Source organism: Delphinapterus leucas, chromosome 19 (assembly GCF_059928025.1).
Source record: "Delphinapterus leucas isolate spDelLeu-1000000601 "Yukka" chromosome 19, BTC_Dleu_Yukka2, whole genome shotgun sequence".
NCBI lineage: Eukaryota > Metazoa > Chordata > Mammalia > Artiodactyla > Monodontidae > Delphinapterus > Delphinapterus leucas.
The window spans coordinates 20,042,711-20,321,510 of record NC_143147.1 but is presented as its reverse complement, the minus strand read 5'-3'; the positions used below and the strand labels follow the sequence as shown (position 1 = coordinate 20,321,510).

Here is a 278,800-nt window from a genome sequence, read left to right as displayed (position 1 = left end):
GACTCCTTACAACAGCTCTACCAGAAATGTATTATTACTGTCCACAGTGACAGGTGAGGAGAAGGCAGAGCTTAAGAGACTTGCTCAAGAAAAAAAAAAAAGAGAGAGAGACTTGCTCAAGTCCAAAGCTAGCATGTGATGGGGCAGAGATTTTCACCTTGCTGTCTTAGTGTAATGTCTTTCTTTTTTTTTTTAATTCATTTTATTTATTTATTTATTTTATTTTTTGGCTGCGTGGGCTCTTCGTTGCTGCCTGCGGTCTTTCCCTAATTGCGGCGAGCAGAGGCTACTCTTCGTTGCCGTGTGCTGGCTTCTCATTGCAGTGGCTTCTCTTGTTGTGGAGCTCTAGGGCTCTAGGCACGCAGGCTTCAGTAGTTGTGGCGTGAGGGCTCAGTAGTTGTGGCTCGTGGGCTTAGTTGCTCCGTGGCATGTGGGATCTTCCTGGACCAGGGCTCAAACCCATGTCTCCTGCGTTGGCAGGCGGATTCTTAACCACTGTGTCACCAAGGAAGTCCTTAGTGTAATGTCTTTCATCCAAAAAGTATTTGCTAAGTGCTGCTGTGTATCAAAATCTGTGCTTTTCTGTTGGTGGGAATGTAAACTGATACAGCCACTATGGAGAACAGTATGGAGGTTCCTTAACAAACTAAAAATAGAACTACCATAGGACCCAGCAATCCCACTACTGGGCATATACCCTGAGAAAACCAGAAGAGGGAGACACAAGAGGGAGGGGATATGGGGATATATGTATACATATAGCTGATTCACTTTGTTATAAAGCAGAAACTAACACAACATTGTAAAGCAATTATACTCCAATAAAGATGTTAAAAAAATTATCATCACAAAAAGATGAAAAAAAAGGAGCTACCTATGTGAGGTAATGGATGTGTTAATTATTTTGATCTTAGTAATTGTTCCATTTTATTCCATGAGTGTGTGTGTGTGTATATATATATATTCATCTCATTGTAGACTTTAAATATATACAATTATATCAATATTTGTGAAATATTCATCAATTAAGTCAGAAAAAAATGCAAAAAAAATCTGTGCTTTTGTTGAGTGAGCAAGTCAGATACCATCTAGCCCTGAGGGAGCTCAAGGTCAAGTGGGGGGGTAGGTGGAGGGACAGCTAGGCAGTTAGGATGAAAAGGACTGTGAGAGGTGAAACACAGGTTTGGTGGCATTACACCCAGGAAGTGTAGTCAGCAAAGGCATTCTGGAGGAAGAGGTTCTAAGCTGAGCTCTTCAGGGGGCTGGGAGGGGAAGAGGTACCAGGCAGAGTTAATGCAAAGGCTGGGGCCCAGGGGGCCAGCATGTGCTCTAGGGGAACCGAGAGAGGTGACTGGGACATAAAGCTTGGGGGCTGAGGAGCTGTAGGAGATGGGAGTGGGGAGAGGGTTGGGGCCAGAGTATGCAGCTCCTGGGGGTGATAAGGTGTTTGTAGTCCATCCTCAGAGCATGGGCTGGCATCTACGGTTTTTTATGCAGCTCTGGAGTTTGTAGGCTCACTCTAAGAGCTGAGTGAAAAGGGGACTGAGGGAAACAGAGCAGAGGCAGGGAGACTGGTGAGGAGTCCAGGCAAAGTTGGACTAGGACAGTGGTGGGATAAGGGGGAAAAAAAGAGAGATGGAGGACTTCCCTCGTGGCGCAGTGGTTAAGAATCCGCCTGCCAATGCAGGGGACAAGGGTTCAATCCCTGGTCCGGGAAGATCCCACATGCCGTGGAGCAACTAAGCTCATGTGCCACAGCTACTGAAGCCCATGCACCTAGAGCCCGTGCTCCACAAGAGAAGCCACCGCAATGAGAAGCCCGCGCACCGCAACAAAGAGTAGCCCCCACTCATGGCAACAAGAGAAAGCCCGTGTGCAGCAACAAAAACCCAACGCAGCCAAAAATAAAATAAATAGATAAATATTTTTTAAAAAAAGAGAGAGAGAAGAAAGAGAGAGAGAGAGAGAGAGATGGATTTAGGAGCAACTCAGGTAAAATCAGCAAGACTTATTGACTAATTGGCTGAGAGAGTGAGAGCAAGAAGGGAAGAGCAAAAACTTCCCGGGTTTCTAGCCTGGGAGACTGGGTGGACGGCACTGCCTTCAGGAAAACACAAGGAAGGCAGATTTGCACAGGGGAAGACAATGGCTGAAACGGAGCAGGACCCTGTGGGGCCCTCCCCGGTACAAATCCTTTCTGTGTCCCTCATTTCCAGTTTGTAAGAAATAGGCGTCACTCAGCCTCCATGACCTTCCCTGAGTTCCGAAGGGCATATTCAGACAGTTGCTATCCAGGGAAGGGAGGGAGTACAGAAACAAAGGAGGAGCAGAATACATAACAATATCTTTGATATTCGGCTGGAACTAAGGCCCCCACCCAGCTGGAGGATGCTAACTTCAGCCTGGACACAAGATTCCTGGAACAACACCCTGTTGCCTCACCACCAACCAGTCAAAAGGAAGTCACACACCCTGCAGCCCTCACCCCAAATTTTGCCTATAAAAAGTTTTCCCTGAAAACCATTGGGGAGTTCTGGGTTTTTGAGCATGAGCCACCTGTTCTCCTTGCTTGGTCCTGCAATAAACCTTTCTCTGCTCCAGACTCCCTGGTTTGGCCTCACTGTGCGTTGGGCACATGAACTCCAGTGTTGGACTCAAGGGGCACCGAGGTGATCGTGAGTGGGCTGCACAAGATAGAAAATTGGGAAAGGAGGATGGAGCAGGTGGCTATATTGCCGTCAAGCTATAACTGGCGCCCCAGGACAGCCCTGAATATTGCACATGTTGGCCATCAAATCCTACAGTTGGAGTATGGATTGTCCCAGAAATCCAAGCCCAACGCCCTCGGGGAAAGACCAAGAGAGGAGACATTAGGACCCAAAGTCCAAGATCAAGTGAGCGGCCTGGACCCTGGTCCCCTGACCTCCCAGAATAGGGTTTTTCTCCTACGTAATATCAATACAGTAAATCTTTTTTATTTATTTATTTATTTATTTTTGGCTGTGTTGGGTCTTCGTTGCTGTGCCTGGGCTTTCTCTAGTTGTGGTGAGAGGGGGCTACTCTTTGTTGCAACGCACGGACTTCTCATTGCAGTGGCTTCTCCTGTTGCGGAGCACGGGCTCTAGGTGCACAGGCTTCAGTAGTTGTTGTGCATGGGCTTCAGTAGTTGTGGCTTGCGGGCTCTAGAGCACAGGCTCAGTAGTTGTGGCACACGGGCTTAGTTGCTCTGCGGCATGTGGGATCTTCCTGGACCAGGGATCGAACCTGTGTCCCCTGTGTTGGCAGGTGGATTCTTAACCACTGTGCCACCAGGGAAGTCCCAATACAGTAAATCATTATTTAACAATTGCCATGTGCTGGCTCTCTCCAGGAAGTAATCAAACCCTGCCGTCTGGAGCTTGCAGTCTAGCTGGGAAAGCTACATCTACTCATTCACTCCATAAAATATTGATTGAACTCCTTGCCCTGTCCTGGGGCTTTCTCTAGGCACTCAGGATATAGAGGTGACCAAGAAAAACAAGGTCCTTCCTTTGTTTGGTGGGGCGAGGCAGAATATAAACAAATGCAGAAATAACTTCAAGTAGAGGTGAATGTTATGAAGAGGATGAACAGCGTGACTGGGGCCAGTGCAGGTGGTATTAGTTGGGTGGTCAAGAAAGACGCTAAGAGGCCATGTTTTGGGAATTCCCTGGCAGTCCAGTGGTTAGGACTCGAGGCTTTCACTGCTGGGGGCCTGGGGGCCAGGTTCAGTCCCTTGTGGGGGAAATAAGATCGTACAAGCCATGAGTTTCAGCCAAAAAGAAGAGGCCACGGGACTTCCCTGGTGGTTCGGGGGCTGACACTCTGCACTCCCACTGCATGGGGCCCGGGTTCGATCCCTGGTCAGGGAACTAGATCCCACATGCCGCAACTAAGACCCAGTGCAGCCAAATAAATATTCAAAAAAAAAAAAAAAAGAGGCCTTGTTTCGACAGAGACCTGAATGAGCTGAGATGAGGGAGCTTGGAGGGCCATGCAGGGCACTGGGGGAAGTAAAAAGCAAAACAGTCATTAAAATACCTGAGAAACAGCCTCCATCTGGAGGAGCTCATGGAGAGGAGGCCTTGCACTTACAGAAAACTGTACCTAGTGACTGAGGTAGCTGGCCATAAAGGTGACCATGTGTGACACAAAAAACAGTGCTGGAAAGGGTCCAAGGAGAGGCCTCCTGGGCTGAAAAGGTGTAGGAAGTATCTGGGGACAAGGGGGATTTGAGACAGATTTGGCTAGAAAAGGGAAATGGCGTCTTTGGAGGGAAAGGAACATATGCAAAGGTGCAGAGGCAGGGTTCTATGTGGGTGGAATTTGCAGGGTGGGGAGACCAGGGTAGAGCCCCTGGTCAGAGCACGAGTGGTTCATGTGGTGGACACACACACAGGAAGGACGGAGTGTGGGAACTTGAGTGCCAAGTTCAAGATCTGGCCTTAAGGAATCCCCACTCCTCGTCACCCAGAATCAACTGTTAGCGAGATTTTGCCACACTTGCTTCATCTCTTTTCTGAAACATTTTAAAGCAGATCTCAGACATCATGTCATCTCTGCCCTCCATGTTTCCGTGTGCATTCTAGAAATATGGATATTTTCTTATGAATCCACAATGCCATGATCATACTGAACAAAATTAATAATTTCTTGATATTATCTCATTCCAAGTTCAGATTTCCCTAATCGTCTAAAAAATGTAATTCTGTAGTTTATTTTAGATACGATCAGTATCTGAACAAGTCTGCATTTTTTTTTTCCTTCACATTTTATTTTCAGTTGCTCTGTTTCTTACATCTCTCACTCTAGCAAGCTTTGCTTCAGGTGTGCATAAGAGTTAGGCCTGGGGCTTCCCTCGTGGCACAGTGGTTAAGAATCTACCTGCCAATGCAGGGGACACGGGTTCGAGCCCTGGTCCAGGAAGATCCCACATGCCACGGAGCAACTAAGCCTGAGCGCCACAACTACTGAGCCTGTGCTCTAGAGCCCACGAGTCACAACTACTGAAGCCCGTGCACCTAGAGCCCGTGCTCCGCAGCCAGAGAAGCCATAAAGAAAGAAAGGAAGGAAGGAAGAAAGAAAGAAAGAAAGAAAGAAAGAAAGAAAGAAAGAAAGAAAGAAAGAAAGAAAGAAAGAAAGAAAAAGAGGCCTTACATGAGGGGGCCACAGCACTCTCCAGGGTGCCCCACTGTGAGTCAACAGTCCCACTGTGGGAACGGACCCCCTGGTGCCTGATGCTCTGGAGTCCCAGCCCTACCACTTCCCACTGTGTGACCTTGTGCAGGTTCCTTAACCGCTCTGAGCCTCAGCTCCTTCATTTGTAAAATGGGGACGATGGTAGTGGCTACCATGTGGGATTGCTGGGCATCGTAGATGAGGCAATGTGCATAAAATAATTTCATGCAGGACATGCCACATTTCTGTATTATCATTCTGGAGGAAAGGATGCTGTGAGGAAGGAGGGATGGACACTACTGCCCCTTGAGGCTACTTCTACGTGCTCCAGGCTGAACAGGCAAGAAGGACGTGACTCTCCAGTGTCACAGCGATCTTTCTGTCTCACATGCCTCTCTTTCTTTGTCTCTCTCCCTCTCTCCCTCTTTGTCTCTCTCTCCCTCTTTGTACCCACCTTCTCTCCATCTCTCTAGCTACCCCCCCTTCTGTCTCTCCTCTCCATCTCTTGGTATGTCTGTTTCTCTTTCTGTCGATCTCTCTTTATCTCACCTCTTGTGAAAACACAGCCACCTCCTAATTTATCTCTCTTGGAAATCTGGTCTTGAAGGTACCTTCTTTCTTAAAGTGAGGCCTATGGGAGCACCATGCGGTCAGCCTGTCCCCAAATAGGAGATCTTGGCTCCTTTCCTGTTGTTACCATTGTGTACATGTTTGTGTGTTTTTAAATAAAACGTTGACTTGGCCAAAAAAAAAAAAAAAGAAGTCTCTCTGTATCTCTTTCTGTCTCTCCCTGTCTATCTCTTTATTTTTGTTCTCTCTCTGTGCTCCCTCTGTCTCTCTCTCTTTCTGTTCCTCTGTCTGTCCTCTCGCTTTCTCTCTCTTTAATCTCTCTTGTTATCTCTCCCCTCTCCATCTCTCTGTGTTTCTCTGTCTCTCTTTACCTCTCTTCCTGTCTCACCTCCCTCCGTGTTTCCCTCTCTCTGTCTCTCCCTATCACTGCCGTCTGCTCTGGGTAATGACCTGCTCTCTCTGTTCTGTCTTGGACTGTCTCTCTCTCCCCTTTGTCTTGCTGTCTGTGCATCTCACTGCTCTGGACCACCCCCGCGCTTGCTCCTGGCTGGCTGGCCCTTGTTACTGCCTCGTCACAGCCACACCTGTAACCCATCTCTGTGTATCTCAGAGAGACTGCATTTCACTGTTTCCATCTTCTGTTCTGTCCCTTCCTGGCTGCTGAGAGCATGCTCTTCTCCCAGCCTCTGTCTGTCAGTTTCAGCCTCTTTTTGGTTTATTTCTCTACCTCCCTCTTTCTAAGTTTCATCCTCCAAATATTTATTGAGCAGCTGTTCCATGCTAGGCACGTTTTGAGGTACTGGAGGTATCGTGGTGACCAAGGCAGTGCACGTACCAGCGCTCAGGGGGCATTCGTTCTAGTGGGGAGACAGACAGACAGACAGAAGAGCAGACAAAGCGTGACCCTGGCTGCCTGGCTTTTCTCCCTGGCCAGAGGAGTGCATCAGCCAGCCCGTGGGCAGGGACTCGGGCCTCTGAGGTTAGCTGGCTCTGCCCCGTGCTGGCCCTGATGATTCACTGTCCCTAAACAGGGACTGGGGGTCACTCAGGAAGCTAGACTAGAATGAGTAACCACTTGCTCACGTAACAGCATTCATTACGCGCCAGGCTGGGGGAGACAAAGGTTGGTCTGGGGGAGACAAAAGAGAATGGTCCCAGCCTGAGCGGGGCTACAGTTCAGACATGCATAGCGTCTGCCCAGGTGGAGGAAACAGCTGTGGGGCGGTGATTTACCTCCACCCTCCACTCCCCGACTCTGGCCTGCACACCGTGAAAAGCTACTGGAGCAGCTGTGGTATTTAAAAAAAAAGTTTTTTTGACCCAGCATCTGAAAATAGGGATATTTTCTATAAAACTCGGGACTCCCAGCTTCTCTTGTAAAAATCAGATCGGGCAACACCTGGCTCGCTCACACAGGGCCTTAATTGGTTGCAGCTGTGTCAAGGCTGTCCTTAGATGGAGCTGTGGCTTCCAGGTCCCCATGGTGCCCACCAAGTCCTCTTGTCTGGCAGAGAGCTCAAGGTCTAGCTACCCCCGTGTCATCACAGAGCTTGTGCTGTGGCTCTACTTATATTAGAGAAATAGTTCCCCGTGGTGTCTCCATCAAAAGTGGGAAAATGAAGGACACAGCAAAGGGATGTAGCAGCGCCCCAGCTTGTGAGCTCACAATCCTGATGAGTAGAAGCCCTCATGCACATCCATCCAGCACCTCTGCCTGCCTGCTATGCAGGGGGCCTGCTGCTCGCCCATCCCCAGCTGGCCCCCAAGGCCATCCACCTCCCTCCCCTGGGCTTCAAGCCCCCTCTGCCCGGCACGCTCAGGAGCCAGGCCTCAGACAAACAGGCCATCCTCTCCCCTCCCTGGCCGTGGGGATCTCCTTGGGGCTTCTCTGGGGAAGCCCAGTGGCTCTTCTTTTCTGCTGCTACTACCCAGGGCCCTGGCCTGGCAGGACAGTGGCCAGCTTCGTGGGAAACCTGTAGGAGGAGCAGGTGTGCCCATGACCACTGACTTAGGACAAAAGAAAAGGGGCAAGGATGAACGCCCACCTTAGAACCAGAATTCCCAGCAGCCTTGGGCTTCCCACCCAAGAGGCTCCTTCCTCTGTCCCTTCCCCAGCTCTGCTGAAAGCTGGCCCACCAGCAAAGCTGGGCCGCGATGAGTGCAACCTAGGGGAGAATGGGGGTCAGGGAGCACGTTTCAGACAAGTGACAGGCAAGAGACAAGTGGCAAGGGGATGAGTGACTTAGAAAGAGACACAGGGGCCGAGGAGGAAGCAGTTCTTAGCCATTTTCAGCAGACATTTATTAAGTGCTTACTGTGTGCCAGGAAGTAATCCAGGTGCTAGAAACAGCAAAGGGCCAGGAAGGGTCAGGGTCAGCTGCTGAGCTGTCAGTGACACTGCACTGACCCTCGTTGACACAGGAACATGTTAACCCTTCAGGCACCACTCTGAGAGCCTGGGCTGGGTCCTTGGACGGGGCCTGCCTAGGCCCTTCCAGCCACCAAAAGGGATTCAGCGACGTGAGACCCTCTCCCTCTTCGTCCAGGTAGACAGGCACACAGACAAGCTCCCACACACTCCTCCAAACACATTCACACCTGATGTGCCTGGAACACACCTCAGACTTTGACACACGTGTGCACACACGCACACACACACACACACACACAGAGGCACAGCCAAGCAGTTTCACGAGGAGGTGGCATGGAGGTACTGCCTACAAGCTGTGCTCTGAGTCACCCACCTCAGCATAAAACTGTCAAGAGTGCCCGGATATCCACCAGTTAGAGGTTAGCTTGAGGAGCTTTGGCCAAGTCTCTTAACAAAATGTGAAAAACGTAAAACTGAACAAGGGGACAACTGCTTAAGGCTTTTGCTTAGAGAGGGGGTTCTGAGAGGGGTAGGGGTCAGCAGAAACAGACCTCACTTCCTTTACTTGGCCACAAGGCTGTCCCAGTCAGGGCTGCCTAAAGTCTGTCCTGTTATATGGGCGGGGGAGGGTGGGTGTGGGTGGTCCTCATCCCCTGTGCTCTCTGCATTCCTCCAGGGTCATAAAAATAATGCTATCGCTTGTTAAGTGCCTATGAAGTGCCAGGTGCAACAATGTGCGACTGCTTGACGTCCATGTCCACCTAGCCTCCCGGGGAGAGTATTATTGCCATTTTACAGATGAGGAAACTGAGGCTCAAGACTTGCTTCAGGTCACGAGATAGTATGTGTGGTGGGGCCCCTAACCTCTGCCCTTCCCTCACAGCCTCCCCAGCACAGGGAGACGATCTCACTCTGGGAAGGGGTGAGGGGCTGGGAGCGGCCAGAGGCCCTGGTTTGGTCTTGGATCTGCCTGGGAGGCCGAGAAAGACTAACTTCGGGGCTGGACATGCTGCCTGCAGAGACCAAGGGCCCAGGCGGTGGTTGTGTGCCAGCGGCGGGAGAGGTCTGCTTTGCGGCGGGCCACCCACGTGGAGGACGATGCACCTCCTTCCAGACACCAGGTCCTCACCCCAGGACTCGGCATGAGGCAGGGCCTGGGTGGGACAGGCTTCCAGAGCCCTCCGGCTCACCCTGACCCCACCCCCACCCCAGGGGAGCGCTGCAGCCTGTGGAAAACCCATCCCTTCACTTTGGGGGTCCCGGGCTCCTAATCCTGACCCCACAGATAAGGCGCCTTACTGTCCCAGAGCCCACGAGAATGCACCGTATTAAACAGCCCCGGAAGCCTGACTCTGCGGAGAAGACTTCTCAGAGTTCTCCGACAGGAGCCCCTTACCACAGGGGGTCCACAGCCTCACCTGCCCCCGGTGGTGTGTATCTGTTTAAATTCAGGCAGGCTGATGTGCAAATGCATCGAAAACTCCACTGGGCTTTTTGTGCCGCTGTCTGGGACAGTCCTGCACACGTACCCCCAATACTGGATGGCTCCCCATTTTCAGTGTGTTTGGGGCCCAGGGCAGCGGGATGCCCTCCTCACACTGCACAGCCCAGGGCCAGGACAAGGAGGGCTTGAGAAGTTTTCACCAGGCTGACACCGGGTACAAGAGGAATAAAAAGAGAAACAGAACGGAACTCACAACCTGCAGCCCCATCTATGGCCTTTACGAGAGTGGGAACCTTCCCTAGTACAGGCCCAGGTAGCGAGAGCCACAGGCAGAGACCAGGAGGGCTCGGAGGAAGCTAACCACAAAGGAACACCTGGACTCAAGTACAGGGAGACTAGAGAGGAGTGGGGCTCGGGGCCATGCTCCTGAGCCCGGCCTGGCCGCGCTCTTCACTCTGATTGAGCCCGCAGGGCTGGGCATGACTTCCAGCTCCTTCCCACCAGAAGCCTGGAGGAGGACGAAGAAGATGGAGGGCCGAGGCCATGTGGTCCCTGCCCCACCCCAGGGCACTCCTCTCAGGGTTTGGGGCGACCAGAAACTTGCTCCCCCAAGCTACCATCGGCCTCTAGGGCCAAGATGACTTTATTAAGTAGAGCTCACTCCACTCTCTCCAAGGAAGCTCTTGGCTCCAAGAAACAGACACCTCGCCTGTGTTTGCTTCCCTTAGGCTGTTTCGCCCTGATCTCAAGGCCTGGTGGCCCCTGGCGCTGCTGCTCTGAATGGAATGTCCTGACCTAGAGGCTAAGAACCACATATGAGTCCTGGCTCTCACCTTGAGCAAGTTACTCCACCTCCCTGGGCCTCAATTTTTCCAGCTGTAAATTAGGGGGGGTAGTATGAACTCCTGGCTTGTTAGCATGATCCAGTGATGGTAATGGGAAAATATGTAACCCATCAACCCTGTACAGTCAGAGCAAAATGACAGGCAAGGGAGTGGGGGGGCACCTGTGGTCCCCAACCCATCTGGTACCCTGCTCCCATTTTCATGCCTCTAATCCCCACGCACTATTGGCCCTAGACTATCTCCCACCCTGAACTCTCGTTTCTTAATGCCTGCTTCTTCCCCCAAAGTGCACACACCCTGCAGGTGGGTGGGAGAGAGAGGCCGCAGCTCCCACTTTGGCTGGGCTGGGCACTGCTGGGAACAGCACAGGCCATGTCTGTACAAGCTCAACATATCTCCCAGCTGGAAGGGCCCTTGCTAGTCAGCGCTTCCCCAAACTGCACTCCTTTATCAGTGGGTCTCAAATGTTGGGGGGGCGGGCGCCAGAACCACCAGGTGGGACTTAGCAAAGTGTAGACTTCGGTTTCCCTCTAGGTCAGAGGCAAGTCCCAGAGGCTGTTATTAACCAGCACCCCGAGAGCTCCTGCTGCTCGTGGTCATTGGGCCCCATGTGGAGGACGGCTGTGATGGTTAAAGCCATCGCTTAGTCACAGACAACCCCCTGGAGAGGCACACAGCCCACCAGTGCCGCTCATTTGACCTTATCTCAACATTTCCCGAATCTGACTACAACGCTGTTTTAAAAAATGAGAATGACCTTGACATCTCACAGAACTAGCATGCTGAGGAATGCTTTGGGAAATGTTGATCCCAGGCTCTCTCTTTTTAAAAAAAAAATGTCTGTTTAAAACAAACATTTGCTTTTGAATATCTGAGTGGGTGAAGCCTAGGGAGATTAGGTGCATTCAAGGGGCTCGGGCCTGGGCCTGCCCCTGCCCCTTCCTGTTGCCACCCGTTCCTCCGCCATATCCTGCCTCTGCTCTCTTTGAGCCTGCGGCTCTCCTGGGGTCACCCTGTGTCCTGAACTTAGGAAGAACCCTCAGCATGGTTGACTGGTGACAGGAAGTCTGAGCAGGGATGAAAGGGGGTCAGGATTAGCCTGTCGGGCTGGGATAAGCAGCAGAGGAGGGGATGGCCACACTTCTAAGGTGTCTGCACAAGCCCCATTTGTTTGGGGGTGGGGCGGGGGAGGAAGGTCTTTTCCTGGCCCACTGCCCCTCCCGAGACAGCAATCACACCCAGAGAGACGGTGAGTCGCTGGGTACGACTGGGGCAGAAAATCTTGTCTTGCCTTTTCTTCTCAAGCTCAAAACAGGCACATGTAGTCATTAACTGATATGCTAGAAGGGGCATCCCTTACCAGGAGGAAAATGGATTTATTGCTTTATAAAAAGGAGTCTGATAAACTTAAAAGGGGAAAAAAAAACCCAACCAACCACCAAAACAATTCACCTAAAAATCAACCCACCCTTCTCAGAGCTCCCAGGAAGCCTCAGACACATTTCTGAGGGCAGTCAAGGTGGGTGGGTTGGCAAGCCAGGCCCGCCTGGCGGAGGAAACAGGGCCTCGCCCGCATAAACAGCTCCAGGGCCCTTGGAAAGTCTGCCAGCAGGGGGCGCTGTGGCCCTGCAGCCTGGGACAAGCTCCCAACCCTGAGCGGGGCTGGCTCCTGGGCGCTGGGCTTGCTGCGGGCCTGGCTGGCTCCGCGGTGTCTCTGGAAGGATAAGGGCAGACCCCCAGCGCCCACATCCCACCCCCATCCCACACACATCTCTCATGCACAGGACACGCGCGCACAACCCACATGCACACACACCCCTAGGTCTCTCACAAATCCACCTTCCCACCCGGGCCTGGACCTCCACGTCTGTCAGCCACATCTTCACTTCCACCCCCACAAAAACAGCTGTGTGTGTGTGTGTGTGTGTGTGTGTGTGTGTGTGCGCCCGCGCGCACACATGCGCATGCGTGTGTTTGTGTGTGGTGCCCCTTTAATTCCCTTCAGGTCACAGACTGGACAGAGGGTGGTAGTGGAGACATGCCCCCGGCTCAGGCCCTCAGGGAGGAGGGAAGGGACTGCTGCTCGGCCCTGACCACAGCTCCTGAGCCACATGTGACCATCCAGCCCTCCATCCCCTCCCCAGGCTTTAAGCCAGGGGGCCTTCTCCACAGGCCTCGAACAGGAGGACAGGCCACAGGGGGCTGGAATCACAAAGGAGTTAGCACCAACAACAGGAAGCGGGTCCTTCCTTCCTCAGGCAGCTCAGACTGGCCGGGGGAGGAGGTGAGGGGCCAGGCGAGGCGGGTACAGACAGTGCAAGCCCTTGTCCTCAGCAGGCGTGGCTGGTGGACATGCAGCCGAGGGGCAGGTGGTGGGCAGTAGACGGCAGACTCCTCTGCTTTGGCAAGAGGCGGAATCTCGACACACTGGGGGGAGAGGGCCTGCCTGCCCGGGGTCCTCCTGTCTGCTCCTGCAGGCACCATGGAGCCCCGAGGCTCCAGGGCCCCTCGAGGGTGGCTGAGCGAAGTCCGCAGCGCCTCTGCTTCCAGCAGGAGAAGCGCCTGACCGGGCCCTCTCCCATCCTTCCACCGCAGAGCTCCGAAGCAGGACCAGGGCCCTGGGAGGGAGCGAGGACTCCAACATGGTTCAGGACAGGATCCTAGGGGTGCGTGGAGGTCCTCTGGGGTGGGGAGGACACCGCTGAGTCACTGAAGCAAGGGCGGGACGCCACAGTTCCGAGGTGGTGGGCACTACACAAAAGCCTCCCGGTTGGACGAGCCGTTGAGCTTGAGGAAAAGCTTGTCATCCTCCCTCTTCTGCTGCAGCTGCCTCTCCAGCTGGCGCCGGTAGCAGATGAGGTAGAGGGGAAGGCAGAAGCCCAGCATGCTCAGGACAAGCAGCCCCACATTCACCTGGGGAGGCAGGGATGAGAGTTGAGAGTCGCCATCAAGGGCAGGGGGGAGGGAGGGAGCAGGCAGGGGCTGTGGTCTTTGCAGAGCCCAGTTCCAGCCCCTTCCTCGCTCTCAGGTTTGGGAATGGGGAGAAGGTCACAGGAGAGGAGAGGAAAAACAAACAAGGAGTTTCAAGAGGTTGGAGGGCCCGTCGTTCCACATTCCAGCAACAGAATTCCCCAGCTGTCCACAGGCCGGGCCACCATACTGTACTGATCTGAATCTCTGGGGGGTGGGGGGCGGGACTGGGACAAGCTCACAGCACCTGGTTGAGAATCTGGGCCTTTGGCAGGAGGAGCAGGGACAGCAACTTTGTTCGATTTACCCCAAAATCAGGTCCAGAAAGGACACTCTTCTCCTCTTGTCCCTCCTGCCCATTCACAAGGGGTCCCTGAATTGATCCTAACCAAAGTTCCAAACTGCCTGTCCCGGGGTTCTAGAAGCCCCCGAGTGATGCCTCCCAGCTCCCAATCAGCAGAGTGGGGCGGATGCCCATAACCCCCTGCACCCCAATCCTTCTTACCCACAGAGGGTCTCCTTGGAGGGGACCCATCATAGCCAGAAACAGGGGCTGCTGCAGGAGAGCGAAGAGTGCACTGACCAGGGACTGCAGGCCTGTGAGGCTGCCAAACTGCGTGGAGGGGTACCTGCCAGGGCAGTAGAGAACCTGTCACCACAGGGGGCCATGCTCCGGCTTCCCACATGCTCCTTCGCAGCCTGGCCCCAGGTGCTGGTGCCTCCAGGCTGCACCTCCGGTGGCAAAGAAGAGGTGGGAATGGGGTGTCCATCCTTGGACTGCTTTCTGCTGAGCCGTTCTGCAAAGCGAATTTGTCTTTTGGACCAGCATGAGGCCCCGGGGCCCATGGGTGTCTGGCCAAGCCACGCGGAAAATGTGGTGCCAGCAGGAGTCTGCAGCTTGTGAACCAGGCCCAGGGAGCAGGTTGGAGGCTGGGCCTGGCTTGGCTGCACCCTCTACCAGAGGAGCGTTGTGTAATCACGGAAACATAGCATCACAGCCCTCGGACGAGTCCCTCAGACTCTGCCAGGGCAGCCACAACTTCCTCCAGGCCTGGGGGGTAGGTGGGGGTGGAACAGGCAGACCTGGAATGACCCCCATGGGATACTGTTGAGAGAGGGAGAGAGTTCTGGCAAAATCTTAGCCAGATTTTGCCAGAATTCTGGGGCCACGTCAGGTATCGTGGCCCCAGAGGTGAGAAGGGACTCCTAGCAAGGAACGGCTGGAGGAACGGGCTAGTCTTTGGTCAGAGGGAGACAGTGGATGGTGTTTGGGTTCCAGTGTGTGAGCCAAGGCCCGGTCCAAGGAGAAGGAACAACTATGGTTCCTTAGGCATGTGTGGCCTCTTGGAAAAGGAGGCAGGTTTCATTTTAGCCAAGGCCTAAGAAGGCTGTGGACAGAACCAGCCCTTTGAGGCCCTGGGTGGGATCTGTCAGGCACATCCTGGGCTCAGTTATTCACGTCACTGCCGCCGCTGAAGCCCACTTGAAGGTCACCGTTGAGCTGTGGGCATCTAGAACCCACCCCCCTGCCCTTCCCATGAGCAGCCAGAGGCAGCCTCAGAACCCGAGTGCGCAGCAGTCCCCGAGGCAACAACGAGCGGCACCTTGGCTGGGGCAACTGACTTCGTGTTAAATGCCAAGGCTTGTGGGCACCCAACTGTCTACCCACTGACCTGCTCCTGCCAGGTATGGCCTTCCCCTTACACACCCGACAGAAGCCCTGGTACCTAAGGCCAGAGGATGAACCCCAAGTGAGCAAGACGGCCCCCTTCAGGCCCTCAGTCCCACCAGGAACCTCCTTCAGGTCATTCCCTTACCCACCAGGCCACCCACAGCTCCCAGGACTTACACAGCGGCATAGAGGCCCCCGACGGCAGAGTGGATGAATCCTCGCACGATCGTGTGCAGGATGAAGGAGAGGATCTGAGGGAGGGAGAGCAGAGTGTTGAGCAAGAGACATGGAGGGCCTCACCTTGTCCCCTTGCCCCACAGCTCCTGGGGTCCTGAGCGGTGGGAGTACTGGCGCCCTGGAGTCAGCTTGTGCCAGCTTTCCAGGGCCAACTCCTGAACTGCCAAGAATTTTGAGCCGATTTTAAGTTAAACACAGTCACTACTAACAGTTCAACTGTAATAAACGTACAATTCAACAAATTACAGTTGACCCTTAAACAACACGGGGGGCTAGGGGTGCCGACCCTCCACGCAGCCAACAATCCACATATAACTTAGAGTCGGCCCTCTGTATCCACAGTTCTGTATCCTCGGATTCAACCACCCACGGGTCACGTGGTACTTAGTATTTACCACTGAAAACCATCTGAGTATGAGTGGACCCACGCAATTAAAACTTGTGTTGTTCAGGGGTCAACTGTACGTTGAAAACAAAGTTAATGAATACTCAAAACCCAGCACATCCTAATTATTTTATTCTGTTTTACCATTAGCCGTGCTCTTAAGGTTTTTTTGTTTTTTCAAAAATTTTTTTAGTTTTGGCTGCACCGCACAGCTTGCAGGATCAACCGGGGATTGAACTTGCGCCCTCAGCAGCGAAAGCGCGGAGTCCTGACCGCTGGACCACCAGGGAATTCCCGCTCTTAAGGTTTTTTGCTCTACTGTAAATATCGTATGATGGTGTGTTACTGTGTCTCTTTCCAACTCCACAGTTAGTGACACCGTATTGGCTGATATCAGCCACGACGAGAGCACTTGCACCGCGGAAATTGGCAAACGCTAAAACCCAGGGCTCCCCCCATCCCGCCCCCATCTAGAGTCTGCTCTTAAGTGTACGTATGGACATAGCACTAAGCAGGAGGTCACTAATCACCACTCCTGCCTTCGCGGACCTGAGGACTGTGCCCAGGCCTCCCTGCCTGGCCACCCAGGCCCTACTGGTAGATGGCTGTCCCTCTCCCCTCTAGCTCTGCTTTCCTGAGGAAAGGTCACTGCTGGCAAGCTTGGCAAGCTTAGCAAGCACTTGTTAACGATTCCTTAGAGCCACGAGCTGTCTCCTTTGCTCCCAGGACCCTTTGTTTGCTCTTTGCACACAGCCCTGCCATCGGGCTCAGCAGCCAAGACCCGTTTCCGGGAATGTGGGCAGTGGAGGTGGCGAGGGCTGCTCTCTGCGGTGCTGTGAAAGGTCTGTGCCTGAACGTGCACCCATCCCTCGGCAGCCTCCGCTTTCCACTCCAAATGCCTTGCTGCCTTTTCACAACCTGCCTTTCAATAAGAACTGGATAAAACACAAAGCAGATGACTGTCCTCACTGAGCATTGCCCCGCGACTGGGCAAGGGTGGTCAGGGCAAGGGTCTGCCGGTCTTGCGGAGAGGGCCACCACCAGGAGGCCGGGAGGGCACCAGGGATGCAGCAATACTCCCATCTGGAACTGGTAGAGCCTCCCATGGTTTACTCTGGCTGCACGCGGTGTCGGCACAAACACATGCTAGCACCTGTGGGTGGTGCACACCTGGATGTTCAATGAATTTCTACGTGCGGCCACTTGTAGAAAGGGACTCTTGCTTTCCTCCTGGACCTGGTCCAAGATACCATCTGGACTTGGGCCACACCCATCTGGAAGTAACGCCATCACTTTTGTCCCTTCCAAGTTCATACATTTGGGGATTAGAGCCAGAACACTTCTGTGGACCTAAGGGTGGAGCCAGGCAGGTAACAAAATCTACCTTTCTCAAACTCTCTGCCAAAAGCCAGGTTCCAAAGGCCCTGGAAATCTTGTGAGAAGGAATTAAACTTTTGAACCCAGATGCCAAGGGATCTTCGGTCTTGCTCCCCTGTACTGGAGGAGCAGACGTTCCCACCAACGCCACAGACTAGCCAGAGCTCTTTGGACATCAGACTTCAGCTGTTCGAGCGCATGCAAAACGAGCAGCCACACAACTACACCACATGGTTCCAGAAATGGCAAGATGACGGTACTCATGGTATGCAAGATGCCTGAAGACCGAGAAGAATGATGTACTTTCACAGACAAGAGTCTTCCGTGAAAGGCAATCTGAGTTTCATTTACACCTTGCTCCCAGCATCACGCACGTACAGAGCCTGGCAGGTAGGGGGCCCTCTGGTAAATCACAGCGGGCCGGTTGATAGGTTGGTTGGTTGAATTAGACAAATGAAAAGTCACTGTTCTCTTTGCTGAGCGAGCACTGTTCTCTCCCCCATGAGACATCATGCACCTTTCAGTCTCATCACCCCATACCCCACCTGGCTTCTCCCTCTCCCCATACCCACCTGTAGAGGCAGGTTGGGAATGAGGCAAGTCACCCCAAAGCCCACGAGCAGCAGGTTTGTGAAGGCGAAGGCCCGCATGGCGTTGGTGATCTTCTGGATCTGCCGGTCCCGCTTCTTCTTCTTCTCACCTCTGTGGAAACGCAGAGCACACACCGGAGCTGGGGGCTCCCTGGAGGATGGGCTCTCCCAGGAAGCCAGGTCCCGGAGTCACAGCTTGTGGACAGCGCAAGACTCAGAGACCACCCACAAGCATGTGCTAGGGACTGTGGGGGCTAGACCAGCACGAGGGACACTCCCCACTGCACCCCCTGGACTGAGCGCGGAGTGTGAACCTCAGTGGAGAGGTCGGATGCGAGAAGGCACGAGGAGACGGGCGTCAACGCCCTGCGCTGCTTCGGCGAAGACTGAGGCCCGATGATGGGGAGGGAGAAGGAGAGTGCACCCCGGTCAGGATGTGGCAAAGCCTCCTTCACTACTGGCTCCAACTTCACCTGAATCCTGCAGGGAGCTGACACTAAGCCAGACAATAAGCCAAAAAAGGGAGTGAGTGGATTTCTCCTTGGGCGGCAGGAAGGGGTGAAGGAGAAACGAGTATGCGGCAGACGGAACTGGAATGGGCACCAACAGCCTTCTGGCTGTAGGACCTGACCTACATAACAGAGCATTCTCTGTAATTATTTCCCTGTGAATTCACTATGACTGATTCCAGCCTCAACACCCACAAAGATACCCCACGGACAACTGTATGACATCCAAGGGCTCAGAGATGTGCAGGGAGGCCCAGACCCACCACTTTCTCCCTATGTGACCTCAGGCAAGCCACTCAGACGCCTAGCTTCAGTCCCCTCATCTGCAAAATGGGTCTAACTCATCGAGGTGCTGGGAGGCTTACCTGAGATGTTGTGCATTAAGGGCTTGGCACAGGGCCTGACACAGTAAAGAGGAGCTTATTGTACTAAGGTGGAGTCAGAGAAGACAGCATTTAACTCATCCTCTGATCTTAGAGCCCAACCCTTCTGTAAAGTAGGGCTCCGGTCCCTCGCTTAATTCTCACAGTCATGAACAGATCTATTGACATGTATTAAGGTTATAGCCGTTTACTACTCACACCCAGTGGAGCAGACCTTGCAGGCAAACAGGACCACTCTGAGGATGTCTGCCGGTGTACTACTTGTGCTAAGGACCGGAGAGCAGCCCTAAAAGCAGGATGTTTGATAGCTGTCTGCACAGACCTTCCTCTGGTTTCTCTCCTCCTCTCTTAGAGCTCCGTGCCTCCCCAACTTTTGCATACAAAAGACTTTCCTTACAGAAGCAACAGACCAAAACGTGTGCTGAGCTGAGCGCGGGCAAGAGCAGCTTTGAGCACAGCCCTCTTTCGCCTCTCCTGCTAACTTTAAAACCTAACCCACCCACCCTGATGCTGCCTAACACCTGACCGGTGGGCTTCTCCCTCTGGGGGCCGGGGCCCGGGGCACGAGCTCCGCCTACGCACTGGTTGGTGTCTTTCTCCTCGGGCTCCTCAGGGGCATCTTCACACTCCTTCAGCCTCCAGTCCATGATGTAGCCAATGACGGGGGCTGTCAGCAGGCAGAGCAGCTGGAGCACACCGAAGATGGAGGTGTAGAGGCCCACTGAGGATAAAGACGGGCTGGGTCACGGGGGCTGCCGGCAGAGGCCTGGGGTGGGCGCTGGGCAGAGTCTGTGACCCCACAAGCCCTTCTGGGATTTTTCTCCAGAACCGCCCCCTTGTCACTGTGGGTCATGAGGGGAGCCCGGAGACCTTAACCTCTGAAATCAATGCCACCCATTTCTTTTCTCCAAAGTCCTCGCCTATTTCCAAGAAACGGCTAACGAAATCCAGTATGTCACAGTGACTTCCCCCAGAAGCTCCAGGAAGTCTCTCTGACTTTGGGAACCACAAAATTACCAACGCCTGGGACTGAGGTTTTGTGTGTGACTGGCCGTCAGTTTTCTGCCTCTAGAAATATACCAGGAAGGCACCACTCACAAGGGCACTGACGTAAGGGCTTCAATCTTCAAAGAGCCTTAAAATTATGATGGGATTTCTCAGACAAACAGAAGCTGAATGTTGACCGCCCCACCCCCAAACACAGGTCTGGCCGAGAGGGGTGTCTGGAGTTCAAGGAGAGGTGTTTCTCAGTTGAACAGACCGGCTAGGAGAGGATGTCATGTGTTCCCTGACAATCCCCCGTCCCCCGCCCCCACTGGCTTACCGGTAGCCATCACTGCATCAAGAAAGCAAAAGTGAAAAAGCAGAGAGGAGTGAGGTCAGCAGCAGAAATGTCTCAGGTTATTACAGGGGGATGGGGCATGGAGGCAGGCTAGCTCTGGGCCCAGCTCACACGCCATTTCCCACCAAGCCCTGACTCTCAAGAGTGCCCAGCGCGGGTGTCTGCGGACGTTTTCCTGCCGGCTGGGGCCTCACTCGTGTGCAGCAGGTGCCTCGTCACAAGCGGGCTGGTCAATCAGGCCTGTGGTGTTTGCGGGGGACCGTGATGGGGAAGCGGTGTGGGTGCAGAAGACCTGGCAGAACCTGGGCCTCGTTGCCCTTGTTCCCTCCGAGGGCAAAGAATCTACCCCACACCCAGCCCAAGTATCTCACTAGCCAGCGCTGGTCTCCCGTCCACCTACTGGCCCCCTGACCCTGATAGCCAGACATGTGTGTGTGCATGCGTGTGTGTGTGTGTGTGTGTGTGATGTCAGGCACAGCTGCTCAGAGGAGCAGGATGGGGAAAACCAATGCCCTGTCAGCTGCAGACCAAATTTCCTGGCCCAACTTCCTCTACTTCTTGAAATTGACTTTTTGAATGCGGGAAACAGATGGAAAAAATGCCTCTTGAGCAGCAAGAGTTCTCAGAGAGTAAAAGGCCATGACTCAGCGGCAGGGAGATTTGCCTTCCAAGGGCCAGTGAGGGCCCTTCTCTGTAGCCGTCAGAGTCTCCACCTGTCTGGGCCTCAGGGTTTACAATAGAGGGCAAATAGACACGCTAGGTCATCTCTCCCCAAAGCGTGGCACACAGATTTTAATGAATGTTACATAATAAAAGGGTTCCTGGGGTAGAAATATAGGGGAATATCATTGGACGAAACAAAGCTAAACAGGTTCTTTTTCTTCCTATCTTTGCGTTTGCTACAAATTTTTGCGAGGGCGCGTGATAGGATTTTCCCACATTGCTTCACGTCCGAACACCCATTTTTGAAGTAGCACCTGCATTATCTGTGCCTCTTTGTCACCTTCCCCTTTTGCTAAGGCCAGGTTTCTCATCCTCTTTAAAAATGTACAGTGCCGGGCAGATCTTCCCAGGGTGGGCGGGGCCGGGGGGGGGACCAACCCAAATGTTGCACACCAATGAGACAGCCAATAAAAAGGATTTACCAGATGTGTTTGTCCCGCTTAGGGATAACTAAAGCTGACTCAGCTCAGGCCCTGAGGAAGTAATGACTTTCTTTGTAGACTCAAAACCACTAATCAGCTTGTGTGTTTTCTTGGAAAAGTGGCAGGTGGGTTATCAGTTCTGTTTACCAGAAGTAACAAGCCTGGACTGGATTACCCACGAGGAAGGCTCCACCTGGCTCTGCTTCCCAGTTCAGGGCACAGATCCTGTGCAGGCCCAGGAGCCCCAGTCTCCAGCCGCAGTAGCCCAGCCCCCATCTCGGCCCCCAGCCTCTCCACGCGGCACCCCTGCAGTTTCCCGGAGAATTCTTGGCGTTGGGTTTGACTGATAGCCTTTCAACAGGCTCTCAGGTGGAGTACCGCGTTCTGTGCCGTGTTTTCATTTACGAACACACACGTCAACCGTCCCCCTCAGGCAACAAAAAACACATCCCCACACCCCAAACACACGTAGTTATTTTAGTCCTCTCCTCCCTCCTAAACCGGGAAACTCCGACGGGGACATGAAAGGACAGTTGGGCCTGGCTGTGATGAAATGGCTCTGACACACAATCAGGCCCTTGGATTCTGCCATCTCACGGCCCTGCTGGTCCAGCCCAGCTGGGCAGTGGGCTGAACCTCAGGCGGGCAGGAGTGGCCACCGCTCATGGGCCGCGCCCCAGGGCCTGGAGGCCACCTACCTGCGTCCTGGTCGCCGCTGACCAGGAACTGGAGGATGTTGTTCATGGCGCCCATGTAGAAGATGAGGCGCAGCTGAGTGACGCACATGGTGACCAGGCTGAGCAGCAGGATGGGGCTGAACACGCTCTGCATGAACGAGGGGGCCGCTACAGGGAGAAGAGGGTGCTCAGGGAGAACTGGGTGGTACCGCCGTGGCCACGGTACCGCCGTGGCCACGGCCCACCCGCCACCCAGGGGCTGGGCGCGTGGGGCTGAGAGCCCTGCTTTGCCGACCAAATCATGCTGGATGAGGTGGACGGCTGGACGCAGGAATTAGGTCACCCAGCCGTACGAAACAAGCTGGGTGAGTCCCTCACCCTCGCTGACCCTTCGTCTGTACGGCAGGCTGGATGGTGCCACCGGCTCTTTGGGGATGAAATGGGGATTAAGGGAGATGGTACCCACAAAGCCCTCAGCGGGAGCTGGTCCCCCCGAGGGGGCTGCAGCTTCCACATCTGGACCGGCCTCCCCCTCCTTGTTGCTGGGGTGCGGGTTTAGGAGCCCCTGCTGACGGCTCAGGCAGGCTTGGGAGGTGGGGGCCGCACGCGGGTACCTGCGGCATCGGGCTGGCACTTGACCTCCAGGTCGACGGTGGACAGGCACAGCTTGTGGCCCTCCTGCAGTGCCGCCTGCTCCTTGGCGCTCCGCATGGAGCTGCCCACGCTGAGGCGGCGCCCGACCGTGGTCACCTGCTTGTAGAACTGCTTCCCAGTGATCTTGTGGTCGAAGCCCAGCCAGCTGAACTTGATCTTCACCCTAGAGGCCACAGGAGAGTGTCTGTCGCGCTGCCAGGGCCCCTCGCCGGCGTAGGGGTGGGAGCAGACCGCACGTCCACTTACGTGTAGTCCATGTCCTCTGGGCCCGGGAAGGGCTCCAGGGGCCAGTTAAAGAAGCAGTTGAGGAAAACCAGCCCGGAGCAGCCAGCCCAGACCACGAGCATGACGATGAAGGAGGCACCGAAGTCGTAGATGACCTGAGAGGCACAACGGGGTAGCGGTTGGAGTCAGGGCAGGGCGGAGGGCAGAGTTAGCAGAGGGAAGCCGGAGCGGGCAGCGGGTAGGGGCACCCAGCAGTCCTGCTCTCCCTGCGCTCAGCTGCGAGGGGAGGCATGGCCCCATCAGCCTGGGTGTTTGGTCGTCAGGCACCTGCATTCCAATAATCTTAGCTCGCCCTGGACCAAATGCCTCCAGCTTGGACCAAATGTCATCTCCTTGGAGAGGCCCTCCCAGACCACCCATCACTGTCACATCACTGGCTCACAGTGAACAGCCCTGGCTGAGGTTTTTGACTTCTTGATTCATTTCCTCATCTGTTACTAGGCCAGCTCCCTGAGAGGAGCCTCCAGCCTTGTCCACTGATGTTTCTCTAGTACCCTGAAGCATACACACGGTAGGTGCCAAAAAAAATACTCAAGGAATGAACAGTTGGAAGTCTCGCTTTGCTCCTCTGTGAAATGGGTGTGACACTGGCATGTACCCTCATGGTGTCAAGGTGGGGGTCAAGCGGGTAGAGGGCTCAGGACAGGGCCTGACAGGTGAGAAGCCTGCAAGCCTGTTAATGTCATTATTGCCATTGATTTCCAGCACAAGAGTCCCCAGAGTAGCGGTAGACAGCAGCCCAGCTACCCAGGGAGGGGACCAGCAGTTAGACACGGAGAAGAGGAGGAAGGGGAACCTGTAGGCTCCTCTGCACTCCAGGAACTCGAGGATCCCTAAAATCCACAGACGTCTGGCTCCAGCCCCTCCAAGCACCTCGAAGTCCAGGTGGCCGGCCCATGTCTTTTTGTTTTGTTTTTTGGCCGCGCTGTGTGGCATGCAGGATCTTAGTTACCCAACCAGGGATCGAACCCGTGCCCCCAGCAGTGGAAGCGTGGAGTCTTCACCACTGGACCCCTAGGGAAGCCCCTGGCCCACGCCTTCTGTGACTCCTCCTCCTCTTGCCCTATGGCCTCTCCCCCTATGGCCTCTCCCCCTTGGACCTCTCAGGAAAGGGGATTTATTTGGTGCTGGTGCCACAGAAGGGAGAAGCGGGAACTGGGACTGATGAACAGTGAGGTGTTTGCTCCATCCTGACCCTGTGTGACTTCCACGGGCTCAGAATCCTGCCTGGGAGGGAAACAGCTGAGCCAACTTGGCTGACAGCAGCGTTCTGGCAGTGGGGAGCAATGCAGCCCAACAACAACAGACCTGGGGGTGGGGGGACTAGAGTTAGACTCAGGACTGGCACAAACACTCACCCCCTTTCTGTCCCCAGGCCTGAAACGCAAAGGCAGCCTTCAGTCACACCTTGCAGTGATATGCTTGCATTTCCCAACCCCCACCCCTCCCCCCCCCCCGCCCCACACAGCAGTTTTCTTTTCTTTTCTTTTCTTTTTTTTTTTTGCGGTACGCGGGCCTCTCACTGTTGTGGCCTCTCCCGTTGCGGAGCACAGGCTCTGGACGCGCAGGCTCAGCGGCCATGGCTCACGGGCCCAGCCGCTCCGCGGCACGTGGGATCTTCCCGGATCGGGGCATGAACCCGTGTCCCCTGCATCGGCAGGCGGACTCTCAACCGCTGCGCCACCAGGGAAGCCCCAGGTTTCTTTTCTTACCCCCATGGTGCCCAGGTGCATCCTCCCCCCAGATGGGGCTTGGGGGAAGGGGGGCCCCAGCACCCACAATGACTTCCCTCTTCTGGGAGCGCTGAAGGAGTCTTAGAAGAGGCCTCTGCTCAGACACTAGTACACACGCTCACCTTGACTCCTGGGAAGGTGACTGCTGAGGAGGCATAGGATCCAATCATCAAGGCAATAAACGTGGACCGAAGGTCACCAAACATGTTGGGCAGCTGAAAGATAAGAAGCAAGGGAGACTTCTGCTGAGAGAACAGACAGGGGACGGATGAAAGAGGAGGGGAAGAAAGAATCATGGCATCCTCAGGCACCATTTCTTATCTGCTCTCCTCCCTGTGTAATTCACGGGGGCATCAGTCCAGGGGTAATCGCAGCTAATTGAAAGTTTTTTCTTCCCAGGCTGAGGTTGATAAAGGAAGGGAGGAGAGTAATACAGAACTCAGACTCTGCACATGAAGACAGAGCTGGTAGACTTCCTGGTTGGCAAGCATCCCTCCTCTCTTCTCCGGCACAGGCCAGGTCCTTCCGCCTTTGCAGGGTTACAAGAAGATGCCAGCAAGCACAGCTGGGAGCCTGAGGCAACCCTCAAAGGGAGCAAGCCTGTTAGAGTAAGAATCTGTTTGAGGATGAGATCATTTTATAAATAAAAATATCCGTGTCCCAAAAGGACCAGATGTCAGCAAAGGCTGCTTTTCTTGCTGAGAAGAGTAGGTCTCTGGAAGGTGCCAATCAGAATTCTACAGCCCCCAGGGCGGACGAGGGGGCTGGCCCGGAAGTCCTGCGTCTGAATTTCTAGGTCCAAGGAGGGCCCTCCCCTTTTCCATCTGGAAGGAGCAACGGCAAGAGAGGCTCAGGCTCTCTTCCCTGTGAGGCCGCTCTTCCCATCTCACAGCAGCTTGCTCTGGGCCCGTCCAACACGACTGTGAAACTAAAACCCCCAGTGATTCCATACAAATCCAGACATGGTATAACATGGCAACTCGGTCATGGATCCAAACAGACACGGGGCAAAGTGCATCCTCCTCAAACGGCAGTGCTGGCTGCTCTTGCTAACCTCAGGGGCGCTCGTACCGCGTGCTGAAGGTTTCCCAGCCACACCCACAAGGTCCCTGGCATTGAGAATCGCTCCCTGGATCTGCCAACCTGTTTCACTGAACTCAGGTGTTTCTGTGGACCTAATATATGTTCCCCTCCCCCTTTGTCTGGAATCATTTTGGGGTTTTATCAAACACGGACCATGTGATGGCTGCCCGCAAGCTAGTCTGCTGTCGCTGAACAGAGGCGGTTTGAATGTGTTTATTTACCTGCCCCTCATCATTTCTGCCTGTTCTGACCACAATTAAAAATGAAGAAGGGGCATCACCAAAATTTAAAATGTGCTTCAAAGACACCATCAAGAAAACGAACAGAGGCACAGAAGAGAGAAAATTTGTACAAATCATCTATCTGATAGGGCACCTGTACCTGCAGTATATAAAGAACTCCTACAACTCAGTAAAAAAAACCCCATATAGAACCATTTTTAAAATGGGCAAATAGGGCTTCCCTGGTGGCACAGTGGTTAAGAATCCGCCTGCCAATGCCGGGGACACGGGTTGGAGCCCTGGTCCAGGAAGATCCCACATGCCGCGGAGCAACTAAGCCCGTGCACCACAACTACTGAGCCTGCGCTCTAGAGCCCACGAGCCACAACTACTGAAACCCACGCGCCACAACTACTGAAACCTGCGTGCTACAGCTACTGAAGCCCGCGCGCCTAGAGCCCGTGCTCCGCAACAAGAGAAGCCACCGCAATGAGAAGCCGGCGCACCATAACGAAGAGTAGCCCCCGCTCGCCGCAACTAGAGAAAGCTTGCGCGCAGCTGTGAAGACCCAACGCAGCCAAAAAATAATAATGATAATAATAAAATAAATAAATTTATTTTTAAAAATGGGCAAATGGACATATCTGAACAGACATTTCTCCAGAGAAGACGTACAAATGTCCAATAACCGTATGAAAAGATACTCAGTATCATTAATCATAGGGAAATGCAAATTAAAACTACAATGAGATACCGCTTCATACCTCCTAGGGTGGTTATAATAATAATAATAAAAAAAAAAACACAACACATAATAACAAATGTTGGTGCTGATACAGAGGACTCAGAACCCTCCTACACTACTGGTAGGAAGGTAAAATGGTACACAGCCACTTTGGAAAACACTGGCAGTTCCTCAATTAAACACAGAGCTACCATATGACCCAGAAATATCACTCCTAGGTATATATATACCCAAGAGGGATGAAAATATATGCCCATGTGTACATGAATGTTTATAGCAGTGTTTTTGTTTTTTTTGTTTTTTTGGCTGTACCTTGTGGCATGCAGGATCTCAGTTCCCCGACCAGGGATTGAACCCACACCCCCTGCAGCGGAAGAGCCGAGTCTTAACCACTGGCCTGCCAGGGAAGTCCCCATTCTTTATAATATACAAAAAGTGGAAACAACCTCCATGCCCATCAATGACTGGATAAGCAAAATGTGGTATATTCACACAATGGAATATTATTCAGCCACAAAAACAAATGAAGTACCGATACATGCTATGAATACAACATGGATAAACCCTGAAAACACTATGCTAAGTGAAAGAAACCAGTCATGAAAGAGCACAAAATTGTATGATTCCATTCATATGAAATGTCCAGAATAGGCAAATCCATAGAGACAGAGAACAGATTAGGGGTTGCCTAGGGTTGGGGTGGAAGAAGCTGGAAGGAATAGGTAGAAATGCTAATGGGTACAGAGATGTGATTTGCGGGGATACGATTGATTCTGGTGATGACTGTGTAACTCTATAAATAAACTAAAAACCACTGAATTGTATACTTTAGGTAAATTGTATGGTATGTGAATTATGTCTCAATATCACTGTTAAGAAAAAAAAAACATGAATGAGAGACTTGAGATGTTTTGGGATCCCAGGATTTAAAAGGAACATGAATTAATCTATAGTGTATGGCCAACAAAGCCATCCTATGGCATGAAGCCAGGGTGGCTCTCCAGCCTACCCAAAGAATCCCCAGCACACAAAGATCTCTTCTTCCAGCCCCCTGTGTCAACTCAGTCTTCTCAGAGAGGGTCAGAGGGAGATAAGGAGCATATGGAAACTCCCCCAGGTAAAGACAGAGGAAATGTGATGTGCTCATGGGGGCCCAGGCACATCCAAGTGAGCACTAAAGGTGCACAGTCTTACTCTTTGCACACCTGCCTCCCAGGTATGCTGTGGTTCAGAGGACATGCCTCGGTTTCTGAGCTCACATATTTGGGCTGTGCCACGCTGGCTACTCCAGCAAGGCAGCCTCAGGCATTTCTGGGGCCACATCTGCCCCAGGGAGAATCCAAAGATTAGTTCTGCTTGTAAGGAAAGAGGAAACTGTTCTAGCCTGGGATGCCACTCCAGCCTCCACAGGGCATGTGGAGGAAGAAAGGGGTCAAAGAGGGCTTAGAACCCAACCAGAAGAGCAGATGGAGGACAAAAGCCACTCGGTGCCGTCAAGCCAGGAAACACTTTTGTTGCAGTTGTCACCTCTGGGTAAAAAGAGTGTCCCCAACTTTTTGACAGGGCGAGGGGATACTTCTGAAGAGCAGACTGCTTGCTAGGTAGCCCTTTTCCTTCTACCCTAACCCAAGCTAGAACAGAACAACAGGGGCTTGGGGCTAGTGGGCAACTCTGACCTCATCTTCTGGAGTCTTCTCCCCAGAAGACAGGCAAGAACGGGAAGCTGGGAGAGGAGACTGACTTGACATCTGGTCCTGGATGAGACACTTGCCCTCATGCCTGGAAAAGGGCAGTAACCTTCCAGCTGCCCTCCTTGCTTCCCTGCCTCTCCCTGCCTGGAACATTCTTTGCAACACCCTGAAAATTCTCCTCCCTAACATGTTACTTTAGTCAGCAGGGCCATTCCTAGGGTGTACAGAGCCTCAGGGCAAACCACGCTATGCAGCCTTCTTACCAACATGTACATCTTGTATTTAAATTACGATTATTTTTCCTGATTAGAAGAGCAATGCGTGTCCATTGTAAAACATCTGGAACAAAGTACACAAAAAGAATGAAATAAAAATTCCCCTGATATAGCCACGTTACCATTTTGATATATTTCCTTTCAATCTTTTTCCCATAAATACCTATAGCTTTGTAACCAAACTGGGATCATATGCTACATATTATTTTATAAACTTTTTCTTTTTTTACTTGATATATTATAAATATTTTGTAATTTACTATTCATCTTCAACATAATTTGTAACAACTGTCCGGTATTTCCTTTTCTGGATGGTCTATAATTTATGCAACCATTTCTCTGATGTTCTCAGAGCCTTTTTAATTTTTATCATAAATAATATTTTAATGAACATCCTTGAAGATAAACATACATGCATATAGCTATGATTTCCTTAAGGTAAATTCCCAAAAGTAGAATCATTTGGCAAAAGGGAATACACATTTTTAAGTTTTTGTGATACTCTGTGCCAAATTGCCTTCCAGAAAACTTACACCAATTGAAATTGAAAAAACTTACATTTATTGATTGTTAATGACTTTGAACATTTTTTCTACAGTTTTTAAAATCAGTCATTAATATTCCTCATTTATATTCCTATTGTCCTTTCTTCCTATGAGGATGTTAATTTGTTCATATTGATTTGGCATAGGCTCTTTATACATTAAAGACCCTCACTGTTTGTCCATATACTGTAGGTATGTTTTCCTAGTTTGGCCTTTAACTTCTTAGTTCGTGGTGGGTTTTTTTTTTTTTTTTTTTACCAATATAAGTGCTTAAATAGGTAGTCAAAGTCTGTTTCAGCTTTTAGGGACTACCTAACATTGGTGTCAGATGAAAACAGTATCAAGGATGACCTTGACCAGCAAAAAACGCAAAGCATAAACATCCTGGCAGTAGTCAATGTGTGGTCACAAAATAGCAAGCACAGGAGACAAGAAGGTTTCCCTGGGGGCATTAATTATTTTTCATATGTTAATACTGATTGTGTTTTATCCTTTAAGCTACTTCCTTCCCTTCCTCCCAAAGCTGTCATGCCTGCCAGAGGAAATTTCCCCCATTTGCTGTGCCCAGGAGCAGCTCGATCAGAGGATTTTTCCTTATTATTAAGTTGTATAATAATGTAACATAGTTATGTTAATATACTAAATCATATAATAGCATTATTATTATAATAGCAACTATTATTATCCTAAAAGCCCTCAAAACATCCTTACCAGATAGGTGTCACTTTTTAAAAAAAATAAACTTATTCATTTATTTATTTCTGGCTGTGTTGGGTCTTTGTTGCTGCGCGCAGGCTTTCTCTGGTTGCAGCGAGCAGGGGCTACTCTTCGTTGCGGTGCGTGGGCTTCTCATTGCGATGGCTTCTCTTTGTTGCAGAGCACGGGCTCTAGGTGCGTGGGCTTAAGTAGTTGTGGCACACGGGCTCAGTCGTTGTGGCACGTGGGCTTAGCTGCTCCGCAGCATGTGGGATCTTCCCAGACCAGGGCTCGAACCCGTGTCCCTGGCATTGGCAGGCAGATTCTTAACCACTGCGCCGCCAGGGAAGTCCCAGGTGTCACTTATTACCCTCACTTAATGGTACAAAACTTTAGGATTAGAAAAGTCAAGGGACTCCCCCAAGCTGGTAAGGGTCAAATTTGGAATTCAAAGCAGGTCAAGCTTACGTGCATAGCCACTGGGTTACTCTGTGTCTTGGAAAACTCACATGGCCCTTGAAGGGTACACACTTGACTTGGGGGACCAAGGCAATTACCCTTACCTCTCACACCTCTCTGCGTCCCTTATTAAGCATTCTGTTTGCTTTCCCCACTAGAGATTTCTTATATCCTTTCCGATGCTCCTTTTAGACCTACCTGCCTCCTTCTCTCCCCTTGACCTTCCTTGGCCGACCTCCCCACAGTCCAGGGCCACACTGTCAGGTGGATTTGCATTTGGCTGTAGACTCTCTCTTGTTTCATCTTCTTGTCTGAGTCTCCTCCCCCACTGGTCTCCACATGACCCTCCCTCCCTCCCTCCCTCCCCTCTCCTTCTGCCTCTGCCTGACCTCAGCTGCACATAATGGCCACTCAGAAGCCCTGGTGATAGAGTGAGTGGTGGCTGAGTACTGAGCAGAGTGCCCTAGTACCGGCTTGAGGGTCAGGCGGAGGGGCAAGAACCCTGTCTCCTGCCAAGTAGGAAGCTGTAGCTGAACTGCAATGACAGATGCGGGGAAAACACTCAGCAGGGGCGGCTTCCTGACCCTGGGCTCACAACTGCACTTGCAGGTGGGGGGGCGCAGGCCCCCTCCCAGGCTCTGTGTGCTTCCCACCACCACCCCTGCTGCCTCGGGGAGGACTAGGGCTGGAGGGGGCTCAGCCAGGCAGAACCGGCCCTCCGTGCTGGCCTGGCTCACATGGGGAGGCCATCCCTGCGTGAGCCGGTGGTGACTCATTCTCTCAGCCCCTGGGCTGCACTGTAAACAGGCTGTGTGACCTTCCCAGAGGGGAAAACAGCAGCTGCAGATGGCCCCTCCCCTGCAGTGCTGGCCACAGAGGCTGCTACTGGATGAGAATCACCAGAAGCCTAGGCTCCAGCACGGTGAGGGTGGGCCGTCCTCCTTGGAGGACCCTCTTTAAGATGCCTCTCTTCCCAGGGCCCCCCAACTCAGGCCTGGGGCTTGCTGGCAGGCGGGACAGAAGAGCCACTGTGTAGCCACCTGGCACTGACTTTCCAAATCAGTGATCTCTGCAGCCCGCCAGCTGGGGGCTCCCCCTGGTCCTCAGGGAGCAGCCGCATGCCGCGCCGGGTGGGCGAGGAGCTGGCATTCTGGTCCTCAGGCCCCTTCCAGAGGTGAGCCTTGTCCTCAGGTGGCGGCGGTACACACGCAGAGCTCTGTGCAACCTGAACAGGCCAGGATCCAGGTGCCAGTCTGGACAAGCGGACTTGGCAAAGCCGGGCTCTTTTCTAACCCTTCCCAGCCAACAGCTCCAAGCACACACTGCCCGGAGAAGGTCCTGTGGTCACCTTTCCGCTCCACTGCCGAATGGGTGAGGCGGAGGGGCTCCACACCCCCAGTCACCTCATCCGCTTTCCCAGCCAGGTCCATCCCCGATGTCCCCACGACACGTTCTGTCCACCCCTGAACGAGTCACGTGCTGGGGCAACTTCGGAACGTGGTGCACTCTGACGGGTGAATTTTTCCCAAGCCAATGGTGATCAGCTGACTGCTTTGGGTTCTCAAGGCTCAGAACAGAAACCCAGAGGCAGAGCTGGCTCTGCGCACTGGGAGGGTCCTGCTCACCTGGCACCTGGGGCACGTAGGATGCCTTGGGGACCCTCTCCTGGCCTGAGCAGGAATGCTAAACTCCCACACACACCCCCAAGGGGCATTTGCTTCACTGCTGTACCCAGAATCCTCTCCCTCCCCTTCTCTCAGGTGTTTGAAGAGGGATATTTATTTCTCTTCACACCCAGATCCCAACTCCCGTGGGATCACTTCTTCCTCAGGTTCAAAGTAAGACTTCAATGAATCAAACAGGGAAAGCCCACAGAGAAATTTTTCATTAAGGAGCCTGGCAACATTTTGTCATCACCTTTCTGGGAGGGTTTCAGCTCACAACTCCCCGTCTCACCCACACTGACAGGGGTCAGAGGAGTGAAATGGAAATGACATGCTCACAACACTGGCGGCATCTGTTCCCATCTCTAAGCAACCCTGGCCCCGGATCGTCGGATGGCGGCCCAGAGATGCCGCCTCCGCCACCGGCTGGTGTTTTCCTCGAGCCAGTGAAGCGAGTTAAAGACCTGTGCAAATGCGAGGCCTTGAGCAAACAGAGCAGAGTGTGCTGTCCAGATGTCCAGGGGGGAGGCTGAGGCTCGGCACCTCGGGGTGTGCCCTGCACCACCAATGACCCGCACCCTCCTCCTCTGAGGGTGTCGCATTGCCCGGGGCCCTCTGCGGCAGGGATCTGGGAAAGCCAGTTCTAGCCATTAAGCAGCCCACCTGGCATGGGATCCAGTCTCTGCTCTAGGGGATGGGATCACCTATGAGTACGCACCTCTCCGGCTCTGTTGGGAGGTCTACAGGCCTGTGGGGAAAAGGCATTCTGCCAATTTGGGGCCCCCTCTCCACCAATGGGGGTAGCAGCTCACTGTCTCTGGTCATCTTTATTTATACCACAGCCCATGCAACACAAAACCCCTTGGAACTCAGAAAAGTCCCCCAATTAAGATTTCTCTGGCAACATTCCCCCCAGATTCCCAGGTTATTACGGAGTGATTACCCATGGACCCAGAGCTGCTGTAGGAGATTTGATTTAGGAAGCTCCTAAAGGCGACCCTGAAGACTCCTTTGTCCCCCCAGTTAGAACATGGGTGGGAGACCCAAACAGAAAGTACCGTTGTGCTGCTAGCTCGGCATCTCCGGGAGCCGATCCTGACAGTTCTGCTTTCTCAAAGGCCTGGGCTGTGTCAGAACTAGATTCAGCTCTGCTCAGCAGAAGCCTCGGCCAGCCCAGGAACATTGCCCAAGAGCTCCAGCCCTGCCCTCACTGACCTGCTTCTCATTCCCCTTTCGGGGTCTGTTCTGGAGAGGCTCCTTATCTGAGGCCTCACAGGACAGAGGAATGCCCAAGGAGGTCCCTCAGGCCAGGGGCAGCGTGCGGAGGAGGAAACAGATGACATAAAAAGTGCTTAGGGGGCTTCCCTGGTGGCGCAGTGATTAAGAATCTGCTTGCCAATGAAGGGGACACAGGTTCGAGCCCTGGTCCAGGAAGATCCCACATGCCTCGGAGCAACTAAGTCCGTGCGCCACAACTACTGAGCCTGCGCTCCAGAGCCCGCGACCCACAACTACTGAAGCCCGGGTGCCTAGAGCCCGTGCTCTGCAACAAGAGAAGCCACCACAATGAGAAGCCTGCGCACCGCAAAGAAGAGTAGCTCCCACTCACCACAATTAGAGAAAGCCCGCGCAGAGCAACAAAGACCCAACGCAGCCAAAAACAAATAAATCAAAAAAAAAAACCTTAAAAAAAAGGTGCTGGGGCTTCCCTGGTGGCGCAGTGGTTGAGAGTCCGCCTGCCGATGCAGGGGACACGGGTTGGAGCCCTGGACCGGGAAGATCCCACATGCTGCGGAGCGGCTGGGCCCGTGAGCCACGGCCGCTAAGCCTGCGCGTCTGGAGCCTGTGCTCCGCGACGGGAGAGGCCACAGCAGTGAGAGGCCTGCGTACCGCAAAACAAACAAACAAAACAAACAAAAACAGGTGCTTAGGGAGTTGGGCCATGAAACTAGAAGGGGAGTGGGCAGGGGCTGGGGTGGGCGTCAACCCTGCTTTCCAACAGGGGATTGTGATTGAGCAGCTTCTTGGTGCCTCTAGACCAAAGGTTGTTGGACTTCTTCTGTAAAGGGACAGAGATTAACTATTTTAGCTTTTGCAGGCCATGTGGTCTCTGTAAAAGACTTCACTCTGCTGCCACAGCACAAAAGAAACAAGTGGGAGTGGCTCTGTGCCAGTAAAACTTTGTTTACAGAAACCTGCAGTGGTCTGGATGTGTCCTGGGGGCTGCAGTTTGCTGACCTCCGCTCTAGATCCAAGAATGGGGACCTTAGAGGACAAGCCACCAACGTCCCTTAAACAGATGCCTGCTAACCAAACGCTTCAGGTGATGATTAGATGGTTTTCTTGCCTGGTCACTATCTGGCCTGTGCAGCCTTTACCTCCCTCTGGAAGAGCCAAGAGCTAATAGGAACACTCCTGCTGCAGTGCGTTTGGCTTCACACAGACCTACTAGAGGCTGATGAAAGCAACAGACCCTCCTCTAGAAAAATGCACCTGCACGGCATGTGTGTGCACGTGCAGACACACACACACACAATTTGCTTGCTTGCTGAGAATCTCAAGGGAGTGCCCAGCCCTCCTGAAGCTTATTCATGGACCACCTAGAGGCCTAAAAAAACCTAGGGTAGGGCTTCCCTGGTGGCGCAGTGGTTGAGAGTCCGCCTGCCGATGCAGGGGACGCGGGTTCGTGCCCCGGTCTGGGAGGATCCCACATGCCACGGAGCGGCTGGGCCCGTGAGCCATGGCCGCTGAGCCTGCGCGTCCGGAGCCTGTGCTCCGCAATGGGAGAGACCACAACAGTGAGAGGCCCGCGTACCGCAAAAAAACAAACAAACAAACAAATAAACAAAAAACCTAGGGTAAGACCCCTTGCTCACTCAGAAACAGAACTAATTTTTTTGTATGTGAGAGAGTGCTCAAAAGCACACACAAAAGAGAGAAACAACCCTGTAAAAAAAGACAAATGACACAAAGAAGCAATCACAGAAGAAATACAAATGATCACAAAAAAGAGGTGAAAAGATGCTCCATCTCACTAACAAGGAAAAAAATTTTAAATCATAGTATATCAGTTTTCACCACATTAGACTGGCAAATGTCTGCATGATTAATGACAGGGCATCGGAAGGGGTGTGGAGGAAAACCTCTCAGAGTTTCTGGAAGGCTAGCATCTGTGTATAAACTTTTGGGAAGACCATTTGACAATCTATATTAAAATTTAACACATGCTGATCCTGGGGCCCAGCAATCCCACTCCTAGGAATTTATTTTACAGAAATACATGTACAGGGATGTTTACTTCGGCAGCATCATAAATCAGAAAAATTGGAAACCAACCCAAAAGTCCATTAGCAGGAAGCTGGTTACATAAATTATGGCACATCTATATTATAGAATAACATGGAACTGTTTAATAATGAGGCCAATCTCCATAGTTTAAAATAATAAGGTAGATTTCTAAAGACTGGCAGGAAAAGACATAAAAGATACGCTGTTAAGTGAAAAAGGCAAGTTGTAACAGTATTTCTTTTAAAAAGAGCAACATTAGTATATCCAGGTTTTCTTATTTTTTTCATAATGGAGAGTTACATTCTAAACTGATGAAGTTAGGCTTATAGGATTTTACAGTCCATATTTTATATTTCCAAAATAGTGACTTCTTACTTTTTGTTTTATAATCATAAAAAAGAAAAGAAAAGAAAAAGAATCCTTATGAGCCTACTAGCCTCCCCTAAAGGTTTCTTGGACAATAACTATGAACTCATTTTAAAGACTGTCTTCTTTTTTTTTTTTTTAACATCTTTATTGGAGTAAAATTGCTTTACAATGGTGTGTTAGTTTCTGCTTTGTAACAAAGTGAATCAGTTACACATATACATATATCCCCGTATCTCCTCCCTCTGCGTCTCCCTCCCTCCCACCCTCCCTATCCCACCCCTCTAGGTGGTCACAAAGCACCGAGCTGATCTCCCTGCGCTGTGCGGCTGCTTCCCACTAGCCATCTATTTTACGTTTGGTAGTGTATATATATGTCCGTGCCACTCTCTCACTTTGTCCCAGCTTACCCTTCCCCCTCCCCGTATCCTCAAGTCCATCCTCTAGTAGGTCTGCGTCTTTATTCCTGTTAAAGACTTTCTTAAAGGGGATTCATGGTGTGGTGGTTCTTGTCTATTTGTCTTAGGCTTTATCACAATAAAGCAGCTTTCTGTATTTCAGAGCGTAAACTCCTCAAGGACCATCTCCTTCTTTTATCCCGAAATTCAGAACTGCCATCACACAGGCATAGTGTGGCTCAAATAACGGGGGTGATGCCAGATTTTTATTTTTCATTTTGATGAAAGAGGTGGTCGTGTTCACAGTATCAAAAAACAAACAGAACCACGGCTCCTGCTTCGCAGTTTATGCAACTGAGTGGAATCTGTGTGCGCTTGACAGTTCGAACATATTTCTTACAGTTTCAACGTTTGTTTTCCCCTGGGAATTTGAGAAGGAAGGAGATATATCCATTCTTTTATAAATCTACCTGGTTAAAAAAATAAAAATAGGGACTTCCCTGGTGGTGCAGTGGTTAAGAATCCGGCTGCCAACGCAGGGGACATGGGTTCGAGCCCTGGTCCGGGAAGATCCCACATGCCACAGAGCAACTAAGCCCGTGCGCCACAACTACTGAGCCCACGTGCCGCAACTACTGCAGCCTGTGCACCTAGAGCCCGTGCTCCATAACAAGAGAAGCCACCTCGATGAGAAGCCCACACACTGCAACAAAGAGTAGCCCCCGCTCGCCTCAACTAGAGAAAGCCCGCGCGCAGCAATGAAGACCCAACGCAGCCAATAAATAAATAAATAAATAAATAAATAAATGTTCCTTCAAAAAAGTTAAAAAGAAAAGAAATAGTAGCTTTAAAAAAATAAATAAATAAAAATGTACAAAAGACTACAAAGTCAATCTCCTTCACACCACCAGGGGCAAGGCAACCAGAGTTCCCGGATACGTGTGTGTCCCCCACTCCCCAAGCACAGCACATATGTGGTCCTGGGCCGAGCCTCTCTCACCTAACACAGACCCCACCGAGTGTTCCATTTCCATGGACCCAGACCCAGGCACTTCATCCTTCCCACCGGGTCAAAGTTAACACAGCAAAACGCAGGAAGGGTGAACAGAAGAGGCACTGGGCCAGGCCCGGCCTCTGGCTCACAGCCTGTAGGAAGGGGTCACAGAGATGTCGGTAGCTCTTCAAGCTCCTTACAAGAAGACCAGCAAGTCCCCAGAGCTCCCTCAAAGCTAAACGAGGGCCCTTCAACAGCATGACTCCTGACTCATTAGTGGAAAGAGAAAGCAGAAGTGAATGCACTGCAAATAAATAGTGATGGGAGGTATTGTTTCATTAATACTTTCTCAACGGGAAACTGAGACAGTCCAGAACTTCCTGTTGGACAGAGAAATCTCTCTGAAAGCCCAGCATTCTCACTTCTTTCCCAATGGCCAGCTCTGAAAGGCACACCTGCCTGACCAGGTGAACCTGCACACAGCTCCCTTCTTCCTCCTCCTTCGACTTTCTTTTAACCCAGACCTTCCTGCAGCCTCTCCCATTTCCAAAAGAAGCACATTCTGTGGTGTTCTGGTGCTACCATAGAAACCCTCCCCAGAAGGGCTCCCTGTGCCCAGAAGGGCTCTCTGTGCCCCAGCATTTAGAAAACCCAGCAGAGAGGCAGCCTATGTGTTCCCCAGAGTTTTTCATTTAGTTCTGAACAAAGCAACAGTTAGGGGCAGGGTGATTCCAAGAGAGGTGTGTTTTAAGGTTGCACTGTTAGCAAGAAATCTCTTGCCACAGAAAATATGAGAAAAGAAAGCAGGTGGCAGGTTTTTTCTCCCGGGTCCCGCCTTCTCTAGGCACATGGCTCCCTCGGCACCTCAGTCATGGTCCGGAGGCAGGGGACCGGCCACTCCGCGAGTCCCGCTCTGCTGCCTTCCTTTCTGCCTGCAGGACCTCCCCAGCTTGGGAGGCCGAAGCTGGCTTTGCTGCCACAGCTTCACCACCGATGACCCTCTACTGCTTGGGATACCCAGGCAGAAGCTGGCAAATGGAAAGCAAGGAAATCAAAGCCAATAAAAGCTGCCTCAGGTTCACAGAAGATGACTGAACTAGAGATCTTCCTAAAATAATTGGTACTTACTGTTAATGAGGTGAATGTCATGCACATCCCACCAAAGCCATTCAGAGCCAGGGCGATGAAGATGAGCACGGAGAGGGCTGGAATGAAGCAGAAAAGCTCCTAAGTGGGGAACCACGGCTGAGCTTCAGGGAGGCCGGGGTCTGCCCCAGTGCCGGGTAAGGAGCCGGCTCCGAACAAACGCAGCTGAGTGCCTGACAAGCCATCAGGCGTTAGTGCCGGACACCTGGGGAGCCGGCCCAGCCTCTGCCTCATCCTCCTCTTGCCTATTTTATGGAGCTTGGGCTCTTGCAAAAGCTGCATCCCCGTCCTCCTTTCTCCACTAACCTTAGCAGCAAGGGAGAAGCCTAGAGAAGCTGCTTCACTGAAACCAAAAGTACAGGTACCCAAGAATCAGGAGATGAGCCTGGATAAGATTTTGGTGAAACTCAAATCCCATTTTGGTGTTTGTTCTAAAAGTCCCTGCAGCATCAGCTCCACCTGAACAGGGTTAGGGACCAGGCAGCTTCCAAGTTATTTTTAAAGTGCTGGCCTGGGCTGCCCCAAGGGGCTCAGCTCATGACCTCCACACAGGCCCCTGCAGCTGGCCTAGTTCTCCAGTTGGCATCAATGAGGCCATGGGGGACTGGCCTGGCTCGGCAATGAGATGGGTGTTTCTCACCCCCTGGGAGCTTCTCTCAGACCTCTGTCTGGGGCCATTATTTGGTTATCCAGCCACCCATCAGAGATAAGTCACTGGGTAAAGGCCTAACAGGTGTCCCTCTAATGTGAGCAGTGAGCACCAGGCCTGGCCCAGCTTTCTAGAGCAGGTGGGCCTACAGGCACCTCTGGGCACTCTCTCCCCAGTCCCTGACAAAAGGGTAGAGGAAAAGCTTACTCACAGTTTGGGTTACTTGCTCCATATGCAATCAACAAGCAGGAGACAGCAAAGCAGGCACTAAAAAGAAACAGAAACAGTACATTGTTATTATTGTTATTGTTAATACTGCTTATTTGGAGGTATTGGTTATGTGTCAGATGCTTTCCGAAAATTCATATACATTCTTTCATTTAATTTAACAATTCTACAGAGTATAACTGGCTCCATTTTACTGATGAGAAAAATAAAACTCGAAGAACAAAAACAAGACAACGAGGTCCTACTGTCTAGCACAGGGAACCATATTCAATATCCTGTGATAAACCGTAATGGAAAAGAATATGAAAAAGAACAGACATATGTAGAACTGAGTCACTCTGCTGTACAGCAGAAATTAACACAACATTGTAAATCAACTATACTTCAATAAAATAAATTTTTTAAAAAACAGGTATTCAAATACTTGGAAAAAAACAAACACAAAAACTAAATTCTCCAAGGTCTCCAAGCTAGCAGGTGGCTAAGCTGGAATTCAAGCCCCAAAGCCAGATCTGGTAAACACCCCGCTGCACTGCCCCCTCCATTCCCCAGACTGGAGCGGGCCAAGGCTGTGAAGCGAGAGAGGACACAATCCATTCCCCAGGCTCCCATGCCCGCTCAGCAAAAGGGGATGGACAGAACCCCACCGGGCAAGGGGCGATGAATGGCAGCTTCCAAATCCCCTCTGCCTGGCTCTAACCTGGGGACCAAGTCTGCTTACGCTCCAAAGAATGAATGAAACTGGTCCCCCACTCATTCCCTTCAGGGCTACAGGCCTCGTTCATTGCAAACCACTTCCCTGCACGATGCTCATTTCCAATGGGACTGGCTTGGGGAGTACCTTGGCCAGAGAGGGCCAGCTGCTTGGTGGACTGACCCTGGGACTGGCAATCTGGAGCTTTATAGCCCAGGAACACATCCCAGGAGGTACATAAGATGACCCACTAAGGTACCAGAGGTAGGGAAATACTATTTTACAATTTTATAATTTTAGAAATTTTATAATTTTAAATCTTAGCCACTTTAATTTATATTCTTTGTATATGTATCATAAGGCACATAAAACACCATATGAGATGATGGATGTTCCCTAAACTTACTGTGGTCATCATTTCATGATATATGTAAGTCTGATCATTATGCTGCACCTCAGTCTTATACAAGGCTGTATGTCAATTATTACCTCAATAGAATTGGAAGAAAAAAATAAATTACATAGAACATTAAGGATGATATATGTGGGGGCTTCCCTGGTGGCGCAGTGGTTGAGAGTCCGCCTGCCGATGCAGGGGACGCGGGTTCGTGCCCCGGTCCGGGAAGATCCCACATGCCGCGGAGCGGCTGAGCCCGTGAGCCATGGCCGCTGAGCCTGCACGTCCGGAGCCTGTGCTCCGCAACAGGAGAGGCCACAACAGTGAGAGGCCCGCATACCGCAAAAAAAAAAAAAGAACACTGGTTTCCAGTCTTTCTGATCTTACACCTCCATGAGAAGAAAGACTTTGAATACATACCTCTAATATAAGCACATGGAGTTGTCAATGATATACACATATATCATTCTTTTTTTGTTTGTTTGTTTGTCTGTTTTGCAGTACGCGGGCCTCTCACTGCTGTGGCCTCTCCCGTTGTGGAGCACAGGCTCCGGACGCGCAGGCTCAGCGGCCATGGCTCATGGGCCCAGCCACTCCGCGGCATGTGGGATCTTCCCAGACCGGGGCACGAACCCGCGTCCCCTGCATCGGCAGGCGGACTCTCAACCACTGCGCCACCAGGGAAGCCCCAAAAACCAGTGTTCTTAATGACAAGCGATTCCAGGCCCTCCAGGCAGGCCTGAGCCCTGTGACATTCATGCAGATCGGCACAATGCAAGGGTCACAGTAGCTATTGATTTGGTTGCACGTGGGGTAGGAAGCCCGTCCTGGGCAGGCATTTAGGGAGCTCCACAGTGCACCTGAGAGCAGGTACCAGGATTACCCACAGTGGGGAATCTCAGCCCAGGGGTCCCACCTGCCCACCCCCACCCCTAGAACTGACCTGCCCAGCAGCCTGAGCTTCCTTGGGCCGTACTTGTCCATGACGATGCCCAGAGGCAGGGTGATGGCACTGAGCAGGAAGGAGCCCACGGTGAAGGCCAAGTTTAGCATCTCATCCTGGGCCTTGCAGCTGAGCCAGCCATTCATTCGGCTCACCTCCTCGTGCTCCGGCTCTGCTGTGCCCCCCACTGTGCCATTGGTGACATTCTCTGTGTGTAGAGGGAGGGAAACCTGACCACAGGGTCGTGGCAGCGATCTCCAAAGATCAGAGGGGCAGGTGCCCACCCGGAGTCAGCCCACTGGGAATGCCAGGGCTGAATCTGGCTACCCCCCAGCAGGCTGGGATGTCTATCTGGCCCAAGCTCCCTGGAGCGATAATGCAGAGATTCTTCACTTCTGTGTGGGGGTCACAGATGCTTTCGAGAATCCAATAAAGGAAGCTCCGCTCCTGCTCTTTAGAAAATGCACAAAGTCTTGCCCACAGTTTCAGGGCCTTCAGGCATCCCCTGCAGTACCCATGAGCCCCAGGTTGGGATTCCCATTCTAGAGTAACCGACACCTAGAAGAGTAGGCCTCGGGACCCAACCCAGGCTGTGAGTGGGACCCCAGGCTGGCTAGAACCTTCTCTGGAGCTCTGTCCATGGAAACAGTCTGCAGCCAGTATACAGGAGGCCGACCCTAGACCACCTGGGAAGGATAAGCTGCTGGTCTCACTGCGCTGCCCTTGGTCAACCGAGGGGAGGGGTGAGTAGGCCTCCTTTACTGCCCAGTACGGCAGATCCCTCAAACACACAGCCCCTGTGCTCAATCCTCCCCGATGTTCTCACGGCATCAACCGCCACATACACTGTGTCATGGAAGCCCTTGGGAAGGGGTTTTGTTTTGTTTTGTTAAAAAAAAGAAAAGTCCCAAGTAATTTGCTTTCACTTGTTGAAGTGCACCTTTCTTCTTCTCGCTGGGGCCATGATGTCACTGTCCCCTGTGGCCACGCCTGTGCTGTAATCCCAGTCCTTAACGATACCCTCCAAAGTCCACCTGGCACCAAGACAACGAAAAGACGGAGGGAAAAGTGCTGCAGCAGCAGAGGGTGGGAGGGTAGAGGATAGGCCGCCATGTGGCGGAGGAGCCCTCTCGTTTTGGGAACTGCTAGTTAAGAGATGCTGACTAATCCCGCAGAGGGAGGGGCAACCTCTGATGAGAGGTGAGGTCACGCTGGGAGACTCAAGGAAATACCTCTCTTCAGATAACTGCGTGCCTCCTGAATGCAGCCCTCTGGCACCAGGGTTATAAATCTGAGGTGTGCAAGGCCTGCCCGGGTCTCTCTCGGGTGTGACCCAAGGTTACGGGAAAAGATGCACCTTGGGTGAATCATGCTATATGCCAGCCTCTGACCAACAGGCCCTGCAGGGGGCACGTTGAGGGTGGGGTGCAGGGACCTGGCCTCTGGGTTCCAATTTTGGTTCCTCCACTTCCTATTTGTATAACCTTGGAGAAGTGATTTCATCTCTACCTCAGTTTCTTTATCCGTAAAATGGGCATAATATAAAAAATCATCTACCTTTCTAGAGTTTTGAGGAAGATAAAAGAGAAATCCAGATAACATTCTAGAGCTCACATAGGCATAGAAAATGCTCAATAAACAATAGCTAAAAGTTGTCATTACTGCTATTACTACTCCTCTCGTTGGCTCGGAATGGGGGTAATGGGTGGCAGCACAGCTGGACACACTAACTGGGAGCAGAGTTCTGTAACTGACCATCCACAGCATGAATTCATATCTAGTCTCCCACTGGGCTGGGGGCCCTGAAGGACAGGGACTGTGTTCTAGTCACCTGTGTCTCCAGCACCTCCCCTTGGTCCTGGTACACAGTAGTTGTTTACTGAATGAATGAAAACAGTGGCATCAGATCACATTGGCCAAAAGGATCAAGAGAGAAGAAATGAAACAGGACACATGGAACCAACTTGAAGACAGAGGGGATCGAAGGAGATTATAGACCCAATGTTAACCTCCTGAAGCCAAAGACACAAAACCTAACAAGCCAGACTCTCAGCGCCCCCCACTACTTTCTCTCAGCTTTCCAAAAGATGCCCCACCGTGCTGGCAGCCAAAACACATGACAAACAGGGTCATCTGGGCCCATTAGGATCCAGCTCAGAACCGTCACACACACTGCCTTAGCCAGCAGGCCTGAGCTGCTTGTCCACAGTGAGGCCGCTTCTGGAAAAGCAGAGCTGCTTCACAGGTTGGCACTGGTTTCGGGTGTCAGCTCTGCCAGCAGCAACAGGAACTGGAATGTAAGGCGGGAGGACAGGGTGTCCGCAAAGCAACGGCCACCTCCAGGTTGGTGTGCAGGTGCAAACAAACAAAAGAGGTGCGACAGAGTGGATGGGGGGGGAAGGGGGCACCCCCAGGTCTGGGATCGCTGGCTTGTGAGAGCGCTAGAGGACGCGAAATCACTCCGGGCTGGGAGTGCTGTGGGATCTGCTGCTACAAGCAGGGAGCCATGATCGGATGGAGAGCAGAGGAAGCGAGGCAGCACGGGGTCTGAGGAAAGGCACAAGGGTGTTCTGCTCCCAGCTTCCCCAGAGAGGAACCACAGCTGGACCTAAATCCATGACTGTACTCCCGGAGAGAGAGAGAGAAGATGAAATCCCAAGGCAACATACATATGCAAGGCAGGCTCCCTGATTTGCTCTAAGTGAAGATGGGGACGAAAACATCTTGAATTGTTTAGAGATCTGGTCACCCTGTAACTAGATAGGGGGGCTCAGGAAGTTAGAGTGGAGGGAAGGGAATCTGTCTCTCCCATCTTTCATCCTAGAGCTGCTATAACAGAAGCAGGGACCTTACACTTTTGGCCACAAACCTTCTCTTAAATCCCTGCCAACAGGGCCACCTGGCCCTCTGCCCTCCTAGCTCCCGGCAGTGATGTCCAGCAACAAATGAGCTGGGGGTGGAGGCACCCGGGTGGCCTCTCATCGGCCCAGGGAGCAGTGCGAGAGTGCCCCTCGCCCCAGAGGGAACTAAATCTTCTGTGAGCCTGAAGCTTTGTTGGCAGTAAACAGCCCACACGGAATTATCACAGATCCAGCAAATGCCCAAACACAGTCACACCCAGGCTGCTTCTGTCGCTCTGCTCCCACCTGGGCCACTGTGGGCCAGACAGACCCAAACAGATAAGCACACAGGAAGTGCCAAGCCCCTGGGGTGCCCCTCTGCTCCCAGCCTAGACCTCAGCCCTCACCCCGGTCCAGGCTGCTCTGTGCCTCACCTGCACCGGCTTACTACAGATGCGGCCAGGGCGGCCCGTTCCGGCCCAGCCCAGCCAGGGAAGGTGAACCAAGAAGACAGGCAAGGAACTGGCGTGTCCAGAGTGTGCAGAGAACAGGCGTAGGGCTGCTCAGGAGGAGGCCCGGGGCAGGGAAGAGAGAACAATGCCTGCCCTGTTCGGCCCCCCTCACAGAACTCACACACGAAATCCTTACAGAGAAAGCAAGGGAGAAAAGAGGGTGCTGTGGTCCCCCTGAGGCTCCCCTAACCTCTCTGGATCAAGGAGGGGGCTCCCCTGACCCCAGGGAAACAAACCAGAAGAGCTGACCGTACGATGCTCAAGGGAGCAAGGGGCACCGGGTTGGAGGCCTCTGCAAACCCGAGCTGCGCCCCCAAGCCCCAGAGTGCAGGCCTCTGGACGCCCTGCTGCGGTCTCTGCCCCAGGATCTCCTGTCTCTCTCAAATCCTTAGTCTATCCGGCAACAGGAAGCAGCATCTCAGTCTGGCAGGGGGTATGTAGGTAAGAGGTCAGCCTCAGACACAGCAAACCGAGGCAGGACACAGTCAGAGGACCATGCCGGGTAGGCCAGGGCCCAGCCCCCACGTTGTGATCGCAGAGTGCTGCCGTGCGCTGGCCACTGTGCTCTGCGCTAGTGGTTCCTGTGTCACCGAGCGCCATCCCACCCTCACCCCATGTTCCACATCCAGATACCAGGAGTGTCAGAGCAGATAAGTCGCTTCCCCGAGGTCTCATAGACAGTATATGGGGAAGCTGGACTTGAATCCAGGTGGTCGGACCTCAAAGCTCCTGCTTTTAACCTTCAGGCTGTGCTGATGCTGTACCACCTGGGTTAGAGGCATTTCAGAGAGAAGATGCTGAGGGAAGAAAGACGCACGAGGCTATCAGTGTCGGGGCAATGCCAGGTGGCCCTTAATGTCACCTAGTGAGAATGGGACTGCCCCCAAGATGCTCCCACGAGGTCCCTGAAAGCCAACCAAGCTGGACAGGACCTTAATGGGACACCAAGAAGCCAGGGAGGGCCAGCAGATGTGGAGGAGGGAAATTAGGTCATGGAAAGGAGGCAGGCAGGGTGGGTGGGGAGGGCCAAGGGCACCAGCTCCTTTGTGACACGTCCCGAGGCTGGAGGGCCCAACCTGGATCCCCAAGTACCGAGTTGAAAAAAAGAAATCCAAAATAAACTGGGGGGAGAGGGTGAAAACAGTCCTATTCGCAGCAAAAAAGTGAAAGGACTTCCCTGGTGGTCCAGTGGTTAATACTCCCCAAGCTTCCACTGCAGGAGGCATGGGTTCGATCCCCGGTCAGGGAACTAAGATCCCGCATATGCCACGCGGCGTGGCCACACACACACACACACAATGTGAAACGATGGGTTTTCAAAAGCTACCACCAGTGGCCTTTGAGGGTGGGAGGAGACCATAAAAAGGGAGGGCCGTCAAGTGGCACGGACCATCTCCTGTCCACATCTGCAGCCTCGGTCCTGCCTGGTGGGGACCAGGCCTGGCCCTGCTCTCTCAGGGTCCTGGGGGCCAGCTTCCTGCTTTGTTTCAGTGAGGGGTGCCACCCCCCGGCCACCACAAGCGGAGTAACTGTGGTGGTCAAGAGCACAGAACTGGGCTCTGCCTTGGGGTCCATGGCTGGGCTGGACCGTGGCTTCCTCGGGCAGGGGCCACGTCTCCCACCTTCAGGACCCCCACCCCACCCAGCACCTGGCGTGTGGCAAGCCCTCAACAATTCATGAGAGGCTAACAGGTGAATCTGATCCTCTCTTCTGCCTCAGGGGCTTCTTCCTGCCTTGAGAATAAAATTCAGTCTCCCCAGGGGCCTGCAGGCCCTGGCCCCTTCCCAGATCTCCAGTAATCTCCTGCCCGCCTGTCATTTCTCTCCTCTCTTTCAAAACACAGCTTACCCCGGAGGCTCACTGCCCGCTCCTCTCCTGAGTCACCCCTGTGGCCCTCCACGCTTCTGCCTAAATATCACAGACCCCCCCCCAAGTTGAACCAGATCCCCACGGTGGCTCTCACCCCGGCACCCTGCTCTCTGCTGGGGTCGGACCACCACTTGGAAGCATGTAGACCTATGTGTGATGACTCTTAGATGCTGGCAGACTACAGACGCCCTGAGGGCCCGGATTGCTCTGCACCCAGCAGAGCCCCTCAGAAAATGTTTACTGAACGTATAGGTCAGATGAAAGAGGAGATTAAACATCCACAGGTAGCACCAGGCCCCTGAGCTGACCCTGTCGAAGTGGGCCACCGGTTGACAAAGGAAATGAAGAAAGAGTTTGGGTGTGGGTGGTGACAGCGGCCATCCGGCGGCCAAAAGGACACAGTTCTGGAAACGCCAGGGCTGGGAACCCAGTCGGTCTCCTGTCCATTCCAGCGGGGAGTGGGGAGGCAAAGCCAAGTGCCAGGCCCAGGTCCCCAGCCCCAGTCATCCATCCTGACTGTCCGGGAGACAGGGATAAAGAGCTGAGGGGAAATGGAAAACCCAGCTCTTTCTTTCTGTCTCCCACCTCGACATGCTGGAACCGGACACCGTGTCTGTGGCCGGATTCTGGCTGGAGTCCCGAGAAAGAGTTCTGAGAACCTTTCAACAGGTTCAGGCAAATTTTCTTTCGAGAACAAACCAAAGCGTCAGTCCTAAAAGCAACAAAAAGCTGACAAATTTGCATTTCAGTCAGCTGTAGACTGATCAGCTTTTCACAAGCTGAAGTCAATAAAGGTAATAAATGGCCTAACCGCTTCTCTGCACTTCAGCCGTCCCCCAAGCATGAAAATATTAGGCCTAAGCAGAAATCTTGATCCTAAATCCTCTGGGCACACCCAGCCAGGCAAGACACAGGGACTCCTGGCCCCAAAAGGCAACAGGTTACTCCAACTCCAAGAAACAAGGAGCAAGGAGGCCAGAGAGATAAGCTGTGTGGAATCAGCAGGCCTGCCCGCCACAGATGCTGGGTCAGCGGGTTTGCCAGATAGTCAGAAAAACCAAAATCAGAGGCAGGAACAAAGGCACGGGATAAGAAGCTGATGTTCAACCCACAATCCTGACCCTTCACCTTCACTTTGGTTTACAGGAGGGACCAGGCAAGCCTCTCAAGGGCTTAAACACCAACTCAGCACTACGTCGGCACAATCTCCGGGACTCCTCCCACTTCAAAGAAGGAAGAAGCCAAGGCTGAGGCAGGAATGAAGTGACCAGCCCCAGCGCTGCCAAGACCATAAAATAAATTAAATCAGTGGACAATGTGGGGGAAAAAACACTAGAATCGGACCTTCTGATACCACAGTAGGTCCAAAAAAAAAAAAAATTGACTACAATAGTCCTCCAGTCTGGATGAGATGCTAAAAGCTTCATCTGGGGGTGATGCTTCCTTCTGTTTTTTAACCCCTCTGTGCAGCCTGAAAGAATCCAGAGACAAGCAGGAAGGGTCATGAACTACAAGGAGAGGAGAGAGGGAGGGAGAGGAGGCGCCTAACACTCCAATCTGTTCCCTTCCAGAGTCATTAATCTCCTAACATCTCTCGAGCAAAGCAGAAAGCTTGTTTAAGGAACAAGGTCTGAGTGACTCTCCCATCTCCCGAGATTTCTTGCTGATGTGGGGAAAGGTCTGCCAAGAACCCTAAGGTTATTAGGAAATATTTCTGAGTGGCTAAAGGCTAAAGGTTATAAATGATATACTCTCTGCCCTCAGGCAGGCTCAGCATCCCCTCCCTTTCTCCTGTCCTTAACCTCTCCCAGCTGAAGCTTCCCTAGTGACTTGGAATGCTCAGGAATCTCCTAGGAAGATCAGAGTAGGAGACCAGGGAGGGTTCTACACGGGCTGACAGGCAGCATGAGGTGGTCCAAAGCTTTCTCTTCCCTCAAAGTTAGAACTCTAGAGAAAAAAAAAGGCATGCTGGGCTTCCCTGGCGGCGCACTGGTTAAGAATCCACCTGCCAATGCAGGGGACACGGGTTCGAGCCCTGGTCCGGGAAGATCCCACATGCCGCGGAGCAACTAAGCCCTTGTGCCACAACTACTGAGCCTGTGCTCTAGAGCCTGTGAGCCAAAACTACTGAGCCCGCATGCCACAACTACTGAAGCCCATGTGCCTAGAGCCCGTGCTCCACAACAAGAGAAACCACCGCAATGAGAAGCCCGCACCACAAGGAAGAGTAGCCCCTGCGCGCCGCAACTAGAGAAAGCCGCACGCAGCAACGAAGACCCAATGCAGCCAAAAATAAATTAATTAATTAAAAAAAATTTTTTTAAAAAGGCATGCCAGTGGTGTGATTCAGGGAGTCAGACTTGGGCTATTTCCATCCAAAGGAACTTGGGCAGGGGCTGCTGACAAAAGTACTAGGGAGAGACATTGCTGAGTTCAACCCTTAGGTAGTCACTGCTGGGGACAGAGAGCAGAGGAAAACATTTCCTATCAAGGTTGCCTAGGAAGGTGGGTAGCAGGGTAGTGGGTGAGAGGCACTTGGGTCCCACTGATTGGCTGAACCCCACTGACCTTCAGCATTCAGAATCCTTTCACAAGGTCATCAGGTGTGAACATAGGGGTGGGGGTTAGATTTCTTGTAGACAAGCATCCTCAGCCTTCATTCAGCAACACCAGTGTGTAGCAAAGGGAGAGGACAGACCTAGTGTCCTTTCCATAAATATCCTCCTTACCTCTCTCCTCCCCCCACCCCCATGGGGGTAGAAGGCCACTGAGATGTTCTCACAGCCTGTGGGAGGAAATGTCCTTTGGAAAATCATAAAGCAGCAAAAATAGACAAGAAATTGTATCCGAAAAGCCTTTTAGAGACTCCATGATGGCCTGACAGAAAAACATCTAGATTCTAGATGAACCTTCCACCGGCTGGAGGCCAAGCCACTTCCTCTCTCCTGCTGCACCCCAGCTACTGAGTCAGGAGTTCCTCTTTCTTACAGTCAGAGAGCAACATGTTTACTGCAAAGCAAGTGATGTGCCAGGCACTGGGAGGAAAGGAGTCCAGTCATGCTCCCAGGTGGTGGAAAGAACACCCTGGACTTAGGGATTCTGGATCTATTACAGTCTACAGCTGTGCGGCCTCAGACAAGTCAGAAGATCTGAGACTCAGTTTCTTCAGCCACAAAACAGGGACAGTGATGTGTACCCAGCACACACTGTGGGTGTGTGTGAGCTGGGTGAGGATCAAATGGGCCTTTTGCTAACTAGGAGGTGCTGCGCAGTGAGGCGGTCTTGCTGGCTGGGTCTACACCGCCATTCCCCCCTCTCCCAAAGTCCCCACTCCAGGAACCACCCCGAGTCCGAACACCCGGCTCACCTGGCTCAGTACACAGGTAGGAGTAAAAACCCTCCGACTTGAGCATGATGAGCAGCGAGCCCCAGCCCAGGAGGACTGCCGAGAAGAGGAGGTTTTCCAGCACGGCCGTGCAGGCCATCCACCAGCGGCGCCGATGGGCAGTGGCCAGGGTGGGCGCCATGGCGAGGCGAGGCGAGGCGAGGCGCGGCGGCCCGGCTCCGGCTCGGGCTCCGGCTCTGCAGCCGCCTGCGCACAGACCTCGGCGTCAGCGCCCGGCACTATGCAGCCGGGTCGGCCAACCCGGGCCGCTGCCGCAGCGCGTGGAGCTTGTCACCCCTCTGCGGCCCGGGAGGCAAGTGCGCGCAGCAAGGAAGCCCCAGCCCTGCCCGTACTCTGGGCCACCCTCTCCGCCGCTGGCTTGGCCGCCTGCCCGCAGCTCCAGGAGAGCCGCCCCGGCCAGACAGGGAGACTTCTCCCTCGGCTCACTCGGAGGGAAACTGAGGCATGGAAACAAGAAGGGACTAACGTCTGCTCAGGGACGTGGACTTAGTCCTGGCTCCCAGAAGGATTGACACAGCCTGGGGGTTGGCAAGGGAGGCAGCCTGAGGTCCGGATACCTGGGCAGGTGCATACCTGAGGGCTGCCACTCCCTAGGGCACTCACTGGCGCCCGCCCGCCGGCACTGGAGACCCTCTCCCAGACCGGGCTCCCTGAACCACAAGATCAGCGCACGGAGTTCCAGAACGGCCCGCCCACGGCCCGCTCATTGGCCTGACGGCACAGGAACTGCCGCGCCATTGGCGGCTGTCTAGGTCGCTAGGCGCTGCGGCCACGCGAGCCCCGCATGGGAGAGGAGAAGCCGGTTCAAACCGGCGGCGCGAGTCTCTCGCGCGACCCCCATCCGGGGCCGTTTCCTCGGCAATTAGCTCGTTTCCATGGAAGTGGACCCCCGTCCCTCCATCCCCCAGCTCCCTCCTCGATTCGTCAACTCTTTCCTGGAGGCTCCTCATCCATTCAGTCTCTCTCCTTTCTCCTTTCCTCTCTTCTTTACATCTTCAACCTACGCCCTTATTCGTGCGCCTTCTGCCCCCCAGCACCCAAGCCCGGGGCCGAGGTCCCCCGGATCCAGCTCACCCGGTTCTTACTGGTGTGTATCGGGCCCGGCCGGCGCCTTTTCTGCCCCCCTTTTATTCCAGCCCTTTTATTCCGACCCCAAGATGAAAACACTGCCACACGCTGATTGGCTGAGTGGGGGCTGGAAACAGGCTTTATCCAATCAGCAGCCACCTGCCCGCCCCGCTGCGAGCAGAAGCCGGTTCCGGCCGGACTAGGAGACAAACAAGGGAGCTGGGGGTGCACCGGCACTTGCGTTGGGCGGTGTTTTTGGTCTGGTACTTTAAACTGGAGTCACAGCCGGGCCGGGAACCCCCAGAGGCATTGCCCCATCGCCTCTCCAGAGCCTCGCCCCGAAGCCCTGTCTCTGGATTGGGTCCCCTGCTCGGCGTTCCGGCTCCCTCGGACTTCCCCTAGTTGCACGCCGGTCCGCCTCGCTCACCTAGCCTAGCTCCCGCACTCCGCTCTCCTCCGTCCGGCTTCGTCTTCCCCAACTTCTCCTGTGCCTTGGGCACCACGCCCGATGCCCTGGCGCCGCATGAGTCGTCCCGCTCCCGCCACTTCCATTGCCTCCCCACGCAACGCTGCCATCCTGTCTGTCTTGGGCTTTGTGTCCTGAATCCTCGCTCTCCTGCCCCTAGTAACCCTCATCCAGACGCTGTCTGCGCATTCTGGATCCCCTGACCTCTCTTTATCCAGGCATGGTGTGCCTCTTCCCTGCTCTCCTGATTCATCGACCCCATTTCTGGGTGCCATCTGCCCGGTGGTCCCTGGAAAGTGTCCCTCGGGGATCCCCAGGTGGGAGTTTGGGGCTTGTCTGCCTCCTAGAACGTTGTTTCCTCGGGTGCCGCATCGAGACTCTGACCCCCCGACCCCACCCCGTTCCCTCTCTCCTTGGTCCCCTCGGGGACCTTCACCCAGACCGGTCATCTTGGTACTCCCTGCTGGAGTTGACCACCCCATTCCCACTGCCCGGCACCACCTCCACCCCCTTACTCCCCATTCCCTGACATCTCCTTCAGGTTAGGGCTCTCCCTGCAGGTTGACGCGGTGGGCAGTGCCAAACTGCAAAGCACAAGTCAGGTCTCCCGGAAAGTGCGCGTGGTCGGGAGGGCTCCAGGCTCCTGCTCTGATCAGCGACCTGGACATGCCCCGAGGAACTGCCAGGGCAGGGGGATGGAACCTAGGCCCTGGAGGTTCAGCTCCATTTGGAGGATCTCCCCCATCGAAGGCACTAGGCCAACAACTTCGGAAGGCCTTCGGCCTCCCGCAGATTCAGCTTGGTCTCTCTGGCATGCTCTGGGAGCTGGCCTTGTCATCCCAGGGCTGTGGGAGACCCAGCAGCCTCCTGCTCCACGTCCCTGAGTCCGAGTGCGCCCCCTGCCGCCGTGAACCCACCGTTGGCAACCTTGCTCAGACCACGCCTGACATTGTGGGCTTGGGGGATCCTGGCTGGTTACCTATCCCGTTCATCTCACCCGCTCACAGGGTTGTAACTGTCTCTTGACTAACTTCAATCTTTCCCTCCCTCCCTCCTAGAGCCGCCTGCCTGAGGGCTGTCTCCAGGCAGTTGTTCCATACACATTTCTAAACTGTTTCAAACACATCTCTGAAATAGTTCACTTTCTCCACCCCCACCCCCCAAAACTGTTCCTCCCATCCTTTTTCAGATAATAGCATCACTACCTACTGAAGTCAGATACCGTGAACCACCTTTTCAACAAATATTTGTTGGGTACCTGCTGTTATTCTCCCTCTCCCTCCCACCCCCACCCCACCCAGACAATCCGTATCTCCTAAGTGCTTATCTAATTTGCCCATGTATGTCTATGACTGCAACTGCTGTACATCCAGGTTCCAATCTCAGCCACAAAAATCCATCTCTCCACCGCACTCCATCCCAGTGAGCTATGTAAATCGGACCTCTGCTAAAATGCTTCGGAAACTCTTTACCATTTGTCCTGCAGGATAAAGTTCAAGTTCTCCAACCTGACCTACACAGGCTCCTCCCCCACCCTGGCTGACTTAAGATGTTCCAGTCACATGGAATTGCTTGTAGTTCTGCAGGTGCTGTTCTTTCACCTCTGACCCTCAAACGTAGTCCCTTCTGGAACAGCACCTCCTCCAGGAAGCCTTCCCTAACTACTACTCACGATATTCTCCATTATCTTTGTCCACTGATTGCTTTGTTTTACAATCTGTTCATCTGTTTGTCTCTCCCTTTTCCCATTGACTATGAACTCTTTGGAGGCACGAACTGTGTCTTATTCAGCTTTGTATTGTATTATATTGTATTCTGTATTAACCAGCCCTTAATACAGAAGAAAGCACAAAGCAGATGCACAATATAAGTTTGTTGAATGAAAACATGAATAAATGAAGAGGAGAAAGGTGTCAGCTTCTAGGGACAAAGGATTCAAAACTGGGAGAATGATGTAATGCCAATAATAATGAACCTTTATTGAGAGTCAAATATTTACTAGGTGCTTTACATACTTTGTCATTTAATCCCTACTATAACCTGGGATATAGCCATATCCGCATTTTTCAGATGAAAAAACAAGTTTTAAGTAACATTTCCAAAGTCACAAAACAAGTATGTCAGAACTGAGATTTGAATCCAAGTCTAATTTGAATGAAATTCTGGGGTTTTGTTTGTTTGTTTGTTCTGGCCGAGCCTTGTGGCTTGTGGGATCTTAGTTCCCCAATCAGGGATTGAACCCGGGCCAGGACAGTGAAAGTGCAAAGTCCTAACTACTGGACCACCAGGGAATTCTCTGGGTTTGGGGTTTTTTTCAGTCTTTTTGTCAGCAGTGTTAAAGGCAACACACCAGCACTGCTGGCAAATCATAAAGAAATAAATTATTATGTATAAAATAAGCTACAAGGATATGTTGCTCAACACAGGGAATGTAGCCAATATTTTATAATAACTATAAATGGAGCATAACCTTTAAGAATTGTGAATCACTATATTGTACATCAACTATACTTCAATTAAAAATTCATAAAGAAATAACCACTAAAGTACTAAAAGAAAATGTGGAAGATTATTTCACTGATTTTAAGGTAGAGAAAGCCTTTCCATCTTTCCATTATGCGTGACATTAAACCCAGAAGTCAAAAACAAAAAGACTTGTCTAAATTTAAACTTTTAATTTCTATGGAGAAAAAGAAGAAAGAAACTATAAACAGCATTAAAGACCAATTACAAACTGGGCGAAGAATTAATATCCTTGAGCAGAAATAGAAACGCAGATGTAGAGAACAAACGTATAGACACCAAGTGGGGAAGTGGAGGTGGGATGAATTGGGAGACTGGGATTGACATATATACACTAATATATATAAAATAGATAACTAATGAGAACCTGCCTGCTGTATAGCACACAGGGAACTCCACTTCGCTGTACAGTAGAAACTAACACAACATTGTAAAACAACTGTATCCCAATAAAAAAAATTAAATAAAAATAAAAAAGAATATCCTTGATATAAAGGCACTTATAAATCAATGAGAAAAAAATGAACACCTCAATTGAAAATCGGGGAAAGGGCTTCCCTGGTGGTGCAGTGGTTAAGAATCTACCTGCAATGCAGGGGACACGGGTTCGAGCCCTGGTCCAGGAAGATCCCACATGCCGTGGAGCAACTAAGCCCGTGCACCACAACTACTGAGCCTGCACTCTAGAACCCGCGAGCCACAACTACTGAGCCTGCATGCCACAACTACTGAAGCCTGCACGCCTAGAGCCCGTGCTCTGCAACGAGAAGCCACTGCAATGAGAAGCCCGTGCACCGCAACGAAGAGTATCCCCTGCTTGCCGCAACTAGAGAAAGCCCGTGCACAGCAACGAAGACCCAATGCAGCCAAAAATAAATAAATTAATTAATTCAGAAAAAAAAAGAAAAATAAAATTGGGGAAAGAATATAACCAAATCATCTATAGGAAAAATACAAATAACTTTAAAGATATGAAAAGAAGCTCAGTCTTAGAATAATCATAGAATTCACATTTTAATGATCTTATTTTTTGCACTTTTTTTAGTGATTCAATTTTATATATATATATATATATATATTCTTTTATTTGGCTGTGCAGCACGGCATGTGGGTTCTTAGTTCCCTGACTAGGGATCGAACCCCTTGTCCCCGGCAGTAGAAGCGTGGAGCCCTAACCAGTGGACCGCCAGAAAATTCCCAATATATATATGTATTCTTTTTCAGATTCTTTTTCACTACAGTGTATTACAAGATATTGAATATAGTTCCCTGTGTTATTCAGCAGGACCTTGTTGTTTATCTATTTTATATATAGTAGTGTATATATATTAATCCCATACTCCTAATTTATCCCTCCCTCCCTCCCCTTTGGTAACCTTAATCTTGTCTTTATGTCTGTGAGTCTATTTCTCTTTTGTAGATAAGTTCATTTGTATTTTTTTTTAGATTCCACATGTAAGTGATCTCATTTGATATTTTTCTTTGTCTGACTTACTTCAATTACTATGATAATCTCTAGGTCCATCCATTTTGCTGCAAATGGCAATATTTCATTCTTTCTTATGGCTGAGTAATATTCCATTGTATATAGACCACGTCTTCTTTTTTTTTAATTAATTAATTTATTTATGGCTGGGTTGGGTCTTCCTTGCTGTGTGCAGGCTTTCTCTAGGTGCTGTGAGAGGGGGCAACTCTTCGTTGCAGTGCGTGGGCTTCTCATTGCGGTGGCTTCTCTTTTTGTAGAGCACAGGCTCTAGGCGCACGGGCTTCAGTAGTTGTGGCACGTGGGCTCAGTAATTGTGGCTCACGGGCTCTAGAGTGCTGGCTCAGTAACTGTGGCTCATGGGCTTAGGTGCTCCATGGCATTTGGGATCTTCCCGGACCAGGGCTCGAACCTGAAGTCCTAGGCCACACCTTCTTTATCCATTCATCTATTGATGGATACTGATGTTGCTTCCATGTCCTGGCTATTGTAAATAGTGCTGCTGTGAACATTGGGTGCACGAATCATACCATTTTTGATAGTTAAAAAACACAAACAGGCATTCCCTGGTGGCGCAGTGGTTGAGAATCTGCCTGCCAATGCAGGGGACGCACATTCGATCCCCGGGCTGGGAAGATCCCACATGTCGCGGAGCAACTAAGCCCATGTGCCACAACTACTGAGCCCACATGCTGCAACTACTGAAGCCCACGTGCCTAGAGCCCGTGCTCCACAACAAGAGAAGCCACCACAATGAGAAACCTGCACACCACAAGGAAGAGTAGCTCCAATTCGCCGCAACTAGAGAAAGCCCACACACAGCAATGAAGACCCAACACAGCCAAAAATAATAAAAAAAAAAAAAAAGAAAAAAATTAACATTATATATATAAAAAAAAGAAGATACTTAACAACAACAGAAACCCCACAAACAAAAAACTTTTATCTGGGGAATTCCCTGGCTGTCCAGTGGTTAGGACTCTGCGCTCTCACTGCTGAGGGCCCAGGTTCAACCCCTGGTCGGGGAACTAAGATCCCATAAGCTGCTTGGCACGGCCAAAAAACAAAACCCAAAACTTTTATCTGTACAAAGAGTTTAACTTTTTAATAATTAAAAATGTTATTACTTTAGTTATTTTTTGTGTGTGCTAAAATAATGAGATATCACTTTTAACCTATCAGATTGGGTGTGGGGAATAGATGCCAACATAATTTATGAGAACACAAAGCCATTCAACTTTTTTTGGAGGGCCAATTGGAGTAAATACTCAAATGTTTAATTTTCTTACCCCATAACCCAGCAATTCCACCTCCAGGAAGCTCTTCTACGGAAAACCTAGCACTGATGCAAAAGGAAATGTAGACCGAGTTGTCCACTGCATCATTTATTGTATCAAAACAATTAGAAACAACCCACATCCCCATAGGCAGGGGATGGTTTAAATAACCTGTGTTATTTCCACATGATGGAATCCCATGCAGCCATTTTTTATAAAAAGAGGTAGCTTTATATTTACTGACATCAAAAGATAGCCAGGTTATATTGTTAAGTAAAAAAGCAAATTGCAGAACAGTATGTTGTTTTATTTTCATGCGCACAGAAAAACATTTGAAAGGAAGCATCTAACCTGTTCATGAGATTCTCTGCACACTGGGACGGAGGGACTTGCTCTTTATTTCCTGACTGGCTAATTCAAGTATGTGAGGAAACTATTCACAACTAGACCAACAGGCACTCCGTGAAAATTAAGTCTGGTCCCTCCCTCATCCCCCAGAATCCTCTGGGGAGAAGAGAAATCTCATTTTTACTCTAGACATGTCTATAATGTTAGTACTTTTTATTTTTAACGAAGAATATTGCCTATTATAATTTTAAATATTCAACCCAGTGAGAAAAGTAAAAAGAACGTTCACTGTAGAAAATTTGCAAATTATGCAAAAATTTAAGAAGAAAATAAATATCTACCACAATCTCATCTCCCAGAGAAAAATGCCATTTGGTGCCTTTTCCTCAAATCTTTTTTTTTTTTAATTTTTTTTTGCGGTACGCAGGCCTCTCACTGCTGTGGCCTCTCCCATTGCGGAGCACAGGCTCCGGACGCGCAGGCTCAGCGGCCATGGCTCACGGGCCCAGCCGCTCCGCGGCATGTGGCATCTTCCCGGACCGGGGCACGAACCCGCGTCCCCTGCATCTGCAGGCGGACTCTCAACCACTGCGCCACCAGGGAAGCCCCTTCAAATCTTTTTTATGCACATACATCTTTTTTAAAAAAGTCTGTAAAAGAGTCACAAAATAAACACAAAATGGAAGAATTCTAAACGTATTCTGAGACCAAAAGGAATGAAATTTGTAAAAAGAAAACTTACTTTTTACACGTAGCAGGATAGTGTGGACATGCTCCCATGTTAAATATTCTTACACAACCTGATTTATTATGGTTGTTTAGGAACCTTTCATAAGGAATAGCTCTTTAATTAATCTTTCAGCATCAAACATTTAGGTTGTTTCCCATTTCAGAAAAATGTTTTGCAAATGAAGGAAAGAATAGCCTTTGGGGGCAAACAGAGTACAGGGCAACAGAGAAAAAGTCCCTGCAGCCATCTCTTTCCCCTTCCTGACCCCATCCTGTGGGGTCTCTGCCCAGGCCTTCCAGACCCACTCCCAGAGCATGGCCAGGGCCAGAGCCAACTGGCCTCCAGCTCTGACATGTCCCGGTGGAAGTGCAGGGGCTCCAGCGTGTCTTTCCTGGCCCTGGGATCTTTTCCCAGCACAAAACACCATCTAATTCGGGGCAGTTCGGATGCCTAAGCACCATCCACAGTCTTCCCACTCACGAAATTCAAGGTCCTCAGGGCTCTGGTGGCCCAGAGATGAGTACGACATTCTCATACTGGGGCTCCTCCTGCCCTTCCTCGTCAGCCAGCTTCTGGGGATCCTGTTCTAGGGGACCACCCTCAGGGACCAGCTCCTGGCCCCTCCCTGAGCTCTTGATGCCATCCCCTAGCCCCCTGGCCACTTCCTCTGGCCCAGTCCCTGCAGACTCCAAGGCCCCAGTCAGCTCCTCACTTGGGGCTGAGCTGGAGCTCTGATCGGCAGAGCCAGAGGCCAGCCCTGGGCTGCCCTTGTTCCGACTCAGGGCCCGGCGTGGAGGCTTGGGGATGGCACTCTTGACCTTAGGCTCTGCCTGGCCTTTCTGGAAGCTACCAAAACGGCGGAGGACAGACCGGACGGGACCCTCAGATCCCCGGGGTGTCCCTGCCAGCATGTAGATTGTGGTCACAGAGCCCGCACTCTCCTGGACACCGCCCTCAATGGCTTCCACGCGTTCGGCCACCGTCCGGCCACTAAGCGGGAGCCGGCGGCGGCCAGTGGCTGAATCCCTGGGGCTGGCGGCACCAGAAGGGGCCCCGTTCATTTCTGCTTGCTCTGGGCCTGTGGACTCTTCGGCCTCCTGGCTTTCCGGACCTGGCTGGCCCCCCCGGGAGAGCCTCTTGGGCTTATGGAGAGGGCTGGAGAGCTCCCCGGAGCCTCGGCAACTCTGTGGTGCAAACTTGGTGCCTTCAGCAAAGGAGACTGATGGCCGCTTGGCCCGAGCTAGGCTGGAAGTGCGCGGGATGGCAAACGGCGTGGAGGCATCCTCAGGGGGAGGGAAGGGACCTCCGGTCAGGCTGGCCTCTGGTGACTCTGCTTGGGCCACAGGGACCATCCCTGGCAAAGGAGACAGAAGAGCTTGGCCAAACCTGGGCTGGCTACCCCAATCCATCCTGCTTACCCAGCTCAGCATCTTCTGGGAGGCCCCTCAGATGGGGCAAGGGAGAGGGTGAGGATGCAGAGAGGCAGGGGAAGGGCCTATTCAGGCAGATGCTACTGCTTCTATCCTCTTTTCTCACCACCCACCCTACTTTGCACTAATGTCACACTCTAACCATGCTAAAACTCCTTCAGCGCCACATGGCCATGTCCCTCTTACCTCTGGGCCTTTGGGTATACTGTTCGCTCTTCCTGAAACATCATTCCCAACTCTCCCTAACTTTCCCAGGGCTAATTCCTACTGATTCTGCCAGCCTCAACTCCAATACCACTAACACCGAGACATCTTCCCTGACTCCAGTCATCCCTGACGTGGCTGGATTCCGAGCCCTGACCTGCATGTCCCCCATGAAAGCATGTATCACTCTGTCCCACATGTGTCTGATTACTGCCCACCAGACTACAGGCTTGGGGAGGACAGGAATCTATCTTGTTCTTTACTGCATCCCACTGCCAGGAACTGTGAAGGGCATGGAATGGGAGCTTGATACACGTTTGCTGAAGGAATAAAGGAGAGGCTGTGATGAGCAGGGCTGCTCAGGGGCTGAGTGGGCTGTTTGGGGGCTACCTTCTTGGGGTGGCACGCAGTAGGCAGGATCCTCGTCCTCTTCTCCAGACTCGGGATCAGTAGAGAAGGAGTCGTCTGAGGCCCAGCCAGCCGAGGGCGGTTCGATGAAGCTATGGTTGAAGGGGATCTCCGGATCATGGTGCGAGACTGAGGCGGCAGGGGGAGGCTCTAGGTCAGGCGCAGAGCCCCAGGGGAAGCCCTGTCCCCTTGCAGCCCCTGACCTTCAGCACCCACTTACCTGTCACCCAGGGAAGCTTGTGGCTGCTGAGGGAACCGCAGGGCAGTGCAGAGCCCAGGCTGGAGGTCAGTGCCCCCCAGACCTGCAGCTTCATCCTGGACATAGCGGTTCCATCTCTCGCTGGCCTGAGGGCACGGGAGAGTCGTCAGTGAGGGAGACCCCGGTTGGGGCGGGACGGGGGCAGCAGAAAAGGGCCAGGACCATTCTGGTCCCGGGATTCGTGTGACAGAGTGACTGTGTCTACTTCAGTGACTCTCTATGACTACAGAGTAAAGTCCAAACTACTGACCCTGAGATCTGGGCCTGTCGCAGAGGGCAGCGTGGCTCCAGAGTCACGAGGCAGCAACTGTGGCTCAGACTTTGCCTCTCTGGGCCTCAGCTTCCTCATCCGTAAAATGGGGACAACTGCTATCTATCAGAACTTCTTTCAGGACCCAGCACAGCACCAGCTACCTGGTGGGGCTGCCCCAAAATGCAGCAGTGTGTTATTATCATCCCAGCTGAGCCCAGCTCACCTATCTTTCTGGAAGTGACACCACCTCCAGGAAGCCCACTCTTGTCCCCGCCCCAAAGCTGGAAGTGACAGCTTCAATCATTACCATTCCTCAGACAGTCTGTGCACATGTCCTGGTCTTCCTGTGAGGGGCTTCTCCCCACCTCCAGGCTCTATGCCCCGGGGCTGCGGGGAGGCTACTGGGTCTGCTGGTCTGAGGATGCCCCACAGCACAGAGGGGGACATGATCAAGGGGTAGTGCGTGAACTAATACGAGCACACAGGACAAAACCAAGAGTCCAGAGAACCGGCCACGGGCTCTGCGCGTGCCAGTGACTAGCTGGGTCACCTTGTCCTCCTGGGAATTGAGAATGCTAATCCTCCTGCCCCACGTGCCCCGCTCCAAACCTCCATGCTGCTGTGAGCCTCCAAGGTGCTGAGAAGTACGAAGAGATTTTGTAAAGGAACAAAGCTCTGTGCAAGGAATATTCCCCGCTTCCCCACAGCAGCCCGCAAGCTCAAATCCCTCCTCGCCTCTCCTTTTCTCGAAAAGCCACATTCTCTGCTAAACCACTGCTCGGGCTTTTATGGCACTCTCCCTTCTGAGGCCTGGTCTCTTCCCCTCCCTGCCCAGAGCTGTCCCGTTGCTTCTGCCTTCTGCCATCCTGGTGCCCGGGGACCCCGGCTCACGCGTGACTCAGAACCTCCCCCACTGAAGGCTTCTGAGGAGGGCAGATGGCTGACCTGGTGTCTCCAGGCCACAGCCACTGCCAGCTACCTCGTTACCTCTGACCTACGTGTGTGACAAGGCCAGCCCATCCCCACCCCTGAAAGGAAACCAGATGCCACCTTGCTTCCACCCATGGCCTGAGCTGTGGAATCGGGAAGGAAGGGGCCAGGGTTCACCTGTCCTTGGGATCCAACCGGGCAGCCCAGCAGCAGCAAGCACAGCAGGCGATGGCCAGGAGGAGAAGCAGCAGAGGCACAAGAATGCCCGCAAGGAGGGCGGCATCCTGACCATTAGATCCTAGGGAGAGCCAGGGACAGGCGACTCTTCAGGGCCATGTTGTCTCCCATACATCACGTCTCATCTCTAGCTCTGAACTGCCTACTCTGGGGAGATCCTGGGAACCTTCCACCTGTGGGCCCCTCCCGCTCTTCTAAGAGATGTATACTCTGCTCAGCCTGGAGGCCCCCTCCTCCAGGCAGCCTCCCCACTGGTCCTCTCCCGATGGTCCACGGCCTCTTCTGCAAACTCTTGCCCTCAGTTCTCGGGCCTGATGAGACATCCCGGTGTCCGGCCCTGTCCGCTCATTTCCTGGGTGCTAGCCTGGTTTCCCAGGGGACAGAGGCTCTGTCACATCTTCAGGGGGTCCCAAAGCACCCATACAGATTTCAAGTAAAGAGAACATCTCTGAAGAGGGCCCAGCCTCTCTGGCAAGTAATGAGGCCCCGGAGCCCACGTAAAGGGCCACTCTTTCCCCGGTTACTTCTCCCTGTGTCCTTCTTTCCACCTTACCCAGCTGGCAGGCCCCAGAGATAGGGTGGCAGCTTCCCTCTGGACATTCGCAGGGAACAGAGCAGTTGTTTCCGTGGAAGCCAGATGGGCACGAAGTGTTGCAGCTTTGGGGTGACAGGAGAGACAGGCTGAAGGCTGGGTGAGAAGGCGTGGAGGTGGGCAGGGCACAGGGGAGGGTAAATTTCTGGGCACTGCTTCCCACCCCCTGCCATACAGACTTCCCTGGATGATGTCCACGCAGATTCCTCTGACCTCTCAGCCACATTCTAAGCACCCCTAGCAGTGTTTGGAAGAATCCCTTAGCCCCCAAGCCCATCTTCCAGAGAGGCCACCCACAAACTGCCCCCTGGCTCCCAGGCCCCCCAGGGTGTAAGCCTCAGTCAGGGCCCACCTCTCATGACCCTCATCCCTCGCCCACCTGACGCTAATGTGAAATAAGCAAGATGCCAATGGAATCCAGAGACACTTCCTCAGGGTTTGGAGGTCTGAGCCATCCCCAGCCCTGCCCCTAACTCTCTGGGCCTCGGTTCTCTCCTCTATAAAATGAGGTCTCTTCCAGTTGATACTACATTCTATCCTATAGGTGGGAAAAACCTGACATTGGAGATAGTAACACTGATTATGTTTCTGCCACCTGAAGACCTTAGGGAAACAACAGTGGGGTTTGGCGCCCTCCTCCTAAGTAACTTCTAGTTCAGGAGCCAGGCCTTTTAGATTAAGCATCACTCTGACCCTCCTTTGGAAGATGCAGACCCCACAAGAGGAATAACTTCTTAGTTATGAGGATGCTGGGTGGGAATCTGGGAGATGGAGAAGCCCAGGAAGGGAAGTTTGGGAAGCAGATTGCACAGAGGCCCGACCTAGGCCCCTGCCTCCTTCCAGGGCCCCAGTCCTCACCTGGGCCCCCAGTAGCCGGCGTTGCAGACACACTCCCCAGTCACAGCATCACAGGCCCCCCAGACACAGGTGGGGCAGGTAGAGCCACAACCCTCCCCAAAGGTGCCAATCGGGCAGGGGTCTTCACACCTGAGGTGAGGCAAGACTCAGAATGGGGAGCAGGGCAGGCCTGGACCCCACAGAGGGGCCTCACCCATCTGCCCACACTTGTAGATTCAGAGACCCAGTTGTCTACTTTTCAGCAGTGAAGCTCAGGTGCAAACAGGGCCTTGAATTTGAGGCCAGACCCAGTAGGTGACAGACTACAGATCCCTGGACGAGAAGAGGGCGGGAAGCCTGAGTGGTGAGGGAGCTGGAGGAAAACTGTGCCCAGGGCCCCATTAGCACCCATCTCTCGCACCTCAGTCTTCCCCAGGAGGCGGGCCCCCAGGGCTGTGTGAATGTATGCGTTGCGGGAGGAGGCCGCTCTCCCTGAGGGAGCCGCTGTGGTGAGGATCTAGAAGGAAGGTATACCCTCACCCTGAGCAGGCTGGCCCCCTCACCTGGGCCCCAGCCAGCCAGGGTCACAATGTCGACAGTGCCCGGTGTCTGGCTGGCAGGCCTCCCCAAGCCGGCAGTGGGGGCACTGCTGCCTGCAGCTCTCGCCAAAGGTGCCAGGAGGGCAGGGCTCGTGGCACTGAGTCCCATTCCAGCCCGGCTCGCAGGACTCGCAGCTACCCGTGTCTGCAGAACATGGCTCATTCTGCTTGCAGTGGCCACAGCTGGGAAGAGAAAGAGTACATGCAACACTAGGAGAGCCTCCCGGTGCCAGCTGGGCCACTCAGGCAGGTTCGAGCCTCAGCTGCCCCGTGTTGTACAACGAAGAGGCTGGGCAGACTACCTCTGTGGGCTCTAGTAGGATTCCAGCCTTTTCCTAACCCCTGGTTCTGAGCCCCATCCTTCCCTGAGTCCCAGAGTCACCAGGAGCTCCCAGCCCAGCCAGGGAAGCCAAGTTACGACCTCAGTCTCTGCTTCCCTTCTGCCCAGGGTTCCCCTCCTCCCCTTTTCCCCTTCCCCCATTCCACCCATGCCATCTCGGAGGTCTGGCGTGAGCAGTTTTCAGTAGTGTATCCTCTATGCCATTTTATGCATTATGAAAACGCATAAAATGTCTGTTTTCACCACTAGAATTTTATCTCACATTTTTTTCCAGTTTTACTGAGTTACAATTGACATCCAGCACTGTATAAGTTTCAAGTGTGCGGCATAATGACCTTCTCACATATATACTGTGACACGACTACCAACAGAAGTTTAGTTAGCATCCGTCATCTCATATCGGCACCAAAAAGCGGGAAAAAAGGTTTCTTCCTGGTGGTGAGAACACTTAAGATCCACTCTTTTAGCAACTTTTCCAGTAAGGTTTATCTTATCTTAATATCTCATTGATCCTTACTTGAAGTTTTCCCCTCCAGAGACTTAATTATCTGGGATCACGTGCTTCGATCAGACTCATTAGTAGGGTGAGGAAGGGAGTTCATAAAATCAATTTAGCAGATCCTGACCGGTATTAAAAGAAAGAGAGAGAGAGAGAGAGAATAGAAAACATTTCGGTGTACATATGTGTGTTGTCTGGTTAAGTTTTTACTTCAGTTAATATATATCGCATCATATATTATATATGAATGGGAGGTAAAGCATTTCTTACTGTGGGTGGAACTGGTCAAAGTTTGAAAGCCATTGAGTTTCAGAGGGACCTTGCAATCCTTTTGCCACAATGTTGATTCTTTATCTGTTTCTACGGCTTGCTAGTAGTAGTATTTTGTTTAACAGTAAGCGGATGAAAGTGGTGGGCGAGGCTGGACTTTAGGGCGTCGAGGGACTCTTTTTCCCCTTTCACCCCATCCTTGTCTGTTTCTGCGCAACATTCTCCCTGCGCCCCCGGCTCATCCCCTTTCCCTCCCGTTCTCTCCTCTTCCTTCTCACGCCCTCCTCCCTCCCTTCTCTCCCGCATACCCCGTTGCCCCGGCTCACCTATCGCGGCACTGAAGCCCGTAGCGGCCTGCGGGGCAGGGCAGCTCGCAGCGCGCGCCGCGGAAGCCGGGCGGGCATGTGCACAGGCCGGAGGCGGCGCTGCAGCGGCCGCGCACGCACTCGCAAGGCTGCCGGCACTCGGAGCCCCACCAGCCGGGCCGGCAGGCGCAGCGGCCCGACTCCTGCGCGCACGGCGAGCCGTGGCAGGCGCAGCGGAAGCTGCAGCGGCGGCCCCACCAGCCCGGCTCGCACAGGCAGGAGCCGGTGGCCTGATCGCAGCGCGCCGCCGCCGGGTTGCACTGGCATGGGCGGCGGCACGTGGGCGACCACCAGCCGGGCTCGCAGCGGCACGCGCCGGTCTCGGGGTTGCAACGCCCGTGGGGGCCGCAGGCGCACGGGAACTCGCAGCGGTCGCCCCAGCGGTCGGATTGGCAGTGGCACACGCCCGTGGCCGGCTCGCACTGGCCGTGCGGGTGGCAGGCGCAGCTCTCCCGGCAGTCGGGGCCCCAGTACTGGCCCGGGCAGCCTGCGGGGTGGGGGGAAGGGAAGGGGGTCAACGGGCTCAGGGTCAGGCACCACGGATCCTCGCCCTGCGCCCCCTTCCACAAGGAAGAGGTGGGGAGCCGGGCCCGCCCTCTAAGAGCCGGGGACAGCCTGTCCTCCTGGGGCACAGCTTACTTCCTGCCCCAGACTCTGAACTACACAAATCCTTACCACTGGCCCAGCCTCCCACTTCCACATTCCAGAACACACTTAAAGATCACGAGTGTATGGGCTTCCCTGGTGGCGCAGTGGTTGAAAGTCCGCCTGCCGATGCAGGGGACACGGGTTCTTGCCCCGGTCCGCGAAGACCCCACATGCCGCGGAGCGGCTAGGCCCGTGAGCAGTGGCCGCTGAGCCTGCGCGTCCGGAGCCTGTGCTCCGCAACGGGAGAGGCCACAGCAGTGAGGGGCCCGCATACAGCAAAAAAATAATAAAAAAAAAAGATCACGAGTGGCAAAGGGCCTTGCCCAGAGTCACACAGAAGTGGGTGTGCCTTCATTTATGCCCCTCCTCCCTTTCATTGGGTTCCCCCATTGTGTCTTCCCCCGCCTGGATGCTGCCCATCCGGGTCGAAGAAGAAGCCACATTCCCCCCAGTGTCTCCTCTCAACCCTGACTCCTAGCCAGGCTGCCCTCTGGCTAAACTGCCCACCAACCCCTCTCCCATGCCCCACTTTCTGCCAGAGAGGAAGGACATTCCAGTCACCCTCCACACGCGCATACGGGGAGACCAAGAATGCATCCATTCTGCAGTTAACGGGGATCCACAGCATCTTTCCGGAAGTTGAAAGGGAAGATGAATGGCCCAGAACTGAACCTGTGGGAGGGCTCTGTGGGTGGGATAAAAACCAGATGACTCAGGACATCCCCTTAGAGTGCGTCACTTCCTGTCTCGACCTCAGTCTCCTCAGCGAAGCTTGGAGGGATTCTGGCCCTGCTGTTCTAAGATTACATTCCTACAAGCTTTGCCTCCCCTCTCCCCCAGTCCTGCCCGGCAACCTCATCCTTCAGGAGACTCAGGACTCACGCGAGTTGCACCGGGCCCCGAAGAATCCAGGTTTGCATCGACAGAGGCCTGGTTTCACACATACCTCGTCTTCCCGGCAGACGTCCAGCCCCTCGCAGATGGCTGAAAAACACCCCACCCAGGTTGGAAGGACTGGGGTGCGGCCAGGGGACACTCTGCTCCTTTCACTGACTCCCGGTGGCCTGTCCCCCTCAAGAGCTGTTTCCCCAGGGCTGGGGGGTTGGGTCACGGCATGGACCCTAGCTCTAGGGCTCAGGAGGGCAAACAGACCCCAGGAGGGTAGGAAGGAAGGGTCACTGGGCTCTGTCCTCCCTTCTCCTCCGGTGGGGGGTGCATCCTGGCTACTCACGGGTGGTGCATTCTCGATCATTCTGCCTCCAGCCTGGGCAGCAATGGAGCTCAGCAGAGGGGCTGTGGGGCAGAGAGGGGTCAGCCGGGGGGCAGCCTGGCTCCGCAGGTGGATCACTGTCTCCCTGAGACATGGGATGCTGCCTCAGCCCCATCGGGCAGGCCTGGCCAAGGGTCACAGCCCCCGTGTCCCCGACCCCTTCCCGCTCTGTCCCTGGCCATCCCACCATCTGCCCCCACTACCCACTAGGCTGTCCCCGAGCCCCTCTCGCTTTAGCCCCTCTTTCCTCATGTCCTCCTCCTCCCCCATCAAACCCCCAGAAGACCCACCTGCTGGCCATGCAGACGTGCCGCCCATTGGGGTCCAGCTCAGACCCCTGGGTCCCCCGAGTCCAGAGCAGCAGCAGAAGGAACAGGAGCCCCAGCCCCATGGCGGCCAGTGCAGTGGGAGGGCTTGGGTTAGTCTGGCCCCCACAGCTCCCAACCCCCTCCCTGCTTCCTCCCAAGGCTTTTCCTGAGGAAACCAGGCCGGAGGGGCGGGCTGCCATGAGGCACCTCCCTGAGAAGTTGGGCAGGCGCAGAGAGGACCAGACACCAGCGTACAGAAAGGAAAAGGAAGGCCAATGGCGAGGGCTGAGCAGGGGCTTCAGGGTCTGGTCTCAGTCTGGTCGGGGGGCAGGAAGATGAGGCTGTAAGTTACGGGTACTGGGATAGGCGAGGGGGTGAGCCATGGATATCCACTAGGTCACACTCCCCAGTGGAGGTCCACGCTGGGAGAAGCCTCCCCAGCCAGTGACAACCAAGGGGAACTTCCTGGCAGAGCTGGGCAGGGGCAGACCACTGACAGACAGACATGGAGCAGTTTCTGGGTATCACGGGCAGTTGCTTTATTACATTAGCTTAGGCCATCCATACAAACACCTGGGAGGGAGGTAGTCAACTCTCCATTTCATGGATGGGGAAACTGAAACTCACAGAAGCAGCACTTTTATCTGGCCCTGGAGGCTTGGCACAGAGATACAGGAAGGAAGGTAGGTTGAGCTCCCCGTCACACCCTGGCTCAGGCCAGGGTTAGAAAAGAGCCTGGGGAGGGCGGGGAAGGAGGGAGACCTGTCCTCATTTGAGGTCACACGTCCACCCCCAGACAGACTCCGGAGTCAGGCAGGCCTCTGGGGCAGCTGAGACCCCTCATGAAGATATTCATCGAGAGCAGAGCAGGGCTGGTCAGGAGTTGGGGGCTGTCAGGCTGCCCACAGGCTCCACGGGGGTGGCTGTGGAGCCTCCTCTCCTCCCCGTATTCTCGCTGGTAGCCGCAATGCTGGCCTCAGCCTCAGGGGCCTCTGTTCCACCCTGACACCACAGGCCCAAGCTGGGGGGAGAGCCAAGAGGTGCTGTGAGCCTGGATGCCAGGGAGGTCAAGGATAGGGGCCGAAGGCAGGGGGTGCTGTAAAAAGGGGACTCAAGAGGACGACAGGGCAGCATGAGGCAGGGGGAGGTAAAGGGGCCACCAGAGGAGCGGGAGGGGACGGGCATGCTCAGAGCTCAGGGCGGCTGGGTGAGCCACAGTGGAGCGGGAAAGGTGGGGTCCCTCCACTCCCACCACATTTGTCCTTCCTCTTCCCCCAACATACAAACTCTGTATTCTGGACTCAGGGGGTGGGGGCTGGAGGTGGTCTCCCTTATCCCTGGAGAGCAGGAGCCATGAGCCATCCTCATCGTCACTGAGGCAGAGGAGAGAGGAGTTGTGAGGGTCATTTGTCAAGGCCCTGAGGGACAGCGGGACTCCAGCTATGTTCAGCCTTCTGTGCAGCCCCCAGGAGCAGGCAGGGGAGGACAAAGAGACTTCAGGGGCCCCAAAGCTAGAGACAAGGAAGAGCAGGGGAGACGGAGGACAACTAGAGGATTTTTTTTCTTTTTGGCCGTGCCCCACGGCGTGCGGGATCTTAGTTCCCCGACCAGGGATCGAACCTGTGCCCCCTGCAGTGGAAGCACGGAGTCTTAACCACTGGACCGCCAGGGAAGCCCCCTCCTGAGGCTTTTATTTTCTAGCCTGACACACAGCAGGCCCCTGACAAGACTGCAGATACAGCCTTACCCATCTGAGAACAAACAGATATGCAGCCAAGACAAGAAACCGAAAACTGACTGTGGAGAAGCAGAATCAGCAGGTTTCTTCAGCAGGATGTACAGGGAGCACGGCAGGTGGGAGCAGTGCGATCCAGAGAGAAGGGTGGTGGGCTCAGGACGGCAGGCTCAGGGGATGACCAGGCCAGGTTAGGTTCTAGAAGTGACTAAGCTAGGTGACAGGCTCAAGGTGTGACTAGATCGGGGTGACAGGTACAGTCTGAGGCAACAGGCTCAGAAGGTGACCAGGCTCAGTGGGAGTGGAGGCAGGGACTTACCTGCTCTCTGCTTCCTCTGGGGTCCCTAACATCTTGGACTTGATCTTCCTTCGTTGCTTCCTGATAGCCACCTTCATGGCTTCGAGCAGAAGCCCGGGGACCCGGTGGTCTGTGAGCAGCTCCCTACAGAGGAGGGGGAGGGGCAGAGAAAAAGCAGTGGGGATGCCAAGAGTAGGTCTCGTCCCGACCTTAGTTTAGATGTCACCCCTCCTAGGAATACTTCCTTGATGGCTGCTGTGACCCTTTGCAATGGCCCACCCCATGTGGAAGAAGTTCCAGGAGGGCAGGGGCTTTGCGATTCTCGTCCTCCAGTGCCCAGCACAGTGCCCGGCACACGACAGGGTGGATATATCGATGACCCAAAGAATGAGGAGGGTGAACCGAGGCCTGGGAACAGGTGCAAGTGGTGCCCCCGAGCCTCCCCACCCCTGTCCTGCGCCCTCACCGCTGGAAGTAGGCCAACTCCTCCTTCAGCAGGAACACATTGGCTTTGAGCTCATTCCTCTCCTGAAGGATCTGTTCAACCTCCTGTCGACTGAAGGCGCACTGCCCTACCTTGCGGGGGCGTCCTGGCGACGGCAGGGCATCCGCCTGCGGAAGGACAGGCTTGGTCAGGGGGGCGCCTCGGTTGGAGAGGGACGCTAGAGGGTGACTGGCAGGGAGACTTGGGAGGCCAGGGCGCTACAATAGATGCCAGACCGGTGCTCTGGCTGAGACTGGGGGCGGAGGCCGGCTGGGGGCGCACACTCGTGCCGCCTTCCAACTTCCCGGTGGCCCTAACTACGCAGCACAGCAAACCTTTCCCGAGTGCCGGACCGGTCCCTGACCTCATCCGGCACTCACCCGGTCTTCAGGGGTCCCCGGGGCTCCTGTGCCCGCGGCTGCCGTCTCGGGCTCCTGCCTCTGCTCGCACCCGGGCGCCGCGGCCTGGCCGTGCGCCTGCTCTGGCGCGGGCTCCAAGGTCGCTTCGCGCCGCCGCTCTGATTCGCTCTCGCGGTCCCGCGCGGCGCGCAGCTGGGTTTGTACTGCGGCCAGCTTGTGCCGCAACTCCGCATTCACCAGCAGGAGGCGCTGCAGCTGCTCCTGCAACTGTGGGCGGAGCAAAGGGGGCTGGTGGGCGGGGCGCCGGAGGGTCGGGAAAGCCCCGCCCCCGCACGTCGCCCCGCCCTGCCCTCACCGCCTCAGTCTCCTGGCTGCGCTGCCGCAGGTCGCGGTTGTGCGCCCGGAGTTCATCCCGTTGGCGGTCGGTCACCTCCTTGAGCTGCCGCAGCAGAGCGCGCTCCTCTGAGGAAGGGGCGTTCTCAGCGGCGGCCCGCGGGGAGAGGCCCTGAGCCTCCCCGACCCCGGTTCCCGGCAGGCCCGCACTCACCCTGTGGTCCAGAGCGCAACTCTCTGCAGAGGCGCTCGTTCTCCTCCCGCAGCTGCCGCAGCTCGAGTTCGGCCTGCTGCGCGGATACCTGCAGCTGGAGAGGCCGCGCCGTCAGGGCCGGGCCCCACCAGCCCGCGGGCGGCTACGGGAGGGCGCCGTGACTCACCGAGTCCGGGGCGGGCCCCACGGCCGCCTTTTCCAGGAGCTCCAGCGCCTGCACCACCAGCGGCACGAGCCCGGCCGCCGCCTCCGGCCCGAAGCGGCAGGCCAGCTCCTTCAGCTCAGTGCCCAAGGCCCCCGCTAGGTGGTACACGAGCTCCGCAGCAGTCCCCGACCCCGCGGCCACCCGAGGCCCCCAGCAGTGCGCCCCAGGCCCCACCCTCCTGGGCTCCATGTCCCCCGAAGGCGACTAGGGCTGCTACACCCTCCTCCCCACAACTGGGGAAGGAAAAGGCCAACCAGTCGTGGCCCAGGAAGCAGTTTAAGACGGTAGAGGGCGGGGTAGTGATTAAGGGAAAAAGGCTGGGGAAGGAGAGTCTCAGTGCCCTGCTCCCTGTCCTGTTCAAGCCCCCAAGGTCACAGGAAGCAGGACAGCCAACTTCCAGCCAGGTGTCCAGGAGCTGAGGCTTAGGGCTGTAAGTGGTCACTTTCGACAAGCCCTCCCCACAGTGCCCACACCAGGCTCCACCCCTGTGTCTGGAGTCATGGGGCCTGACTTGGCTGCCAACTCTCCGGGCAAGAGGTGAGAGGTAGGAGAGCTGTCACTGGCCTCAACCAGAGGCAGCCGACTGTCCAGCCATGTGCCTGTTTCCAAGACAGATTGAGAGTGACACAAAGCTTAAAGGGCTAGGCTGGGCACCACAGCTGCAGACTGCTCCAAGAGATGTTGGAAAGTGGTGAGTGTTCCCAAGTATTTTGGAGGGAAACTGGCAAATGTCGTCATGGCAGCAGGAGTGTGAAGGCCCAAGTCCCCTTCAGTTCTCTGAGTTTAGAGAATATTTACCCCCATAGCTCCTGAATATCAGGGGGCCTCAAGGATCAGTCCAGCAGCTTGCTGTGAACAAGTCTGGCCTCTGCCACCCTTACACCCAGAATTCGAGCTGAGGGAAAAAAAAAAAAAACCTCAACAACTCCTGTTTATACAAAATTTATTATACTTTGTTCAGAATTACAAGTCACCACGAGGTCAACAACATAAGCACAAAGTAGAGGAAAATGGGGCCAAGCTGTTGAATGTCACCAGCTTGTCTGTGAGGGTAAAAGGCTCTAGCCTCTGGGGAGTCTGAAGCAGGAGGTGAGGAGACAACTAGGCATAGAGGTCCTCTCGGTCCGCAGAGTAGACCTCGCCCTCCTGCAGGAGAGCAAAGTTGAGGAAGTGGGAGGGTCTGTGCACCTCGTGGTAGAACTCTTTGGGGTTTGCCAGCTGTAGCTCATACTTCATGTTGGGATCATGCCGAACACCTTGGAGTAGAAGGAAAGGGCCAGTGTTGACAAGGTCCACCTGCCTCACCCTGCTGGGTCCTGGGCCATCTCCAAACCAGAGTCCGGCCCTAAGTGATAAGGGTGATGGCCTAACCCCAAGCCCACCATCCTGTGTGCCCCGCCACCACCCCACACCCTGCCTCACATACCCATAAAGTTGTAGTTCCACGAGGACTGGGCAGGGACCATAAAGAAGCCAAGGAAGCGGTCTGACAGTAGCATCTGGACCCTCTCGTAGTGCGAGGGTAGGTAGCCCTTGGGGTTGTTGCCCTTGTCTGTGTTCTGGCGGCCCCATTCATAGCCACTGGGGGTCAGCTTGTAGGCTGTCAGGGTGCAGGAGCCTGGTGTGAAGCTGGAAGAGGAATGAGGACAGAGTCAGCGCTCAGGCCACCATTCCTGGGCCCTGGCCTGCAATGCCTGCCCCATCGTACCTCCTCCCAAGGCGGCCCAACCCCACCTGCAGGTGATGATAATGGTCTTCTCGCCATCCCAAGATGGGTTGTCAGCCATGATCTTGGCATGGGTGGTGACATCCTGGGGTGACAGCTGGGGGGACTCATTGGGCTGAGTGTGGATCCAACCTAAGGGTTCCATCTCCTGTGGGTAGAGCAGTGAAAAGCTATTTAGAGCCCCGTCTGCAGACAGGAATCCCACCCGTGACAGTAACACCCCTGCCTTCCCTCCACCACCTTGAGAGCAGAAAGCCCCGGTTCTCCTACACCCCCGCTAACCTTGAGGTACTCATGCTGGGGCAGCTGGCCAGGCAGGTGCACAGTCTGGTGAGTGCCCCACTGTGGTACCATCACGATGCAGCGGATCTCCTTCACCTGGGGGTTATCTGGTGGGCTCACCCCATAGAGGTACCCTGCAATCTGGAGACAAGGGGGTCAAGAGCCAAAGAGAGTACCAGCCCAGATTTGGGACCGTCAGCCCTGTGTTTAATTCCCTTCTCCGAGAGCAAGGACAGTTTCTCAAATGTGGCCAGAATGTCCTGCATCAAAAACGCCTGGGGGTGCTTATTCAAAACGTTAGACACAGACCTCACCTCAGACTTACCAGGGGTGCTTATTCAAAACGTTAAACACAGACCTCACCTCAGACTTAGCACAGCAGAATCTCAAGCGGGGTCCAGGAATCAGCACTGCTCACACATTCCCCAGTTGATTATTTAAGTATTTAAGTAGTGTCCATAAACAAATGAGCACACAAGCACAGAGCTCATGCATTTCCACAAACTGAACACATCTATAAAATCAGCACTCAGCAGTACTTTAAATTTTACATTGTCATGAACAAAGTAAGAAAACTTGTGTTCCTATAAACTCACCCAACACAGGATACTAACAATCTTCAAATTCACCAAACTGAGGCCACAAGTTGGTGTTTTATAATATGATTCTCCCTGATTACTAGTAAAGTTGACCATCTTTTCATATATTTTCCACCTTCAGTTCCTTTTCTGAACTACCTTCATACTCCTTTGCCCATTCTTCTACAGTTATCTTTTATAAAAATCAACTCTCAGAATTCCCTATTCTAGATCCAAACCCACTATATCTTAAGAGTTATGCAAATATTTATTTCCTGTTTTTAGTTTGTCTTTTGTGGTACCCTTTGTCACGCACAAATTATTAATTTTGATGATGGCTTTGTGTCTTGTTTAAGAAGGTTATCCTAACTTTAAGACGATAAATATTTTCTTCTAATATTTTACTACAGTTTAGTATTTTACGTTCAGATTTGTACTCCACCTGGATTTGACTTCTGTTAAGTGCTATGAGGCAGGGATCAAGCCTCCTTTTGCTGACTGTTTCAGTATCATAAGGCACGCTTAATCCCACAGATGAAGTGGGATCCTCAGGTGATACAATACATTTATTATATACACATGAATCTGTTTCTATATATCCTCTTCCAATAACTTATAGGCCAAAAATACATCATTTCTCAATTGCCATAGCTTTATAATGTTTTGGTATCTGGTGGGGGCCGAAACCCTCCTCCCTCCCTGTTTTGGCTATCCTTGTATATTTACTCATCTATCAATTTCAAAACCAGCACCTCCAGTTCCAGGAAATCTCAGGTGAGTTTTAGGCACATAAAATGTTTGGCACACACTGTGGCCTAGTTGAACAAACATACTCACTTGGGCCCGAAGGTCAGATATGCAGATAAACTTCTTAAGCACGTTCTTGGGAAGAATATAGGTATAACCAGTCTCCTTGATGTCATCAGATGAAACATAGATGTGATTGGTCCTTAAGTGCAGGTTGGCGGCAGAGATGGCCCTAAAAACAGGTAGGGAATGTTGGCATTTCTCAACTCAAGCACCTGAGGTAGCACCAGAGGCCTTTCCATCCCTACCCCTCTTGCCCCTTATACTACCTGACCCTCCATTCAGTCTTAGATGAGAAAGTCTGGGTCTCATAGTTGCTGGTGGTAGAGGTGATGATTTCGTCACCATGCTTGTTGACAGTACGAGTCTGGGTTGCAGTCAGCTGTGACTGTTCCTTGGTCTGCTTCTCAATCTCGGCTATCTGCTGCCGCTGCTGTGATGGTGCAGAGATCTCCATACCCAGGATGATGTCTCGAATTTCTGATTGTGTCAGTGATGCCACATTCACACTGTGGGGACAGTGTGGGTCACACCACAAGGATCCCTTCCCCTTGGTCACTTACGTCCCAATGGCAAGGTGTAACTTGGTGGGACAGGAGAGCCCATACTTTGACCCCAGATAATCTTCAACTGACACTTGAAGTGTGAGGTGGAAATACACTAATACGGATAAGATTTGTCACATCCCAGGCTGGCCCTGTGCCTATACACCTTTCAGCCATGCTCAAACCTGCTCAGCATCCATACCTCCCACTTTTCCTCAACAAAAAGTGCCCTGGAACTGGAAAACTCTCAAAAACGGAAATCCTAGAACAAGTTCTCAATCACAGTTGGTGTGTCCACACCCTTACTGGGTGAACATTTTTGGTTGCCACAATGACAAGGAAGGAGAGGGAAGGAAGAGGTGTGTGTGTGTGTGTGTGTGTGTGTGTGTGTGTGTGTGTGTGTGTGTGTGTGTGTGTGTGTGTGTGTGTGTGTGTGTGTGTGTGTGTGTGTGTTATTAGCTGTGGTATCTGAGGGTCTGGGATGTTAGAACTTCCTGCAATGTATGGACAGTAAGGAAACGCCCTGCTCAAAATGGCAACAGTGCCTCTGCTAAGGAATAGCGCCCAAGTGTCCGCCTGAGCCCTGAGACATGAACACTTCCTACACCATCTGAAGACACTGCCTACCTACCTGTCCTCTATAGGCATCTCTAGGACAATTTCTTGAGAAAGTTCTGAGCTTAAAATGTTGCAAAAAACCAAGAAGGCATATACTGAGCCACCCATTTTACCCTTTTTGGATCTCTCATCTGTATCCCCACCACTGCTCACTTGTTTTTCTTGCCATAGTCAGCCAAGATAAGGTCCTTGAGCTGCACCTCCACCTTGATCCACTCCTCGTCAGTCAGAGTGGGCCAGATGTGGTGTGGTTCTGTGATCGTAGTCTTGTCTGGCTTCAGGATGACCTTCGCCCGGTCGTTGTTCACATGCAGGGCACGCAGAATCAGGATGAGGCGGGAGAAAGCCTGGGGAGAGATGTGGCAGCATGGGAGGAGGTCGGCTACTTGATGTTCTTCCCCTCTCCTCCAGCCTATCCTTTCAGGAGACCCAAGAACCCATTTCAAACCCTATGGTGCTCCCCTCACCATGAGTCAACTTGATATGCAGAGTCACTGGCCCATGCACAGGCTGAAGATGTGAAAATGGCCCCATAAGAGGCCTGTGGGAAAACCTAAGGCACAGAACCTTCCTGTGACCCCCAAACCCACTCCTCTTAGAGTGACCCTCCCTCCTCGTGAGGTGGCTTCATACCGTGTAAGATGAGATAGTCTTGAGCCAGTCATCATAGAGGTTAAAGAGAACCATCTGCGGCTCAGTGGCTTTAAGGATGAGATCCCCAAACTTTTCCACCTTGAGACAAGCCTGGAAGGGGAGCTGGAGCTCTGATCCTTTGATCACAATATTGGGGAAGTCCAGCAAGTGCACCTGAGACAAGATCAAGTCCAAGTTTAGAAACAGAACCAGCAGGTCTCAGCCCTCTTTCCTTCTACCTCATTCACCACCTCTCACCTCCAATGGATCGAGCATGCCTTTCCTGGTGACAATGATCTGCTTGGGCTGCTCCTCCACTGGTAGAGATCGGATCAGGGCAGCCACCTCCTCAGCTGTCTTCCACTTAGCCAACTAAAAAGCAAGAGAGAAGAACATGGAAACTGAGTCTCCACCCTCCCAGGTCAACTAGAACAAAAAATTCTAGTCTTAAAATAATTAGACTATGTTTCTATCACACACTGCTGTTGGATGTTAGGTACTTCAGAGGTATAGAAAAAACGTCCAATGGTTTTGCCCCAAAGGGTGTTTCAACCTCGCTGGCCAGACAAAGCTCACACAATGCCACGAGCTAGTATTTGATTATATACACGCTATGTCAGGGACAAGAGAAATTAAGGCTAAGGTCATAAAAAGCTGCACAAATAAAGAAGTCTTAAGGGATGAGTAAGACAGTGATTAACAAGAGAAGAGTTCATTCTAGACGCAAAGACCTATAAGCAAAGCCACAGAGGTGGAGATGCTCATCAGGGTTTGGGATACCAGGATCCTGGACTGACTGCCGGAGGAAACACGCTACAGAGGAAGAGGAACTGTGGCTGGACAGGTTACAGGCCAACCAGATGTTAAGCATCTAGGAAACCAAAAAGTTAATTCAGCAAAAAGAAAGGGGCTACCAAAGGCTTTGAGGAGGAGAAGAGATTTGGTGAAAATGACATTTTAAGAGTGCTTGTTCCCTTTAGAAAGATGATTTTTCATAGCCCTCTTCAAGATAGGTTAGAGATGGGAGATTCAAGAAGCAGAGACGCCAGCTTGTAGGTAATGAAGGACCTCAAATATTCTTGGACCTCTTATAGAAGAACACTTCCCAAGTTAAGTAATTCAGGAAAAAAGTTTAAATGAGATGTTCTGAATCTTACAAAGAGAGAAACAGGAGATTCTCTCTCTCACATACACACCCCCCACATACCAAAGAGTAAGAGGCAGCAAAGTTCTACAGCCTCTCTACCCTTTAACATGCTCACCTGCCCCAAACGCTTCTGTCCAGCCCACACAGATGTGTGAATTATCTTGAGAAACAGCTGCCCTGTGCGTGGGTTGAAGATGAAGATGGCCCCATTGATGGGCTTGGTGGTCAGGTTCCCTTCAAAGGTCTAAGGAATGATTACATCAGTTAGCACAGTCTAGACACAACCAGCCCGCCTTCCTCGCAATATGCACGCACTTGCCCGGCCACCCAAACGCTGCATGGAACAGGCATATACAGAGCCCCACACCCACACGCTGCATCTAACTCTCACCTTATGGATAGTCACTCTGTAGACATTCGTGTCATCCACAAACCAGATAATCTGGTTGGAAAAGAGTTCACCATAGTTCTGAGAGGACAGATAGGGCTCAGTGGGCTCAGATGAATAAAGCTGCAGCCCTTTACGGATCCGTTCACGTAACACATACAAGGCAGGGTTTGCCTTCATGATCTTGGCCATGGCCTGCTGTATGAGGGGCTTGCTGCCAGGGAACCAGTTTCCATAGGCACTGTGAGGGTGGAAGAGGCAAGAAAGGTTAAGACCAGGCTGGCAGTCCCAGGAACAAGGCAAACTGCGACTCTACAGAGGAAGAAAAGGCTGTTGGTCAGGCTGAGAATGAGTGCCTGCTCATGTACATAGAGGCAGGGAAGAAAGAGTCAGTGACACCAGTGGAGGAAACGGCCAACCTCACCTCACCTGGGCAAACTAAAAAAACACGTGTATATTAAAGTACGGGGCAGAGGGGAGGGATAAATTAGGAGGTTGAGATTAGCATATACATACTACTATATATAAAATAGATAATCAACAAGGACCTACTGTATATATATATATATAGCACAGGAAACTCTACTCAATACTCTGTAATAATCTATATGGGAAAAATATCCTAAAAACAATAGATATATGTATACATATAACTAAATCACTTTGCTGTACACCTGAAACTAACACAACACTGTAAATCAACTATACTGCAATGTAAAATAAAAATTAAGGGACTTCCTTCCTGGTGGTTCAGTGGTAAAGAATCCGCCTTACAATGCAGGGGACGCAGGTTCGATCCCTGGTCCAGGAACTAAGATCCCACATGCCACGGGGTGTCTTAAGCCCGTGCGCCACAACTACTGAGCTCTCACTCATTCCTTAGACCTTTGAAGGGAACCTGACCACCAAGCCTCTCAATGGGGCCATCTTCATCATCGAACCTCAACTAGAGAGCCTGCGTGCCGCAAACTACAGAGCCCACACGCCACAACTACAGAGCCTACGCACTCTAGAACCTGTGTGCTACAACTAGAGAAAACCCGCACACCACAACTAGAGAGAAGCCCGCGTGCCACAACGAAGAGCCCGTGTGCTGTGACTAAGACCCGACGCGCCCAAAAATAAATAATAAATAAAATACAATAAAGTGTGGGGCTGATGAAAAGTACCAATACATGCTTCTGAGCCTCAACTTACCTATGCAGGTTATAGGCCAGGTCGATGGCAATGAGCACACCTGTGGGCGAAGGGTAGATACTCATGTTGTCTGTGGTGTAGTCCAAGAACTTGGCCCGGGCGTAGCGCTCGATGTCATGGGAATCATAGTCCCCCCAGCGCAACTGGATGTCAATCCAATACTTCTGAGTGGTGGTGCTGTCCATCACATCCCTGAGGGTGGAAACGGGTCAGGAGTCTAGGCTTCCAGGAAGACACTGGCACAACCAATATCCCCAGAGCCACAAGAACTCTCAATCACTACGTCTAAATCTCAAAACCAACTCCTCTGCCTGTTCCAGATCAGCAAGACCCACCAGAGAATTAGCAGACCTGGCTGAGGGTGTTAACAGAATCAGGGGTAGAACTTGTTACAAATTAGAAAGAAAGGCAACCAGGGACAATTTCTAAAGTAGTGCTGCTAGAATAGTAAAACTAAGCTTCTTAGATGCCTAGGGCTGGGTCGTAAGGCACTTACTTAGAGTCTGCCAGCAATGAGGGCCGGGAGACATTCCACTTATAGGAGGCAAAGAGCAGGATATCTGCACAGGAAGAGTTCATCTTATAGGACTTTCGGGGGTGGATTGTCTCCTTTTGTACTGTCTCAATTTCCAGTGCATCCAGTTCCTGATCAAACACCTGGAGGCAAAGGTGGAAAGGTTATGACTGGTTATGGAAGCCCACTTAGAATGAGGGCTTATAGAACTTAAGATAATGTGGCACCTGGGACCACAACAGAAGTCTCATCCTTGGAGCTCTGAGGGTGGATTTCCCATACCCAAAAGAGAGAGCTGACCTTTTTGTGGCATCCTCTCCCCTCAACTCTAGCCCACCTGACACAAGTCCATAACGATGCTCTCGTGGATCTTCTGCCACAAGTGAGCTCGGAAGATCTGGATGAGAGAGATCTTCAGTGTGGGGATCTTGCCATGCATGAAGATACCCGTCAGGTCCAGCTGCACCTGAAAGCCTACGTATACCTGACAGGAAAAAGAGAGTGACACTAGAGACCGAGAGGTTCTCAGGACATAATTAAGGAAGTAGAAACTCTTGTTTTTAGCTTCCCATCTCCCATGTCTATCAATCACACTCACATTGGCTCGGTTGATGGTTGGGGACCACCAAAGGGTGAATCTACGATTGGGAATCTGGTTCAATCCTGATCGCTGAGCATTGGTTAGTTTCTTCCACTTCATAGACTCCTCAAAACCACTGGCCTTCTCCCTGGGAAGCAGAAGAGACCAGGTAAAGTGACGTCCTGCCATCCCCCAGAGCACTGCTGACCTCCTGGGGTGGCTGTGTGGGAACACCGCAGTAGAGCACAAAAGCATATGAGGGGTGAGCTCAGAGGGCTGTGACATGTGAGAGGTCACTGTAAGGGGAGAACAGAATCCTCACCAGAAAAGCCCCTCCCAGGTAGGGAAGTAAGTGCCCTTGAAGAGAGTGTGTTCCAGAATGCCTTCCACACCACCCAGGGCCTGGATCATGTCTGTACGGTAGTTGTTCAGGTTCCAGAGCTTTCCATCATGCCGCTGGTGTGTCCACCAAAAAGGGTTCTGCTTCAAAACCTAGATGGCAAGGTAGGTACGGTGAAGCTTCTGGGTGCCCACTGCTTCAGGTTCCCAGCATGGCCACAGACTCTCCTAATTCAGGGAAAATCTCTCCACTATCCCCTCCACGTACCTGGTACTGCTTAAAGTCAGTTCTGACACGCCAACCCTTATCATAAGCCAGTGTGTGCCGGTCCTTCTGGAAGAGGGTGTTGATTCGAGGAATGCCACGATCCCATGAATCCTCTAGATCTTCTAGGGTCAGTCGTCTGCCAAGGAAAAAAGATCAAAGTTAAAACAAATACTCATATGAAGAGTTCAGCATTCCTCCCTGGCCAAGGATGAACAGGGTCAGACATACAACCTACTTCCTTGACTCCATAAAAATACTCTACTCCTGACCTCCAGGCAGGACTCAAAGGTCACACCACTCAAAAGGACTGCTATGCCCTCCTGGATGCCCACCTGTTCTGCGCAATGGCCTCTTGTCTCTTGAGTGCATACTCAGCCCAGACCCGCTGAGAATCAATGAACTCACTCTCCCAGGGCTGTATGTAGCGATACAAGTTGGGAATCAGCTGGTCTTCTTCATGGCTCATTCCTGAACGAAAGTGTGTGATACCTACATCTGTCTGCTTGGACCACCTGTTTGGGGACACAACCAAGATTAGAGAAAAAATAAAAACTGAAAATAAAGAAACATCTCCTTCCCTCAGGGTCTAGCAAGATTTTCAGCCAAGTCCTACCTGAGGTCAGATTGGGGGATGAGCACATGGCCCATTGAGAGCATGCCAAGTCCACCCAACTCCTTAGGGGTGTAGAACACGACAGGGGGGAAGCGACTCGGCATCTTGGAGTTGAGGCCAATCTTGATTCGTGTCTGGATCTTGTTCTCACACTTCACCAGCAAGTCCAGGAGCTCCTGGGTGTTCACCACAGCCTCCCGAAAGTATGTCATAAGGCCAATAAGAGCTGTGTTCCACTTATTCACAATCTGAAGATAGTGAAAAAGAAGTAAATTATAGATAAGTCATTGCAGGGACAGGGTGTGTGGCTAGGAACCACCAGATACAATTAGTTATATTCTCCCTAGTTCTCAAGAAAGATTTGAGCTCAATGTCATTAGGGAAGTGTGTATAAATCAAAATCACTATGAGATACTACTTAACACCCACTGCAATGGCTATAAGATAGTTACAAGGATGTGGAGAAAATGGAACTCTCATATACTGCTGGTAGGAATACGAAATAGTGCAGCCACATTGAAACAGCCTGGCAGCTCCTCAAAAGGTTAAAGAGAGTTACCATATGACCCAACAATTCTACTCCTAGGTATATACCCAAGAGAAATAAAAACATATGTCCACACAAAAGTACGTACACAAATGTTCACAAAAGCATTATTTGTAATAGCCAAAAAGTACAAAAAAAACCAATACCCATCAACTGACAAATAAACAAAATGGTATACGGTCATATTATGGAATATTATTTAGCCATGAAAAAGACTGAAATACTGATGTATGCTACAACATGGATAAACCTTGTAAACATTATACTAAGTGAAAGAAACCAGACGAAAAAGGTCACATACATGATCCATTTATATGAAAAGTCCAGAAGAAACAAATCCATACAGACAGGAGGTAGATTAGGGGTGGCCAGAGGACTGGGGCAGGGAGGGACATGGGGAGTGAGTGATTGCTAATGGGTATAGGGTTTCTTTGTGGGGTGATGAAAATGTTCTGGAATTAGTGGTTATGGCTGCACAATTTTATGCATATAATGAAAACCACTGAATTGTATACTTTAAAAGTGTGAATTTCATTTCAATAAAAGCATAAAGTTGGGCTTCCCTGGTGGCGCAGGGAAGATCCCACATGCCATGCGGAACAGCCAAAAAATTAAAAAAAAAAAAAAGCTGAAAGAATTTCCTTTAAGGTCAGAAACGAGACAACGATGCCCACTCTCACCACTTTTATTCAACACATTATTGAAAGTCCTAGCCACAGCAACCAGACAAGAAAAAGATATTAAAGAAATCCAGGGACTTCCTTGGTGGGGCAGTGGTTAAGAATCTGCCTGCCAATGCAGGGGACACAGGTTTGAGCCGTGGTCTGGGAAGATCCCACATGCTGCGGAGCAACTAAGCCCATGTGCCACAACTATTGAGCGTGCGCTCTCCAGAGCCCACGTGCCATAACTACTGAAGCCCGCAGGCCTAGAGCCCCGTGCTCCACAACAAGAGAAGCCACCGCAATGAGAAGCCCTCACACAACAACAAATAGTAGCCCCCGCTCGCTGCAACCAGAGAAAGCCCACGCGCAGCAACGAAGACCCAATGCAGCCAAAAATAAATAAATAAATATATTAAAAAAAATTCCAAATTGGAAAAAAGTGAAACTGTCACTGTTTGCAGATGACATGATATTATACATAGAAAATCCTAAAGACACCACCAAAAAACTATCAGAACTCATCAATGAATTCAGTAACATGGCAGGATACAAAATTAACATAGAGAAATCTATTGCATTTCTGAATACTATCAGAAAGAGAAATTATGAAAACAATCCCGTTTATAATTGCATCAAAAAACCAAACCAAACCAGGGACTTCCCTGGTGGTCCAGTGGTTAAGACTCCATGCTTCCAATGCAAGGGGCACAGGTTCAATCCCGGTTGGGGAACTAAGATCCCACATGCTGCACGGTACGACCATGGGAAAAAAAAAAAATCTAAAAAACAAAAAACCAAAAAAACCCAAACCAAACCAAACAACAACTAGGAATAACTCAATCCAAGGAGACAAAAGACCTGTACTTGGAAAACTGTAAGAACTTGGTGAGGGACTTCCCTGGCGGTCCAGTGGTCGACTCCACACTTCCACTGCAGGAGACATGGCTTCGAGTCCTGGTCTGGGAAGATCCCACATGCCACGGAGCAACTAAGCCCGCGAGCCACAACTACTGAGCCCACATGCCACAACTACAGAAGCCCATGTGCCTAGAGCCCATGACCTGCAACAAGAGAAGCCACCACAATGAGAAGCCCATGCACCGCAATGAAGAGCAGCCCCCCACTCGCCGCAACTAGAGAAAGCCCGTGCGCAGCAACAAAGACCCAACACAGCAAAAAATAAGTACGTTAAAAAAAAAAAAAAGAATATTGTTAAAATGACCACACCCTCAAGTCCATCTACAAATTCAATGGAATCCCTATCAAAATAGCAAAGACATTTTTCACAGAACTAGAACCAATAATTTTAATATTTGTATGGAAACACAAAAGACCCTGAAGAGCCAAAACAATCCTGATAAAGAACAAAGTAGAAAGTATCACACCTCCTGATTTCAAACTATATTACAAAGCTACGGTACTCAAACAGTATAGTAGTGGCACAAAAACAAACCCATAGGTCAATGGATCAGAATAGAGAGCCCAGAAATAAACCCATGCTGTTATGGTCAATTAATCTACAACAAAGAAAGCAAGAATATACACTGGGGAAAAGACAGCTGCTTCAATACACGGTGCTGGGAAAACCGGACAGCTAATGCAAAAGAATCAAACTGGACTTTCTCACAACATACACAAAAAATAAAGGCAAAATGGATTGAAGGCTTAAATGTAAGACCTGAAACTATAAAACTCCTAGAAGAGGGACCTCCCTGGTGGCGCAGTGGTTAAGAATCTGCCTGCCAATGCAGAGAACACAGGTTCGAGCCCCAGTCCAGGAAGATCCCACATGCCGCGGAGCAACTAAGCCCGTGCACCACAACTACTCAGCCTGCACTCTAGAGCCCACGAGCCACAACTACTGAAGCCTGCATGCCGAGAGCCCGTGCTCTGCAACAAGAAGCCCGTGCACTGCAACGAAGAGTGGCCCCCACTCACAACTAGAGAAAGCACGCAGCAATGAAGACCCAACGCAGCCAAAAATAAAATAAATTTATTTAAAAAACCCAAAAACTCCTAGAAGAAAACACAGGCAGTACTCTCTTTGACCTTAGTCTTAGGAATACTTTTTTGGATATGTCTCCTCAGGCAAGGGAAACAAAAAATTAAAAAATGGGGAAAAAAATAAATAAATAAAAAGAAAAAAAAAAAAGAAAACAAAACAAAAAACAAACGGGGCTTCCCTGGTAGCGCAGTGGTTGAGAGTCCACCTGCCGATGCAGGGGACCACGGGTTCGTGCCCCGGTCCGGGAAGATCCCACATGCCACGGAGCGGCTGGGCCCGTGAGCCATGGCCGCTGAGCCTGCGCGCCTGGAGCCTGTGCTCTGCAACGGGAGAGGCCACAACAGTGAGAGGCCCGCGTACCGCAAAAAAAAAAAAAAAAAGAAAAGAAATGCGACTATATCAAACTAAAAAGGTTTTGCACAGGGGCTCGCTCCCTGGTGGCGCAGTGGTTAAGAATCCGCCTGTCAATGCAGGGAACGCAGGTTTGACCCCTGGTCCAGGAGGATCCCACATGCTGCGGAGCAACTAAGACCGTGTGCCACAACTACTGGGCCTGTGCTCTACAGCCTACGAGCCACAACTACTGAAGCCCGCACACCTAGAGCCCATGCTCCTCAACAAGAGAAGCCACTGCAGTGAGAAGCCTGCACACCTCAACGAAGAGTAGCCCCCGCTGGACGTAACTAGAGAAAGCCCTCACGCAGCAACAAAGACGCAACACAGCCAAAAATAAATAAATAAATAAAAGCTTTTGCACAACAAAAGAAATTATCAACAAAATGGAAAGAAAGCCCACTGAACAGGAGGTGATATTTACAAATGATATATCTGATAAGGGGTTAATACGCAAAATATTGGGTTGGCCAAAAAGTTCATTAAGGTTTTTCCATAACATCTTATGAACGAACTTTTTTGGCCAACCCAATACAAAGAACTCATACAACTCAACATAAAAAAAAAAAAAAAAAACCTGATTTAAAATGTCTATTCGGCAGAGGAGCTGAAGAGACATTTTTCCAAAGAAGATATAAAGATGTACAATAGACACATGAAAAGATGCTCAACATCACTAATCATAAAGGAAATGCAAATCAAAACCACAACGAGATGTCTCCTCACACTTGCCAGAATGGCTATTTTCAAAAAGACAAGTAACAAGCGTTGACAAGGATGTGGAGAACAGGGAACCCTCATGTACTACCGTACTACTGATGGGAATGTAAAGTGGTGCAGACACTATAAAAAACAGTATGGAAGTTCCTCAAAAAATTAAAAATAGAACCACCATACAATCTAGCAATTCTACTCCTGGGTATTTATCTGAAGAAAACAAAAACACTAATTCGAAAAGATATGTGCATCCCCATGTTCACTGCAGCATTATTTGAAATAGCCAATATATGGAAGCAACTTAAATGTCTATTGATAGATAAATGGATAAAGGAGATGTGGTATGTATACACACACACACAGAAATATTACTCAGGCATAAAAAAGAATGAAATCTTGCCATCTGCAACAACACGGATACTTGGAAGGGTGGGGGAATGAGTGAAATAGTTGAGGGAGACTAAGAGGTACAAACTTCCAGTTATAAAATAAGTAAGTCACGGGGATGTAATGTACTGTATAGGGAATACTATAATTTTGTGTGGTGACAGATAGTAACTAGACTTATCCTGGTGATCATTTTGTAATGTGTAAAAAGAGCAAATCACTATATTGTTTACCTGAAACTAACATAATATTGTAAGTCAGTCATACTTCAAAAAAAAGAGAAAGAGATCTGCAAGTTCCCTGGTGGCCTAGTCGTTAGGATTCTGGGCTTTCACTGCTGTGACGCCAGTTAATCTCTGGTCAGGGAACTGAGATACTGCAAAAGCTGCACAGCGCAACCAAAAAAAAAAAAAAAAAAAAAAGAGAGAGAGAGAGAGAGAGAGAGATATCTCTGAAGACCCATGAAGGGATCCATCTGCAGGCTATAAAACTCTGAGGTCGTGCTTGCTTCGGCAGCACATATACTAAAACTGGAACGATACAGAGACGATTAGCATGGCCCCCGTGCAAGGACGGCACGCAAATTCGTGAAGCATTTCATATTTTTCTGTTATACAGCAGCAACTAACACAACAATGTAAAGCAATTATACTCCAATAAAGATGTTAAAAAAAAAAAAACAAAAACCTCCGAGGTCAAAAAAAGAACCACCACCAGATCAGTAAGCTGAACAAGTCCCACAGCTCACATAAGGTTGACAACAGTTTGTGTTCCCGCCAGCCATACAGAGACTTCATAATAAATGGGAATTAGGTATAGTCCATAGAAAGTTATCAACTTAGTAGTGGAGATAAATTAGCCCCAGAAGAAAGGGTGCTCTGGATTCACTATAACTAAGAAGCTTAAAATTAAAAGCAAGCCTCAAAAGGATCAAACTAAACCACAAGTTACTGAACTGTACACCAGAACACAACCCAACACTCTTTAAAGGAATATAACAAAATCCATAAATCAATATAAATTACACAATTTCTAGCATCCAATCAAATATTGGATGCATACAAAGAAGTAGGAATAAATTACCCAGAAACAGAAGAAAAATCAATCAGTACAAACAGACCTGGAAACAACAGATGATGGAATTAGTAGACAAAGATCTTACAACAGCTATTGAACGTTTTATAATTATGTTTGAGTATATAAAGAAAAACATGAACATAATGAGGAAAGAAACAGAAGATGTTAAAGACCCAAATGAAACTTTTAGAGATAAAAATTACAATATCTGAAATTTTAAAATGTACGGATGGGATTAACAACATTGTAAAGCTGCAGAAAAAATAATGAAGGCAAAATAAACACTTTTTCTGACAAACAAAAGCAGAGTGTATTCACTGCCAGTACACCTTTACTACAAGAAATGTTAATGGAAATTCTTTAAGCAGAAGGAGAACAATACCAGATGGAAACCTGGACCTACATAAAGTAATGGAGAACACCAGAAATAGTAAGTATGTGGGTAAAATGTAAAAGACATTTTTTTTTCACTTTGTAATTTCTGTAAAAGATAAAAAGGCTGTTTAAAGCCAAAACAGTAACAAAGTATCACTGTGTTTATAATACAGGTACAGTTAAAACATATAACAAAAACACTACAGGGACTTCCCTGGCCATCCAGTGGTTAAGACTTCTCACTTCCATTGCAGGGGGCACGGGTTTGATCCCTGGTCAGGGAACTAAGACCCTGCATGCCGTGGGGCGTGGCCAAAAAAAACAAAAACAAAAAAACGAGGAGGAAAATGAAAGTACATTATTGAAAGGTTCTCGTACAATATGTAACGTGATACTAGACTAGTGGTCACAGTAAGTCAGAGATGTATACTGTAAACCCTAGAGCAACCAATAAAAAACAAAGAAGTGTAGTTAATAAGCGAAATGTGGAGATAAATTAAAATCATACCAAAACCCCACTCAATCCAAAAGAAGGCAGGAAAATGAGTTACTCAGTTTTCCTGGGTCTCTCCCACGTATATATGTTATGAAACTTTCCTTTGATTTTCTCCTGTTTAAAAAATAAATTAAAAAGAAGGCAGGAAAAGAGGAAAAAAGCTGAATAAAGAGCAAAGGATGAGATGGCAGATTTAAACTCAACGACATTAACAGTCATATAAACTTAATTGGAGTGTTTAGACTATTTGTAAGGCAAAGATTGTTAAACTGAATTTAAAAAGCAAGAACCAATTAAATGCAATTTACAAGAAGTTAACTTTAATTATAACGACACAGATTAAAAGTATTAAGGATGGAAAAAGACATCCATGCACACACAAAACAAAGCTAGAGGGGCACTACTGATATCAGACAAAGTAGACTTCAGAACAGAGAATATTACAAGGAATAAAGAGGAGTATTTCATGATGATAAAGGAGTCAATTCGTTAGGAAGATATAGTAATTCTAAATATACTACATACTTAGGGACTTCCCTGGTGGCACAGTGGATAAGAATCTGCCTGCCAATGCAGAGGACACGGGTTTGATCCCTGGTCCGGGAAGATCCCACGTGCCATGGAGCAACTAAGCCCGTGCGCCACAACTACTGAGCCCTCATGCCACAACTAAAGCCCGCAGGCCTAGAGCCCATGCTCCACAACAAGAGAAGCCACTGTGAGGAGAAGCCCGTGCACGGCAACGAAGAGCAACCCCACTCGCTGCAACCAGAGAAAGCCCACGCACAGCAACAAAACCCAACGCAGCAAAAAATAAATAAAATTAAATCTTTAAAAAAATAAATATATACCTAATAACAGAGCCTCAAAATATATAAAGCAAAATATCATGGACCTGTTTAAGCATAAGATTCAAAAAAAAAATTAAATAATTATGCCCAACAGTATGAACAATACATATTTCTTGCTGGGGTGTCAACAGAGTTGCTTCTATCTATTGAAATGTCTGTGTGCATCAGTTGTAAAGTTCATTTCTAATTCTAGCTGTCTCTTCAGGTACATGATACAGCATTCCACCTGGCACAACTCCTTGGTCATCACCCATATGCAGGTTCTTGGACAAAAAGTTTGTCAGTTTGCATTTTGGTCTCAATGAGATGGCTCCCTACTCCCCTAAGCCTGCTAATCTCCTGATGACTCTTTCTTGGTTTTCCACCTGTAAGCCAAGCCAATTATGCTTTGCCCAACTTTGACTAAATATTTAAAAGCTACCAGAGCAGTCTGAACTTCAGACATTCTTCTGTGCTCAAAAAAGATATAAATTTCTGAAAAAATGTCATGTGTCTTTATGTTATAAGCTTGGATGTCTTTAACGAAGTGAATGGTGTCTCTAAAGCCAAAATAAAAAGAGGAACCTGAAAAGGGAAATAAATCCACGACTTACGACAATCTTCTCTCAGTAACTGATAGAAATAGACATAAGAAAAAAAAAGACATAGAAGGACTTGAACAACACAATCACCTGACTAAACCTAAATGACATTTGTAAAACCCAACAAAGCAGAATACAGATTCTTTCTCAAGTACACGCGAAGGCAGTCACTATATATGCTAAACCATAAAACAAGTCTAAATACACGTGAGAAAACTAAGACCATAAAGAGTGTTTTCTGACCATAATGGAATTAAACTAGATACTAATAAAAGAAAAACACCTAGAAAACCCCTCAAATAATATTTGAAAATTAAACAACATACTTCTAAGTAACCTATGGGTAAAATAAGAACTCATAAGAGAGGGACTTCCCTGGTGGTCCAGTCGCTAGGACTCCACGCTCCCAGTGCAGGGGGCCCGGGTTTGATCCCTTGTCAGGGAACTAGACCTCACATTCATGCCGCAACTAAGAGTTCGCATGCTGCAACTGAAAGATCCTGCATGCCATGACTGAAGACCCTGCGTGCCGCAACTAAGACCTGATGCAGCCAAATAAATAAATTTTAAAAATACATATATAATTTGAGTAAAAAAAAAAACAAAACGACAAAAAAAGAACTCACAAGGGAAATTAGAAAACATTTTTAACTGAATGAAAACCTATCAAAATTTGAGGGATACAGGGCTTCCCTGGTGGCACAGTGGTTAAGTATCCACCTGCCAATGCAGGGGACATGGGTTTGAGCCCTGGTCCAGGAATATCCCACATGCCACGGAGCAACTAAGCCCCTGTGCCACAACTACTGAGGCTGCGCTCCGGAACCCACGAGCCACAACTACTGAACCCCCGTACCACAACTACTGAAGCTCGCGTGCCTAGATCCTGTGCTCCACAACAAGAGAAGCCACCGCAATGAGAAACCTGGGCACCTCAGTGAAGAGTAGCCCCCACTCGCCGCAACTAGAAAAAGCCGGCACGCAGCAACGAAGATCCAACACAGGCAAAAATAAAAAATAAAAAAATAAAATTAAAAAAAAAAAAAAAACTTGAGGGATGCAGCTAAAGCAGTGCTTTTATTAAAAGGAGATTTTTCAGCACTGAATATTTCTATTAAAATGAAAGGTCCAAAACTGTCATCATCTAACCTTTTACCTTAACAAACTAGAAAACTAACAGCAAATTAAACCCAAAGTAAGCAAAAGAGCAGAATCAATGAAATAGAAAAGAGAAAGATAAAAATCAATGAAACTGGGCTTCCCTGGTGGCGGTTGAGAATCCGTCTGCCAATGCAGGGGACACGGGTTCGAGCCCTGGTCCGGGAAGATCCCACATGTCGCAGAGCAACTAAGCCCATGCGTCACAACTACTGAGGTCCACGTACCTAGAGCCCGTGGTCCGCAACAAGAGAAGCCACTGCAATGAGAAGCCCGCACACTGCAATGAAGAGTAGTCCCCATTCACTGCAACTAGAAAAAGCCCACGCGCAGCAACAAAGACCCAACGCAGCCAAAAATAAATTAAATTAAAAAAAAAATCAGTGAAACCAAAAGATCAATCTTTGAAAAAGAGAGCAACCACAAAATACCAAACGATATAATCAACACTTTAAGGTAAGGAATACTTTTGCTAGGCAATTCTTGAAGTGAAAGCTCACACTGGCTGGAGTTACCACAGGAATTAGCCTTGAGCAAATAGTATTCAGACAGGCAGGATGAAGTGACTCCTGGATGAGGTAACAGCCTGAATCAAATCACAAAAGCGAAACTGAGCATCTAGCTTGTGCTCAGGATGAGACAACCAAGGCAACAGACCTATAGCAACGAGAGCGGAGAGCTGGGGACCAGAATGGGCTAGATCTGGGAATAAAGCAAATAGACTTCAGTAAGACAACTCCGAGTCTTAGTAAGTTCTCTGACTGTATCTGGTCCTTTGAATCACAAGCTGCATGGTTTGTATCACAGAACACTCCAGTTCTGCTGCAGTTACCGGTGCTTTATTCCCATTAGGGAGTAAGTATGAATTCCCAAGGAGTTATCACATTCCTTTAAGAATAGCAGAAGTTCCTGGGGATGAGGGGAGGCAAGAAAGAGAGTAACACTGAGTGATTCCATGTACTAGGTACCATGGTAAGAACTTCACACATACTAAGTCTTCATAAAAAAAACAAATTCAATTCACATAACCTGTCCATCATGGCACATGACCAACTTGGATGGGAATGTGGAAAATAAAACTGATGTAGGATGATGGGATTCTGGGTGTTTTCTGGGTTCTGTTAGTATTTAATTTCTTTTTACTGTGAGTGAAAGCGTAACTGGTAAAAAATTAATGGGAACTTTTACTGTGTCCTTTTGAACCATGGTACATTAGACAACAAATTTTTTCCATCTAAAACTAAACACATAGCTGGGACAGGGGAGATGAACAGGCAGAGAACAGAGGACTTTTAGGGCAGCAAAGATACTCTCTATGATATTTTAATGATGGATATGTGTTCTTATACATCTGCCCAAACCCACAGAATATATACCACCAAGAGTGAACCCTAAGGTAAACTAAGGACTTTGGGTGGTTATGATGTGTCGACGTAGGCTCATCCTTGGTAAAAAAAAAATGTACCACTCTGGTGAGTAATGTTGATAATGGAGGAGGCTCTGTACATGTGGGGGCAGGGGTTAATGGGAAATCTCTGTGCCTTCCTCTCAATTTTATTATAAATCTAAAAGTGCTCTAAAAAAACAGTTTTCAAAAAATACATAATGTAAAATAAAAGTCAAAACAAAACAAGAACAGAGAAATACATCTACTGCCAGGCATAGATGTTCTTTTCCTCTTGGCTTTAGACTTTAAGTCATCTACACATGCTTAAAGGGATTCCCTGGTGAAGGACAGAGAGAATGCTGTTTGTGGGAAGACAGGGAACTCAGCAGGAAGGTGGCCTTATGGTCCTTCATAAGCTAAAGCTAAGTAGGCTGCACCTTGTAAGTCATATGATCTAATGTGGTGCATTTCTATTTTCCTTCTGTTATTCCTGGCCCATATCAAAGTCTTGTTTAAATGTTCCAGTCTTATTTCATAGCTACTACTAGGACTGAAGGAGTCCTGGCTCGAAGCCTGGGCTACTGCACTGCATGTACATAAAGCAAGAATGGGGGTAGCACCTAAAGTGCCCCCATCAGTAATAACTACAAGTGAGTCTGGGGGGAAGGACAAGAATAGCGCCATAAGGTCCAGCCACCTCTAGCCCTACTGGAGATTTCCCTTCTATTATCAACCTTGGAGGACCAAGAAATTTTATTACAAGAACTGCTTTACCTTAACACACCTCAGGAAACAAATTCCAATACTGTACTATCTGATCATAATCTCTGAGATGCCTCTAATCAATGACAGCAAACATTTATTACAAAATCTGTTGAGTAATATAGCTTATTATAAGCATCATTTCTCGCAAAAGCTCTCTGAGCTAGCTAGCATATCAGTACCCCCATTTTATGGATGAGGGAACTAAGGCCCAGAGTGAGTGAGCGACTTAACCCAGATCCCAAGAGTAATGTGGTAGAGCTATGACTAAACCTAGTCTGACTCCAGAACCCATTATTCTAAGGACTATATTAAACTGCCTACCTGACCTCTGACAGTCCTCCTTTACTCAGGCTCTTACCTCTCACACATATATTCCTTTGATCCCTGTATTTTTTCCCAAGGCCACTGGCCTCTTCTGGTCTCTTCCTTCTCTCCCTCCCAATATCCAGGATTCCAGTAGGGGCCAGCACCCTTGATTCCCCTGCATCCAACCCCTTACCACTCCACAACAGCCCTCTGGCAAAACCCTAGTCCTAGATCAGCACTACAATCTCTCCACCTTCTCCAGCCCATTGCTGAGAGCTTGAGAAGCTGAGAAGTTCTGGGAAGAGCCCACACTCACTCACAGTTGTCTTCACTCTCTTAAAACCCTCAGTGCAGTTCCTTCAACGATCGAATCCCACCCTCACCACTGTGCTCAAGTCCAGCACCGCCTGCCCCTCACTCCAGCCCAGGTGAAGCTGAAAAATGCAAGGTTTGTTATAACTTCCCACTAAACTTATCTATATTCACAACTATGCAGACCTCTTTCTACTAGGTTCAGAGGATGCTTCCCTCTGTTTTCCCTTTACTCTATCCCTGCGGAGCAGACACCGTTCCATCACCTACCAGGATTCTCTGCTGCACTCTGAACTGCTACTGGCTCCTTACTGTACACATACTCCCATCACTCCCATTTTAAAATACCTGCCTTGACTTCTATCTCCCTCTAGGTGGCGTTTAATGTCCCTCCTCCTCCTCCTCTTGCTCTGGCAAACTGACAGTCCTTGCCGTCTCCACTCCCTCACTTCCCATAAAGCCTCACCCACTGCAATCTGGCATTTATCCCCATATTCCTGAAACAGCTCTTGCTAAGGTCATCCATGACATCCTGACTGCCAAATCCAATGGATACTTCGGGCCTTATCTGACTGAAACACACTTAGGCAACTGACACTGTTAAGTGCCCATCCCAATTCCTGACAGGCTTGGCATCCATGGCCCGGCGCTCTCCCAGTCTGGCCATGCTGCTCAGTGTTCCCTATGGTTCCAAACTCACCCCTCTGCTCTTCTCGCTCCTTACAATTTCCCCAGATAATCTTGCTCACTCTTGAGTTTTCAACCATCTCCTTTATATTGACAGACTCCTAAATCTATATTCGCAACCCAGACATCTTCCCCAAGCTTCAGATTCCAGTTATCTCCACTTGGACATCCTATAGGAACCTCTAAGTTGCCCCTAGTCACTCTTACTTTCTCACCTCGTTTCTCTCCCTGGAGCTTCAAACTCATAATGCTTTTCATCAAATCTAAGAGGTACCACTAAATACACACACACATACATGTATTTCGGAACTGAAGAAATAAGATATAAGTAAGTATCTGCTGGAACCTCTATCTGGATGTTCTCAGGAACGTCAAACTTTTTATATCCTAAACTAAGTTCATTTATCTTCTCTCCTAAACCTGCTCTTCTTTCTGTAGTCTTCCAGTTGATGGCACCAACATTCACCTAGCCACCCATGCCAGAAACTGAATGTTATTTTGACTTCCTTTCCCTCTGGCATTTCACCAAAATAAAGCTCTGCTGACTGTACCTACTATTTATCCAATCTGTTCCCCTCTGCGTACGTTCACGGTTCTCATCATCTCTATCTGGACTTCAGCAGTAGTCCCCAAACCTCATCTTTCCTCCTCCTCTTCTGAATCCATCTTCCCCACAGCTGCATGAGTGAACCACCTAACACGGAACAGAAATCTGAAAAAGTCACTCCCATGCTCAAGACCCTTATGGAATTTTATTTTTGGCCACGCCATGCGGCACGCGGGATCTTAGTTCCCCAACCAGGGATCAAACCTGTGTCCCCTGAATTGGGAGCCCAGAGTCTTAACCACTGGACTGCCAGGGAAGTCCCCTGGGACTCTTATGGGATTCTTAACAAGGCAGGTGATGCCCTCCATGATCTAGCTCTGCTTACCTATCCAGCCTCCATCTCCTCCACAGTTTTACTGTTGTAAACCCAAACTTTTTATGGCCTCACATGTACCACGCTGGCTACCTCTTCATACCTCTGGCTGAAAGAATGCTCTCCCTCACCTGCCTCTCACATGTTATTTCTTTCAGGAAGTCTTTCTCTCTTCCTCTCCCAGACTGGGCTACAGTCATGAACCTGAGGATTCTCATAGATTCCCAAGTAACACAAGAGCTCTATAAACACATTGTACTGTAGTTCTCTTGACTATGCATTGTCTCTCCAACTAGGTAGTGAGCTCTTGGAAGGCAGAGGCTGTATGTCACATGTAGTGTGTGTGTAACGCCTTGAACACAGTGGCTATCAACAAACACAAATGGAATGAATGAGTTACACAATTCCTGTTATCTGACTCTTGGACGATATAAACCAACCTAAAAAGACAAAACACTTTTTCCCTGAACTATACTCAAAAAAAAAGTATCATGAGGGACTTTAGGTAAGGAATATTAAGATAAAAAAAAATGTGTCCTTGGGCTTCCCTGGTGGCGCAGTGGTTGAGAGTCCGCCTGCCGATGCAGGGGGACACGGGTTCGTGCCCCGGTCCGGGAAGATTCCACATGCCGCGGAGCAGCTGGGCCCGTGAGCCATGGCCGCTGAGCCTGTGCGTCCAGAGCCTGTGCTCTGCAACGGGAGAAGCCACAACAGTGACAGGCCCGCGTACCGCAAAATATAGTATCCTTAACAGAACCATTACTAAAAAATTGGAAACCTTCTTTATATGCTGCATATTTAAAGGGATATGAAGGCCAGAAGGAGAGAAAATGTTACAACTAAGAGTTATTCTAAGAGAAACCAGGATGACGCGATTTTTTTTTTTTAATCCACTGAGGCATTTTATTTCTATGTATATATAACGTTCCTAGAAAATGAATACTCCCTGTGTGTTTTTATGTCTTGCTTCTTTGTGGTCCACAATGCCAGCTGAGTTGTCAGTACAATGAAACCACACTGATGGAGCAAGAGCAGAATATTCTGCTATTTTTCTAGATCTTTGAGTTGCACAGCAAATCTGGGGCTGATCACATCACTTGTTTAACTTGCCTGTGAAATTCACAGTTTTGCCCACTCTGTGATCATCAATGATTTCAAATTCACCAGTGTAACCCTGCCTCATTATTACAGTTAGAAACTGGACAGTGACTTTGGAACACAACCTAATAACAACCTAGCACTTCCCTCTCTTTTTGGCATTATTGATGCCCTTGAGAGTATCAGCCACGACATTCATGTGCACCATTAGTGGAACGGGAAGGCAGCAGAAAAGAGCAAGGCGACTTTTTAAACCTTGCAGAAACTTAAGCACACACAGTTAACAAATCCTCAGATTACTCTTTTTCAATTCCAGCTGCCTTCGGCTGGGCCTTTGGAAACAAGTGAAGGGGACATAGACACTGAGATACAGCTCATTATACTTGCTTCTTAACATGCACATTATGTTACGGGTCAAAAGATGAACTGTATGACCTGGAAAACAAGTCTGGGGACAATGCAAATATGGTGCTTTTTGTTCAAATTTAAAAATCCAATTTCTACCCTGACCTTAACTTAGAATCATCACAACTACACAGAAGTAGGCTATAGATTTCTTACAGGGAATTCTCAGGAAACAACTGTGAGGTGATGTGACACTCTAAGCGGCTGTACCATAAAGCATGGAGACTAGTACACTGGACACAGTTGGGAAAAAAGGAGAACAAAGGAGGGAAGAGCTGAAAGGGATGTGAGACAGACAAAGGACACTACTGCTGTATGTACCTTGGTGAAGGTGGTGGAGCCAGAGGCCATCAGAATTTGACGCACACGGTTGTGGAAGCGCTGCATTGACTCATCATCCACACGCAGGAAACACTGAGCTGTTCGCTCCTTAGTAACCTAAACCATAAGGTCAAGGTTAACTATCTCTGGAACTGCCACAGGAACAAGAACCACCACTGAGCCCTACCCTCCCAACAGAGCTCAACCGACTGACAATGAAAAGGTGTGCAGTACACCTCACCCCACCTACGCAGGATGTACAGGCATGGTAATGCTACTCCTACTACCCCCTGGTCCCGCTCCAGGCTGTACCTCATTCTGTAGGTTCCAGACCCCATCCTTGTGGGTGAACTCCTCATAGCTGGTGCGGCATTTAGGCAGGATGCGGCACTCAAAACCACACATGTTGAACAGCAGGTTGGGGTTGTCCTTACTGTACACGGACACGAAGCTGTTCTCCCACTGAACTGTAGTCACTGAGCGTGGCAGACGGTTCTTGATGTCCCAGAACACTGCCCGACCCCTGCCCACAGAGAACGTAGGGTCACATCAGTCTCCTAGAAGGAACTTCCCTTCAAAGGCCAGACTGATGATATCCCAACAGAGTACACCCTCCCACCCAGGACACCACCTTATAAATTCCCTCTAATTGTCCTCTGGGTCCCTCAGGTTGATTCCAGCTCCCATGGCCCCAATTTAGACTCACAAGTTGACATCATGCTTCATGAGGCGCATACGGGCGTCTCGGGGCCAGCATTTCTTGTTATTATAGCCAACGATGTTTTCATTGTTGGGGTCAGGGTGCTCGGTCAGGTAACGCTGGATCAGGTCCCGAGCCTCATCTGCTGTGAACCTACACCAGACAAGGTGCGACGCTGAGGGCCAAGCACACTGCGACCTCATGAGGCCTACAGCTCCACAGACGGGGGCCACCCCCAACCTGCACCCTACTTACAGGACTTCATCCCATTTTAGAGCCCCAACCCAGCAGCAAGTCAACTAAGGTACAAGAGCTGCTTCCAGAAGCTGGGCATGTACCTCAACACCCTGCAAGGATAACAATCCAGGCAAGCCCTCACCTGAAAAAAATATGGATGCGATCGATGTATCTGCAGAAAAGACGGATGGGGTGGGCAGCCTCAGTGGCTATGTCTTGGAAACTGAGAAAATCGTTTGGCATCTGAGGGGGACCAGCCATCTCACTGGCCCGGTGCAATCCCAACACAAGCAAATCCATAACCAAGCCATAGTACTGTACGATGAATGAGGCAAACTGCAGGCCTCTAATGATGCCATATGAATTTGTATGGTTCATGTCCTAGAAAGAAAGACAACTCTTGACCATGGCCAAGTCCCAGGCTTCTCGGGGCCCATCCTCTTTTGCCCTCCCCACAGCAAATCCCAACTCAGTGGGCCAGACAACCACCCCTCCCCCAATTCCTTGCCGCCCTGCCCCTAAGACACACCTTGTAGTTGATGACGACGTTGTTCTTGGCTGTCATGTAGTCGGCTATGTTGTGGTCCACGATGAGGCGCAGCAGCCGATTAAGCAGGGTCAAATCTATCTTCTCATACATCTTCTCAAAGCGGGACTCCAGCATGACGTTGCACTCGCCCTCACTTGTCTCCCACACGTCCTGCAGGTTATTGATGCCTGAGGAGTAGGAAACACAGGTCTCCAGCAGGTTAGAAATTCCGTTTCAGAACTAGTGCCTACAGGAGCTATCACATTCATAACCCGATCACACATCCACTCTATTCATTCATCTGTATTGCTAGGAGAGTCAGCTGTGCTCAACATAACCTCAACACCGTTTCCTGGGTACCATGCACCAAGACGGTAAACTAATTATGCTGACTGGATGAGAAATTTCACACAGGACTTAATTCATCTCCCTTCCTCAAGGGCAATCCCAGAAAAGTTTTACCTTGGCACCACTTGTAAACAAGCAGAGGAGGTGGTTCTGTGTCAGCAGGCTTGATCCAGGGTGGGAAAAGGCGGCGCTTGTCAGCTTCATACCACAGGTACTGGTCCAGGTAGGCATCTGTTATCTTCTCCAGTGGCTCCACATCATACACTGGCACCAGGTGGCTATAGAGATCCATGAACTCAATGCCCACCTGTGGGACAAGGAAGCTGGCTCACACCAACCCACCAATCATCTGAGGCAACCTGCCACCCTGGGTGCCATGAATGAATCACAAAGCCAAAGGAAAACGTGGAGGGTATCTGACTCACTTCTTTAAAGGCTCTCTGTGTGAGGAGGTGACGCTTGATGCGGGACAATGCCTCGTGGGGGTTGTCATAGGCTTGCTCGATCAGACCTAGCTCCTCCCTCTGAGACTGGTTTAACCGAGACTTCACACTAACAAGGCAAGAGTAAAGGTGAAAGGGAAAACCAAGAGGAAGCCATCCCCAGAAGGCCTTCTTTCTTTGGACTCTGACGATGATGCCATTCTTCCCCCGTGACCTCCCCACAGGAGCCTGTCTACTCTACTCCTTACCTGTAAGCTTCCTTGAGCCGCTCCAAGGCCAAGATGAGCAACTTGGTGTCATGCTTGTAGGAGAGTGGGGGGAATGGGATGGGTGAGAACCTACGGCTTTCCAGCCAATGCACAGTGGTGGTATACACTGCCACCGCTTCTTCTGCTGTGATGTAAGGCCCGTCCTGCAAAGTGGACATGAGAATTAGCTTCCCACCATAGCCCAATCCCACCAGGGCAAGGTATGGTCCCAACTTCACAGTCCACCCTCCTGCCCACCCCCACACACCAAGCCCAGCCTACTCTGCCCAACCTTTAGGTAGTTGTGCTGCCGCTCTTGTTCTGCCTTCAGGTAGAGCCGAGTGAGGCGTCCCAGGTTCTTCTTGCAAACAGTCTTGTCTACAGTGGCCCCACGGCGGATCCGTTCTCGGTTGTAGTGCGCAGTGTTGGTCCACCAGTCAGCCTTGGCCTTCACGTATCGAAGGATCATATTCTCTATAGGTGTCGGCAAACCAGGGACCTAAAAGTGCAAAAGGCACAATGAAAAAGTGATGGGAGCCACACGCCCCCCTAAGACATTCCAGAAGTGGTAATCCTGAGCACAGGGAGATGATGTCTATGCCTCCTCGGAGCTGGGGAGATGCCCACCTTCCAGGGAATATTGGCCTTCCAGCAGCGCCAGGCTTCACTGAGGTGTTGCAGGATTGTCCGGGCCTTGTTCTGTTTGATCCCCTCAGGCATCATGTCCAGAATGTCATGCATCACAGCTGCCCGAAGCTCAAGGTCAAAATGTGACTCCACTCGCTGCTTTGTTACGGTCTTTGCCACCCCCTTTGAGTGTCGGCCTAGAAGTGAAAGTGAGTAAAAGCAAGATTTGTTGCTCCTAATAAGCGTCTCTACCTGCATGCCGTCGCTTACCATGGTTATAATGAAATCAGTAAGTATAAACAAAGCCCAGCACATGCAAGACAAGGTACTTCAGATATTCAGAACTACGCTTCTGAGGAATTTCCGTCCTGTAAATGCTCGATAGCCTCAAGGCCCCAAAGCGAAGCCCAAGACCCAGAATACGAGGTCAGACTCATTGGAGACTGGGTCTTAGAGGCAATCCAACAGGAAGGGATTCTCAATCTCGAACAAGGACAAGGGGCAGTACAGGAACACACGTGATCTACCCTTGAAGTGATAATGGGAGAAGCTGGACCCGGAGAAAACCACTTACCTTCAAACTGCCGGGCCAGGAGGTTACCCAGCCATCGCTCCAGCAAAGGGGTGATGCCACGCATGAAAAACAGCCAGACTCGCCAGCCAGCAGCCCAGAAACCACAGCCAGGGCCCTTCCCTACAGGGCCCTAGGAGTCCAAGCAGAAATCAGGAATACAAGTTAACAATGCATTCAGACAACAACAGAAAATTGGGCAGAGGTGAGGCAAAGAGCACACGTATGGCAGTTAAGGGAAAAAATGGGAAAACTCTGAGACCTCCGTATCTAAAATGGAGTAAATGAAGAAACCAGTCACTGAGATTCTCTATTTAGACCCAAAAGTGGGCTTTGAGGGGAAGTGTTGAGATTCACAAGATGAGGGCAGTAATGAAACAGTCAGAGCCTCTCTCCAAACAGGTGCCTGGAAAGAGTCCTGACTCAATGTAAAAATTAATATGGATCTGAGAACATGAATATACGAGGGCAGGGTCCTACCGTGTTGAAGCGGTAATAGATGAGATGCTTCAGGTCCTTGCACATGCGAATCTGCCGCATCAGCTTATATTTGTACCGGTACATGCCCGTCAGCTGCCCCACGTGGGCAAAGATATACTGCAACCCGTCTGCCAGCTGCAACACAATTGCCCCATCAGGCTTTAAGCTAGAGCCAGATCCACGATCAGCCCAGGCTTCACCCAGCTTCTCCACCTGGAGCCAGGACTGGGCATTCCTAGCCTCACCTGGAAGGCATCCACATTGCCCAACCGATACTGCACATGACTGTCCACCACCAGCTTAGTTAAGCGCAGAACCTCTCGACACAGATGGAAAGCATTCCCAAAACGAGATTTCTTTCGTTCCTGGAAAAGAGGCCAAGGACAGAAACAACATTTGCCAGCAATAGTCTGGACTGGATGTATGCCCTCCTTAGAGGCCAGAGCAAAGCCAGTCTATCCGTCAGCCCAGGAGACCCCTAAGGTCCAACGCGGGTACCTTGGTGGTGAGCGTCTTGACAGGCTTGAGGTTGAAGTTGTAGTCCAGGTGCAGGTAGTTGAGATTTTTACGGTGAATGAGAAGGTTGAGCATGTTGTAGCCCTGGCGGCAAACCTGTAGCCCCACCTCCACCCAGTCCAGCTTTGTAGACTGAAAGAATTTGGTGGCTTTGAAGGAACGGAACAGATACCTGGGGTGGGAATAAGGAGTGAGAGCTAGACTCCTGATCATCTCTGGAATGGAAAAAGTCTGAGCAGGGGCCCTAGGGCACCTCACCTCTTCTTTTGCGCTTTAGGGGGCCGGTGCTTCAGGGCATTCAGCACATAGTACTTTAGCAGCTTCTGGTAGGAGACCCTCACTTTCACAGGCTGCCCAGCAGGACAATGCTCCCGATACCTGAAAAAACAAGCCCACCAGAGCCTGGCCCATCTCTCCTCCCAGCCGCTCTGCTGAAGGATGTACGCCCACCCAGCTGGAGTCTTTCCTCCTGTACATCCACTACTATCCCCCCAGGTAGAAGTCTTACCAGTTCTTGACAAGGGGAATGTCTAGGGCCCGGCGGGTGCGACCAGAGCGTAGGTTGAAGGGCCGTGGGGCCCAAAGCAGGGCAATGCCATTGGCTGTATTGTCTGTATAGAGGGGTGTGTCTTTCAAGAAGGGCTCCACAAACTCTGGAAGCTCAAACTCCTCGTCGTCATCTGGCAATGGTTCCTGACTCTGAAAGAAGAACCCCCGAGGGTTTATTTAGCTCCCGCTGATCTGGGCAGACACTTGGGATCAGAGGGAAACTCTGGGGCCAAGTACAGTGGCTACATCTGCCATGGAAACTGAGCTGCCTGACAAGAGAATCCCTGAAGGGCCAGGGCAAAGGGGACCAAGGGAGCAGAGAACAAGGCAGGGCCAACCAGGAAAGCAAGCAGCACTCCTCATACCCCAACTGGCTCACCAGCAGAAGGTCTCCTAGGGGACCCCCCAATACCAGGAAGAGGTGAACACTGCAATCACCTTCTGTCCAAGCTCCAAAAACTGGGCTTGGGGAAGGAGATCTGTTCATGTTAAGAACGTAATGGAACGTGGATCAACATCAAAAACATTATGCTAAGTGTTAAGACCCAGCCACAAAAGACCACATACTGTATGATTCCATTTATATGAAGTGTCCAAAATAGGCAAATCTACAGTGACAGAAAGCAGATTAGCAGTTACCTAGGCAAGGAAGATTCAAGGGAAACAGAGTGACTACTAATGGGTGCAGGGTTTCTCTCTGAGGAAATGAAAATGTTCTAAAATTAACTGTGGTGATGGTTGCACAAGTCTGTGAATAAACGAAAAACCACCGAATTATCCACTTTAAACGGGTGAATTGTGTGGTAGTGAATTACAGCTCAATAAAGGATTTAAAAAAAAAAACAAAAAAAAACACGTTGGAAACAGACCAGAATAAGACCACATAGAGTCCCAGAGGAGAAATGATAAAACCCAAATGGATAATCATAGAAACAAGATTATACCAATAACTTGGTCTGAGCCAAGTGCCAAACTCTCACGTTAGCTTACAGCTAGAGGGGAACACTTAAGGATGGAAAACATGTCTCCCTCTAGCTGAATTTTTATCTAGTAACGCTTCTCGGACAGGAAGTCTCTCTTGAAGAGCTGATGTCAAACGTCCCTTCCTCTCACCTTGACAGAGTGCCTATGGGAAATTGGGTTGATCAAAGGATCAAAGTAGAAAGCTGGCAAATCAGGATCCTCAGTTTTGATGAACACAACATTAGGAGTGTGGTACCTAAAATGAAAGAAGAGTCAGCCAAGGTTCTCCTGCCCTGGCCCAACCTAAACGCCCACCTCTCCTTTCCCCCAGCTGGGTTCTAGCTCTCTCACCAGGTGAGGTGGACATGGTGTGGAAGGTTGTTGTACAAGTAAGGAAAAGCAATCTTGTACTCAGTGCGGATGGGCTGCCGGATAATGATCTTGTTAATATCATTGAATTCATTCCAGTCTTCATCCCTAGGGTGCAAAATCAAAGATGAGCACACTAGTTGGGCAGTTTGGAAACTACAATGGGATCTCAAGGATCAAGATGAGATTTTATGGGGCTTCCCTGGTGCTGCAGTGGTTAAGAATCCACCTGCCAATGCAGGGGGCACGGGTTCGAGCCCTGGTCCGGGAAAATCCCACGTGCCGTGGAGCAACTAAGCCCGTGCGCCACAACGACTGGGCCTGTGCTCTAGAGCCCACGAGCCACAACTACTGAGCCTGCGGGCTGCAACTACTGAAGCCCGTGAGCCTAGAGCCCGTGCTCTGCAACAAGAGAAGCCACTGCAGTGAGAAGCCAGTGCACTGCAACAAAAAGTAGCCCCCGCTCATCTCAACTAGAGAAAGCCCGGTGCAGCAACAAAGACCCAACGCAGCCAATCAATGAATGAATGAATAAATAATTTTTTTAAAAAAAAGATTAGATTTTATTTAACCCAAGGTGCCTAAAATCTCTACTCTCTCCAACTTACTGTAGGTTGATGTCTCGGACAAGAGGCTCAAATTTGGGGCCTCCAGGAATGGCCATATTGAGTGCCTTGGAGGTAAAAAAGGCCTTCAGATCAAACAGATAGAAGTAATTGTCATCTACCAAGTCTGTCAGGAGCTGATTGGCCAGGCGGTAGAGAGTGGACATCATAGGCAGTGTGAACTGCCAGCGCTGGTAAGTGGAACCATTCACATACCTAGGGAAAAAAAGAGGCCCACGTCAGCTAGGTACGCTAGCTAGCCAAGCCATACTACCCATTGCTCTCCCAGGACCCCTTCTGAAGTTCCAAAATACTCAGTTCCAAAACCCTCACAGGAGTGGCAACTCCAGCCATCACTCACTTCCGGCTGTCCCTCAATGGCTGGTGGTCATAGAACCAGTCCAACACCGGGGCATCTTCCTCAGGGTCCAGTTCTAGCTGAATTGCCTCCAGTGGTTCAACATCTAGGATGTTGTCAGCATAGTCCAAAGGCGGCTCCTCATCATCAAAAGGGGGGAAACGCATCCTCTTGAAATGCCTCCTGTCTCTTTTTTCTCGACGCATCATAATCCACATTGACCTGGAAGTCGACAATGTCACATAACGGTTTATACCCACTGCCTCCACAACCACCACCACCACACACCATGTTCCAGCCCTTCTCACCCCCATTGGGAGATGTAGACAGGTTCAATAACCCAGGGAATCTCATTGACAAAGGAAATGGCTCCAGTGATGTGGTACAGCACAGGCACATCCCGAATCTGCTCCCAAGGCATAGGCATGTTCTCCAGGAGTTTGAGGACTGCATGGGGCATGTACTTTAGGGCACTGCAACAACAGGAAGACAGAGGATTCGAAGTGACAAGGTGTTCTGCTACCTGTACCATGCAGAGAAGCCACAAGGTAGCACAGTATCACATTCCACAGAAAACCGGTCTTACAGTCCAAACCCCCAAAGTTAGTACACAGGCCCTCCGTGACCAGGAACTCTGCCTCCCCACCTCCAGCTGTGCCACTTTGCTTCTTAAACATCAGTGTCCCACAATACTGGGTGTCAGTCCCTCTAAATCAACAGCTGTTCCCTTAACAGACAGCTTTTAGGCTACCTCACAGTAGCTTCCCATAAAAAATAATAAAATATTTACCACACTTTTCTTTAACCATTGTCTATTATGTCACTAGGCTATAAGCTCCAGAACGACCATTACTTCCTGTTCACTGCTATATCCCTGGCACACAGCACAGATCTCAAAAATATTTTTTTTTTTTTTTTTTTTTTGCGGTACGCGGGCCTCACTGTTGTGGCCTCTCCCGTTGCAGAGCACAGGCTCCGGACGCGCAGGCTCAGCGGCCATGACTCACGGGCCCAGCCGCTCTGCGGCATGTGGGATCTTCCCAGACCGGGGCATGAACCCGCGTCCCCTGCATCGGCAGGCGGACTCTCAACCACTGTGCCACCAGGGAAGCCCTCAAAAATATTTTTGAAATAAAACTTCCACAGCTGTCTTAGACCAGTTCATTAAGTGGCTAACATTTTTTTTAATAAATTTATTTATTTATTTAATTATTTTATTCTTGGCTGTGATGGGTCTTCGCTGCCGCGCGGGGGCTTTCTCTAGTTGCAGCAAGCGGGGGCTACTCTTTGTTGAGGTGGGCGGGCTTCTCATTGCGGTGGCTTCTCTTGTTGCAGAGCACAGGTTCTAGGCACGCAGGCTTCAGTAGTTGCGGCTCGCGGGCTCTAGAGCACAGGCTCAGTAGTTGTGGTGCATGGGTTTAGCTGCTCTGTGGCATGTGGGATCTTCCCGGATGACGGATCGAACCCTTGTCCCCTGAACTGGCAGGCGGATTCTTAACCACTGCGCCACCAGGGAAGCCCAAGTGGCTAACGTTTTTGTGTAAAAATGGAAAAGGGATCTGCTAAGGTATTTGTAGCTGTACTCATCCACCTTGGGGACACAGAAAAAACAAGAGTACAAAGACCTCAGGAGTTAACTACCCCCGAACCTGAAGATTCTGGTCACTTAGGAATTACAGGAAACAGGAAGGTACAGGTGTCCTGCTCTGGGCTTTAACCCACTCAAAGATAGAGACATCTTATCAAAGCATCAACAGGACAAATTAAAAGCTCCAGGGTTTCCCTGGTGGCGCAGTGGTTGAGAGTCTGCCTGCCAATGCAGCAGACACAGGTTCGAGCCCTGGTCCGGGAAGATCCCACATGCCGCGCAGCAACTGGGTCCGTGAGCCACAACTACTGAGCCTGCGCGTCTGGAGCCTGTGCTCCGCAGCAAGAGAGGCCGCGACAGTGAGAGGCCCGCACACGGCAATGAAGAGTGGCCCCCACTTGCCACAACTAGAGAAAGCCCTCGCACAGAAACGAAGACTCAACACAGCCAAAAATAAATAAATAAATTAAAAAAAAAAAAAACAAAAAACCTCCAGTCCCAGATCAGGAAAAAAAATCAGGGCAATAAAGAACACAACTGAGAACTCTCCTACACTGTTGGTGGTAATGTAAATTGGTACAGCCACTATGGAAAACAGTATGGAGGTTCCTTAAAAAACTAAAAATAGAGCTACCATATAATCCAGCAATCCCACTCCTGGGCATATATCCAGAGAAAAACATAATTCGAAAAGATACATGCACCCTGATCCTCACCGTTGCACTATTTACAATAGCCAGGACATGGAAACAACCTAAATGTCCATCGGCAGATGAATGGATAAAGAAAATGTGATACATCTATACAATGGAATATTACTCAGCCATAAAAAAGAATGAAATAACGCCATTTGCAGCAACATGGATGGACCTAGAGATTGTCATACTGAGTGAAGTAAGTCAGACAAATATCATACGATATCACTTATATGTAGAATCTTAAAAAATAGTGGTACAAATGAACTTATTTACAAAACAGAAACAGAGTCACAGATGTAGAAAACAAACTTATGCTTACCAAAGAGGAAGTGGGGGAGGGATAAACTGGGAGACTGGGATTGACATACACACACTACTATATATAAAACAGATTACTAATAAGAACCTACTGTTGGGACTCCCCTGTTGGTCCAGTGTGTAAGACACCGTGCTCCCAACACAGGGGCTCAGGTTTGATCCCTGGTCAGGGAAATAGATCCCACAGGCATGCCGCAACTAAGAAGTCGTCCACATGCTGCAACTAAAGATCCCACGTGCCGCAACTAAGATCTGGCGCAACCAAAATAAATTTAAAAATATTAAAAAAAAAAAAAAAGAACCTACTATACAGCACAGGGAACTCTACTTAATACTCTGTAATGACCTATCAGGGAAAAGAATCTAAAAAAGAGTGGATATATATATATACATATAACTGATTCACTTTGCTGTACAGGAGGAACTAACACAACGTTGTAAATCAACTACACTCCAATAAAGATTAATTTACCAAAAAAAAAAAAAAAAAAAGCAAAACTGGAAGATCTGGAAATTATGACGAAATTCCAGTTATTTTCTCCCTTCTTTGACAACCACTCAGATGAGCTGTCACAGAACATTATGATAGAGCAGCTATCCAGGACTGAAATGTAAGAGACAGGGAGAAGGGAAAGGCGCCAAACCCCAAATGAAATACTTCCAGCATGTTCCTTACCCCAAGTACACCCTTTTGTCATGGCGAAACTTCCTGTTGGTCATGTCTCCATGGTCTCGAATGATCTTCCTGACATGTTCTGGAGGCATGTCTTCCTTTTGAGCATCCACAAATCCAAACTTCCGCTTTTCCGCATAGCGCTTGGCCTGCAATTGCTGCCATTTCCGGGCTACAAGGACACCTCAGTTTAAAGAACGGCACACCCTTACCCTAACCACCCCCGTCTCTTGCCCTAGGTTAATCTCCTGTCAGGACGTATGACAGAGGGCAGGCACCGGGCAGAAGCACTCCCTGACAATTCTCTTGTCTACTCGCTCTGCTTTATTTTTTTTTTCTTCATCACATTTATCATTGCCTACCATTTCTGTCATAACATAATTAAGGTTTTTTTTTTACTGTCCATCTCCCTCATTGCAATTTAAACCCTGCAAGGGAAGGAGTTTTGTCTGTCTCGCTATTGTATCCTCATTGTCTGGATCAGTGCCTGCAAATAATAGACGCTTTTACTTTTTTTAAGTAGATGTTTTAGAGACTTGATTAGATGTAAAAAATAAATGGGGGCCAATAACTGCACTAACACCTAATGTTTTGACACTTGCCAAAACGGGGAAAGGGGCTAAACCCGCTGCGCGCACGCGCACACCCGCCCCCAGGCGCCGCTCCCGCACGCTTTCTTCACCTTTCTCCTGAAGCTTCTCCTCCGACATGTAGTCTGGCAGCGGGGCTAGAGGGCCAGGCACCGGGTTACCCGGCCCTCGGTAAGGAAATACTCCGGCCATACCCGGAGAATCTGGGGAGCAGCGGAAGAAAAAAATTAACGACGGGGCCCGGGCCCGCAAGAGGGGCAGCAGGAACACGTCGAAACCCGCGGCCTGCAGTCCCGCCTCGCTCAGAGTGCGTCCAGCCCGGCCCGATCCCTCCGGCCGTTCAGCCCGACCCCAACCGCGCCTCCCGCAGCCCGGCCCTTAAAGCCCGCCACGTACCCTTACAGCCCCTCACACAGACAGCCGCTTCCCGGCAGGGCAATGGCGGCAAGCCGACGTCCCCTCCGCGTTGCCAAAGCCAGGAAGTGCGCAACCCGGTTTCAGCAGTTGACCCAATAGGCGCTGGTGTGTTCAGACGGATTAGAGAGCTCACCAGTTAGAATTGCAATTCGTGCCGGAGGGGGCGGATCCACGGGCGGAAATATTTGGACGCGAGGGGGTGTGGTCGGAATAGGCGGAAGCCCCGCCTTCCGCGTTTCTGGAGCTGTTTCTGGGGCCTCAGCAGCGGCTCGCGTCCGTCCGATAGAAGCCCAGGCTTCCAGAGTTTTACTAAATTTGTCGAAGTTTGCACCTTATTCTGTGGCTAGTCTCATATATGTAGACTTGAGGTGCAGTATTAACTCCGAGTCAATCAGTCTTTTGTTCATGCATTCATTCATTCATTCAACAATCATTTACTGAATGCCTACTATTGTATCAAGCGTTGGGTGGGGGGGTGAAGAGAGGAAGGGGGTGGGGGCGCCGGGGGCGGGGGTGTGGGAGGGGGAAGCCAACCTCAATGAACTCCCCAGGAAACTGAGTGGTAGACGAGAACCCAGGCTCTCACAATGTCCCGTGATGGGAATTCGGGGCCAGGGTATATAACCCTGCCTATCATGTCAAGGAGGAGTTAGTCAATGAACCTACCAAAGTAAAAGAGGCCTTGGGGAACAACATTGCCGGGTGTTTTTCCCCCTCCATCTCCATTCCTATTTTCTCTCTCTGGCAACGACTACCCTATGAAGTGTATAATGAATACCCTATAAATGCTTCTTGACTCCCTCAGGCTCTGTCTATGTCTTGCTGCTTGAATTGCCCTCCATCTCCTGCCTTCCTTGTTTTAATTTTCATGCCTCTTGCTCTATTTTCTGATAACAACTTTGACTTAACAGATAAGTTTGTTTGAACTCACACCAAGTTTATTATGGAGGATGCAGAGGACTTGTAACCCATACAGGTTCTTCATCTAGTTGGGAATTTGGGACTCAAAAGAGAAAATGAGAAGTATGCAAAGGAGAGTCCAGGCAAATACCGACTGGTGTGGAGGTTCATATAGTTCAAAGAAGAGAGAGGAGCATTATTAAAGATGTGATGGAGGTGGGGGATATGAAGGATTTGAGGAGGTAGAGAAAGAGGAAGGAAAAAGGAATCCCAGGTGGTGGTAACTACTAGGGTTAGAGTTTAGAAAGAGAAACAAGCATGGCATGTTAGGAAAACAGGCAGCCAATCAACCTGGCTGCAATAGAAAGTGCAGCATCATCTTTATGATGTTCATTATCGTCACTGTAGTGAAGTCCTTACCACTTGTATAAGGTCCGCTATGTGCCAGGCATTATTCTAGAACCTGGTAAAATTCTAATGTCTGTTTTCATTAATAGTATTGTACTAATGTCAATTTCCTAGTTTTGATTGTCCTACTATCGTTATGTAAGAAGTTCTCAAGTGTGTGAAGAGTACACAGGAACTCTCTGTACTATTTTCTAAACAGCATTATTGAGAAATAATTTGCATTCCATAAAGTTCACCTGTTTAAAGTATACAATCCAATGTTTTTTAGTATATTTACAGAATTGTGCAATTATCTCTACCTAGTTCCAGAACATTCTCATCATTCCCGAAAGAAACCTTGTACTCCTTAGCACTCACTCCCCACTTCCTCCCACCTCCTACTCCTCAGCTCTAGGCAACTACTAATCTACTTTGTGTCTCTACAGATTTGCTTGATCTGGGTATTTCATATAAAGGGTATCATAGAATAGTGACTCTTGTCACTTTGTGACTGGCTTCTTTTACTTAGCATGTTTTTGAGGTTCATCCCTGTTGTAACACATATGTATTTTCTTTGTAGAGATGTCTTTTCAGATCCTTTGCCCATTTAAATATTGAGTTGTATTTACATATTTTAGATACAAGTTCCCTGTCATATATATGATATGCAAAATTTTTCTCCTGTTTTTTGAATTACCTTTTCACTTTCTGGATGGTATTCTTCGAAGCAAAAAAGTTTTTAATTTGCATAAAGTCTAACTCATCAAATCTTCTCTTCTATTGCTTGTGATTTCAGTGTCAAATCTTCGAAATCATTGCCTAACCCAAGTCACAAAGATGTAATCCTATGTTTTCTTCTAACAGTTTTACAGTTTTAGCTCTTACCTGTAGGTCTATGATTCCCTTTGAGTTCATTTTTGTGTGTGGTGTGAGATAGGGGTCCAAATTCATTCTTTTGCATGTGGATATTCAGTTGTCCCAGCACCATTTGTTAAAAAGGCACTCTTTCCTCTCTGTCAAAAATCAGCTGACCATTTGTTTGTTTCTGGACTCTCAATTATATCCCATCGATCTATATGTTTATCTTTATGCACTCTGTGCTAGTTTTGCAACTTCCATGTGAGCCTAAAAGGTATTTCAAAATAAAAAGTTAATAAATAAATCAGCTAATTTAACCCTCAAAACAACCTTACAAAATAGGTATTATTATCCTCATTTTACTTATGAGAAACCCAGACTCAGAAAGTTTGAGTAGGGACTTCCCTGGTGGTCGGGTGGTTAAGAAACCGCCTTCTAATGCAGGGGAAGCAGGTTCGATCCTTGGTTGGGGAACTAAGATCCCGCAAGCGGCATGGCAAGACCAAAAAAAAAAAAAGGTGGAAGTCCAACTCTCCCCTTGGCCTCTCATACACATGTACACCCTTCCACTACCCCACCCTCTCAATATGATTACATTACTCTTTTGGTGAGACTAATACTCAATATTTACATAATTGTGTATGCTAGCCCTTATATAGCTAGCCCTTATATAGCATTTACTCTGTATTAGGCACTATTTTTTAAATGCTTTTTATGTTTATTTTTATTTTTTTACTGAATTATAGTTGATTTACAGTGTTGTGTTTTCTAAATTAATTAATTAATTAATATATTTATTTTTGGCTGCCTTGCGTCTTCGTTGCCTCACGTGGGCTTTCTCTAGTTGCCGCAAGCAGGGGCTACACTTCCTTGCGGTACATTGTGGTAGCTTCTCTTGTTGTGGAACTCAGGCTCTAGGCATGTGGGCTTCGGTAGTTGTGGCACACCGGCTCAGTAGTTGTGGTGCATGGGCTTAGTTGGTCCGCAGCATGAGGGATCTTCCCGGACCAGGGACTGCACATGTGTCCCCTGCACTGGCAGGCGGATTCTTTTTTTTGGGGGGGGTGCTGTGTTGGGTCTTCATTGCTGCGCGTGGGCTTTCTCTAGTTGTGGCGAGTGGGGGATGCTCTTCATTGTGGTACACATGCTTCTCACTGTGGTGGCTTCCATTGTTGCAGAGCACGGACTCTAGGTGTGCCGACTTCAGTAGACAAGCTGATGCTTGTCTACAAGAAATCTAACCCCCATCCCTATGTTCACACCCGATGACCTTGTGAAAGGATTCTGATTGCTGAAGGTCAGTGGGGTTCAGCCAATCAGTGGGACCCAAGTGCCTCTCACCCACTACCCTGCTACCCACCTTCCTAGGCAACCTTGATAGGAAATGTTTTCCTCTGCTCTCTGTCCCCAGCAGTGACTACCTAAGGGTTGAACTCAGTAATGTCTCTCCCCAGTACTTTTGTCAGCAGCCCCTGCCCAAGTTCCTTTGGATGGAGATAGCCCAAGTCTGACTCCCTGAATCACACCACTGGCATGCCTTTTTTTTTTTTTTTTTTTTTTGCGGTACGTGGGCCTCTCACTGTTGTGGCCTCTCCCGTTGCGGAGCACAGGCTCCGGACGCGCAGGCTCAGCGGCCATGGCTCACGGGCCCAGCCGCTCTGCAGCATGTGGGATCCTCCCGGACCAGGGCACGAACCCGTGTCCCCTGCATCGGCAGGCGGACTCTCAACCACTGCGCCACCAGGGAAACCCTGGCATGCCTTTTAAAAAAATTTTTTTTAAATTAATTTATTTATTTTTGGCTGCATTGGGTCTTCGTTGCTGCGTGCGGCTTTCTCTAGTTGCGGCGTGCGGGGGCTACTCTTCCTTGTGGTGCGGGCTTCTCATTACGGTGGCTTCTCTTGTTGTGGAGCACGGGCTCTAGGCACGTGGGCTTCAGTAGTTGTGGCACGCGGGGTCAGTAGTTGTGGCTCACGGGCTCTAGAACGTAGGCTCAGTAGTTGTGGTGCACGGGCTTAGTTGCTCCACGGCATGTGGGATTTTCCCAGACCAGGGCTCGAACCCGTGTCCCCTGCATTGGCAGGCAGATTCTTAAACACTGCGCCACCAGGGAAGCCCCGCAGGCACTTTTCTAAGCACATTAACATTAATTCATTTACTTCTCATGATAATCCTATTATTATCATTCCATTATACAGGTGAGGGTACTGGGGCACAGAGAAGTCAAGTAACTTGCCTAAGACCACACAGCTAATAAGTGGAAAATCTGGGATTTAAATCCAAGTAGTCTGGCTCTGAAAGCCATGACCTAGTGTACCCTCCCCAGCTTTCTGTGAAGGACACAGTATTGGAGTACGTGCCCAGCCTCTGAGATGATCATTTATTTCCCAGCTCTTCAGATACAGCCCTACCCCTTGCTAAGGATCCAGGCTACAGGGAGGAAACCTGCACCTCCACTCACCCTTCCCCCTAAGGTTTTCTTCTTTTTTAATTTTAATTAATTAATTAATTTACTTGGCTACTCCGGGTCTTAGTTGTGGCCTGCAGGATCTTAGTTCCCTGACCAGGGTTCGAACCCGGGCCCCCTGCACTGGGAGCGCAGAGTCTTAACCACTGGACCCACCAGGGAAGTCCCCGCCCCCCTTAAATTATTATCTCTCCCACCCCTCTGTCGAGTGCACTCACCCCCACTGCCTTCTATCTGTCCTCAGTAATTTACATGAAGTTAAAATGTAAAAAAAGAAAAAACAATCATGCAAAAAACTTTACTATGCCTGTCTACACAGATGGTACCTACAGATCTGCAGCTTATTCAAGTAGTAAGCTATGATTACATTTATTTTCCTATGCAACTGTTTGTTTTGCCCATAGTTAATAGCTGCATTCGCTTGGTTTTCTACGGACTCTGCCAACTTCTCCTCTGGCTCTTCATTAGTTTTTAAATCTCTTTTAAAATGTTCAGACATATAAAGTAGTCTATCAATTTCACCTCTCCCCTCAAAAAAAAGTCTTTCCAAGAGCTTTGTGACCTGCTGTAGTATATATCAGTTTCCCTCTCTGCCGGTTGTACAGCTCTCTTCCTAGGATCCCCCTTCACCAATCGAACTGTGAAGTTCTTCTCTTCTGTGTTGGATCTCCTGTTTTCTATATCTGGGTCTTCCTTTTTCTTTTTTTTAACATCTTTATTGGAGTATAATTGCTTTACAATGTTGTGTTAGTTTCTGCTGTACAACAAAGTGATTCAGCTATATGTATACATATATCCCCATATACCCTCCCTCTTGCACCTCCCTCTAACCCTCCCTATCCCACCCCTCTAGGTTGTCATAAAACATCAAGCTGATCTCCCTGTGCTATGCAGCTGCTTCCCACTACATATCTATTTTACATTTGGTAGCGTATATATATCAATGCTACTCTCTCACTTCATCCCATTTTACCCTTCCCTGCCCCCCTGTGTCCTCAAGTCCATTCTCTACGTCTGCGTCTTTATTCCTGTCCTACCCCTAGGTTCTTCAGAACCATTTTTTTCTTAGATTCCATATATATGTTTTAGCATATGGTATTTGTTTTCCTCTTTCTGACTTACTTCATTCTGTATGACAGACTCTAAGTCCATTCACCTCACTACAAATAACTCATTTTCGTTTCTTTTTATGGCTGAGTAATATTCCATTGTACATATGTGCCACGTCTTCATTATCCATTCATCTGTCGATGGACACTTAGGTTGCTTCCGTGTCCTGGCTATTGTAAATAGTGCTGCAGTGAACATTGTGGTACATGACTCTTTTTGAATTATGGTTTTCTCAGGGTATATGCCCAGTAGTGGGATTACTGGCTCATATGGTAGTTCTATTTTTAGTTTTTTAAGGAACCTCCATACTGTTCTCCATAGTGACTGTATCAATTTACTTCCCACCAAGAGTACAAGAGGGTTCCCTCTTCCTTCTTCTTGATTGTCTCCCTCATTTTGATGGAGTGTATTTTCTAGCAGTTTTCTGAGAAGGGTACATGGAAGATAAAGTTTTTTGGACTTTACATGTCTGAAAATACCTTTATTCTGCCCTCATACTTGATTGATGGTTTGGCTGGGTACCAAACTCTAGTTTTAAATAATTTTCTTTCCAATTTTTGGTGAAATTGCTCCATGGCCTTTTAGCTTCTGGTGTGATGTTTAGAAGTTCGATGTCATTTTGATTCCTGGTGCTTATACATAACTTTTCCCTCCCCTCTGAAGCATTAATCTCAATGTTCTGAAATTTAATTCTGTTGTTGCTTGATGTGAATCTACTTTCTTTCACTATTCTGGGAATTCCATGGATCCATCAATATGGCAACTTGTGTGCTTTGGTTTTGAAAATTTTCTTTCATGATTTCACTGATGATTTCTTTTTTTATTTTTATTTTATTTTTAAGAAGGAATTTCCATCTTCAGGAAAAAACTTTATTTATTTATAAATTTATTTATTTATTCATTTATTTTTGGCTGTGTTGGGTCTTCGTTGCTGTGCGCCGGCTTTCTCTAGTTGTGGCGAGCAGGGGCTACTCTTCGTTGCGGTGCGCGGGCTTCTCATTGTGGTGGCTTCTCTTGCTGTGAAGCACGGGCTCTAGGCACGTGGGCTTCAGCAGCTGTGGCACGTGGGCTCAGTAGTTGTGGCTTGCGGGCTCTAGAGCGCAGGCTCAGTAGTTGTGGTGCATAGGCTTAGTTGCTCCAAGGCATGTGGGATCTTCCCAGACTAGGGCTTGAACCCGTGTCCCCTGCATTGGCAGGCAGATTCTTCACCACTGCGCCACCAGGGAAGTCCTTTTTTTTCTTTTTTTTCCCTCAGTTTTCTCTTTCTGGGACTCCCATTATTTTGATGTTGGGTTTCTTGGACTGGTACCATGATTGTCTCATTTTTGTCCCTAATATCTTCTTTCTGGGAGATTTTCTCAACTTTATCTTCCAACTCTTCCATGAATTTTTCATTTCCAATATCACACTTTTAAATTTCCTATACTCTGTTTAGTTCTGTCTGAATTCTTTTTTAAATTTTGGTAGTATATTATTTCATGTTTATGATATATTCCCTTATCTCTCTGAGGAAAATGAGTTTTACTGAAGTTTTATTCTCCATGAATAATCTTTGCTTTCTCTGTGTTTTCCCATTTTTCATATTCTACATATTTCATGTTAGAGGCTCTCCTCAAGTGCTCATAATTGGTCCTTCAATTAAACTCGTAATAAATACTTCCAACGAAAAGACAGAAAGATTTGACCTAATTGTAGGGGGAGGGTCATGGAAATGTCTTTAGGAAAAGAAATGTTGGAAATGAGCACTGAGAATGTATAAGATAAAGGGGGTGGAATAGGAGGAGGGGAGCCAGGAAGATGGAAACAGGGGAGAATGGGCAGCCTACCAGGCATTGGGCGTTGTCTGTGCAAGGTCCTGAGAAAGGAAGGAGCGTGGTATACTTTATTTTATTTATTTATTTATTTATTTAGGCTGCATTGGGTCTTCGTTGCTGTGCGCGGGCTTTCTCTAGTTGCGGTGAGCGGGGGCTACTCTTCGTTGCGGTGCGCGGCTTCTCATTGCAGTGGCTTCTCTTGTTGCGTGCAGAGCACAGGCTCTAGGCACACGGGGCTATGCCCCCATGGCATAGTTTATAAACTGAATAAAGTCACACAAAGAGTGAAACAGGGAATTCCCTGGCAGTCCTGTGGTTAGGACTCAGCGCTTTCACTGCCGTGGCCGGGGTTCAAACCCTGGTCGGGGAACTAAGATCCTGCAAGCCACGTGGTGTAGCACAAAAAAAAAGAAAGAAAAAAAAAAAAGAGTGAAACGGAAATTACCATGAAATGAATCTGGAGGGTAGACAAGGGGAGACCATGAAGAAGCCTACAGGTCATATCATGAATTATGCCCCTACCTAATAAAGGAGGAGCCACTGGATGGTATTAAGCAGGGGAATGACATGATCCAATTTGTATTTTAACAATCACAGGGGCTTCCCTGGTGGCGCAGTGGTTAAGAATCCACCTGCCAGTGCAGGGGACACGGGTTCGAGCCCTGGTCCGGAAAGATCCCACATGTCGTGGAGCAACTAAGCCCGTGTGCCTCAACAACTGAGCCTGTGCTCTAGAGCCTGCGAGCTACAACTACTGAGCCCGCGTGCCACAGCTACTGGAGCCCACGCGTCTAGAGCCAGTGCTCTGCAACAAGAGAAGCCACCACAATGAGAAGCCCGCGCACCACAACGAAGAGTGGCCCCCGCTCGCCGCAACTAGAGAAAGCCCGCGCGCAGCAACGAAGACCCAACGCAGCCAAAAATAAATAAATAAATTTATTTTTTAAAAAAATCACAAACTGACCACTAAGTGGAAAATAGTCATGAGGCTATCACCATGTCACCCAGGGTAGAGGTGATGATGACTCCAACCAGGGTGGGATAAAAAAATGGAAAAAATGAATGAATGTGAAAGCCATTCTGAACTCGGTGATTAATTGGACTTGTTGGGGGGTGGGGGAGGTAGAGTGCCATGGCTTGAGGATGATTCTTTTTTTTTTTTTTTTTTTGTGGTACGCGGGCCTCTCCCGTTGCGGAGCACAGGCTCCGGACGTACAGGCTCAGCGGCCATGGCTCACGGGCCCAGCCGCTCCGCGGCATGTGGGATCCTCCCGGACCGGGGCACGAACCCGTGTCCCCTGCATCGGCAGGCAGACTCTCAACCACTGCACCACCAGGGAAGCCCGAGGATGATTCTTAAGTTCCTGTTTTATACAGTGAGTTAAGGGCAGTGCTGTGCACAGACCAGGAGCATACAAGAAAAGGTGCAGGTCTGGGAGGAAATATGCTGGACATCCCTTGGATGTCAGGATGCAACAATCCCCTCCTCTCCAGGTTGTCAGATCATTCTTAGTCTGTGGGTCATTGGCTGACCCATTTCTACATCCCTTACCTCTGGTTTCCCTCCTTTGGATAACTCCAATTTTTCCAGCTTTCCACTTTAACGAAATCCTCATTGCAGGCTCCCTGTAGCCTGGTCTCTGACTTGTTTACTCACTATTATATTTCCTATGTTCGAGCACATAGTAGGATGTTCATAAATACTTGTTGAAAAGAGAAATAAAGTGGAATGTGCCAGTAATAGTTAGAGCCACAAAATAGAATGGCACATCTTCCCGGATCGTAAAACTGACAGTTTCACTTGACATTTTGTAAAATTAAAAAAAAAAATTCAAATATTATACTTTTAAGTTATTTCAAATGTTATTTTATATTAAAAGAGATAGATAGGAAAAGATTTTGAAGCAGAATGCAAAGTTCACATGAATTTTTAAAATTCAATATATGTCAAGGAAATGCTGCTGCAGCTGCCCTAGGCTAGGCTCCCCCCGCATCTCCTCCATCCCCCCAGTCCCCTACCCTTGCTTGCTGCCAGGGTGGAAATGTTTGGATTCTAGGAAGAGCCGGGGTTAGGGGAGGAAGGCCAGGAGCTTGAGAAAAATGATGGTTGGACAAGCTGCTAAGGAGAGTGAGATTAGGGCTGACTGGCAGTGCTTCCCTGGGCCAGTGCAGCAGCAGTAATTTGTGGCATCCCTGTTCCTGGGCTTCTCTGTCCTCTAGCAGTGCCCTGACCTGGGATCCGGGACAGAGAGAGCCTCTGTGCCAGTCTCTCAGCCTTTGGGATTAGCAGTGCCAAGCGGTGAAGTTCAAGGAGGTGAAGGAATCCTTCCGAAGGCACAGGCAGGCAGGCCAGAGTGAGCGGGCATAGTTTAGCCCAAAGGAATCATTTACCATCCCTGCAATGTCAGTTACTACCCCAGAGCCTGTTTTGGGGGGGGTTTGGGTGGTGGTAGGTGGGGAAGAACCCCTGCAGGGCCCATCATTTCCACTACATTCTTATCTCAGTTGAAAGAGCTCACTCAGTCTGAGAATCACTTCCTTGTCTACTTCCTGTGGAAGGTGTGGCCAGGGAAGTTTTGTCCCCCTCCTGGTTAGAGGCAGGGAACGAATGTGCTCTCAACACTGAGTTAACACTGTTCACGTCTGCAGGGGAATGCCGAAACGGACCTCTGCCCTGCACAGTTACCGCGTTCCTGAAAAGTGCAGAAATCGATACGATACTTGGTGAATAGAAGTCTGGCTTCCCAACCGAAGAAGCATCCTGACTTATAAATACCACCTCCGACGCAATATATCTGATTTGATTGATCTTCAGTTGTCAACTTTCTACCTTGAAGTTTCTCCATTCCTCAGCCTTCCTATAAAGAAAGGGGCAAAATAGTGTATAAGGATCCCTGGATTCTACTTCTGGCTGTGCCACAAACTAGCTGGGTGTACTTGGATAAGTCACTTAACTTTTCTAGGCTTTAATTTTCTGTAAGGGAATTCCGTGGTGGTCCAGTGGTTAGGACTCGGCGCTTTCACTGCTGGTGCCTGGGTTCGATTCCTGGTCAGGGAACTAAGATACCACAAGCCAAGCAGCACAACCCCCACCAAAAACAAAGATTTAAAAAAATGAAATGGTAAGATAATCTTGAAGGTGATGTATTAATAAAGACTCACTGTTACAAGCAAAAAAAATTAACTCATACTCAAGCAAATCTGGGAGTTATTTATTTATTTTTGGCTGCGTTGTCTTTGTTGCTGCGTGCGGGCTTTTCTCTAGTTGCGGCGAGTGGGAGCTACTCTTCGTTGCGGTGCGTGGGCTTCTCATTGCGGTGGCTTCTCTTGTTGTGGAGCACGGGCTCTAGGCACACGGGCTTCAGTAGTTGTGGCTCTTTAGCTCCAGAGCACAGGCTAGAGCTCAGTTGTGGCACACGGGCTTAGTTGCTCCGCGGAATGTGGGATCTTCCCGGACCAGGGCTCGAACCTGTGTCCTCTGCATTGGCAGGCGGATTCTTAACCACTGCGCCACCAGGGAAGTCCAAATCTGGGAGTTGTTTGAATTGTGTAACTGAATGGTCCAGGGGAAGTTCTTGCTTCAGGCAGAGTTTGATCCAGATATTTAAATGATGCTAGAAATCTCTCTCCATATTTGAATTCTTTTTCTCTGTCTTGGCTTCATGCTCAGGGAAGCTGTCTTACATCAACCTACTGGCTTAGCAATGTTAGTACACAGTGCATCTCAGCCAAAAGTTGTAGCTGACAGCAAGGTGCTGAACCTCATACCTTTGTTTAAGTCATGAGCTCATCTCAGGGAAAGAGGATATGGTGTTCTGATTGGCTACGCCTGAGTCACATGCCCTTTGAAGGGGGAGTGATAGAGGAGCTAGGCAGGTAAAAATAGCAGATGTTGGACACAGGTGATATCATAGAAAATAAACATACATATGGGCTTAAGTCCAGGCCCTGTCACTAACTAGCTAGGTAATCCTGAGGAAATTACCTTGGTTTCCTCATCTGAAAAACAGGATGCGTCTCTATTGTGTGGGATTCAATGAGAGAAGGTATCCAAAGGTACCTCATGAGGTAGGAGCACAACACATGTTCAGCCTAGGATGCTATGGCTTTAAGTTAAAGATTCTAAACAAATACTTTACTTCGATAAAGGAGCAGTTCTTTAAAGAATAACTTCCCTAGTGTAATCTCCTGTAGAGTGAGGGCTCTTAGTCTTCAGCCGAACAAACACAGATTTGATATTCAACAATGCTTTGACAATTCAGTTATGGAGATTTCTGTTTAGAAAAGAAAAAACTTTCTTTTTTTTTCTGGCCACACCGCATGGCTTGCGAGAATCTTAGTTCCCTGACCAGGGATCCAGCCCTCGCCCTCGGCATTGAAAGTGCAGAGTCCTAACCACTGGACCGCCAGGGAATTCCCTAATTTTCTTGTTAACTCAAGATAAATTTAGCTAAAAGCCTCTTTTGGGTTCAACTCTTGGCATTTGAGAATCACTCTAAACTGTCTGAATCCATTCTCTTGCTCTAAATCCATTCTACTGAATACATTTGATTTGTTTTTTCATAGTAGAGGATCTTAGAACACTTTAGAGCTTTTTTTAAAATACATTTATTTATTTATTGCTGCATTGGGTCTTCGTTGCTGCGTGCAGCCTTTCTCTCTAGTTGCGGCGAGCGGGGGCCACTCTTTGTTGTGGTGTGCGGGCTTCTCACTGCGGTGGCTTCTCTTTGTTCCAGAGCTCGGGCTCTAGGCGCACGGGCTTCAGTAGCTGTGGCGTGTGGGCTCAGTAGTTGTGGCTCATGGGCTCTACAGTGCAGGCTCAGTAGTTGTGGCGCACAGGCTTAGTTGCTCTGCAGCATGTGTGATCTTCCCGGACCGGGGCTCGAACCCCTGTCTCCTGCATTGGCAGGCAGATTCTTAACCACTGTGCCACGAGGGAAGTTCCCACTTCAGGGCTCTGTAGGTCAAAGAGTTAGTGCCAAGAGATCTTCTCACAGCAAATGCTGGATCTTCCATGATCCAGCATGCATTATAAACTAGGATGCCACTGGAGCCAAGAAAAGTGGCTCAACCATACTCACAAAAGACTGATGCTATTATTTGTATAGCAATTTATTAATTTTTGATCAGGATAGTGTTCTGAGACCATAAAATATCAACGTTTCCCATCCAGGAAAGCCCCTCCCCTGTGCCAGAAGACAGAATTCATTAGCCAGTAGCTCAGTAGGCATGGATGGGATCAGTCTTGAGGACCACTTCACCGGGCCATGGTGAGGTCTGACAGCACCACCATGGTGACCCAACTCATTGTACCAAATACAGCATCTGCCAACCTCTGCAATTTTGAGCTTCTCTTTTCCAGGCTCCCAGTTGACTATTGCTCTTTGATTCCCATCATCTCATCTCTATCTGGTCCACCATCTATAACTGGTCCAGTTGATGAGATGTCCACTAAATTATAATCACGATCCTAGTCCTGCCTTCCTGAAGTTTCACTGGGTCTCCATGATGGAAATTTGTGTGTGATCCCAAATTCTTCAAGTGTCCACTTATGTCCTACCTGCACAGGTAGCTAATCCCTTCCTGTATGGGTTTTACTAGTTAACCCATAGAAATAGCCATATTTCCCTAATGGTCAAGTTCTTGGGCACCCTTCATAGATACTACCAAGTTTTCCCAAGAAGGGAACTCACTTGGACCATGAATTCATGGCAGTGGCAAAAGAAGAGGTGTAGGGCTGGGAATGAATCAATATTGACATGAACACATAGGGAAGAGAGTCCTCCCATGGGTTTGTCACATTTCTTTTTCTTTGAAAGCTGAAAACAATGTTTTCATTAATCAAGGCATTTGGTTAAAATAGCAAATTGAGGTTTGAAGATACTACTTCTGTTAAGGACAAACTCTGACAGAATTCTGCTTTGTTTCTCTACCTCAACTTCCACACCTTTGCATCTCTGGTTTTAGTCTGATTACATTCAAACCCTCTGCTCGTTTTCTGCCTGCGTTTACTTCCAACTGTCGCAGTTTCTCCTCAGTCTCTGTTCATCATTTTCCCCCTTTGTGCTTTGGTTTTAATGACTCTCTGATGGGGATATCTCACAGTCCCTCTCTCTTTTATCCCGTCTCTACGATGGTTTTTCCTCTCTCCATCTCTGTGCTCCCTCCTTTTCCTGTTCCTTCCTCTGGATGTTAATTTCACCATTCTGCCCTCCCCCACCCCCGTTTTCTGTGCTTCTCTTCAGTTCCTTTGCTTATTCTTCTGTCGTTTCACATCCCCGATTCTTACTTCTCATCGTCCTACCAGTCTCTGCCTCTCAGTTCCTGTCAACCCCTGTCTCTGGGTAGTGCACTGTAGCTGTTTGTCCTTTGTCTTTCTGCCCGTCTCCAACTCAACATATTGCCTGCTTTTTCTGTCAATGAATCTTTCCATTGACTGCCTCCTCCACCTTCTGTTCTTCTGCTTCTCAGCTCCCCTGACTCATCCCCCTCATCTCTATTTCCACCTCTCTCTCGTCTCCCTCTGCTAATCTACCAGCCACTATTACCTCTGTCTCCTGGGAGTCTGGTGGTTCCTCCTTGTCACTCACTCTCCCTGTTTCACTGTCTAGACTATCTGTACCTTCCACCTTTGGGATCCCTTCCTGTCAGTCTTAATTTCCATTTTGCTTGTCCTCTTTGTTTATGACCATTTAACCAATTCTATGATTTTCGTTATTCTCTGCATCTATAACAGACTTTCTCTATTTCTGCCAAGGATTCTGTCTTGCCCTCCGTCTCTCTTCGTCTCTGTAGCAAATCTTTTTCTGTCTGTCCTTCAATCAGTATATGTCTGTTTCTTTCATTCCCTTCGTCTCTCTCAAGCTCCACTTTATGCGTTCATCTTCCTGTCTCTGGCTTTTGCTCATGTATCTTTTCTGTGGATAATTAAGGGTTATCTATTTCTGTCCATTGTTTAGTAGAATAGCAACTTAATCTGCTTACACTTCCCATAACCTGGATGTTCTGCCTGAAGAAGGGAGGGGTCTTGTGCAACAGAAAAAAATGCAGTAGAAGTAGCAGGGGAGAAAGGGGAGCTTGCAAATGAATCCCAGAAGAGAGTCAGATATTCCTTAATTCCTCTGCAGCCGAGCAGAAGCCGTACCTCATCTGCTTCTGCCTCTGCCCTCGTTCTTCCATGAAAGCCTGGCCCTGGGAAGACCCTACACTGGGCACCCAGAACCGGTGGTTGAGTTCCTGCTATGGCTCTGGACTCCAGTACAGTCCTGAGAAGACAGACCTAGCCCCGTGCTCATTCCTCTAAGAATCTGCATTTTCTTTGAAAAGGTCAGAAGACACTAAAAAAAAGCAAAAGGAGCATGCTGCACACAGTAGGACTAGGGTGAAGTACAAACAGAATAGTGTGACTTTGAGAACCAGAAATATCACCAGCAATTGTTGTGGTCCAATTTCTTCTGTCTCTTGGCAACCATTATGTCCAACCCTACTGGCTACGCATAGCACCTGTTCACCTGTTGTGCCCTCCTCCCTCTGCCATAATTTGGTCATAGGTGAGGTCTCTCTTCTCTCCAACCCCACCCCTTTGGTACTAGATCTCTCTCTGATCCTAGTAGTACTTCATCTTTCCTCATCCGTTCCTGTGCTAAAGCGAAGGGTCTCTGTTCCCATTGGCACTTTCATCCAGCTTCATGCATCCTGCCACCCTTTATTGGTAACACAGGCTATACCTCTGGAGTTAGTTTGCCGGAAAGGGCGGTCAACTGATGATGGGATTCAGTGAACAATAGCTCAGGTTCCCACCCATCCATGAATATTAGCATTTCTTCTCAGATCCTAGGAATGCAGGAGTTAGCTGGAAGAGGAACTGAGATACTGAAAACCCAATCCAGGCCTTACCCCTGGGGGACAGTGCATTGAAGACCACCATCTCCTTGTCCTGGTTCTACCTCCCCCAGGACTGGCAAAGGAGGAGCCTGAGGCTTCTCTTCAGTCTTTCAGGCTGAGAGTAGAATCATCCCTGGTGACAGGCTCACCATCGCAACAAGTCCTGGTGCCCTTGGTTTCCTTGTGCTCGGGGATGGGTGGGCGGGGCCGAGACCGCAGGACATCACTGACCAAAATGCGGACACCCAGTGTGATGCTCGTAGCACCCACAGTGACCAGTCCAGTTCCACCAAGGATGACCAGAGCAATAGGTACCTGGTGGTGTTGCCGGATCAGCCACAGACTCATCCATCCCAGCGGAACCAGGCGGAAGAGGGCCAGGGTAGCCAGGGTGGCCCAGCTAGTCACACTGAAGGCCAGGGATGGGGCCTGGCGAGAAAGCAGTAGCAGCTTTCGTAGGTGCAGGCAGGTGGAGTTCAGCTCCAGGAGTAGAGACACCACAGAGAAGCCCACATAGTGGTCAGAGAGAATGGCGGTGCTGAGGCAGCTCACTACCTGGGGAGCCAAGGTCAGAGGTCAGAGGACCTTCCATGACCTACCACCCATCATGTTCCAATATCCCAGTCCTTGAGAGAGGCTCCCAAGCATTTTGTGGCACCCCTCCCCGAAACCCAACCTTATGCTTACCCTTATGGTAGGGGCCTGAATGGGCTTGAAACAACCCTTCCATAGAATTGAAGCAGGTTTGGCGCCTAGGCTGTCTCCCCTGGAGCTGTAGCATCTGCACGGAACCCCACCCCCTTCATCTGCATTCCTGTGCTTTCACACCCTATCCCCATGCCCTATACTGGGGCTCCCTCTTCTCAGAAAAGCTCCATAGTCAACGTTTCCCACACCTGTGGGAATACAATCTCCGTAGACAGTGCTCAGACTCCCAGCAGTGGCCAGCAGTCAATCCCCTCCCCCCCCCCAATTCAGCCTAAGGTTGGGAGCATCAAGCACCAGCAGGGCTCAGACTCTCTGGGAAGTCATAGGACAGAAAGTTGGTGAGAGATTGGGGACCCCAGGCTAGGCATCCCTCCTTTCCTGTCTTGCCTCTCCCCAAGTCTCACCACCAAATGGTGACAAAGAAGTTCCCAGGCCTGGCCCAACGTCTGGTTCCACAGCATGTCAGCTCCATCGGCTAGGAAATAACCTGGGGGCAAGGAGGGGAGGGTGGTGTTAGGCTTCCCCCAAGCCACCGTACAGTCTGGAGAGGAATCTCCACTCCCTCCTTTTCCCAGCTCTTGAGTTTCTCTCAGTAAAGCCGCCAGAAACATTTAACCCCATCGCGGGTCGGGCCAGGGAAGGAGACCCCACCGTTGGAAGGTTGTCCCCCACCCCAAACCGGTTCAGCCTTCCCTGCAGACTCACCCACAGATATAGCCACCAGCACCAGGGCCCAGGGCGGGTGGCCATGAATCGGGTCGGCGGCCATCTGAGGGTACAGCGACAGCCTGGAGGAGATGGGGGAGCCATGGTCAGCGTCTGTGCAGACCCAGATCTTATTCTCCTAACGTGGACGTATCCACACCGCCCACGCATCTACATCCCCACCCCAGTCTCAGACTCTCGAGGCCTCACATTGATTCTAAAGGTGCCGCCGGGTCTTCTAATCTCAGCCTTCCACCCCTCTCTCTCACCCTCACCACGGTGCCTCCCAAACCTCTAAGCCCCGCACCCGAGTAGCGCTCCGACCCCCGTAAGCAGGCTGTGAACCAGGGAGACACAGATGTTCCGCCACTTCCAACGGTCCTGGGCAGCAGATCCCGGCGTGGGCAGAAGCTGCAGCCCCCAGTGCAGCCCCCGGAAGGCGGCGAAGGAGGCGCCGGTCACGAGGAGCCCAGAGGGCGCCATGGCCTGGCGGGCTGGCTAGGTCCGGATCCGTCCCTTGGGCTCCTGAGCTCTCAGTCCCGACACATCCAACGCCCCCTGCGGGGACTGCGAACCAGCTTCCCGGCAAGGCTGCACCCCTGGACTCCCCCGCCCGCCCCGCCTACGGATTCCGCCTTAACTTTTCCAGGGCTCGTCCACGCCCCCAACCCCCGGCTGGGTGGTGATTGGAGCAGCCGTGGGCCACCGCCCCTGGAGCCACAGCAACCGATCGTGTCCCGCCCCAGCGGGGGATGTCTGGTAGGGGGCTTCCCGGGACCAAACCCTGAAACGGAGCTCAGGGAGGCTTTCCGGGATGTCGATAGGGGTCTTCCCAAGCCCCATGTGTCCCGAAGTCCTCGCAAATCCAGAAATGGGTGACTAATCTCACCTGACACTCCCAGAGGCCCAGCCCCATTAACTTTCCCCTCCTTTCCCCTCTCTAACCTTTCACCTGCTGCTCTTCCGACCCACCCCACCCACGCAGCCCTGAAGTTAGAGGCCAGAGCAAACCCACTCCCACGTGCTTACGCCTCGCCACCAGTCTGCCCCGCGCCCCACCCCGGTCTCGGTTGTGGGGAAGGGGGCAGCTCACTTCCTTAGAGCCACCACTTAACGAGGTTTCCAGACCTTTAACATATCCCAGCAACCCCGTAACTCCAGGTGTCCTGCGCCCTTACATAGTACCTCTCATAGGGAACAACAGCTCCCATTTTGCAGAAGCGACCCACCGGGGCTCCTCCCCTAAGCTCTTTTGGGGGCCTTCCAGAGGAGCCTTATTACTAGGAAGGGGAGGCAAAAAGGAACCACTCAGCCCTATAGCCTTGAAAAGCACCCCTCCCCCAGGGCTTGGTACCTGTTAGGGGGAAAGTGAGTATCTCTTCCAATCTGAGGAGGCAAGGAGAGCTCACACAGGGTCACCTCAAGATTGGGGCAGAATCAAAGAGAAAAACAAAGACCCATCTTACTTTTAGAGACAGGACTGTTAGGATTCTAGAACCTTTCGGCCTTGGGGGCGGGGAGATTTCCCTCTCCTGAAGACTGACAGGTTTTTACTTGTTTTCCTTCTGTCTTACTCCACTCCACACCTCTTTAGATGGCTGTCACCAATTCAGAGAGCTGTTCCCTGTACAGGAGAGGGTGGATTCCAGCCACTCCCAAAGAATAAAATTCATAAACGAATAGGTGCTCCCCCAAACGTTCTCACAACCCTCCTCCTCCACCAAAACCCCATTAAACGAATGGGGCTGGGGGCATCCCTTCATTTCTTCCACACCCACCTCTCCAAAAGTTTTAAAAATTACACTGATTCTTTATTTATTTATTTATTTTTGCGGTACGCAGGCCTCTCACTGTTGTGGTCTCTCCCATTGCGGAGCACAGGCTCCAGACGCGCAGGCTCAGTGGCCATGGCTCACGGGCCCAGCCGCTCCGTGGCATGTGGGATATTCCCGGACCGGGGCACGAACCCATGTCCCCCGCATCGGCAGGCGGACTCTCAACCACTGCGCCACCAGGGAAGCCCTACACTGATTCTTTTAAATTTTATTATATGGAAGTCATACACAATTAATGTAGAAAATTTGGCAACTACAGAAAACCAAACAGAAAAATTACAACTATTTTATTCCATCATTCAAAGGTAACTACTATTATTAACAATTTGGAGTATGTCGTCAGTCTTTTTCAGACTGTTTTATGTATAAAAACAAAATTGAGATCACATAATATACACCATTTTTATAACCTTTTTAATGTTCAAGGAGCATTTTTCTTTCCAGTCAAATGTTCTTCTATGTGACTTTTAATGGCTGCACAGCACTCCACCCCACCATCCGGATGGATATACAATAATTTACTTAAGCAACCCCCTCTTGCAAATTTCAATTATAGCAGAAAAGAAATCAATTCCCAACCAGATAGTTGCTTCTCATTTTTCTCTACTGCAATGCTGGGATGAACATCATTTAAACTAATCTTTACTTATTTCCTTAGGATAAATTCCCAAATGTAGAATTACTAGGTCAAAGGCCATGGAAACTTTTAGGATGTTTGATACATATTACCAAACTGACATCAGTAAGGCTGTACCAATTTGTACGCCCATATGCAATGTACAGAGTGTTATTTTAGTACTCCTTTGCCAATAACTGGGTCTTATTTTTTTCTGTTATAGTTTGCTACGGGAAAAATGCTTTCAGCTATATTTGCCTCTCTTTAATTACTAATGAAGCACACATTTTTTCCCACACATTCAAATCCATTTGAATTTCTTTTAAGAATTTTCTGCATATGTCCTTTCACAGCTAAATTACATGGTGGGGAGAGGTGGAAGCAGCAGGATGAAGCCAAGGACGCTTTAACATGGTCCCACATCTCTGAGGGAGGCAGAACGACTGGAGAGCAACGGAGAATGAAGTAGATGGCTGGAAGCTTGTCCTCGATGGAGGCTGGCCGTTCTCCCTCCTCCTGGGGCTCTCCTGGCCTCTATGGGCCCCCCTCAGCAGATGTCCAGACAGGGCCCTGTGCTCTCCAGGCCTGGTCCTTCACTAGTCTTCTGCCTGCCTCTGTGTTCCCAGGCTGCTCTTCCTCATTTCTGCTCCATGATGGGTGAGGATGGCAGAGCCACATACCCAAGGCTGGAGGGAGACACTGTGACCAGTGAAGCGAGGAGGGGAAGAAAGGATGGAAGCAATGTCTAGGGACAGAGCGACCCTTGTGGCAACCTATGAGTGGACTCAGTCTACCCACCCCCCTCTACCGCAGTCCCACACACATCCAGCTTAGGCTGCAGAAGGGTGGGTTCAGTGATCTACTCTGCCCTAAATCTGTTTCTCATAAATGGAGAATAGGACCCAGCTCCCTGCACAACTTCTGCCCCCACACGGAACAAACAGCTTCCTGTAACCCCTGAACTTGGTCACCTTCAGACAGGGAGACTGGGCCAAGGCTGAACCACACCAGAGCCTGAGCCTTAGAGTGACATTAGATCAGGAGCTGGGGGCGGCAAGTTTACTCTGCCTGATGCCCCTAAAGGGATTACATGCCATAACCTATCTCTCCTGGTTGCTGGAGGGGAGAATTTCCAGCGTGCACAGGCCTGAGCTAAATCTCACACACTATCCTGGAAAAGTGAGTGGGGGAAGAGAGCAGTGGCAGCTGGAACCCATCAGGGGCTGCAGCCCTGCTTTGGGAGGCAGGGGAAGCCTGGGCCACCTTTGATTGGTGGGAAGTCAATGCAGAGACTGATTTCCCAGCAGCCCCTTGCATTGGTCTAACCCTAGTCCCTCCCTCCAACCTCCACCCCCAGCTCCTGGGGTTCTGGTCAGGGATGGGGGAAGGGCAACAGCTTATGTGAAAAGCTGTTTTGTTCCCACCCACTGTGGAGGAGAGCCCAGGCTCTGAGTCCACACAAGTGGGCTTCTGATTCCCTCACGCATGCTCAACTGTGTGATTCCCCACCTCACAGATGAGAAGGGGGAAGATGAGACAGGCGGTCTAAGGGTCTCACATAGAGGTAAGTATCCCTGAATCTAGAGTCTGGGCCAGACTAAGGAAATACGGGGAAAAATTAAGAGCAGGGGGATGACTACTTAGATGGGAGTCTCAGTATGACCTTTTCCCTGAAGAGGAAACTTACTTTTGAACTTGGAAAGGCCAGTAGGAAAGGAGGAGGGACGAGGAAGGAAGGAGGGTCAGGAAAGACATCTAGGTAAAGGGGTGGGCAGGGTTTTCTTTGCTCCACTTCTTCCCATTGTCACACAGAGACCAACTAACCTTGGGTGTAGTCAGAGCCATCTATTCCCCAATTCAGCCAAGGTCTCTAATCTGAAATTTTCTCTCCTGCTGGCTCAATCTGGGTGAAGGTTCTCCAGCTGAATAGGGTTCCCTTTCCCAAAGGTATCATCACGCTCGCTGTTCAGACCTTCCCAGACCCAGTTCTGTCACCTTCCAGATGAGGGGAAGGCAGCTCCTTCTCTTCTTCCTCCTCCTCCTCGAAGCCAGGGGCAGAGGGCAACAGTTCTTCAACTGGCAGCTTTAGCTGGGTCAGGACATAAAGCTTGCCACTGAAGAACTACTGCGGCTCAGCCAGGTGAGGATGTGGGAGGTACAGGTGCCTAAAGGGAAAGGAAGGAAAAATGGGGAAGATCTGAGCAGGGCCATGTCACAGGGACACTGTTGCCCTGGCCATCAAAGTGCAGCCCCAGAAGATGGTCAACCTTCTAATAAAGGGTTCTTGGCTCTGACCTGAGCTCCTCAGTGAGAGACAAGAGGCAGCTCTAAACCTATTTCCTTGCTCCTCTTTCCAGAACTGAAGGCTGTAGAAACCCATATCTGCTCTCACCACCACCCCCTCTTGCCCCAGCTACCCACAGGGGCCCCCAGCCTCCTCAGCACTGAGAGGGCAGGACTTGGGAGCCTGGACACACCTCACCAGTCACCCAGGTATTAGGTGAGAAGTTGTACCTCAGATCCAGAAATGCGAGTTCAGGGATCAGCCCAACTGACTTGGTCCCAGGGAGTTCAGCTGGAAGAAGAGTTTTGGGGGGCTTACATCTGGGGAAGAGTGAGGAAGGGAGGAGGTCTAGAGTTTGGAAGAAGGTCAGCAGAGGCTCCTGGGACTGTGAGGAAAGGACAGGGGACCAGAGGCTGGAGGGGAGGGAGGTAGGGCAGGGTGGTTGGGCAGCTTCCCCAGGACTCTTAAATGCCAGGCATTCCGCTTGCACGTTCCGGGTACATCTGGTATGAATTCCAGGCTGTCTGCCGTCCCCTCCATGACTGAACTTTGTTCCAAGTTCCAAGCCCCGCCCCCACAGTTCCAACGCATGAATCAGCAGGAAAAGCCGGGCCCTGCAGCATGGCCCAGGGAGGGGGCTGGGGGTGTGGCAGGCTTTGAGGGCTGTGAGCTCGGGAGGGTGGGTCTGTGCTGACACTTAGTCCGAGGGCATGGCCCATGCCAGTTTAAGGAGCCAAGGCGGTCCTGCCTTGAGATTTCTATACTCCGAGGGTAAGAAAGATTAGGGTGGGAGGTTTTCAAATTACAAAACCCTCTTGGGAGGCATGAACTTTGTGGTATCTTCCTTCTCCCAGGTGACCAGTCCAACTCCTTCCCACTCCTCTCTGTCTGAGCAGGCTCTGTTCAGCCCATAGGACTCAGTTGCTGCTGAGAGTCTGTGCCAAGCAGGTGCCCTTGGCTGCAGGGCGGGGTGGGCCCAGGGCACTGACCCTCTGACCAGCTGCTCCATCAGCCCTTTGGCCCCCTGACAGCTCCTAGCCCAGTCTAACAGCCAGGATGACAGGCCAAATGAGTTGGAGGCTGGAACTACAGCCGAAGGGAGGTGGGGGCAATAGCCTAGCCAGAGGCCACGGGGAGGGGCCAAGAGTTGGCCGAGAGGTGGGGAGAGAGGGAGCCCAGTGATGACTAACCCAGGCGCCCCACCCAGCCAGCCGGCTTCCCAGGCGGTCAGGGCCAGGCCTGGGCTAGGGGCCCCACAACCAGACAGGCTGGGGGGAGGTGCAGAGGTGACCTTCTCTCGGCCCAAGACGGCCAGTTAGGCTGGGGAGGGGGGGGTTAGAGTTTCCAGGCTCTCCTCCTGCCTTCTCCCCCCACCAACCCGCGGTGAAACCCTAACCTTTGGGTTGCATAAGGCCCCCCCCGCACCGCCGCCCCCTACTCCTCTCCCCTCCCCCCTTACATAACATCCCCTGGAGGGAACGAGAGGAGGGGCCGGCCCGCCCAGAGACCCCTTCCCTGCCAGGGCGCTCAACTGGCCCTGACCCAATGAGTGCCGGTAGAGGCAAAGCACCTCCCCGCTACCCGCCCAGTCCAAATCCTCCCCAAGCTGGGAGGCCGGCTCCCGTATCCTCGACCAGAGGGCGCCGAGGTTAGCCGCCCCCAGCGCTCCGGCCCCTCGTCTTTCTCCCAGCTACTCCGCAAAACCCTCCGCACGACTACTGTCCCGGACTCCTTCTTTAAACCTCCTGACACACTACTCCAGCCAGTCCAGGCCCCTCTCCCCCGGAGCGCCCGAGCCTCCGCCGCCCCCTCTCCCCTCCCCCGGAAGGGCAGGGTGTGGCCGTCAGGACCCTACTTTCCCCCATTACCCCGTTAGCATGGTTCCCTCCTGTGCGGCCGGGACCCCATCTCACACCCACCTGGTGCTGGGTGGGGGGGGTGCTGAGGGTAGGGGAGCAAATCAGTGCGTCCGATCCCCACGGCCGGCGGCGCTGTCTCTTCCCAGCGCCCAGCACACACCGGCTACAGTCTGCGATCAGCTGGCGGCGTCGTGACGCACAAGCTGCGATTGCACCGCCCAGGGCCAATCACCGCCCACTGCTGGGCAGCGTGACCACACCCACTCGAGGGCGCCAGCGCTTAGCCCTGGTCCCGCCTCCCCGACCGTCTTAGCTCTGACTGGCAAGGAAGCCACCCCTTTGCCTAGTAGAGTAGCGCTAGGCCACGCCCACCAAGTTGCGAGCTGGCCAATAGGTGAAAAGGTGTGGCTCAGCCCTCCGCCTAGGCTAACATGCTTAGAGGGGCGCTACGTCAAACCCGAGTCCTAAAAAGCAGAAGGAAGTAAAGGCGTGTGTGTTTGCAGTGCATACTGGTCAGTGTAGTTCTCGGTCTGACACCTCGTTCCCAGAATCCAGCGCGCTCTGTGAGTTGGCATTTTTAAACTCATCTCTGAATCCATCCCGGCGAGGTCCTTAAAGGGCTACAGCCCCTCCTTTTCGGAGCCGTGAGTGGTTCTTTTAGACAGCCCCCAAACGGATTCACTGAACTCTTGCAGGAGGCGATAGATCTCTCAGGAAAGGTGGAGGAGGAGAGGCAGCAGGAGTGAGGAGAACTGAAGGTGGAAATCAGCCCCCAGGGCAGCCAGACTCTTCCTTTGGAATGAGGACTCCTGGGGGCTTTTGGGGGAGGGAGGACTGCCCACCTCGGCTGGCCCCAGCTTTCAATGGAGAGATCTACTCCACCTCTCCTGGAGCCTTCCTAATCAGAGGAGACTTCGGGTAGAAGATGTCTCGCCCCAGTCACAGAGAGACAAAGCCTCTCAAGCAGCAGCTTCCTAACGAAAGATTTATAGCAGAGTCTTCACCTGAGGGTAGAAGGAAGACTTGTGGTCAGCAACTAGGGCCCGGGCCGGGCCAAAGTGCAACTGGCTAGCAACCCCGTCCTCTGCCCAATACCCCCATTCTGTCCCGCCCCCCAGAAGCTTTTCACCGACTCAGGCCTACTTAGGGAAGAGATTTCAAAGGTGGAGACCAATGAGGAGGCTGGTCCTTCCCCAGAGGCCAATCAGAGCATAGAGGGGCGGGAGGATGGGCCAAAGGGGGAAAAAAAAACACAAAAAATGGAAAGGAACCCAATGACTTGGCAAAAGCTGCCGAACCGCTTAGTTAAAGGGGCAAGCCTGAGACCCACCCCACCTCAATCACTCGCATCTCTCCACCACCACCAAAGAGGAACGTGTGGCGAGGGATCCATGACTTTTCCATAAGCTCCCAATTGGCGGGGTGAAGATAACAGCCTGGAGTGTGAGATAGTTGCTTCCGTTTTAAAGAGGGGCTCCACCAAGTGATTGCTATGGCTCCTAGGAGCTCCAGAATGCCGAACCTGTGTTCAGAACGTTGTGCCTTTAAGGAAACTTCCTGCCTTCCACCCCAGTAACAGCTGATTGTTGGGAAGTGTGACCTCAGGGGACGAATCAGCTGTTACCACATCCTTCTCCAGTTCTGCCCTCCTTTATCCCTTTATCCCCACCCCCCCCATGGGTGGTGAGGGAAGGAAGGAGATGAAACCCCAAATATGGGGGACCTGTTTGAGTGTTCTTTCCTCTTCCCTCTCACTCCAAGACTGTCTCCCTCCCCTGCCCCCCTTCTCCTCCCTCCCTCTTCTCTCCTCCCTCTCCCTCCCCCAATCTGCTGGTTAGTTCTTCAGAGGCTCTGAGCCTGGAACGAGAGGTATTTCCTGTCGGCACTGTCTGCTCAGACCCGCCCTACCCTGGTCTAGTTGGGAGGCCAGTACTGGGGAGGCCCAGAGTGGTGGCTGCCTGGCTGTGTGGGTGCTCTAGGAATGGGTACTGGGGAAGGTCCAGTGAAGCTGAGGACCAAGCCTAGAGAAGAGGAATGGCTGTGGAAACAAGCCTCCTCCGGGTCAGAACCCTGCTCCCCAGGCCAGCTGCTCCCTACTTCCTGCTCAAGAGAGAGGGCCCTGCTAAGGGAATCCTCCTGGCTTTGCCCATTACTCCACTTCTAACTGTTCATAGACACCTCCTGGCCCTCCACGGCTCCATGTTTTACACTTTCACCCCCCACTGCAAAGGTGTTAATGTGGGGCCTCCCAGGGGCTACAGGTGGAGCACAAGGGCCCCAGGAACCAGGGGCTTTGGCTGGGAAGTCCTGTGCCAGAAGACTCAGGTAAATATTTTGCCCCAGCCCTGAGTTGGGAGTCGGGGTCACTCCAGGACAAGATTAGTGTGAAGTCCCAGGACTGACTTGGCAAGGTTGGGAGAAACTGAGCAGGGTCTTGGCCAAGCTTGGAAGAAAGAGAAATCTCACCAGCTGCCCCCATTCTCCATTATCCTTAGCATAAAAGTCCCATTTCCTTCTCACCCAAGGCCCTTGGGGTAGGCCCTTTCCCATTTTGTTCTAACTTTCCATGTCCCCACCCTCCCACCCTATAGGGCAAAAGCACAGGCTTTGAGTCCAGGGTTTCTCAATCACAGCACTATTGACATTTTGCGCTGGCTAATTTCTTGTGGCGGCTGTCCTGTACATAGTAGCTTGTTTAGCGGTAGCCCTGGGCCACTAGATGCCTTTAGCACCCCCCCACGACGATCAAAATGGTCACCAGACATGACCAAATGGCCCCTGGGGGCCAAAATCGCCCCCAATTGAGAACCACTGAGTTAGACAAACTTGGATTCAAATTCCAACTCTTACCAGCTGCGAGCTTGATGAAGATACTTAACATCTCTGAGCCTCAATTTCCTCATCTACAAAATTGAATGAATAATAAACTCATGGCTTATTGTAGGGTTTTAGAAAGGAATATGTTTGAAAACACCTAGCACAGTACCTGGCCCACAGTTGGTGCACTAAACACTACCTTCCTTCACTTTTCTCCTTGCCAGATCAGCAAGAGCTAACCTCACTCAGCATGGGCTGACTGCTGGGGCTGCTGCAGCTTCCCTCCCTGACCCTCCAAGCCATGACTTCCCAGAAACTCAATACCGAGTTTGGTGAAGGGGAGTGACTAATTTGGTACCAGATTCCCTAAAGCCCAAGTGTGCTTGGGTTGGGATTCAGGGAGCACTTGGGAATGGAGCTGTTACAGAACATTAGATCTCAAGATGTGGACTGCAGATTGCCTGCATCAGAATTATCTAGTGCTTGTTAAAAATTCAGATTTCCCCCCCCAAAAACAAATCAGATTCCAGCGTCTCAATCAGAAGTACATAATAAAGTTTGAAAAACCATGGTTTTAGGGCTCAGACTGGGGAAGGTGTCAGTACCCCAGAAATCTTAGGGCACTAGTGCCCAGTATTGCAAGGACATCCCTGTTTAAGGGATGGAAAGAACTGTAAGAGATAAGGTTAGTTACACTCAAGGTCATTGCTGCATTGCAAGTCAAAACCACTAGAGGGCAGGGCACACAGAAACTTGCAGAAAGAAAAAGTAACTCCTGTTCAGTCTAGGTAAACTGAGAGAAGAGCAAAGATCGTGCGAACCAAAATTTTATTGGTACTAACAAGTACGCACAAAGGAACTTCCCTGGTGGTCCAGTGGTTAAGACTCCGTGCTCCCAATTCAGGGGGCCCGGGTTCGATCCCTGCTCAGGGAACTACATCCACATGCCGCAACTAAAAGATCCCGTATACCGCAACTAAAGATCCTGCATGTCACAACAACAACAACAACAAAAATTCCACATGCCAAAACGAAGATCCTACATGCCGCAACTAAGACCCGGCACAGCCAAATAAATAAATAAGTATTTAAAAAAAAAAAAAAAAGAAGCATGCACTACCTCCAGACCATCCCTTGGTCTCAGGTACTCAGACCAATGTCGGGGATACAAGATTGTCAAGGAACACCTAATTTCCCTGGTGAAAAAACAATAGTGCATGATGGTTACCAAAGGGGAAATGTCGGGGAGGGGAGGGATAAATTAGGAGCTTGGGATTATACATATATATTACATATATAAAATAGATAACCAACAAAGACCTACTGTATAGCACATGGAACTCTACTCAGTATTCTGTAATTACCTATATGGGAAAAGAATCTGAAAGGGAATGGATATATGTATGTGTATAACTGAACCACTTTTCTGTACACCTGAAACTAAAACAACATTGTAAATCAACTGTACTGCAATAAAATTTTAAAAACAAAACAAATACTGCATGGCCGAGGAGTACGAAGAACATTGGTTTTAGAATGAGATAGGCCTGGGTTTGAATCCTGGTCTACCACTGCTTAGCTATGTGACCTAAGCAAGTTACCTAAGGTAGTCAGCTTCCTCATCCTAAAAGGGATCTAAAGCTATCTCCTTAAAAGGGGTTGTGGGGCTTCCCTGGTGGCTCAGTGGTTGGGAATCTGCCTGCCACTGCAGGGGACATGGGTTCGATCCCTGGTCCGGGAAGTTCCCACGTGCTGCGGAGCAACTAAGCCCGTGCACCACAACTACTGAACCTGTGCTCTAGAGCCTGCGTGCCACAGCTACTGAAGCCCGTGCGCCTAGAGCCCCGTGCTCCGTAACAAGAGAAGCCACAGCAATGAGAAGCCCACACACCACAACGAAGATTAGCCCCCACTCGCCGCAACTAGAAAAAGCCCATGTGCAGTAGGAAGACCCAATGCAGCCAAAAATGAAAAATAAATAAAATTTAAAAAAAAAACGGTGGCTGTAAGTTATTACTGCCCAAGGTCATGTGACCAAGCACGTCAGGGGCTCTGGCTGCCCCTTCAAGAAAGATAGATGGAATTAGATTATGGCTGAGCCATTCCTGTCTCCTCTCTAATTAGGACTTTATTCTTTTCCTAAGTGCCTTTATGGAGCTCCCACATCTCCATACCAGACTCCTACATGAGGCAAACTCTCCTTCTAGGAGTGGAACTCAAAAAACAGACAGTGAGGGCTTCCCTGGTGGCGCAGTGGTTGGGAGTCCGCCTGCCAACGCAGGGGACACGGGTTCGTGCCCCGGTCCGGGAGTATCCGACGTGCCGCGGAGCGGCTGGGCCCGTGAGCCATGGCCGCTGAGCCTGCGCGTCCGGAGCTTGTGCTCCGCAACGGGAGAGGCCGCAGCGGTGAGAGGCCCGCGTACCGCGAAAACAAAAAACAAAAAAAAACAGTGGGTTCGCCGCAGACAACGGCCTATCTATCCTGCAAATGAGTCAGAACTGAGACCCCTTGAAGGAGTCCTGCAGTTTTGGTGCCAGCTCACTGGTTTCCGCTCCCTGTCCGTGCTGCACCCTCCCCCCAGCCACCGTGGCATCTGCAAGGCTCTGACCACAGCAGGCAGGCTCTGCAGCAAAGCAGAGGCAGATCTTCAACAGGAAGTCTTAGGGGAACATTTCCTCCCACGAACTCCAGGCCTTTGAGCCTGGGCCTCTTCTCTCCCCCAGATTGCCCAGAATTAAAAAAAAAAAAAAAAAAAAAAAAAAGGCGTTAAGAGGTCTGTCAGTGGGGAGGACTCCAGGGAAAAGGATCTGTGCACCACCTTCTAGGTCTCCATTCTGCCCCTTGGACAAGCCTCTTTGGAGGCTCTTGGTTTTCACCTGTAAAATATAAATAGTAACCGTCCCTCCTACCACACTGAGTGTTGTGAGGGCCAAATGGAATGTTACTGATGAAATATTCTGGAAAACTAAAAGCTCTTTTTTTTGGTAGGCAGCATGGAGGCGGTGAAGGGACTTATGTCAAAAGTCCCATCTCGGCTTCAGGTTTCTTCTCTGTAAAACCGGAGAGAGGTGGGGTAGTGGCAGGGATGATCAGCCACTTAAAGTCCGCCATCTCTAGGGAAAGCCTCCCTAGGTCCGCGACCCAGCACATGAAGGAGGAAGTAGGGAGGGGAGGGGAAATCCCGTGGGTCGCTCAGTATCCCCCTCTCCTGCCCCTTTCACCCCGAGGAAGCGAAGCCGCCACCGGGCCCAGCAGAGCGCTGGGAGGGAGGGCGCCGAGGACGGCCGGGCGGTGGCGCGGGCGGGAGGCGGGGTCCCACGGACCAGTCGAGACACGTGCGGTTGTTTCCGTGCCGGGGCGATCACGTGAGCAGCGTCAGCTGACCCGTCACGGTGGAGCCCGGCGGTGGCGCCCCGCATCCCCCGCCCTGCCGCTGCCGGAGTGCAGGACCTTGCTGAGGGGTAAGTGCGCCCCCGCGCCCCCTCTGTCCCCGGCCCACCCCCGCCTCCTCCGCCCCAGCCCCTGTCCCTCTCCCATCCCCACACACCCGGCTCGGCACTCCGGAAACTGTGGCGAGGAGGGCCGTGGCCGGGCTCAGCCCCGCGCCGCCCCCAGGCGGCCAGGAGGGGATGGCCCTGGGGAGCAGGGGGCGGGAAGTCGCTCTTACCACCGAGGCCGAGGGCTGGTCACCGCCCCCGAGCCCCGACATGGAGGAGCTGCTCCGGAGCGTGGAGAGAGACCTGAACATCGATGCCCGGCAGCTGGCTCCAGCCCCGGGGGGCACCCACGTGGTGGCCCTAGTGCCTGCGCGCTGGCTGGCCAGCCTCCGCGAGCGCCGGCTGCCCCCGGGACCGTGTCCCCGCGCTGAAGGCCTGGGCGAAGCGGAAGTCAGAACTCTCCTGCAACGCTCTGTGCAGAGGCTGCCGCCCGGTTGGACGCGAGTGGAGGTCCACGGGCTGCGGAAACAGAGGCTCTCTTACCCGCTGGGCTCCCTGCCTTTTGAGGAGGGGTCCGGCAGCCCAGAGACCCTCACTCGCTTCATGCAGGATGTGGCTGCCCAGAATTATCGCAACTTGTGGCGCCATGCATATCACACTTATGGGCAGCCCTATAGTCACAGTCCTGCCCCTGCAGCTGTCCCTGCCCTGGACTCAGTACGACAAGCTCTACAGAGGGTCTATGGTTGCCCCTTCCTGCCAGTGGGCGAAGCTCCCCAGTGCCCATCACATGCCAGAGATGGCCCCTGTCCTCCTCGGGGCAACCCTGCCTCTCCCAGTCTTCTGAGAGCTGAGGCTCTGTTGGAGTCATCAGAGATGTTGTATGTGGTGCACCCCTGTGTGCAGTTCTGCCTGCATGATGTGGTCACCTTCAGCCCTGCCAAGCTGACCAACAGCCAAGCCAAGGTGCTCTTCATTCTCTTCCGCGTGCTGAGGGCCATGGATGCCTGTCACCGCCAGGGACTGGCCTGTGGGGCCCTATCTTTGCACCACATCGCTGTAGATGAGAAGCTCTGCAGTGAGCTACGGCTGGACCTGAGTGCTTACGAGAAGCTCAGAGAGGATGAGAATGAGGACATCTCTGTAGCAAGAAATAGGGCAGGCATTGAGCCTGGAGAGGAGGGAGGAGGGGGGCCTGGGTGTCCCACCTGCCAGGAGGAACTTAGGGACCTCGTGCTAGACTGGGTCCATGGCCGCATCAGCAACTTCCACTACCTCATGCAGCTGAATCGCTTGGCAGGTCGGCGGCAGGGGGACCCCAACTACCACCCAGTGCTGCCCTGGGTGGTGGACTTCACCACGCCCCGGGGGCGCTTCCGAGACCTGCGCAAGTCCAAGTTCCGCCTCAACAAGGGGGATAAACAGCTGGACTTCACGTATGAGATGACGCGGCAGGCGTTTGTGGCAGGTGGCGCGGGGGGCGGGGAGCCACCGCACGTTCCTCACCACATCTCTGACGTGCTTTCTGACATCACATACTATGTGTACAAGGCTCGGCGCACACCCCGGTCGGTGCTCTGTGGACACGTGCGGGCGCAGTGGGAGCCCCATGAGTATCCTGCAAGCATGGAGCGTATGCAGAGCTGGACACCTGATGAGTGCATCCCCGAGTTCTACACCGATCCCTCCATCTTCTGCTCCATCCACCCTGACATGCCTGACCTGGACGTGCCGGCCTGGTGCAGCTCCAGCCAGGAGTTCGTGGCTGCCCACCGGGCGCTGCTGGAGAGCCGAGAGGTGTCCCAGGACCTACACCACTGGATTGACCTCACCTTTGGCTACAAACTCCAGGGCAAGGAGGCCGTGAAGGAGAAGAATGTGTGTCTGCACCTGGTGGACGCCCACACGCACCTGACCAGCTACGGCGTGGTGCAGCTCTTCGACCAGCCGCACCCCCGGCGCCTGGCCGGGGCCCCTGCTCTTGCCCCTGAGCCTCCACTCATCCCCAGGCTGTTGTTCCAGACCATCCAGGAGAGCACAGGCCGGGAGGACTTCCCAGCACAGCTTACGAATGGAACGGGCAGGCCGGTTTTGGAGGCCGCTCCCCGTGAGGCTGCCTGGGCCAGGGACATGCCCGTGGTGGGGGAGGATGACTTGGAGCAGGCCACAGAAGCTCTGGACTCCATCTCCCTCACTGGGAAGGCAGGTGACCAGCTGGGCCCCTCCTCCTCCTCCTCTTCTAGTCACGCCCCTCCAGGCCTCCTGCCTTTCTCGGGGGCCTCAACCTCTCGACCAGGCCGCCGGAACAAAGCTGCTGGGGTAGACCCCGGGGAAGGTGAGGAGGGCAAGATTCTTCTTCCGGAGGGCTTCGGTCCTCTGCAGGCTCTGGAAGAGGTGGAGAAACTGGGCAACTTCTTGACCAAAGGCCTGGGGGGCCGCTTGGAGGTGCCTCAGCAACCCCAGGTCCAGCGAGCCGTGCTGCTGCGGGACCTCTTCCATCGGGACATGCAGGCGCTGGGTGTCCTGTTGGCTGAGATGGTGTTTGCCACCAGGGTCCGGACACTGCAGCCTGATGCGCCTTTGTGGGTACGCTTCGAGGCTGTTCGGGGGCTCTGCGCACGCCATCCCAAGGAGGTCCCTGTGTCTCTGCAGCCCGTGCTGGACACGCTCCTGCAGCTCAGTGGCCGTCAAGGCCCTGTGGTTGCAGGGAGGGGCAAGCTGGACCCGCTGTTCGAGTACAGGCCCGTCTCCCAGGGGTTGCCCCCGCCCTGCCCGGCCCAGCTCCTCAGCCCCTTCAGCTCCGTGGTTCCCTTCCCTTCGTACTTCCCCGCGCTGCACAAGTTCATCCTCTTGTACCAGGCCAGGCGCGTGGAGGACGAGGCCCAGGGGCGGGAGCTGGTCTTTGCTCTGTGGCAGCAGCTGGGTGCAGTTTTGGGTGACATCACCCCTGAGGGCCTGGAGATCTTGCTGCCTTTTGTGCTGTCACTCATGTCTGAGGAGCACACAGCCGTGTATACGGCCTGGTACCTCTTTGAACCTGTTGCCAAGGCACTGGGCCCCAAAAATGCTAACAGGTACCTACTGAAGCCTCTCATTGGTGCCTACGAGAGCCCCTGCCGGCTACACGGGCGCTTCTACCTGTACACCGACTGCTTTGTGGCCCAGCTAATGGTGCGGCTGGGCCTGCAGGCCTTTCTCGTCCACCTGCTGCCCCACGTCCTGCAGGTGCTGGCGGGTGTGGAGGCCTCCCAGGAAGAAAGCAAGGGCCTGGCGGGGGCATCAGAGGATGAGGAAAGTGGGCTCCCGGGGGCCAGGCCTAGCGCCTGTGCCTTTGGGGAGGAGATCCAGATGGATGGGGAGCCTGCTGCCTCCTCGGGCCTGGGGCTCCTGGACTACACGTCTGGTGTCAGCTTCCACGACCAGGCCGACCTCCCCGAGACAGAGGACTTCCAGGCCGGGCTCTACGTGGCCGAGTCCCCTCAGCCCCAGGAGGCTGAGGCTGTGAGCCTGGGCCGGCTGAGTGACAAGAGCAGCAGCAGCGAGACATCCCTGGGCGAGGAGCGGGTGGCAGACGAGGGGGGCACCCCGGTGGACAAGAGCAGCCTCAGGTCGGGTGACAGCAGCCAGGACTTGAAGCAAAGCGAGGGCTCCGAGGAGGAAGAGGAGGAGGAGGAAGGCTGTGTGGTGTTGGACGAGGGGGAGGGGGAGGGGGAGCAGGATGAGGTCCCCGAGGCGTCTGAGCTCACGCTGTCCAACACGGTGCTGTCCATGGATACGGTCGTGGCCGGTGACGGCGGGGCTGACGGGGAGGAGGAAGAGGAACCACTGACCGAGCAGTCGGAGGGCAAAGAGCAGAAGATCCTTCTTGGTGAGTTCTCAGGCCTGGAGGTGTTGGTCTGACACTCATCGCGTGTGGAGCCCCTGCCCTGTGCCAGGCAGTGGGTCGAGCAGATCCACACGCAGCAGAGCCATGGGCCTGCCCTGCTGGAGCTCACGTCCGAGCTGTAGGCAGTCTTCCGCAAGCACGAGTTCTGTTAGTGCTACAAACAACAATGGCTGGCTACCACGAGGGAATATAACATGGGCTTAGATCTCATTTTCAGGGGTCAAAGAAGGCTGCCTTGGAAGTAGGACCTGCTGGGGTTCAATGAGGAGGAGGTAGCTGGGCAAAAATGGCTGGCTCTGCGGCGGGAAGAGCGTTCCAGGCAGAGGGAACAGCCTGTGCGAGGCTCTGAGGCTGTCACGGTTCCATTAAAGAATCTGTGAAAGGCCAGTGTGGTTAGACTTAGAGAGTGAAGAGAAGCGGAAGGGGAAGAGGCCAGAGGGGATGGTAGCCAGGGCCTCGTTTCGGAGCTGGGGGAGATTCACTGAAAGGGTCACCCTCCTGCAGGGTATGCCCGAGTAGAGGTGCCTGGAGCAGCCCCAAAGCCAGACTCCCACAGGCCAGCTCTGCTGCTGCTAAAGGGAGGGTGGTGGCGTGGGGTGGCCAGGCTCTGGCTGGGCTCCTGGGCACAGTTGGAGTCCACGTCGGCTAGGCGGGGTCTGTGGGGTGGGGTTGGGGAGTAGTGAGCCGCCGTTATCTGATGAGCTCAGGGCCTGCCCCCGCCCTGCAGATACGGCCTGCAAGATGGTCCGCTGGCTGTCCGCCAAGCTCGGCCCCACCGTGGCCTCTCGCCACGTGGCCCGGAACCTGCTCCGCCTGCTGACGTCGTGTTATGTGGGTAAGGCCGGGGATGGGGCTTCCTCCAGCCCTTTGCCCCTCTTCAGGCACCTGTAGCGGATCCTTCCCACTTTCACCTCGGACCACCTCCTGGCCCGGTCCTGGGTCCCAGTCTGTAAGCTCCTTCCTTCCTTGGGTGAGGCACGGGGAGACCCCAAGCTAGAGTGAGCAGGAGTGGCCACTGTGGTCCCTGAAGGCCCACCTCCCCCCTGCCCTCCACTAGCTGTGGCCCTTCCTTGGCAGGGCCCACCCGACAGCAGTTCACCGTGAGCAGTGGCGAGAGCCCCCCGCTGAGTGTGGGCAACATCTACCAGAAGAGACCAGTACTGGGCGATATAGTATCGGGGCCCGTGCTCAGCTGCCTCCTCCACGTCGCCCACCTGTACGGGGAGCCCGTCCTCACCTACCAGTACCTGCCCTACATCAGCTACCTGGTCAGTCACCGTTTGGCAGCTGGGGTCTGGGCGGCTGAGGGCCGACCCAGGACCTCTTTGGGTTCCCGGCGGTCTGTGAGGCAACCTGGCCCTCATCTGGGGCTCTGTGGCCCTAGGTGGCCCCGGGTAGTACCTCAGGCCCCAGTCGACTGAACAGCCGCAAGGAGGCGGGGCTGCTGGCAGCGGTGACTCTGACCCAGAAGATCATCGTGTACCTCTCAGACACCACCCTCATGGACATCCTGCCCCGTATCAGCCACGAGGTCTTGCTGCCCGTGCTCAGCTTCCTCACTTCCCTCGTCACGGGGTAGGGCCCTGCACCACCCCACAGGGGAGCAGCCCGGCTGGGGGGTGACCTGGGGCGTGGGGTGTCAGGAGTGCTGGTTTTCATCCCAGCCGGGTGACCCTGGCAAGCCACACCTGTCTGTGCCTTCGTTTCCTCACCTGGTCTGGACCAGTTGGTCTTATAGCTCCTTTCGTTTACGGCTTTGGATAGATCTGGGAAAGCCCTGCAGAGGCAGTGGGGGCTGGAGCTTATAAGCTCTATTTCCAGGTTCCCAAGTGGAGCCCAGGCCCGGACTGTCCTGTGTATGAAAACCATTAGCCTCATCGCCCTCATCTGCCTGCGCATCGGACAGGAGATGGTCCAGCAGCACCTGAGCGAGCCCGTGGCCACCTTCTTTCAAATCTTCTCTCAGCTGCACGAGCTTCGGCACCAGGTGGGCAGACCTACCTGGCTGGGGTGGGCTGGCCAGGGGCCGTGGCCTCCGCTGACTCTCCGGGCTTCCTGCCCACAGGATCTGAAGCTGGAGTCCGTGGGCCGCAGTGAGGGCCAGCTGCCAAAGGTGGCCTTCTCCGATGGGCAGCTGCGGCTGGTGGACCCCACCCTGCTGGACGAGCTGCAGAAGGTGTTCACCTTGGAGATGGCGTATACGATCTACGTGCCCTTCTCCTGCCTGTTGGGTACTGGCCCATCACGTCCCCTCCCAGCCTCTGTGGCTACAACTCTTCCCCTGGGAGGGCCCCATGCTCCCCCAGCCCCTAGAGTCAGGAGTGGGTGTTAAACACAGTTCTCTGGGTCAGAGCAAAGGGATTTTGGCCTTAGGCCCCTGAGTCCCAGTGATGTATAAACAGGGATTGAGCTTTGGCCAGCAAGGAGGCACAGGAGCAGCCTGGCCTGTGCCTGGGGCAGGCAGGGCAGTCAGGCTGCCGGACTGACGTCTTAGCAGCCGTCTGAGAGGAATTAGCAGCCCACTGTTCACGTAACTTCCTGTATAGGCCGGGCCCTGTGCCAAGCGTCTATGTGTGTCATCGCCCTGAATAGGATGAACAGTGCTGGTCAGATATGTTGTCATCCCACCACTGAAATCTAGCCTGTGGGAGGGAGAGCATGACCTGTCTTGTTCACCGTTCTGTTTCTGATGCCCAGCATGGCATGCAGCACACGTGGAAGATGCTCACGTGTCCATACTGAAGGAGTGAATCCACGTTTTCCTGGGGAGGAAACAGGCTCAGAGATGAAGAGTTACTTGCTTAGAGTTGCACAGACAGTACCTGCCCTGCCTTCTGTGGTTCCCAAGCCCTTGGGTCGGTGGTGGCAGTCACTTGCCATCTCCCCTAATCTCAGGACCTCTCCCGCTCCCATCCAGGTGACATCATCCAGAAGATCGTCCCCAACCACGAGCTGGTGGGGGAGCTGGCGGGGCTGTATCTGGAGAGCATGAGCCCAAGCCATCGCAGCCCTGCCAGCGTGGAGCCCACCGTGCCCAGCACCGGCCCTGAGTGGGACGCCCAGGGTGGGGGCTGCCCCCAGGACGACGGCCACTCGGGGACCTTTGGGAGCGTCCTGGTCGGGAACCGCATCCAGATCCCCGATGACTCCCAGCCTGAGAGCCCCGGCCCGCTGGGCCCCATCTCCGGGGTGGGTGGCGGGGACCTCGGCAGCCAGAGCGAGGACAACGTGCTGAAGCGGAAGCTGCCACGGAGCGTGCACGGCCTGAGTGGGAACTGGCTGGCACACTGGCAGTACGAGATCGGCGTGAACCAGCAGGATGCCCACTTTCACTTCCACCAGATCCGCCTGCAGAGCTTCCCCGGCCACTCAGGGGCCGTCAAGTGTGTGGTGCCCCTGAGCAGCGAGGACTTCTTCCTGAGTGGCAGCAAGGACCGCACCGTGCGCCTCTGGCCCCTCTACAACTCTGGGGACGGCACCAGTGAGACAGCCTCACGCCTCGTCTATGCCCAGCACCGCAAGAGTGTCTTCTTTGTGGGCCAGCTTGAGGCCCCGCAGTGTGTGGTGAGCTGTGACGGGGCTGTGCACGTCTGGGACCCCTTCACAGGTGAGCGGGCCCAGGTGAGGCCTGTTCTGTTGCTGCTGTCCTGTACTCCACCAAGGGTGGTGGGTTGGGGTATAATGGTATGTGGTTGGGGGTGACCCGGTGAGGCCACAGAGAGGAGCATCTAAGACTCAGAATCCGTCATACCCAAGTTTGAATCGGCTCTGCCAACTTACTTGCCGAGTGACCTTGAGCAAGTCACTCTGCTGCTGGAAGAATCAGTTTTCCTATCTGCAAAATGGGAATCAGAGCAGCTGCTTGAGGATAAGGCATAGGGGTTTGGCTTAACGTGGAACACATAGTACCTGGTTGGTAAACAGTTGCCCACATATTTTTTGTCATCATTGTAGGCAGAAATAAGGTTAAAAAGCAGGGGTTAAGGAGGTAGAGTAGCATTGAGGTAGGTGGTGGGGAGGTAGCTTTCGGCGAGGGTGCTGTGTGAAGAGAGGGGCCTGGCTTGGTCATGGAAGTAGGAAGGTGGGAGGGTCAAGAAACGTCTTTCGCAGCATTTATTGAGGTTTCCTGGGATGTGGGAGGCAGGTACGGGGTGGGTTGGGGTGATAGGAGGAGTCGGGGCTCTTCCGTCAGTGGCCGGGACCCAGATCCACCGTGCCTTTCCTTCCCAGGGAAGACCCTTCGCATGGTGGAGCCGTCGGACAGCCGGGTGCCCCTGACCGCTGTGGCTGTCATGCCCGCCCCCCACACCAGCATCACCATGGCCAGCTCTGACTCGACCCTGCGCTTTGTAGACTGCCGGAAGCCTGGCCTGCAGGTCAGGGGCGTCCTGTTCCCTGAGCCCTGGCCTGGGTGCCTGGCAGGGAGGAGAGACCCCTGAAGAGAGGAGGCCAGGGCAGAGTGTCTCTTTGGTGACAGATCAGCAGCAGCAAACCCTGGGGGGTGGGGGGTTGGGCTCTGGCTCTGGGATTTGGGGAGCCCCCCCTTGATGGGGGACGAGGCTCAGGCCTTCCAGCTGTGTGGGTTGGGGGATGAACTGGACCTCGGGGAGATGCGGGTTGGAGCAGGCCGTGGCGCCTCAGCTTGTCTTCCTCTGCCCACAGCATGAGTTCCGCCTGAGCAGCGGGCTGAACCCTGGGCTTGTCCGCTCCCTGGCTGTCAGCCCCAGCGGCCGGAGTGTGGTGGCCGGCTTCTCCTCGGGCTTCATGGTGCTCCTGGACACCCGTACGGGCCTGGTTCTGCGTGGCTGGCCTGCCCATGAAGGGGACATCCTGCAGATCAAGGTGACAGACCAGGTTCCCTTCCCCTCCTGGCTGACTGCTCCAGCCGTCACCTCTGCTTAGAGCCCACCCAGGACAGGCTCCAGCTGACCTCCCTTATACCTGCCCGAGGACTGGTGGGCAGGGAGGGTCAGGAGCCAGCTGCACCATGGGGGCCTCGGCAGGAGGCTGGCCGCTGGGTGGAACTGGGGGGCCGAGCTGACCCTGCTGCTTCCTGGTGATGTTCTAATGAGTAACCCTTGTCCATATTTGTCTTACTTGGAGGATCAGGGGTCGGGCCCTGTCCATGACCCAGTCAGGTTAAATAAAGCTCAGCTGGGAGGCTGTTTACTGCCCCCAGACCACTGAGCAGAGTCCATGCCCCCAGCTGGGCTGTCCCGGTGCGGGCAGGGGCGGATCGGGCATGGGAATCCTGCCCCCACCTCCACCCCCAGCCCATTTTCAATCGCAGACCTCAGGGAACTGCTCAGGGAGGTGCAGGAGGGGAGGAACAGGGCTCTTTGTGGGAGGGTTTTTCCAGGCAACTGGGACTCCCTCCCCATCCGAAGCGGCAACCAGGGGACATGCACTGCCACTGCTGGGGGCAGGCAGCCCCTGGTTCCCTCCAGGGCCCCCCAGGGGATCCTGGGTTCTGGGTGCCTCTAAATTCTGACTTTCCAAGAAAGCATCAGGAGGTCTCTAGGGTCAGCCTGGGTGTTAATCCTGGCTCTGCCACTTATTGGTTCTGTGACCTTGTATGATTACTTAACTTTCCTGAGCCTTAGTGTTTTTCTCTGTAAAATGGGAACAATGACAACACCTTCCTCACAGAGTTGTTATGAAGATTAACCACGGTAAGACGTGTAATGTACCTAATACGATGCTTGACATAGGAAGTGCCCAAATTATAATGATGACTAGGTGGATGACGCTTAATATATTCCTGTTAACTAACGTTGATATAACGTGGGAGGGTGGCAGCCTGTCCCCGGCTCAGGACACCCTGTCCTCCTGGGAGATCCTGGGGGAAGAAACAGGAAGACCCTGGGCCCTGCTGAGACTCTGCTCTCCCCGGGCAGGCGGTGGAGGGCAGTGTCCTGGTCAGCTCCTCCTCTGACCACTCCTTGACTGTCTGGAAGGAGCTGGAGCAGAAGCCCACGCATCACTACAAGTCAACCTCCGACCCTATCCACACCTTCGACTTGTACGGCAGCGAGGTGGTAACTGGCACCGTGGCCAACAAGATTGGCGTCTGCTCCCTGCTTGAGCCGCCTTCCCAGGCCACCACCAAGCTCAGCTCCGAGAACTTCCGTGGCACGCTCACCAGCCTGGCCTTGCTGCCCACCAAACGCCACCTCCTGCTGGGCTCAGACAATGGGGTCATCCGCCTCCTGGCATAGTCCGAGGCAAGAGCTGGCCAGGCGGAGGTGGGCACACGTCCTCCGGGAGTCCATCCCTCACCTTTGTTTCCCCAGCAGCATCCCTCCTGGCAAGCCTCAGGCCCCATGCCCTGGGTACCCACATGGCCTGCCAGCTAAGGTGGCATGGAGGTCTGGGCTCCTGAACCCCCAGAGCCACTGAGGCTGCCAGAAGGGATCTCGTTCATGGCTTGGGGCGATGCTGCTCCACCAAGCCAGCAGGAAGCAAGAGCGAGAGCCTGGGGAAAGCCTTGCTGCCCTCTCTTCTCCCCAGCTGCACCCTCTGCATCCACATGGGGACAGGAAGCTCTGGGAAGGGGAAGGGAGACTCTCCCTGCCTAGCCAGTCTCCAGCCACAGCACCCCTTGCTGGGCTCTCTCTGCCCCTGTCCTGCAAGGACCGGGACACCACCACAGTCCAGGACACTGATGGTGCTTGGACTCCAGCCTCTTAGGGCTGGCCATGGTCCAGGAGTTAGGGGCCTTAGGCAGTGGTTTAAGTGTCTCCCAGCCAGGCCCTGCCCAGTGTGGGACCAGTAGGGGAAGAAAGAGGGCAGGACCAAAGGAGAGAAGATGGACTGGGCCCGGTGGTGCCTGCCAGGAGCGACCCCATGCCTTGTCTGCCCACCTGTCACCACAGTGTTTGTGCCTTGAGTTGATGAGACAGCCCCTGGGTCCAGAGTCCCTGGGGGAGCAGGTCCAAGACCCTGAAAGAAGGGGCAAGAAGGGTCATCTCTGCATCTCAGGTCTCCCTCCCCCAGGGGACAGGAAGACCCAGGCATCCCCGGGTCCTCACGTTCTGGAGCGGAGATGAGGTCTGAGGCTGGGCCTCTGCTGCTTTCTCACTATTTGCAATAGATGTAAATATGATCAATAAATTCTTTGGAAGAGCCGTGGAACCGAGTGAGGCTTCTCTTTTTTTTCGGCTGTGCAGTGGAAGCGCGGAGCCCCAACGCCTGGACCACCAGGGAGGTCCCTGAGTGAGGCTTTTCCTGACGACGGTGCCAGGGTGGGGAAAAATTGAGACCCTGCAGCTTCCGGGACAGCGAGGAGAGGGTGAGGAGGTGCGGAGGCAGCCCGATCACTGTTCTTCAGGCGGTACCGGGTACAGGGCTTCTGGTTCGTGCAGCCCCAGGCCAGTTTCCAGAACCCTCACCCTTGAGGAGGGTAAGGAGGTATTGCTCCCGATGAAGTAGGGTGCTGGGAGAGGCTGTGTCCCTCCGCATCTTTCCTCTCCCCACCCCTGCCGTCTGGATCCAGGCTGGAGGCATCCAACCAGGAGCCTGGGCATGTGAGGGTTGAGGATGGGCATCCTATCCTGGGTTCCTGCGTTGTCTCTTGCAGCTTCTGCTTCCCTCCTCTTGGGAGGGGGAGGCAGTTATGGGGGAGAGGAAAGGACATTGGAACTAGGAACCTGGATGTAACTCTGAGCCCAGCTCTGTGTCCTTGGGCAGGTCACACAGCTTCTCTGTGCCTGACTAAGACAGGGATAACCTCTCACTTCACGGGGTCACTGGAAGGCCCCTGTCCTTCCTGGATCTGCCCTCCGGCTGAGGACAGCCTCATCGACCGTCTCCTGAACCTCCTTTCTCCGGGCTTAAGAGGGACCCACATCTACGGGGGTTCCAGGTAGCTGTCCCAGTATTAGATGCCTTGGTGGGAAAGGGGTTTTTGGTCCTAATATCAATGTTTAACCGGATGTGCAGGTCAATGTTTACCAGAAGAGAAAGCAATTGGAACAGGGGTTGGCTGAGAGCAAAGGTCCTGGTGGCAGGGGAGGGCTCAGCTGGGCTGGCTGGAACCCGGGCAGAGCGTGGGGAGCACCCAAGTGGGGCCAGAGGGACATCGTGTGCAGCAGCGAGGAGCCTGCCGAGGTAAGATGGGTGGCTTGGCCTGGAGCTGCCCACCTTGCCGAGGGGGTCTGGTCTGGGCTGAGTTTATTCAGGAGACCTGTCACTTCTCCGCCTCCTGGGGTGATGAGGAACCAAGGTGGAGGTTCTGGGGGGAGTCCCTCTGGGAAATGAAAGACTGGAAGCCTTTTCTTGCCAGGAAGATTCAAAAGCCCAGGTGGGAGATCAGGGCCCTGGCCAAGGGTCCTTGTGTGGGATGGGGATGGGGCCAGGGGTGATAGAAGGATGCTTGAGACGGGGGCGGGATGGGTGTGTGTAAGACCCGCTCCGAGGCCGGACCAAGACCTGCCCATCCGCACCCGCCAGCTTGGCTTCCCGGAGCCAGCCTGGGGCAGAGAGAGGGCCAGGTCCTGTGTTTTCCGTAAGTCCAAAGGTGGCTCTGGCCAGAGTCATTCATTGGGCTCTGCTGTTGGGTCAACAAGGCCAGTCTCTGGCCCAGCCCACCATCCCTGCTGAGACCACAGTCCCGCCCACCCTTGTGGGCAAGAGCAGACCAGCCAGAAAAGGTGGGCCGATGGGCAGCCAGTTGGATAGGAGCTCCGGGGTGGAAGCCTCAGTACGGAGGAGGCTTCAGGGCAGGCGCCTCCCACAAGAGGGCCCTTGGGCTAGACTGACAGCAGCCATTGCTGAGTGCCAGGCCGTGTAGTCAGGGCTCACGAAGACTGACTTAGGTTGGTCTCCGCGATACACATGAGTAGAGGTAGGGACTTTCGCCACCATTTTACAAGATGAGGCAAAGCCCAGAGGGGTTAAGGGGGATGTCCTACGTCCTCTGCCAAGAGGCACAGCCTGGATTCAAACCCAGGTCTGACTCACAACACCAGGCCTTGAAGAATGGGGACATGTTTTTGTTTGGGTAATATTTTCCCCCTATGAACAAAAACATTTTCAGTGCATGAAAAGTGAACAATCAGAAAACGCAAAGGGGAAAAAGCAACTCGGGGGAGTTCAAGCAATCCACTGCTCAGAGGGCTGTGCTTTGGGCGTGTGTGCTGCCGCTGTCGCTGTCCCCTCCTTGGTGACGGCTCAGGACTTCGGCTGCCCGTGAGCGTGAGGGTGGGATTCCACGGCGGGTGTGGGCGCGAGGAAGGAACGGAGGCTTCCCATCCCGCACAGGAACATGGCGCTGCTCTGGCTGCCTGAGCTTGTCCTTGTGCTCAGCTTGTCCTGCCTGCAAAGCCCCTGCTCAGCGGTGAGCCTGGGCCGCGGTCTGGGTGGGGCGGGGAGGCGGCTACGGGAGACGCCAGGGGTCCCGGGGAAAGAGGAGGGGGGCAGGGTCGAGGGAGGTCTTGGCTTTAGGGGTTCCCTCGCCTCTCCTCGTTCCTTTCTCAACAGTTCTCTCCTGTGAGCACCATGGAGCCCTTGGGCCTGCAGGTACTGGAGAGAGAGAGGCACGGCAGGGAGGAAGGCCCCAGGGGGCCTCACCTGTGGCTGGTGCAGGGTGGGGAGACCTGTGGGAAGGGTTGCTCTCCATCTGCTTCCTCCTTTCTTCAGCTGATGAGCGGGAAGACCCAGCAGAAGCTACCCCCACTTTCCCTCCTCAAGTTGGGCAACCAGGTACAACCAGGTGGGGCTGGGGAAGAGTGGGCGGGGCCTGAGGGAGGAGGGCCATCGGCAGGGGCAAGGAAGTGGGCGGGGCCTGAGGGTGGCAGTGAGGCTGAGGCCTGAAGGGAGAGGGGGGGAGGGACCAGAGGAAGGGACCTAGTCCCCTGAATGCCATTGCCCATGTCTGGACTGGGACAAGGCCCTGCTGTCCCCAGCACAGGGGCTTTGAAGGACATCTTCAACACAGAACCTGGAGCTGAGCCCTTGACCCCACTGACCCCTAATCTGTCCCTGCAGGAGCCTGGTGGCCAGACTGCCCCAAAGAAGGCCCCAGGAGACTGCGAGGGGTCCCCAAACCTGGAGCAGACCCGCAGGCTGGCCCAGGCCATGATGGCCTTCACCAGAGACCTCTTCTCCCTGGTGGCCCAAAGCTCCACCAGGCCCAACCTGATCCTGTCGCCTCTGAGTGTGGCCCTGGCACTGTCTCACCTGGCACTAGGTACTATGGGAGCACCTGTCCAGACCAGCAGAGCTGGGAGGCCAGTAGGAACTCATTACCTACCCCAGAGTTTACGAGCAGGTGCTTCCTCCATCAGGGTCACTTGGATGTTTGGTAAAAATGCAGACTCCAGTCTCTGTGCATGAGAATCCCAGGGATTGGGCCCAGGAAGTGCTTCTGGTGATTTTTGTGCAAGAATATGATAGGTACAATGTCTCCGTTGGACTGGAGGGTCTCACTGTGGGACCTTCCCCAGAGAGGGAAGGCCATAGGATGAGGTTGCCCAGATTGGCAGCAACAGAGATGAAAGTAAACTTGGGAGTCCTGTCCCTCAGACCAGTTCAGGATAGGGGAGGAGAAAGTGCGGTCTCGTGGGCATGCTCCCTGTAGGTATTCAAGAGGGATGGGAGAGGGCAGTGGGGGCGGGAAGGACCACGGTTGCTGTGTCCCCTCCAGGTGCTCAGAACCAAACACTGCAGAGGCTGCAGCAGGTGCTACACGTGGACCCAGGGCCCTGCCTCCCCCACCTGCTCAGCCGCCTCTGCCAGGACCTGGGCCCCGGGGCTTTCCGATTGGCTGCCAGAATGTACCTGCAGAAAGGTAGGTGCTGGTGTCAGACACTGTCTAGGTTGTGCCCTGGGGTGGACAGGGGTGAGGGAGACGGGTGTGGGCTCAGGCAGCCAGTCGGAGCACAGGTGGTTGTGGGGCCCAAGTGCTGGCAACAGCCTGTGGGCCCTTCTGTGCAGGATTTCCCATCAAAAAGGACTTCTTGGAACAATCAGAACAGCTCTTTGGTGCAAAGCCCATGAGCCTGACGGGAAGGAAGAGGGATGACCTGGCAAACATCAACCAATGGGTGAAGGAGGCCACAGAGGGGAAGATTGAGGATTTCCTCTCAGATCTGCCAGATGACACAGTGTTGCTTCTCCTCAATGCCATCCACTTCCAGGGTGCGCTCCTCCCCTTCTCGGCTCCCTGCCCGCAGACCCTACCCCTGCCCCGTAGGCACGCTTTTTTCTGAGCGTCCCTCTTCCTCCCCAGGCCTGGGCCAGGAGGGTAGGAGACAGGTAATGGTGTGGCAGGACGGAGGCCCAGGAACTGGATGGGGCTGTTGTGGGGAGAGTTCCCTAGGAGGAAACCGAGTCTTAAAAGACCCAGGGGAGGTTCCTGGGAACATGGCAGGGCAGGGGAGAACGCAAGCCCAGGTTCTGCAATCGCTCCAGGGAACAGACCTCAGATTACCTGGGTATCACCTGGCACAGCACCCCCTGGCACCTCAGCCTCCACCTTTCATCCCTTAAATGGGTTCTGGGTGGGATGGGGAAGAGACTGGTGGGGTAGAATCTACCTTGGTCCCAGTCTATATGGCCCCTGCCCTCTGCTGGATTCAGGCTTCTGGAGGAGGAAGTTCGACCCGAATCTCACGCGGAGAGACACTTTCCACCTGGACGAGAAGTTCACGGTGCCGGTGGACATGATGCAAGCCCGCACATACCCGCTGCGCTGGTTTCTGCTGGAGCAGCCTGAGATCCAGGTCACCCTTGACTCCCCAGCCTGGGCTTGGGTGCTGGGAGGTGAAGAAGGGAATGGGCACCTGTGGAGCAGGCACAGGGGTCAGGGGTGTGCCCCACCTTCCTTGTAGTCACGTCGCTGGGGCAGGTGGCTCTGAAAGGTCTCGCTGTGCCCCCATCCAGGGAAACTGAGGCTCTAGGCACTGCGGGTTTAGTGGAGCACAAGGAAACCAGATCCCTGCTCTGGGGAGGGAAGACACACAGTGCACGAGCAAACATAAATCAACAGGATAATTTCAGATAGTGGGAGGAAAGGTGTTTTAGCTAGAGGGGTCAGGGAACCTTCTTGGAGGAAGGGACACTGAGTTGAGTCCCAGGTGATCTTTGGTTATGGGGGTTTATTACAAGGACCCGGGTCGTGGGGCAGCACAAGGCCTCAGCACCCTGAAGCCTGGGAGATGCGACCTGAGCTCTCACACGGTGCTCCTTGGGAGGGAGGATCTGATTGGGGTGGATCTGTCAGCGTCCTGATGGAACATTCTGATTAGAGAGAGTGCTGTGTCAAGCTATCTCAGGTGCAGCCTCCCTCGCTTCCAGCCTAAACACGGTCCCCTTGGCCTAAGCGGCTGATCCCTGGGCCAGTCGGCTGTGGCTGAGAGGGGCTGTGGGTGAGGCAGGCCCTTGGAGCAGTGTCCCAGCTTCTCTCCGGTTCCCCCGACACGTGGCCCATCTGGTTCGCCTCCCCACCAGTTCTATTCCTGCTGCCCCTTCCCGCCAGGCTGTGTCCTGCCCACACTTCCTTCACCCTTCCGTCTCCATCCTTGGCCCTCCTTGGTCTTCCTCTTGTCTCGCCCGCCCTCTGCGGGCTGGCCCGGGTAGCCAGACACTGGCACTCCCCCTCCCGCCGCAGGGGTCCTGCCCTCTGGGCGCTCTGCCTGGAGACCGAGGAGTGACATCCACCAGGGCCCACGGAGCCCAGTGGTTTTCACACTTCTTTAGCTGCGGAAACTCTGTTCACATGAAATCTTACCCCAAATCACAGTATAGATACACAGCCAGGCAAAGTCACAGTTGGAGGAGAGAGGAGTGGATAGGGTACGACCCTTGGCAGCGGCTCCTCTGCTAGGGCAACCTGGTCCATTGTACGCATGGAAGTGAGAGGCGGACACAGGGGGTTCCTCACCCTGAGTCACGGGCTAGCTGGTAGCAGAGGAGGAGAGAGAAAACTACCAGTTACTGAGTGAGCGCCGCCTACGTGCACACGCTCGGCCAGAAGCTTTAAAAGCTTCTCTCTTTCCGTCACATGTCAGCCGGTAGTGTGTGCAGGTAGTGTTACTCCACGGGTGAGGAAGCGGAGGCTCAGGGAGACCCCGCACACGCCTGTGAAGGATGGAGTGTCTCCTAAGCGGTGCTGGCCCAGTCCCCAGGTCGGCCTGGGTGCTTCCTGGTCCTCACGCCGTCTCCCTGCCTTGTCTGTAGGTGGCTCATTTCCCCTTTAAGAACAACATGAGCTTCGTGGTCGTCGTGCCCACCCATTTCGAGTGGAACGCGTCCCAGGTGCTGGCTAGCCTGAGCTGGGGCGTGCTGCACCAGCCCTTGCTACGGGAGAGGCCCACCACGGTCCAACTGCCTAAGCTGCACCTGAAATACCAAATGGACCTGGTGGCCATCCTCAGCCAGCTGGGTAAGGAGGCCGGGCGTGGGACAGCTCCCGGCTCAGCTGGACGGGGTGGGTAAGGAGGAAGCCCCCCAGCCGGCAGGCCTGAGTCAGAGCTAGACTTGCGTCCTGGCCTTTTCTGGGGCTTAGGGAGGTGAGAGGGTTTGATATGCACCCTTGGACTCTCTGTCCTGGGCAGGGGGTGGGGCAAGGGAATGAGGACCTGCTCTGCCCAAGACTGAGCACCGCAGAGAATCCTGGGTGGAGAGCCAGGGGTGGCGTGTGAGCCTCGCTGGCTCTCCTGCAAGAGGCACGAGGAGCCCACCATGTACAAAAAGCTGAGTCTCACAGGGGTCGGCAGAGGAGGAATCAGGTACTTACAATTCAGCGTTAAGTGATAAGACAGAGGGCTTCTCTCTAGTCCACCCAGGGAACTATTGAAAAGGCATCTGTCTGGACTTCGGGGCAGGGGCTCAGGGAAGGCTTCCCGGAGGAAGGAACCTTTAAGCTGATACATGCAGGTTAAATAGGAGTTAACCGGCAGTCTGTGGGTTCAAGGTGCTCCCTGGCCGGGATGCCAGACACCCTCCCAGGCAGGTCCATGCAGCGTGTGGGGCAGAAGGCAGCTCTGACCAGCCATCTCCTGGCCTGGGCAGGCCTGCAGGAACTGTTCCAGGCCCCGGACCTGCGCGGGATCTCAGACCAGAGCCTGGTGGTGTCCAGCGTGCAGCATCAGTCCACGCTGGAGCTCAGAGAGGCCGGGGTGGAGGCGGCCGCGACAACCAGTACGGCCATGTCCCGCATGTCCCTCTCCTCCTTCAGCGTGAACCGCCCCTTCCTCTTCTTCATCCTCGAGGACAGCACGAGCCTGCCCCTCTTTGTGGGCAGCGTGAGGAACCCCAATCCTGGCGCGCAGCCGGAGCTCAAGGAGCAGCAGGACTCCCCTGACAACAGGGACTTTTTCCAGCACCAGAAAGTCTTCCCCCGCGGAGACAAGCCGTTCGGCCCTGACTTAAAACTTGCGCCCCCCTCGGAGGAGGATTACCCCCAACCTAGCAGCCCCAAGTGACGGGCTGTGGCCGCCAGCAGCCCGAGTCCCTGCTTGGACCAGCCTCTCAACTCATGTGACTCTTTCCAAACAGCTTTGTGGGATTGTGGGCGGGGGCCTGGGGCGCAGTCTGGCAGAGGGGAGGAGGGGAGCCAGTCTCTCTTCTCCTCTTGGGGAGTTTGGGGAGGGGCAGCGCTGGGAGGAGGGCAGGCATCGGGGAACCATGGGCCTTGATCCCACGTTATTTCTTCCAAAGGGGTTCAGAGGGTGTCCTCGTCTGGGGCTTGGGCGGAAGGGCAGCTGTGGATTCATTTTTGTCAGGAAGGTAGGTAGGTTATTCCCTAAGTTGGCTGGGTCGCCTCCACGCCTGTTTACCAGAGAGGGAGGGCCGGGGAGGAGTGGACACATGGCTGGGGAGATGGGGTGGCCCGGGGGTGCCGAGCACTGTTGTGGGGTTAAACATGTGGGTGGAGGTCGAGCGCCCCGCGCAACTGCCTCTGCCCTGAGCTGCCCAAGGCCCAGCAGCCTCCAGACCACCCCGTGGCCTCAGTCTCCCCGCTGGTCCTCGGAGGTACCAACACTGCCAGGACTCCCCTTTTTTCCTCTCCCCTCTGTCCCCCCTGCCTGGTGTCTCAGTGGCCGAGGGGTGGGGGGCGTTAGCTCCCGAAGGCTCTTTTGTAAAGTTTTTGTAGTGATTTTTATGCCACCTGAATAAAGAATGAATGGGCCTGTCTGCTGTGATGTCACTGTTTGGGGAGTGGGTGGGAGCAGGGGGCCTGGAGGAAGGCGGGAGGAGGCCACGGGCTGGGCCCCCAGGAGCAGCAGCCCTCTCTGTGCCACGTTTGGCCTCTGGTCACTCGCCAGTCCTCCACCGTGCCGTCCCTCTGACTTCACCAGCCCTGCCCAGGGCCACCCCCTTGCCAGCCTGGCTCTGCTCTCAGCCTGTTCCTCTCTACGGACCTCAGGCATCCGGCAACAAAGGCGACTCAGAATAGCACCAGCCTCCTGGTTTGGGAGAAGAACTGGCAATTAGGGAGCTTGAGGAGTTTCTAATTACATGCCAGCCCTTCTGCCTGGAGCTGGCGCCCGCCAGACGGGGGCGGGCAGGCTGCCGGGAGCACCGGCTCCAGATGGAGGCTGTCAGCGCCTGAGGATTTGGGGGAAGCAATTGGGGGCACCTTGGCACAGAGCTGGGGGCAGCCCTTGTCTGTGAGTGCAGGGTGTCCATGTGGCAGCAGCCACCTGCGGCCCTGTAGTGCAGTGGTTAAGAGCAAGTCCCTAGGATGGCATATCGCTTCTTACAAACCAGCAGTGTGTGGAGATGGGAAGTAAATCAACAGTGAAATACATGGCATGTCAGAGGGTGGTGAGAGCTCTGGTGAGAAGTAAAGCAAGGAAGGCCTCCCTGAGGAGGTGACTTTTGGAGCAGAGACTAGAAGGAGGCAAGGGTGGGTACTATGGGGACATCCTGGGGAAGAATGATCTGGGCAGAGGAGTGGGAGCTGCTCAAAAGGTTCAGGATGATCAGGAGATCCGTGGGGCTGGAGTGGAGGGGGTGAGGGGGGAGATGTAGGAAGGAATCAGAGAGGAACTGAGGGCAGACCACTGAGGGATTTAGGGCCACTGTAAAGACTGTTGTTGTTATCTTAGGAGAGGTAAGAGATAACTGGAAAGTTAAATCAGCAAGCCCCCCAGCTTAATTTTACCTCCTGAGTTTTTCTCAGCTCTCTCTTCCTCTCCATTTGGGCTCTAGCCACGGTTTGGATCTAGTCATCACTCCCGAGGGTCACTGCTGTCGCCTCCCGGGTTCTCCGTGCTGCCGGTCTGGCTGCCTTAACTGCATCCTCCGCCCTGTAAATACTAGTCAAGTGCTTTCTGTGTGCCCAGCAGCTCCCCAGGTTCTGGGGCTGCAGCAATGAAAAAGCCAACAAGACCTCTACCCCCCAGAGCCTAAATCTGGTGGTAGAGTGGTCTAGACAATAAACAAGTTAAAATTTGGGGTTGAAGTATAGTATGTCAAGTACACAAGTCATAAATGTACCTAAGCATAATGAATTTGTTTCACGAACCAAGTACCCCTGTGAAACCAGTACTCAGATCAACAAACAGTACTCACTCTCCTGGCTTCTGATAACAGACTAGTTTTTTCTGTTTTTGAACTTTATGTAAAGGAATCGTGCAGTCTGTCCTCCCTTGTGCCTGGCTTCTTTCATTCAACCTCCTGTTTGTGAGATTCATCCGTGTCGTTGGGGATGGAAATTATTCATTCACTGTGGAAGGCTTTTTTTTTTTTTTTAATTTTTTTGTTTAGTTGCACGGGGTCTTAGTCGTGGCAGGCGGGCTCCTTAGTTGCAGCAGGTGAACTCTTAGTTGTGGCATGCATGTGGGATCTAGTTCCCTGACCAGGGATCGAACCCTGGCCCCCTGCATTGGGAGCATGAAGCCTTAACCACTGTGCCACCAGGGAAGTTCCTGTGGAAGGCTTTAACTGGGGGGCACCATGGTCTGAGGTAAGCTCTGGAAGGCTCATTTGGCTTCTGTGAGAACAGACTTAGAGGCACAAATGCAGGAGGAGGGAGGCTGGTTAGCAGGCAAGAGACATGGGTGGCTTGGCCCAGGCTGCCGGCTCTGGATATGCAGGAAAGTGGTCACACTTCAGGTATATTTTGCAGGTAGACGTTATAGAATTTGTGCATAGACTGTATGGCAGATGAGGGAGAGGAAAGAGTTAAGGATGGTGGGGCTTATCATTCAAATCCCTGGATTTTTGTGTTGAGAAAAACGGGTTTTACTGAGGTGGGAATCAGAGTGAGGGACAGATTTTAGGACTGGAGATTTTAGGATGGCAGATTTTTTGATTGGAGATTTCCATTTTGAACATGACTGAAATGCCACACTAATATAGGGTGACCATATGTCCCAGTCTTCCCTGGGATGGTTCGAGTTATGTCTGTGGTTCCAGCTTAATTCACAGCACCCGCTTTTGTGCTTAGAAGTGTTTGGATGATGAATTGTGTGTTCCTCTTACATGCTGGGCATCCATGTGGCTATGTCAAATTGGGCTGGAAGTGTATATTTAGGAGCTCACAGATGCACTGAAAGTTATGGAACTGGCAGAAATCACCTAAGAGGAGATGTAGATGGAGACAGAAAAAAAGGTGTCCCAGAATCAAGCCAGCAAGGAAGATGGAAAAGATGGGGCTTTTGAGGTGCGAGAAAAATGAGAGGGTATGGAGAGTCAGGGTTTCAAGGAGGGACAGTTTGCCGTCTGCTGGCGAGGGCAGAGATGTCCATTTGGTGGTCAACGCAGACGTCACCCGTGAACTTGGCGACAGCAATTTCAAAGGAGAACTGGGCACAGAAGCAAGTTGGAGAGTGAGGAAGGAAAGGCGCTAAGAGTAAATAGCTCTTCCCCTCATGTCTGGGAGGGAGGGTGAAGTGGACGGTAGCTTTAGGGGATGCGGCAATCAAGGAAGCATCTTTAAAGAAGGGAGTACCAGATGCTGTTTAAAGGCTGTGGAATGGTCCTTCAGAGAAGGATTACATTGATTAGACAGGAGAGGGGCTACCTGCAGGAGCCTAGTCCTTGAAAAGCACCAGTGCAGACCCTCTCCTTTGGCAGGCGTGGGACACACTGCTTTCACGCTACTCGGAAGAAAGAGAAATCTTCTTTCTTTATAAGTTATTATAAATAATTAGGACATACAAAAGGGTATAATAAATCGTATAGGGCCACTGTCCAGCTTAAAAAATATTCTCAATATAGTGATGGTCCTACATTCCCTTCTTCAATCCTTCCCCTGCCCCCAAAACCATCATCCTGAATTTGTTTTTTTATTATTTTCATGCATTTCTTTTACTTTCACCACATGAGTTTTAATCCCTGAGTGGTATATATTAATAGTATCATTCTGTGTGTTTTTAAACCTTCCACAAATGTATCATCCTGCAACTTGGCATCACTCTATATTGTGAGATGAATCTGTGTTAAGTGGCTTCCCTTTAGTATTTCTCATAGCTGTAGGCTTTTTTTTTTTTTTCACCCCTTATCTAATCTCCCGTTGCTGGACACTGAGGGAGCTTTCTTTCTTTCTTTTTTATTTTGCCACTACACAGTGCTGCTGAAACATTCTTGCTACATCCTTGTGCACGTGTGCAGAGTCTTTTCAGCTCACATGTCTAGGAGTGGAATTGCTGAGTTGTGGGTTTGGGTTTTCCATCTTTCACTGCTAGGGCTGCCACATAAGGTTATGCACAACCTTGCCATTTGTCGCCAGACTGTTCTTCAAAGGGGTTGCATCAATTTAGGTTCTCATAAGGAGGGCCTAAGGGATCCTGGCCATCCACATGCTCACCAATACTTGGTATTGTCAGATGTTTCAATTTCGCCCATCTGATGAATGTGAAATACACATATCAAAGTATTTAATCTGCATTCCCCTGATTACGGGTGAAAAACATCTTTTCATAAATTTATTGGCCACTCAGGAGTCTTCATCTGTGAATTACCTGGGCCTCTTTTTCTGTTGCATTGTTTTCTTCTTTCTTTTTTTTAAAAAAATTGATTTGTAGTTTTTCTATATTATAGTTAGTGATCTTTTTTTGTCGGTTATCTGTGTTACAAATATTTTCTCTTAGTGTGAGGCTTGTCTTTTCATTTTGTTTTATGGTATCTGTTCATGAAAACAAGTTTTTGATTCTAGTGCCAAATTTATCAATCTTTTATAATTTGCGTTTTTGGTGTCTTGTCTAAAAAAACTTTCCTACTGAGAGATCACAGATAAGTCCATCTATACATTTTTCTAAAATATTTACATTTTTTCCTGTTGTGTATCTGTGTTTGCATTTGTTGTTTAAGCCATTAAAATGAGCTCTGAAAGGATACATATGAAAGAGATTAACATCAGCCATCTCCAGGGAGTGGAATCAGGTGACTGGGGATCAGAGTGAAAAGGAGTCATTCACTGTATATCTTTAGTTGCTTTTGAGTTTTGAACCATATTTAAGAAATACCTATTCAAAAATAAGTGAATAATTTAAATAAAAAGTCATTAAAAAGGTTCTGCAGGGACCCCTCCTGCACTGTTGGTGGGAATGTAAACTGGTACAGCTACTATGGAGAACAGTATGGAGGTTCCTTAAAAAACTTAAAATAGAGCTACTGTATGAGCCAGCAACCCCACTCCTGGGCATATATCCAGAGAAAATCATAATTCGAACAGAATTATAATAATTATAATAATAATTATTATATATAGAATAATTATTATTCCAATATTCATTGCAGCACTATTGACAATAGCCAGGACATGGAACCAACCTAAATGTCTATCGACAGAGGAATGGATAAAGAAGATGTGGTACATATATGCAATGGACTATTACTCAACCATAAAAAAGAATGAAGTAATGCCATTTGCAGCAACATGGATGGACCTAGAGGTTGTCATACTGAGTGAAGTAAGTCAGACAGAGAAAGACAAATATTATATGATATCACTTATATGTGGAATCTAAAAAACTGGTACAAACGAACTTATTTACAAAACAGAAGTAGAGTCACAGATGTAGAAAACAATCTTATGGTTACCAGGGGGGAAAGGGGGCGAGGGATAAATTGGGAGATTGGGATTGACATATACACACTACCATATATAAAATAGATAACAGATAAGGACCTACTGTATAGCACAGGGAACTCTATTCAGTACTCTGTAATGACCTATATGGGGAAAGAATTTAAAAAAGAGTGGGTGTATGTATATGTATAACTGATTTACTTTGCTGTACAGCAGAAACTAACACAACATTGTAAATCAACTATACTCCAATAAAAAAAATGAAAAAATATAAATGTTAAAAAAAAGGTTCTGCAAAAACAGAAATTGTTTTTCAGAAACATTTAAACCTCTAATGCACCTACAGTTAATCTTTGTGCATGGTGTGAGACAGGGATCCAGTTTTAAATTGTCCACAGGATAGTAACGCCTTCCCACCTTTCTATGCTTAGCTCATTCTTATTCAAGACTCAGCTTAGATTCATATATTCCAGCTGTGCTGCCACGATACCCTATAGAGCAGTGCTGTCCAGTAGAAATACAATGCAAACCGCATATGTAATTTAAGATTTCCTAGCAGCCACATTAAAAAAGAAATAGGTGAAATTAATTTTAACAATATATTTATTTAACCTAATATATGTAATCAGGGTCAACATTACTGAGATAGTTCACATTCTTTTTCATACTAAATGTTCAAAATCTAGTGTGTACTTTATACTTATAGCAGATCACAACCCAGACTGGCCACATTTCAATTGCTCCATGGCCACATGTGGTTAGTGGCTATCATATTGGATGGCATGGCTGTAGAGACTGCTATCACAGAATGTGCCGAATTATACGATCTGTCCTCACGTCATCCTCTGTTATTAGCCAGTGAGCTTCTGAAGGGTGGGCACTGAGTCTTAGTCATCTGTGTACTCCTTCTCTGTGTACCTAGTGAGTGCTTTGAGTAGCGGTCTTCAATTTTTGGTTGAATGGATTGAACTCTGGAGACTTCCCTGGTGGTCCAGTGGCTAAGACTCCGAGCTCCCAATGTAGGGGACCTGGGTTCGATCCCTGGTCAGGGAACTAGATCCCACATACCACAACTAAGAGCCTGCATGCTGTAACTAAAGATCCCGCAGGCAGAAACTAAGATCCCTCATGTCACAACTAAGACCTGGTACAGCCAAATAAATAATAAAATTTAAAAAAAAAGAAATGATTGAACTCTTTTTTTTTTTTGGCTGCAGCCTGTGGGATCCTAGTTTCCTGACCAGGGATCGAACCTGGACCCCGTGCAGTGGAAACGTAGAGTTCTAGTCACTGGACTGCCAGGGATGAACTCTTGACTGTTGATACACTCTTCCTTATATAAAGCTGAATCTGGTTCACTGGAAATTTCCAGGGGCCCTAGCTCTGCTCCCTGGAGCCTCACAGGAGGTGAAGTTCCCCTAAATTTTCTCTTCCTCTAAATATCCCAGAGGCTCTCCCTTCCTTTTCTGATCCCCCTTTGTCTGAATGACCACTGGGCTTCTGACCAGGATCCACACATGCCTAGAAAACGTTTTGGTACATTCCCTAATTATTTCCCATGTCAGTATTTTAGTTTCACAACTGCATTGCAAGTTCCTAAACGCCCCAAGGTGAGCAAGGCCTCGGTGGTCTCCTCCCAGGTGATGTCTGCGGTGCCCAGGTGGGTGGCAGGCACACACGCTCAGCCTCCTCTCAGGACTAATGTTTACAGTTCATGTCATTCTTCCTCTGGTCAGATATTTCCCCACTGCCTTTTCTGATCTTCAGAAATCAGAGCATTTCAGGGCTAAAAAAGCACACAGACATCCTAGTACCAACCCCTCGTTTTCCAGCTGAGGAAAGGTAGGAGCCATGAGTGATGTCTTGCCCCAAATCCGAGTACCAGAGCCAAGGACCAGGAAAAACCCAGAGTCCCAGTTCTGGGCCACCGCTTCCTCTATTCCGGCCTCCTCCTGGGCCTCCTCCTGCGAGACTCTTCCTCAGTCCTGGCTCCCACCCAGGCTGGCCAGGCTGCCCTGTTGGGTGGGAATGCCAGGACCCCAAAGAAGGTCTGGTGGAACAGTAGGGTGTGTGAATGTGTCTGTCTGGGGGTGTGTGGTGGAAGGGCAGCTGTGGGTTAAAGTTAACACCGGACCATGATGCAATCACAGACTCCAAATTGAGTGCAGGTCGCTTTAAGAAAGGAGTAGCTGTAATCTGAAGCCTGCTGGACGCTGGATTAGGAGGCAGCAGAAAAAGCTCTGGGGCTTACAGAAGCCCCCTCAGTGTGCAGACCTAGGCTGGGCGCGGAGCTGCAGCGCACTCACAGGTAAAGAGCTCCCTGTCTGGTCTGCATGTGTGTCTGGGGAAGAAGGGAGGCTCCTCTGGGCTGGGGCGACGGGGGTGAAGCAGGGGTACTTCAGGGAACAGAAAAGAGGGGTGTAAGGGAGAGGAGGTGGGGAGACAGTAGTTCCTGCAGCTTGGGCACCAGGGTGAGTAGGTTAGAGAGGGTAGAGGGAGTTGGGGGTCAGAGCCCACTTATCCCCCAACCCTACTGCACCACTAGGAGAAGAGGCTGGAAAGACTCCTGAATGAAATGGGTGGGAAACAATGGAGGGGGGTCATGGCGGGGAAGAAGCAGAGAGCTTGGCTGCTGGGTCAGGTCTGAGCATCACTTCAGGGGGCTCTGCAGCCTTGGGGGAAGGAGGCTGTCGGGGAGCTGTACCTCCACTGGGGCAGTCAGGGAAGCAGCCCATCCTGCAGCCCGGCCATGGCTTGGGCTCAGCTCCCCGCTGCCTTTTCAAAATCAACTGGTGCTGATTTCAAAGGTAACTTCCCGACACTGCCAAGCAGCTGGCCTGTGGGGAGGCTTCCGGGCAGGGCTGGGATGGAGGACAGCTGGGTCCTTCTATCCAGTACCCACCCTTTTTCTTTGGCCAAATCAGCTGCCAGTAAACGCTGGGCGGCCAGTGGGGGTTTGGCCTCTCACCAACAATGACCCCTATTTAGCCCAGCTGGTGTATGGGATTTGGGGGCTCAGCTGCCGGAGCTGGAGAGAAGGGCTGCCCGCACCCTTGGTGCTCCCTGGGACAAGCCACAGCAAGGAGCGGGTCTGGGCCAAAGAAAAACTTCAGGCTTCCCAGAAACCCCATCATTGTCTGGCCCAGGCGGGTCCACCAAGAGTTCAGCCCTCAGCCTGAGGGGAGGGAGGGGAAGCGGGCCAGGCAATTCTGTCCCTAAGGCTGGTCCTTCTGGGGTGTGGGGAGGTGAAACTCATGGGTGCCCTGGCCCCGCTCATTCAGGTTCCAAAACTTCAGAAGAAAAGTCGCCTGCGCACTGATGGGGTCACCACGGTGGGGTGGGCCTGGAGGGACCCCTCGGAATCTCCCTCCCAGAGCCAGGGCAGAGGGTGGTGCCCTTCCCTGCACTGCCCATGAGGCCCACTGCCATGTGGCTTGGAGGCTGTGCGGTCCTGGGAGGAGGAGGAGGGATGGTGTTCGTCTCACAACTGGGTTTAATCTGAAACACATGTACTGGCTCAAACTTATCCTCCCAGCTTGAAGGCAAGATCACAAAATCAGTTCCTTGTGTTTCTTGATTTGGGCAATGTGGCAGGAAGGCAGGTCTGAATTTGGCCTGACTGGGAGGATATCTACCTCCTCTCCCTGCCCTCCCCCGCCTGGTAGGACAGGAATCTGGCTTGGACACTGCCCTTTGGACAGGATGGCACCATTGTCCCTGTGCCCCTGGCCAGGCGAAGGAGGCCTGGACAAGCCCACGGAACAGTCATCTTGGACAGGGCACCGAGTGTGCTCAGAGGGGCCCCCGTGCAGACCCTTACTCTCTACCCTCACTGCCCTTGCAGGGGGTTTTCAATCATCTCTCCACTTCCCTCATCCCCAGGGCTTGAGGTGGGGGATTCAGACCTGGAGACTGGCTCTGGGCCATCTGTGGACCCAGGTGCCTTTCCCTGCCAGGGTGGCTCACCTCATCTTTAGTCCTCAGTCCACTCACGTGGTGACAAGTGATCACATGACCCGAGGTTTGGGCTCAGACTCTGTAGGGACTCCTACAGAGAAGATCCATCTTCAAGTGCATTTGAACTTGGTTTCCTTAAACACCATGCCAGGATGACATCTCCCACCTCCTCCTTCCTATCTCAGTTCCCTACCCTGGCCCAGGAACTAGAGCTAACAGCTTTCCCTCTAGCCCGGCATCTCACTGAATTTCCAGTCTCCGCCAAGCCAGTCTGCTGAGGCTCAGCCAGGGAAGGCCCCTGCCAGCGCTGGGTGGGGCTGGCCGGGTGGAGAGAGCAGCTCTGAGCCTGCATGGCCTTAAGGGCTCTCTCTTGCACTGCAGAAAGCTTTTTCCGTTGTCTCAATGGAAGATTTCTCCCTGAGTGGCAGGGGCAGCCACGGGGAAGAGCAGCTGGCTGAGAGCACAAGGGTCTGTGGAACTCACTGAGAGACACGTGCTCGAGATCAGCGTTTAGATAGAAAGCCGGGCTGGGGCCCACAGGCCGTCCGGCCGTAAGCCGAGCAAACTCAGAGGCCATCTTTTCTTTTGCGGCCTTTCATGCTCTACAGTGTTGTCCAGTGGCTTATTAGACTTAATTTTAAGGATTTTGACCAAAAATCACACACTGCACTCTTAATTTTCCTATTTGTTCTGAGAAGTCAGGAAAGCGTGTGTGTGTGTGTGTGTGTGTGTGTTTACGGGTATATGAAAGGAAGAGCGAGCTTGAGACCCTTGGCCTGTGTGTGTTTGTGCACACAAGGGTGTATCTGTGCTGCAGGGGAGGCGAGGGGCAGGGAAGACAGATGATAAGTTCTTTTTTTTTATATAAATTTGTTTATTTATTTATTTATTTTTGGCTGCGTTGGGTCTTCGTTGCTGCGAGCGGGCTTTCTCTAGTTGCGGTGAGCCGGGGCTACTCTTCGTTGCAGTGTGCGGGCTTCTCATTGTGGTGGCTTCTCTTGTTGCGGAGCACGGGCTCTAGGCACGCGGGCTTCAGTAGTTGTGGCTTGCGGGCTCTAGAGCGCAGGCTCAGTAGTTGTGGCTCACGGGCTTAGTTGCTCCGCGGCATGTGGGATCTTCCCGGACCAGGGCTCGAACCTGTGTCCCCTGCACTGGCAGATGGATTCTCAACCACTGTGCCACCAGGGAAGCCCAGGTGATAAGTTCTTGACATGGCAGTATGGATGGAGGGAGAGCAGAGGTCCTGGTTGCTGAGACCTTGTCCCACGTTCTAACCAGAAGGCCTCTCAGAAGATCTTATTTATGAACACCCCCAGCTGCCTTCCTCCCCTCCCACCTCCACATCCTGATTCCAGGGGTGTGCTCATAGAGGCCATGAATGCAGGAAGGCAAGGAATGGGGGAGCCCTAGACCCAGAGTTCCCTTTTCCCTTGTGGTCCAGGGGTCAGACCAGAGTCCTGTCCGAAGAGGCTACTGCTCAGGAGGTAAAGGGACTTGGGTGGTCATACTAAGAAGTGGGGTTACTTAACCTGAAGGAAAGAGTTCGTGGAGGTTTCAGAGCTAGATCCGAGCTAGTGGGGGGAAGAGGACATGGCTACCCCCAGGGAGAAGGGGGGCCCTGGGGTTCCAGGAGTAGGGAGACACATTTTGACTCAGGGATCATTGGAGAACTCACCTGTCTCTGGTGTCACTCACTAAGTGCTATGAAGGCATCATCTAATTAATTCTCATCACAATAGGTAAGTACTATTTGATTTCCATTTTACAAGAGAAGACACTGAGATTTAGAGAGGTATTAAGACACAGAATTGAGGGGAATTCCCTGGCGGTCCAGTGGTTAGGACTCAGCACTTTCACTGCTGGGGCCCGGGTTCGATCCCTTGTCGGGGAACTAAGATCCCGCAAGCCGCACAAAGAAGACACAGAATTGAGATTTGAACCCAGGCTGTCTGACACTAGACCCAGCACTCCTAACCATGAGAGTAAGAGCTTTTGACACAGAACTGTCCAAGAAAGGAACGAGTTGCTTATGAGGCCACAGGTTCCAGGGCAGAGGAATTCAAGGAGAGAGTTTGAGAACTTGGGGGTAGCAGGGGCTGGACCAGATGCCCCCATTCTCTATATTCTGTGATTCTACATCTGAGACCTAGGTTCTGCCCCCATGCTTTTACTAGACATTGACCCAAATCCTATATCAAGAGCTGGTGAGTGTGCCCGCAGGGAAAAGCCCATGTCCACACAGAGGAGCCCACTGCTGGGTCTTCACTACCCTGGAGGTTTAGGCTCAAAGGTGGGTCTCCTGGCACACACAATGGATGAGAGCACAAGCTCGCCATAGGACCGTGGGCTGTGAGGCAGAGGGAGGGCTGGGGAGGTGCTGAGAGGGTGGGATCAGCAAGCTAAGGGGCCACTTCCAGCCCGGGGAGGCTGGAGGGAAGGTGCCTAGCCCTACCAAGGCCCTGCTACCTGCCCAGGGTGGCCGGGTGTTGCAGGGTGGTGGGTGAGGGAAGCAGCCTGCCACCCCTTTTGCTTTCTTGCAGGCCCCAGGATGCAGGCCTTTGTGCTACTCCTCTGGACTGGAGCCCTCCTCGGGTACGGCAGCTGCCAGAACACGGGCCTGGAGGAGGTCAGAGTCGGGGTGTGTGTGGTGGGGGCCTGGGGGGGCATAAGCAATTCCAGCCCCTCCTCAGTAGGCAGCACGGGAGACAGGACAACACCCAGGTTGCAGGCCAGGCTCTGGCCTTTCTGTCTAGACAGGGCCTTGGTTTTTCCATCAGCAAAACATTAAGTGTCTCACCCTGCCTTTCACAGAACAGAGTGGGGACAAACGTAAGATCCAACAAGGTGAAAGGCAAAAACGCTCTAACAAGTCCAGGGCTGTCCCTTCAGTGAAGACCTTTTCTCATTACCTTGCATTACTTGTGGGTCTCACTGAGTGGGTGGTGGCCTCGGATATTTGTTCCAGTCCTGACCAGGGTGCAGCAGAGGTATGAGAGTGTGGAAAGGCCTCTTTCCTGTCCGGAGAGAGCACAGTCGGGTTGCAAAGGCAGACGCTGAGAAGCCCATGCTATGTGACAGTGGCGGTGGGGGAGTGACTGTCACACAAGGGACCAGGGTACTTCTGGACCAGTCCCTTGTCTTTTTTTAAAAAATTAATTAATTAATTTTTGGTTGTGTTGGGTTTTCATTGCTGCGTGCGGGCTTTGTCTAGTTGAGGCGAGCGGGGGCTACTCTTCGCCGCGGTGCGTGGGCTTCTCATTCGGTGGCTTCTCTTGTTGCGGAGCACGGGCTCTAGGCATGCGGGCTTCAGTAGTTGTGGCATGTGGGCTCAGTAGTTGTGGCTCGTGGGCTCTACAGAGCAGGCTCAGTAGTTGTGGTGCACACGCTTAGTTGCTCCGCGGCATGTGGGATGTTCCCGGACCAGGGCTCAAAACTTCTCAACCACTGCACCACCAGGGAAGTCCCTGGACTTTGTCTTGAGTTCCAAGTTTGAATTCTGGTTCAACCTCTCACTAGCTTTATCATCTTAGACAAGTCACTGTTACTTGAGTCTGTTTTCTTATCTATAAAATGGGATTAAAAATATCCTTACAGGGCCATCACAGACAGTCACTTATTTTTTATCTACTGAACACCTACTCTGTAGGTGCTGGGGATGGGTGGAAATATGAGACTCAGTTCTGGCTTTCAAGGAACTCAGAGTTTTGAGATAGTAGTCTTTGGTGGTATCATCTACATTGACTAGTATGACATGAAGTAAGTCAAATAAAAAGAACTAGCACAGAGGCTGGCACATGGTAGGCGGTTAATACAGAAGCGGTAGTTGACTCTGAAAAAATGGTCAGAAAGCCAAGAGGTGCCTTCAGATTGGGGCCATCGGGGAAAGTCTGTGGTGGAGGGGGTGATATCTCATCAGGGCCATGAAAGACAGGAAGGGTTTGATAGGAGGGTCCAGGTGGAGACCCGCGAGCAGTGCGCAAGGGTAAGCAGACAGGGAGCCTGTCTGGCCTGAGAACGGAATTTCTTGGGAAGGGGGACTCCTCTCCTTTTATTTATTTATTTATTTTTAATGTGTTACAGGCCTGAGGCTCACAGGTCACTGGTGCTTAAAGCTGGCCAGCTAACTTCTCCCCAGCAGGGCGCCCCTACAGGAGCAGGGGACACAGACTCGCTCCAACGTTAGGCTAAGTGTACCATCCTCAGGCAGGACAGCCCTCAGGACCAGGACAGTCCCACACAAAGCGATGAGACCAGGCATCCTGTGCCCATCTGCACTGGTCCTTGTGCTCAAATGCAGGGCTCCCCGGCCCCCGAGACCACGGGGCTGCCAGTGGAGGAGGAGGATCCCTTCTTCAAGGTCCCTGTGAACAAGCTGGCGGCCGCCGTCTCCAACTTTGGCTACGACTTGTACCGCGTGAGATCCAGGGAGAGCCCCGCTGCTAACGTGCTCCTGTCTCCGCTCAGCGTGGCCACGGCGCTCTCTGCCCTTTCGCTGGGTGAGTTCCTGGATGCAGAAAGCCCTGCATCCTAGAGCTGCCCTCCGGCCTCTGCACATATCTGACTCTAAGCCCTGGAGACACTTCACTCAGGGAGGGTGAAGAGGGCCGAGAGGCTGGGCCTGGGGGTCCCGGCGTGTGCGGAGTGGGAGCTCCGGGGGGCAGAGCACTGCTGACCCGGGTGTGTGGCCTTGGGACCACTTATTGACATTCCTTAAGCGAGCTTCTCCTACGTGCCAGCCTCGTCGGTGTGGCTAGGTTCTGGGGACATAACTGCACACAAACAGGCACGGTCTGTGCCGTCGCTCGGGTCACACAGCTGAGCTCACGGGGGAAACGAATAAACAGGAAACTGCAGAACAGTCTGGTAAGTGTTGTGATGGGAGAAGCACAGGGACTTGAACCCTCATTCCCACCCTTCTATCTCTCTAGGCCTGATGCCTTTAGCCTACCTTCAGGAAAATCTATTTTTCCTCCATTGCCTTCAAATTCCTTTCCACCTAGAACGTCCCCAGTACCAGCAGACAAGAAGACAGGGTGTGGTGTCCCTGCCCCGTCCCAGGAGCTGGCCTGACTTGGGCCCCAGTGGGCAGTTACAGAGGTTCACACGTCCATCCCTCTGGCAGGAGCGGAGCAGCGGACAGAATCCAGCATTCACCGGGCTCTCTACTATGACCTGATCAGCAAGGCAGACATTCACGATACCTATAAGGAACTCCTTGCCTCCGTCACCGCCCCGGAGAAGAACCTCAAGAGTGCTTCCCGTATCGTCTTTGAGAGGAGTGAGTCGCCCGGGCTGCCTGAGGCGCGTGGGGCTCTGTGCTGCACATGGGGGTTTCCTTCTAAACACCAGAGCACGTCTGCGCTGGCCAGGCCTGGCCCTGGGGGGGGCAGGAAGGGGCCCTGTGAACCCAGAGAGGATCGGAAAGAGGAAATGGGCCGAGGGAGGCAGTGGGAGGGTCGGGCAAGGGCAGTGGTGTGAAGAGAAACAGTAATGAGTGAGATCTGTTGTTCCCCGTCCAGTGCCTGGGGAAGCTGGCACAGAGCCCTGGCGCGTCCCGGGAAGATGCCAGGCAGGAAGTCAGGGCCTGCTGAGGGTCAACCAGAACCTCTCAGAGAGGATGCTGGGTTAGCTCAGAGCACAGTAACCTCTGCCCCGTCTCTCTGCAGAGCTGCGGATAAAAGCCAGCTTTGTCGCACCCCTGGAAAAGTCGTATGGGACCAGGCCCAGGATCTTGACCGGCAACACTCACCTGGACCTTCAGGAGATTAACAGCTGGGTGCAGGCCCGGATGAAAGGGAAAATCGCTAGGTCCACGAGGGAGATGCCCAGTGGAATCAGCATTCTCCTTCTTGGTGTGGCTTACTTCAAGGGTGAGGGCTTCTCCACTCGGCTTTTGGCCAAGGGTAGACAATAAGTGTCAGATGGGGCCAGGAAAGAGGGGGAGTCAAAGAAGGCAGAGGAGGACCCAGGAGAGGCACCTGCCTGAGGGCTGCCCGCTTGCCATCAAACCCAAGGCAAACATTGGATAAGTGCCTACAAAGTGCAAGGGGCCGTAGAGAAAGACTCGCAGAGGTAAGGGGGCACTCCCACTCTTGCACCTGTTTGGGGAAGGCACTGGTAGACTTCTGGCTGGAGCCAGGTGAGGGTCCAGGCCCAGCTCTGCCTGTACTGGCTGGAGAGCCCTGCACAAGCTTCATAGCCTTTTGGGGCCTGTTTTCTCGTCTCTCACTCAGGGACGATACACTGACTTCAGGGACACTCTGTGTCGTCTCCCATCTTTTTTTTTTTACATCTTTATTGGAGTATAACTGCTTCACAATGGTGTGCTAGTCTCTGCCTTACAACAAGATGAGTCAGCCATACATACACATATATCCCCAATATCTCCTCCCTCTTGCGTCTCCCTCCCACCGTCCCTATCCCACCCCTCTAGGTGGTCACAAAGCACCGAGCTGATGTCCCTGTGCTATGCGGCTGCTTCCCACTAGCTATTTTACATTTGGTAGTGTATGTATGTCCATGCCACTCTCTCACTTCACCCCAGCTTCCCCTTCCCCTTCCCCCATCTCCCATCTTCACATGGACCCTAGCATCATGCCCGGTCGTTGATAAACCGTTGTTAGTTTTCTAACAACATTCTTCTAGGCTGTGTTGATATGCCCGAGTCTATTCCACGGGCCCAGTGTGAGGCCAGCCCTATTCATGAGCCTTGGGTCGGATTTTGGGCAGCCTCCCCTTAAAATGTCTATCAGGCAGAGTGGACCCCTAAACTCCTAGAGAAAAGTCCTCCCTGAAGCACTGAGCTCCAGGACCTGAAAGAAGCTGTTACAGGCCACGTTAAACTACCGGCCAGCTGTGTGAGCACTGGTAAGCACTTCACCTCTCTGGGGTTCCAGGCTTTTTCAGCTATGAGAGGGTTGGTGACATGATGTCGAGGTCCCTTCCAGCTCTGGCCTCCCTGGATTGTCTTCCGGACACACCACTGTAGAAGTCTACACCAGTTTGCCTTTCTCCTAGGCTATCACAGAACTTGAATAAACCCGACAATCAACCTATTTCCTCCTGAGTTTACGTATGGAAGGTATTCAGGACCCTAGAAATTTTGTGGTCCAGACTGCACATTCTGAGATAGAGCTATTCCCTGATGTATCAGGGCCTCTGACGACTAAGATTCCTGAAGCCAGGCAATTTTCAGCAGTATGCTTTGGTCTCAGCACGGTCCCAACGCCTTTCTGGTCTCCTGGGGCTCAGGGCACTCCATTTGTTTCATTCCAGGGCAGTGGGTAACAAAGTTTGACTCCAGAAAGACTTCCCTAGATGATTTCCACTTGGATGAGGAGAGGACCGTGAAAGTCCCCATGATGTCAGACCCTAAGGCCATTTTACGCTACGGCTTGGATTCTGATCTCAACTGCAAGGTCTGTAGGGTAGAGTGAGTACTGGGTGCGGGGACAGGCAGGATGGCGTAGTGGGAACAGAATGAATTTTGAGATCTGACAGCGGTCTAAATTTTACCTGCTGTGGACTTTCAGTAAGTTAATAGTTTCTCTGAGCCTTTTTTCCTCAAAATAAAGGGGCATAGTTATCTAAACTTATCCTCTCATGCAGGGTTTCCGGTAAGGGTTGATAAGGTAATGTGAAATGGGCCCTCAAGACTGGGCACTCAAGGGACTTCCCTGGTGGTCCAGCGGTTAAGACCGCGCTTCCAATGCAGGGGATGTGGGTCTAGGGAACTAAGATCCCACATGCTGTGCGGCCCCCCCCCCCAAAAAAAAGTATGCAGGGGAGTGTCATGATCAACGTATACTATATGTCTGAATGAATCTGAAAAAATGTTAATAAGCATGAAATTAAAGAATTTAAAAAGAAGATTGGGCACTCAAAGGCTGGTGTTAATTCTTGTCTTTTCTTTCCTTCTTTTTCTCTTTTTCTGGGGGGAGAACTTGTATTTCTAGAAGTCAAAGTTAAACTTTCAAAAACCGTCACAACTCCAAACTGCTGGCATTCTAAGTCTTTCCTACCTGACTTTTGAAAATTCGAAGTCAGTAGTTCTTAACTTTTTTCTTTGGAAATCGGACAAAACACCTGAAGCACTGGACAGAAATGCCACGTATGCATTTCTGTAGATGATTTCAGGGGCTCTTGGGACCTCTGATGCCATCTGTCCTGCGGACCTGAGGTTAAGGACCGCTGCTCAGAGGACCACTGTACTGCTCCTTCTGTGTGCTCTGCCCGGAGTCCCCATTTCTAGTCCAGGGCTCTGTACATAACAGATGATCAGTAACTGTTGGCAGACAAACCTTGGGAGAAAACACAGACCTGGAATTCAATTCTAGCTCTTTAGAACCACAGGAGAAAATTCTTTCAGCAGATAACTTCAGTTGGTATTAGGCCCAGGTAAGAAAGGACAATGGCCTACTTTTTGAAGAAACATCAGTAGACATCTTGCTGCCGGAAAGCAATTAGCTTAGGGGGACAACTGTTACATAGATGAGGGGCTGGGAAAGCGTGGCAGGGCCTGGTTACAGGAGAGGAGAAGGCGGCTTGGGGGGGTGTGCCTATCTCTAGGCTCCTGGGCTCCAAAGGACTAACGCATGTGCTTCCTCCCTGTTGTGTCAGATTGCCCAGCTGCCCTTGACCGGCAGCACGAGTATCATTTTCTTCCTGCCTCTGAAAGTGACCCAGAACCTGACCATTATAGAAGAGAGCCTCACCTCTGAGTTCATTCATGACATAGACCGAGAACTGAAGACTGTTCAAGCGGTCCTGACCATCCCCAAGCTGAAGCTGAGTTACGAAGGCGAACTCACAAAGTCCGTGCAGGAGATGAGTATGTTTCTGCAAGACCTCGTTGCTCCTGGGGTGGGTGGGGTAGAGTCTTTGAGCCTTCCACCTTGCTAAGCGGAACGCAAAGGCTCCATGGCATTGCACCGAGGCCAGGGATGACTCCTTAATTCTAATAGTGCTGGAGGGGAAGACTGAACTGCCTTCCTTATCAGACTCATTCCTCAGCCCCAAGAGCATACGTCTTATAACAGCAACTCAGAACACTGCCTCTCAAGATAGGTCTGCTGACCTGGTTTCTAATCTTAACCTCACTTGCTGTGTGCTCCTGGGCAAGTCACTTAACCCTTAACCAGCCCAGAGCTCTACACACCTCACAGGTCAAAAGTGGTTGTTCCACTCCCAGCTTGCTTGCCTTCTCGAGAATCAGAATTTAAGAATCAGGACTGTACTCTTCCTTGGGGTGTTGATGAGGCAAGGTTTTAACGGAAATCCCTCTCGATCTCTGCAGAGTTGCAGTCCTTGTTTGATTCACCAGACTTTAGCAAGATCACGGGCAAACCTATCAAACTTACTCAAGTGGAACATCGCACTGGCTTTGAGTGGAATGAAGATGGGGCGGGTACCACCCCCAGCCCAGGGCTCCAGCCTGCCCACCTCACCTTCTCTCTGGACTATCACCTTAACCAGCCTTTCATCTTTGTACTGAGGGACACAGACACAGGGGCCCTTCTCTTCATAGGCAAAATTCTGGACCCCAGGGGCACTTAATACTCCAATTTAGTGTTCAAATACCCCAGAAGAAAACGCTAGAGGGATGGCAGCTTATATATTCCATGAAGGCTGCCCCTATGTTTCAATGTATACTTTGCAATAAAAGTGCTTTATCCTTAACTTTTGTTACCCTGTTCCTCCTATTTTGAGCTATGTTAAATTTAATATGAAGATAAATAACCCTTTAGGAATTTGCTGGTCCTGTATTTATAGCCTGGGTCTAACTAAACTCTGCAGAAAAAGTCACCAGGTGAGATAAGAACTATAGTTGTAAAAAAAAAAAAAGAACTGTAGTTGTTTACATTGTATGATGTCGGGATGGATTCTCTGCTCTGTGGGGTTTACACTCTAGGTCACTAATCCCCCGGGAAGGAATTTCCTGTCTCCACAATCGGTGGACCATGCTCTTAAATACACCGGACTTCAGGTTTTAATGCAAGGCACGGATATCCCCCCGTCAAGCTAATGTCACCTGACAACACAGGATAACATGCAGACAGATAAGGGAGGAAGTCTGTAACTTCAGGAAAGAATTCTTTATTTTATAGAGCATTTAAAGAAAGCTCTCAGGTTCACATAAAATGAGGTCTGCTATGTAAAATTCTACACATATTCTTTTTAAGGAAGGGGGCCTATTTTACAAAGTACAACAGAACCTCCTTTTTCAGGAACATGAAACATGCCGAGTGTTTGGAAAAGAACTACAGAATTGGTCAAGACTAAATTTTTCTTCTTGAAAGAGTTAGCTCTACCAAAACATCTCATTGGCCACAGCCCTTGCCAAAGTGAGTTAGTAGAAAGGAAGATAAATGTGATTCTGCCTGCCCTTCATTCAAATATTTGAGTGTGAACCATGTTCTGAACACTGAGCTTCCTGAAAAGCTACTCCCAGGCAGCTTCAGGGCTATTCAGTTCCTGATTATAATGCCGGGGCAACCACTGGGCACTTCTTGGGCATGGCTGGGGTGGGCAAGCTCTCAAAGCAGTGTGTATTCTTTTCCACCAACTCATCTGAACCACATGGTCCCCAGTGGTGATAGAGCACCCAGGGGTCAGACCCAGAGTCTCCCAGCCTTCTGACTGGGATGGGGTTTAGACTATTGCTATACATCCAGGTAGACAACAGCTATCATTCCTACTTTTTGTCTCTTAAGTGTGAAACCGCTAGCAGCAATGCCCACACCCTCAACTTCTTCTGAAGTTGTTTTTTTTTTTTGCCCTTCTCAGTAATTATGCAGTCTGTATTTCATTTGCCTGCTTGGGGAGGTAGAAAAGAGCGGTCTCTTTTCAGGCTTGCTAATAAACAGAACTCAGAAACGATGTGTTATAAAGTCATTGCTACAAGCTTGATTTTATTAGTGTTTGGTCAGTGAGTCTGCCCAGAGTATAGAATGAAAACCAGAGAATAAGGACTCGAAAACTGGTAGAAAACAAATTTAGAGTTGCCATCCTAGGAAGAAATTCCCCAACAATAAAATGGCCCCATATTTATTTCTCTATTCACAATTGATACTCCACTGGTTTTAACAAAGGATTCAAGGAAGCTAGGTACCATAAATGAAACTATACCTCCAGAGGTAAGGAGCCTCACTAATTTCTTGCTTATAATTATTTTTCAATTACAATACGACTATTAAGAGTTTAAGTTCCCACTGGAGTGGTACACAACGTCTCATTACTACTAGAATCCAAAGGAATGTTCCAGGGAAACAGACTATCATCATTTAGTGAGGTGGCGTCTAGCCAAAACCCCAGGCTAACATCCAGATGCCTGCAGATCAGCTAAAATCCTTTTAAAGGGCTTAGGTTCTCCAGATACCAGTTTTAAGTTTTTTTCTGGGAACCAGGAGTTTTTGTTGCAGAGCAGTTAACTACTTCAAGAAACATTCATCAAAATAGGTGAGCAATAGGGAGGGTGGGAGGGAGGGAGACGCAAGAGGGAAGAGATATGGGAACATATGTATATGTATAGCTGATTCATTTTGTTATAAAGCAGAAACTAACACACCATTGTAAAGCAATTATACTCCAATAAAGATGTAGAAAAAAAAAAACAACATAGGTGAGCACGTCTCTAACTGCAAAGCTTTCTAAGCCCTCCCCTCCCCTCATACACTAGGCTTGTGACTGTCCGGCAAGTCCTGTATTGTTTGGCGACAGCTCAGCAGCAACAGACCCTCTTTAACTCCTCCCACACGGGCTCCTTTCCTGTTGGTCAAGGTCCCCTTGGGACCCTATTCGTCGGGTCCCACAGGGATGGGCGGCAAGTCCAACAAACAGGATTTCATCTTTTGTAGCTCCTGGATCTCGTCATTCCAAGGGCCATAGTGCACCAGCAGAACCTTTTCTGCCTGTTGTATTGTGTTCAGAGCTTCGGGTATTGCAAACCTGAACCAAAGGAGGTAAGAGGAGTGAATCCACCCATTCAATCAGGCAAACATTAACTGAGGGCCTACTCATACCTTTTTGTCTTCAAGGATCTTACAATCTAGAAGGGCAGATAAGACTCTCAGAAACACACTGAAAGGCAGAGTTTGAGATGAGAGTTATGAAAAAAAGGTATAAAGATCCCAGGATTCTGAGAAACAGGCAGATCTCAAAGCACTAATGTGATATTTACGCCAAGGTTCACTCAGCAGTCTCTACCTTAGACTCACGGAGTCCGCCTATGGCCTGACCCTGCAGCCCTTTCCCTCTCTCTGATGGGGTGGACTGCCTCTATGTCTTGGGTATCAGGTCCACCCACCTCAAAATCCTAGGACCGAGCTTCAAACACTTTCCCACACAGCAGCTTTACCAAGGTTGGACATATTCCGTCTAGAAATACTGACATCAGGGCCTCCTAGTGATCCCAGTTACAAAAGCGGATGAGGCGTCAACTCATCAACCCTACTCTTCTTTCCTTTTAACCTTTAAAGCTGGGTTTCTCAACCTTGACACTGTTGACATTTGGGGCCGGATAATTCTTAGCTGTGTGTGTGCGGGGGCTGTCTTGTGCACTGTCGGATGTTTAACAGCATCTCTGGCCTCCACCCTGAGTCATGACAATCAAAAAATGTCTCCAGACATTGCCAGGTGTCCCCTGGGGAGCCAGATGACTCGTGCTTGATTACAGCTGCTTTAAAAGGAATAGGACCAGGAATAGGACCAGGAATAGGACCAGGGGAAGGAAGAGGCCCTGGAGCTGAGGGTGCTAAGAATGAGTGCTGAGGGTGTGTGTGTGAATAACTGTGGGGGGTGGGGGTGGGGCGGGGTGGGGGAGGGGACTGAGAAGAACCTCTATGAGGTGGCGGTGGCAGGTTGGGGGGCGGGGGCCTGGGCAAGTTCTCCCTGGGAAACTCCCTTCAGAGCTAAGAGCTTCCCCATATCTCCCAGGAGGAAATTCTAAAGTTTCAAGTTTGTCAGCAGAACAGAAGGAAGAATCTCTCCTAAACGGGAAATAAAGACGTGTCAACATGCTTAAAAGCACTGTAGAAAAAAAAAGGGATACACAGAAGAGCCTAATAGAAGAACGGTATGTGGCCTGGTGAAGTGCTAGGAAACAAGAGAAAGGCTTACCCATTGAAGAAGATTTGGGCCAGTTTGAAGAGTTCATGGCCCATCTCAACACTGGTTGGCCCGTGGCGAACCTCAACCACTCGGAGACTCTTCTGTAGATGGGCGGCTGACTTCTCCCAGTCCCCTGTAAAGAAAGGAAAATCTGGTTCCAGAAAAGAACCACAGTCAACTGTGGATGAACATTTTCAGGGTAAGGAAAGCTAAATGGAAGTGAGAGCGGCCTCAGTTGAAAGACTAAGAGAGAACCAACCAGACGAGGCTAAGATCATGACCAAACGCACAAGGCAGGGTCATTCCTTGGAGCGGAAGGTGAAGACGCACATCTTACCTAAGGCAGCATAGGCCTGGGCCAGGTCATCCTCGATTTCTCCCACCATGCTGTGTTCCGCCAACAGGAAGCTCTCAGCAGCATGCCGGCATCCCAACAACAGCTGAATGGCTCGCTCTATCAATTCAAAGGAAAGTGGGCTCATTACAGACACAAACCCCCTCCGTCTTAGAAATGAGAACCCAGCCCTTAAATTCTCTATGGGCTGGGCTGAATGTGGAAACCCCACTTTGTCTCCTTGGGTTGTGATCAACCCACAATTTTTGTTCCAATAAAGCTGTTCTCTTATGTTTTCTCTTTCAGTAGCAAAAGGTGCTGGGTGAGGCCTCCCCACATTTACTGTGGGTTTCCAACTTCAGTTTGAAGTGGAATGACTACATTCCATTTATGGTCCTTATTTCTCTTGACTAAAAATCTAAGCTAAAGGTCAACTTTCATAAAAATAGGGTAAATAAATTCCCACGATGTCAAACTCTAAGGCAGAGTTTTCCAAGGTAATGAGGGGTTCCATCACTCCCTTTCTGGAAAAAGCAGGATACTTACACCCATTGGGCACATGCCCCAATGCCCTTTATTTTTCTTATTTTTATTTTTTAAAACATTTATTTATTTATTTTATTTATTTTTGGCTGCCTCAGGTCTTAGTTGCCACACGTGGGATCTTTTGTTGTGGTGCGTGGGCTCCAGAGCATGGGCTCAGTAATTGTGGCGCTCGGGCTCTCTAGTTGTGGCGCACGGGCTCCAGAGTGCTTGGGCTCTGTAGCTGTGGCATGTGGGCTCTCTAGTTGTGGTGCGTGGGCTCAGTAGTTGTGGTGCACAGGCTTAGTTGCCCCGCAGCATGTGGGATCCTAGTTCCCTGACCAGGGATCAAACCTGTCTCCCCTGCGTTGGAAGGCGGATTCTTAACCACTGGACCACCAGGGAAGTCCCCCCACTGCTCTTTGGAAGAGAGATGATGCTCTGATGAGGGCAGAACAATTTCTTTAGGAAATTAGGTCATGAGGCCCTCGAATTAAAATAAATGACAGTGAACTTTTGGATATGCACAAAGATCACGGATGTCAGAGAACTCGTTAGTCTTTAACTAACTCTCTGATGCCTAAGAGAACAACAGCTTAAATCAGTTGGCCCTTTTCCAAGGACGCCATGCAAACTGAGCTGGTAAGGGTTTGGTCTCATTGGCCTACAAAGCCATCTTGTGGCTGGCATGGGGATAATTAAATTCAATTCTTCAGTCTTCACCGAGTATCCCTGAATTCAAGGTGATCTCAAAATGAATAAAAGGGAAGGGGCTGGAGGACCAAAGCAGGGAGCCATTCTCACCTAGTTCGCCATTTCTGAGAAGCTTCCGGGCCATCCCCACCTGCCGCTGAAGGTCCTGTAGCTGAGAGACTAGGTGATCTCTGCTGACTGATTCCGTACAAGATGTGCTGCCACAGCTCAGAACATCATCTCCCTGTGGAAGTCAGTTTTGTCTTTATTCCTGTACCAGAGTCCGCTAGCGACACTGCATGTGCTTACATTACAGGACTGCTCCAGAGCTTCTGACCCTATGGGGGAAAGACTCCTGCAGTAACACACCATGACCAAGGGCAGACTGAATCTGGTTTGATGGCGGCAACTGCAATGAGAGCAGGAGCCGATCCCTGCTTGAGATTTACTTTTTGCAACCAAATTAAACTGGTACAGACCACAATGTCTTTCCATCTTGATAGCCCCTCTCTTATTTCTCTTTGGGGCTGGGACTTTGGATGACAGACACATTTCTAGTGGTTATGAAAAAGCCATAAGGAAACCAACAGAAAAAAGGTGCTGGGTGAGGTCTCCCCACATTCGTCCTCGGGCTTGTGACTTCAGCTTTCCAACACAACCAGCTCCACGTTCTACTTACAGTTCTAAGACATTTGCTGTTTTTCAGATGCCAGAATCTGTGGCCCCATTTGGCAGTAGCAACCTGACTTCTCCGGAGGATCCTTTCCCACCCTCCTGAAGTCAGGGCCTGGGGGCTGAGTGGGGAGCGTGTGGCTCTGATCTGGCCCACATGGCTGGGGGGAAACTGTGACTCTGATTTTCCTCCAGACACAGGTATCAGGTTGATAAAACACAGTACGATTTTTGCCCAGATCTCTGTTAGAGTACATATGTTTTTATCCTTCTGGACCGGGGGAATCTGATGCTGGAGCTGCTAGCAGCCATCTGGTCACCACAGGAGGGAAGTCTGTCTGAGATTGGGCTAAATAATACAGAAAATGGAGCTGAGGGAGGTGGAAAGAAAAATTAGGTCTTGGTGACATTATCTGAGCCCCTGGATCACGTTGTATTTGAAGTGCCCCTACTCTGGGACTTCTGAGTGATTTACTTGAGCAAATAAATTCCCGGTCTCCCTGAACCCCAAATCAGTTTAGGTGGGATTTTCTGTTCTTTGCAAGAAAGAGATCACTAAATCCAACCTTTCCCTGTGGTTCCTGCAGGGGTGTAATCTATGTGTGGGGAAGATGGGCAAAAGGGAAGAGAGAGAACTGCTATCAGCACCTCTAAGTCCCAATGGCTTCCTCCTAAAGATTTAAGGCCTTTAGGCTGGATAACTGACCGCCAGGAAAAGCAAAGAGAAGGGAGGGGAGAAAGAGATTCACCTGCAGGAGTGCTCTGCAACGGTGACAACAGAAGGCTTCCCTCCCGGGCCCCTGCGAGGGTCTCTGCTTCTCACGTTCACAAGGGGGACAGTTGCAGTCAAAGAAATACTGAGACCTCAGCTTCTGGCGCCTCTCGGCAACACCCATCCTGCTCTCGTGGGGCCCTGCAGAGACACCACGCTTGGCCAATATTTAAAGCAAGAGAGCATCAAGCACTACTTAAAAAACTTCAGCTTAGCGGAGGGTCTGGTCAGTCACTCATCATGCGACAGGGACCTTTCACTCAAACATTTGTGGAACTAGATACAGAAACAGGCTTCCAAGTTGCGGGGACAGGAAGAAAAAGAAACCAAGAAGTTGTTCCTGGCCTATTTTCAGAATAGGACATTTACAGGGATCAAGCAGGGAGTGTCTACCCGATAGTGCAGATACAACAGGGCTTAGCGAGGCTTTTCTTCCCCATAAGTATGCACTGCCTCTGCCAGGATGCAGACTCTGCACAGGTGAGGCACCTGCCCTGTGGCTGGCTCAGGCGAATTCACCCTGTCCTTTTCTGCTGGAGAAAGGTGGACAGGAGGGAGGATGGATGGCTCACCATAGCAGTGGAGAATCTCTTGTCCTTTTTTAATCTGCTGAGATGCCCGAACGGTGGCGACGGTGCTAATGAAAGACACGCTGGTATTGGGGCTGCAGGAATGGTTCAGGAGGCTGACGACGGGGAACAGCCCCGTGGCAAGGCGCACCTGCCTGCTGTTCGTAATGAGGTTCTTTTCAGATCCTGAGAGTGCAAGAGGAAAAAGGGAAAAATGTGTCAGGACACTCATCCTGGCCTCACCCTCCATTCCTCAGAAGACGAGCTGGGCAATCGGGCCTGAAGCGCGGCTGAGTCAGAGCTCCACAAGCTGGATCCGAGATAAATCAGACGGAGCATGACTCAGAGCAAACTCTGGTTCCCGGGAAGCAAAGAGAATGAGCACTTGAAACGTCCACCAGAATCTTGGAACCTAACCACTGTGTCTCAATACCACAAAAAATCCAAAGATTAGAATTTATAGAGAGTAATAAAAAAAGAATTATCAGTAGGGAGCCTTCCAGATAGACAGTTTCATAATGTTCATGACAACATGGAAACCAGAGTACCAGATGAGGTTATTTCCTAAAGACTTTTATAGTCCAAGTGCTTTTGTTTAACTGGTCTTTGGTTGGTTAATAGAACAAGTAACCTAATTATTATCCTAAACTAAATAGGCCTGTCATATATTTAAAAAAATCAGTATTTCTTATGCTCACCTCTTCATTCTGCCCTTTGCCCCAACTTGATGGGAAATCAGTCAAGCAGTAGTTCTCACTGAAAAAACTCTTTGGACCACTTCTACTCCAGACAGTCTCACGTCCCTAACCATCTCTTCTTTGAAGCACAATTAAACCAGCAATTTAACCACATGATTGAAAATTAGGAAGGAAGGAAGAAAAAAGCCTCTAAGCAGTGAGGCTACTTCTGCACCAAGGCTCATGCACTTACATTCACGTGTGAATTCTCTGTATTCTGCCGCAGGCCCACTTCCTCTTATTTTAGCCACAGTTCGAACTGGCGTGGTTATTCAGTTTCTCAGCCCACCACAGTCCAGAAACAGAGAACTACTAAGAGGCAGGTTTTCTGCCAATGGCAAAGGAGACGGGGACAGACTGGAGGAGGAGGCAGAAAACTTGTACAAGAATAACAGCCTCAGGCAAACAAAAACACTAGCACCACTCCGAGCTTAACCAGAGGTTCTCAGACTGACCCCATACTTGCACGGGTTTTTGTCATAGCTATCTATGTCTCAGGAGGATGCATGTACAGATAACCTTGGGCATACAGAAAGGCTTAAATTGTGTTCAGCAGCCTTGGTGTAAGCATGAGGAGATAGTGTTTCCGACAAAGCTGGTTGAAATATGAACGATACTGGTACTTAGAGAGGAACTTTCAGTTTTCTGGAAAACTGATAAGCCATCAGATAATTGTGGTATCACCGTATATGCCAGGAATCTCAATGCACCAATCACCAAATAATGCGGTCTAGGTACATATGAAATGAATAAAGAAAATACAAACCATCATGTGAAAATGTTCTAGAAAGGAAAACATTAACTATAAGGAATAATATTGTCTCTCTGCAGACGATTCTATTACCTGCTGCTGTGGAAGACAAGAATTAGAACAAGTAAATAAAATTCTCAGGGAACCTAAATGACTCAATTTTAGTCAACAATTCTACAAATTGTATTGAAATCTTTCATTAGAGCTTCTCCTAAAAGCTTAACTGATTTTAGTGTCCCCTCCCCCTCCCCCTTGTCCAATGCCTACCTTCTGGTACATGTACCAATGAGCAGCAGAAATGCTAAAAGGTAAGGAGGCAGCAGGAAGGAGCAGTGCAGGGCACAAACAGTTTGTCGTCTGAATAGTCAGCCTCTGCATAATTAGAAGTCGACTTGCATTCCCAACTACTGATACCTGGCGATCTGTATTAGAAGAGCTGCTAAAATTTTCCCAGAGAAAATTACCACAGTACACATGAGTAATGTCAGCTTCGTGAATTATTTATGGATTATCCTCTAACAGAAGTAGGCCCAAGAACAGAGTGGGGTGAGTATTTATGTCAGAGTTGAATTTCTCTCTAATTATCTCTACAGAATTAAGTATTGATTTTAAAAATTATTCAATATTTTGCATTAGTCACCTGTTAGCAGAGATCGTAGAAAGTGAGAATGTGTATGTACCTTTACCAAATTTAATATGTGATATTTTGTGCACAAAACAAACAAAAAACAAAAAAAGAGGGCCTGAATATTTTACGAAAAGTGTACCTCGCTAATATTCTTAGTACATTTAGTAAAGAAAAAACGGTTCATTCACAATACTTTCAGAATATACCTATTCTGGTAGATACTTTATAAAACAAGAAATTTTTGTGTAAAAAAAGTAATCAAGGACCCACAGTGAAGGTGGATTCCTCGGTTGCTGAAAGCAAACGGCAGTGAACTGATCTGAACTTCCATAGAACCTCATTAAACCTCGTGAATCTAGATACATCACGAATACGCCATTCCCACCGAGAGAGATAACACACACACCAAGGTCTGGAATGCCATCAGTGGCCAGTTCCATCCCTTAAAATAAGTACCAAAGAGAGATTTCTGAGGAACTTTGATTAAATAGGATTTATACAAAGATAATAACATACATTTTTATAGATTTTTGTCAAAGTCTATCCAAGTTAACACTTTAATCCTTCTTCTGTGCTACTAATGAAACAGCTGCTAATGAAATTCAATGAGAACACTAAACTGGGAGGTGTTGGAACCCCAAAGAAATAATAAAAAGGGATGAAACAAGATTAGAAATATTAGCAGACTGAGACAAAATTAGACTGAATTAAAAAATAAAAGTGAACATTGCTGGTGGGTGTGTAACTGGTACAACTTTCCTGGAGGGCAATATGTACCAAGTGCCTTAAAAATGTTCATGTAAAAAAATGCTCATCATTTGAACTATTTTGTTTAAAGGAACTAATTAAATTAAAAAAGAAATACATGGCAGTGAGAAAAAAATTTAAAAACTGAAAATTATAGAGAAAATAACAGTCATTATAATCCTCTCAGTCACCTATAAGATTTTGGTGCATTTTCTTACAGTCTTCTTTCTAGCCTTATACATGGACCTTTAACATAATTGGCAACATGGTGCACATGATGATTTGTAAGTTCTTTTTCTTTTTTTTTTTTTTTGCGGTATGTGGGCCTCTCACTGTTGTGGCCTCTCCCGTTGCGGAGGCTCAGCGGCCACGGCTCACGGGCCTAGCCACTCTGCGGCATGTGGAATCTTCCCGGACCGGGGCTCGAACCTGTGTCCCCTGCATTGGCAGGCGGACTCCCAACCACTGCGCCACCAGGGAAGCCCATCTTTGAAAAAATTATTATTTTTTATTTTACTTTTAAAATACATTTATTTATTTATTTTTGGCTGTGTTGGGTCTTCGTTGCTGTGCGTGGGCTTTCTCTAGTTGCGGTGAGCGGGGCCTACTCTTCATTGCCGTGTGCGGGCTTCTCATTGTGGTGGCTTCTCTTGTTGTGGAGCACAGGCTCTAGGCGCGTAGGCTTCAGTAGTTGTGGCATGCGGGCTCAGTAGCTGTGGCTCACGGGCTCTAGAGCGCAGGCTCAGCATTTGTGGCGCACGGGCTTAGTTGCTCCGCGGCATGTGGGATCTTCCTGGACCAGGGCTCGAACCCGTGTCCCCTGCATTGCCAGGCGGATTCTTAACCATTGTGCCACCAGGGAAGCCCTGTAAGTAATTTCTTTTTCACTTACTATATCATGGCCCTTTCTTTATACCCTAACCTGAAATGTATATTAAAATTAAAAAAAGGACTTCTCTGGTGGCGCAGTGGTTAAGAATCTGCCTGCCAATGCAGAGGACATGGGTTCGATCCCTGCTCCGGGAAGATCCCAAATGCCCCAGAGCAACTAAGCCAGCGAGCCACAACTACTGAGCACACGTGCCACAACTACTGAAGCCCGCACACCTAGAGCCTGTGTTCTGTGAGGAGAAGCCACTGCAATGAGAAGCCTGCGCACCGCAACGAAGAGTAGCCCCCGCTCGCCACAACTAGAGAAAGCCCGTGTGCAGCAAGGAAGACCCAACACAGCCAAAAATTTAAAAAAATTAAAAAATAAAAATGACCTGCATAGTTGCTAGAAATGTTCTCTCGTTTTGTCACTCACATTTTAATTTTTGTTTATGGGTGTTTGGAGGTGGGGAGTGTTAAAATAACAACTATTTCATTTGCTTACAATGCTGTGTGCCAGCAACTTTGCTTGGGCTCAGTTGAACATTTTTTCTGCTAGTCTTGCCTGGGATTACCCATATGATTGCAGTCATCTGGCACGTGGTCTTTTGTCCTCAGGGAGGCTAGCCCAGGCTTGTTCACAGTCCACACCATCATTTTAAGAAGGTAACAATGGCAGCTGCAAGGTCTCTTTTAAGGCTTAGACTCATTAAGTCACATAACATCACTTGTACGGCATTCCATTGGTCAAAGCAAGATTCAGCAGGGGAAATAGACTCTACCCCTTGATGGGAGAAAAATCAACGTCAAGTTGCAAAGGGGCAAACATACAGGGATGGGAGGAACTGTTGTAGTCATTTTTGCAAAGAGTCTTCCCTAGAGGCCTAGAGGTTCATCTAGTCCTCTTATTATCCATATGAGGATACTGACCCACACAAAGGTTCAGTACCCTGAGCTAAGAGTAAGTGGTTAGACTGAGTGGAACAGGAACTCAGGTCTGCTGCCTCCTAGTCCAGTGTTTTCATTCCTTCAAGGACCTCTTTCACCCACATTCTCTGTCTTCTTTTCTGATTACAGTGTTTTTGAAATTTGGTATTTAAGTTAAATCTAGCTATCTTCTAATTACCTAAATTTGGTAGTATATACTTTAGAAAGCTTCTCTTACCACCTTAAAACTACGTAAAAGTTCATTTATCTTTTTCTAGGTCTTTTATGGTTTATTAATTATTATTATTTGGCTGAGCCGCGTGGCTTGTGGGATCTTAGTTCCCCAACCAGAGATTGAACCTGGGCCCTTGGCAGTGAAAGCTTGGAGAACCACCACTGGACTGCCAGGGAATTCCCTGAATTTTTAACTTTTTAATGGCTTTTTAATGGAAGAAAGAATCTAATACTTTTGGGGGGCTACCACATTAGTGCCATATTGTTTTCAATTACTGTAGCTCAATGCTGATGTGAAATCTGATAGTACCAAGCCCCTTCAGTACTCTTTAAAACAAAAAGGCTTTTTTTTTTTTTAATGTTTATTTATTTACTTACTTACTGATTTTAGCTGTACCAGGTCTTAGTTGCGGCAATGTGGGATCTTTAGTTGTGGCATGTAGGCTCTTAGTTGTGGCAGGCGGGCTTCTTAGCTGCGGTATGCAAACTCTTAGCTGTGGCATGCATGCGGGATCTAGTTCCCCGACCAGGGATCGAACCTGGGGCCCCTGCACTGGGAGTGCAGAGTCTTGCCCACTGGACCACCAGGGAAGTCCCACAAAAAGGCTATTCTTACCCATTTATTTAAGATGAACTTTAGAATCATTGTCAAATTTTAAGAAAAATCCAACTGTGATTTTGTTGGAAACTGCATTAGACTGATTAGGTTAATGTGGGGAAACTGCCATTTTTACAGTGTTCCGTGTTTCCTTCTAAGCATCTGGCATGTCTCTGCATTTATCCAAGCCTTCTTTTATAACCCTCCAAATTAAAATATCCTTGCATTTCTGGAAGAAATCCTACTTGGTCATGTCTGATTGTTCCTTTAATAAACTGCTGGATGTGACATAGCAGTGATTTTTTTTCAGGGTTTCTACATCCATATTCACATGTGAGACTGGTCTATAGTTTTTACTCTGGGCTTTGTAAAATGAGTGGGAAAGGGTTCTCGGTTCCTCCATGCCCTAGAACAGTTTATACTGTATAAAAACGATCTGTTCCTTGATATTTTTTCTTGTTATCTTTAAAAAATGTAGCTAAATATGTTCCTTAAAAGTTTTAAAGAACTCACATGAAAAAGAGTGGGTCTGGCTTGTTTTTTTTTTTTTTTTCGGTACGCGAGTCTCTCACTGTTGTGGCCTCTCCCGTTGCGGAGCACAGGCTCCGGATGCGCAGGCTCAGCGGCCATGGCTCACGGGCCCAGCCGCTCTGCGGCACGTGGGATCTTCCCGGACCGGGGCATGAACCCGTGGTCCCCTGCATCGGCAGGTGGACTCTCAACCACTGCGCCACCAGGGAAGCCCCTGGCTTGTTTTTATGGAACTATTTTGATAACTTTTTCAATTTCTTCTACAATTACTAGATTTTTAAAGTATTTTCCTCCCTCTGGAAAAATTTAGGCAATTTATATTTTTCCATAAAGTTGTTTATTTACTATTTTCAAATTCAATAATCTAAAATTGTATTAAATATTTGCTATAAATTTGAGAATGAATTTATATTATTGGCTATATCCCCTTCATCGTTTCCAATTTTGTGGCGTTTTCCCCTAGATTTCTTAATTAGATTTGCCAAGTCTTTGTCTCTATCAGGAGTCTGTAAACTGTAGCCTATGTGCCAAATCCTGCCTGGTGCCTCTTTTTGTACATATGTGGTCTAAGAATGGTTTTGACTTTTTTTTTTTTGGCCACACCATGAGGCTTGTGGAATCTTCGTTCCCCAGTCAGGGACTGAACCTGGGCCCTCGGCAGTGAGAGCGTGGGGTCCTAACCACTGGACCACCAGGGAATTCCTGTTTTTACGTGTTTTAAATGGTTGACAAAAGGTGAAAGGAATAATTCTCGTGACATGAAAAATTTTAGGAAATTCAACTTTCAGTGTCAATAAGAAACTTTTATTGGAGTCTAGCCAGGCTCATTCATATGTATACTTTCTACAGTTGCTTTCATGCTACAAGGGCAGTTGAGTAGTTGCAAAAGAGACCATAAGGCCTGCAAAGCCCCAAATATTTACTATGTGGCGCTTTACAGAAAAAGTTGGCCAAACCCTGGTCTATAGGACACAAGCTTTGGTGGATATATCTCTGAATCCCCTATTTTATTATGTTATCTTGGTTTCCAGGTCCTTATTGTTAATATATTTGATCAAAGTCAGAGTGGTATATTAAAGTTTCTTATAACTATGGAGTTTTTGCCAGTTTCTCCTTGTATACTCAGTCATTTTTGTTTTATAGGCACAATCTCTATGTTCCCGAGAGCTAAGGTTGATGATATATTGCAGAAGAGTCTCCTTTACAAAAATAAAACGCCTTCTTTGTTTTACTATATATTGTACCTTGAGCTCTACTGTTTCATATTAATATTAATACCCTGATTTACTTGTGATTCCTGACATGTCTTGCCCACTTTGTGTTAAGTGTCACTTTTGTAAACAGAATATACTTGGATTTTAATCTTTTTGACCCATTCTGAAAGATTAAGAGTTTAGCCCATTTTTATTTACTATTATAGACTCATTTTTATCATCTCCCTATCTTTTGCTCTGTGAACTATTTTTTTTAATGTTTTTTTTTTCCCTAGAATGAAGGGAAAGGTTTACAACCAATTTAAAATTTACTAGAATAAAGTTACCACCATGTGAATAACTGTTTTTAATTTTAAAAATACAGAACAGTTCAAAGAAAAATGTAGCAATCACCCATATTTCCACTATCAGAATTCATCACTGTTAATTAAGATTTTGGTATTTTTACTTCTAGTGTTATTTTTTTCTATGTGTATATATATATATATTTAAAACATCATATAAATAAGAATAAATCATGCATAAAATATTAGAACCTCATAGATGAAGACAGAGTCTCCAATCCTCTTTCCGTCACTCCAGGTCTCCAATATTATGCTACGTATCTATTTTTCTAGTCCTTTTTAGCCACAGAAAATACACGTATTTCTGGCTATACACAGTCTTCCTACCAAACTTAACTCTTAACAACTTGTGAAAAATTTTACTCAACACCTGCTAGGCAAATAAAAAATGGACTGTAATGAAATCTCATGCACAGGGAGCAACAAATTTTAGGCTAAGATTCTCTGACTGTAAGAGGGAGGCCAATGAAGGAAGGTGGATGGAAAACACTTTCGTTTGTCCCTATCGCTCTGCCATCCTGCCTCAGGGATTCAGCCTGAGTGAGTGGTCACTGCTACTGTTTACCCAGAAAATAGTTTCCATAGTTTTTAGAGCTACTGACATTTACATCTTCTTTGTATGTTCTACTAAGTATTTTAGAGGCAAGACAACAGAATCGAGAGTTGGCAGCTTTCTGCCGTATTATCTGGAAGCTCCATATACTATCTCTTATATTCAGAGAAACAAAAAATGAAAACAGTAGTTTTTAAAATGCCAGTGAATGTACCCTAGGGGAAACGTAATTCTGGGAAAACACTCAACGGATACATATTTTAGAAGGTAGCAATGGCTCAAAGCAGCAAAAGCAGAGAAGAAAACGGAGACTAGCTTGCAGTGTGATTCTGTTGTATTACGGGATGAGGCCAGTGCTATTTCTGGATGTTCCATGCACTTCAGGATGCGGAATTGAGTTCTGCCCCAAAATACCTCTAGTGAAATACTATACACTATATAACTTGGCAGCTGGATTAAAATTAAAGATAAAAATATATAAACAAAAGGTTGACAGAATTCTAGATAGATTACCTAATATGACACGATCAGAAGAGTTACGCATGTATATAGTTCGGTGAAGCCACATTTAGTGTTAATCTGCCTATAAATCCTAGGTGTAGATATGACCTAATTCCTCCCCTCCACAGGGTTAATTAGGAAATGGAGAAAAGTATAATGAGCTGATTGAATCGAAACACATTATCTGCTAAAATGGAGATCACACAATAGAAATACTGGAAACACCATTTCTTTTCTAATAATAGTACCCATTGTCAGTACAGTCGTATTAGAGATGACACTCATGATGCTGGGCACGTGCAACCTCCCCATCTACCTTAACAGCCTCTTCTATAGGGTCTGGTTCAGGAAAGCAGGGCTAGGCTGGTCTGTGTCTAGAGGTGGCCCCCAGATTTTTGGCCCCCTGACCAGGAGCCAGCCCAAACACAGGCTGGCCAACAGCTTACAGCAGCATTGTATGAAAAGCTGTGATGGGCCAGATTCCTCTCTCGGAAATTTGAAACAGAAGAATGGGAGGAAACCTGGCAATTGAAAACAGAAGAGAGTAGCTGAGTCAAAGGAGTGAGTTAAGATTCTGATACCTTAACTACAGACCCTGCTCCTTCTGCAGTCTTGTTTATCCATTGTTTCAGCTTTCCTCCACAATCAGAAATTAAGTGTACTAGGCTTCTTTTTTAAACAGTGTAGTTTTTCTTTTTTAAGATTGTTTTTTTGATGTGGACCTTTTTTTTTTAAGTCTTTATTGAATTTGTTACAATATTGCTTCTGTTTTATGTTTTGGTTCCTTGGTCATGAGGCCCGTGGGGTCTTAGCTCCCCGACCAGGGATTGAACTTGCACCCCCTGCATTGGAAGGCGAAGTCTCAACCGCTGGACTGCCAGGGAAGTACCCCCCCCTTTTTTTTTTTTTTTGGTAATAGGGTTTTAAAGTATTTTTACAAACAAACACATCAGCTTCACAACTCTGTAAAGTTCGGTGCGATTAAACTACCCGTTTTACAGATGAGAAAGCTGAGGCAGAGTAGGATCAAAACAATGTGAGGTCACATAGCTACGCAATGGCATAATCGTAAGACAGTTGTTTTCTCCCTTGGGCCACTGATTTGTTTGAATGCTACTGTTCTCCTTTACAGTCCTTTCTCCGCAAACATTAGCTACATCGAGAAGAATATTGTAAGGCAGAAAAAAGAGTTTCCCTCTTACCTGTTTGCTGTATGGTTGTTATTGCCTGAGCATTACACTGTAGCTGTAACATGTGTCTCAGCATGGCCACTCCCCAAATATTCAACTCTGGATACAACACAGGAGCCGCCGCTGCTTTCAGCTTAGACGATTTCAGACCTGTTGTGAAGACCTGTAGACTGGCTGCTTCGAGCTGCCTGCACAGTGCAGAAACACTCAGAGCACAGAGGAATTTGTGTACAGGGCTATGGTTTCCGGTATGGGGTAAAAGGCTGAAGACAGCATTATAATTATTTTCATACTTCCCATTAATATCACACCCAGGAATCGGGGTCTCAACTGTTTTGCCCTTGTTTTTACTCTCCCCTCCCAGGTCATAGCTGAGTATTTGCGCCAGATTCTTGCTTTCAGGTAAACAGGTACCCCTGTTAGTAATCTCACCACAAAGCTTATCTATGACTTTGCCAGCTTCCTCAAATCTAGCTAAAAGAGTCGACCTCAGGGCAATGTGGCAAAAAACACCCAGTGTGAGAAGCAGCCCCCCTAAAGAACACTCTATACTATGGTAGAGATCCCAGGCCTGCTGCAAACACTCTTGGCTGCAATACTTGGCATAGCTGCATCCATCACAGGGAACTGGGGCCAAAGTGTGCTTCAAACATCGGTGACAGTAGAGGTCCCTATTGGTAGCTCTGGTATCCCACTTGCTCTCGAGGCCACGATGCCACGGTGGCACTTCTCCTGGGTTAAGTACACTCACAAAAGCATCCTCTTTCACCAGAAGCTCTCCTGGGAGAATATCTTCTGTGGCAACCAGACAGCGGCCCTTTAAAGGGTCTGTACATAAGCCGACAGACGATGATGTGCTGGAAATCTGTTCATTCTCTCCCCTTAGGTCCACATCCTCAAAGGCTTTGGTTAGAGCTGCTGGGGAGGTTTCTGTGAGATTCTCCTTTTCCTGTACCTTTACTTTCAGACGACAGAGGGTTCTCTGCAGAACCTGAAATTGGGAAGCTGCTAGGGTTGGTTTGGCAGCAAAGTTACTTTCAAGATCACTGATGGTCTGGCTTGCCTCGTGTGGTCTCCCCAGGGTCACCAGACACTCCGCCTTACGCAACAGCAACTTGGGTTGCAGTCTTTCCGGATATCCATGCGTCTGTGCTCTGACGATGTCTTTAAGGCATGTCTGCAAACAGAAAGAAAATCCCCAAATGACCCTTGGTCCCTACTCTTAAATGTCCGCTTGAAAGTCTTAATAGAAATCTACAAAAAAAAAAAAAATCTACAAGTTAAGGATTATTAAAAATGGAACAACTACAATCATGTACTTACTTCTTTAAATCATATTCTACTGCGATCTTTTTTTTTTTTTTTTTTTTTTGCGGTACGCGGGGCTCTCACTGTTGCGGCCTCTCCCGTTGCGGAGCACAGACTCCGGACGCGCAGGCTCAGCGGCCATGGGTCACGGGCCCAGCCGCTCCGCGGCACGTGGGATCTTCCCGGACCGGGGCACGAACCCGTGTCCCCTGCATCGGCAGGCGGACTCTCAACCACTGCGCCACCAGGGAAGCCCTACTGTGATCTTTTAATTGAATGATTAGAAACAGATGCTGAAGATATTATGTTTAACTGTCATTAAAGATTTCTGATTCTCAGGAAAGAGTCTTACAGATAGAAGATGATTAAGAGGGCGTCCCAGTGCGGACTCTGCCTCTTGCTAGCTGTATGACCTTGTGCAAATGAATGAATTTCTCAGTGTCTTAGTTTTCTCATCTGAAAAACAGGGATAATAATGCCTCACAGGGTAGAAATAAAAATGAAAATAAGGTAATATATCTAAAGTGTTAAAAAGATGCCTGGAACACAGTATGTGCTCAATACGTGGGAATCATTATTGTAAGAAGTAACAATTATAGGGAAGTTATAAAGGGCTAAATGTTTCACAAGGCCTTCCCACTGCTGTCTATAGTAGCCCAGGCCTTTCTTGCTTAGGGCCTGGACTTAGATTCTTGCTCTTCTCTCTTAGTCCAAAGGGCTTAAGTGTGAACTTGCGGTGACTCAAATAGTTCTTAACTCTAGGGTATACTTTAAATTTTTGTAGAATTCCAAAATGGATGTGCCCAAGTGGCATTTTAGAGTTTGTCCTTAGACCTCAATTTGGGGATAAGGAAGAAGCCACTCATCTGAAGTCCCCCCACTCAACAGGCATTTCAGTGCAACTTTTACTTTCCCACTCAAAATTTATATTGAGGGTGAGACTTATTATTGCAGGGATACTCTTGAACATGCTCATCTACTTATTAAAAAAAACACCCTGAACAAGTAAATAGTTTGCGAACACTTGGAACCTGAAGTATTATTAGCGACGTATCTCACAGCTGATCTTGACACTGAGCATTGCTGACCCACTGGATAGAGTCCACGGCCCTGGGAAATGTGCATGTCTCTTTTCTACCAACCCACACTACCCCATGTAATCACCTGAGACAGGTGAAGTGAATCCGGAGAAAGAACAAGTTCGGGAAGTATCAATTTGTTTCCAATTCAACCAGTTCCAATTTTAGCTTTCTAATGTACAAGCAGGGATGAAGGTCTAGTCCTCCAGGGAAGCCCCCTGCAGATCCTCTCCAATCACACCAGGCATCCTGATACTCACCTCATACTGGCCCAGGTGGAAGAGGGCTGCAGAGCGATTGGCGTAACACAGTGAAATGTCCTCAGAGTTGGGCCTTGAATGCGATACTCCCTGCAGGACAATGAACCGGTTAAAGGTATACATGGAAACTAGCATCTTTAGAGTTTTTTTTTTCTTTTTTTCCAGATAATAGGGGCTCTGCTACTAAAGACTGTATGAAATTGGGTAAGTCACTGGATCTCTTTGTGCTTCACCTGCTTCATTTTTAACTACCTTAGAGCAGAGGTGTGAAGATCAAGTGAGGAAATAAATAGATAAAGCACTTTGAAGACAGCAGCTTCAGACACAGCTTCAGCCACAAACAGTACTAAAGGTAACTGAAAACTGAGGAGCATAATAATCTGGCACATAACGAAGAGTGAGTGGAACAAACAGAAATTCACAAATGAAGAAACACGAATGACACATGGGAAACAATTCATATACAGATAGTCAAATACATGAAAATGAAAGCAGAAAAGGGCTACTTTTTTCTACCACCAAATTGGCAAGGATTAATAATAATCATAAAGGTGGGACTTCCCTGGTGGCACAGTGGTTAAGAATCCGCGTGCCAATGCAGGCGACACGGGTTCGAGCCCTGGTCCGGGAAGATCCCACATGCTGCGGAGTAACTAAGCCCGTGCGCCACAACTACTGAGCCTGCGCTCTAGAGCCCACAAGCCACAACTACTGAAGCCCGCGTGCCTAGAGCACGTGCTCTGGAACAAGAGAAGCCACCGCAATGAGAAGCCTGTGCACCCACAGAACAGTAGCCCCCGCTTGCTGCAGCTAGAGAAAGCCCGGGTGTAGCAACGAAGACCCAAACACAGCCAAAAAGAATTTTAAAAAGTAAAAATAAAGGTGGCATCTCCAATCACTGGAGAAAAGATAGGGATTATTCAATAAAAGTATTGGGACAAGTAGCCACTGAGCAAAAATAAAGTTGGGTCTCGATATATGATAATAAAACTTTCATTAGGATAAATAACAAATGGATCAAAATCTTAATATAAAAATTGAAACTATAAGAGCACCAGAAGAAACTATATAATCTAAAGTGATGTTGGAGTCAGAAGTACCTTTCTAATTATGACACAAAACCCAGAAGTCATAATAGGTTAATGAATTTGACCACATAAAAATAAAAAATTTATTTGTAGCAAAAAACCAATAAAAGCAATATCAAAAGACAAACGCTGAACTGGAAAAAATATTTGCAACTCCTATTACAGGCAAAGGGCTCATTTCTTTACTTTATGAGCAGTTCCTACAGATCAATACGATGGCAACCAATAATTCAGTAGGAAAATAAGCAAATGATATGAACAATTCTAATGGGAAATATAAATGGCTCTTAAACAAATGAAAAGATGCTCAACCTCATTCATAATCAGCAAAATGCAAATTAAAACTCTACTGAGAGGCCATTTTTTACTTATGAGATTCGCAAAGAAGTAAAACTGATAGCACACTGAGTTGGCATAGGAGTGGGATAATGGTCATCCTCATACATTGCTAGTGGGAGTGTAAATTGGTCTCACAATTACGGAGGCAACTGAGCAATATATATCTCTTAATACATATATCTATATCTCCATTGACCCAGCAATTCCTCTTCTAGGGATTTATCCTACAGATATAATCCTTTATCCTATAGATATGTGCAAAATAACATACATGCAAAGTTTCTCATCACAGAATTGTCTGAAGTAACAAAAGATAGGAAAAAAGGTAAATAGTGATCTAAAGGACTCTGATTAAATAAATTACTATTATATCCATATAACAGAATATAAGTGGAAAAAGCACAGTGCTGAACTGTGTGTATAGAATGTTATTTATATAAAAAGAGTATGTGTGTGCAGGAGTGGGAGATTATTTGTACTTATTTATATACGCTGGAGTACCTCTGGAAAGATAGCTTTAACAGTGCTAGCTTCTGGGGACGGGAAATGAGTGGCTGGGGGACAGAGGAAGTAGACTGCACTCTATACTCTTGCATCTTAAAAATTCTAACTATGTAAGCACATTTCCTATTCCAAAATAAAAAGATAAAATAATGTTAATAATACCAAATAACCAATATTGCTTAGGATATAGAGAAATGAACATTCCCATACTCTGCTAGAAGGGATGTAACTAGTTTTTTCCTGGAGAATGATTCAGCAACAAGGGGCAAAGGCCTTAAAAAAAAAATACATTCAGTTGACCAAGCAATTGCCCTTCTAGGAATTTATCCTTAGGAAATAGTCAGGTGTGTACAAATATTTACATAGAAGGATGCTCCTTGCAGCTTTATGATACCAAACACTCTGCCAACACTAGGTGTTAAATCAAGTATAGTCCTCTGTAATGGAACACTAAGCCAGCTGTAAAAAATCATGTTTTAGTGGAAAATTTAATAACATGAGAAAACGGTCACAATAAATTGTTGAGGGGAAAAAAAGCAGGTTACAAAACAGTAAGTACAGTATTATCGCCACTTTGTACAAGAAAAACATATTTTCAGAGGAAAAAGTGGCTGGCTGGATATAAGCAAAAATGTTAACAGTGCTTATCACTGGTTATGGGATTTTTTCTTACTTTTTATGCTTCTCTGTATTTTCCAAGTAAGCATATATTACATTTACAATCAGACAAAAACAACAAATATTATTTTAAAAAAAGAAAGAAAATAGCAGCTCTATGGAAAACTGCAAAGTACCACAATCAACAAAATACTAGTTTCATGAAATAGGAAGGTTCAATTTTTTTGTCTGATTTCACTTTTTAGTTTATTTTCCTTGAACAGCTTCCCCTGTGCTCACATTTCTGACACACATGCATACAGCTGAAGAAAGATTAGCTCTGAAAAAGAACTACTATTAAGCCGTTTATCAGTGATCATTACATCTAATGGATTTTAGTTCTTCAGCAATCACTAATGCTTACGTTATGCGGCATTACAAAGCAGGGCTTTTATCAATTTTAGAAGATGCTGCTGTAGGTCTGATGGTTTTCGGAAAACTAATTCCAAACTTTAAGCACAGGCCTGTTAAAGATGCAGAGCAGGAGGTACACTCTTCAAATTCACACTCATTCTTTCAAGATACAGGGTTCACAGACCTGGTTTAAGAGGTTGATATATTCTTGCTTTAAACCCATATTTATCTCTAAAAAATTATGGAAGGAAATCTCTCAGGGATCTTATTCCAGTTTCTACTCTGGAAGCAGGACAAGAGCAACAGATTGTTAAAAGCCACTATTCCTCCTTGAAACCTAGTTCACCAATGGTTAGTGTAGTAATTTTAAATATTTGTTGACAACCTTCAAAATGCAGTTCAACCGGGCTGTGGCAATTGAGCTTATTTTCCTTCCTAACTTTACCTAAGTCATACTGGCTATAAGCTAACATGGTGGCCAACCAAAAATCCAGCTGTTCTCTAAACTGGGACTATCACACCAACAGCCTCATTGGTTATTCAGACAAAAAAGGCACACAATTCAGACATGGAGGAGGGAGGCCAAGGCAACCAACAAGACTTGCTACACTGTGTCTGAAGGAATATGAGAATCGAAGTTTCTTGATGGAATTCAGGACGTATAATACAAACTATCCTTTGTTTCAGAATATGACCAAAAGCTGAGTTGTGCCAGTTTTCTTTTTCAGATCCAATCCAAAATTAATAGGCAAAGCTACTAGTGGCTACACAATTCACAATTCAGCAGTAACAGTTCTATCTTTTGAAGAAATATGCATTGGTAAATTGCTGAGACAGCCCCTCCTGCTGAGCTGTGCCGGGGGTGGGGGGTGGCCGGGTCATCTTACCTTAGAGTACAGTACTGTGGCTCCCATATAATCCTTCTTCTGAAATTTTTTGTTTCCTTCTTCTCTGTAGAAAAGGGGAGCGTTGGGGTCCTTTCCAACAAGGTAACCTCTAGAAAGCCTTTTTAAAAACATCTCATCCTCTGGTCTTCATGAAGAAAGAACAACCACAACAACAAAAAAGCACAAATTTGTTATTTCTAGGAAAACTCCTAACCACTGCACTTGAAACAGGAGTGACTGCCTACAAAATACTGGGACAAAAGAGGTTGGATGTGTTATGTAATGTGACTGGGGGGAAAAATCTTTGGTCTCAGAGACATAGGGACTGGAATTTCTATTAGGACAGAATATAAGTTTTTTATTCAGTTACTGGCCAATAAACCATTCCTTGGTTAATGCATTATATAGAAGCTTGGGTGTGGAGAAGGACATAATACACAAGTCTTTGCACCAAGGTATACTGCCACCTAAACTTTGTTGAAAATACCTGAGTGAATGGATGACAGAGGGGAGGGAGGGAGAGAAGGGGGAGGGAGAGACAAAGGGGGGGGAGGGAAGGCAGAGGTAAGGAGGAGGGGGAGGGAAGGAAGAGGAGGAAGAGACAGGATGAATCATAAAGTAAATGTAGTGAAATGTTAACATTTGGGGAATCTGAAAGGGCATTGCACAACAATTCTTTATCCTATTTTTGCAAGTAAATCTGAAGTTATTTCAACCTGCAAAGTTTTTAAAAACAAGTATATGAATTCTCTAATGTATAAATACACAAACATACACCTTTTTTCCAATAAAAAGAAATGGTATAGAATAACCTAGACTATACTCTTTGACTATACAATGCAATGAAGCAAAATATGAGTAACATGGGAACTAAAAATTCTCTTAAGCAACTGCTGGGTCAAAGGGGAAATCAAAGACAAAACTGCAGAATGCTTAGAAAAGTGTTTTTCAAATTTTTGTTTACAAAGACCCACAAGAAGAAATACCTTTCATGGGCTTCCCTGGTGGCGCAGTGGTTAAGAATCCACCTGCCAATGCAGGGAACACGGGTTCGAGCCCTGGTCTGGGAAGATCCCACAGGCCGCAGAGCAACTAAGCCTGTGCACCACAACTACTGAAGCCCACGCACCTAGAGCCCGTGCCCGGCAACAAGAGAAGCCACCGCGATGAGAAACCAGCGCGCCACAACGAAGAGTAGCCCCGGCTCGCAGCAAACAGAGAAAGCCCGCGCACAGCAACAAAGATCCAACGCAGCCAAAATTAAAAACAAAAAACCCAAAAAGGCAGTAATGGAACGACAACAAAAAAGAAATACCTTTCACATTGTGATTCAGTAAGCTGCATCTGTGTATGTATATATGGAAATTTCACAAAACACTATTGATTCTTAAGTTAAATATCAAATATTTTATTAATATTTAAACACAATACAGAAAAAAAATCTCAAAATAAATAACACAAAAAGAAAAATAAGGAAAGATTTTATTTAATTCAGAAGGTGTGCTTGCCTGTTCAAAATTTATTCCAGTCAGAAAATATGAGGACAATACCCCACGAATATCTGGCACACCACAGATCCTATTCTTTGTTCTGTTTGTTTTTATGTTGTTTTAAATTAGGTTAAACCTGAAAACCCTATTCAAACAAAGAAGTTGTGGTGAACAGTAATAACAGCAAAATTCTTCTTGCCTAACAATGGATATTCTTTAATCTTAATCCAAAATGATGACAAACTCAATGTGTTTGTAATTGCTCTTCAGTGTAATTAAGAACTAAGCTGCAATAATTCATTCTTCTAGTACCAGGTTTAACTCAGTAATTAAAGTTTTGAAAAGCTTTCTTTTTTTAGTATTTCAAATTTTCTTCTGGAATGTTATGATAAAAAATTTGTGGAAGTGAGATGGAACAATTTTCTAATTAATTTTTTTATTGTGCTAAAATATTTAAAAACTTGTCATTTTAACTAAAGTATATAGTTCAGTGGCATTAAGTACATTCACAATATTGTACGATTGTCACCGCTATCCATTTCCAGAACTTTTTCACCAGCCCAAACTAGAACTCTGCACTCATTAAATGATAACTCTCTATTCCTACCTCTCCCCAGCCCCTGATAACCTCTATTTCACTTTCTGTTTCTATGAATTTGTCTACTCTAGGTACTTCATGTAAGTGGAATGGTAAAGTATTCATCCTTTTACGTCTGGCTTGTTTCACTTAACATAATGTTTCCTAGGTTCACTCCTTTTTATAGCTGAGTAATATTCCATTATATGTATATATCACAGTTTATCCATTCATCTGTTAATGGACATTTGGGCTATTTTCACTCTTGGCTATTATGAATACTGCTCTGAACATTGGTGTGCAAATAAATCTGTTCAAGTCCCGTTTTCAATTCTTTTGGGTATAAACCCAGAAGTAGGATTGCTGGATTATACAGTAATTCTTTTTTTTTTTCTAAGTTGGTGCCTTACTTGTCTTTTTAAATAATTAATTAATTAATTAAATTTTTGGCAGCATTGGGTCTTCGTTGCTGCATGCGGGCTTTCTCTGGTTGCAGCGAGCAGGGGCTACTCTTCATTCTGGTGCGGGGGCTTCTCATTGCAGTGGCTTCTCTTGTTGCAGAGCATGGGCTTTAGGCTTGCAGGCTTCAGTAGTTGCTGCACGCAGGCTCAGTAGTTGTGGCTCACGGGCTCTAGAGCTCAGGCTCAGTAGTTGTGGCACACAGGCTTAGTTGCTCCACGGCATGTGGGATCTTCCTGGACAAGGGTTCGAACCTCTGTCCCCTGCCTTGACAGATGGATTCTCAACCACTGCGCCACCAGGGAAGTCTCAGTAATTCTATTTCTAATTATTTGAAGAATTGCCATACTGTTTTTCATAGTGGCTGTACCATTTTACATTCCCACCAACAATGCACAAGGGCTCCAATTTCTCCACATCCTCACCAACACTTTATTTTCTGTTTTATTGTTTTGGATAGTAGCCATCTAATGAGTATGAGGATAATAAGGTATCTTGTTGTAGTTTGATTTGCATCTCCCTAATGATTAGTGATGTTAAGAGCATCTTTTCATATGCTTATTTCACGTGCTTATCTTCTTCGAAGAAATATCTATGCAAGTCCTTTGCCCATTTTAAAAAAAATTTACTTATTTATTTTGGGCTGTGTTGGGTCTTTGTTGCTGCCCACGGGCTTTCTCTAGTTGCGGTGAGTGGGGGCTCTTTGTCCATTTTTAAACTGGGTTTTTTGTTGTTGTTGTTGAATCTTAGGAGTTCTTTATATGGTCTGGATATTAATCCCTTAGCAGATGTATGATTTGCAATATTTTCTCCCATTCTGTGGGTTGCCTATTTAACTCTGTTGATATTGTCACTTGATGCACTAAATATTTTACTTCTCATGAAGTCTGATTTGTCTATTTTTTTCTTTTGTTGCCTGTGCCTTTGGTGTCATAGCCAAGAAAAAGATGCCAAATCCAGTGTCATAAGCCTTTGGCTTATGTTTTCTTCTAAGAGTTTTATGGGTTTAGCTCTTAAGTTTAGGTCTTTGAGTTATTTTGAGTTAGCTTTTGCATATGGTGTAAGGTAAAGGTCCAACTTCATTCTTTGGCATGTAGAGTCTAACTAGGAAGCAGATAGAAAGAACCAAGCTCCTTCTTCTAGCCATGCCTTCTCTTTCTAGAGCCCTAGAGAGGTAAAGCCTCTTATAAGGTCAATTGGCAAAGCAGAAAGTCCCAGCCCCAGCAGAGAGTACAAAAGATCAGAGCTGAGAAACTGTAGCTTAATAACTCGCACACATTCACACAAACACATTTTTTTTTCCTGAAAGTAAGTGCACTCGTCATGGAAGTTCACCTCTAAGTATTTTAGCATGCCTCTGCTAAGAATAAGGACATTCTCCTGTATCTTGATATCACAATATCATTATCATGCCTAAAAAATTAACACTAGGGACTTCCCTGGTGGCACAGTAGTTGAGAATCCATCTGCCAAGGCAGGGGACACAGGTTCGATCCCTGGTCCAGGAAGATCCCACATGCGGCGGAGCACCTAATCCTGTGCACCACAACTACTGAGCCTGAGCTCTAGAGCCTGCGAGCCACAACTACTGAGCCCACGTGCCAAAACTACTGGAGCCCACGCGCCTAAAGCCCGAGCTCCGTAACAAGAGAAACCAATGCAGTGAGGAGCCCGAGCACTGCAACAAAGAGTAGCCCCTGCTTGATGCAACTGGAGAAAGCCCACGTGCAGCAACGAAGACCCGATGCGACCAAATAAATAAATTAAATTAAAAAAAATAACACTAATTCAAATATCATTTAAAATTTCTCCATTATTTCTAAAATGTCTTTTCTTTCTTTTTCTTACCCCAACCTGATGTCGGATCAAGGTTCTAACGTACTGCATTTAGTTATTTCTCATTAGTTTCTTTTGAGACAGTCCCATAATTTATTTTTGTTTTTCATGATTAAGTTTTTTTGAAGACTCAAGTCCAGGAAAATGTTACACATTCTGGTTTTGTCTCATTGTTTCCTCATGATTAGATTCAGGTCGAACAATTTTTGTCAAGAATATTAGTCCATTGTTAAATCTGTATACTTCTTGTTTCAAACCAGGAGACACATGTCAGGCAGTCCCATCACTACTGGTGATGTTGGTTGGTCACTTGGTTAAAGTGGTGACTGCTGGATTTCTCTAATATAAAGATAACTTCCCCCTTGTAATAAGTAACATTAATAAGTAATCTATGGGGCCATACTTTGAGACCATGTGAATAACCTGTTTCCCAGTGATCTTTCTTCTAATGTTTTGAGCATCCATTGACGATTATTGCCAGAATCCCTTATTACACTGGGAGTTACAAAATGGTGATTTTCTAATTCTATCATTATTTCTAAACTTATTAATTAGCATTCTTCTGTAAAGACAAATGTTTCCCCCTTTTCTTCTTTTACTTATTTATGTATTTTTTGAGTATCACCATGGACTTAAAAAAATTCATTCTTATAAACCATTATCATCATTATACTTTTTGATGCTCAGATTGTCCTAAATTTGGCCAATGGAAACCTCTTCAGACTGGCTCCTATGTTCTCTTTTTACTTAAATCCGTTAGTCTTTGAGCATTTCCTTGATTTCTGGCAAAACAAAGTATTCCATTTGAATCAGTGTAAAATCAAAACAAATAGGAAGGCAGTGAGTGCCCATAGTGAGTCTGTTAAGGATTCCCTAGGACACTGTAGATTATCAATGGGAGAGGTCCACGTGTCTCAAAAGGTCTTTGATATTGACAAAACGCATCTAATTTGGGAAAACATTTCTCAAAGACTGTAAATGGCAAGAAAGAAGAGTGTATGCCTGGCTTTAAGCTTTAAAGGCCCAATTCATACTTTCATTTACTGGGCAAACATACGGAGATTAGAAATTTAAATCTTTTTTGGTCATTTTAGATTATGATTGAATAGTTTTACAAACAGCTCTTTGGAACTAACTTGTTAAGTAGAGAAGTTTGGGGATGAAGTAGTGAGAGATACACAGAACAAATAAAAATAGAGGCAATTATTAACTTCAGGGAAAATAAGAGTTGTACAAGAAAGGAAATGTAATTCAAAGTATACTTTGTGGTTCATATGATATTTACATAGACATAATGATATACACGTTGAAAACTTGTTTGACCAGTATCATATTCTACTGGTTATATATTATAAATTATAATATAGTTATGATGATACAATGAGGGAAAAACAAAGTATATACATGTGAGTTGGGGGTAAGAGAGCTAGATTTGGCATCTAAAACTAAAAATTCAAAAATAGCAATATTAGCATACTGTTCAGTAATACGAAATTAAATGCTGGAAGAAACAGAATGATTTTAAATACAGTCTTTGCAGAATAGAAATGGGGAAGAGTAAGCGAGAGTTGCTGTTTTTCTTTATAAGTTTTGAAGTACTATTTGACTTCTTATACTATATGCATATTATTCTGATAAAAAATAAACTAAAAAAGGAAAATATTTCCATGTAATAAGGTACCAGGTCTAGGGACTTCCCTGGTGGTCCAGTGGGTAAGACTCTGTGCCCCCAATGCAGGGGGGCCCGGGTTCAATCCCTGGTCAGGGAACTAGATCCCACATGCATGATGGAACTAAGAGTTCGCATGCCACAACTAAGACCTGGTGCAGCCAAAATAAATAAATAAATAATATATAAATAAATATTTTAAAAAATAAGGGGGGCTTCCCTGGTGGCGCAGTGGTTGAGAGTCCGCCTGCCGATTCAGGGGACACGGGTTCGTGCCCCGGTCCAGGAGGATCGCACATGCTGCGGAGCGGCTGGGCCCGTGAGCCATGGCCGCTGAGCCTGCGCGTCCGGAGCCTGTGTTCCGCAACGGGAGAGGCCACAGCAGTGAGAGGCCCGCGTACCACAAAAATAAATAAATAAATAAGGTACCAGGTCTACATAGTTTTACAGGATTTTTCTACCAGCTTTAAAGAATCAAATAATCCCTACATTATATAAATTATTTCAGAGCATAGAGAAATATGGGAAGCTCTCCAATTCATACTATGAGGCTATCATAACCCTGATACCAAGAGTTGAGGAATAGAGCACACACACACAAAAATATATAGTCTAATACCATTTAAGAACATAGATATAAAAATCCTAAAAATAACCTCAGCAAATTGAATCTACCCCTGTGTTAAAAAAAATGTTAGATGATAACCAGAGTTATTCTCCAAAACAGTTCAACTTCAGTAAATCTACTGATGTCAATTCTGCCTTAACAGATTAAAATGGAGTAAGAAAATGATCATTCCTCCCAAAATATATCAAAAAAAGGACTGATAAAATTCAACACTTATTTATGATACAATATAGCGCAACTTCCTTAAACTGATAAAGGGTATATACTATAAACCTGTAGCAATGTCCTAAATGCCTGCTACTATTCAACATTGCACCAGAGGTCTAACTAATGCTATAATTAAAAAGTAAAAGAAGAGGTACAAATATTTGAAAGGAGGACTGCTGTTTGCAGATACACTTACTAAAAGTTCTAAGTGGATTGGCATAAAAAATGATGAAATAATGTGGAAGTACAGTGAGGTGGCCTGTTATAAGGTGATTCCCAGCTTATATTTATACCACCAAGCATCAGTCAGAGAATGGAACTGGGGGAAGAAGTCTTATCCACAAGAACAACAAAAACCTTGTAAGAAGGAGAATAAATCTAAGAGGAAATGTGCAAGACCTATATAAAGAAAATGATAAAACTTTATTTAAGGACATAAAAGAAGCCCTAAACAAGTGGCAAGACATACCCTTTACGTGAATGAGGAAATTTAATATTGTAAAGGTGTCAAGTCTCCCTAAATGAATCTATAAATTCCCAATCAAAAACCCAACAACACTTTTTATTGAACTTGACAGTCAATTCCGAAGTTCACATGGAGGAAATGTACACAAAATAGCCAAGATATTCTTGAAAAAGAATAATGACTGTGTATATGTGTGTGGGAACTTGGCTTAACAGGTAGCAAAGCCACATTTGTACCAGACTTCCCTGCTTTCAACTGCTCCTTCTCACCACGTCTGGTAACAAAATCTCAGGGGGGAAACCATTCCTTGTGGTTGAAGTAGGATTGACCCCAATTTTGCAAGACCGTTGGGCATGTGTTACAGGCCTGGCCAATCAGAGGAGCCTACATCTTTGGTTGAAGGGGTGTGCATGCCATCAAAGTTAGGTTGGTCAGAGTCCAACCCAGACCTTTTTTGCCAAAACTCTTAGGAAAGATGACCTCTTTTCTGTGGTTATTAAGCTATTATCAGCATGTGCTCAAGGTTACCAAGGTTATACTGCCCACCAGGTGGAGAGAGTCTGTCTGACAGATGAAGAGATAGAGTCTGATGACATCTTCTGAGCTCCTGGATACAACTCAGCTTAAAAATAGATCTGCCTTTGCACATCCTAGTTTCCATAGCCTATAGATTTCCTAATTTGAGCTGGGTTTCTGTCACTTGAAACTGAAAAAATTCTCGTATGATACTATAAAGTCACAGTAATTAAAACTCTTTGGTTTTGGCACAGACGTAGAGTCTAGAAACTCATTTATAGATAAGTGGGAATTTAATAAATGTGGCATTTTGAAGCACTGAGGAAAGGATGGACTATTCAATAAATGACGTGGGAAAACTATCTGGAATAAAACTTAGAATATTCCCTCACATCACACACAAAAATAAATTCCAGATGGATTAGAGAGCTAAAAGACAAAACTACCAAAAAAGTTAGAAGAAAATAAAGAATATTTTTATAATCTTGGGGAAGAGTAGACTATCCTAAGACACATAACCCAGAAACCATAAAAGAAAAAGACAGAAACGGCTGTAAAAAAGTTAAAATACATGCATGCAATTTATATATAATGAGACACAATAAGTAAAATAAAAATAGATAAATAATAGACTAGGAGAAAAATTAGTAGCATATATAATAGCAAAGAAATATATAGTCAGATTCATGAAGACCCCTTAAAAATTATTAAGAGAAAGATAGACAACCTGCTAGAGAAATGGGCAAAGGACACAAACAAAAACTCACAGAACAAATATTAATGAGTAACATCAGAAATGGTGCATTACTTCACTAGTAATCAGAATGCAAATTAAAACAAGATTATTTTGTCCTTAAGGTTGCCAAAATTAAAGACTGTTGCCTTCTGGGACTTCCCTGTCCCACTGGCAGGCAAGTGGCTAAGACGCCGTGCTTCATGGGACTTCCCTGGTGGCACACTGGTTAAGAATCCGCCTGCCAATGCAGGAGACACGGGTTCGAGCCCTGGTCTGGGAAGATCTCGCATGCCACGGAGCAACTAAACCCATGCGCCACAACTACTGAGCCCGTGCTCTAGAGCCCGTGAGCCACAACTACTGAGCTCGTGTGCCACAACTACTGAAGCCTGCACGCCTAGAGCCCGTGCTCCACAACAAGAGAAGCCACCGCAATTAGAAGCCCGCGCACCACAACGAAGAGTATACCCCGCTCGCTGCAACTAGAGGAAGCCCGTGCGCAGCAATGAAGACCCAGTGCAGCCAAAAATAAATAAATATATATATAAATTTATTTAAAAAAAGACTCCGTGCTTCTACCGTAGGGGGCACAGGTTCGACCCCTGGTGGGGGAACTAAGATCCCTCATGTGGTGCGGTGCGGCGAAAAAAAAAAAAAAGACTGTTGTTTTCTAATGTTGGTGAGGATATGTTCATGGTAAGTGGGTAAAGCCTTCTTGGAAGGCAATTTGGAAGTATTTATTAAATTTAAATTGCTCATAACCACTGATGCAACAAATCTTCTTCTAAGAATCTATCTTAAATTCTAAACATATGTACAACATATATAAAAGTTGTTCATTGCAGCATTGTTTGTAACAGTAAAAAAACAAAAACCACCACCTGGAAAGAACATAACTGCCCATCAACAGGGAAACAAATAAGTAAGTTGTGGCAATAATATACTAGCAATCTCATTTGGTTGCTAAAAAGATTAAGGTGTGATGTTGCAAAAACCCTCAAAGAACAAAGCACATAATATAATCTAATAGAGGAGAAAAAGATACACGCACATTTATGTACAAATGTACGAGAATACATAAAAAAGAAATAGAAAGTTCTAATAGCTTGTGGTAATCTCTGAAAGAGAATGAGAAGGCTAAGGGGGAAATTTCATGTTTTACTTTATTAAACATTGTATCAATCTTTTGCGATGAGAATGTACTTGTATCTTACTAACATTAATAAAAAAGAAAAACAACAAGCCAAAGAAAAAAAAAGTATAACCCTAATTGTACCTAGTACCTGAACTGGCAAGGCTCAAGGTTGAATTATTTCATTCAACCAAAATCGGAGTGCCTCTATGTGCCAGACACGGTAATAGCTGCTGGCACAAAGATAAATATGAAAACCTTGAACTTGAAAGGTTATGTGTTTATGTGTATATGTAAGGCTCTCATTCACGTGTCATGCTGAGTATTAGTATGTGCCAGCCACTGAACTAAAAGCTTTACCAAACTATCACTCAATCAATATTTATTGAGGACCTGTTTTTTTGACACTACGCTACTCCTGTCTGCAGAAAGACAAACAAACACAGACATGGTTCTTGCCTTCATGGAGTTTATAGTCTAGTAGTAAAGATAGACATTAATCAAATGATTACACAAATATAAAAAGGAAAGGTATGCAGTGTTGTAAATGCATAAAAAATGAAGATGACCCGGCAGGGACTCAGGGAAGGCTTTCCTAAGGAAGATGTGGCTGATCCTGAAGGATGAGAAATTAGTAAGGGCATGGTGGAGTGCATAGGAAAAGCATTTCAGGCAAAAGAAATACCCTAAGAAAAGACCATGTGACAAGAAGCAGCATAGTGCACATCAAGAACTAAAAGAAGGCCCATATGTCTGAAAGGAGAGTGTGGTGAGAGAGGAAGCCAGAGAGATAGGCAGTGGTCAGACTGCAATGTCTTTTTTTTTTTTTTTTTTTGCAGTACGCGGGCCTCTCACTGCTGTGGCCTCTCCCGTTGCGGAGCACAGGCTCCAGACGCGCAGGCTCAGCGGCCATGGCTCACGGGGCCAGCCGCTCCGCGGCATGTGGGATCTTCCCGGACCGGGGCACGAACCTGTGTCCCCTGCATCGGCAAGCGGACTCTCAACCACTGCGCCACCAGGGAAGCCCAGACTGCAATGTCTTACTGGCTGCGTTGAGAATTTTTGTCTTTACTGCAAGAGCAAAAGAAACTGGTTTTAAGTGAGAGCAATATAATCTGATTTGTGTTTTGAAAAATGATTCATGCTGTGATGTAGGAAACAGTCTGGAGGGAGGCAAGGATGAATATAGGAAACCAGTCAAGAAGCAATTGTAATGGTCTGGCTACCGATAGTAATTTGGGTTAGGGAAGTAAAGGCAGTATATTAATTTTTTTGCTGCTGTAACGAATTTCTACAAAATTAGTGGCTTAAGGGCCTGGGTTCGATCCCTGGTTGGGAACTAAGATCCCACAGGCCATGCGGCACGGCCAAAAAAATAAAATAAAATTTAGTGGCTTAAAAGAAACAAAAATTTATTATCTTACACTTCTGAAGGGCAGAAGTCTGGCACAGGTTTCAACGGGCTAAAATCAAGGTGTTGGTAGGGATGAATTGTTTTCTGGAGCTTTGGGGAGAATATGTTTCCTTGCCTTTTCCAGTTTCTAGAGGCTGCCTACATTCCTTGGCTTGTGGCTCCCTTTCTCTGTCTTCAAAGCCAGCAATGGTGCATCTCTGACCATTCTTCCACAGTCACATCTCCCTCTGACTCTTCTTTTCTGCTTCCTTTTTTCTACTTTTTTTTTTTACATCTTTATTGGAGTATAATTGCTTTACAATGGTGTGTTAGTTTCTGCTTTATAACGAAGTGAATCAGTTATACATATACATATGTTCCCATATCTCTTCCCTCTTGCGGGAAAAAAAAATTAATTTGTTTATTTTGGCTGAGTTGGGTCTTCGTTGCTGTGTGCAGGCTTTCTCTAGTTGTGGCAAGCGGGGGCTACTCTTTGTTGCAGTGCGCAGTCTTCTCATTGCGGTGGTTTCTCTGGCTGCAGAGCACAGGCTCTAGGCACATGGGCTTCAGTAGTTGCAGCACGTGGGCTCAGTAGTTGTGGCTCACGGGCTCCAGAGCACAGGCTCAGTAGTTGTGGCACACAGGCTTAGTTGCTCCATGGCATGTGGGATCTTCCCGGACTAGGGATCGAACCCATGTCTCCTGCATTGGCAGGCGGATTTTTAACCACTGCACCATCAGAGAAGCCCTTTAAATTGGATTTTTAGCAACCTTAATTCCATCTGCAACCTTAACTTCCCTTTATCATGTTACCTAACATATTCACAAATCTGGGGATTATGACATGGACATCTTTGGGGTATATTTTTCTGCCTGCCACATGGGGAAATGGGGAAGACTAACTTGATGTGATTATACATATATAAATATATGTATATGTATGATTTTTCTTTGGTTACTTTTCAGATTTATTCTTTTTTTATCTTTAGTTTTAGCAGTTTTGAGTCTGATGTCCCAAGGTGTGGTTTTTATTTATGTTTACACTGTTTAGGATTTGCTGAGCTTCTGGAATCTGTGGGTTGATGTCTTTTATCAGTTTTAGAAAATCTGCAGTCATCTTTTTGGAATATTGCTTCTGAACGACTCTCTTCTTTCCTGAGACCTCAATTACAAGTATGTTAGACTATCTGATTGTGTCCTACATATCTCTTATATGCTGTGCCATTTTTTCCATTCTTCTTTTCTTCCTGTGCTTCATTTTGTTTTTCATTAACCTGTAAGCCAGCTTCCTAATCCAATGTTCCACTGCATCCAATTTTCTGTCAAGCTTAAGAATTAAGTTGGTTTCAGTTACAGTATGTTTGAGTTCCAGAAAGTCCATTTAATTTTTTTTTGCCTCCTAGCATTAAAAAACTGTTTTTATTGAGGTAAAATACATATAACATAAAATTTACCATCTCAACCTTTTTTTTTTTTTTGCTGTACGTGGGCCTCTCACTGTTGTGGCCTCTCCCTTTGCGGAGCACAGGCTCCAGACGCGCAGGCTCAGCGGCCATGGCTCACAGGCCCAGCCGCTCCACGGCATGTGGGATCTTCCCCGACCGGGGCACGAACCCGTGTCCCCTGCATCGGCAGGTGGACTCTCAACCACTGTGTCACCAGGGAAGCCCCCATCTCAACCATCTTAAAATATATAGTTCAGTGGTATTATATACATCCATAATGCTATACAACCATCATCAACATCTATTTCCCTAACTCTTTTCATCTTGTACAACTGAAACTCCATACTCATTAAACAATAACCCTCCATTCCCCCCCCACCCTCAGCCCCTGGCAACCACCATTTTACTTTCTGTGTCTATGATTTTTGACTACTTTAGGTACTGAAATTTATTATTTTTTATAGATTCCAATTCTCTGTTAGAATCTATCTTTTCATCCACCTTGTCCACCTTTTCCTCTAGTTTCTTCAACATGTTAATCACAGTTATTTAAAACACCTGGTCTACAAACTCCTGTATGTAAACATCAGTCAATCTATTTCTAAAGTTCATTTTTTCTCTTCATTATGGGTCATTTTAATGTCCCTCCGCAGTTTAGTAATTTTGTGTTCCTGATACATTATGTATGGAAGACATAATGAAGCAAGACGACACCTTCCACCATGAAAGTGCCCCCTTTCCCATGCTAGGCAGATAGGATGAGGGGCTGGCCTACCTTTACCAAGAGCTGAATTTGATCAGCATTGGTCTACAGTTTTATTAAAACTCAGTACACCTCTGGTTTCTTCCTATTCTTGGGTGTGGACCTCCTGAGCTTTTGGTTGAGAGACTGGAGGTCTCTGTCTTCTCATGCCTGAAAGTTTTGGTCTCAGGATGTTTTGAGCTAGGATTTTTAACTTATCATACCAGAGGTTCAAAATCCAGCAAATGTCTTGATAGGAAGATTGTATGTGTGTTTGTTGCAGGCCCCTTTCCACCAGTGGGATTTTGCTCCTCAGCATTGCAAGATTGCGGGAGATTTTATTCTGCCTTTTTGGTAGGCCTCCTGCACTTCCTGAGAACTCAGTAAATGTCCCATGAGGTAAACGGACTTTAAATTTGGGCCTTGAGTTTGGCCATCTTGTAGTTTCCAATCCATTATATCAGCCCCAAATGACCGCCAAAAGGTCTGCTGGTTTCAGTTTCCCCCAGGACAGTCCCTGTGCTTGGGGCCAGCCTGATCCTCAGCCTTCAATTACCCCCAGGAAAGACCATGGCTAGCAAACGCCTAGGAAGGAGTCTTCCCTCTCTGAAATTTTAGTCCATCTGGTCCTTGTTACTCTCTGGTGTCTTTAAAAATATGATTATTGTTGTATCAGTATTTTTTAGTTTCAAAAGTGCTGCGTGTTGTGACCTATTATATCCTATCCAGAAGCAGAAGTCCTATTTGCTAAATCTGAAAGAAATTCAGCATTCACAGTCCTACAATGGACAAAATTTGGCAATGGATTTAATACGGAGTATAAGGAAGAAGGAAAAATCAGGCATGACTCCTAGGTTTCTGGGTAGCAACTGGATGGATGGTGGTGTAATTCACTAAGGGATCATGATGATCTGAAGTAAAAAGGGGGAATGATCATGAGTTATTTTAAAATATAAAATGGGGGACTTCCCTGGTGGCGCAGTGGTAAAGAATCTGCCTGCCAATGCAGGGGACATGAGTTCAAGCCCTGGTCCGGGAAGATCCCACATGCCGCGGAGCAACTAAGTTTGTGCACCACAACTACTGAGCCTGCGCTCTAGAGCCCGCGAGCCACAACTACTGAAGCCCATGCACCTAGAGCCCATGTTCTGCAACAAGAGGAGCCACCTCAATAAGAAACCCATGCACCGCAATAAGGAGTAGCCCCCACTTGCTGTAACTAGAGAAAGCCTGCACGCAATGAAGACCCAACGCAGCCAAAAATAAATAAATAAATAATATACATATATATATATATATACGTACATACATACATATATCTATATCTATATATTAAATGGTTCACAGGTTTCTAGTTTTAGGAACTGAAATAAGGCAGTGCAGTTCATTAAGACAGACACCACTGGAAGGTAACCTAATTTCGAAGACAAGACTGTGAGTTTGGTTTTGGATATGTTGAATTTTAAGTATCTTTGAGGCTTTAAGTAGTCATCTGGATTTAGACATTTGTGTCTCAGAGAAGAAATGAGGGCTGGAGATAGAATTTTAAGGGTAATCGGCATATAGGAGGTAATTGATGTCATGGGTGTGAATGAGGCTGAACTGGTTGAGAATAGAGAGTGACTAGGAAAGAGAGCCTAGGCTGGAGTCTTGAGGAACTCCAACATTAAACAATCAGACAAATCCTCTTCTTTGATTTATATTCCTTTCAGTGCTCCAAAACTTCAAATTTGGATTCTTACTGATACTCCTTTTTGCTGTTAGTAAGCTATATCAATTTATCTTGGGAAAATTCTATCAATCAGAGTTTTCATCAGCAGTTCTCCATCATTTTTGGAAATTTTTTAAAGGGAATCCACAAATCCCATAGAGTTTTAACATTATTTTTCAAACTGCAGGTCATGACTCAGTAGGTCACGAAATCAGTTTAGAGGGTCCTGATTAGTACTTTAAAAATGAGATCAATAGAAGGGAAAATATCAAGAAGTGTATCACGTGCAGTAAGCATCTGCACTTTCTTCCTTGGTGAAATTTTCCAGTCTCATGGCTCAAAATGCCATGTAATTCCCAAATTTGTATCTCTAGCCCAAGCCTCATAAACTCCATGCTCATTAAGACATCTCCACTTGAATGTCTACTAGACATTTCCAACTGAAATATGAACCCCTAAACTTCCTTCCCAAGATACCTCCACCTGCAGCTTTCCCAGGTGATGGTAATTTCATCCACCTACCTTTGGCCCTGTAGGTCTACATCCCAGGAGTCACTTTTTACTTCTCTCATTCTCTAACATACCATATCCCATCTGTCAGGAAATGCTATTAAGAACACCATCAGAATCCAACCACTTCTCATCATCCCCACTACAACCACCCTGGCCCAAATTACCATCACCTCCTCTCTCACCTGGATTAAAGCAACAGCCTTCCAACAATTCTCTTTATTTCCACTCTAACTCCTGCTATACTCAACACAGTGGTCAGAGCAATCCTTTAAAACACGGATCGGGGGGCTTCCCTGGTGGCGCAGTGGTTGAGAGTCCGCCTGCCGATGCAGGGGACACAGGTTCGTGCCCCGGTCTGGGAAGATCCCACATGTCGTGGAGCGGCTGGGCCCTGAGCCATGGCCACTGAGCCTGCGCGTCCAGAGCCTGTGCTCCGCAACAGGAGAGGCCACAACAGTGAGAGGCCCACGTACCACAAAAAAACAAAAAATAAAAAACAAAAAAACACAAGGATCAGCAAACTTTCTCTAGAAAACCAGAGAGTAAATATTTAGCCTGCTTGGGCCAAGAGGTAAAATCGAGGCTATTACACAGGTGCTTATATAACAAAAGAAAAAACACGCTTGTAAAAATCATTTACTGACAAAATTCAAGGTATAATAATTGAGTACAATTTTTTTGTAACACAGGTCTACTCATGAGAAGAATGAAAACATTTTTTTAAAAATGGATACCATTTTGCTAAACTGGAGTTCAAAGCCAATGTTCCCGATCATCAAATCGACTACAAATATTTATCTGTAAAAACCATTCTTAGCTGATGGCCACACAAAAACAGGCAGTGGGATGGATTTACCCTGTTGGTTGTTGTTTGCTGACATCTGTTTAAAATATAATCAGATCGTATCACTCTTATCTCAAAGCCTTGTGAATTAGTTTTCTATTGTTGTGTGACAACTACCACACATTCAGCAGGTTAAAACAATACCCATTTATTATCCTCAGTTCTGTAGATCAGAAGGTCCAGGTGGGCTTACCTGGGCTCTCTGCTTAGGGTCTCACAAGGCTGAAATCAAGGTGACCTCTTATAGAGAGGATCTGGGAAAGAATCTATATCTAAACTCATCCAGGATGTTGAGTTTAGAACCGACAGAAGCCAGTTCCTTGCAATTATAGGTCTGAGGTCCCCATTTCCTTGCTGGCTGTTAGCCAGGAAGCACTCTCAGTTTCTAGAAGCTTCCTGCATTCCTTGTCATGTGTCATGTAGCTCCATCTTCAAAGTCAGCCAAATCGCATTCAAACCTCATGCTTTGAATCTCTGATTTCCCTTTCTACTACCAGCTGGGAAGAACTCTCTGCTTTTAAAGGTCTGGTCTGATTGGGTTACACCCACCCAGTAATTATATCTCAAAGTCAGGGGGCTTGGGACTTTCATTACATCAGCCAAATCCCTTCCCAGCAGTGCTTAGGTTAATGTTAGATTGAGTAACCAGGGGACCAGGATTGAGTAACCAGGGGACCAGAATGCTGGCGTGGGGGCAGGGGGAGCATCTTTAGAATTCTGCCTACTACTCCCTGCAATAACTTCCTACTCAGGGTAAAAAGGTAAGGCACTAAGAAAGGGTCAACTCGATTTGTGCCACCTGCTCTTCCCCAACTCCCATGTATGTCCCATTACCTCTCTGATGGTATTTCCTACCACTCTCCCTCTGGCTTACTCTGTTCATCCACCACTAGCTGTTCATCCAACTTGCTGTTGCTTAAACATGCCAGACACGCTCCCACCTTAGGATCTCTGCCTGGAATGCTCTTCTCTCAGATATCTACTTAGTTAACTCCTGTATCTCCAAGACTTTGCTCCACTTTCACTCTTTCAATGAGGCATATCTGATTATACTACTTAATAATACAATCTGTACTCTCGCTCCTGGCACTGCCTATTTCCCCTACCCTGTTCAATTTTTCCTTTTTTTCTACTGTATTTCTCACCTTTAACATACTATATATTTTAACTTATTTATGTTTATTGTCTGTCCCTCCTTGCTAGAATTAAGCTCCTCAAAGGTAAGGATCTTTGTCTATTTTTTTAAAATGATGTATTTTTTGTTTACTAAGCACTTAGCACAGTGGCTGGCACAAAATAGATGTTCAATAAAAATTCACTGAACGAAGTTTGGGAAACTCCTGCTTCAGTTTTTTATTTACTTATTTTTTATTTTTTTGGCCACGCCGCAGCATGCAGGATCTTGGTTCCCCAACCAGGGATGGATGCCGTGCACCCGGCGGTGGAAGCAGAGTCTTAACCACCGGACCACCAGGGAAGTCCCGTTTCAGTTTTTTATATCCATATAAAAAACTAGTATACGAACTAGGTTGCGATGTAAAATATATTTCTTATTGAAGAGTGTAGTCAAGAGTGTTTGAAAACTACTGGGGTTAGACTGTATGACCTCTATGGCTCTTTCCAAATATGAGCATGTATGAATTTCTATGTGCAGCTAGTAAATGTCCACTATATCCTTTGGGATACTGCAAGGTGCACAGCCTAGTGACGACAGCAAGGCACTGATTACTGAAACATAATATTGACACCGAAAAAGCTAAATAGCATCCCTACCTGTTGTATAATAGTAGGTTAGAAAGAACTGTGGAAACAGCAAGAACTGCTGAATGCCCCAAAATATAAAAATCTAAATGTAACTCTTCCATCAAAAAGAGATATAATTTGATGGGCTTCCCTGGTGGCATAGTACTTAAGAATCCACATGCCAACACAGGGGACACGGGTTCGAGCCCTAGTCCGGAAGATCCCACGTGCCACGGAGCAACTAAGCCTGTGTGCCACAACTACTGAGCCTGCGCTCTAGGGCCCGTGTGCCACAACTAATGAGCCCGTGTGCTGCAACTACTGAAGCCTGCGCACCTAGAGCCCGTGCCCCACAACAGGAGAAGCCACTGCAATGAGAAGCCCGCGCACTGCAAGGAAGAGTAACCCCCACTCGACGCAACTAAAGAAAGCCTGGGTGCAGCAACGAAGACCCAACGCAATACCGAACGAAGAAAATAAATAAATAAATTTATATTTTAAAAAAAGATGTAATTTGAGAGCAAATCACAAAAGACAACGTTTTCCACATCAAAATTTCCCTGGTTAAAGCTTCCATTCACTTACTGAAGAAGCGAAGATGAGTGAAGAAAGATATCTCTTAAAGTCTCTGCTGTAGAAATTGTAACCTGAATGGACTTGGGGAGCAAAGACCACTTCTGAAGTACGTATGATTTCCACTCATCCACGGGCAGATCCATGCTACTTTAAATCTAAAAAATGAATAAGAAAATAAGGAATTCGGATTTCTACAAATGCACAATTCTAGAAAGTCAAGATTTCATTCAAGCATGCATGAAGCAACAAAATCAATTCTTGCGGTCTCTTCCTATACTTGTTTACATGCTGAGGAAGCATCTATTGTTTCTCACCCCAATTCACTCAACATCCCTTCATTCAGAAATATTTATTGAAAGCTTACGTTGTTCCAGGCATCATACTAGGTACTGGTTATACAATGATGAATCAGAACTCTTACCCAGTTCAGTATTTTCTTTTCAATCCCCAGGTCACTCCTTTAGTTCAAGCCCGCACCATTTCCTGTCTGGCATTCTTTCTGGAGTGTCATAACTAGTCTCCATGCCCTCAGACCCCCCCACTTCCCCATTCCAAATTCAGTCCATCTTCCACACTGAGACAGATGTCAGTACTCCACCTTAAATTCATCAATGCTCCTCCTAGCATTTAGGGAAGCCCAGTACAAACTCTTCATTATTTGACTCTTGGCTTACTTTCTAATGCTCAAGTCTCACTTCTTCCTCTGTACCCTACTATCTAGCTACTCAAAGCTATCCCCAGCTTGCCAGGTTACTCATCTCCCTAGGTTTTACAAAGACTATTCATTGGCCCTACCCTCACTTGGAGTCCACCTGGCAAATTTCCCAACATTCTTCAAGACCCAGTTCAAATGGTACCTCCTCTGGGAAGCCTTCCCTGATTTTTCCACCTGGGATAGCACACGTTGTCTCTCCTGGGGCCCAAACCATGTCTACCTTGAGTTAGTGCTCCTCACAGCAGAAATTCCCTCGACAGACTGTGCTCTCCTCTGAGGGTAGGGACCAGGTCTTATTTACCTTGAGAGATTCCCCACTGTGCCAAGCTCAGGGTCTGGAACCTGCGGGAGCTCAGCTCTGGGTTGCTGAAGGAAGCAAGTCAATGCTTTGACTACATTTAGTAGCAGAGTTACTAGGGCAACAGCTCTACCACTCCTCTGGGCTACCAATCAGTGTCTGCCCACCAAAGGCCGAGTTGGGTACGTTTCCGAGAGTCAGCTCAGAAAGCTGCCGGAACTCCTTCACTCTGCGACCTTCGCTGCGTCTGCGACCTTCGCTGCGTCCGCGTCACGCTTCGCGCATCACGCTTCGCGCGCTCCGCGGTTCCGCGCCCCTCCCCCAGGCCCCGCAATCCAGCGACTAGGCCCCGGACCTGGGCTCCGGTGAGTCACGTGGGCCACCCGCCATGCCTCGGCCAATGAGGTGGCTGCTCGGCTCCTAAACCCGCCCCCGTGCCCTGCGCACGTCGGCAGGTCGTCGCGGTGCACGCAGGTCCTCCGGCCAATCGCTTTGGAGCGCGCGGGTTCCCTGGAGTAGAGCCAGGGCTGCAGGGGTGTCGGAGCGCTGTAGTTGTTGCGGCTGAACCATGGTGGGCCACCTGAGCGAGGGGGCCATTGCGGTGAGGAGACGCCTGCGAGCCGGGCGCGGGCCGGGGTGGCTGTGGGCCTTGGGGCTGTGCGGGGTGGAGAAGGGGGAGAGAACACGGGAGGAGGAGACAGCGGGGGCCGGGGAGGAACCGCCGGGTGACTCCCTAGAATCATCACTCCTCAAAGCATTTTTCCCATCGTCTTTTAAGCACGCGCATGTTTTTCCTGCTTAAGGAAATGAAACAAAATAAAATGTTGATTTTCGCCCATCTCTCTCCCGCAGCCACTCTTTCTCCTCCCCTTCCCCCATCCGCAGCCTAACTTTCCTAGAGTTGTCAGTTTTCAGTTCTTTCTTTTTCTCGCCTCCCATTAGCCCTTCAACAGACTCCAATCAGTCACTCCCCTGATCACTATAGAAGTAACCCTAGCTAAAGTCAGCAGTGCCTCCAGGTCGTTAAATCCAACAGACACTTTTGAGAGTTACATTTACCCGAGTTTTCAGCAGCGTTTGACTATTGATCATCGCTTTCTTTTGGTAACACCGTCTTCTTTCGGTTTCTGTGGCTCAGCTTGGCTTGTCTTTCCCCGTCTTATTTGGAGATCTCTCTGTAAATTTTTGTTGACTCTTCTCACGAGACAAATTACCATCTGTATGTCAATTGCTCACAAATTTCTGTGTCCGGAGCCACCTTTACTCTGAAAGACAAACCTCTATCAGATGCGTACTTGATATCTCAAAAACATTTAAAATTCAACATATCCCAAAGCAAATCCATTATCTTTCTAGATTTGGGCCTCTACCGTTCCCTGTCTGGATGAATGGCACCATTATTCATTAAGTTATAACAGCCAGAAATTGTGGAATCATTCTTGCTACACATTCCGTCACCCTGGATGTCCAGTCCCTCCCCAAGTCTGGTGTGTTTTACCTCCACATATATCTCTTAAATGCATCTACTTCTCTCCATCCACACTGGCACCATTGTTTCTGCCTGGCCTTCTCACTTCTACCCAGCATAACTCTCCTCTTGCCATTCCTATCATAGCATATTCCCACCAGTTCTTTCCTCCTTTCCAGCCTTTCCTTTTTTTTTTTTTTTTAATTTAAATCCGGGTATATTTCATACTCCTGCCTTCCACAGGGGCTTTGAACATTCTTTAACCTGTGCCTACTGCCTGGGTTGTTCTTCATTCTCCCCTTGCTGACTAACGTAACCTTTAAGTCTCTGCTCAGTTACTTCCTCAGAGAAGCCTTCCTTGACTCCCCTTGCTAGGCTAAATCCCTTTATTTTCAGCCCCTAATTCCTGTTTGTTCACGATATTAAACTCTGCCTTTCCTCTTCTGTCAAATGAGGTTAATCATACCTAGTACCTATTGCCTAAGGTTAGTGGGACGATTAAATGAGCTATTAAAGTGCTCAGTCCATGCCTGATGCATAATAAATGTCATTATATGTTACCTATTATTAATAATCACAGATGTGATCTTACATTTATATGTTGTTTATTTGATTCATATCAGTTACCTTCTGTCTCCCTCCACTGGATTGTAAATTCTTTGAGGCCTGAAATTATGTCTGGTTTTTTGCTCAACATAGTCTCCCCAGTACCGGAAGGACTGCTGGCAAGTTTTAGGTGCCCAATAAATGTTTGCTAATGGCGCGTGAGGCAGGGAAAAGAAAGGGACAGAGATGGATGGGGAAGAACAGTTGGCAGAGTTGAGTGAATATTTTAATAAATTAGAAATAACCCCGAGAAGTGATTGCAAATTGTAGTCCTTGTTTACTTTATAGCTGCTACCTTGCATCTTTAAGACAAATTAGGAATTGTTCTTCACTTTCAAGGAAAGTGACTGGTATTTTTCAAATAATTTGATGGGGCTTTCCTGGTGGCGCAGTGGTTGAGAGTCAGCCTACCGATGCAGGGGACATGGGTTCGTGCCCCGGTCTGGGAAGATCCCACGTGCCGTGGAGCGGCTGGGCCTGTGAGCCATGGCTGCTGAGCCTGCGCGTCCGGAGCCTGTGCTCCGCGACGGGAGAGGCCACAACAGTGAGAAGCCCGCGTACCGCAAAAAAAAAAAAAAAAAAAAATTGATGAGTTAGTTTTTGCCATATTCAAAATTTAGGAAACATATTTCCAGTGTTAGGTGAAGTATTACTTAGGTTTTGTTCATAAATGATAAGGAAAATTTGTGTGTGTGTTTGTGGTGATGGAGTGTAGAGTACCTTTGTCAAGTTTGTTTATCAGCTAAAGCAGGTAATATCATTTTAGTTCAAAAGGCATAGACCCCAAAGGGTAAGCACTAACACACAAATAGTGCATTTTCGGCAAGAGCGAACATAAAATAAGAGATTTTGCGTGGAACCATTGTGGTAAATAGAACTAATAGCATTTGTATCTTGAGTAATTAGGTAATACAAAGAAAGGGGAAGGGAATGAATACTTTTGATCTTTTCCAATGTGCCAGATACTTTATTATAGTCAGTAGTTACAGTAATCCTGTAAAGTAGATTTTTATCATTAACCCCATCTTACAGATGAAGTAATTGAAGTCCAGAGAAGTTAAATAATTTGTGCATGAGGTGAGGATTTGAACATGTGCTCTGAACCATTCCATTCTGTTGTTTTGTATTTTATTCCTTCCAGTTTTATTGAGATATAATTGACATACAACACTGTATAAGTTTAAGGTGTACAGCATAATGATTTGACTTACATACATCATGAAACAATTACCACAGTAAATTTAGTGAATGTCCATCACCTCATATAGATACAAAATAAAAAGAAAAAAGTATTTTTTTCCTTGTGATGAGAACTCTTAGGATTTACTCTCTTAATAACTTTCATATATAACATTGTTAATTATATTTCATATATAGCATTGTTAATTATATTAATCATGTTGTATGTTACATCCCTGGTACTTATTTATCTTATAACTGGAAATTTGTACCTTTTGACCACGTTTGTCCGGTTCCTCCTCCCTCTACTTCCTGCCTCTGGTAACCACAAATCTGATCTCTTTTTTCTATAAGTTTGTTCATTTGTTTGTTTGTTTTTGAAGTATAATTGGCTTACAATACTGTGTAAGTACTTGGTGCACAACATAGTAATTTGATATTTCTGTACATTACAAAATGATCACCACTGTTGCTTTGTATTTTTATTAGCAATGTTAATTTGGAAAATTTAAGTCAGTTCTGTCTTAAGTGTATATATCATGCTATATGTCCCAGAAGAGTAAGTCTTATATTCACTATTTATGATGACACAAATAAATTAAAAAGAATGATAAGGTACTACACGTATTTGGTTTTAGAATCAAATAAAACAGAAAGGTGCTTGATGAAATTACTGACCTGTCCCTTCCCCCAGTTCTGTTCCTTTAAAAAAAAAAAAACACCTTTACTGAAGTTCAATTTGATTTACGTATAACAAAAACTATAATACGTATTGTTTACAAACTATATCAGTCTGTAATGCATCAAACTATATGTAGTAATGCATCAAACTATATGCAGTTTGATGAGTTTTGACAAATGTATACACCACCCCAATCTGCTCCTTTCCCATCCCCTGCCCCTACCCTAGGCAACCACTCTTTTGGGTTCTGGTTTCTATCACTATAGGTTAGTTTTGACTGTTCTAAAACTTCATATAAATGGAATCAAATAATATGTACCCTTTGTGTCTGGCTTCTTTCTTTCAGCAAAATGATTTTTGAGATTTATCCATGTTGTTTCAGTAGTTCGCACCTTTTGATTGCCCAGTAGTGTTCCATGGTATGAATAAACACAATTGTTTATTTACCTGTTGAACATTTGGGTGATTTTCCTTTTTGGCTATTATGAATGAAGATGTTATGAACTTTTATGTACAAGTCTTCTTATAGAAATATATTTTAATTCCTCTGAGATAAATATTGGGGAATGCAGTTGCTGGGTCGTGTGATAACTGAACATTTAACTTTATAAGAAATTGCTAAACTATTTCCAAAGTGTTTATGAGAATTCTGTTTGCTCCATTTCCTCACGAACACTAAGTTTTGTCAGTCTGTTTAGGTTTACCTATTCTAGTGAATGTGGAGTGGTATCTCACTGTGATTTTAATTTGTGTTTTGCTGATGACTAATGATCTTGAGCATCTTTTCATGTGCTTATTGGCTGTTTGTATTCCTTCTTTTGTGAAGTGTATGTTCATATCTTTTGCCTGTTTAAAAAATTGGGACGTGTTCTTATTAGTTAGTTGTAAGAATTCTTTATTTAATCAGGACACGTCTTTTGTTAGATAAAAGCATTATATATATTTTCTCCCAATCTGAGGATTTTCATTCTTTTAATGCTGTTTTTTTTTTTTTTTAATAACTTTTATTTATTTATTTTCAGCTGCGTTGGGTCTTCGTTGCTGCACACAGGCTTTCTCTAGCTGCAGCGAGCGGGGGCTACTCTTCGTTGTGGTGTGCGGGCTTCTCATCACAGTGGCTTCTCTTGTTGCAGAGCACAGGCTCTAGGCGTGCAGGCTTCAGCAGTTGTGGCATATGGGCTCAGTAGTTGTGGCTCACAGGCTCTAGAGCACAGGCTCAGTAATTGTGGTGCACGGGCTTAGTTGCTCTGCGGCATGTGGGATCTTCCGGGACCAGGGCTCTAACCCGTGTCCCCTGCATTGGCAGGCAGATTCTTAACCACCAGGCCACCAGGGAAACTCAATGGTGTATTTTTTTTTTTTTTTTTTTTTTTTTGCGGTATGCGGGCCTCTCACTGTTGTGGCCTCTCCCGTTGCGGAGCAACAGGCTCCGGACGCACAGGCTCAGCGTCCATGGCTCACGGGCCTAGCCGCTCCGCAGCATGTGGGATCTTCCCAGACCGGGGCATGAACCTGTATCCCCTGCATCGGCAGGCGGACTCTCAACCACTGCGCCACCAGGGAAGCCCCTCAATGGTGTTTTTTTAAAAGAGCAGTTTTTAATTTTCATGTTCAGTTGGGTTATTTTTGTTTTGTTTTTCCTTTTCTGAATTGTATTTTTCTGTCCACAAAAATCTTCGTCTCCCTCAAGGTTGCAAGTCTTTTGTCCTGTGTTTTCTTCTAGAAGTTTTATAGTTTTAGTTTATATTCAGGTCTGTAGTCCATTTCAAGTTTACCTTTTTATGTATGGTGTATAGATCATTCCTTCCATTGCAGATATTCAGTTGTTTCAGCCCCATTTGTTATAAAGACTATAATGTTCCATTGAATTGTGTTGTCACCTTTGATAAAATTTATATATATGCGGGTCTATATCTAGAATGCCTATTCTGCCATTGCTCTATAAGTCAGTACTTACACCAGTACCACATTGTCTTCATAACTGTAGTTATATAGTAAGTCTTGAAATTGGGTAGTATAAATTCTCCAGCTTCATTCTTTTTCAAAATTGTTTTACTGAATCTAGGTTCTGTATATTTTCATATATATTTTAGAATCAGCCTGTCAATTTCTAATAAAGCCTGATGGGATTTTGATTGATAGTACATTACATTTATAGATCAATTTGGGATCAGTTGACTTCTTACAGACATTGAATCTTTCAAACCATGGACATGCTATATCTCTCATTTACTTAGGTTTTCTTTAATTTCTCTCAGGGTTTTGTAGTTTTCAGTATGCAAATCTTGCATATGTACTGTTAGACTTAGGTTTTTTTAATGGTATTAAAATGGTATTTTTAAAAATTTCATTTTCCAGTTGTTAATTGGCAGTATATAAAAATACAGTTGATTTTTGCATATTAACCTTGTATCCTGAAAACTCGGTAAATTGACTTAGTAGTTTTTTGTAGTTGCCTTAGGATTTTCTACATACATGACTGTCTGCACATAAAGACAGTTTTATTATTTACTTTTCAATCTTTATGCCTTTATTTCCTTTTTTAAAAAAAAAAGAAATATATATATATATTTTTTTGCGGTACGCGGGCCTCTCACTGTTGTGGCCTCTCCCGTTGCGGAGCACAGTCTCTGGACGCGCAGGCTCAGCGGCCATGGCTCATGGGCCTACCCGCTCCGCGGCATGTGGGATCTTTCCGGACCGGGGAGTGAACCCGTGTCCCCTGCATCGGCAGGCGGACTCTCAACCACTGCGCCACCAGGGAAGCCCTAAAATATATTTTAAAAAATATTTATTTATTTAGGCTGTGCCAGGTCTTAGTTGTGGCACATGGGATCTTCGTTGTGATATGTGGACTCTTAGTTGCGGCATGTGGGCTCTTAGTTGTGGCATGCAGGTGGGATCTAGTTCCCCGACCAGGGATCAAACCCGGGCCCCCTTCAATGGGAGCTCAGAATCTTACCCACTGGACCAACAGGGAAGTCCCTATGCCCTTATTTCTTTTTCTCGTCTTGTTGCATTAGTTAGGAGCTCTACTGCCATATTTAATAAAAGTGATGAGAGTTATATCCTTGCCTTGTTCCTGATCTTAGGGGAAGTCATTCAGTCTTTTGCCATTAAGTGTGATTGGTAATTATCTTTTTTGGTAGATGCCTGCTATCAGTTTAACCCTATCTTCTATTCCTAATTTGCTGAGACTTTTTATAATGAATAAGTGTTGAATTTTGTCAAATGCTTTTTCTGCATCTATTGAGATGGTTGTGGTTTTTCTTCTTTATTCTGTTAATGTGACAGACTACAATAATAGATTTCTTTTTTTTTGCGGTACGTGGGCCTCTCACCGCTGCGGCCTCTCCCGCTGCGGAGCACAGGCTCCGGACGCGCAGGCTCAGCAGCCACGGCTCACGGGCCCAGCCGCTCCGCGGCATGTGGGATCCTCCCGGACCGGGCCACGAACCCGCGTCCCCCGCATCGGCGGGCGGACTCTCAACCACTGCGCCACCAGGGAAGCCCAATAATAGATTTTTGAATGTTGAGTAAACCTTGCCTTCTTGGAATAAACCTCACATGGTCATGACATATTATATACATTTTATATAGTGCTATAGTTGATTTACTGATATTTTGTTGAGGATTTTTACATCTTTATTGATGAGTGATATATAGATCTGTAATTTTTCTTTCTTACAATGACTTTGTTTTTTCTATCAGAGTAAAGCTAACATCATACAATGAATTGTAAAGTGTTCTCTTCTGTCTCCTGAAATAATTTATGCAGGATTGGTGTTTTTTGTCATTCAGTGTTAGATAGAATTTACCAGTAAAGCCATCTGGACCCAGAGTTTTCTCTTTTGGAATATTTTAAATTATAAATTTAATTTCTTTAATAGATGTAGAATTATCTAGATTTTCTGTATTTTTATGTAGTTTTGATAATTTGTGGTGTTTTTTTTAAGGGACATCCATTTAATCTAAGTTGTTTCATAAAGTTCCTGATATTTCCTTATTATATAAATATATATAAAATTTTATATATGTATGATTTATAGTGATGCCTTTTTCATTCCTGGTATTGAGAATGTGTGTTTTCTTTTTTTTGACCAGACTAGCTAGAAGTTTATCAGTTTTATTGATCTTTTCAAAGAACGAGCTTTTGGTTCAATTGTGTTTTTCCTATTATTTATCAATTTTCTATTTCATTGATTTTTGCTCTTTTATTATTTCTTTCCTTCTGTGTACTTGGATTTAATTTATTCTTTTTCTGGCTCCTTTTGGTGGAATCTTAGATAATTGACGTGGGAGCTTTTTTCTTCTCTGATGAGAGCATTTAAAGCTGTATTTTCCCCTCTAAGCATTACTCTAGGTACATCCCACAAATTTAGACAGATTGTATTTTAATTTTCATTCTGTTAATAACTTTCTAATTCCTCTTGTGATTTCTTCTTCAACAGATGGGTTATTTAGAAGGTTGTTGTTTAACTTCCAAGTATTTGGAGATTTTCTAGATATCATACTGTTATTGATTTCTAGTTTAATTCTAGTGTGGTCAAATAATGTACTCTGTATGAATTCAACTTTTCAACATTTATTGAGATTTGTTTTACTGCCCAGTATATGGACTATCTTGATGAAAATGTTCCAGGTACACTTAAAAGAATGTGTATTTTGCAGTTGTTAGATGATCTCATTAGGTCAAGTTTATTGATAGTTTAAGTTTTCTGTATTCTTTTTTTTTTTTTTTTTTGGCCGTACGCGGGCCTCTCACTGTTGGCCTCTCCCATTGCGGAGCACAGGCTCTGGAGGCGCAGGCTCAGCGGCCATGGCTCACGGGCCCAGCCGCTCCGCGGCATGTGGGATCTTCCCAGACCGGGGCACGAACCCGTGTCCCTTGCATCGGCAGGCGGACTCTCAACCACTAGCGCCACCAGGGAAGCCCCTCTGTATTCTTATTTCTATTTTGTTTGGTCTATTTGCCCTGTCAATTACTGAGAGAAGAATGTTGAAACCACCAATTATAATAGTGGATTTGTCTATTTCTCCTTTTCATTTTGTCAGTTTTTCCTTCATGTATTTTGAAACCCTGTTGTTAGGTGACCACATTTATCATTGTGTCTTTTTTTTTTTTTTTTGGCCATGCTGTGCAGCATGTGGATCTTAGTTCCCTGACTGGGGATTGAACCCGTGCCCCCTGCAGTGGAAGTGTGGAGTCTTAACCACTGGACCGCCAGGGAAGTCCCCATTGTGTCTCCTTTAGGAATCAACCCTATTATTATGAAATGTCCTTTTTTATCCCGGGTAATATTCCTTGTCCTGAAGTCTACTTTGCCTGCTTTTAATGATACATCTTTTTCCAGTATTTTATTTTTAATTTGCCTTTTTATATTTGAAGTGCATTTCTTGTACAGAGCAAATAGCTGGGTCTTTCTTATTCATTACAATAATTTCTTCCATTTAATTGGAGTAATTGAACCATTTACACTTAATATAATTACAGGTTTGGGTTTAAGTTTTCCTTTTGCTGCTTGTTTTTTTATTTGTCCCATCTATTCTTTTTCTATTTTTTAACTTTTCTCGACTTTTGGATTATTTGAGTATTTTTTATGATTAAAATTTATTTCCACTGTTGGCTTATTAGCAATGCTTTATGTGTTTAATGATTGTTTTAGGGCAACGCATCCTAGCTTGGACTACTATAACAAAACACCGTAGACTAGGTGATGTAAACAGATTTATTTCTCACAATTCTAGGGGCTGAGAAATCCATTAAGGCACCAGCAGATTTAGTTCTGGGTGAGGGCTGTCTTCCTGGCTTGCAGCTACCATCTCACTGTGCTCACATGACCTCTTCTTTGTGTGGGGAGAGAGTGAGTTCTGGTGTCTCTTCCTCTCTTTTTTTTTCTGGCTGTACCTCGTGGCATTCAAGATCTTAGTTGCATGACCAGGGATTGAGCCGTGCCCCCTGAAGTAGAAGCGCAGAGTCTCAACCACTGGAGTGCCAGGGAAGTCCCTCTTTTTATAAGGACAGTAATCTCATTATGGTGGCTCCACCCTCATGACCTCATCTGAAAGTAGTTGCCTCCAAAGACCCCATCTCTTGATACTCTCACACTGAGGGTTAGAGCGTCAACATATGAATTGGGAGGTGGGGTCAGGACAAAAATGTTTGGTCCAAAACACAGTGGTTCTCTAATGTTTTGATTTTAGAATACCTTTCATTTGTAAAAAATCACTGAGTGCCCCCCGCAAAAGCTTTTGTTTTTGTGGGTTATATCTCCCTTACCATATTTGAAATTATAACAGATATTTTAAAAATATTTATTCATTTAAAATAGCAATAAACTCATCTGTTAACATAAATAACATGTTTTAGGAAAAACAGTTATATAGTTCAAAACAAATAGAAAAGTGACATTGTTTTACATTTTTGCACATTGCTTTAATGTCTGGCTTACTAGAAGACGTGACAGCTAGATTTTCATACCAGCTTCTGCGTTCAGTATATGGATATATGGTTTTTTTGGTCAAACTATATGGAGGAAATCTGGCTTCAAATATGTAGTTGGAAAAAGGAGGAGTATTTTAATAGCCTTTTTCAGGCTTCTTTTCTGATCCTTGTAATATAATAAGAAATATATGTTTGGTCTCTGTCCAGTTTTTGGTACACAGAACTCCTGAAACCCTTGGAATTTCCTGAGTGATAGGGTGGGAGGAGCTTTTTTTGTTACTTATGATAAGCCCCTTTCAGCCATACCTGAGGTTTACTGAGGTGACTCTTGGTGGGCTCCAGGGTAGCTTCAGGACAGGGGTTGATTGCCAGGAACCAATCATGTGATTAAAGGGTTGGAACTTTCTGCTCTACACCTCACCCCACAGGATAGAGGCTGGAGAGTGAGCTAATCACCAATAGCCGACAATTTAATCAATCATGCCTATGCAATGGGGCCTTCAGAAAAATCCCTAAACAACAAAATTCAGAGGGCTTCTAGTTTGGTGAACACATCTACATGCTGGGAGGGGGCACACCCCCAGACTCCACAGGAACAGAATCTCCTGTGCTTGGGACCCATCCAGACTTTGTCTTATGTGCCTCTCCATCTGATTTTCATTTGTATCCTTTTAACTATCTCTTATAATATACCAGTAATACTAAGTAAAGTGTTTCCCTGAGTTCTGTGAGGGACTCCAAGGAAGACCCCACAATTTGTAGCCAAGTCAAACAAGTGTAAACTGGGTCACCTGGGGACCCACTACTTGAGATTAGTGTATGATTAGTGGACAGTCTTGGGGGACTGAGCCCTTAACCTGTGGGGTCTACACTAATTCTGGGTAGTTAGTGTCAAAATTAAGTTGACTTGTGAGACGCCCAGTTGGTGTCTGCAGAGAATTGTTTCATGTGGAAAACCCACACATTTGGTGTCAGAAGTGTTTTGAATAGAAAATCAGGTTTCCTTTAACACTGTATCAAAACTCAACAAATGGTAGTTTCTTAAAGGTTAGTTGGAATGTAGATTTGGCCGGTCTTCCATTTTGAATAGGTCTTCTACCTATGCATTATTTGTAACGCCATGTTTCGGTCATTTGGAAAATATTGGTTCATTGCATTTTACAGATCTTCCAAATGTTGATATATTTTGTTATATGACAAAAATTCATGCTTATTAACATCATTACTGATTTAATTAAGAAAAGTCAGTAAGTATTAGGAAGCTGGTGAATACAAGTTTTCAAAAGTCCTGATTTTCATTAGAAAACTCTTTTATCATTGGCAACAAATACAGTTAATTGTCTCACTTTATTTTTGAGAAGATATCCACTAAATTCCCAAGTCTGAATAACCACAGTTTGTCGTTTGCCCTTTCAAGTTAAAATGACGTTCCGTGAGAAAAAAACGGCCGGTTCAACTTGCAACTCGAACAGTTGTAGCAGTGCTTTTCCTCAAGGCCGCAGCCATACTTCAGCAGAAGCACTTTGGCATACTTTCTGTATGGTTGCATAGAATATTAAAATTTTTTTGTCCTCAAGGTTAAGATTTAATGTAATAATTTTATTTCTTCAAGTTTCTTTTTTTTTTTTAGTGAAACTCCCCTCCCCAGTGTGTTCAGGGCAGTGAAGAATACAGTGACTACTACTATAGTAACTCGGCTAAGGCACCAGTAGTTTTACCTACCACTGCTTTGCACCATCAGTGCAAATGTCAACACAGCTGTTTCAGGATAAACCATGAGTTTTGTAAGTGATTCAACACTTGGAATATTTCAGCATAGTCTGTGTTTGTCGTCAAGCATTCACATGAAAGAAGATCTTACTAGATGATTAGTTGGTACTGATACGAGATGAACAGAAGCAAAGCAGCCAGTCCAGCCACATCTATCTATTCATCCATTCATAAGGCAAAAGTAGAATTCTGCGGAAGAGATATTAACTCAGTCTTCATGATGTATCTTGTTCTTTAATTCAACAAGTTGCTTTATTATTAGAAAGTGGAACTGCTGTGATTTCTATTACTGATTTTTCATCCAGTAGACATTCATAAGTGGTAATAGTATAAAGTTTTATTAGTCCTTCAGCCAGTTTTTCATTGTATTGAATGAATGAGAGTGAGAAGGACAAAAGCTTGTTTATTATGATGAAAATAGTTTTCAATTTATGTACCCTCTGAAAAGGTCTTGGGACCCCCGATGGCAATGGACATTATTAACAATACGTTGTTCAGTGTCTAGATTATGTGTATAGAGAATATTTAGTTGTTCTGGCAGACTGTCAACTTACTTGCAGATCAGCTGAGCCCTTTGAGACTGTAGTGGATCTAGAGTAGCTTTTACTTTGGGGATAGTTTAGTCTATTTCTAAAGCATGGCCTTTCTGGGGTTTCTACTGAATGCACCAGGTGTTTATTGAGTTCTCTCCACTCAAATGGCTAATTGGAACTCAAATGTATTCTAGCCTGGGTGAGCGCCAGTAATTTTTCAGCTTGTAGCTCTCTAATCTTTACCTGGCCTGTGGCACCTCATTCTGTGTATGCACAACTTAGAATTCAGCCAGAAACTCAAGGGAACCCCTGCATAGGTTATTGAAGCTCTTTCTCTATGTAGCTCCCTCCTGTCGGGTACTCTGCATCCAGGAAGTCCAGATAACGCACCTCCCCAAACTGATCTGTGCTCAGCAGGACTGCTGTATTCTTCTTGGGTTCCCTTCCCTGTGCTATGGTCCAAAAGTGCCTCTGTGCAGAAACTCATTTGTTTTCCTTTCAGGGATCACAGTCTTGTTCTACCTGTTGCCTGGTATTTGAAAACAGTTGCCAGTTTTTAGTTTATGCTTGGAAGAGCTAGTCTGGTATCACTTATTTCAGCATGGGCAAAAGCAGACGTCAGACAACGAGTTTTAGCTAGCTAGTTTTTCTGATGGTTACCTTTAAATGATGCCTTTTTAAAAGCGAACTAAAAGCCTGATTAATAGTTATTTTGCTTTTGTTAGAAATTATTTTTATAATTGCTAATAGAGTCATGAGATTTAACATTCAAAAAGTATAAAAGAGGATGTAATGCAAGGTCTGCCTCCCACACATGTCCCCCCATCACCCAATTCCTCTCACAAGAGGCAACCAGTGGTATAGAAACATCTTTTTTGGGCTGCGTTGGGTCTTTGTTGCTGTGCTCAGGCTTTCTCTAGTTGGGGCGAGCTGGGGCTACTCTTAATTGCGGTGCACAGGCTTCTCATTGCAGTGGCTTCTCTTCTTCTCTTGTTGCGGAGCATGGGCTCTATGCGTGCGGGCTTCAATTGTTGTGGCGTGCAGGCTCAGTAGTTGTGGCTTGCAGCCTTAGTTGCTCCGCAGCGTGTGGGATCTTCCTGGACCAGGGCTCAAACCCGTGTCCCCTGCGTTGGCAGGTGGATTCTTAACCACTGCGCCACCAGGGAAGTCCCTAGAAACATCTTCTTAAGGCTGCATAATATTCTGTTTTAAGGATTTGCTGTACTTATTTGTTTGATTCCCTATTAGTGGGCAGTGTAGGAAAATAAATGTGCTATTATGAATAATGAGTACATACGCGATGCCAGCTTTTTAGATGTAGTATCCTTGTCGGTAAGTATGAATCCCACTTTTACGATTTTATGATTTGTCCAGAGTGATAAAACTTAAAGTAGATTTTCAAATGATAAGCTCTGAAAAGGGTCTTTTAATAATGTCATATGTGGTTTATTCCAGACACCAAATTAAAAATATGTCAAGTTTTAATCATGATTTGAGTGCCTGTCTCATAAGCATCTGTTTTTACTTTTTCAGGCCATAATGCAACAGGGAGATACATGCATAAAACCCATTCTCCAAGTCATTGTGAGTACCTACATATTTTTATGTCAAACGTTTTTTAAACTTACATATAATTATAAATTACATTTGATAGAGGACATACAGTCCACTTCAGGAAGTGTGTCCACTTGACAAAATTCTCTTCATCATCACAAAAATAGTCCAGTCCATGTTGTAACTCTGAGAGAGGAACCAGGCTTTACTTTTAATGTTGCGTCAGCCAGAGTTTGACCTTTGGAGGTTCATATTTGAGGCTTGGCCTTTCTGTTCTTTCCACAGTTGGTGGATACTGTAGCGCTGCACATCAGTACTTCTGCCTCCTTGGTTGTCTTTCTGCCCTGGGGTTTGTCTTGCTCAGATCTGCCTTACATGTGGCCTCTGGAGAGATCTACCAGACAGGAACTTGTCTGCTTAAAATTCTTCATTAACCCTATCATTCATTTAAGGGGTTCTCAAATTTTAGTGAGAATTTTACAAATCAATAGGAGCGGAATCCTGGATCATACTTGCAGGTTGTGAGTCAGTAAGCCTGATGGTCTGTCTCCCTGTTACTCCCAAACTCCCTGCCAGTCATCTTTTTTTTTTTTAAGGCAAATATTCCCAGTTTTATTATTTTATTTTATTTTTTAAAATTTTATTTACTTTTGGCTGCGATGGGTCTTCGTTGCTGCCTGCGGGCTTTCTCTAGTTGCAGTGCACGGGCTTCTCATTGCGGTGGCTTCTCTTGTTGCGGAGCATGGGCTCTAGGCGTGTGGGCTTCAGTAGTTGTGGCACACAGGCTCAATAGTTGTGGCTTGTGGGCCCTAGAGCGCAGGCTCAGTAGTTGTGGCGCACGGGCTTAGTCGCTTCCCAGCATGTGGGATCCTCCCGGACGAGCTTGAACCCGTGTCTGCTGCATTGGCAGGCGGATTCTTAACCACTGTGCCACCAGGGAAGTCCCTCCCTGCCAGTCATCTTAAGGCTGTTTTCGTATTTCATTTTCTTGAGAAAGCTGCCTCTGATTTCCTTTAAGCTGGAATAAATGTCTTGTCATTATGTGCACACCTCTGCTATGTCTCTCTGCCTCCGTCTCCACCCCAGTTATAAGCCTCTTCAGGGCAAGGATTTTTTCTTCCATTTTGTATTTTTATCATGTTTCCTACATAGTACCATACATATATTAGGTGCCTTATTGTATGTTTTTTTAAATTAATTTTCAATCAAGTTTGAGTTAAGGGAGAGAGAACAGAAGAGTATTGGCAACCTATTTTATTCTCGTTTATGTTATGTTTAATAATGTTAGTAGAGAGAGGTTGGTGGGAGAATCATCAAATCCAATTTTCTTTTACTTGGATTTAGGTGTCGAGAGTGGGCAAGCATTTCAGTTGTGTTGAACTAATGGCAAATGCACTCTCCTGCCACTTAAGTTTACTGATCCCTGGGGACTGAGCAGACAACCTGGCTAATGAATCATGTTTTCTCTCCTAGAACATCCGTCCCATTGCTACAGGGAATAATCCACCCCGTTATCGACTTCTTATGAGTGATGGATTGAATACTCTGTCTTGTACGTATGATGTATAAATCTAGGAATTTATATTTAAATAATAAAAGCGCACCCAACACTTTGATTGCAGTAATCGGAGCATTCCAGAAGTCTCCACTGGCTTGGCTCTGCCTTCGGAAGGACAGAATTGCAGCTGGCAGAGAGCATTCTAACAATAGACTGGGTCCAGTGGAAAGCTGCCACTTGGCTTAATTTTGTCTAACTGGTGCTCTGTGCTTTCTTTGATTAATTTCCCTTAGGATGATATTGACATTTAGTGAATATGATTGGTTAGCTGTCCTATACTTGTCTTTTTGGGGTTTTATTTCTGTGCTGGAAGCTTTACAGGGAGAAAGGAGAGAATTTGCAGAGTATATACTTACTGTGTCTAGTCACAAGGTGAAGGACCTAGAAAAGATTTTTCAGTCTTTGTCATGAAACCTGAATGATGGAAAAGGTGATTTGGAGCACTCTAAGAAATACTTAATTTCAGAGTAGCAGCGGCTGTTCATTGCACAGCAAATTAATACTGTTTGTCACTATGCAGAGTCTGAGTAGTTTTAATATTTAAGGCATTGTTTTTCTTTAATGGTACAGGTGTGATCAGCGTTTAGATTGTCATGACTGAAATGTTTTAGAGACTGAAGTGATCTCTGTGCTTTTCAGCTTTCATGTTGGCAACACAGTTGAACCGTCTCGTTGAGGAAGAACGATTGTCTAGCAACTGTATTTGCCAGATTAACCGATTTATTGTGAACACTCTGAAAGATGGAAGGTATGTGGTATCTTTTTTTCTGTTCTATTGTGTTGTATATTGGGACTAATTTTTGAACAGACAAGTTCATTGGATGCCAAAATTCAATTAGAAGTCGAAAAGCTTTCAGCTAAGAATTTACAACTGTTGAGTTCTGAACTCAGGCAACTAAAATGTGGCACCAAAAGGAGAAAAATATGGAACTGAACTGGAAATTTCACAGCAGGAAATTAAAGCCAAATTCAGAAATCTTATTTCTAATCTCTTCAGCAGCAATGATTTTAGGAGTCTCTTTTTAAGTATCTTCTAATGAAATGGGATCACTTATTAGGGCAAAAGAAGATATAATTAATTATGTAAGGCTGCCCTTTTTGCAGTCTTGAATCTTTCATAGTAAACACTTTCTTCAGCCAACAGAGTATGCTAAGTACCTACAAGATGCTACATTGCTAGAGATACAGTGGTGAACAGAACTGTTATTCACACCTGATTAACCACTGCTGAAATATGACGTTTTTTGTTGGCTAGCAGAGTCATATTTGCCAAATCTAGGGCAATTTAAAAGTCGAAATAAAAATAGGGACTCCCCAGTGGTCCACTGGTTAAGACTTTGCACTCCCAATGCAGGGAGCCTGGGTTCGATCCCTGGTCAGGGAACTAGATGCCGCATGCTGCAACTGAAAGATCCTCATGCCGGAACGAAGATCCTTCACGCGGCAACGAAGATCCCGCCTGCCACAACTAAGACCCTGCGCAGCCAAATAAATAAATAATTAATTAAATAATTAAAAGTAAATAAGTAAATAAATAGTAACAGACTGCAACCTACTGAATAAAATAAGAATTCATAAGTCCATACTGAATTAATGAATACGGGGGGGGGAACAGAAAGCTTTTTCTTACAATAGAATGCCATCTAAAAATGTAAATGGATTGATGGAATTAGAAAATCACCATTTGGCAACCGTCATAGTATTAATTCAGGCAGGAAACATTAATAGGTGCTATATAAGTTTCCTGTGGCTGCCGTAACAAATTACTGCAAATTTGGTGGTTTAGAACAACAGAAATTATTTTCCCTGGAAGTTAGAAGTTGAAGTCAGTTTCACCGGGCTGAGATCATGGTGTTGGCAGGGCCCGGCTCCTTCTGGGAGATCTCTGGGAGAATCCATTCCTTGCCTCTTCCAGCTTCTGGTGGTTGCTAGCATTCCTTGGCTTACGGCTGCAACACTCCAATCCCTTTTTCCATGGTCACATTACCTCTTCTCTGTCTATGCCAGGTCTGCCTCTGCCTCCTTCTTAGAAGGATATGTGGTTGCTTTTAAGGCCCATCGGATAATCTGGGATAAAATTGCCACTTCAATCCTTAGTTTAATCACATCTGCAAAGTCCCTTTTTTGCTATATAAGGTAACATTCATAGGTTCCAGGGATTAGGACTTGAATATCTTTTGGTTGGGGGTGGTCATTTAGCCTACCACAGATGCTGAAACAAGTGGTAAAAATTTGAGGGAGGAACAAGTTATTTATAGGGTAAAAGTACCTCCCCAGAGCATAATTATTAATTGTAAAAGGAAAAGAAGCAACTTTACAGTGGAGAAAACTGGCAGACAGCACCTTATTCCAATGATTGACGTTAACATTACCAGTAATGGGACAAACAGAAGTCATGTATTACCTGGTAGGATACAGTGGGAAGAACATTGCATCAGTACTATTATATTCTTGCCAAAGATGCATAATCTGTATCTAATCATGAGGAAGCCTCAGGTAAATTGAGGGACATTCTATAAAATAACTGATTTTCAAATTTCAAGCATGAAGGTAAAAGAATCCTTCCGGATTCATGGAGTCTAAAGAGATATAATTAAATATAACAAGTGATCCTGAACTGGATCCTATTGCTATTAAGCATATCATTAAGACAATTTATGAAACTTGAATGGATTCTGTGGATTAGATGGAAGAATTCTTTATGTTTCAAGTTCAGTAGCTTAACCAGGCTACGTCTCAAATGTCAGTGGTTCCCTTTTTCTTTCCCCCGCCGGTGCATGGTGCCCTTTCAGTCTGCAGTTAGGAGTTAGCTCTTTCTTTTTGATGAGATTGTTCTGTTATTCCTTAATGATCTTTTCTGTTTCATTTGAGTTCCAGTTTTTACTTATGTTTCTGTTTCATTTGAGTTCCAGGATAACTTTGTTCTCCATGTATGTCTCCAGTTTGCTCTAGTCTTTTTTCTAATGCATGCATTGGATTCATTTAAGATTTTCCAACATATTATATATTATAGTTCAGTTTTTAGCTTTCTCTGTTCTGTTCCTTGATGTTTATAGTTTAAGTATTAGAGGTATAATGATACTGCTTTTGTTCTGTTTTTTCCTTAACTTTTCAAACACCCTTTTCTTCTCAATCTCTTGTTTCATCTCACCTTTTGACTTTTATTGAATTCTTAGTCTTATTTTGCACACCACACTTGGGAAGTATTCCCTTTCTTGGCTTATGCTTTCCTCTAGATGGGATTGTTAATTGTCTCTGCCTCTTCTGTTCCTTTTATTTTTATACACTGTTGTGTGTTACATTGTTGCTATGTTATTTCTTTTTATCTTGTTCATGCTTAATGTGGACAGTTCTGTCCAGACTTCATTTGCTCTGACATAGTCTAGCCTAGGTACATCCCCTTGCCAACCTTCCCACTTGGGACCTGTTATCTTCCACTCCAGGCTACCTTGGAGTGCTTGAGTGGTGCTTTCTAGCCACTTTTCTCTCCTCTAGGGCATGGTATAAGGGAGGGTGGAGAGCTTTGCTGTGGTTGAGTACTAAACCTCGAGCTCCATTCACTCCAGTCTAGGGTGGAGTTCCACTCCTGTGAGCTTTGCCTTATTTCACCGCCTCAGCATGGCTGCATGCCGTGTGTTCCTTCCTGCCTCTGCTGAGAACCTGTGTGTGTACGACCAGGTTTATTCCTTACCTTGATGGTCAGTTAGGTTTTTTTAAATTTATTTTATTTATTTATTTATTTTGGCTGTGTTGGGTCTTTGTTTCTGTGCGTGGGCTTTCTCTAGTTGCGGCGAGCGGGGGCCACTCTTCATCACGGTGCGAGGGCCTCTCACTGTCGCGGCCTCTCACTGTCGCGGCCTCTCTTGTTGTGGAGCACAAGCTCCAGACGCATAGGCTCAGTAGTTGTGGCTTACAGGCCTAGTTGCTCCACGGCATGTGGGATCTCCCCAGACCAGGGCTTGAACCCGTGTCCCACTGCGCCATCAGGGAAGCCCTGGTCAGTTAGGTTTGATGGTCATTTAGGTTTATTCCCAACAGGGCTTTAGCAGTCATCCTTGTACATTTATCTTTACATGCTCATGCTGTTATTGCTTAGGAGTTGTGGGGATCAAAGGACGTCTGTTGTAGAAAGTATACCAATTAACATACTCATGAGCCTTGTGTAAGAGTACCTGTTTCTGAATAAGCAAATACACAGACAGAAATTAGATTCGTGGTTTCCAGTGGTGGGGGAATGGAGAGTGACTGCCATGGAGCACAGGGTTTCTTTTTTGGGGTGGTAGAAATGTTCTGAAGTTAGGTAGTGGTGATGCTTGCACAATTCTGTAAATATACTAAAAACCACTGAATTATACTTTTAAAGGATAAATTTTATGGTATGTGTTCAGTAAACCTGTTTTTAGGGGGAAAAATACTTGTTTCCCCTTAACCTTGTCAACATAGCAGATATTACTGATTTTTAAAAAATAGTTGCCAGTCATCATTATTTTAACTTAAATTTCTGTATTATAAAAGGAAAACAATAGATATACAAAATAATAAATTCCCCTGTTAGTGAGGTCAAATGTCTTTTCACATACTTACTCTTTGTACTTCTTCTCTGAAGAGCTTTTGATGATATACTTTGTCCTTTGTGTGTGTGTGTGTTCAGGGAGATGTGGAGGATGCGCTTGGTAAATCAGGGATATCAATTCTTTGTTAGCTAATTCTTTATTAGACCTTGTAGTCTACCTTTATAGACTGTTTACGGTGTCTTGTGATGTGGAATTAAAGAATTTTTTAAAAATTTAGTCAATTTTGTCCTTTTTTTCTTTATGGCTTCTGAATTTTGTATTTTGCTTAGGAAGCTTCCTGACTGGGTTATTTAAAAATACTTCTTAGTTCTTCAGACATTCTGTGGATTTTTTAAAATAGATTTTGGTTCATCTGAGGTTTTTTTTTTTAGTTTTAAAAGCAGCGAGATTATTTTAAGTTATTTAAGGTTTTGATTTTTGTTTTTTATTGAAGTATAGTTGATTTAGAGTATTGCATTAGTTTCAGGTGTACAATGTAGTGATTTGATATGAGGTTTACTTTTATATAGGGTATGAAGGAGGAATTTAGCTTAATTTTTCCCAAGTGGTTAGTCCATATCATGGAAGACTTACAGTAAGGAGCTTATTTTATTCTAAGTGTGATGGGAAGCTATAGGCTTTCGAGCAGGGGAGTATTGGTACAATTTGATTTAAGTTTTTTAAAGTTTCCAAGAGATTATTTTGATAGCTATGTGGAGAGTTGATGGTTGGTGACAGAAAGAGATAAAGAGAGACTAGTATTCCATTTACCTGACTCTGTTCTGTTTGCCATCTTTTCTTTGATCTGCTTGTCTAGTCTCGTGTCAGTGCCAGAGTTTGTTTTTTCTTTCTGGTGACATCTTGAGATATAGTCCATATACCATACAGTTCATCTATTTAAAGTGTAAAATAGTTTTTACTATATTCAGAGTTGTGCAGCCATTACCACAATTAATTTTAGAATATTTTATTGCCCTCCAAATAAACCCTGTACCCTTTAGATATTACCCCCAAACTCCCTATCCTCCCCAGCCCTAGACAACCACTAATCTACTTTCTGTCTCTATAGGATTTGCTTATTCTGGACATTTCTTATAAATGAAGTCATATAATATGTGGTCCCTTGTGGCTGGCCTCTTTTACTAAGCATGATATTTTCAAGGTTCATCCATGTTGTACCACATGTCAGTACGGCGTTCCTTTTTATGGCCAAATAGTATTCCATTGTATAGATATGTCACATTTTGTTTATCTAGTTGTTTGGACGTTAGGGTTGTTTCCACCTTTTCGCTATTATGAATAATGCTGTAGACATTTGCATACAAGTTTTTGTGTGGACATGTTTCCGTTTATTTTATATATATCTAGGAGTAGAATTGTGTGTCAAATGGTAACTTTATGATTAAGTTTTTGAGGAACTGCCAGACTATTTTCCAGAGTGGCTACAGTAATTTACATTCCCTCTAGCAATGTATGAGGGTTCCAGTTTCTCCACATCTTCATCAACACAGATAATTACATCTGCCATAGTGTTTCCAGGTAAAGTATCATCTGTAGAATATTTTAGTAACTTACAGATCATGTCTTCCTTTACTTTTTTCTCCCCCCAAATTTTTTTCGTAGTTTTTCTTTCTTTTTTTTTTTTCTTTTTTTAGTTTATTTTTGGCTGTGTTGGGTCTTTGTTGCTGTGTGCAGGCTTTCCCTAGTTGCGGCAAGTGGAGGCTATTCTTAGTTGTGGTGCTTAGGTTTCTCATTGTGGTGGCTTCTCTTGTTGTGGAGCACGGGCTCTAGGCACACGGTAGTTGCAGCATGCAGGCTAAGTAGTTGTGGCTCGCGGGTTCTAGAACGCAGGCTCAGTAGTTGTGGTGCACGGGCTTAGTTGCTCCGCGGCATGTGGGATCTTCCCACACCAGGGCTCGAATGTGTGTCCCCTGCATTGGCAGGCAGATTCTTAACCACTGCACCACCAGGGAAGCCCACCTGGTAGTTTTTCTATATTTATTATTCTTCTTCCATGTTTATTCTTTCAAGTGTCAAAAAAAACACAAAAGTCCTGTCGGAATACAAAGAACTGCAGTAAATTTACATAGTATTTGATACTAAGTCCATTCAAGAATATGGTATGTGAATCCCTATATATCCTGTTATCCATCTTCAGATTATCACTTGATATCCAATCTTGTTTTACCTAAATGCCTTCCACATCTACCCTCCTCTATGATTTTGAAGCAAATCTTGGACATATTTCCTCCACAAATATTTTAGTATATATCTTTAAAAGGTAGTAATTCTTTTTTAAAAATTCCATTTTTACACCTAAAATATCAAATATTCTGTCACTGTTCAGTTTCCAACTATTTGTGTGTGTGTGTGTAATTAATTTGTCTGTATCAGAATCCAAAGTAAAGTTCTCACTGCAGTAGGTTGATAGTTCTTTTAAGTCTCTATGAATCTAGGTTCCTCCTCCATATCTTTTTTCCTCCCTTAGTGTTTGTTTGTTGAAGAAACCAGGTCATTTGTGCTTTATCCTCATGCATGGTTTCCCGTAGTCTGGATTTTGCTGGTTGTATCTTTATAAAGTTGTAACGTGTCCTTGTCATCTGTGTTTTCTGTAAGTTGATATTGGTGTATTCTTCTGATGTGCCGTTGGATTCTTCTTGCTGATATTTCAGTTAGGACGTATGTATATTACAAAATAAAATTAGTGGGGGTTTTTTAGTGGGTTTTTTCTTAGGTTTTGGTATTAGGGTAATGCTAAATGATAATCCTTCCATTTTTCTATGTTATCCAAAATTTGGATACTTTTGGAAGGTAGTTAAAATACCACAAATATCTATCAGAGTTTTTATAGTGAATCTGTATGTAATATTCAGAAACAGATAGTTTCAAGCTTATTTTACTGAAGTAATATAACCTTGTTACGAAAACTTGATAAAGGTAGCACAAATTGATCAATTGCATGTGAAAATCCAAACTACAGCAGTCAGACCATTTAAAGAATCCATCACAATGAGGTTGGGCCTATTATTGCTTAAATAATTGCTCCAGACCATCTACTCTTTTTTTTTTCCTTTTGGCTGCGCTGTGTGGCATACAGGATCTTAGTTCCCTGACGAAGAATCAAACCTGTCCTCCCTGCAGTGGAAGCATGGAGTCCTAACCACTGGACTACCAGGGAATTGAATTTCCCATCTACTATATTTAATGTCCGTCTCAACTGTGCTAATTCAGGCCCCGTCAGTTCTTCCTTCTGCTGTTCCCCCTGCCTCCAGTTGTGTTCCCCTCAGATTCCTTCATATTGCAGTCCTCTTTAAAATACGAACATGATCGTGACATTCTTGTTCAAGCACGTATTGAGCAACGACTGTGGACCAGTTGCTACAGTAAACACTGGAGGATACCTGCCATTACCGAAAGTGCAGTTTAGTAAGAGAAATAGATAATAAATAATGAATATACAACTAAAATATATCATATGTGAGTAAGTAATCAAATAATGAACATAATTAACCCAAATATTAATAATTATATGTCAATATATATTAATTAAACCTGAGAGAAGTGACCTGAAGGAAAGAAGTGATGGCTGTAGAAAGGAGTATAACAGAAAACTGATCTAAACCAAAGATTAAGGAAGCGTCTGAATATTAGATGAGGCAGAATGAGAGACCATCACAATCAGAAAGCGGCATGTACAGAGGCCTTGTGGCAGGAGAGAGCGGAATGTACACCAAGAGCTGGAAGGAAACAGATGGTGGAGAGCAGAGCACCACGGGGAAACGGCGCAAGATGAGCTGGAGAGGTTAGTGCGAGGCCAGACCTTACAGAGCCTTGTAGGCTGTGTGAAAAGGTTTTTAACTTTTGGCCATTGAGAAGTTATTGAAAGGTTTTAATCAGTTATTGAGAAGTTATTGAAAGGTTTTAATCAGAATTAAAGATGGACAAAGAATTGGAAGTTCTTAGTTAATAGTAATCACAATTAAAAAATATCTGTAGTCATGGTTTTCACTGGGAAAAGGTAATTGTTCAGCGAAGTATATGTTTCTGAAAACAGATCATCTCTTGTGCCACATATTCTTGGGTTTAGTAATCTAAATTCTTACCATGTCATTTGCTCCTTGAAGATACAGTATGTAGTAAGGACACTGCATTTTAATTAAGGAACTAGCTGGGAAATGAAAACCCTGCAATCATAAAAGCCCTTGATAATGATACAATGAAAGATTAAGGGAAATGTTTATGTAGGAATTGATATCATACGTTTCTCAAGTTATTCAGTAATGAAAAACAATTGACAAAGGGAAATAGTTTTATCACAGTGATTATTGGGGGAAGCTTTTTAAGTAGCTTGTCGTTTGAAGGGCTTCTGAGTTTATTTTTTCTAACATGTTTCTATTTGTTTGCCTTTGTAGGAGAGTGGTTATTTTGATGGAGTTAGAAGTTTTGAAATCAGCTGAAGAAGTTGGATTAAAGATTGGCAATCCAGTGCCCTATAATGAAGGTAAAATGTTTTTTATAGGTTGTAGCACTCAGTTGAATACCTCTTCATAGATTTGGAATTCTTCCTTTTGGTATAGTTTGATTTGTTACTCTTACTAAAACTAGTGATTTGGGAGTCTAGCAACCAGGTTATTCTTTCATTGTTTTTTTTCTTTTTCAATACTGAAGAAATGATGGTAGGACTCTGTAAAGGAAAACCTCTCCTCTGTTTTTCTCTACACACAACAGTCATACATACTTCTGGCTCTTCTGTGACCAGATGTATGGGGTTTTTTTCTTCCCCCTGATAAGCAATTCTCCAGTTCTCTGTGGACACCAGCTGGGTCTCCTACAATTCAATTTAGTTCTGACACTAGCTACCTGGAGTTAGCCTCAGATTTCACAGGGTAAGGGCTCAGTTCCACTGGACTGCCTCCACCCCTCACCCCCGCTCCCCTTCAGTCCAGAGTCCAGGCTGGGACTTCCCTGGTGGCGCAGTAGTTAAGAATCCGCCTGCCAATGCAGGGGACACAGGTTCGAGCCCTGGTCCGGGAAGATCCCACGTGCCGCGGTGCAACTAAGCCCGTGTGCCACAACTGCTGAGCCTGTGCTCTAGAGCCCACAAGCCACAACTACTGAGCCCACGCTCCGCAACTACTGAAGCCTACGTCTCTAGAGCCCGTGCTCCACAACAAGAGAAGCCACCGCAATGAGAAGCCCGCGCACCGCAGCGAAGAGTAGCCCCTGTGCGCCGCAGCTAGAGAAAGCCCGCGTGCAGCAACAAAGACCCAATGCGGCCAAAAATAAATAAATAAAATTTTAAAAAAATTAAAAAGTAAGTCCAGGTTGTTATCTGTGCTTCTGACCAACTAGCTATAAATTGTAGCTTCCTACAACTCGCTCCTCAGGTTCAATTAGAGTGATTTGCTAGAGTGGCTCACAGAACTCAGAGAAACAATTTACTTAATAGATTACCGGTTTATTACAAAGGCCATAACTCAGGAACAGTGAGGTAGAAGGGCAGGCATAAGGCGAGGTATGGGGAAGGGGGTGCAGAGCTTCCATGCCCTCAGGGTGTGCCATCGCCTTGGACCTTCATGTGTTCACCAACAGAGGCTCCCCAAATCCTGCCCTTTGGGGTTTTTATGGAGGCTTCCTTACTTGGGCATGATTGATCGAATCATTGGTGATTAGTTCGATCTCCAGCCCCTCTAGCAGTTATTTTGAATATCTTAGTCTTTAATGTCAGTCTCCCAAAAGGGGAAGAAGAGAAAAATGAAATGGGAAGAAAGAGTGCCAGCCCTTTAAATCCCTGGAAGGCACTTCGTCGAGGGCTTAGGGCTTGCAACCCTGGAGGAAGCAACAGCAATGGTCACTGTCTCTTTGCACCTCTGTGATCAGAAGCAGCATTCACAGCACAGATCCCCAGTATATGGAGGACAGGGTCCTTTCTGCCCACCTCAGTTCCAGAAACTGTGTGCAGGCTGCTCCAGGAACAGGTCCACTGCTGTGTGCCACATGGCTGAGGGGTGGGGAATGGGTAGCTGTTACTGTGCTAAGGGCTGGTATTGGTGGAAATTCACCAACCAAGCCTTCCCTTGAAGTTGCAAGCCTTCTGTAGACTTCTGAATTCAAAGTAGTTATAACAGACGAATTCTGCCAGGGCAGTTGTAGTCTAGGTTGAGAGATAGATTCCTGGTGCTTCCTACTCTGCTGTCTTTCCAGAATCCTTTCAACAGTGATTATCTCTTGATAATAACTTTTATTTTCTTATGAAAATATATAGGAAAGCCCAATGAAATCAGAAAAATTTAATTACTTTAAACAAGAAAGACAATAATAGTTTAGAAAAAAAGTCAAAGAATCATCAAATCACTGACTCGAGAAGGCTTGTCTGCCCCTCCATCAAGTCAAATAAACATAAAATTAGAGGGAATTACCTGGTGGTCCAGTGGTTAGGACTCCATGCGCTCACTGCTGAGGGCCTGGGTTCAATCTCTGGTCTGGGAACTAGGATCCCACAAGCCGTGCGGCACGGCCAAAAAAAAAAAAAATTAGAGCCTCATTGTTCACCAAGATAAATTCCAGATTTGTTTAAAAAGTTAAAAAATGAAACCATTAAAAATAAAACTAGGGACCTCCCTGGTGGTGCAGTGGTTAAGAATCCACCTGCCAATTCAGGGAACACGGGTTCGATCCCTGGTCCGGCAACATCCCACATGCCGTGGAGCAACTAAGCCCGTGCTCCACAACTACTGAGCCTGCACTCTAGAGCCCATGAGCCACAACTACTGAAGCCCGCGTGCCTAGAGCCCGTGCTCCGCAACAAGAGAAACCACTGTAATGAGAAGCCCGCACGCAGCAATGAAGACCCAAGGCAGCCAAAAATAATTTAAAAAAATAAATAAATAAAGAGAATGGGGGGCTTCACTGGTGGTGCAGCCGGTAAGACTGCACTCCCAATGCCGGGGGCCCAGGTTCGATCCCTGGTCGGGGAACTAGATCTCACATGCATGCCGCAACTAAGGCATCCCCATGCTGCAACTAAGGAGTCCACATGCCGCAATGAAGATCCTGCATGCCGCAACTAAGACCTGGCACAGCCAAGATAAATAAATAAAAATAAAATAAATATTTTAAAGAAATAAAAGAGAATGGGGCTCTATAAATGGATTGGAATAATTCACAATGAATATTTGATTACATTAAAATTTAAAATTTTGCATGTTAGAAAGGTGTGCAAACATAAACTAGGATAAAATAGTTACAAAAGATAAGTCTGACAAAGTGTTAGTCTTTAATATTTACTAAATTTTTTACAAGGGAAAATTTTTTTATATTTATTATTATTATTATTGATATTATTTTTTTCAAGGAAAAATTCTCCAGTAGGAAAGCAGGCATTGGATGAGAAGAAACACTTCACAGTAGAAGGAAAACAAATGGCCAATACATAAGAAAAAATATTAACCCTTACTGGTCATTTTTGTCTTGTTCCTTTAACTATTACGTCTTGTTCCTTTAAGTATTATATTATGTTAGCTGTAGGTTTTTCTTAGATTCTTTTTATCACTATGAGGAACTTTACTTCTATTCCTCGGTTGCCGAGAGTTTTTATCAGGAATAAAAGGTGAATTTTGTCAAATTTTTTTCTGTGTCTGTTGATGATCATATCGTTTTTCTTTTTTCATTGGTTAATTACATTCATTAATTTTTGAATGCTAAACCAATCTATGATTTCTGGGGTACGTATTATGTCGTGATCTCTTTCTATTTTTTATGTATTGCTGGATTTGATTTGCTAAATCAAGCAAATCCACTTGATGTGATTTTGTTTAGTTTTTTTTTTTTTTTTAAAGAAGATGTTGGGGGTAGGAGTTAATTAATTAATTAATTTTTGCTGTGTTGGTTCTTCGTTTCTGTGCGAGGACTTTCTCTAGTTGTGGCAAGCGGGGGCCACTCTTCATCGCGGTGCGCGGGCCTCTCACTATCGCGGCCTCTCTTGTTGCGGAGCACAGGCTCCAGATGCGCAGGCTCAGTAGTTGTGGCTCACGGACCCAGTTGCTCCGCGGCATGTGGGATCCTGCAAGACCAGGGCTCGAACCCATGTCCCCTGCATTAGCAGGCAAACTCCCAGCCACTGCGCCACCAGGGAAGCCCTGTTTAGAATTTTTACATCTATATTATGAGGGGTATTGGTCTGTAATTTTGTCATACCTTGTCTAATTTTGGTATCATAGTAATCCTGGCCTCAGAGAATGAGTTAGAAAGTGTTCCCTCTTAAATTTTATGCAAGAGTTTATGTGGAATTGGTATTAATTCTTTCTTAAATATTTCGTAGAGTTTACCAGTGAAACCATCTGGCGCTGATACATATATATTTTTTTATGGAACGGCTTTAAACTATAAATGCAGTTTCTGTAATAGATACATAGTCATTCACATTGATTGTGTGTTGCAAGAAATCTGACCACGTTATTTAAGTTGTTGAATTTATTGGCCTATATCAAAGTAAATAGAATAAATGTTCCAATTAAAAGGCAGAAACTATTAGATTGGATGAAATAAATGTAGTCCCTTATTATCCTTTCAGTGTCTGTAGAAACTGTGGTGATGTCACCTCTTTTAGACTTGATATTGGTGATTTGTGTCTTTTTTTTCCTGATAAGTCTGACTAGGGGTTTATCAATTTTATGGACCTTTTCAAAGAATGAAGCTTTTGCTTTCCATTGTATATATAGACCACATCTTTTTTTTAAAATTTATTTTTTTTTTTTGCTTTTGGCTGTGTTGGGTCTTCATTGCTGTGTGCAGGCTTTCTCTAGTTGTGGCGAGCAGGGGCTACTCTTTGTTGCGGTACGCGGGCTTCTCATTGCAGTGGCTTCTCTTGTTGTGGAGCACAAGCTCTAGGCACGTAGGCTTCAGTACTTGTGACACACGGGCTCAGTAGTTGTGGCTTGTGGGCTCTAGAGTGCAGGCTCAGTAATTGTGGCGCATGGGCTTAGTTGCTCCATGGCATATGGGATCTTCCCAGACCAGGGCTCGAACCCATGTCCCCTGAATTGGCAGGTGGATTCTTAACCACTGTGCCACCAGGAAAGTCCCTTCAGGTGGTTTTTTGTTTTGTTTGTTTGTTTGTTTTGTGGCCATGCCATGCAGCTGCAGGATCTTAGTTCCCCGACCAGGGATTGAACCTGGGCCCCCTACAGTGGAAGCCTGGAGTCCTAACTACTGGACCACCAGGGAATTCCCCCTTCAGGTGTTTCTTAATGAAAATATAACCAAATACATAAATTATATATTTTCACTCATAATCCACTTTGCTTACACCAAAGGCAGGATACTATGTACACTATCCTGTCTCTTTTTTTTATCCTGTTGTGTTTTTTAAAAATTTCGGCCTAGAGATATTTTCATACATATACTTAAAGATCTTCCTTATTTTTATTTATTTTTTTAACAGTATAGAGTATTCTGTTGTGTGACTGTTCCATAGTTTAAGCAGCCCTTTATTGATGGGCACTTGGGTGTTTCCATACTCTGGCTATTAAAACAGTGCTGCAGCAGATAACTTTATACATATGCAGGTACATGGTCAGAGGGGATTTGATTGCCAGAGGTGAGATTGTTGGATCAATGGATAAATGCCTTTGTGGTAGGTAGATATGCTTGGGTTCCCTCCATAGGATAGTATCATTTTACATTCCAGCAGTATGTGAAAATACTGGTTTCTTCACAGCTGTGCCAACAGAGTATGTTGTTAATCTTTTGATTTTTTTACCAATCTGATAGATGAAAACTCGCCTCTCAATGTAGTGTTTAATTTGTATTCTGAGCAAGGTTAGCATCCTTTTAAATATTTAAGGGCTTTTTATTCTCTGTGAACTGTTGTGTTGTCCATTTTTCTTGTGGGTTGTGTATCTTTTTCTTCTCAATTTTTAAGAGTTCTTTAAGAAAAAATAGAGGAATTAGTCCTTTGTCTCTGATATGAATTACAACATCTTTCTGACTTTGCTTATGGTTTTTTTTTTGCTATGCAGCAGTTTACTTTTTTTTTTATGAAGTTGAATTTTCCAGTTCTTCTTTTTTTTTTATGACTTTGGGGTTTTGAGCCATAGTTAGAAAGGTCTTCCTCACTGAGCTACAAAGGTATTCACCCATGTTTTATTCTAGTACTTGTGCAGTTTCATTGTTTGTATTTAAATCATCCATGCTGCTTCTCTCTTACAGTTGTGATGTCTTGATTTGTGGTGGCTTGGGCTTCACTTTCACATACTTTGAATTTGTCTTTTTCCCCTAGTTTCACTAAAGATGCAGTCTGTATGTGGGATGTTTGTTTATGGGACGGGTATTCATTCTTCTTGTTGCTGTCTATGATTTTTAGAAGAAGTGGGAAGGTTTTGGAGTAGGTCATCACCATGCTTCTTCCAGAAATGTAACGTTCTAGATTTAATTTTTACCTACACCAAACATAATAATTTGGTGTTTTAAATTGGAAAGGGAAAGCTGGAACCTATTCAGGTAGAATTCTAAAATATTAAATTGGAACATCACAATTGTTTTGCATTAGTAAAACTTTGTTAAAATGAGCACATTGGTTATCTTATTCTCAGCTTTTAGGAAGGAGAGTCAAGACAAAGTGATACTTAGCATCTCTATGAAATCTTCGGATGCCGTAGGGGTGAGGGAGAGATGATTATGCCCAGCTTAGCACCTTTGGCCAGATTTCTTACATTTTTTATGTTGTATTTAATTGAATGGTTGCTTTGGACATTTTGCCTTTCAGGGGCAAAAGTATTTGAGGTAAAGATGGGGATGAAAGGGTTAAAAGATGCTTACCACTTGAGGTCAGAACTGTACAACTATGGAAAACACTCCTTTGTCTCAATGCCAGCTCCTCTGGCTCTTCCCTTTCTTCAGGGTCTGTTAAAGTGCAGAGGGATGAGACAGAATTTTGCTGTTAAAGAGTATTTGCTATTGAATTTCATTGTAACCGGATCAATAACAACATTGTTACTTGGGCCATCATGAAAATAGTTTTGTCATAGTGACTACTACCTTATGGATGTATTTGACAGAAATGGTTTCTAATTGTCTGTTGGAAAGCAAGGGGACTGTTATTAGTGGATAGAGAACTAAAGTTAGATTTGTATCCTCCTAGCACCTAACCCAGACCTGTGACGTATCAGATGACCTGACTCACTAGACCCAGCCCAGAAATAGGCAGAGGAATTCCAAAATGTGCATTGAAATTGTCTCATGGTACTAGTACCACATTAAGTAAAGATACTTACAGAATTTTCAAAATGTGAGAAGTAAAATTTCAAACACAGTTCATTTTTCATACAGTATTGGGTTGGATGGCTTTAAATCTCCCATATTTACCATTATATATTTTTTAATCAGTATGTATATTAGTTCTATGAACGTACACTATTTCTAACCACAGTATTAGACTTAAATTTCTTAACTTGTTGCTTAGTTATTAGTATCACTCATTATTGAAAGATACTAGCTGGAATTTTTTTCAGCCTAACTCTGTCCATTTTCTGCCAATAAGAAATTGTAATTATTGAATTGACTCTTCCTTAAATTCTTTGTGGTGGTTGTTAAGAAAGTAATTGTTGATAGAAATTGAGTTTTTTGTTACTCTGTATACTCTGTTGTCTGTTGGCTGATTTTTCTAGCTGGTGTCTCATTTACTATTATAATGATAATAAAAGTGATAGGTGTGAGTGCAAGTAACTTGAGGAGCTAGAGTCTGCTTTTAAATTATCCTGTATCCCTCCCGGGTCAGAGCCGGCGATAGGAAGCTAGCATACAGCAAAATATAGAGCCGGCGATAGGAAGCTAGCATACAGCAAAAAGGTCTAAGAATTATGACCTTGATCCACCTTATTGGAATGATTTGGTTTGCAGGTGACATAAAACTGAAGATTATCAGAAGTTGAATATCTGTATTACTGCTTTGGGGTATAATTTTAATTTTTAGGAAGATTATTATTTAGTTGTGTACCGATGTCTTTTGCGTCTTCCGGTCATTGGTTGTATCGCAGTGCATTAAACTGAAGGGCACTTGTTGCTATTTAGAATGCACGAACATTCTTGCCATCCGTTTGGCTTGGGAATGTCTCCTGTCTCTTGGGCCAGATTTACAAATGTGGTCCAAAGCAGGAATTAAGGATTGCTCTAATAAATGGATTAGTAGCTTTTCCTAACTACTAGATATTGTGGTTATTAGTTATGTTTTATATAATTAGAGTTCTGGCTTCCAGAATTGGTTGCTTAGGATTAAAAATTAACTGGATGGTGGTGAAGTTGAATAGATCTAGTCAGACAAACCTGGATTCGAGACTAGTTCTGTCTCTTCCTGTGTGATTCTGGGCAAGTTCCTTGACCTCTTAAACCCACTTTTCTCATCTGTTAAATGAGTACAATGATGCTATCTATATATATTTTATATAGAGAGCTAAAGAGTAAATGGAATAATGCACTTAACCTTGTGCCTGGTACATAGTAAGCATTCAAAAAATTGTAGCTATTATGAACATGTCTATTACAGGGCCTAATTGGAGTCTTGTTAAACATACTATTGTCATTGACTCTAAGAATCCAATGATTATAAAACTATACCATTATATTATGTACTACTAAAAAGAAATTATAGCATTAATTTTAATCCATATGTTAAAATGTTTAAAAATATTGATCTTGCAATAGGTAAATAGATGTTACATTTTAAAAAATTGTGGTAAAATACATATAACATAAAATTGACATCTTAGTCCTTTTTTAAGTGTTGTATTGTTCAGTGACATTCAGTACAGTCATTGTTGTGCAACCGCCACCACCATCCACCTCCAGAGCTCTTTCATCACCCCAAACTGAAACTCTGTACCCATTAAACAGTCGCTCCCCACTCCCACCAGTCCCTGGTAACCACCGTTCTACTATAGATACCTCATAAAGGTTAGTTACATTTTGATGGAAGTGAATGTAAGAGATCAGCAAGATCCTGTGACCATGTCCTGTTCAGCAAGATACTTGGAGAAGCGGGCGTGGAGAGGAGGAAGGGACTTGAGAGTGTAGATGTGTTTGAGACAGTGGGAGGGGGAGGAACTAGGGTGGAGTATAGCAGGGATTTGTGTATCTTCATGGTTCTATCTTTGAATGTTTAAATCTTTTGGTTCATTTGAATAAAATTTCATGAAGCAGGTAAAAATACAGATTAAGGGACTTCCCTGGTGGCACAGTGGTGAAGAATCCACCTGCCAATGCAGGGGACACGGGTTTGAGCCCTGGTCGGGGAAGATCCCACATGCCGTGGAGCAGCTAGGCCCGTGCGCCACAGCTGCTGAGCCTGCGCTCTAGAGCCTGCGAGCCACAACTCCTGAGCCCGGGAGCCACAGCTCCTGAGCCCATGTGCCACAACTACTGAAGCCCACGCCCTCTAGGGCCTGTGTGCCTCAACTGCTGAGCCCCTGTGCTGCAACTACTGAAGCCCATGCTCCTAGAGAGCCCGTGCTCCGCAACAAGAGAAGCCGCCGGGGCTTCCCTGGTGGCGCAGTGGTTGAGAGTCTGCCTGCCGATGCAGGGGATACAGGTTCGTGCCCCAGTCCGGGAAGATCCCACATGCCGCGGAGCGGCTGGGCCCGTGAGCCATGGCCGCTGAGCCTGCGTGTCCGGAGCCTGTGCTCCGCAGCAGGAGAGGCCACAACAGTGAGAGGCCCGCGTACCGCAAAAAAAAAAAAAAAAAAAAAAGAGAAGCCACCGCAATGAGAAGCCACCGCACTGCAACAAAGAGTAGCCCCCGCTTGCTGCAACTAGAGAAAGCCTGTGCGCAGCAATGAAGACCCAACGCAGCCAAAAAAAAAAAAAATTACAGATTAATTTTTTTCCAACCACTTGGCCTCAATACTGTTTACTGAGCAACTCACCTTTTCCCTACTGATTTAAAAAAAGGTTCACTGTAGAATTTCAGAATGTTCCTTCATAAGACACATTGTCAAAGGAGAACAGTCCTCCCAAGCAATCTCATATGACACTCTGTAAATTCAGAGGTAATGGAAAAGCTAAAACGTAAACACAAAAATTCATTGTCAGTAATCTTGGCTCTTTTTTCCCTGTAAATGAGGCCTCTCAGTTTTTCTCTCTGTAGGAAGAACTAAATAATCAGTTATGTTTAACCCTTTTAATTTGATGCTAAATTAATTTTACTCTTTAAAGGCACTGTTAACTCCCATTTAGTTGTACCAGTTAAGAGTAACTTTGGCAGGAGGAAAGGAAATCAGTGTGCAGTGTGCCCATGTGAGTTAGGGCCTTGGAAAACCCAGCAGGAATAAACTCAGTGGTGGAAGAAGCAGAGGCAAGGCGGCAGGCAGGGAGCTTTTCCAGGGGTGCTCACCATGTCTGTTCTTAGGGCTCTCTAGGATATGTTTTGAGCTGCACTTGTGTGCTGCAAGCACTCTTAGTGAGCAGCCCGGATTGGGTTGACTTCTACTTTTAGTGCCAATCACAAAGGCAACATCAAATTCCATAAATCTATGATTTTTTTTAAATTAAGTGTATTTTTGCAATTTTAACATTCTTCAGTTTCATAAACATTTGCAGAAGGGGTGAGGGGCAAATAAATACTCTGATGGTGTGGCATTTCTTATTTTATGCTTGAGAGACATGTTCGTTTCCCCTCCTTTTCCTTTTAATCTTACTGTCTCCCCGCCACAGCGGCTTCTGAACTCCATCCTCATCTCTCCTGCTGTGACAGTTCACTAGCCTTCACAGTACCGAAGGCGCTTTCAACTCTTATTTTCCACCAACTGTCAGTTGCAAAATAAGGTTGCTTTGTTTGGGAAGGAAAGGGTAGAATCCTTTCTGAATGTCTTCTTTCCCTTTGAAGCAGGAGCACTTCAGAGACAATTGAACTGCTTTTAGGTTTTTGTTACCACCCAGCTTTTTCTTCTGATAGATCCTGCCGTGAACACAGTTCTGTTGATAACATCGATTTGTTGCTATGGAAATAGTGGTAATGTCACAGATTCAGCTCAGTGACTTTACTTCAGGTTCAGGTGGGAGAAATGGGCAAGGCTTTAGGGGAGAACCTCATTAAAACCGAAAGCTATCAATTATAAGCAGGTGAGAGGTAAATGGAGCCAACCTTTTAGGTAATGAAAACATAAGTGTGAACCCCTAGCACATTCGCTGCATGCAGTTGAGTGCCCCAGCATGAATTCCAACCCACAAGAGTCTTTGACAAAATCACAAGTTTACACTTTCTCAGAGTATTTCTTCTACTTAAGTTTAAGTCTCTTAACCCAAATTACTTGCACTAAAATGGTCTTTCTCTTTCGATCACCAGGACATGGACAGCAGCCAGCAGTTCCTCCTCCAGTCTCAGCAGCCAGCCCACCAGCCAGCAGGCCCCAGCAACAGAATGGGAGCTCGGGAGTGGGTAAGGCTGCCACATGAGGATGCACACTGATTGTGTGTGGCAGGCTTTCGAATGATGGTTTGAAATTTAGTCTGAGACTAAAGGGAGTTTTCAGAATGCTGTTCATGACAGTTGCTTCTTGCAGAGAATAATTCCAATTCTTCCTGGAATTATTGTAAAGTGTGTGATTGAAAAAATGATTAAAGACTGTCTTTTAAAGATACTTAATATGCTTTTTAAAAAAAAACCAGAATTATACACTGTTCTTTGTTAACAGTTTATCTGGTAGTTTCTCACTTACACCCTCTTGACTTTGTGAATTACATACCTTTTAAATTCTCGCCTTTTAACTCTTTAGGATCTGCTTATTAAATTTGGCTTGTCTGTCTCCAGGTTTCCCATCTGGGGCTCTTGTGGGTATTTATCTTAGCTTGAAGACAGTATCATTTATGTTGGTCATAGGTCCTGCTTCTCTGTCTCACGGATGAGAAATAGTTTCTTCTTTTTAACTTTCTCTTCAGCACGTCCTGAGAGGCTGTAATGGAATCATCTTGTTTACTTTCTGGCCTTTGCTTTAGGAACCTCCTCATGTGGGATGTTGCCATTGAAAATTATGATTTGTAGAGTTTGGTTGGAATTTATTTTTAGAGTTTCTTTTTTCTGTCCCAGCTTCACATACACCACCTATTCCCCTCCCCTCAACTATTAGTTTCTATTTCTCAATGCTAAGATTCTAAGAAAAGCAGGGTTAAGACGTCACTAATGTTTCTGTGAAACTTGCAGGACATAAGTCTTTTTCCCCATTAGTCTTTGATGTTTTTATCTACCTTGCAAGAGCTAGCTATCTTCTATCCATCTCCCGTTCTAAGTGGATCTATTTATACAGAACTCTCAAATTATGTACTGTTGGAGGGGGGTGGTAGAATAGATTATCTAAAATGGTAAAGACCCTAAAAGTTACTTCCTTAGGCTAGAATACAAATAGTATGTTATTCTTCTTCCCACCCCCCACCCCTACAGGTTTATCTTTCCAGTTGTCTGTCTTTGGCTTATATTGAGATTGATTTTAAAAAATCAGTTAACATTCCCTAAACACATAACTGGGTGCTGAAAGAAAAAGGACTGGAAGTGTATGGAGGGGAGGCTGCCTGCCAGCATGAAAACTGGGTGTGTGTGTGTTTTATATAATTGTGTATTGTATACTAGGTATGTATATACACGCACACATAAATATTCTGTAGAGTATGTGTGCTTCCTTGTGTCACCTTGAGGTGATTGTTACTGTTGTGTGTGTAGTCGTTTCTTGACTCCCCAGTTAGAAGAGAAAATTTGAAGATCTGGGACCGTGTATGTATATTTTTTACTAAGCGCTACAAATGCCTAGAATAGTGCAGTACGGGCTGTGGAAGCTCAATAAATAAATGCCAAGTAATGGAAGATTTACATTTCTAGCCAGATGCCATTCTGAAGAAATGTTTTGATATAGAATATATGAAATCATTGGACTAAATTATCTTTTCTGAATTTGGAGGTTGAAGCTTTATAGAAACAGCGTGCATGTAAAAGATTTCATCTGCTTCTAGGCTTTACGTAACTACATATCCTTCCCAAGTGCAAGACAGCTTCTTAGGCTTGGATAAAGGAGTCAAGAAGGGGTCACGAAAGCCAGCCACCTACTTGTCTTGAACCGAAAACTGATTCTTGCCCTTTGCTCCCAACTAAACCCAATCCCGTAAACTTCATTCTAGACTTTCCGTGCCTGTAAGACCAGTTGAGAACTGGGAGTTTTCTGGGGATGTTTTGAGGCGATATATTTATGATAGGTATGCTTCACCTCGAATGGTTCACCCACTGTGTCCCTTAATTCCTAGCATTTCCTTTTGCTTTTTCTCTTATGCAACTAGTGACTTGTCATCAGTTTTACCAGTCAAGAAGGTTGATTTTCTTTCTCTGACCCATTATCCTGCCTGTTGATACACGGGAAAAGTTTAAGAGGGTTGACCTCTGAAATAGCAGTGTCTGGATTCATTACCATTATTATCTCTACCTCAGGGCGTAAGTCAGCAGATACAGTCGTGAACATCTGTGTGCCCAGCCTTCTTCCTAGATCTGCCTCTAGCCTCCTGTTTCAGTCTCTGTTTGATGTCCAAATCTCTTGATTATTTAAAAGGAAAAACTTTGTCTCTCATCTTGTATGATGTCACTAGTAATTGAGAGTTCTTGCAAAACTTACTATAAAATTTAAATAAAATAATGATTGTCCTTTGTGTTTGTTTTTAAAGGTTCTACTGTATCTAAGACTTTTGGTGCCTCAAAGACATTTGGAAAACCTGGAGGTACCAGCCTAGGGAACAGCTCCGGGGGAACACAGGCCAAAGTGGTACCCATTGCCAGCCTCACCCCTTACCAGTCCAAGTGAGTTATTTCATGGAATAAGTTTAGAAGGGACTTAGAAAAGAATATAAGAGGTTATTATGGGCTCTTGAGTTACTTATATGTGAACTTCAGGATTACCACACATAAAATAGGTTTCCTCCTTTTTTTTTCTCTAGAGGGGGAGGAGATAAATTGTGGCAACCTTTAACTCTCAATAAAAGAATGGCAAAAAGAGCAATCATCCATAGCCTATGGAATTTCATTCATTTTAAAAGAATTTGAAATTTAAAAGATTTAATGTTTCAAGAATCAGTTGGTAGTCCTATGAGTAAGAATAAATTTTCTAATTCAGAAGGTATTTCATCTTATCATATAAACAGGTGACTTTTAGTCTAAAAATTATTACTCTGATTTAGTTGGCTAAAAGAATCTGTGCTGTTTGTATTAACCATAGTAATATAGCCTGAACAGATATTTCTTTTATATGACTTCTTTCCATTCAAAATTAATTTTAGCTGTGGAAAACTAGTGAGTACTCGTTTCAGAATTCTTTCAGCTATGTTTTTGTTTGTGCTTCAATTCTCTGCAGTATAGGGCAGATCTGTTCCCCTGTGAAATGATGAGTAAGGTAGCTAATGTGCCAGCATCTCCACTCAGGATGGGCTCTAGGACTGGATGTCAGACCTCATATCTCCTTTCTTAGTGGCCTCTGTCTGAGGTCATAGTGCTTGAGAGTGTTTTCTTTTGGTGCCTGAACCAACACCGCGTTCCATACCCCTGTATTTATATTCAGTGTGTCTTGGAAACGAGACAGAAGTTTGACGTCAGTTATATCAGTTCCCATGATTGAAAATAGCGGCAAAATATAATTGCTGGTATTACTGCACTTTCTAGCTGAGAACCTTTCATTAAGGGGATAGTGTTGCCTTGGTGATGCTTTTTGGAGAAGGGAGAGCGTTCATAAATTTACTTATTTGACAGGAGAATGAGTCCGTGTTAAATCACCTTGTGTGTTTTACTATTTGCTTATTCTACAAACTGTCAAAGCTGGATGTCATCGTGGGGTTTTAATTAGCTGGATTAAAATACAGCTTACACTGAAAAATGGAATATGCATAAGATAAGAAAGGCTATAAGAAGATGATAGGGAACGTTTCAGATCTTTCCCAAGTAAGACTCCAAACACTAATATAATCTGTTTGGTTTTTAGGTGGACTATTTGTGCTCGTGTTACCAACAAAAGTCAGATCCGTACCTGGAGCAATTCCCGAGGGGAAGGGAAACTTTTCTCTATAGAACTAGTTGATGAGAGTGTGAGTATTTGTCAGGTGGGGAAAGAGGAGTCTTCTACTCTGAGAAACAGCGCTCATCTCTGTGCAGGCCTGTGAGGTGAAAAACAATACTAAGCCAAGAAGGAACACGATTCTTCTTGTTTTTCTTCTATTGTAGTCTTCTGATGCTGTCTGGGGGCAAAGGGTTAAAGTCATAAATAAAATCCTTGACCTCAAACGAAAGCGTTTGTAGCAGTAGAAATTAGTTTTCTAAAGCTAAGTAGCCTCACGGGCAGGAGAAACCAGAGACACTGTCTGACTTGCTGGCAGCCTTAGTCGAAGCCCCAGGGGGTTATGTCTACTTAGGAGCCAAGTGGAGCTTTGGCCCACAGCAGAAGACATGAAGCAGCCTTGATATGTGATAAGTGATCGGTTTTGTGGGAGATGGATTCTGGCTGTGCAGACACTATATGCTTTTCTTTTTTTTTCTTTTTTTTTTTAAATAAATTTATTTATTTTTGGCTGTGTTGGGTCTTCACTGCTGCACACAGGCTTTCTCTAATTGTGACGAGCGGGGGCTACTCTTCGTCGCGGTACACAGGCTTCTCATTGCGGTTGCTTCTCTTGTTGCGGAGCACGGGCTCTAGGCGCGCGGGCTTCAGTAGTTGTAGCTCGTGGGCTCTAGAGCGCAGGCTCAGTAGTTGTGGCACACGGGCTTAGTTGCTCCGTGGCATGTGGGATCTTCCCAGACCAGGGATCAAACCCTTGTCCCCTGCATTGGCAGGCGGATTCTTAACCACTGCACCACCCGGGAAGTCCCTCTATATGCTTTTCTTAAACAAGACCAAACCATGATGAAGAGACGAAAAAGCCATGTTGTGGAGTCTCCACAAAGTCTCGTCATGCTATTTCTCTGTCCATTAGGGTTTTTTTGGTTTTTTTGTTTTTTTTTGCGGTACGCGGACCTCTCACTGTTGTGGCCTCTCCCATTGTGGAGAACAGGCTCTGGATGCGCAGGCTCAGCGGCCGTGGCTCACGGTCCCAGCCGCTCCGCGGCATGTGGGATCCTCCCGCACTGCGCCACCAGGGAAGCCCCATTAGTTTTGTTTATAACTCCTAATTTATACTTCAAGCATTCTTTTCAAACTGCTGCATATTTCCTATTTGTTGAAACCTCTAACAGGGCCGAAAATAACAGTTGGTTTGTTTTTTGTTTGTTTGTTTGTTTTTCAAAGATGGGATAATACCCTAAAATGTATTGACTGTGAGGGCAGAATCGGTGTCAGAACCTAATTTTTTTTTTTTTACCAAATTATTGGTATCATCTGTCATTTGGCTAAAAATACAGCTGTTAATTTAAGTTTCTTCTCCATCTGTAGCATTTTGACTGATGGAAAAGTAAAAGTGAAAATCCAATCACAAGCAACTTGAAAGTATGACTTGTTTTTAACATTTTTGGCAGTGACCCCTGAGTATGAAGTAATTCCTCGCTGGGTGCAAACATGAGGGAAACTGGTGAATCACAGTGGCTCAGCACACTTCCCTGGGGGCTTCAGTCGTGTCACTCAGTGTTCGAAAATTTTTATTTATTTATTTTTTTAGGTTTCTAACTTGAGGTTAATGAAGCACAGTAACGGGATCAACCAGTTAAACTTGGGTTGTTTCATCAGGGTTACTAACTTGAATATGTGACTGTGAACTGTGTGTTTCTGGGGTGACTGTGCTACTGCTTTAAAGATGTCATTTTGACACTAAGATGTCCTGTTTTTCACTGGTAAAACTTGAACTCCCCAATTCTAACCTGTTCTCGCATGCTTCTGCAGGGCGAAATCAGAGCGACTGCTTTCAACGAGCAAGTGGACAAGTTCTTTCCTCTTATTGACGTGAACAAGGTACAGTAGCATGGAGTCTAGAACGGGAACAGCCGAGCGGTGGGGTGAGGGGATGCTGTCTGTTGGAGAGCTATGTGACCTGTAAAGGGTTTTTATATCCAATTTGATGGCCTATAGCACGTTCCATAGCTTGGCCTCTTTTACAGGTCTATTACTTCTCTAAAGGCACCCTGAAGATTGCCAACAAACAGTTCACAGCCGTCAAAAACGACTATGAGATGACCTTCAATAATGAGACTTCTGTCATGCCCTGTGAAGATGGTCATCATTTACCCACAGTCCAGTTTGATTTCACAGGGGTTGGTGACCTAGAGAACAAGCCTAAAGACTCACTTGTAGGTAAGTATGTGTGCGAGAATGAAGAGAGTGGTGATTATTAGTTCTGTTTGCAACACATAGGGGAGGCATGAGACTTCCGTGCTTGCTGTCCAACCTCTGGTCATGCTGTAATGGGAGCCTTGACCATCTCTTGCTAAAATGTTGTGCCTGTGTTTTAGACATAATCGGAATCTGCAAGAGCTATGAAGATGTCACTAAAATCACAGTGAAGTCTAACAACAGAGAAGTCTCTAAGAGGAATATCTATTTGATGGACATGTCAGGGAAAGTGGTGAATGCTACTCTGTGGGGAGAAGATGTGAGTACCCGTGTTGAGTGGTCAGAGCACGTGCAGAGAGGCAAAGACGTAAAGAGCTTCCAGGGTGGTGGTCTTGCCCCGGAAGCGGTGGGGCTCTGGCCCTGTCGGCTGTGTAGACCCTTCCTAATGAAGGGTTGGACTATCTGGGGAGTATTTGAAAACCTTTATTTGATTTACTTCTGTGAGATTTGCTGATTTAGATTTTACATAGTGAAACGCTCTTTCCTCGAATTCTCGATTAGTTTTGATGCGTGTGAGTTTCTCTTGTATAGATTCCATGTGCCATTTATTGCATTCACTCTACTGTTGGCTGTTTCCCTTGTTTTCTGTAAAAATGTTTTGTGCATTCTTCCCGCTAGTGACAGTTGTTTGTATTTGTTTGGTGTCTTTGTTGTTATGCAGGCTGATAGATTTGATGGTTCTAGACAACCCGTGATGGCGATCAAAGGAGCCAGAGTTTCTGATTTTGGTGGACGGAGCCTCTCTGTACTGTCTTCGAGTACCATCATTGTGAACCCTGACATCCCAGAGGCCTACAAGCTTCGTGGATGGTAGGTTTTATGGGGCTAAACACAAGGGTTATTTGAGCCTTAGTTTGGAGAAGAGCTGGTTCTTTTGGTTCCCACGATCGGTATATGAGCTGTCTGCCAAGCAGAGAGCTTTGTTTCTGGGTGGAGCAGTGCCTGTATTTCTTGGAGACATTGTGCCTTCTGAAAGGATGGCTCTAAAGCCCTTCAACTGACAGACCTGTAATCCCATGACAAACCTGGAGAGTCGCAGGGAGGAATTAGGACGGGAATGTTGCCTGCTGACCTGGATCCTGCGAAGCAGGTGAGGCCGGCGGTAGCAGCTGTATGGTGAAGCTCTGTGAGCGGAGGCATCTTTCTTTTCATGACTCAAAGCGGTGGGCTTCTGCAGCGTCGGGGGAGAGAGTGCTTCTTTTTCCGTCCAGTCTCTGGTGCCGATTGCATCTTCTAGTATGTATTCACTGGACTCTGATCAAGTGCGGTGGGCACAATGGGCCTTTGTGGGCATTGCGTTGTTATTCGTGAAGCGCTCGGGGGATGAGGAGAGCCTACTAAAATCTCTTCACTATGTCTAGCTGTTTAGGGTGTTAAAACGATGCTTTAAAAGAGCACTTCAAACTGAAGCATGGTATGCAAGCATTGATGTGGTCAGGGAAAGCCCTGGAACTAGCTTGAGCTTAAATAATTTGTGTAGCTGTGGTCACAGGGGGGAGTGTGTTGGTTTCCAACCATGTCTTAGGGTTTGAGTGACTAAGGAATTAGCTCATATTACATACTCCCCACTTTTGTTTGAGCCTAATGTGAACCAGTTGCGCTAGTATTTGAATAGTTTCATGAAATATCTACTGGCATGATCATGTCACTTAAGCCAGCCTTGTGCATGTGGCCCCTGTGGATCTGTATTTAACTCTTCTGGTAGCTGCCATCACATTATAAGGGAAGGCCCATTCGTTAATAACCCGACCAGATGTAATCACAGCTTTAGTTTGTTCTTATTGCTTGATTTTCTTTCAGGCTCTGGAGCTCGACCCCAGTTCAATTGCGTGCCCACATTAAGGTCTTTGTATTTTTCTTGTCGATAATTGTGATCCCAGTCAACATAAAAAGACATGGCTGCCTCTAGAATAAAAGAACTTGGCATTGATCAAAGAGAAGCTCAGTGTACACGTCCCACTAGGCAAGGACTGGAGATGTTTAGATCTTGGTTGCAACGATGTGGAGTTTTTACTGTAAGGAGGGCTGCCTCTCTCCTTGCTCTGTTGACTCCGGTTAGCTGTCTTCGGTGGCAAATGTCTCCTTGGAATTTTTGAAACCGTAAACTCATGTAGCTAGTTGTGGTGAAACAGATTTATGGACCTTGCTGTGCCTCTGTGACAGATTTAGCCACTGATCTGACAGAACAAAAAGGCAATTGTCTGCAGCTTAGGGCGGCATCCATTCTGTTCTGTGCTCTCTTTTTAAGGAGCCTGTTCTGTATGTGGTTACTTCTAGTTATCCTCCTTTTGGGTAACATTGGCATGTTTTTAATCTCACACTGACTCTTCCCTGCCACAAGTATGTTTCTGAGACACTTCCTCTCGGGCCCCCTTTCCTTCATATTAGCTGATATGTGATCAAGAAATATAATCAATTTTATAATAATTTAACATAAATTAATTTCAACTTTAATAACGGCATAAATGGGACTTCCCTGGTGGCACGCCCAGTGGTTAAGAATCCACCTTCCGGGCTTCCCTGGTGGCGCAGTGGTTGAGAGTCTGCCTGCCGATGCAGGGGACATGGGTTCGTGCCTGGTCCGGGAAGATCCCACATGCCGCGGAGCGGCTGGGCCCGTGAGCCATGGCTGCTGAGCCTGCACGTCCGGAGCCCGTGTTCCGCAACAGGAGAGGCCACAACAGTGAGAGGCCCGCGTACCGAAAAAAAAAAAAGAATCCGCCTTCCAATGCAGGGGACGTGGGTTCAATCCCTGGTCCAGGAAGATCCCACATGCCGCGGAGCAACTAAGCCCGTGTGCCACAACTACTGAGCCTGCACTCTAGAGCCCGTGAGCCACAACTACTGAGCCCGCGTGCCACAACTACTGAAGCCCGCGTGCCTAAAGCCTGTGCTCCGCAAAAAGAGAAGCCACAGCAATGAGAAGCCCGCGCACCACAACAAAGAGTGGCCCCTGCTCGCCGCAACTAGAGAAAGCCCCCATGCAGCAACAAAGACCCAACACAGCCAAAAATAAAATTAAAAAAAGAAAATAACTTAAAAAAAAAAAAAAATATATATATATATATATATATATATATATATATATTGGCGTGAGTAAAATCTCGCTAAGAAGGTAAATCTACAAGGAAACAGATAAATACCTTCTAATAAATTACTTTGAATCTTATAATCTTTTGAAATTATACCAGGCTTAAAAGATCTTTCACCATGGGAACACTTTTTGCTACCCTGTTAAAATATGTCAACTGTCCCTTTCTATCCTGATACATTTCAGTGATGATAAAAATGCAGCTGCTGAGCAAAAATGAGCATCAGTAGCCCAAAGAACTATACTACAGCTCTCCATTGTTGCTTTTTTTGTTGTTGACTTTCCAGGTTACTGTTTTTAGGCCTTGGGCCCTCCGGCCAGTGTTGATATGCAAAGCTAATTCAATAAAAGTTTCTGTGGTAGTTGGGCACTGTCTTTCTTGACCACTGGGGGGCATCAAAGCAATTGAGATAAAAAAGAGGTCATTCCATTTCTTCAATAGACTTAAGATACAATGAGGAAGATACTACCATCAGCTCACTTGGCCATGACCTATGAAAGGGTGAGGGGTGGGGGTGGGGGAGGGGCTTCCCTGGTGGCGCAGTGGTTAAGAATCCGCCTGCCAATGCAGGGGACGCGCGTTCGAGCCCTGGTCCGGGAAGATCCCACATGCTGCAGAGCAACTAAGCCCGTGCGCCACAACTACTGAGGCCGCTCTAGAGACCATGAGCCACAACTACTGAGCCCGCATGCCACAACTACTGAAGCCCATGTGCCACAACTGCTGAAGCCCGCACACCTAGAACCCGTGCTCCACAACAAGAGAAGCCACCACAATAAGAAGCCCACGTACTGCAACGAAGAGTAGCCTGCGCTCGCCACAAGTAGAGAAAGCCCGTGCAACGAAGACCCAACACAGCCAAAAAAAGCAAAAAAGAAAGAAAGAAAAAGAAGAAGTTGGGTGGGGAGTGGATAGCCCGTATATAGCATGTAGGAACAAGTATCATATTCAATAAGCATATATAGTGCCTGTTATTCTTTGTTTTTCAGGTTTGACTCGGAAGGACAAGCCTTAGCTGGCGTTTCCATCTCTGATCTAAAGAGTGGAGGAATAGGAGGGAGCAACACCAACTGGAAAACTTTATATGAGGTTAAATCAGAGAACTTGGGCCAAGGTGACAAGGTATCTGCATTCCTAACTTTCTTCACAAAAGCATGTAAAATGTGCGAGACAGTAGTTTTCAGATTCCCTTTGTGGTACCAGCTGTTAGACCTTAATTCAGAGCTATGAGTCTCACCTGGGGCTCTGCCCAGAGCATGGCATGATGGTTGAGGATCCCAGCCAGAATGAAGGAGCTGTGCTTTCTAATAGGAGTATGTTACATCCCTCAGGTAGGTTGAGGCAGAAAGATGTTCAAGCTTTGACTTAGAGAGTTGTGTAGTTCTCAGAGGGATCTTAGCTAAGTGGTAGCAATCAGGTTGTATATTTTATGAGCTGCCTTGAGGTCCATATGTCTTTTCTCTGATTGTTCCTGCAAACTGAAATGCCCGTATACCAAGAAGGTGGCTTTTGAGATTATAGCTCACACTGAGCATTAGTCAGTCTCAGCATCAGACATCGGGCAGCTCACATGTGTGCCCTCACTGGCTGTAGAATATTAACGTCTCGTGGGCTGAGCGCTGCTGGTATTCTCTGACAAGAATAGCTCTGGTATTTGACTTTAGTTGCAACTTCCCTTTTAATGTTTGTATCTAATGACCCTCCTCCCATCTTAATCTAAACCTGTATTCTGTCAGCAATTCAATATTTAAATCATTTATTTCTCCTTTATGCTCCCCAAACCAGTAATTCCTGCTATATAATTTTCATATTATACAGTATAGTTTTTATTCCTTACTGTCCCATTTCGCTATACTCTCTTATTCGTCATTGTCAGTGACTGCAATTCATAATGCTGTTATACAGCGTCCTGAGAATGAAACACTGGACAGATCTGTGTCTCTTGTCAACCAGTCTCTTTCTTAGATCTAGGGGTAGACAGTATGTAACAAGAAATCAGGCCTAGAGAGTACCTGTTCGCACCCAAACTTTCAAGTCACACTTTGAATCTGGACCTTACCTGGAAATACAGAAACATCCTTCAGGCATTCTCCTCAGAGACTCCCCTTCTCTAGGGCCTTTTAGAGTGAGGATTTGCCCAGGCTCTTTAAACATCCACCGTATTGTTTTGCCTCTTCTGTTCTGAAACATCAGGAAGCCCCAGAGGCTGCTGACCTGGCCCTGAATTGGGTACACCCAGAGGGAAGTGCTTGCCCCCCAAAATTATTCATCCCGTATCCTTTCCGTGAGAGTTAAAAGGCAAAGCAAATAGCAACATAAAGCCCATGCACATGACTTGGCCCTTGCTACACTTACTTATCAGTGACGTCTCCACTTTGAAGACACTTGTTCAGTCTTTTTGCATTCTGAATTTGATGACTTAGATCAGGGATTCACAAACAGGCCGACGGGCCATATCCAGCCTGCTGCCTGTTGTAAATACAAGCGCACTGAAACCAGCCACCTGCTCTCATCTCCATACTGTCTGTGAACGATCTTGCACCACAGCAGCAGGGTGAGTGGCTGCAACAAAGACTGTGACCCAATGGCTTGTAAAGCCTGAATTAGTTACTGTCTAGCTTTTTACAGAAAAAGCTTGCTGACACCTGGCCAAATAGAGATAAAGTTGAATCTAGACGCTAGAAATCATTGCTGTTGTTTTTAATGTGGGAGGAATGGTTGAACATAACTGCTAGATTTTACTGCATTCCTCTGTATTTCCTGGTTCTGTTACCTTTGGAGGGTCAGAGGAACAGGAGGAACACGTCTTTGTCTCTTGAAGTCGTTGTCTTTCATATAATCTGTTTCAGTTTTAATTAATTTAGTCTAATTTAGAATTAGTTCTTTTATTATTAAGGAATAATATGCTTTATAACTTGGCTTATTACTACCTTCATGGGTTTTATAATCAGCACAAGTGACTTCTAAAACTATAGAATGAATTATTCCCAGTAATCACATTGTGATCATGAGAATTAGAATATGTAAACACTTACCCCTCATGTGTAAGGGCAAGTCCAGTCCTGAACATAGGCCTGTGCTCTGTGTCTCATGTCACTCTTTTCTGCTGAAGCCCGACTATTTTAGCTCTGTGGCGACAGTGGTGTATCTTCGCAAAGAGAACTGTATGTACCAGGCCTGCCCGACTCAGGACTGCAATAAGAAAGTGATTGATCAACAGAATGGATTGTACCGCTGCGAGAAGTGTGACAGTGAATTTCCCAATTTCAAGTACCGCATGATCCTGTCAGTAAGTAGAATGGGTGGATGAGGACCACTGTGGTATTTCTTGAGTGCCTACCAAGTGCCTGGCACTGTCTTTAGTTCAGGCTTTCCAGTTGTCTGGGATGCCAGCAGTGACTGAGAGCTGTCTTATGGAGTGCCTCCTGGTGACTGAAGGATGTACAATTTAAAATGCAGAGGACTTTGGTGGCTTGTTCAAAACCTTTAGTCCAAAGGCCATTGTGGCTGGATGGCCACTGAGTCCCTTGTGTCCAGATTCTGTGTCTGAAGGAGAGTTTAGTTGGGCTGTATCTCCACTAAGATCTGAAATCACACATACACACCACATCATGTTCCTGCTGTGATCCAGACTTACATTTTGAACTTCTTTCTTGGATACTTTTTACGTTCTTTGGAAAGAATATGGCATATATAGTGGAAATGGGTTTTTTCCCTGGAAATTATTTTAATGAGTAGAAAAAGTTAATCTCCCTGTCTCCTTAGTGTGTCTTCCTTTCATTATTTCTTTGCTGAAATAACGTAAAGTTGTGTTTTTTAGGTAAATATTGCTGACTTTCAAGAGAATCAGTGGGTCACATGTTTCCAGGAGTCTGCAGAGGCCATCCTTGGACAAAGCACTGCTTATCTTGGGGAGTTAAAAGAGAAGGTCGGCCGCGTCTTGTCTTATTACTGTAATAGTTCCCATGCTATAACACTTACCCACTTTTTGCTCTTTAATACTTTTTGGTTTGCTGCTTTTGGGTGTTGTATAGTTTCTCACTGATGATTATTTGAGAGCTCATCCGATTCTGTCTAATTGTGTCCACCTTGGATGTGCTAACAATGAGGCATGAAGTAATGTATAGAAAATGCTTTAAAAACAGCACTTCCAGCATTTTTTTCTCCCGTTACTGTTAGCACACCAAGAGTTGGTGTGCCTGCAATCACCTGAGATCTGGAAGGTGTCTTCTGAAATAAGCTGAAGTACAGATGTGCCTTTTTTTTTTTTTTTTTTGAGTCTGTGTTGGACTTTAAGTCCATTATGGTTTATCCCGGGACATTGAATAGTTCCCTGTGCTACAGTAAGACCTTCTTATCCATTCTAAATGTAATAATTTACATCTACTAACCCCAAACTCCCCCAGTCCATCCCTCTCTCCCCACCTTGGTAACCACAAGTCTGTTCTCTATGTCTGTGAGTCTGTTTCTTCTTTGTAGATAGGTTCATTTGTGTGATATTTTAGATTCCACATGTATGGTGTTTGTCTTTCTTTTTCTGACTTATTTAGTATGATAATCTCTAGTTGCATCCATGTTGCTGCAAATGGCATTATTTCATTCTTTTTTATGGGTGAGTAGTATTCCATTGTGTATATGTACCACACCTTTATCCATTCCAGATGTGCCTTTTTAATGTAATAAACAGTTTTCTGAAAAGTTGAATCAAATCCTGGTTTAAATTCACGTATAAGGTACTTGCTTATTTCATGTTGTCAGGTGGAATTCTTATGAAATAACTCTTTCATAAGATAACTTTCTCCATTTCATTTTTATAAATTAGTATTTTCACATATTAGTTTTATTTAATTCAGGGAATAGATTACTAATTATCCTAAACTTAAGAAAGGTACTTGCTCAGATAAAACATGTAAAGACCAATAAAAGCTATATTTTCTGGGCCACACGAATTAGCATCTATCTGTAGATTTTTTTCCCCTGTTTTCCTCCAAATCAGTTAGGATACTTATAAAAGCCACTAACAAAAAAAGGGTTTGTCATTTGTTTTGGTGTGTGTGTGTTTTTCTTTTCTGTCTTCTATTCTGTCCGTTTAGCTCTGCCCCTGTGTCTCTTTGAAATTGTCCATGAGCTCTCTAAAAATAATCCCAACAAGCCCTTTTACAGAAATAACTGGAATTGACTTTAAAGTATGATGGTATCTTTTATCTGTTTTGCCCGGTCCTCTATTTTCATATCAGATTTTAAGGCTCGAGGCAGCCTTTCAGGATTTTTTATGAGCTTATTACATTTGGCTGGTTTCACTGCCAGTGAATGAGGACATATAGAAACTCTTCCCTCAGGAACTATGATATTCTTAGAGTATGCGCTCCATGCTTTCACTGATCTTGAAAGAATGATGGCAGCTGGTATGGTTTTCTGAAGGTTTAACACATTGTTTTATTTACATACCCGAAAGCCTGAGGACTTTGTGTGTGTGTGTGTAGTAACCTTTACACAAAACAGTTCTATATATAATAAAGCTATTTTCATGTTTCAGGTGGCTTGCAAAGATAATACTTGACTGATATGAACTGTTTTTTAAAAAGTTCTTGTACGTTTATTTTATGCATATTTATATAAAATGCTTTCTCTGATCCCTGTTTACCAGACTTTTCTTTTTTTTTTTAGTTCAGCAGCTTAATCAAATAGTATTTGAGGGGCCAGAGAAAGAGGGAGAGAGGAATATCGTTTTTAAACTTTTTCCCTAACCTTTGCCTACTTTTCCTGTCTTCCTCACTTCCTCACCAAATCCATAGCTGTAAATCCAGAGGCTGAAATAATGCATGTGACAACTTGAACTTTTTTCTGAGTGTGTCCTCCCATTCTTAATTTGTGGTGAAGATGCTGAGCCTCAGATCTATTCCATCACAGACTTTTAAAGTTTAGAAATGTGTTTCCTAAGAGTGCTTCAGTTTCTTTTTTATTGTGGTAAAATATACATAAAACTTACCATTTTAACCATTTTTAAGTGTAAGTTCAGTGGCATTAAATACGTTCACACTGTTGCACAACCATCACTGTCGTCAAGCTCGAGAACCTTTTCATCCTCCTAAGCCAAAACTCTGGACCCATTAAACACTAACTCTCCACCGCCCCCGGCAGCCATCATTCCGCTTTCCGTCCCTATGAATTTGAGTACTCTAGGTAGAGTATTTTAATTTTTAATAAAATTCTACCTAAACAGTTTTATGTGATGAAATGTCACCTTAGTCATTCCTAAGAAATTTTAAACCACTGGGGGTGATCATTTTCTCAAGGATTTTCCTCAAAGTCTTTTCAGATATCTTATGGACATTTTCGGATGGTCTGGTAGTTTCCATGCCTACCGTTTTACGTTTGTTTTTGCAGAACGAGCAAGCGTTTGAGGAAGTTTTCCAGAATGCCAACTTCAGATCTTTTACATTCAGGATCAGGGTCAAATTGGAGACCTACAATGTAAGTGACATCACCCAAGGTGCAGGAGGGTTAGCAGTGGGGAACTGCTGTTTGTCACCCCCAGCAACATTATAGTGTTAACTGTCAGTTCCTTGCTTACTGTGTTCCAGACCCAATGCTAAGCACCCTGCATTTATTACTCACTGAATCTTCCCAGCACTGGGGTACCAAGCATCATCCTGTTTTCAGATGAGGAAACAGCCTTAAAGAGAGGTTAAGGGTCACGTCCAGTGTCAACATCCAGAGAAAAAAATGCTATGTGGCCTTTTTTTTTTTTTTTTTTTTTTTTGGCTGTGCCCTGCGGCAAGCCAGATCTTAGTTTCCCCAGGGATCAAACCTGCGCCCCCTGCATTGGGAGTGCGGAGTCTTAACCACTGGACCTCCAGGGAAGTCCCGCTGTGTGGCCTTTTCAGTTAAAACCTAGGGGTTTTTGGTTTGTGTCCCGACAAAATGGACTCACATCTTCCACATGGTTTGGGTTTCTAAAGTCAGTATGTGAAACAAAGACCATATGTAGTTAAAATTACCTTGAAAATTCCTTAAATTGCTCATAACATCATACGGTTGTAAAGTCATGATGAAACAGCCTTTATTGAGTACTTACTGTCTGCCAGATACTGTTCTGCACCCTTTGCATACATTGTCTCGCTTCATCCTGGCAGTAACCCTATGCGTAGAAACTATTGTTAGCCCCGTTTTTACCAGCAAAACAAGGTAGGCATACGGAGAATGAGTAACTTGCCGAAACTCATATGCTAGCAAGTGGCAGAGCTAATAATGGCACACAGGCAGTCCAGCCTCAGAGCTTTGCTCTCAACCATGCTTAGAAATACGACTGGGTTTAGTCAGTACAGAGCACACTGCAGCGTGTGAGCCCCTGAGCTGGCCTCACCCTGTTCTGCCTCTGCAGGCAACGTCCAACCTAGTGAACCTGTGAACCTGCGGCAAGGGGAGAGAATTCAGAAAACTCCTCTGCTTGCCTCAGGGTTTACTCGTTCTGTTTTATTGTCAGACCTTAACCCTAATACCTGCTGATAGCTGTGCTTGGTTTTGTGAGCGTTAGATGAGACAGGGACTCCAGATGTCAGTGATAACGATGTCAGGGTGGTGGATGTCAGGGTGGTGTCGGGAGGGAGGGATGGAAGGGTTGCTCGGTCCCTGAATGGTGCGGACAGGGCAGGTGAAGGGCAGCGAGGTCGCCTCTCTCAGGGCTGAGGTGGGCCCATGGCAGGCCTCCCTCCTCTGCCGTGGGTGCTTCTCCGCTCCCCATGGCCCCTGCTTTCAGAGCCAGCCGTGTGGCTTTAGGAAGTCACTGTCTCCTCTGGGCTCCTGTTTCCCCCTCTGTAAAGAGAATAAATTGAACTTCATGAATCCTCTGAGGTCCATCGCACTTGGAGTCTAGGTTCCTGAGCATTTGGGAGCGCGAGGGACAGGTGAGAGGGGTCTGTATCGAAGGGAGGCCTTTGTCCACTCTCCCGGCCCCAGAAACTCTGGCCTGGGCTCTCACCATCATTGTTTCCTTATCGGAATGACAGAACTCTGAACCCAGCGTGTCTTTGTGATTTCTCCTGCTGGGATCGTTGAAACCATTGCCCCATGGCCACAGGCTTTCCTTCATTCACAAATCGCTTTTCTCTTTTCAAAGGATGAGTCTCGAATTAAGGCCACTGTGATGGACGTGAAGCCCGTGGACTACAGAGAATATGGCAGAAGGTTGATCATGAGCATCAGGAGAAACGCTGCGGCGATGTGAGCCAAGCCTGCTAACGGGGCAGGAGTCTGTAGACAGAGGGCTAAAGCGAACTGACCCCCAACCCCGACCCCCGCCCCGCCGCGCCTGACGACTCTGCGTTAGCTGCACGGTGTGGAGTGCCTCTCTGTGGGGGACTAAGCCATTGCCTCTTGTGCGCATCTGGGAACCCACTGGCAGCAAAGGGAAATCTGCTCGGAGGGCTGTGGTGTAAACCGTGTCAGACCTCAGGGTCAGCTGGCGGGGAGTGTAGTACCAGTCACTCCTTCTGTCTTTAGGCTTTTGTCAGTTTTATTAAGATTTCATTATCTTCAACCAGGAATTATGTCCCAAGCAATTGGCCCTAAATCTGCAGGCAGTGAAATAAATTATGTAAGTAGGGTTTCCACTTCTCCAGTGGTGACACCTCCACGGCTCGGGTCCCTTCTCGGGAGGGAGAGCCGAGAAGTGATTGTGCAGAGGAACCTGGGTGTTTTAGTAGGCGTGTCTTCCTAGATTCAAAGGCGCTCTTTCTAGAGGTGCCACATAGTTATTAGTGCTCGGAATGGCAATAGGGTAGAGTTATTAATCAGTCATATCTTTTCTATCTGAAAATATCCTTCCTTCAGGGTCTAATAGACTGAGTCAGATGGGTCTGATATTAATCAAAATTGTCTCTTCTGAGGAAGGCTGATAAGCCTTGGCTTGCCGTCCCCTAGGGACATCCAGGCAGCTACAGAGCATTGCTTTAGTTTTCCCTTCAGTTAATGTTGCATTTTGGTTGGTATGCCTTTTCTACCTGTACATATTTCTTGTATTTGTATGTTTCTTTTCTTGATTAAAGCTATGTTAAATAGAAGGGATTTTGAAAGGAGAAGCCCTTTGTTTCCATTGCTTTGTTTAATAAACAGTATAGTCTCTGCTTGTGAATCCTACTTTCTTTGAATGCAAAGGGCTCTTGTAACTGGAAAGCAATTAATTAGCCTTCATAATAAATGTTCACTGGGGGGAGATATTAACTCATTACAAACTCGAAGATTAGTCCAAAGCATGGAGATGATTCTTCCTAATGTTTGCAGCCCTGAAATGCATCTTTAAAAGAATGAAAAGACCCCAAACGAAAAGCCACTGTGCCCTGGAATGCTGATGATCTGGCACTTCGGGATTTTATTGATGTTTACACAGCAGTCTTAACACCACCCAGGCTTTGAAATGTGAACAGACAGTGAGCTGGGAAGAAAACAGTAATTATGCTGCTGGGCTTTTCAGTCGGCAAGAGCATGCTTCCTCTCTGTGTTCCTAATCATATTAATTACCTATCTGGTTGCTGCAGCCCACCGCTTGGCATTTGCTGCGCAGCTCTCTCCAAGCATCTAGGCAGCGTCGCAGTCTTCCTGCAGCACCAGGCCCTGGTTTTTAATCTGGGCAAGTGGGGCACGTGGAGGCCCTTGGTGGAGCTGGGGAGTGATCACGTCCTGTCTGTGTCATCCTTAGCTGTCCTCTTTCGGGAGGAACCAGCCGGCGCTAGGCAGGGTGACTCCCGTTTTTCAGAACATAGAGCGGCCTTTTCTCAGGCCCACTAATTGAGCACGTTCTAGTCTCAGAAGATGGCCACTGGGCTGCACTTGATTCTTTGGCCGAGGCCTCAACGATTTTTATGGAAGCTCCTTTCTGTCTGACCTTGCGTGTAAAGCGCTGACTAGAAAGTTACACTCTTCAGCACTCTGGTGGATTGACAAATTGTGGGTTAGAAGTGGCAATCTGGCTTTCAGTCCGGTAATGAGTCTTTTATATCCGCTGCTCCCAGCATTCCCTTCTTTCCCTATCACGGCTTCCACCCCGTGAAGAGCACTGACCAACGGTGCGACCCTGACGCGTCTCTGGAACATTGTACCAGCCGCCATGCGTTCTCAATGCCCACGCGGTGACACGAGTACGTCTACGCAGATGCGATTAGAAGTCCACAGGGGATGTTCTGAGATAGGGCGGCTCCCTCAAGGGAGGATGTTTAGCAGATTTCCCTACTAAAAATCAAATCACCAGTAGCGGAGCATCAGGAATTGGCTCCACTGTTAGGCTTCTAAGAGCTTCAGGTCCCGAAGGCTTGCCTAAATAGATTCTGGCCCACAGTTCTTAGAATTCTCTTGGAGATAGTTTACCTTGAAAGGCTGTTCATGTTCTATTTCTCATCTTTCACTTGGAGATCAATGTTTATTTTGTGTACACCATGACATCAGCGTTAGGCAATTAGGAGAAAATCTAATCATTTCACCTTTATTTTAAATGGCTCTTGGATTCCCTCCAGCCTCATTGTGAAGGAGGCAGGGGGAAAAAAAAGGGTAATAATCTGATTTCTGTCCATATTTTTAGTGTTTTATGCTTTCCATTAAAGTCTTGCTTATCTCCAGTGTGCTTGTTGTGACTTTTTGAGCTGCAGGGCCAAGAACTTCCCCTCCCCGACATTTTTTTCCTGAGTGGCCTGTCTTCGAAAAGTATAAATAACATCGATCGTGGTGTTTAATACACTAATGAAACCCATGGTTATTGACTATATAATTAATATACTGTCTAAAAGTGAAGTTTGGTAGCCCAGTATACAAAGGTTTATATATTGACGTGTTTCTTTGGCAATATGCCTTCTAAGGTTTTATTTATAGAAAATGAAACTGTTTGTTGCATCTCGTTTCCTTGTCACTTGTTAGAAAGCCACTTCTCCCCCCAGTAAATTGATTGTTTCCTTATCTCAAAGAGAGGATTTCCCCCCTCGTATTCCCCCTCCCTTTTTTATGCGGTTTGTTAGCTCTTAAGTTTTATAATCCACTCTGCTGGTAGAGTTCTGGCTTTCAGAAACACTTTTGGGAATAATCCTTTTTTTCCTCAAAAAAGAGAGACTTTAGATGTTTAATTTTCATTGTTTTGGAAAAAAACCTCAACTGAGCATGTTTCATTATTAAGCTGATAAGTATTGTTAATGTCAAGGAAAAAAAGGAAAAGAATGGGTACTGTTAGGACCATTGACTGTTTCTTAACACAAGTAATCCATGTTCATCGTAGAAAAGTAAACTGCAGACAAGAAAAAACAAAAAACAAAATTGTCCCACCAATCGGCAATAACTGCTTGTATAGCTGACTGCTCTTCTCTATACTTGTATGTGTGTATAGTTTTAACTTAAAAATGGGATGATATTATGCATATTATTCTATAACACTTTGTTCCTAGCACTAAAGGATGGACCTCTTTCCTACTTCAATAAAAATAGATCTGTGTTATTTTTTTTTAGATCTGCATCATTTTAATTAGTATTTGCCTATATGAATGTGTGAATTTATTGAGCCAGTTCACCTACTGGATATGTATATTTTCTAGCTTTTTAAATTTTATTGAGATATAATTGGCATATAACATTGTATTAGTTTAGACGTACACATACTTTCTAATTGTTATCATAAACTCAGATTTTGATAGGCAGAAGCATTATCCTTTGTTGCACTGGGAAAATGTGTGTCTTCTCCTCTCGTTCTGTACGTTTCTCTGTGCTTTCTTTGCCTCAGTCCAGTGAGAGCTCCTCTGACCCTCACGGGCTGGCAGGTGATTTGAGCAGGCACTAGAATCCTCTGGAGCAACAGCAGGTAGAAGACCAGGAAGGAGAGGCGCAAGGAAGGCCCAGAGCCACCGGTGGCTTCATCCTACCTACCACGTGGACGGGCTTGTGGCTGCGAGAGGAGGCTTGGATCCTCTTGTTTTCTGCTAGAAATGGCCTCTTGAACACATCTGACTTGCTTTATAGATCAACCTGATTCTTTATCTAAAGCTATTAATGAATGATTATTAAAAATCTTTTCATTACATTTGCGATGGAGGTTTCAAGTCATTGAGAAAAGTATGTAACACCTGTCTTCACTGACCACCTGTGCCACCCTCTCCTTCTAGGTGACTAATTTTGTTGGTTTGGTTTTTGGCCACACCACACAGCTTGCGGGATCCTAGTTCCACAACCAGGTAATGAGCTCACGCCCTCAGCAGTGAAAGTACGGAGTCCTAACCACTGGACCGCCAGGGAATTCCCGTAGATGACTTTAAATCAAGATAACCAGGACTTCCCTGGTGGCGCAGTGGTTAAGAATCCTCCTGCCAAAGCAGGGGACACGGGTTCAATCCCTGGTCTGGGAAGATACCACATGCCGCAGAGCAACTAAGCCCATGTGCCACAACTACTGAGCCTGCGCTGTAGAGCTCGCAAGGCACGACTACTGAGCCCGTGAGCCGACAGCCCGTGCTCCGCAACAAGAGAAGCCACCGCGATGAGAAGCCCGCGCACCGCAATGAAGAGTAGTCCCCGCTCCCCGCAACTAGAGAAAACCCGCGTGTAGCAACGAAGACCCAGTGCAGCCAAGAAAAAAAAATCAAGATAACCTTGTCCCCAAGAACTGCAGTCTATTTGGAGCAAGGCTTGGGGCTAAGTAGTAATATCACAACTCAAATTAAAATTCAGTAAATGGAGAGATCACTGGAGACTGGAGTCATCAGAAGAGATTTCACAAAGAATTGGTTGATTTGAGACTCACAAATTGTATCCTTCATTTAGGTCAAGGCCATCTGATCTATATGGAAAACACATGCAACGCCGGCTAACAGCCATTCATTCCATATTCACTGCTGGCAGATGAAGCTATGTAGATGCCATGAGAGTTAGGTAGATGGCACCAAAGGAAACTGGGCCCCTGTATGAGTAATGTCTGACCATGGCTGATGTAGGAGGACTTACGTGTATTACCTATTGCCAGACCCCAACTCTTGCACTGGGCTTGTCGTAAGAGTTTGTGACTCGCCAGTGAACTTGTGGCTGTTCTTGAGACCGAACCTACCACCTGGCCATTTTTTTTGCAGCCTTCTAGCTTTGTCAGTTTCTTCATGGCTGTCACCTTGGACCCCCTTACTCCTTAGCTGTTGATAAATCTCCGATGTATACTTTTCAAGAAAGCAGTTTCTTTTTCGGCCTTGAATATAGACCACGTGAAAAACAATCCCACCTGCCTCGTGAGAAATATTTATATCCAATTCAAAAGTAATCGTGTAGGGCTTCCCTGTTGGCGCAGTGGTTGAGAGTCTGCCTGCTAATGCAGGGGACACGGGTTCGAGCCCTGGTCTGGGAGGATCCCACATGCCGCGGAGCAACTAGGCCCGTGAGCCACAACTACTGAGCCTGCGTGTCTGGAGCGTGTGCTCCGCAACAAGAGAGGCCGCCATAGTGAGAGGCCCACGCACCGCGATGAAGAGTGGCCCCCGCTTGCCACAACTAGAGAAAGCCCTCGCACAGAAACAAAGACCCAACACAGCCAAAAATAAATAAATTAATTAATAAAACTCCTACCCCCAACATCTTTAAAAAAATAAATAAATAAGCGTGTAAACTTTTGATAATCGTGAGCCAATCTTACAAAATCGTATGTGCTCCCTGGGGTATTACCCAGTTGATAATTGGAAGTTGGTGCTTTCATTAAAAATGACAGCTTCCTCAGTTAACATTCTTGGTGCTTGTAAAATGCAGATAACTCAGCCTATATTTAACTTGTGTGGTGCAGCTTCCTTTCCGTGGTTAGGTAACCAGGCGCTGGTGCCCGTGAAAGCAGGGGAGCTCGCTGCAAGGAACGGCAGCTTTGTGCCCATGAATGCCCTTCCCCGAAACGGAGTCAGAACAACCAGGACCTTTTAAAAATAAGCTCTGATTGGACTCTCATCTCTCCTCTCACGGTGGACACTGCTGTTCATGTTGAAGTTTATTTATATCTTCAGTCAGCCATGGTACAGAGGTCATTTCTATTGGCCTAAAATTTTAGAGGCTTATGTTTGCTTCGGAAAGCTGATCTCCCCAGCACGTAGGCTTGGAATGCAAAGCTGGTCTTTGTAGAAGCTCTTCTGCCTCCACAGCAAACCACCCCCTACCACTACCACCACCACCACCAATTTCTTTCTCCGCCATTTATTTAAAATTTGAACAGCTTTCGAAGGTGCATCCCTGTAGACGAGCTCTCCTCCCCTAATGGGCTCTCTCCAGGCAGCAAACCTTCCATGAAGGAGCCACTAATTAAACAGAAAATGGTTTGTCTTGCTTAGCCACGTTCCATGAATCTAGCAGTCAATTTAGAAGATGGCAACATCCTTCTTTATGGCTATGACTTTAATAATATTCCTTTTTTATAGATTTTATTTATCTATCTATTTTTGGCTATGTTGGGTCTAAGTTGCTGTGCGCTGGCTTTCTGTAGTTGTGGTGAACAGGGGCTTCTCTTTGCTGTGGTGCGCAGGCTTCTCTCGTTGCAATGGCTTCTCTTGTTGTGGAGCACGAGCTCTAGGTGCGCAGGCTCAGTAGTTGTGGCGCGTGGGCTTAGTTGCTCTGCGGCATGTGGAATCCTCCCAGACCAGGGCTCGAACCCGTGTCCCCTGCATTGGCAGGTGGATTCTTAACCACTGCGTCACCAGGGAAGCCCCTAATAATATTCTTTTGTCTTCCTGCCAGCGGTTAGGGTGTTTGTTTGTGTGTGTGTGTGTGTGTGTGTGTGTGTGTGTGCGTGCGCGCGCGCATGTGTGCGCGTGTGTGTCCTGTTTCTGTCTTCGTCTCCATCTTGAAGAGGAAGTTTCGTTGCCATGGACTTTTTATGAATATCCTTATTAAAGTTACTCTTGAAGGATCAAACCCACGCAGAGCCTTCCTGGTTAGAGAGCTGGGCTGTGGGAAAGCGTTTCCATTTGCAGTGGAGGCACGCACAGGGCTTTCAGGGAAGATGCCTGTCAGTCAAAGGGCTCTCGTGTTGTGAGAGGCCCACACGGCTCTCTGGCCTTCTCCCTCCGAGGGAGAATTGGAGGCGTTAGCAGGCTTCCCTGGGCAGCATCACTCCCGCCCGGGTGGATGTGCACACCCCAGCCAGGCTGCACATGACTCCTAATAGAACCTTTAGCTCCTGGAGCCGAGTCTCATTTCGTGTGTGTTATTCAAGTGAGGGAGGCTAGAAAAGCAGAGCCCTCTTAAATAGAGAGTGACATCCTTGCATCGTAGTGGTGTTCCGTTCGTGACATAATTGTCACAGCAAATTACCAGTTAGGTTAAATATTGAGCTGGTAGTTCTCGGAGCTTCAGTTATTTGCTCCACCCCACCCTCCCCACCCGCCCCTACCCTTGCCATCACCTGCTATCCTGCACTTCTAACTTGATCTTCTGCCAAGTGGTAGCTTTTAAGTGAGGCTTAGAGAAGATACACTTTACAACGGGAGCAATAAATCCGGCTTTGGGCAAATTATAGGACTCCAGGATCATCTAAATGAGGGGTACAATTTTTGCTCGGCGTGGGAGGGGGCGTAAGCTGGGTCATCTTTTCCGACTTCTAACTCCAGCTATAAAACTGCTGGGTCAGTCGGTATATCTCACGAGGCTGTTTCCTGATGTGAAAACCCCATTTGAGATGCCACAAGAAATGCAAAGGAAATAAATATGACTCGGTCCCTTGTCTCCAAATTTTAATCCCTCTGGGGGAAGACCCACAACATGGAAGAACACTTCTTATAAACAAGCAAAGAAATAGCAGATTGAGTGTGTGGTGTGGGAAAGGAGCGGGTGGAGAGGAGAGAAAAGACTCTGGTGGAGGCAGTCCCAGCACGTGTGCGTTGTCCTCATAAGGGCG

General features: G+C 47.8%; 10 protein-coding genes, 1 non-coding gene and 1 pseudogene across 23 annotated transcripts; 5 read left to right on the top strand and 7 right to left on the bottom strand.

Moving 5' to 3' along the window:
• Nucleotides 1-8,754: 8,754 nt before the first annotated feature.
• On the bottom strand, nucleotides 8,755-50,652 carry SLC43A2 (solute carrier family 43 member 2). Of its 6 annotated transcripts, none has more exons than XM_089900645.1 (14): nucleotides 50,570-50,652; nucleotides 49,457-49,681; nucleotides 40,868-41,075; nucleotides 38,817-38,872; nucleotides 37,939-38,015; nucleotides 24,508-24,600; nucleotides 22,614-22,747; nucleotides 22,328-22,530; nucleotides 21,735-21,881; nucleotides 19,132-19,270; nucleotides 17,640-17,769; nucleotides 15,246-15,319; nucleotides 13,902-14,025; nucleotides 8,755-13,339 (listed from the first exon to the last, which is right to left on the bottom strand). In XM_089900645.1, the coding sequence occupies exons 2-14, from the start codon at nucleotides 49,614-49,616 to the stop codon at nucleotides 13,178-13,180; spliced, it is 1,707 nt and encodes a 568-aa protein (XP_089756771.1). In that variant the 5' UTR covers nucleotides 49,617-49,681; nucleotides 50,570-50,652; the 3' UTR covers nucleotides 8,755-13,177. The 6 variants fall into 6 exon arrangements, with proteins under 6 accessions (XP_089756771.1, XP_089756772.1, XP_022451174.1 ...); XM_089900646.1 differs by having other exon boundaries at nucleotides 50,581-50,627; XM_022595466.3 differs by lacking the exon at nucleotides 50,570-50,652 and adding an exon at nucleotides 50,069-50,354.
• A 4,262-nt stretch (nucleotides 50,653-54,914) lies between these two features.
• On the bottom strand, nucleotides 54,915-67,039 carry SCARF1 (scavenger receptor class F member 1). Its single transcript, XM_022595389.3, has 11 exons — nucleotides 66,822-67,039; nucleotides 66,493-66,554; nucleotides 66,144-66,245; nucleotides 64,575-65,100; nucleotides 63,104-63,322; nucleotides 62,562-62,690; nucleotides 61,665-61,768; nucleotides 61,052-61,172; nucleotides 59,653-59,777; nucleotides 59,415-59,561; nucleotides 54,915-58,744 (listed from the first exon to the last, which is right to left on the bottom strand). Exons 1-11 carry the CDS (start codon nucleotides 67,037-67,039, stop codon nucleotides 57,885-57,887), a joined length of 2,613 nt encoding a protein of 870 aa, XP_022451097.1. The 3' UTR covers nucleotides 54,915-57,884.
• Nucleotides 67,040-67,075: 36 nt separating this feature from the next.
• RILP (Rab interacting lysosomal protein) lies at nucleotides 67,076-71,314 on the bottom strand. Of its 2 annotated transcripts, XM_089900647.1 has the most exons (8): nucleotides 70,429-71,314; nucleotides 70,263-70,356; nucleotides 70,071-70,177; nucleotides 69,737-69,982; nucleotides 69,339-69,484; nucleotides 68,894-69,016; nucleotides 68,123-68,212; nucleotides 67,076-67,860 (listed from the first exon to the last, which is right to left on the bottom strand). In XM_089900647.1, the coding sequence occupies exons 1-8, from the start codon at nucleotides 70,654-70,656 to the stop codon at nucleotides 67,716-67,718; spliced, it is 1,179 nt and encodes a 392-aa protein (XP_089756773.1). In that variant the 5' UTR covers nucleotides 70,657-71,314; the 3' UTR covers nucleotides 67,076-67,715. The 2 variants fall into 2 exon arrangements, with proteins under 2 accessions (XP_089756773.1, XP_022451101.2); XM_022595393.3 differs by having other exon boundaries at nucleotides 67,767-68,212.
• A 79-nt stretch (nucleotides 71,315-71,393) lies between these two features.
• PRPF8 (pre-mRNA processing factor 8) lies at nucleotides 71,394-108,064 on the bottom strand. Its single transcript, XM_022595388.3, has 43 exons — nucleotides 107,962-108,064; nucleotides 107,658-107,768; nucleotides 106,979-107,147; nucleotides 104,007-104,171; nucleotides 103,702-103,920; nucleotides 103,344-103,556; nucleotides 102,718-102,843; nucleotides 102,517-102,622; nucleotides 101,363-101,553; nucleotides 101,113-101,232; nucleotides 100,837-101,026; nucleotides 100,584-100,703; nucleotides 100,339-100,473; nucleotides 99,862-99,991; nucleotides 99,288-99,484; nucleotides 98,953-99,159; nucleotides 98,661-98,824; nucleotides 98,395-98,521; nucleotides 98,084-98,276; nucleotides 97,622-97,809; nucleotides 97,235-97,473; nucleotides 96,862-97,008; nucleotides 96,468-96,678; nucleotides 96,156-96,272; nucleotides 80,703-80,950; nucleotides 80,422-80,601; nucleotides 80,090-80,225; nucleotides 79,805-79,974; nucleotides 79,501-79,630; nucleotides 79,240-79,386; nucleotides 78,885-79,045; nucleotides 78,389-78,580; nucleotides 77,195-77,432; nucleotides 76,919-77,047; nucleotides 75,915-76,028; nucleotides 75,657-75,830; nucleotides 75,177-75,370; nucleotides 74,130-74,369; nucleotides 73,891-74,032; nucleotides 72,476-72,616; nucleotides 72,202-72,341; nucleotides 71,894-72,096; nucleotides 71,394-71,723 (listed from the first exon to the last, which is right to left on the bottom strand). Exons 2-43 carry the CDS (start codon nucleotides 107,755-107,757, stop codon nucleotides 71,569-71,571), a joined length of 7,008 nt encoding a protein of 2,335 aa, XP_022451096.1. The 5' UTR covers nucleotides 107,758-107,768; nucleotides 107,962-108,064; the 3' UTR covers nucleotides 71,394-71,568.
• Nucleotides 80,959-96,149, bottom strand: LOC149744823 (small ribosomal subunit protein uS8 pseudogene; annotated as a pseudogene).
• LOC115803637 (U6 spliceosomal RNA) lies at nucleotides 85,917-86,023 on the top strand. Its single transcript, XR_004024392.1, has one exon. It is a non-coding gene; the product is annotated as a U6 spliceosomal RNA (small nuclear RNA).
• Nucleotides 108,065-118,733: 10,669 nt separating the features above from the next.
• On the bottom strand, nucleotides 118,734-130,986 carry TLCD2 (TLC domain containing 2). Of its 2 annotated transcripts, XM_089900648.1 has the most exons (5): nucleotides 125,123-130,986; nucleotides 124,816-124,898; nucleotides 124,515-124,597; nucleotides 123,718-123,957; nucleotides 118,734-120,475 (listed from the first exon to the last, which is right to left on the bottom strand). In XM_089900648.1, exons 1-5 carry the CDS (start codon nucleotides 125,296-125,298, stop codon nucleotides 120,338-120,340), a joined length of 720 nt encoding a protein of 239 aa, XP_089756774.1. In that variant the 5' UTR covers nucleotides 125,299-130,986; the 3' UTR covers nucleotides 118,734-120,337. The 2 variants fall into 2 exon arrangements, with proteins under 2 accessions (XP_089756774.1, XP_022451559.1); XM_022595851.3 differs by having other exon boundaries at nucleotides 120,384-123,957.
• Nucleotides 130,987-137,585: 6,599 nt separating this feature from the next.
• On the top strand, nucleotides 137,586-148,832 carry WDR81 (WD repeat domain 81). 3 transcript variants are annotated; one of them, XM_022595445.3, is made up of 11 exons: nucleotides 137,591-141,532; nucleotides 142,278-142,385; nucleotides 142,628-142,818; nucleotides 142,935-143,125; nucleotides 143,372-143,537; nucleotides 143,616-143,781; nucleotides 144,468-145,157; nucleotides 145,781-145,926; nucleotides 146,213-146,392; nucleotides 147,448-147,795; nucleotides 148,720-148,832. In XM_022595445.3, exons 1-10 carry the CDS (start codon nucleotides 137,857-137,859, stop codon nucleotides 147,766-147,768), a joined length of 5,835 nt encoding a protein of 1,944 aa, XP_022451153.2. In that variant the 5' UTR covers nucleotides 137,591-137,856; the 3' UTR covers nucleotides 147,769-147,795; nucleotides 148,720-148,832. The 3 variants fall into 3 exon arrangements, 2 of the variants coding, with proteins under 2 accessions (XP_022451153.2, XP_022451154.2); XM_022595446.3 differs by lacking the exon at nucleotides 148,720-148,832 and having other exon boundaries at nucleotides 147,448-148,684; XR_002647650.3 differs by lacking the exons at nucleotides 147,448-147,795; nucleotides 148,720-148,832 and having other exon boundaries at nucleotides 137,586-141,532; nucleotides 144,468-145,171; nucleotides 146,213-146,322.
• Nucleotides 148,833-149,305: 473 nt separating this feature from the next.
• On the top strand, nucleotides 149,306-156,684 carry SERPINF2 (serpin family F member 2). 2 transcript variants are annotated; one of them, XM_022595449.2, is made up of 10 exons: nucleotides 149,306-149,414; nucleotides 150,812-150,887; nucleotides 151,031-151,069; nucleotides 151,190-151,252; nucleotides 151,538-151,739; nucleotides 152,196-152,339; nucleotides 152,486-152,689; nucleotides 153,131-153,273; nucleotides 154,730-154,934; nucleotides 155,564-156,684. In XM_022595449.2, the coding sequence occupies exons 2-10, from the start codon at nucleotides 150,816-150,818 to the stop codon at nucleotides 155,974-155,976; spliced, it is 1,485 nt and encodes a 494-aa protein (XP_022451157.1). In that variant the 5' UTR covers nucleotides 149,306-149,414; nucleotides 150,812-150,815; the 3' UTR covers nucleotides 155,977-156,684. The 2 variants fall into 2 exon arrangements, with proteins under 2 accessions (XP_022451157.1, XP_022451159.1); XM_022595451.2 differs by lacking the exons at nucleotides 149,306-149,414; nucleotides 150,812-150,887; nucleotides 151,031-151,069 and having other exon boundaries at nucleotides 151,085-151,262.
• A 7,005-nt stretch (nucleotides 156,685-163,689) lies between these two features.
• On the top strand, nucleotides 163,690-175,169 carry SERPINF1 (serpin family F member 1). The gene is made up of 8 exons (XM_022595482.3): nucleotides 163,690-163,842; nucleotides 168,032-168,117; nucleotides 169,789-169,987; nucleotides 170,614-170,769; nucleotides 171,158-171,361; nucleotides 172,767-172,909; nucleotides 174,111-174,321; nucleotides 174,787-175,169. Exons 2-8 carry the CDS (start codon nucleotides 168,040-168,042, stop codon nucleotides 175,044-175,046), a joined length of 1,251 nt encoding a protein of 416 aa, XP_022451190.1. The 5' UTR covers nucleotides 163,690-163,842; nucleotides 168,032-168,039; the 3' UTR covers nucleotides 175,047-175,169.
• A 1,202-nt stretch (nucleotides 175,170-176,371) lies between these two features.
• SMYD4 (SET and MYND domain containing 4) lies at nucleotides 176,372-218,495 on the bottom strand. The gene is made up of 11 exons (XM_022595480.3): nucleotides 218,161-218,495; nucleotides 217,154-217,299; nucleotides 198,462-198,606; nucleotides 194,633-194,722; nucleotides 191,998-193,162; nucleotides 182,164-182,346; nucleotides 181,569-181,732; nucleotides 180,259-180,391; nucleotides 178,936-179,052; nucleotides 178,608-178,731; nucleotides 176,372-177,437 (listed from the first exon to the last, which is right to left on the bottom strand). Exons 2-11 carry the CDS (start codon nucleotides 217,285-217,287, stop codon nucleotides 177,284-177,286), a joined length of 2,409 nt encoding a protein of 802 aa, XP_022451188.1. The 5' UTR covers nucleotides 217,288-217,299; nucleotides 218,161-218,495; the 3' UTR covers nucleotides 176,372-177,283.
• A 109-nt stretch (nucleotides 218,496-218,604) lies between these two features.
• Nucleotides 218,605-272,045, top strand: RPA1 (replication protein A1). Of its 3 annotated transcripts, XM_022595505.3 has the most exons (17): nucleotides 218,605-218,758; nucleotides 232,374-232,424; nucleotides 233,868-233,946; nucleotides 234,592-234,700; nucleotides 242,918-243,006; nucleotides 253,840-253,932; nucleotides 256,194-256,326; nucleotides 257,498-257,600; nucleotides 259,382-259,450; nucleotides 259,597-259,789; nucleotides 259,948-260,087; nucleotides 260,490-260,638; nucleotides 263,910-264,042; nucleotides 266,033-266,209; nucleotides 266,741-266,848; nucleotides 269,308-269,394; nucleotides 271,040-272,045. In XM_022595505.3, exons 1-17 carry the CDS (start codon nucleotides 218,726-218,728, stop codon nucleotides 271,145-271,147), a joined length of 1,854 nt encoding a protein of 617 aa, XP_022451213.2. In that variant the 5' UTR covers nucleotides 218,605-218,725; the 3' UTR covers nucleotides 271,148-272,045. The 3 variants fall into 3 exon arrangements, with proteins under 3 accessions (XP_022451213.2, XP_089756769.1, XP_089756770.1); XM_089900643.1 differs by lacking the exon at nucleotides 232,374-232,424; XM_089900644.1 differs by lacking the exons at nucleotides 218,605-218,758; nucleotides 232,374-232,424; nucleotides 233,868-233,946; nucleotides 234,592-234,700 and adding an exon at nucleotides 242,157-242,307.
• The last annotated feature ends 6,755 nt before the right edge of the window (nucleotides 272,046-278,800 follow it).

Bases quoted from the DNA above. Each gene is read 5' to 3' on its own strand.
- SLC43A2 (XM_089900645.1), bottom strand. From the start codon at position 49,616: ATGGCGCCCACCCTGGCCACTGCCCATCGGCGCCGCTGGTGGATGGCC. The intron at 38,873-40,867 runs GTCAGTTCTAGG...GTTTCTTTTTAG, and splicing joins AAGCTCAGGCTGCTGGGCAG to TGCCTGCTTTGCTGTCTCCT. The intron at 15,320-17,639 runs GTGGGTATGGGG...TCCCTCCCTCAG, and splicing joins TTCCCAACCTGCCTCTACAG to ATCCTCTCCTTCATCCTGCA.
- SCARF1 (XM_022595389.3), bottom strand. From the start codon at position 67,039: ATGGCAGCCCGCCCCTCCGGCCTGGTTTCCTCAGGAAAAGCCTTGGGA. The intron at 66,555-66,821 runs GTGGGTCTTCTG...TCTGCCCCACAG, and splicing joins CACGTCTGCATGGCCAGCAG to CCCCTCTGCTGAGCTCCATT. The intron at 59,562-59,652 runs GTAAGTGGGTGC...CTGCCGCCTCAG, and splicing joins CAAGCTTCCCTGGGTGACAG to TCTCGCACCATGATCCGGAG.
- RILP (XM_022595393.3), bottom strand. From the start codon at position 70,656: ATGGAGCCCAGGAGGGTGGGGCCTGGGGCGCACTGCTGGGGGCCTCGG. The intron at 70,178-70,262 runs GTGAGTGCGGGC...CCCCTTCCTCAG, and splicing joins GTTGCGCTCTGGACCACAGG to AGGAGCGCGCTCTGCTGCGG. The intron at 69,485-69,736 runs GTGAGTGCCGGA...GTCCTTCCGCAG, and splicing joins CGGGGACCCCTGAAGACCGG to GCGGATGCCCTGCCGTCGCC.
- PRPF8 (XM_022595388.3), bottom strand. From the start codon at position 107,757: ATGGCCGGAGTATTTCCTTACCGAGGGCCGGGTAACCCGGTGCCTGGC. The intron at 101,554-102,516 runs GTGAGAGGAAGG...TTCTTCTTTCAG, and splicing joins CCCATAGGCACTCTGTCAAG to AGTCAGGAACCATTGCCAGA. The intron at 100,474-100,583 runs GTGAGGCTAGGA...ATTGTGTTGCAG, and splicing joins GCAATGTGGATGCCTTCCAG to CTGGCAGACGGGTTGCAGTA.
- TLCD2 (XM_022595851.3), bottom strand. From the start codon at position 125,298: ATGGCGCCCTCTGGGCTCCTCGTGACCGGCGCCTCCTTCGCCGCCTTC. The intron at 124,598-124,815 runs GTGAGTCTGCAG...CCTTGCCCCCAG, and splicing joins GCTGGTGGCTATATCTGTGG to GTTATTTCCTAGCCGATGGA. The intron at 123,958-124,514 runs GTGAGACTTGGG...TTGGCTCCCCAG, and splicing joins TTCTTTGTCACCATTTGGTG to GTAGTGAGCTGCCTCAGCAC.
- WDR81 (XM_022595445.3), top strand. From the start codon at position 137,857: ATGGCCCTGGGGAGCAGGGGGCGGGAAGTCGCTCTTACCACCGAGGCC. The intron at 142,386-142,627 runs GTAAGGCCGGGG...CTTCCTTGGCAG, and splicing joins GCTGACGTCGTGTTATGTGG to GGCCCACCCGACAGCAGTTC. The intron at 146,393-147,447 runs GTGACAGACCAG...CTCCCCGGGCAG, and splicing joins GGGACATCCTGCAGATCAAG to GCGGTGGAGGGCAGTGTCCT.
- SERPINF2 (XM_022595449.2), top strand. From the start codon at position 150,816: ATGGCGCTGCTCTGGCTGCCTGAGCTTGTCCTTGTGCTCAGCTTGTCC. The intron at 151,070-151,189 runs GTACTGGAGAGA...TCCTTTCTTCAG, and splicing joins TGGAGCCCTTGGGCCTGCAG to CTGATGAGCGGGAAGACCCA. The intron at 151,740-152,195 runs GTACTATGGGAG...TGTCCCCTCCAG, and splicing joins ACTGTCTCACCTGGCACTAG to GTGCTCAGAACCAAACACTG.
- SERPINF1 (XM_022595482.3), top strand. From the start codon at position 168,040: ATGCAGGCCTTTGTGCTACTCCTCTGGACTGGAGCCCTCCTCGGGTAC. The intron at 170,770-171,157 runs GTGAGTCGCCCG...GTCTCTCTGCAG, and splicing joins CCGTATCGTCTTTGAGAGGA to AGCTGCGGATAAAAGCCAGC. The intron at 171,362-172,766 runs GTGAGGGCTTCT...GTTTCATTCCAG, and splicing joins TGGTGTGGCTTACTTCAAGG to GGCAGTGGGTAACAAAGTTT.
- SMYD4 (XM_022595480.3), bottom strand. From the start codon at position 217,287: ATGGATCTGCCCGTGGATGAGTGGAAATCATACGTACTTCAGAAGTGG. The intron at 198,607-217,153 runs GTAAGTGAATGG...TTCTTCATGAAG, and splicing joins CACTCATCTTCGCTTCTTCA to ACCAGAGGATGAGATGTTTT. The intron at 178,732-178,935 runs GTAAGATGTGCG...CTTTCTTTACAG, and splicing joins CCAGGCCTATGCTGCCTTAG to GGGACTGGGAGAAGTCAGCC.
- RPA1 (XM_022595505.3), top strand. From the start codon at position 218,726: ATGGTGGGCCACCTGAGCGAGGGGGCCATTGCG. The intron at 243,007-253,839 runs GTAAAATGTTTT...TTCGATCACCAG, and splicing joins TCCAGTGCCCTATAATGAAG to GACATGGACAGCAGCCAGCA. The intron at 259,790-259,947 runs GTAAGTATGTGT...CCTGTGTTTTAG, and splicing joins GCCTAAAGACTCACTTGTAG to ACATAATCGGAATCTGCAAG.